At 48.6% G+C, this 288358-nt stretch overlaps 2 protein-coding genes across 2 annotated transcripts; one reads left to right on the forward strand and one right to left on the reverse strand.

The window, feature by feature from the left end:
• Positions 1 to 75309: 75309 nt before the first annotated feature.
• ITPKB (inositol-trisphosphate 3-kinase B) lies at positions 75310 to 177229 on the forward strand (the record flags this gene model as incomplete). Its single annotated transcript, XM_080698698.1, has 7 exons — positions 75310 to 77217; positions 166023 to 166122; positions 168046 to 168259; positions 171845 to 172049; positions 174272 to 174373; positions 175811 to 175882; positions 177014 to 177229. The coding sequence occupies 7 exons, from the start codon at positions 75310 to 75312 to the stop codon at positions 177227 to 177229; spliced, it is 2817 nt and encodes a 938-aa protein (XP_080554824.1).
• A 23824-nt stretch (positions 177230 to 201053) lies between these two features.
• Positions 201054 to 259937, reverse strand: STUM (stum, mechanosensory transduction mediator homolog; the record flags this gene model as incomplete). Its single annotated transcript, XM_080698958.1, has 3 exons — positions 201054 to 201088; positions 203851 to 204030; positions 259757 to 259937. 3 exons carry the CDS (start codon positions 259935 to 259937, stop codon positions 201054 to 201056), a joined length of 396 nt encoding a protein of 131 aa, XP_080555084.1.
• Between the last annotated feature and the right edge of the window lie 28421 nt (positions 259938 to 288358).

A 288358-nucleotide genomic window follows, 5' to 3' on the forward strand; every position in this document is an offset into this window, starting at 1 on the left:
TTTGTGACTCTGTAGTTTTTGTACTAGTATTGGGAAGAGACTTCAAAATGTATTAATGTACCAGCATTGGGAAAGATTTTCAATTTTTCAAATGTATCTTTGGCAGTAAAAGAAGCCAGGAGCTTCAGAGAAAGAGGCTTCAGGATTCCAGGCACCAAGAGTGATTAGCAAAGACAACAGAGATAAGTTTCAGGGCCTTTTTCAGTGTAAGATAAGATTTCCCAAGAAAGTGGAGGATTCCATAAACCTTCAGGGGATCCCAGACTTCGATAATCATAGAAGGATGCCCAAAGCCTTCAAGAGATACCAGAATCCGATGATCAAATAACACAGTTTTGGGTGTAATAAGAAACTTGAGGTCTATACCAGAAACAGGACAGACCAGCAGGAAGGAATCCCCCACTTCAAAAGGGCTGGCCCTAGATGGGGTGGATCTGGTTGGGTTTGGGTTAGGAGACTGGCTATAAGAATACTCTGTATCCAGGAATCTTCGGTGATTTCGTTTGAAATACCCCCCCCATGCCACTCCTGAATGGCATGGGGCTGTAACTGTCTTCTGTATTTCTATTTTTTTAATAAACTCCTTTAAATCTTCAGCAAGAGTCCGGGCTATTGCATATCTATCCTTAGCTCAGGACAAGAGCCTGTGGTTTTATGGGAATGGGAATAGTCTTGGGGAGCCTAACAAAGGTCCCCAGGGACAGTCCTCCCAAACCATAACAGTCCAATCAGCTTATCCCACCTGGAGAATTTAGGGGAGCCCAATAGCCTTCTTTTATTTTATCCTCTTTCTCCTCCTTTCAGTCCAAGCTAGCAGTGTGTGTATATATATATATATATATATATATATATATATATATATATATATATGTATATGTATTTGGTGGTACTGGGGGGGTTCCTGGAAGCCCTTCTACCTCCGGGCTACACTCCCAGACCTATTTTTAGCGCGTGTGGCTGGCTTCGAACCTGCGCGATCCTCCTGTCTCTGCCTCCCAAGCGCGGGGATTACAAGCATGTGCCACCAGGCACGGCTTGATATATATTTTCAAAAACCATGCATCTCTGTATATGTCACAGAGTTTAAAATTTTTTTTTTGTGTGTGTACAATAGTTAAAAGATGGAAGCAACCCACAGGATAAGCAAAATGTGGTATATACATCAATGGAATATTACTGAGCCTTAAAAATGAATAAATTCTATTCTATGTTACAACACGGGTCAACTCTGAGGACATTATATTAAATGAAATGAGCCAAGCACAAAAATATAAAAATACAAAAACTGATCTGACACGTGTGATATATATATACTTATCAACATCATGGAATTAGCCACTAGAATGAAAGTGGATTCAAATTCTTATAGTTATATACCCAAAAGTAGAAGTGCTAGATTTTATGGTAATTCCATCTTGAATATTTTGAGGACCTTCCATACAGCTTTCCATAGCAGCTGCACAATCTTATATTCCCATGAACAGTAGACAAGAATTCCAGGCTGAGTGTGGTGGTGCACACTTGTAATTCCAGCATTTGGGAGACTGAGACAGGAAGATCGTGGTTCATGGACAGCCTCAGCTACTTAGTGAGGCCCTTTGCAACTCAGTGAGACCCTGTTTCAAAATAAAGAATAAAAAATAGGTTAGTACAATGCCCCTGGGTTCCATCCCTAGTATCACAAAAAAAGAATTATTCCTAGATTCATATCCTCTCTCTCTCCCTCCCCCCCTCTCCTTTCCTTAGAGCTATGCCCCCAGCCGTGTTTGTTTTTTTTAAATTCAGCAATAGGAGCTCACTAAGTGGCTGAGGCTGGTCTTGAACCTGTGATCCTTCTGTCTCAGCCTCCCAAGTACTGGGATTACAGATGTACACTACCATAACTGGCTCATTTTTTTAAAAATTTTGATAGTAGCCATCCTAATGGTTGTGAGATAGTCTGTACTTTGTAAAATTTTATCTAAAGCCTGATTTTCTGTTCACAGTATGATTTCTCTCCAGTTCTAAGTAGGCACTCTACCATTCATCTCTACACTTCTCTTCCTGTAGTGTGCACCACTGGTATGTGTTTTCTCCTTGAGGTAAGGGTGTCTGAGTTGATAGCTCCCGGTGGAGGACAATTTAGCCAGAAGAGACATCTGTCCCCTGAGAGATGCCTGCGTGCCTGCCAAATCCCCTGGCTTGCTCAAGTGGGCTTCTGTTACCTCTCCTGAGCACCTGTCCCCAAACTGTATGCTCCCCCAGAGAAGGGCCTTGGAGCAGAGAACGCTCAGATCCGCAGGGCTGCCTGCTGCGCCTGTGTGAACAGAGCACGCATGGCCTCCACCTCACGGAGAAACCAGGAAGGATCCAAAGTCAGCGATAAAGGAAGAAAATCATTATTAAAACCTTAGTCACTATATTCATGTATCTGAAAATGCCACTGAAGTTAGTATGGAACCAGCAGTACCAATTTTCCCTTCTACTCCTAGTCAGAGGTTGTTGTTATTATTGTTATTATTATTATTACTGTTGGTCCTGAAGATTTTGGGGGGGGGGGTTACTGGGGTTTGAACCCAGGGGACTTCTATTTCCAAGCCATACTCCCAGCCCTTTTTCTTTTTTGCTTTAAAACAAGGTTTTGCCAGGTAGCTGAGAGTCTCCCTAAGTTGACAAAGCTGATCTCAAACCTGTGATCCTCCTGTCTCAGCCTCCTAAGCACTGGGATTATAGGCATGCACCACCATGCCCACTATTTTGTGTGGGGAGTACTGGGATTGAACCCAGAGGCATTCTATCCCTGAGCCACACCCCAAACCTTAAAAAAAAAAGTCTCACTAAATTGCTGAGGCTGGCCTTGAATCTATGATCCTCCTGTCTTATCTCTCATGTACTAGGATTACAGTGTGTGCTACAAAGCCCAACCTAGTTAGGGTCTTAAAAGAGGATACCCGCTTGGTTACTGCCTCTGTGGGTCCTTGACTGGGGCGGGTAATGACTTCTCCCAGGAGAGGGCGCCCGGCTCCTTCTTCAGAGGTGCCTTGGAAAGGCAGAGAGAGGAAGCTCCTTCTCTCGGTTGGACTGTGCCTCAGGCTCTATTTTTAGGTCCTTGATGTTGGCCTTGGGTATCCAGGCCCGGGAAACCCAGCTGAATCAGGAAACAGCATATCCTCTCCGGGGACCTGCTCGGGGCCCCTCAGGGACTGGAAGTCTCCGCTGGCAAGCAGTCCGTGAGTACTACTTAGGAGGTCACCTTTTAGGGGTCACACAAAACCCACAGGGGTGGGGGAAGAGTGCAGTGCTGTTCTCACGGTTTGGGTTCTCAAAATGAAAATTTAAAAAAAAATTTTTTTTTGCAGGTCTGGGGATGAAGCCCAGGGGCATTCGACCTCTGAGTTACACCCCCTGCCCTATTTTTTATTCTTTATTTTGAAACAGGGTCTAAGTTGCAGACAGCCTCACAAAGTAGCTGAGGCTGTCCGCAAACTGTGATCCTCTGGTCTCAGCCTCCCGAATGCTGGGATTATAAGCATGGGCCACCATGTCCGGCTTCGAAAAGAAATTTTTAAACGAAAAGACAAATGGTCAACAGGAGGCTTGGATGAGGATTGCAGGTTCGAGGCCAGCCTCAGTAGCATAGGGAGACTTTGTTTCAAAATAAAAAATAAAAGCTGGGCATGGTGGCGCATGCTTGTAATCCCAGTACTTGGGAGGCTGAGACAGGAGGATTGAGCAGGTTTGAAGCCAGCCGTAGCTACTTAGTGAGGCTCTCAGCAACTTAGGGAGACCCTGTTTCCAAATAAAATAGAAAATAGAGCTGGTTTCATCCCCAGCACCACGAATAAATAAATATAAATAAATAAATAAAATTTAAAAAATAAAAAAATAAAAAGTACTGGGGGTGTAGCTTGGAGGTAGAATGTCCTTGGGGTCAATCCCCAGCACAAAGGAGAATGTGGGGGGGAGGGGGGAGGAGGAAGAGGAAGAGGAGGAGGAGAAACAGCAGTAACGGAGTTGAGACTAAAGAAAAATGTGTTGATCTACATTGCCTTCCCCTATGTATTTTCTAAAAGCCAAAAATTGTGCAGGAGGCCCAGGAAGCCTCCCTTCTGCTTCCCGGCAGGCGTCTGTGACATCCTAGCACTTTGGACCACGGGACTGGAGCAGCCCACGGCAGGCCCCACCATGAGCTTCCACCACACAGATGACCCACAAAACACTCTCTGAGGAACTGTCTACCAGCTTGCGTCCCCTGGTTCCATTCACTCAAGCTTGCAGCTCTAATGTAAATTTTATTTTTCCAATGGGAAATATCTGTTGAGAAATTTTATAAGTTTTAGTATTTCAGCGAGCCAACTGATTCTTCTTTCTCCTATATAAACCATAAAACTCCTTGGCAGGCCCTGTCTTAGGTTCTGAAATGTGGCAGCTCCCTGCAGCCCCCACCTCCATTCTGGTCCCCACTTTCTACCAGGACACTCAACCTCCTATTTCTGATGTTTTGGGGCTCCCCTGGGCCTGGCAGCCTTTTCAGTTACTTTTGTTTATGTCACCCAGATCCTGGGAAACATCTTCCCTCCTGGGATAGGTGCCCCAAATAAGAGTCTGGCTTTGTCTCTCTGCGCTTCCACGCCAAGCCCAAACCCGCAGCACAGACACACATCCTCTGTAGCTATAAAAACAACGCCCATTCTCCAAGCAGTGCCCAGCAGCCAGATTACTGCTAATATTCAGGCTTTGTAGGGTTCTTCCTGCCTTGACAGTGCTTGGTAAAAAGAGTAACAAATTTACGAATCAGTAGTTATCTGATCATATCTGGGACAGCTGGGACTCATAGTTCCAAACACAAATCCGCTTTTGGGGGCACTTGATGCAGAGGTGACAGGTGACGGGGAGGAGCTCTTTGCACCTCCTTAGACACAAATGATCTTTAAGACATACAGTTTGCACAGATTTTTTTGTCTTCAGAGCACCTGAGAATGAAACACACACACACACACACACACACACACACACACACACACACACACACTTGATTTCCCATTCCTCCTACCACTTCCAGGATCCCCAGTTTGAGTACTTTCTTGCTTATTTACCCTAATTAGTCGGCAGCCCTGGCTATGTGCCCCAGGTCTGCTATGGAGATCTCTCTCATACCAAATCTGTCACCAGTTTGTAATTACCTAGTACTGATGGCTCAAATAGCAGAGACAATCTCTGGAAAGACTGCTCCTGAGCTTAGAGGCCAGCCCACCCGCTCACCCCCATCCACTATCAACTTAAATACATGGGTGGCAGCCATCAAGTCAGTGCCCAGTAGCTGAGAGAGGTCTGAGCTGTGGTGGTGGTGGGGTCCCAAGTTGGCCTGGCCCTAAAGAAGGTGGGTTGCCACAGCCCAGGTCCAGACCCCTTTGTTTTGCATGCTGAGGGACACCTCAGCATGGCTCAGTGCTGAGCCTCACAAAAGACAAATATAGAAAACTATCCCCTGTAATGGGAGAGGAGGTTAATGTGTGTGTGTGTGTGTGTGTGTGTGTGTGTGTGTGTGTGTGTGTGTTTTACTGGGAATTGAAGCCAGGCATATTCTACCTCTAATCTACACCTCAGCCCTATTTTTATTATTCTTTATTTGAAACAGAGTCTCACTAAGTTGCGGAGGGCCTCACTAAGTAGCTGAGGCTGGTTGCGAACCTGTGATCCTCCTGTCTCAGTCTCCCAAGTACTGTGATTATAAGTGTTCACCACTATGCCGGGCTGAGATCAGGTATTCATGCCAGCCCGAGCAGCCTGGCAGGCAGGGCAGAGGGCTTTCCTTGGTGGTCATGCTCAATAAAAATGTGGTAAGAGCTCTAATTCCAGTGTGGGCGGCGGGTGTCTCTGCCTGCATTCAGCCAGAGTGGACATCCAGCTGGGACTGTCCACTGTGACGCAGTTGTTAATGGCCGAGGTCTGCTCTGATTGGCCAGTGCCCAGGCTGTGTCAGTTAGCTATTATGGCCATCAACCTTTACAAATAGGTGCACAGACACCTGCTACCAACCACTGCAGCCTGGATGGGTTCTGCTGGTTTGAGGCCAAGCTCTTCTCTGAACCTCCAGGGTTGATCCCCCGGAAAGATGCTCTTCCTTTACACATTCCAGACTGTCCTGGGAGACACTGTCTCTCGGGCCTAACTTAATGATGAGTATTTTACTGAGCACCTGCTGTATGCCAGGCTTTGGGGATACCACAGTGGATAAAACAGTCATAGATTCCTGCTAGATTCTAACTTCCGAGGAGAGTCAGGCACTCATCACTTGAGATGAGGAGATGAGTGCTGTGGATGGAGAAGAGCTGTGGGGCCTCCCCGGGGGAGGGGAGGAAGTAGTGCGTCAGCCCAGACACTGGCTGGGGGAAGGGACAGGGGATGGGGAAGTGAGATGCTGAATAATCAAGGCAGAGCAAGCAGCATTGCTGAAGTCTGAGGTGTGAGGAAGAGTGAGGTGAAGAGGAGACAAGGTGCACACTGGAGGAGAGAGGACCTCTGCTTCGGGGAGAGGCTGTGGACTAGGTGTTCCCGGAGGTCGCTCCAGGTAAGAGACTATTCTGACGCTTCAGGTCAGGGAATCCATAAAGGCTCCCTCCTTCCCTTCCTTCATTTTTTGTAGTGCTAGGGATAGAACCCAGGGGCATTTTACCTCTGCACTACACCCCAGCCCTATTCATTGTTTGTTATGAAATAGGGTCTCCTTAAGTTACCACGTGCTGTTTTTTTTTTTTTTGTGTGTGTGTGTGTGTGTTACTGGGGTTCCTGGAAACCCTTATACCTCTGGGCTACACTCCCAGACCTATTTTTTTTAAAAAATTTGGAAACAGGGTCTCTTAAGCCAGTGAGGCTGACTTCGAACCAGCGCCATCCTCCTGTCTCCGCCTCCCAAGCACGGGGATTACAAGTGTGCGTCACCACGCCCGGTCCCCACGTGCTGGTCTTGAACCTGCAATTCTCCTATCTCAGCCTTCCAAGTACCGAAATGACCAGCGTGCGCTACCACATGTTTGTGTTATTTTAAGTGGCTAATTTTGTGATGAATTGTTAAACAGCAGTAATATACACACCAGTTGTACTGTGTCACATTTTCAAAAGGCAACAAATAGCAGATTTTTGCCTTCTTCCCTGACATACTCTGCCCTCAATATCTGTGGGCTATCTGCAGATTCAAATAAGGGAAGATAAAAAATATCTGAAAGAAACACAGACTCTTCATTGCCTACACAATGTGCAAAGCAGCTGCTGACATAGTGGTTACACCGCACTGGGCATTGTAAGTCATCTAGAGATAATTTAAAATACATAAGGGCATGTGTGTAGGTGATGTGCAAAGATCATGGCATTCATAGAAGGGGCTTGGACACATGCAGACACTGATATCCGGAGGAGCTCCTAGATTACCAGGGATGACTTTATATGTCTGTTTTCAGGCCACAGTGACTAAAATGAGGGCCATGCAGACTGAATATGAGTTGTACTTATCTTTCCAGTTTGGGGAGACTTTCAGGCCAGAACTATATTTCCCAGGGTGCCTTGCAGCAGGGGCACAAGCATGTGCCCTGGCCCACACCCATCATATGACATTTCAAGAGGCTTTGGAGGAATCTTTTCCTAGGTGCTCAACGGAGCAACCTTTGAGATTTCAGGGGCAGCAGGGATAGAGGTCCTGGCGTAGTGTCCCATTTCAGTTTCCAAAGTGCCAGAGGCGCCCACACTAGGCAGTGGTAGGAAGATGATCTGGTTATTGTTGCAGGCTAAAAAGCCTGCATGCCTGATTTTCTGGAGATTCTGTGAGCTCCCCAATACCCTTCAATCGATTGGTTTGGTACTTAATCCCAGGCTATAGATTCTTGCATTTAATTTTTTAGATTAAGATTTTTTTCAGACAACTAAGATTGGTTGTCTGTGGAGATTCATTATTTATGTTAGTCTTTTACCTATCTCTAAATTGTATTGTTTGCTTCTATTGTTGCTAATTTTTAGGATTTCTAGTTGGAATATTAATATACCTTCAGATATAGCATTTGGAAATATTTTATCCCATTCTATCAGTAACTTTTAATTCTGTTTACATTGTCTTTGGATATACAATATTTTTTTTTATTTTTTAGGAAGTTTATTTACCCTTTTGTTGCCTGTGCCATTGAAATCATATCCAAGAAATCACTGCCAATTTCAATGTTGTGAGGTTTTATGACCCAGATTTTCTTCTAAAAGTTTATAGTATTAAGATTTATACTTAGGTCTTTTATCTATTTTGAGTTAATATTTGTAAATATGTTAGGTAAGGGTCCAATTTTATTATTTTTCATGTAATTATTATTTTTCAACAATATTTAGTTAAAAGATTATTATTTCCTCCACCAAATGTTCGTGGAAACCTTGTCAAAAATAACTTGACAATATAGGGAAGAATTTAGCTCTAGGCTTTTATTTAACTCCAATGGTTTATATATCTGCCTCTGGAACAGTACTACACTGTTTCAATTATTGTAGCTTTATATGGTTTGAAATCAGAAAATATACATCTTCTAGCTTTGTTCTTCTTTGAGATTGTTTTGGGTATCTAGAGTCCATATTCCATATCAGGATAGATTTTTTCTGAAAAATAAATAAATAAATGTATGATAGCTTCACCTAAAAAAAAAAAGAAAAGAAAAAAAATATTCTCTGGTAAGAAAGAAAGCAAAAAGAAATATTGAACTGTTATCTTTTAGTCATCAAAAGCTTGGTATCAGACAAATGAAACTGTTTTGTGAGATTATCATCGTTAATATTGGATAAATTGCTATAAAACTAGATGTCAACCACTAAGCCAAGCATGGGAAGGAGGGATGGGGAGGGAATGGGGTGGGGATCGGGTAGGGGCTAACTGGGCGATGTGTGCATGTATGTCTACAAAAATATTTTCTTTATACCATTATGATGTATGAATACATTGCACCAATAAAAAATAAAATTAAAAAAATATAAAAAAAGATTTTTTTTCATCTATATTATTAAAGGCTTAAAGTTAGGGCAACGAAGAATTCTGATTCGTTGCCCTGTGGTTGTGTCGTAGCCTGTCTATTTTGGTTCTGGAAGGTGAAGCATCTGCCCTTCTACCTAGGGAGAACTGTTTAGCAAGATTAGAAAATAGGAGCCTGCTGCAGCACACACATTTGTAATCCCAGTACTTGAGAGTGCTGACTCAAGGCCAGCCTCAACAATTTAGTTGGACCCTCAGCAATTTAGCTAGGCCCTGTTTCAAAATTAAAAAAAAAAAAAAAATAGGGCCGAGGGGCCAAGGGTATAGCTCTGAGATAGCATGCTCCTTGGGTTCAATTCCCAGTACCACAGAGAGAGAGAGAGAGAGAGAGAGAGAGAGAGAGAGAGAGAGAGAGAGAGAGAGAGAGAGAGAGAGAGAGAGGAGTAGCAGGTATGGTGGCTCATGCTGATAATCCCAGTGTTTGGGAAGAGTGTGAGGCCAGCCTCAGCAAGACCCTGTCTCAAAATAAAAAATTTAAGAAGGCCTAAGGATGTAGTTCAGTGTTAGAATGCACCTGGGTTCAATTCCTAGTACCAAAGAAAGAAAGAAAGAAAGAAAGAAAGAAAGAAAGAAAGAAAGAAAGAAAGAAGATAGAGATTAGGAAATAGAAGCCACAGTGCACATTAGATCCCAGTTTCAGCTGCAGAGCATCACACAGCCACAGAACAGCTGGTCCTCATTAAGCCTTGAGTGGCCACAGGGAGGGCCTACGTCCAGATAATGAGTGAGGGAGGAGTAGGTGACCACAGTGGGAAAGGCCCGTCTGGGGAGATGTAGGATGCCTGGCAGTTTCCTCCCTTGGATCTGGGTGAGAATGGTCTAGGAACATCTCCCAGTGTTGGCTTCCCCCAGTCATAGCCAGTTCCCATTTCTGGCTTGGGCAGAGGTGCCTGAAGTCTCCTGACCCCTCTCTGCTCAGGGTTGAGCAGCCAGATGTGAGCCAAGCCTTGACACACATCCCGCTCCCAGGAGCTCGTGCTCAGCCTGGAACACTGTCAAGGGGATGACAGATGTGGCCTCCTTCCTTGGATTAGCCTTGGATGAAGTCATCTTTTCCCTCTGGACTCTATCAGGATTTGTCTTTGGGATTTCTGAGTCACTTGACAGTTTATAAGCACTTTAGAAACCAGAAGTATTGTGTGGATGTCTCTGCAAAGAAGATTTTTTATTCTGCACCTTTACTTTGAGGGATGCTCTTAAATCCCTGAACCAAGAATGTTGACCAGAAAATTCAGTGGTAGATAGAGAATTTAGAGTCTCTTTTGAAATTAAGGAGCATAAAAGAGGAGCTCCATTGTTAATGGAGTTCAGGAAGGCATAAAAATTGCAGCCACACCTCTGAATGTTCTCAACCCTCCAGGGGATGGCAGTGATGAGTTTTCTTGGATCTTACAAAGAGCAAGTGAAGCCAGAGTGGTGGCACACACCTGTGATCCCAGCTACTCTGGAGGCTGAGAAAGGAGGATTGCAAGTTCAAGGCCAACCTGGGCAACCCAGCAAGACCCTGTTTCAAAATAAAATAAATAAATAAAAATAAAAAGGCCTGGGGTGTAGCTCAGTGGTAGAGCACTTGCCTAGCATGTATGAGCCCTGACTTGATTCCCAGAACTGCAATCGATCAGTCAGTCAGTCAGTCATCCAGTCAGTCAATCAATAAAGAGCAAGTAAGGTAGAAGAGTTACACTCGGTTCACTTAGAGAGTGTTAGTGCCAGGAAGGCTTTTCCACAATATTGAAGAGAGGTTTTCTGATGACATTGCCTAAAATCTACCCTTAGGCATTTCTTTTTGTGGTGGTGAAGATGGAACCCAGGGTTTTGTGCATGCTTGGCAAGCACTCTGCTACTGAGTGCTTCTTTAGCCATTTTTATTTCTTTAGCTCAAGACTAAAATATCCCAACCCCAAAGCCTTTAGGAAGATAAAAGTAAGACCTTGTCAATAATTCATAATAAGAATCAACAGAGTATCTAACCAGCTCCTTTCTGGCATCTTTCAGCAGGATAATTCCTTAAGAAATGAGTTTCAACAGTTATATATTTTTGGTACCTTTAGCTCTATTTTATTTTTTAATTTTGAAATAGTTGCTGAGATTGGCCTTGAGCACCACACCCAGCCTTAACAGTTAGTTTTTTGGGGGGGAGTAATGGGGACATTAACTGATATAGTCATTACAACTAGGGAATACTGACTGCCCATGGGGAGCCCCTCAGGAGGAAAGCTGGAAGGCTTGTTGTGGGCAGCTCTCCCTGGCTTGGTGGTGGATATACTTTATCTTTTTCTGGTTTATCCCCAGAAAAGGTTTGCCCTGGGTCTGACCCTACTAATTGAAAGTTCAAGTAGAGTTCTGATAGATTATTACCCAGAGCAATACAAAAACCAGTGGTCCATGTTAATTGTGCTTTGCTGATTTGGCAGCAGTAAGCTGATATCCTGGTTGGTGTGGATACAGCGAGCTCTATATAAACAGTAATTTCTGCTTAATGCCTGTGTCCTCAAGAGCATGCTTAATGAAAGGAGAGTCCTTAATGAGGATCTGCAGCTCCTGTGCAACTCAGGAAGATCTGCTCCCTTGCCTAGCTGCCTAGGCCAGTCTCTTTCTCCAGCACCCGTCTCAGAGCTTGGTAGTCCCTTGGGCTGTCTCCACTTGTCCTGAAGAGAATCACAGGACAGACAGAGCTCAACACATCCACGTGCCCCCCATTTCTCCCAGCAACTCCACAACAACACTTCTTTTCTTAAAAACAAAACATTCTTTGAATGAATGAATGAATCATAATTGTGGGAGAAGGAGAAGTGTTATTTTTAAATTCATTTTAAACTGACACATAAAAGTTGTACATATTCATGGGATATCAGGACAGCAATTCTTGAGAGTTCCAACTCCATATAACACGCAAACTTGACCCAGGTTGCCTGCTTTGCAGGGTCTTGTCTACGGACGCCCCTGGCACGGTCTGTGAAAGTCACTGGCAGTTTTTTCCAGGGCTGGTATTTGCTGAATTCCAAGATGGCCTACCACAAGTGGCCCACACATTTTGTTGTTTGTGTCTTTGAGGCAACTCCAGCCCTTCCTGTACCCCTGAAAGCAGGATATAGGTACTCTCTCAATAATCCATAAAATATCAAGAATCACTTACTCAACATTCTGCAAAGGATAGCTAAGGTTTCTAAGTATAATCACAGCAGGAGGGCACGGTCCCCCTTCATTCACATCCTGCTGTGGATTTAACAAAACATCCCCTTTATTCTTTGCTTCCTTTCCCTCCCCCGAAGGAATTTGCTATTGTTTGTAAATATAGTATATCCCTGACACTGGCTTTATTTAACCACAGTTCAATCTTAACCTTTCTGAACATTCTGAACACGAACATAGACTTTAATCTTTTGAGTCCACTCCACCGAGGTAAAATTTTTGCGTACAACAAAATGCATTGGTTTAACTATACAGGTAAGTGACTTTTGACAAATGTACACACCTGTTAACCACCACCATGATTCAAGACAGAATGTTTCCCTCAGGCCCGTTGGCTGCCAGCTTCCCTCCTCATCCTCAGCTCTGGGCAATTCCTCATCTACTTTCTTTCCTTATGGATTCATTTTAATGAGAACATATTGCAATCAATAAAATGGTTATACATGCATTTGCTTGAAACCTGGAAGATGTTCACAAGGGATGTTTAGTTATTTGTTTGTTTGGTGGCACTGGGGATGTAACTTGGGGGCCTTTTACCTCCAGGCTACATTCCCAGACCTATTTTATATTTTATTTGGAAACAGGGTCTCTTAAGCCAGCTGAGGCTTTGCTTTGAACCTGCGCGATCCTCCTGTCTTAGCCTCCCAAGCGCCGGGATTACAAGTGTGTGCCACCACACCCGGCTATTTGTTTGTTTTTGCAGTCTTGGCGATGGAACCTGGCCCTTGCACGTGCTAGGCAAATGCTCTATCACCGAGCTACGTTTCTAGTCCTATTTATTTATTTATTATTTATTCTAACTCGGAGCTACACCCTCAGCCCTATTTTATTTTATTTTTTATTTTTAAACAGGATCTCAATAAATTACCATGTACTGGCCTGAACCTGTGATCCTCCTTTCTCAAGTGCTGGGATTATGGGCATGTGCTACTGTGCTCACCACCCTCATCTCTTTTATTTTATCTTGAGATAAGGTCTCACTAAGTTGCATAGGCTGGCTTTGAACTTGTGATCCTCCTGCCTCAGGCTCTTGAGTGACTGGGATTATAGGTGTGTGTCACCATACCTGGCCACCTGGGACAATTTTAATACTTAGATAGAAGCTGTGTGCTCCCTTTGCTGCTTTCTTTCATTAGTGAGGTTCATGATTTTCAGAGATGGGGCCCACAAACATTCCCCTCACTCTGACCACACACCGTCCCCACATCAGAGATGGAGCCTGTCTCCTCCTCCCTTGAACCAGGAATGACTTTGCGACTTGATCTACCCAAAAGCGATGTGGAGGAAGTAATGCTCCTGTGGCCCCAGCCCCACATCTTGCAAGAATTGATCGTGTCTGCTTTTGGCCTTCTGATTCAGCCACCAAGCCAATAAGCTCAAGGCAGAGTGCTGAATGACGAGAGGAAGAGTAGAGCAAGCCTGAGACTCCCTGCCCACGAGCCTCCCAGAAAAGATCTTGGGCCTCCCAGCTCCAGCCAAGCTCTCACCTGAATGCAGCCACTCGATGACCTGGCCAACTCCCCATAGCGCAGAAGAATTGCCTAGTGAGCCAGCCAATGCAGAGAATAGTGAGGAACAGCAAATCCTTGTCATTCTAGCTGCTAAGTTTTGGGACAGTTTATCACACAGCCATAGATAGCAAGCAAGAATACTGGTGGAGGGTTATGTCCTCAGAAACACTTGAAACGACCTCGGTAAATGAAAAAGACTTGCAGCCTCCACACACTGAAGCTCCGTCTGCCCCTGTGATTCCCAAGTACAGGTCATCAAGCCTGCTCCTCCCCAAGCAACCAGAACCCAGGTGCAGTTGTAGCCAGGAGAGCTTCCCCAGGGGTAACTCAGTTTGCCTAACAAGGAGGAGGGGGCCCCAGAGTCTCCTCCTCCCCTTTCTTTTTGTGGCTATCAAAGAGACTCGTGTAGGTAAGAGAAGTCATTGCTCAAGAATTTGAGCCTTTTGAGAGACCTAGGATGCTTTAAGAGGTTAAGAGCAGCTGGGCCTGGTGGTACATGCCTGCAATCCTAGTACTTGGGAGGCCAACACAGGAGAATTGTATGTTGGAGGGCAGCCTTAGCAATTTAGTGAGACCCTATTTCAAAATAAAAAATAAAACTGATGCAATGGCACACACCTTTAATCGCAGTACTTGGAAAGGTGAACCAGGAGGAACACAGGTTCTCCGCCAACTTCAGCAACTTAGCTAGGCCCTCAGCCACTTAGTAAAATCCTGCTTCAAGATTTAAATATAATAATGCACCAATAAAAATTTTTTAAAAAGATTTAAAAATAAATAATTTTATTTGTGGCTCAGAGGTAGAATGCCCCTGGGTTCAATCCCCAGTAACAACAACAACAACAACAACAAGTGTTAATTGCTTCCTGGAGCCAAATCTTCTTAGGAAGAACCAGATTCCTAAGAATGGGATTCCCACCATCATAGGCTGGCGCTGGCATGGTTCAAAGCACGCAAAAGCTACTCATAAAAGTGTTAAATCAATTTTCTGCCTGTCATCTGGATATCCCACAGACCCTTCATTTTACGGATTCCAAGACTGGCACAATCTACTCTGACCATTCCTGATGCATCCTGCATGCTCCCTAAACCAGAGAGACAGCAAATTCTACTCCAAGATGAGTCACTCAGCCTGTGCTGGACTTGGCCTCCACCTGGCACTGAACCACAGGTTAGGGTGCTCCTGGGTCATCTCCTTAAGCCCCTCTCTTGCCTTTCTTTCCTGGAAGACTAGATCATCTTCAACCAAATCTCCAGGTCATGGAAAAAAGATCCCCTCATTTGAATAGAGTAGAACTCCTCGTGTGTGTATGTAAAGCGTTGCTCTAAATGTTTGAATAGCCAGGTGATAGAAACAAGGGCACCAGCATTTCCTGCTAAATACAGGCTCTCTGCTGCTAGCAGAGGCTGTTTTGAATTGGACATGGTAACAACAACAAAATGACTTTGCCTCTGTTCCACCTGAACTTGGTGAGCCTCTGAGAGGAAGAGGATGGGGACAGGAGGCCATGGCCCTAGCACATCTAGTCTTCATTGTCCCGTGTGCATGCATCGAGGTGGATGTCCTCCCATAAAATAGTCACCCCGTAAAAATAGGGAGAGAGGTAGGGAGAGGAAGTGAGGCTGTGACAACCTCTTGAGTCTCTGCTAGAAGGGCACAGATGTGTGAGAAAAACAAGGAAGGGCCAGACCAGGCCAGTGGCAAACACCAGGCAGCACGAGCCGGCGTCCAAGAGCTGGACTTCTCACTTTCTAACCTGGTCTGTGTCTTATTGAATAAATCCAGAGGCTTGGCCCTGGCTTATGCAAGATCTCCTGGCACGTGCAAGCCCTTCCAACTGCTTTAATTGCTGTGCCAATGAAAGGTGAAGTGACTTTTGTTCTTAGCTCTGTCTGTAACTGGAAGACACACCCTCTGGCATCTGACTGCGTAGGAAAAAGGCCCCAGGGTGTCCTGTGCTGGGGACACCAGGTGAGTGCACCCAGTCCCTGCCAGCCAGGAGATCCCAGCAGGTGCGGGGGGGGGGGGGGCTGCCGGAAATGCGCAAGTGCTCCCTCCCAGGGTTTTCCTGTCTGGGTGGAGCTCCGGCTGACTCGGTTTTTATTCCCCTCAGCTGGGGCAGAGGCCACAAATCTCCACCCCACTGAGGTGCCAATCCTTTCCCTTCCTCCAGCCTTCCAGCTTCTAGGATAGCTACAGCCCAGCACATGCTGGCTTTAATAGATCCCTTTCTACATGTCAGATCTGGAGAAAAGAATAGAGAGCAAACAAACATCCCCCCAACCCCAAAGCAGTCACACCCTGCAAAACAAACCACGGGTGGGGTGTAAGCTAGGATCAGGACAGGCACAAAGTAATCTCTGCTCAGTCCTTTCTTCGGAAGAGAAAGGATATTCCTAATGATGACTTTACAGTCAGATCCTCATGTGTGAAAAACGAGTAGTAGTGGTGCACATCTGTTGTCCCAGTACTTGGGAGGCTGAGACAGGAGGAGTAGAGGTTTGAGGCCAGACACAGCAATTTAGCGAGACTCTACTTTGCATGAAAAATCAAAGAGCTAACGCCGGGCGTCGTGGCGCACGCTTGTAATCCCCAGGCTTGGGAGGCGGAGACAGGAGGATGGGGCAGGTTCGAAGCCAGCCACACTTGCTTAAGAGACCCTGTTTCCAAACATAAAAAAGTATGAAATAGGTCTGGGAGTGTAGCCTGGAGGTAGAAGGGCTTCCAGGAACCCCAGTGCCACAAAAACAACAACAAAAAAAATCAAAGAGCTGGGAGTGTAGCTGGTAGGTAGACGCTCCTGGGTTCAATCCCCAGCACCAAAAATAAATAAATAAAACAAAGTTACTTTCAAATCGTATTGTTAATATCTAAGTTATATACCACCCTACATTGTTTTTGCAGTGGAACAAGGGAATGATAATCATGCATGTTCCTGTTTACTCTGTAAGGACTTTCACACACATTTGGTCTTACCACAGCCTGCTGAGGTTTAGGGTGTTGAACAGGTCCTGGGCAGCTTGGCTTCATGGATTTGTCAGGATGTAAATCACAGTTTTGGGGTATCTGTCACTTTTGAGGAGGGGGGGTAGTCCGGCCTGCCGAGCAGAGGTCTCCAAGTCTTTCCTGGCGTTCACTGCCCCTGTTGGTAGATACTTTGGACAGCCTATCAGGGACACTGTATTAATCTCCACAACATGTAGGATGCAGCCTCATTGGCTAGGATGTTCCTTGGCTCATTATAAAGTGAAGTTTACTTTTTGACCATTAGTCACAAGATTGGAAACCTGTTTAAGTTGGCTCAAGTGAGAAGGGGACATTTAAATCAGGATGTGCTGGAATGTAAGGGCAAAAAAGGGCAGGCAGTCCTGTGAGGGACTGGGCCCAGCACAAATGCATGAGTCAAAAGGACATCAAAAGCTGGGTGTGGTGGCACACACCTGTCATCCCACTACTTGGGGAGGCTGAAACAGGAGGATCTCAGGTTTGAAGACAGCCTTGGCAATATAGTGAGACCCTCAGCAACTTAGTGAGACCCTGTCTCAAGATAAAAAATAAAACAATAGGGCTGGGGGTGTAGCTTGGAGGCAGCCTCCAATAACGGGAGAAGGGAGGAGAAGGAAGACATCCCATTACTGAATCTCCAAGCATAGAATGAGAGCAGGCCTCTGACCTGCTTCGTGTGACCGTGTAATCCCAACTCCAGAGGGACTTGAAAACCAGAAAGCATACTGTATGGGGAAGATCAGCCAACTTATGGTGCCAGGTCCATTTAGAGGTCCACTGCATTTAATACACCAAAATATATTCCCAACTAATTAAAGGGTAATCCTTTTTAAGTGTTTTTAAAAGTACACTCTGAAAACAAAAATAAAATATAATTTAATACTAACTAAGGCTTTAGGGAAATGAAGAGAATGACTTCTAAGTCCCGAAAACAGTAAGGAAAAAAAATCATAAAGAAACAATGAACGGGGTAACCACTTACTGAGTGCTACTAGTCGGCCTCTGTATTTGAGCACTGCCCACATTACCAAACGAATCTTCCAAACGTGTGAAGATGGCTCTGTGTCTCTCCTGACTCTTTTGCCGCACTAGGGATGGAACCAGGGCCTCAGGCGTGCTGGCCTCAGGCCAGCTCCATCCTCAGCACTGTTCTCATTTTGGAAGCTGAGCCAGGGCATAGAGATGGGAAATGACTGGTAGAGGCCCCAGCGGAAATGGTGGAGCCCCACTGCAGCCTAGAACCCCTGCTCCCCAAACCCTGCTCCCGCTCCCCGTGACCTCTGGTGCCCTTCATTCAAATTTAGTTAGGTTAAGAGGGCAAAGTTCATTCTCTCATTCATCATACAGGTACTTACTGAGCCTCCAGGAGCTTACAGAGTCTACATGGGATACAAACCATTAATAAGCAAATGAATGCATACATGGGCGGATTTCTGCTTGAAGCAGGTGCTACAAAGAAGAAAACAAGGCCACGTTTGAACAGTGCCTGGGCAAGGATGTCTAGAGGAGGAAGACTGGCTGGGGATGAAACATGGCCCTAGGGAAAAGAGGAACCAAGAAGGACCCCTAGAGTTGGGGCTGGGGTGGATCATTTGTCATTTTCTATGATAGGGAAGACAAGGCAGGTGGAGGGAAATAGGGATTCCATCATAACATGTTATATTTGAATGTCCCATTAGGCATCCAAGTGAAGATTTTTACATTATGACATACGATTAGCAAATATCATGCAGCATTAATATCAGATATGTTTATAACAGAACATACTGAATTTCCAATAGGTATGTGGAGAAAAATGGTGTACGAGTCTGTTTTTCATTACTATAATGAAAGAGCTGAGTAAGGTAACTTTACAAAGAAAAGAAGCTTATTTAGCTCAGAGTTTGGAGATGTGAAGTCTGAGATCAGGCTTCCCCATTGGTTTGGCCTCTGGTGCTGTCTTAAGGTCAGATTGTGTCTCAATGGCTGGAGCATGTGTAGGAGGAAGATATCACATCGCACAACAGGCAGCCTGAAAGCAACTCAGGGGTCAGGCCCACTCTTATAATAACTCTCAAGAGAGCTCAGGGGCCTGGGAGAGCTTTGGAATCACTTCCAATGGCACGCCCCCAGTGGCCTAAGAACCTCCCACTAGGCCCCACCTCTTAAAGGTCCAACCACCTCTTAACTCTACCACACATGGGACCAGTCCTCAAACACAGTCACCCTTGCTGGACATGCTCCAACCATATGAAATGGGCAAAGATAATTTAGAAAAGGAAAAATATAGCCAGGCATGGTTGACATGTCTGTAATCCCAGTACTTTGGAGGGCTGAGACAAGAGGATTGAGGACAGCCTCAGCAACATAGTGAGACTCATCAACCTGTTTCAAAACAAAATTAAAAAGGGCTGGAGGTGTAGTTCGGAGATAGGATGCCCCTGGGTTCAATTCCCTGTTCCAAAAAAAGGAAAGAAAGGAAAAAATATGATTAATAAGCAAAATGGGAATATATTCAGTTTGACTAGTGAAACAAGAAATATAACTTTAAACATGGAGAAAGAAGTATATTATTAACTACTAAGTTAGAAAAATATCTAAAAAAGTAATCTGCCCAGTGGTGCCAGGGTGACATTGGCACTCTCATCCATTGATGGGGACCTTGTAAATGACACAAATACCTTGGAAAGTAATTTGGCATGAGTCACAAACATTCTTATCTTCTTTGACCTAGGTTTTTTTTTTTTTTTTTTTTACTTTGGCGATTTTGTTTTGGGAAAAGAAACTGTGTGTCTATTGTATTTACTAAGGGGCTATGAATAGCTAAAATTAAAAATAAAAAAGAAACAAAACCAGCAAAGTGAGGAAATGGCTACATAAATTCTGATCACTGTTCCATTCAAACACTGCATAGTCATCATCTGTGATTAGCGGCCTTACCTCCAGCAACTAACAGGGTTCTAGAAAGTTCCAGCCTCCTGGTGGCCTAAGTTGATCCCAAAGGCAGCTGAAGAGGCCGGCAAGGAGCCTGTCTCAGGCCTCTTGTGGGGCCCAGACCTGGCTGAGGGGGTGATGCAGGCCGGGTCCCCATAGTCTGGACACCGGGGCTCCTGGGAGTAGCTGGAGTCTCTGAAGTGTCCATAAGGCAGGTGAGGAGGGAGAACTCACATCCTGAGGGGCTATGCCCTCGCTGCCCTTGAGGATTTCTGATGACCATCTGTGTGTCTGCACTGGCCTTGATCCTGCGTGCCTGGGATGCATGCCTGGGATGGAGCCGGCCAGTTGAACCCACCCGGCCAGTGACCTCATTGCATTCTGAGTTCTTCTTACCATCCTCTACTTTGCATGGGTTTTGTCTTAAAGGCACCTGAAATCACAAGCAAAGCGCTCAAGGTCATCTTCCGTTCAGCTACCCAGCGAGCTATTCAAATGTGTGGTGTTCAGCAGAGCCTGGCAGCGGACTGCTTGTCCCGGTTACTAGGCAATTTCAGTGGCAACTTCTAAAGCCGGCAGGAATGTGTTCTCCAGTCTTTAGTGGTTAGCTGGAGATCAGCAGGCTTCTCAGAGGGATATTCTGTTGGAGTCAAATGACCTCCCAGTTTTTTCCATTTGTACAAGCAAGACACAGCTCAGCCCCTGCCTCCCGGACAGTCTTTGTTAGTCCAGCCTCATGACCCCTCTGAGCTACTTTGGCTCAAGGCCCTTCAAAAATGACCTTCAGAAGTAAAACTGACCAAAGAATGTGGCCAAGGGCCTCAGAGGAAGCTCAGAGAAACACTCCCACCAGGGCACCGAGAGTCAGGAATCCCAGCATCATTTCAGGCTCCTCTCAAGACTCCCTCGGAGACGCTGTGTCCAAGTCAGATCTGGGCTGGTCCTTGGCTATGTTCCGGGTGGCAGTACCAAGCTTGGGCCCTTAGGACGGGGCTGCTGCTGGACAGCCTCCACCAGTGGAAGCCCCTGTCTGCAGCAGTGCAGAGAAGCTCTGGGGCGAGAGTGAAGCAACCGCGCTGCCCTCCTCTCCAGTCTCTGCTTCCTCCACCACCAACCCGGTGGCCGCACACCTGCGCAAGCCTGGTACTTGGGAGGCCAAGACTGGAGAATCACAAGTTTGAGGCGAGTGCACAGTAACTTACCAAGACATAGGGTCTCACTAAATTGCAGAGGGCCTCACTAAGTAGTGGAGGCTAGCCGCGAACCTGGGATCTTCATGTCTCAGCATCCCAAGTACTGGGATTACAAGCATGCGCCATCATGCCCGGCAAACTTGTTTCAAAAAAAATTTTTTTTTTTTTTTTGGTGGCACTGGGATTCCTGGAAGCCCTTCTACCTCTGGGCTACACTCCCAGACCTATTTTTACATTTTTATTTGGGAATAGGGTCTCCTAAGCCAGCACGCACAGCTGGCTTCGAACCTGCACGATCCTCCTGTCTCTGCCTCCCAAGCGCGGGGATTACAAGCATGCGCCACCATGCCTGGCTGTTTAAAAAAATATATATATATAAAAGGGCTGGATGTGTAGCTTAAAGGTAGAATGCCCCTGAGTTCAATAACCAATTCCAGAGTCGGGCGTGGTGGTGCACACTTATAATCCCAGCATTCGTGGGGCTGAGACCGGAGGATCACGATTCGCAAACAGCCTCAGCCACTTAGTGAGGCCCTCCGTAACTTAGTGAGACCCTGTTTCAAAATAAAGAACAAAAAATAGGGCAGGGGGTGTAGCTTGGAGGTCAAATGCCCCTGGGTTCCATCCCCAGACCTGCAAAAACTAAAAAACAAACAAACAAAAACAATTCCATAAAGAAGGAGCAGCAGCAGCAGCAGCAAACATTAGGAATCTGACTCTAAATTCCAAAAGTCTCAGGTCAGCTCGTAAGAATGTTCCTGATAAGAATTGTGGGTACTTGGTATATTACCCTCCTGCTCTCCACCTTGCTCAAACACCCAGCAAGAGGCAGGTTGCAGAGACCCCTTGAGCGGTGCCAATCGTGGCCATCATAGCTGCTGCCCTGATAAAGGGGTCTGTCCCTGTAATCCCTCCTAAATGAATCCAGGGGGTTGGTTGGACCAGGTGGGTATCTCACCTGAGGGCACCTGACTATTGGCATGGCTGGAGCTCCAGCCTCAGAGTGGCTGCTGAGATTTCTCCTGATTCATTCAGAATGGGGAAATGGAGGCAGGAAAGACGGGATTGTTAAGACAATGGCAGAGTTAAGAGGGAGTGCAAAGTATGAGTAAAGCAAGCAGGTGGAGAGAAGAGGTTCCTGAGGAGCTACAGGAGCTAGGGAGAGCAATGAGGGTCAGCATGGATCGCTGTTCCTGGAAGCTGGGCTCTACAGCTCTTCCTGTGTGTGGATTCCCATGAAATATCCCTCCAGTGGATCCCTGTTTTCTGAAACCACCCACACATGCACAGCTGAGCTCTTCCTCAGAGGCCCTGAGGGGCTTCCTTGCTGCTCAACAGCAGCTTCCTCTGTTCCTTGTTGAGGGAGGACATCAGCCTCAGCTATGCAAGGAGGCTGAGAGGAGCCCCATAAACCTGGTGCTCAGACCGCACACGCCACACCCTCCTCTGTCTCTGGAACTCCTCATTCCTGCCACAGAGGACAGCACAGGGGATGCCCGCCGTGTAGGGCCAGCTCAGGTTTTGGGATGCCAGGAGCCTTCTGAGGACCATGTGAAGGACGTGACCCTCAGAGCCAGGTCTGGGAGGCAGAGAGTCCAGAATGCCAGGAAGAGTGTGCAGGAAGGACCACAGTGCGTCCCGAGGAAGCCGAAGGAAGCACTGGCTCCTGGGCAAAGAAGCAGCTGGCCAGCAGGGAGAGGAAGTCTTTCTTAGATGCCCTTCAGAGGAACTGCCGCCCTAGAGCTTCACAGTGAGCTTTCTTCTAAGGCTGCACACAAAAGGAGTTCCCATCCACACAACCTTTTACCCAGACAGGTGGATCTGCTGCATCTGGGGGCCCAGGGAGCACGGATCCTAGGAGCATCCCCCTGGGTGGGTCTGACTTATTTCCTCCGACCCCAGAAGGAGGAAGCAGGGGCTTCCTGTTATTCTCTCTTGTTCTCTCTCAGGCGTTTGTCCGCTGGGCCTTCTCCAAGGTGGAAAGCCCCACACCCCACTGAAAGCTGTGTCCTCACTGTCCCAAGCCCACGTCACCCAGAGGGCTGGAAAGGGTATGTGTGTGGGAGGAGTACTGGGAATTGATCCAGGGACATCTACCTCTGATCTATAGCCACAGCAACCATTTTTTTTTATTTGAAACAGAGTCTCACTAAGTTGTGGAGGGCCTAAATGAGTAGCTGAGACTGGCTGTGAACCTGCAGTCCTCCTGCCTCAGCCTCTCAGGTACTGAGATTACAAGTGTGCACTGCCACACCCAGCTTGGGATGGGCTGTTTTTGCCCAGGTTCATTTGGAGTCCCTGTGCACCAAAGATGTGGAATCGGGATCTCCAGATATGGAACCCAGCACTTGTATATTTCAGAGTTCTCTGGTTATTGCAAGGCACAGCTGGGTTGGAATCCCTGAGCTGGGCCAAGGCCAGGCAGGGAGGTGGCCTGCAGCAGCTGCTCAAGCTCTTACTGGTAGGAGTGGCAGGTGCTTCTCTTTCCTAACAAGGGAAATCTCGAATAAGACCTTTCCATGCAGTTATGGGGGTCTGATTGTTGAGCACAGTAGGGGGTGGGGGGGCAAAAAATGGAAAAGTTTACATTTATTTAGCACTTGCTAGAAGCTGAGCCCTGGACACACTCCATTTATCCACACCCCTGTGAATGCATCATATATGTGTGTTTTATTCATTTTTTTATTTTTGAAGATATTGGGGAATTGAACCCAGGGCTTCATGTGTGCTAGGCAAACGCTGCCACTAAGCTACACCTCCAGCCCCTTTAAAGGTAGGTTTTAAAAATCTTTTTTATATGATGGCACATACCTGTGGTCTCATACTTGGGAAGCTGAGACAGGAGAATCACAGCTTTGGGGCCAGGTCAGCACTTAGTGAGACCTTGTTTCAACATAAAAAGGGCAAGGGGTAGAACTCAGCACTAGAATGTCCCTGGGCTTGGTCCCTATTAACATAAGTAAGTAAATAAATAAGTAAATAAATAACCAAGCAAGCACAGTGAAGAAAGAAACAACACTTGAAAGAATAATTTATCCTAGTCCCAACCTCTGAAGGGACCAACAAGCAAGACTAAACCAGAGAAACCCTGGTCAACTCCTGAGGATGGAGACTTGTCAGCCACTGTGTGTGTCTGCTTTGCAGTGGTGCTCACTAAATATTTGCCAAGTAAATCCAATTTTGAGCTGTTTATGCTTCCATGAGCCCAGCTTTAGTCGTCTCTTCTCTTTGGCCAACTTCACTTGTTCTTGGCCTCTGGAAACAGGGGTGTCCTGTAAGGCATGAGTAATGGCTGCCTCCCCAACTTTGTAGATTGTGTCCCCTGTCATGTGGCTGTCACAAATCTCTCCTCCTCCTTCTGAACCCCTCTTTTCCATTTCCGGCGCACGCTTGTAATCCCAGTACTTGGGAGGCTGAGACAGGAAGATTGTAGGTTTGAGGTCAAGTTCAGCAATTTAACAGGACCCTGTTTCAAAATAAAATAAAATGGGGCTAGGGTGTAGCTCAGAGGTATATTGCCCCTGAGCTCAAGCCCTAGTACCAAAAATAAGTAAATGCTGGGTGTGGTGGCAGAGAACCTTTGTACTTGGGAGGCTGAGATAGGAGGATCACAGTTTGAGGACAGCCTCAGTAAGTAGTGAAACTTGCATCAACCTAGTGAGATCCTGTTTCCAAATAAAAAATAAAAATTGGGCTGGAGGGTGTAGCTTGAAGGTAGAATGCCCTCTGGGTTCAATCCCCAGTACTATACACACACACACACACACACACACACACACACACACACACACACACACACACGGTAAATAAATAAGAAAGAAAAAGGAAAAAACAGAAAGAAAACCCCGTGCTTGGACAGCCACAGGAGGAGCCGTGAATCAACATGGCGACTTGGCCACAGTGGCCTTTGCTGTCCCTGCTCTGCTCTGGCTACTTCCTGAGGCACTGCGCGGGTCTGAGTGTGCCTCCTACACTGGGTCCCACCAGTGGGCCCGTCACTGATGTCCCTAAGGCCGGTTTCCTCCCTGGAACCCACCTCTCACCCCTACCCAGAGTAACCTTTCCAAAAACATAAATCTGACCACGTGGTTCTGCCTTTGAAGCCCTCGGTGGGTTCCCCACCAGTTAAAACTAAAATTCCGATTAGCCTGCTTCTGGCCAGACAAGAGCCCAAGCCTTTAGGTGGAGCCCGCAGTGTGAGGACAGTGTGGTTCTGGTTGGAAGGGCTGGAATAAATGTTCTCAGTCTGGGATGCCTGAAAATATAAATCAGAAAATGGTGATAAATTTCCTCTAAGTTCAAATTAAAGAATCAAGTCCAAGCTGCCTATGGTGGTGTATGCCTATAATCCTAGTATTTGATCGGCTAAGACAGGAAGATCACAGGTTCGAGGCCATGCTCAACAACTTAGCAAGACTGTGTTTCAATATAAAATATAAAAAGGGCATGGATGTAGAACACCTCTAAGTTCAATCCCCATCACCACCAACAACCACAAAAAATTAAGTTCAGATTGCTTAGCTCTGAATCAATCCCAGAAATCCAATGTATTCAATGGCCAGATATCTGACCTGGAGTAAGCCAAGTATTTAGACAACTGGCACATTCCCCCATTTCTGTCCATGCCTTCGAGGGGCTCTAGCACCAACCTCAGCTTAGAACCACTGATTTGGGTCTTCTATGGGGCCACATGAAGGACAAAATCTGGCAACACGTAGTAATTAGCTCAGGTGCTCTTCTTTCGAGTCTTTAGAATAAAATATCTCAGTTTAAAGTACTTTTGATGCCGGGCATGGTGGCGCACGCTTGTAATCCCCGTGCTTGGGAGGCAGAGACAGGAGGATCGCGCAGGTTCGAAGCCAGCCGCGCGCGCTGGCTTAGGAGACCCTGTTTCCAAATATAAAATGTAAAAATAGGTCTGGGAGTGGAGCCTGGAGGTAGAAGGGCTTCCAGGAACCCCAGTACCACCAAAAAAAAAAAAAAAAAGTACTTTTGATGCTAGTTTCTGCCATATGTGCTTTCCACCCACTGTGTTACAGATGAGTTCTACTGCCTGCAAAGGCAGATCTTCAACTGTGTTTTCACCCAGCCTGGTGCCTGTTCCCCACACAGCAAGGGGAACCAGAGGGGACCCAGACTCCATCTGGCCACCTTCCATCACCTCCCTGGCCCAGGCTCGGCGTGCACAGTGGAAGCCTGCTCTCTCTCTGCCTTCTGCTGACTCTCAGCCCAGATCTCTCCTGAGCAACCTCAGAACTGACAGTCCACCCCCTCCTGGATCTCCCAGCCCTCGAGGGGCATCCAGAGGTCATTGCTGTCCCTGTCCAGTCTCCTCCCCTGGACGTGGAACTCAGCCTGAGTGGTAGAAGGTAAACTGTTTTCTGATGACAGATGGTTCAACAGCACAAAATAAAGCAGAAAAGAATAATGATCCTTGTTATTCCAACTTTCTGGTTAGGGGAAATGTCATACACAAAGCAGAAGGAAGCAAGATTTTGCCATGAAATATGTTTTCCAAGAATACTCCAACAGTGGCTCTGGTGAGCAGTCAAGGCCTGGTCTGGCTGAATGAGACACTTATGTAACTGAGAATGAGACAGAAACCCCAGCTCATGACCCTGGGTCCTCTATGGCTTTCTCCAGGGATGTCCTGGGGTGGGGCTCACCCCTCCAGTCAGAGCAGGAAGAGCCAGCCAGAGGGGGGAGGCCCATCCACCACATGGTGGCAGAGACAGTGAACTGGGTTCAGCCTGGCACCCTCCTCATGGCCACCATGATCAAGGGCCTGTCTTTAGATCTCTGAGAAGAGTAGCTGGTTCCTTACCGTGGTCCCGGGTGAGAACTGGGGCCTAATTACAGGCCATAAACCGGCACAGGGGAGAAGGAGCCCCAACTGCTGAAGGCAGGGGACACACCTGCCCCCAGCCCCACACCAGCCCAACCTTTATGTCTCTGGATGGCACAAATTAGTACCTACCTGAGCAAGCCAAAGAGGCCCCTCTGCACAGGATCCTATGACTGCCAGCTGGAGATGGAGGCCTTCTGGTCTGCCAAGGCTCCCCACCCTGCCCCAGTGGGGGAGGCAGGCTCAGGCCAGGTGGGTAGGAAAGTTCTGGATTTTTCTGGAGAAAGAGCCAGGTCAGGAGAGGTTGGCAGGAGCAAGGCACTCAGATCTTCAGGGGGCCTTCTGTCCCAACCCACAGGCAGGCCGGAGCTGGCTGTGCTTACAGTCTATCTGGGGCTAGAGCAATAGCTGGGTTTTATGTGGTCCCCAGCCCGGGGTGTCCCAAGGACATCAGTGCCTCCCCGCCCCCCACAAGAGCCTTCCATGGCAACTGCCCAGGTGGTCAGAATTGTTGGAGGTGGTGCTCACTGGGGACACCAAATGTCCCTGCTTTTGGGAATGCCCAAGATGGAAGATGCGGGCCTTGTGCAGTCTTCCAGTGAGTGGGGCAGCGCTAGCCCTCCTGCGCTGCAGCACGCCACGTCCACGTGGTGGGCTCTCAGTGGGGACATACCTCGGCTGTCTAGAAGGGCCCTGGGGGCATTACAAAGGCCGCCCTCCAATACCCACTACAAGAAGTCAAAAGAAGAGATAATTAGCAACAACAAACCTAGTCATGGAAAATTCCTCTACATCTCACAATGCCTTGGCTCATGGAAATGCTTTTGTATTAATTATTAATTATTAGGTGCTTCACTTTTCTTTTTTTTTCTTTTTTTTTTTTGCAGTACTGGGAATGGAACCCAGAGGCATTCTACCTTTGAGCTATACTATCAGCCCTATTTTTTATTCTTTATTTTGACACAGGGTCTCACTGATTTGTGGAGGGCCTCACTAAGTACTAGCTCAGGCTGTCCTTGAACTGTGATCCTCCTGTCTCAGCTTCTCAAATGTTGGGATTATAAGCATGCGCCACCACACCTGGATTGGTAGGTAGGTGCTTTGCCTTTTTTTTCGTTTTATTCATCCTGGATAAAGACTTTTTTTTTCTTTTTTTTTTGGTGGCACTGGGGTTCCTGGAAGCCCTTCTACCTCCGGGCTATACTCCCAGACCTATTTTTTATATTTTTATTTGGAAACAGGGTCTCTTAAGCCAGTGTGGCTGGCTTCGAACCTGTGCGATCCTCCTGTCTCCACCTCCAGGTGCGGGGATTACAAGCTTGTGCCACCATGCCCAGCAGGATAAAGACCTTTTTGTGTGTGTGTGGCACTAGGGATTGAACTCAGGGACAATCTACCTCTGAACTACATCCTCAGCATTATTTTATTTTTATTTGAAACAGGGTCTCACTAGGTTGATGAAAGATTCATTACTTGCTGAGGCTGCTCTCAAACCTGTGATCCTCCTGTCTCAGTCTCCCAAGCATGTACCGCCACACCTGGCTATGTGGTAAAAGACCTTTTAGAATGCTTTACTGCCCAGTATGGTGGTGCATGCTTGTAATCCCAGCATTTGGGAGGCTGAGACAGGAGGATCATGGTTCAAGGACAGCCTCAGCTACTTAGTGAGGCCCTTTGCAAGTCAGTGAGACCCTGTTTCCAAATACAGAATAAAAAATAGGGCTGGGGGTGTAGCTCGGAGGTAGAATGCCCCTGGGTTCCATCCACATACTACAAAAATATTGTTTAAAATGCTTTATTGTATCTGTAATCCCAGGGCTTTGGAGACTGAGACAGGAAGATTACAGCCAGCCTCAGGAATTTAGCAAGACCCCCAGCAACTTAGCAAGAATCTGTTTCAAGATAAAAATAGCTAGGGGTGTAACTTGAAGGTAGAATGCCCCTGGGTTGAATTCCTAGTACCAAAAAAAAAAAGTTTTACTTACTTTCCTGTCGTTGTCGTCCGACTCCTCCTCCTCTTCTTCTTCCTTCCTTCCTTCCTTCCTTCCTTCCTTCCTTCCTTCCTTCCTTCCTTCCTTCTCTTTCTTTCTTTCTTTCTTTCTTTCTTTCTTTCTTTCTTTCTTTCTTTCTTTCTTTCTTTCTTTCTTTTCTTTCACGGGTCTGGGGACAGAACCCAGAGGCATTCTACCTCTGAACTACATCCCCTGCCCTATTTTTTATTCTTTATTTTGAAACCGGGTCTCACTGAGTTGCAAGGGGCCTCACTAAGTAGGTGAGGCTGTCTGCGAACCGTGATCCTCCAGGTCTCAGCCTCTTGAATGCTGGGATTACAAGTGTGCGCCACCACACCCGGCTACTTTCCTGTCTTCTTAGAAAAGTCTGTGAAAATAAATTTTGTCTACTTCTCATCACTTGCTTATCACTTTGAGTATCAGTTAATATTTTGCAATATAATATTGAAATGTCCCAGCATCATTATGGTTTTTGTTTGTTTGGTTTTGGGTAGTGTTAAAGACTGAACCCAGGGGTCCTCATACCACTGAGCTACACCCCTATTCCTTTTTATTTTCTATTTTGAGACAGGGTCTCAACAAGTTGCCCAGGCCAGCCTTCAATTTGTGATCCTCCTGCCACAGTCTCCTGAGTCACTGGGATTATAGGTATGCAACACCGTGCCCAGCTTAGAACCATTCTGTTATTTAAAGCTATTTACAGGTGCTATAATTGGCTCTAGTTTTTCGTGTTTCTTGACGTCTTGATCTACTTGATCTTCATTCTTCCTTCCTAGATAAATATATATTTATATTTATATATATGTATATATGTGTATATATATATTTATATTTATATATATTTATATATATTTATATATGTATGTGTATATATATATTTGGTGGTACTGGGGTTCCTGGAAGCCCTTCTACCTTCGGGCTATACTCCCAGACCTATTTTTATATTTTTGAAACAGGGTCTCTTACACCAGCGCGGCTGGATTCAAACCTACGCCATCCTCTTGTCTCTGCCTCCCAAGCGCGGGGATTACAAGTGTGCGCCACCACGCCCGGCAAAGAAATATATTTTTATGAGAAAAGTGAAAGCTCTTTTCCTTTCTTCTGGTTTTTGCCTGTGGCGTCTATAGGACAAGATTTGGAAGGCTGATAGATGTGTTTGTAAACACAGTGTCAATAGGCCTTTAGTGAGAAGACATTCTCCTGTGAGTGAAGTTCAAGATGGTGACAGTAGATATGTTGTGGCATTTGAGCTGTCCTCCTTTTCTCACTTTATCATTCAATAAATATTTACTGAACACCTATCAATTTGGGGGGCATTTCCTGGGCTCAGAGCTCCAGCAGTGAACAGGAAGCAAGCTCTCCACTTTCCTGAGCAGGGTTTGCCTGTGAGCTGTTGGCTGTGGTTTGGAAGGTAAGATTGCTAAGTAAATTTCAGAGAGACAAAATTTCGAATGTTTACTTTTTATGTGGTCTAGAGACATATATTTAGTTTGAAATGTGTTGGACGTACACATACTCTCAAACTCCTCAACATGCTCCTCCCACTCCTTCTACATCCATCCCAAGGTGGGCACAGTGTGCACACCTGTAATCCCAGTACTTGGGAGGCTGAGACAGAAGGGTTGCAGGTTCAAAAACAACCTCAGCAACTTAGCAAGACCCTCAGCAACTTAGAGAGACTTTTAAAATTTTAAAAAGGGCTTGGGATATATGTTGGAGGTAGATTGCCCTTGGGTTCAATCTATAGTACCAAAAAAAAAAAAAAAACCCACCCTAATTTCCTCCTGCTCTAGATGCTTCTGAGATGGTAGGAAGTGAGTTCAGTCATTTACAGATAACAAAAGGCTAACTTTCATTGCCATCCATGGACAAGCACTGGAAGATATTTCTGAGAAAAATTGGAAAAGAAAATTTTATATTTCCCAGAGTGTTCTTCCTACCTCTTTTCTTTCCTTCTATTTGTTTAATAAGATTTATTAAGCACCCACTATGCTTCAGACCCTGGGCTGAGTCCTGGGAACAGGAAGTTAGGGAAGGCTTACCTTTTCTCTCTGAGGGTCTGACAGTTTGAGTGGTCATCATAATCCTGCAGGATGGACACCAGGACTGAAAGATGTGCTACTGCTGGGGACACAGAGGAGAGGGACTTAACCCGAAATGGGAAGAGGCAGAGAATCAAGGACTGCCTCTCATTTTGACCGCTCTCCCCGAGTCAGGGTCCCCTGTGTGGGAGTGTGTAAGTGGGTGAGCAAGAATAGAGCCCGTGACGATGAGGAGGAACAGACAGGGCTGCTGGAACGCTCCTGTTCTATGGTGCTAGGGACATTCTATCTCCCAGGAGCATTCTATCTCCCAGTTATACCCCTAGCTCTATTTTATTTTTAAATTTGAAATAAGGCCTATGTTGCTGCAAGCCTTGCTAAGTTGCTGAGTCTGGCTTTGAACCTGTGATCTTCCTGTCTCAGGTTCCCAAGTACTGGGATTACAGGCATGTGCCATCACACCTGATTTGCTAGAACCCTCTGAAGACCCACAGCGTTCTTCTCCTTCCTGGTGGGCTGCCTCTGAGACCTCTCTGAAGATCATTCTGAACCCAGTCTTTTCCAGGACTAGTGGCTCTGAGGGGACTGTTGAAGCCGCAGAACAGTCTTGGTCTTGGGTCTTGGTCTGACTGTGTGGGGCCCTGAGCATCACAGGCTCTGGGAGCCTGGTGGCTAATCATGCAGTGCATTTGTTCACTGAGCAGTTACTGTGCAGCTACTATGTGCACAAGCTCTTAGCCCCAAGAACTAAAAGGTAAAAAATAAATAAAAATTCTAACAAACATACCCTCGCTCGCCTGAACCCATTTCATGTTTTATGTTAGTCAGCCTTCTGTTGCTGTGACAAAATACTCGAGAAAAAACAACTTCCATAAGGAAAGGTTTTTTTTTTTGTGTGTGTGGTACTGGGGTTCCTGGAAGCCCTTCTACATCTGGGCTACACTCCCAGACCTATTTTTACATCTTTATTTGGAAACAGGGTCTCCTAAGCCAGCGCGCATGGCTGGCTTCGAACCTGCGCGATCCTCCTGTCTCTGCCTCCCAAGCGCGGGGATTACAAGCGTGCGCCACCACGCCCAGCCAGGAAAGTTTATTTTGATTCACAGTTGCAGACGTTTCAGTTCACAATCAGTGGCTCCACTGTTAGGGGGCTGAGGTGACGCAGAGTATCATGTTGTGAACTGTTTACTGCCTGGCTTCCAGGAAGTAGAGAGAGGGAGAGGAAGATCCTGTGATAGAATAGTCTCCAAGGGCATGCCCTGGAGCATCTGCTCTCTTCAACTAGGTCTCACTTCCTACAGTTTCCACCACCTCCCAAAGGCCCATCAGATCCCAAGCCCATCAGTGGACCATTATCATCCATCAGGAGTCCAGAGCCCTCACAGATGCTCACTTCCCCAGAGCTGCACTTCCACATGTGGCTGCATTTGAGACCAAGCTTTCAATACATGAGCCTTTAGGGGACACCCCAGGTCCAAGCCACAGCATGTGTCTTTAAAAAAAATTTAACTCAGTGCAGTGGCACACTCCTATAATCCCAGTTCAAGGCCAGCTTCAGCAACATAGAAAGATCTTGTTTCAAAAATAAAAATTAAGCTAGGCGTGGTGGCTCACATTTATAATCCCAGTACTTTGACGACTGAGTCAGGAGGATCATGGTTTGCGGCCAGCCTCAGCTACTTAGGCCCTCTGCAACTTAGTGAGACTCTGCTTCAAAATAAATAATAAAAAATAGGGCTGGGGGTGTAGCTCAAAGGTAGAATGCCCCTGGGTTTAATCTCCAGCACCCCAAGAAAGTAAAAAAAAACTTGGGTTCAACCTCCAGATCCCCAAGTCAACCAAACAACAACAAAAACCCCACAAAACAAAGCAAAAAAGCTCCTGACTACTTTCCTTCTCTTGTGCAAAGATTTCTTCTCAAAAGCTGAACTACATGTCTCTGTTCTGCTTCCTTGCTAAAGTAGGCGGTGTTTTCTGAAGCTATCTTCTTCCTGTGTAGTTTTGAAAAGAGCACGCTTGCAGACGTGCCTCTTCCCAAACCAGGTGGGCAGGTTTACACTCTGTGCCTCAGGCTTCGAGCAAGGCTGTGTGAGGAGGGCCAGGCTGAGGCTGGACTCACTAGCACAAATGACCAGGCTCCAGGCCCCCCTCATTGGTGGGGCCCCTGGGAACCGGGCTGAGCAGAGATGTGTCCTGGTCGGGCTGCAGGTCAGAGAGGGCCACGTGGTGCCAGTGGGATCAAGGCACATGCCAGGCCTCTAACCTCCCATCTGGGACCCCAGAGCCTACAGCTGATCAAATTTGGGACCCAAATGGAACACCTGGTTAAATTTCTCTCCTTTAGACAGCGTGATGGAAGATTTAAAATCGGGGCTGCCCTAGAAAATCCAAGACCCACGCGATGAGCAGGGTGGGTGGCTGTGATGGGGTCGCTTCATCTGAGAGCTCCTGTCAGCCACAGGTGGCGGGCCCAGGAGGGAGGCAGCTCTCGCAACTAGATAAGGCTGCGCTGGGGAGAGGCGCCTCCCAGAGCAGGGGGCCCCAACCTGCCGCTCAGTTCCGGCAGCGAGCTTGGCTTCACTCTGAAGATCAAGGGAGACAGCAGTTTCCTCCTCTCTTTCAACCGCTTGTCTTCATCCTGTGTCTCCTCAGCCACTGAAGGTCCTGGTTGGTCCTCTCTCCCCAGCCTACCCTGTGGAGCAAGGCCCAGCTATTCTTTCCATGTGGCCCCTGGAGAAGTGGAAGCCGTGGGGAAGAGCGTGGAGCAAATGCAGAGGCCTGTCATTTAAGAACCAGTAAAATCGGAGGGTGGTAGCCAACACCTGTAATCCCAGTATTTAAGAGGCTGAGACAGAAGGATCACAGGTTTGAGGCCAGCCTTAGCAGCTTAGGAGGGCCCCCAGCAACTTAGCAAGACTCTGTTTCAAAATAAAAGATAAAATAGGGTTGGGGATGTAGCTCAAAGGTAGAATGCCTCTGGGTTCCATCCCCAGCACCACCCCACACACACACACACCCCAAGAAGACATTGTACCACATGTTCAGCATGGAACTCAGGTACAAAGGAGGGGATTTCTGCGTGTATCTGCCTGTAAGGTGGAACAGGAAAGCAGGGAAGAGAGACTGAGATTTAACCCACGCATAGCTCTCTAACCTGTCGGGCTGGAAGAGCCCCCCCCTCCTTTTTGGTCTTTTTTTTTTTTTTGACTGGGGATCGCCTCCTTTTTGGTCTTTTTTTTTTTGACTGGGGATCGAACCCAGGGCAGTGCACTTGCCAGGCAAGCGCTTTGCCACTGAGCTACACGCCAGCCCTGGAAGAGCCCCCTTTTGAAAATTTGTAACAAAAGTGGCTCCGGGATGGTGGAGACCCTGGGAGGTGAGGCCCCAGGATGGGCAGGTGGGACAGAGGCTTCTTTTTATTTCCCCACTGGAGATTGAGACCAGGGGCTTTATACCTCCAAGCTATGCCTTCAGCACCATTTTATTTATTTTTATTTTTTGAGGGTGGGGTACTAAGGATTGAACCAGGAGTCTTCTACCTCCAAGCTATGCTCCCAGTGCTATTTTATTTTATTTTTATTTTGTTGGTGGTACTGGGGATGGAACCCAGGGGCTTTCTATCTCCGGGCTACACTCCCAGACCTATTTTATATTTTTTATTTGGAAACAGGGTGTCTTAAGCCAGCAGAGGCTAGCTTTGAACCTGTGTGATCCTCCTGTCTCAGTCTCCTATGCGCGGAGATTATAAGCGTGTGCCACCATGACCGGCTATTTTTTTTTTTTTTTTGAAACAGAGTCTCCCTAAGTTGCTAAGGCTGGTCGCAAACCTGTGATCTTCTTATTTCAACCTTCCAAGTACTGGTATTACAGGCATGCACTACCATGTCCAACTCACTATAGAAATTTTCAAAATCAAACATTAACATACCAAAGTTGAGAGTAAATTGCTCACAATCCCCCCACGAGAAGGCTCCTGGGCATGTTTTCTCCAGGACTCGGACAACCCTTAGGGGCAAAGTAAGAGTTCCAAGGTATGGCCTCCTCCCCAGCTGCCTCACTCCAACCGCTTCCCAGGGACCCCAGGGCCCATTTCCTGTCCTTGCGGGTCCCTGTCCCAGGGCTTCCTCCAGGCTGCGGGGAGGGGGGGGGCTCTGGAAAGTCGGGCCCTCCTGCTGCCAAGGAAGTGAGTCTAGCTCTTCACCTGAGGCAGCCACGCTTCCTAATGCGTGTGTGATAGGTGAGCGGCTTCAGTCACGTTAACTCTGCTCTGTTGTCCGTTTCCAGCTTTTTTGAGTTACCTTCCAGACTGTTCCTTGACATTTTCAAATGGTTGAGTCAGCCTTCAGCATATTACTAAAATCAGTGAAGAGGTTTCTTCGAAAGGACTTGTTGATGGTTTTTAGGATTCTGAATTTCCTGGACAATACTGGTTCTTTTGGAATCTCTTAGGAATCGCATTGGTACTTGTGAAGTTTAGAAGAAACATAGGCGGGGTGAAAAGAGGCTTTGTCGGCAGACCCAATGTACACAATGGTGACTACGCAGTCTCAGGAGGAGACTGATTCTGAGAAGGTTGGGAAGAATTCTGAGGCCATGTTCAAGCTCGGTGGGGAAAGTAGGGTGGTTGACTAGTGTTGTCTGCTGTGAAATGGAATGCGTATGTGAAATAGAACTGATACACAAGGAGATGTGGCCTCCCACACCGCCATCCCTGAATAGAAGGTTTATGCCTTCAAGGAACTGATTTTTTTTTTTTTAAAGGCAAGTCAAATTCAAAGTAATGCAGGGCATGGTGGCGCACACTTGTAACCCCAGCATTCGGGAGACAGAGACCAGAGGATCACAGTTCACAGACAGCCTTAGCTACTTGGCGAGGCCCTTTGCAACTCAGTGAGACCCTGTTTCAAAATGAAAAAAAAAAAAGAGCTGGGGGTGTAGCTTAGAGGTAGAATGCCCCTGGGTTCCATCCTGAAAAAAAAAAATTCAAAGTAACATATGCCAGAGTGAATAATATTATAGGAATTTCCCTGGGGGAAAATGAAAGAGGGCCAGAAGATTTTTGGAAGAGGGGACATGGGTTAGTCCAGAGGAATCCAGAGAATGGCTGGGTGGGGAAGAGATAGGAACACAGTCCAGTCCCAGGAAAGATTCAAGGAATGTCCCATTGAGTCCTGCTGCAGAGACTGTTGACATCAGCCTCCTCAAGTACATGCCAAGCTTTATAGTAGGTGAAGCTAGAATTTACTAGGGCGTTTTGTTTTGATTTGTTTTGTTTAGAATCCAGGAGCATTCTACCTCCAAGAGACACCAGCAGCCCTTTTGAGATGGGGGTATTCTTGCTAAGTCACTGAGAATCTGCTGATACTGGCCTTAAACCTGCAATCCTCCTGTCTCAGACTCCCAAATACTGGTATTACAAGTATGTGTCACAATATCTGGCTTGATTGGATAACTTAAATTATATCTAGAACAGAGTAGAAATGCATTTTGAAAATTTAAAGTGATGACTATTCTTTTTAAGCTTGTGAAATATTTAAAAAAGAGAGTGAATAGTGACATTGAAACCGATTCTTAATAGCTTACATTTTGTCATATTTGTCTCTGGCCTCCTTTTTTTCAAATAAATAAAATATTACAGATAAAACTTCGCTCCTTTAACTATCAGCCCATCCATCTCCCCAGAAACGACCACTGCCAGAAATTTGAAGTTTACTCTTCAAGTTGATTTTAAATATATTTACATACCAACTTAAGTACACACAGACATTTCTTGGCCTTTTTTTTTTTTTCATTTTATTTTCAAGAACCCACACCCTCTCCTTGCCAACCTCTTCTCCAAACCCATTTTCTCCAGGCACCTCCTAACATCCCTGTCTCCACCCTTCCCTCACAATCCACTCCTCTTTCCCCCAAATATGCTCCTTCTCATTTCAGAATAAAGGTTATTCTTTTCTTTTTTTTTCTCCAAGCCCATTCCACATCATCATTCCCTTATTTTGAACTCCTTAAATTCTGGTAATTGGACCTGGTATATATATGACTACTGTGTTGATCAGCTTTCCATTGCTATAACAAAATACCTAATATAACCAACTTAAAGCTAGAAAAGGTTTATCTCACAGTTTTGGAAGTTTGAGTCCATGGTTGGCCCCATTGTTTTTGGGCCTGCAGCAAGGCAGCACATCATGGTAAACATGTGTCAGAGGAAGCTGCTCTTCCCTGGCAGCCAGGAAGCCAAGAGAGGGAAAGAGGAGGGACCAAGAGGAGTATCCCCTTTAAGGCCACTCCTCCAGGGATCTAATGTCTTCCTGCTTGGCCCCACTCCCAAAGGTTCAACCACCTCCCAGTAGTGCCATAGGCTGGAGACCAAGCCTTCAACAATGGGCCTTTGGGGGCATTTGAGATCCAAACTACAGCAGCTGCTTACCTTATATACCTAGCTTTGTGTCTACTATCTACGCAAAAGTGAATTGTGCAGGATCATATTTTATTCAGAATTTCCATTTTAGTATAATAAACTTGATAACTTTTTGGAACTTTCATATTTTAGCTACTTTTTCAGTGTACTTTGGTCTCCCTCAGAAATAGAGAGCGTGAATAAGTATTCTAGCTTTGTGCCCACCAATTCTTATTTATGATAGTGACTCTTAAGAATGCATCTTGCCAGGCGTGGTGGCGCACGCTTGTAATCCCCGCACTGGCTTAAGAGACCCTGTTTCCAAATTTTAAAAAGTATAAAAAAATAGGTCTGAAAGTGTAGCCTGGAGGTAGAAGGGTTTCCAGGAACCCCAGTACCACACACACACACACACACACACACAAAAGAATGCATCTTAGGTGGGTGGCACAGGTTTGTAATCCTAGTACTTGGAAGGCTGAGACAGGAGGATTGCAGGTTCATGGCCAGCCTCAGCAAGGTAGAGAGGCCCTGTTTCAAAATAAAAGGATAAAAGAATAAAATAAAACTAGGGGTGTAGCTCAGAGGTAGAATGCCCTTGGCTTCCATTCCTAGTACAAAAAAAAAAAAAAAAAAAAAGAATGCTTCTTAAGAAGCTGGGTGTGGTATCACATACCTGTAATTACAATAATTAGGAGTCTGAGACAGGAGGATCACAGGTTCAAGGCCAGCCTCAGCAATTTAGAAAGAACCTCAGCAACTTAGTGAGAGTTTGCTCCAAAATAAAAAATATAAAAAGGCTAGGGGGTCTAGCTCAGAGGTAGAATACCCCTGGGTTTAATCCCCAGTACTGCAAAATTAATAATAATAATAATAATAACAATGGAATGCACTTTAAGAATTATGACTTCAGTAGTCAAGGTTCTTCAGTCATGTTATTGATGGGTTAAAAATGAATAAATGATATCATAACCGTACATAACACTTTTTCAAAGGTTTTAAGGTTATTGAAAGCTATGGGATAGCAGCTCTTGTCCTCAAAAAGGATAATATATGTGTATATATATATGTATGTATACATATATACATATATATGTATATATATACATATATATGTATATATATATATGAAAAGATAAGTAGCATACAATACATATCATATGAATAACACAATCAAAAGGAATATGTAATTAAGAACAGAATTGCAATTAATGTACAGAAGGAAGAACAACAATGAATTGGGAAAATGGAGCCAGGGGTAGACCAGTTGGCTGGCTTGGAAATCACCTTTTTTTTTTTCATCATAAAAAAAAATCTTCCTGCTGGGTGTGGTGGCACACACCTATAATTCCAGTACTTGGGAGGTTGAGACAGCAGGAGTGCAGGTGCAAAGCCAGCCTCAGCAACTTATTGAGGTTCTCGGTAACTTGGCAAAACCCTATTTTAAAATATATACATAGCTGGGCGTGGTGGCGCACGCTTGTAATCCCCACGCTTGGGAGGCAGAGACAGGAGGATCGTGCAGGTTCAAAGCCAGCCGCGCGCGCTGGCTTAGGAGACCCTGTTTCCAAATAAAAATGTAAAAATAGGTCTGGGAGTGTAGCCCGGAGGTAGAAGGGCTTCCAGGAACCACCACAAAAAAAAAATTATACATATATATATATATATATATATATATATATATATATATATATATATTCAGAGCCAGGCGTGGTGATGCACACTTGTAATCCCCACACTTGGGAGGCAGAGACAGGAGGATCATGCAGGTTCGAATCCAGCCACGCTGGCTTAAGAGACCCTGTTTCCAAATAAAAATATAAAATAGGTCTGGGAGTGTAGTTCAGATGTAGAAGGACTTCCAGGAACCCCAGTACCACACACACACAAAATATATATTATATATTATTACATATATTATACATATTATACACATATATGTATATATAGATATACATATTATATTACATATTATTAGATATATAATAGGCCTGGAGATGTAGTTCAGTGGTAGAATGCCCCTGTGTTCAGTGTTCAATCTGTAGCACCACAAAAAAAATAATGAAAAGAAAAAATTTGTTTCATTTTTTCCTGATTCCTCGAGTTGGAATTAATCCATTTCTCCCATGTTTCCATATAGATTTGTGAATACTCTTTTTTTTTTTTTGTGGGACTGGGGGTTGAACCACTGAGCAACACTCCCAGTCCTATTTTTTATTCTTTATTTTGAAACAGGGTCTCACTAAGTTTCAGAAGGCCTCACCAAGTAGCTGAGGCTGGCTGAAAACCCAGATCCTCCTGTCTCAGCCTCCCAAGTTCTGGGATTAAAAATGTGCACTACCATGCCCGGCCTACTGCATTTTTTTTTCATTACTTGGACTTGTAACATTTTGATGAAGGATTATCATTTCCAATGAGTTGATGTACTAATCTCAAACACACCTTTCCTTCTAGTATTCACAGCACCATTGGACCACCACCTCTGTCTGTTCCATGTTCCCACCTCTCCACAGTCACACTTCTCACTCATTAAGCCATTCCTTCTCATTTCACCCCCCCCCCAACTTCTGGCAACAGCAATCTGTGTTAGGTCTCTGTGGATTTACCTGCTGTAAATATTCCATGTTAAATGGAATAAAATGATATATGACCTTTTTCTTTCACTTGGCATAATATTTTCAAAATTCATCCACATTATAGCATATATCAGTACTTCCATTTTAAGCCTGAAATATGTGAAATGTGTCCACCCTTTGTGTGTAATACAATTTCTTTATCCATTCATCCATTGATGGACATTTGGATCAGCCCCTATACTTTTAAGTAAGGTCTCTAAAATATTTGCAAGCTGGGTGTGGTGGCACATGCCAATAATCCCAGTTCTTGGGAGGCTGAGACTGGTGGATCACAGGTTCACAACCAGCCTCAGCTATGTAGTGAGGCCCTCCGCAACTTAGTGAGACCCTGTTTCAAAATAAAGAATAAAAATAGGGCTGGGGGCCAGGCGTGGTGGTGCACGCTTGTAATCCCGCGCTTGGGAGGTGGAGACAGGAGGATCATGCAGGTTCAAAACTAGCCTCGCTGGCTTAAGAGACCCTGTTTCCAAATACAAATATAAAAAATAGGTCTGGGAGTGTAGGCCAGAGGCAGAAGGGTTTCCAGGAACCCCAGTACCATAAAAAAAAATAGGGCTGGGGGTATAGCTTGGAAATAGAATGCCATTAGGTTCAATCCCCAGTACTGCAAATATAAAATAAAATAAAATAAAAAAGCAAAATAAAAAATAAAATAGAACCGAGGGGTGTAGCTCAGAGACAGAATGTGCCTGAGTTCAACCCCTAATATCACCAAAATAAAAATAATTTAAAAAGAAATGTTTGCAGATCTGGATATCTAAAAGCTGAGTCTCATGGACAGGGGTGGAAATTCATCTGGGGTTACCACACCAGGCTCTCTCACCCTAGGTTTGATATCTAGGACTTTCAAGTGCCTTAGGGTTATAAATGGCAGAACCCAGAAAAACTCAGGCTCCACATTTACTTCCCAACCTTATGATTCAAGACAATTGGGACAGAAAAAACTATCTCCATTTTATAACCAAGAACCTGAACTGCAAGGATTAGAAGTAGAACGCCCAGGCTGGGGAAGTAAAGGGGTCAAGGTGTGCTTGGAACAGTGGGTCCCGCTCTCCATGGTGAGGCTGTGAACCTCCGCTTTCAGTGGGGAGATAAAATCCATTGCTGCTAGGGAATTGGGCTCTCAGCTTCTGCAAATGACACGTGCTGTTTTCTCTTATTAAAATTATATATATGCATGTGCATGTGTATACACACACACACACACACACACGCACACACACTACTAAAACATATATGTATATATATGGAGGAAAATAGGAACCTCTGTAAATATCATGCCCACAGTGACAGTAACCAGAGCCTGCCGGGTGGTGAGGTCAGATCTGGAGCCAGCAGGCTGGGTCCGGAGCCTGCTGCGCAGCAGGCCTGGATCTGGGGCCTGCTTCACAGCAAAGGGCCAGCGGGTTTTTTCAACTGTGTGGCCAAGAAGCAATAGAAGTTGCCGCTGCCTCACCTAATCTCAGCAGATTTCCAGACCCAAGTGACCTCTATTTAGAAAAAAAATTGGTTGTGAGTGGATCATCCTATCAAAGTTACCTTCTGGCTTTCAGGTTTTCCGTAAGTGGGAATAAGTGTGGAGAAATAGAAGCTCTAATACATTGTTGGTGGGATTGCAAGTTGGTGCAACCACTTTATTATTATTATTATTATTATTATTATTATTATTATTATTATTATTTTGCGGGTCTGGGGATGGAATCCAGGGGCATTCGACCTCTGAACTACACCCCTGCCCTATTTTTTTTTTTTTTTTTTTTGGTGGTACTGGGGTTCCTGGAAGCCCTCCTTCCTCCGGGCTACACTCCCAGACCTATTTTATATTTTTGAAACAGGGTCTCTTACGCCAGCGCTGCTGGCTTCGAACCTGCGCGATCCTCCTGTCTCCGCCTCCCAAGCGCGGGGATTACAAGCATGCGCCACCACGCCCGGCCACCCCTGCCCTATTTTTTATTCTTTATTTTGAAACCGGGTCTCACTGAGTTGCAAAGGGCCTCACTAGGTAGCGAGGCTGTCCACGAACCGCGATCCTCCGGTCTCAGCCTCCTGAATGATGGGATTACAAGCGTGCGCCACCACGCCTGGCTTGGAGCAACCACTTTAGAGAACAGTATAGAAGATCCTCAGAAGAAGGAAAACGAACTTACCATATGATCAGCAATACCACCTCTGGGTATCTACCAAAAGAATGAAAATCAAAATACCAAACAAATGCATGAACAACCATGTTCATAGCTACACAATTCATTATTGCCAAACTGTGGAATCAGCCAAGATGTCCTTCAATGAATGAATGGATTTCAAAACTATGGGATATGTACGCAATAGAATTTTGCTCAGCCATAAGGGAGAACAAAATTATGGCATTTACAGTGAAATGTCATACACACATAAAAAGAAGTCAGATGCTTTTCTTTCTTTTCTTTTCTTTCTTTCTTTTTTTTTGGGGGGGTGGTACTGGGGTTCCTGGAAACCCTACTACCTTTGGGCTACACTCCCAGACCTATTTTATACTTTTTATTTGGAAACAGGGTCTCTTAAGCCAGTGAGGCTGGCTTTGAACCTACGCAATCCTCTTGTCTCCGCCTCCCAAGCACGGCGATTACAAGCGTGCGCCACCACACCCAGCTCAGATGCTTTTCTTAATGTGCAAAATATTAGGGAGAACTGGGTAACAGGAGGAACCCTAGATGAAGAAGGGACCCTATAGAGGAGCAATGAAGGTGACATATCTGAGGGGATCAGAGGGAGGATAAGGGAAACTCTTTAAAGCACATGATGTACTTAAACGTATCAAAGTCAATCAGGAAGCCAAGCATGGGTAGGAGGGACAGGGAGGGAAGGGGGTAGAGATTGGGTAGGGGCTGATTGGGTGATGTGTGCATGTATATCTCCACAAGTTTTTTTCCCCATTGAGATGTATGACTACAATGCAGCAATAAAAATTATTAAAATGAAGAAGAAGAAGAAGAAGAAGAAGAAGAAGAAGAAGAAGAAGAAGAAGAAGAAGAGGAGGAGGAGGAGGAGAAGAAGAAGAAGAGAAGAAGAAGAAGAAGAAGAAGAAGAAGAAGAAGAAGAAGAAGAAGAAGAGGAGGAGGAGGAGGAGGAGGAGGAGGAGGAGGAGGAGAAGAAGAAGAGAAGAAGAAGAAGGAGAAGGAGAAGGAGAAGGAGAAGGAGAAGGAGAAGGAGAAGGAGAAGGAGAAGGAGAAGGAGAAGGAGAAGGAGAAGGCGGCCGCCCAGGCTAGGGAAGTAAAGAGCCAGGGTGTACCCCAGCCCCAGCCATGCCCAGCCCCACCTCCTTACACAGCCTCCAGGTGGGTGGGAGACTTCTCTGTGAGGAAGGAATCAAGCAGTGAAACAGGAATCACGAAAGGGAACAATCGGCAGCCTGTGGGAGCAGGGATGGGGCTGGTCCTAAGGGAGAATGCTTTTTCATCCCAAATACTACGTCCTCATTGTTTGCCATCTGCTGCCCACTCCACCAAGCATCTTACCAGCTCACATTTAGCCTCTGTGGCTCCTGCTTCCAGGGCCTCGGGAGGTGGCTTTCCTGGACTCCGTGGGTGTAGGTTGGCAGAGAATGTTTGGTATGGGAGGAGGCAGCCTTCTTCCTCATGGAGGTGCTTGGGTCATGCATGAGTCGTGACATGAATGAATGAACAAATTAATTGGATCCAAGTGCTTTTGAATCTTCTGCAATGTTTTCTGCTATGCAGCTCATTCCACTTGCATTGAAAACAATGGCAAGAAAATCTCCACCAAGCTGGTCATGCTGGTGCACATCTGTAACCCATACATGGGAGGGTAAGACGGGAGGACCACAGATTCGAGGCCAGCCTCCGCAACCTTAGTGAGGCTTTCTGAAAATTAGTGAGACCCTGCTTAAAGAAAAATACAATATTATAGGGCTAGGGGTGTAGCTCAGAGATAGAATGCCTCCGGGTTCAATCCCCAGTAAAACACACACACACACACACACACACACACACACACACACACACACACGACCTTCCTTCCTTTTTCCTCCTTCCTTCCCTCTTTTCTTTCCCTCTCTTCCTCCCTTATTCCCTTCTCTCCTTCCTTCCTCCTTCCTCCTTCCCTGCACCCAGCAGAAACGCCTCGCCTCTGGGCGGTCTGGGCGGTGGTGACAATGAGGGCTCCAGGGCTCAAGGACTGCCCCGGCTATCAGAGCCCCTTTGGACCCTGTGGTCCCACAGAGCAAGGTCCAGATTCCTCGATTTCATTTTCCATAGCCCAGATGCCCAGATAATGGATGTGATTGCATACCCTGTAGCTCCCTGTTCATTGCATCCCTAAGAGGGGCGCGATGGACTATCTTAATCATGTCAAGAGGAGCAATACATTTTCTTGCTCACCAAAGGCCCAAAACGCAGAGGCTGGGGGCTAGGGGGAATAAGGAAAGGAAATGAAAAACTCTGAGGCTGACCCACTGCAGGCCAAGGAAACATCTTGCTCTTTTCCTGTCCTAAGAATAAAAACTCCCTGATAGGGCTGCACTCTTCTTCCCTATTATGGACATGTGGTTTGGGCTGGGAGAATAGTTGTTCCCAATAAACAGAGGTGGGCCGCCGCTTTCCCTTCCTCTCCTCTGGGCTCATACAGGCTGTCTGCGGCCCTAAGACCTCCTTATGGTGGATTAAGCTTTGTTTGAATTAATAAAATCTTGAGGGGTTTACTGCTGTATTAAGGGCTCACCCCCTTATTTGGTTTTGGGAAAGGACACTTTCCTGCTGATTCATAGTGCTTCTATTCCACTGGGCACACGGAGGAGAGAAGGACACGAGCAGGCTATGAAAGAGGGGACAAAAGGCAGAATAATGAGACACAGACGCGGGCGCACCAGTGTGTGCTCGGCACTGTTCTTGCATGGATAAGCACAACCGCTTGTCAACATGGTTGGCTACTGCTTCCATGAGAAGGTGGCTTTGAGAGACAGAACTTACCCTTGTAGGTGGTGCTGTGAGGAGAGGAAGGGTGGTCATAATTGAGAGAATCATGGCCAGAGAAACGGGGTCCTTGGGCATCATAGATTGAGGCAGACATTCAACTTAGCTTGACCTGTTGCGATTGATCTCAGGAATCTTGCTGGAAATATATGTGTGCAGCGCACCCTCTTCCCTGGGCCTCTAGCTGGTGGACTTGCTCCCAAAATGGCTGCCGCTAACTGGCCTCACTGAGAAAGTTGAGGATGAAGCTGACACACAGAGGGAGGGAGAACACAGAAAATCATAGATGACTGGCTTGGATCAAGCCATCCCTGAAGCCTACTCATTTAGACAAAATGGTTCTCAAGTTGTGGGGAGGGAGGTTAGGTGGTCAGTACTGCCCCTTGGGGCAACTGGGAAATGTACAGGGCTCTTTGGGTTGCTGCAATGATTGGAGATGTTACTGTGTTTAGTTTACAGGCATCAGGGATGTGAAGCATCCTTCAACATGTCCTCCCCATGTGGCACAGAGGTGGCTTTGGGAAGGACGAGTTCCTGCAGAGTCATAGTACTTCTATTTTACTGGCACGAGGAGGAGAGAGCACGAGGGGGCTGTGAAAGAGGGAGCAAAGTCTCTGCAGGACGTGTGTGTGTTTTACCCAGCATCAATATTGAGAAAAATCCAGCAGCTTTACTTTGGGTTGTCCGGAAAGCAGAGTTTGAACTACAGATACGAGGGTAGCTTATTTGGAAGACGACTTCAGGAAGCAGGGACAGCTTGACAATGAATTCGACGTGTGGATTTGGTTGGGCCATCACGGGGTGCTACTCACTTGGCTAAACATCAGTCTTAGTGTCTGTGAGGATATTTCTGAGTGACATTGACAGTTGCATCGGGACACTGTGTAAAGCAGGTGGCTCTCCCCAGTGTGGGTGGCTGCGTCTAATGTGTTGCAGACCAGACTCCAAGGGCTGAGTCGGGTGAGTGAGTCCATCCGACTCTCTGCAAACTGGGACATCTGCCCTCTGCAGTTTCTGGCTCTGGACTTAGACCACTGGTTCCCCTGCTCCTCCGACCCGAATGGAGCTCGTCTCCTCTGACCATCTGGGTCTGTGAACGGCTGCCTGCAGATGGAGGGACTTCTCGGGCTTCATAATCATGGGAGGAAGTTCCTCATGAGAGATCTATGACTCTCTATTTCTACTGACAACTTCTTTACCTGTCTTGTGTACAGAGACAGCCTTCTCTGGAGAAGGCCAAGCAACATGACAGTGAGTGGGAAGAGGAAAGCCCACGCACAGAGGCCCATGCTCTTGTTACATGAGGAGGAGTCTTCTACTACTTCTCCTCCTCCTCCTCCTCCTCCTCCTCCTCCTCCTCCTCCTCCTCCTCCTCCTCCTCCTCCTTCTTCTTCTTCTTCTTCTTCTTCTTCTTCTTCTTCTTCTTCTTCTTCTTCTTCTTCCTTCTTTTTTCTTTCTTCTTTCTTCTTCTTCTTGTACTGGGGTTCCTGGAAACCTTCTATCTCCGGGCTACACTCTCAGACCTATTTTTATATTTTTTTAAATTTGGAAACGGGGGCCAGGCATGGTGGCGCACGCTTGTAATCCCAGCATTCGGGAGGCTGAGACAGGAGGATTGAGGTTCGCGGACAGCCTCAGCTACTTAGTGAGGCCCTCTGCAACTCAGTGGGACCTGGTTTCAAAATAAAGAATAGGGCAGGGGGTGTAGCTCAGAGGTCGAATGCCCCTGGGTTCCATCCCCAACCCCGCAAAAAAAATTTTTTTTTTTGTAAACAGGGTCTCTTAAGCCAACAAGACTGGTTTTGAACCTGCAAGATCCTCCTGTCTCCGCCTCCCAAGCGTGAGGATTACAAGTGTGCGCCACCACGCCCAGCGCAGGCTAGCAATTTTTAATGTCCCAGTGCTACCTGAGTCAGTGTGCAGGGCCTATGAGTGAGCCCTTGTGGTTTGGGTGGCGCACGTGCCACTCAGCCCTTTCCCAGGGGAGTTCCTTGACAGGTGCTTGAGATATGCCTGTCCCTCCTGCAAGGATGGGACACATTCCGTGTGGCCCGGATAAATGCTCTATTCAGTTCTTTGAATCTGGAGTGAGCTGTGCCCAGATGCAAAGCCAGGTAGTGATTGTAAGCCTCTTACTCGCAGCTGTGGGAGCCCCCAACAGTCTTGGGGGGGGCTGTCCCCTGTGGGACGGGGGTTGTGGACATGCAGTGGTGATGTGGGCAGCGCGGCCCATGTAGATGGCAGTGAGAAGGTGGGCCTTATCAGGATCTGCTGCCCCTGGTCCCCGGCTCCTCGTCAATCACATGAGCTCCCAGGACCTTCCTAGGACTCCTGACTCTTGTCCTGCTCCTTCCCCCAATGCCTCCTGCTCGTTTGTTCGTTTTCCCCACTGGACCTTCATCCTCACTACCCACCCCTACTGAGTGGACTCCACCTGCTCCCCCACCTTGCCACAACACCCACAGATCATCCCAGATCTGCGTCCCGGCCCCCTGGTCCCTGTGGAGCCCCGTGCCCACTCAAGATCTGACCTCCATTCTCCAGGAGGGCGAGGGAGAGGAGGAGGTGGTATTTCCTCGCTGGTATCTCTGTTGAGGTGTCGGGATTCTAGGAAAGCCATGGAATCAGTGCTCATGTTCAGTTGTTCATGCTTTTATGTGTTTCACTTCTAAATATCATCCAAGGAGGCTGAGCCAAGAGGGCCACCCGTGAGAGGCCAGCCCCAGAAACTTAGAGAGTCCCTGTTTCAAAAAAAAAAAAAAATAGGTCTGGGGTGTAGCTTGGAGGTAGAATGCCCCGTGTGGTTCCATCTCCAGTACCGAAAAAAAAAAAAAATCCACATTGTGGGGAAACGTGGGGTTTTTCCTACTCTGCCCAGGGATCGTAAAAGAGCAACATTGTGTGTGTGTGTGTGTGTGTGTGTGTGTGTGTGTGTGTGTGTGTGATTGGGGATTGAGCCCAGGTTCTCTGCCATGCTAGGAAGGGCTGTACCACAGAGCCGCATCCCGGCCCCAACATTAACCCTTAATGACTCCTGGCTTGTGGCCCTGGGAAGGGCTGCAGATGGGGCACGTGCACAGCCTCAGCATCTTGCACTGTGGCGGGTGACGGCAATTCCATGTTGTGCTAGGAAGATCATCCCCCTACAGTAAACACAGAAACGCAGCACCGAGGGTGCGGGTGCTCTCGAAGCCACTCAGCAGCACCGGGCAGTCTAGGATGCTAACCCTGAAGGGAGGGAATAAAAAGGCAAAAGAATGAGAAGGAAACAGTAATGGAAATGTTAGAGTGGCAGAGCACCGATCCTGGGAAAGACATTTAGGATTACCTTCCAGTCCTGATCTTCTAGAATCCAGAGTGAGGAGGAGGGATAAAGGATCACCTGCCAAGCAAGGCATATTTTGTATATAAAATATACTCTAGATCCAGGTGTGGTGGTGCATGCCTGTAATCCCAGTACTTGGGAGGCTGAGACAGAAGGATCACGGGTTTGAGGCCAGCCTCAGCAACTTGGATCCTGTTTCAAATAAAAAATAAAATAGGGCCGAGGGTGTAGTTCAGAGATGAAATGTCTCTGGGTTCAATCCTCAGTATAGAAAAAAATCCACAAACAAACAAAAACAAAAACAAAAATCCCAGGCTTTTTTCTCATCCAGAGCTGGGGATAGATCCCAGGGCATTGTGCATGCCAAGTAAGAGCTCTACCACTGAAGTGCATCTCAGCCCTCTTTGTGTAATTATTATAATTTAGAATGTATACCTTGTTTGTGCATCAAAATTGTTTTTTTTTACTGCCAATAGGCAATAAAAACTATGTTACAATTTTGAGCCTAAGGATTTATTTTAGGCTAAGAGTGGTTTCCTGGAAATACTATTACCTTTCAACACCCACAGTAATTTAAGGCATAAAGATAGGATTTCTTTCAGATATTTTCAACTATTCCAGTTCTCCTGGCTTCTATATTGCAGTCTGGATAATATTTCATGATTTTTTTTTTTTTGCAGTACTGAGGATTGAACCCAGAAGTACTCTACTTCTAAGCTACACCCCATTTTGAGCCAAGGTCTTGCTAAGTTGCCAGGTTGGCCTTGAACTCGCAGTCCTCCTGGGACTACACATGTGCACCACCATGCTCAGCACAAGGTCCTTGCCCTATCACATCATTTTTGCCAAGCTGGGGATGGAACCGAGGGCCTTGTACAGGCTAGATACATGCTTTTCACTGAGCTGCACTCCAGTCCAACTGTGTGACCAAATGGAATTATCTGTTGTTTTTTTTTTTTCTCCAAAACAATAAACAGACTTACTCTTATGAAAAGAGGGCTACAATAACAGTTAAGCACTAATACACTATTTGGATAAGCGCACATGGTATCTCATTATCCTGGGGAGAATTTGGGGATCATGGAGTCGGATGTGACCACAGAGTGGTGCAAAAGCAGTCCTCAGAGGATTTGCTTTGGATGCCTTTTGGGTGAAATGGGAGCTGCAGGTTGCCATGGAGAGCTGTCCTTAGACAGCGCAGTCATCCCTTAGTATCTACAGGGAAATTGATTCCAGGATCCTGAAGGATGCTAAATTTATAGATGGTCAAGCTCTGCACATAAATCGGCACATCCTCCTATACACTTTACACCTAGATTGCTTATAATAGGTAATACAATGCTATGTAAACAGTTGTTATATAATTTAAGGAATAATGATTAGAAAAAAGTCGGTACATTTTGAGTAGAGATGCAGTTGGGGGTGGTGGCTAATATTTTCAGTTCACAGTTGGCTGAATACGTGGCCGTGAAATTCACAGACATGAGGCGCTGACTATATTTCATTGTACGCCAGTCCTGCGCTTTAGAGGACCCTGCGTATCAAACACACACACAAAAAACGGATGTGTCACATAACACACAGAAGGCTTTGTCATCAGTGCCTGGCGCTCACTGTTGGCACAGCATGACCTGTAACCCTAAACATTCCTCTATTGACAACACTGTTCAGGCCCCAGAGAAATGCTTCTCCACGTCTCTTGCCCATATTTGCAAAACAAAAAGTGACTACATCTGATTGCCATACAATTTGTGGGTTGTATCACTGCCAGCTTTGGAGATGGACACTGTTGTTGGAGTGAGGAGAGGTTGGAGCAGGGAAGAACTCAGACGAGAGATTGGTGCATTTGTTAAGTCCTTCTTCTCAGCGTGGATGCACTGGATCTGTGTACGGGGAAGCACCGCTCCCCAGTGGTGCCCACCATCCATCTCCTTGCTTCTCTGGTCCTCAGTTGTGGCTCCAGAGGCCCTCAGTTGTGTGCCTTCTGTTATGCTGCACATCCCAGCCTTGAGGTATTTTGCAATATTAAACATCACTCTTAAGTTTGTACGTGCAGGCACTCATTATTTGCACTACTTCAATCCTATAAGATCACCCAGAACACCAAGCCATTGCTTCCAGGAGAAACCCAGGCCTGTCCTGTGAGCTTCTGGCCACATTCCATTCACTAATCAGAACTCGACTTTGCTTTATGTGTGCTCTGTATAGTCTCCTTTAAGACATGTACTATGGATTCACTAACAGTGAGCTCGGCTGGGTGGACTGGCACAGGCCTATAATCTCAGGACTTGGGAGGGTGAGACAGGGGGATGACGGGTTCAAAGCCAAATCTCAGCAATTTAGCAAGTGCCTTTATCAAAATCAAATATAAAAAGGGCTGGAGAGTATAACTTGGAGTGAGAGTGCCCCTGGGTTCAATCTCCAGTACCAGAACAAACAAGCAAAACAAAACCAAACCCCATGGTGCTTACCTGTAATCCCAGGACTTGGGAGGCTGAGACAAGGGGGATCCCAGGTTCAAGGCCAATCTCAGTAATTTAGCAAGACTCTGTTTCCAAATAGAAATAAAAGAGGGCGGGGGGCCTTCTACCTCAGAGGTAGAGTGTCCCTGGGTTCAATCTCCAGTACCACACACACAAGAGTCCACACACGCGAAGCCTCAGAGGCGGATCTGGGTCCTGCTTCAGGTGTCTAGTTTTGGCGCTGACCGCGCGACCTTGGACGAGCTCTCTCACCTCTACCAGCCTTGCTTCCTTGTCTTGGTGGTTTTAGGTCTCTCTTGCTCTGCCACTCCAGGGCTTGCCTGCCAGAGGGTTCCTTCTGTGTGTCTTGGACGTGGCCCAGCATTAGGATTACTTATTCCAAAAGGCACTTGTTCCTTTGTTTGCTGGCCTGGGGCAAGGGGGAACCCAGGCCTCTGTGGTGTCGGGGCGGGCTGGGGAGTGCCTGGCACTGGGTCAGACCCAGCCTTTTTGGTGGAGGTCATCCCTCTGCTTTTGTGATCAGACATACTACCTTCAGGGAAGCTCTCACAAGACAGTAGTTCCCTTTGACAGTGAGAAATCCCCCCCCCCCACATGTGGCACTGGGGAGTGAACTCAGGGTGTTTTACCTCTGAGCTAATTCCAGCCCTATTTTATTTTACTTTTTTAAATTTATTTTTTATTTTATTTTTAAGTTGCTGAGCGTCTTGTTAAGTTGCTGAGGCTGACCTTGAACCTGAGATCCTCCTGTCTCAGCCTTCCAAGTACTGGATTACAGGCATGTGTCACTGTGCCCAGCTATATTTACATGGTTTTAACTAATAGTGACTGGCCATAATAAGTCAGTGTGTTTCTCAGTGGCAGAGTCATAACAAATATATCAGAGGTTTTCTGGCAAATAAAAATATAATAAAATATATTTCATATAGTCATAAAGAACTATATGGTACATATAAACTATACATCTTAGTAATGTTAAAAAACCTCTACCTGGCATAGATATTTGGTAACAGTCACATTAAAAGAAAAGAAGATTATGCAAAATGAATAAATAAATACACAATAAAGCCATTACAAACTGAAAGATGCGGGATGAAGCTCAGTGGTATGAGGCCTGGGCTCCATCTCCAGCGCTAAAGGAAATAAAAAGAATACCATCTCAAATAATGAAAGTTATTATCCCCAAATGAAATATTTAAATACAGAAAGCACTACTTGTCCTATACAATGGTCTTGATCTGTGTTTCATGACAAATATCCCGGAGGCAGAATAATACCTTTCATTCAGTGTGGACTTGGCTTGAACTGGACACAGCATACCCCAAAGTGCCTTCAGGCTGGGAGCTGGGTGCCTCTTGCTTCCTGTAGACTCTGCTCCTATTTAACAACCACAAGCTCTGCCCTGGTTTGGGGTTTGTCTCTGAGATTGATACTGCTGTTGCTAGTTCAAACCTCACACTGTATCGGATTTCCTGATGGCTGCTAGACCTCTGGAGTCTCAGGCCAGCCCTTGGCTGAGTACTACAATACCGGCATCTCTGGATCTACACACACACACACACACACACACACACACACACTGGTTCTCTGAACCTGCTTCATTTCCATTCTGGTTGGAAGCCAGGCAGATGTGGGGTCACCTGTGTGTCTCCTGAGCCTCAAGGGTCACAGCCCAGTGTTGTTTGTGGCTCCATCCCTGGAAATATTTGTCTCATCTATTTTTTTCCATTTTTTAGTCATTTAAGCCAGGAAAGAAAAAAATATTTATCAGTTTCCCTGGCATGGGGAAAATGTGTAATTCTACCTATTGATTTTCACTAGAAAATGATTCTGGACATATATGCCCTGGTTTATAGTCATAATACCACCCTTTTCTTTTCAGCAATATTTATTTATTTATTTATTTATTTATTTATTTATTTATTTACTTACTTATAGTACTGGGGAGTGAACCTAGGAGATTCTACCTCTGAGCTACACCCTCAGCCCCCCCCCTTTATTTTAAAATAGGACCTCAGGCAGGTGTGGTGGCACATGCCTATAATCCCAGTACTTAGGAGGCTGAGAGGAGGATGGCAGGCTTGAGGACACCTCAGCAAGTAGTGAGCCTTTTATCAACCCTGTTTCCAAATTAAAAGAAAAAAAATAGGACTGGGGATGTAGCCCTGAAGTAAAATGTCCCTGGGTCCAATCCTCCGTACCACAGAAACAGGTTCTCACTAAGTGGCTGAGCATCTCACTACTTGCTGAGGTTGTCCTTGAACCTGCAATCCTCCTGGCTCAGTCTCCCAAGTACTGGGATTACAAGCATGCACCACCAGGCCTGGCAACACTTTTATAGTTAAATGATTTAGTATTTTTCATAAGTCTTCTTACAACAAGTTCTTCGGTCTTGAGTTCTTCATGGTTCGTTTCCCTAAAAGGTAAGATTTTATAATAAGCAGGTTATTTATTTTCTTAAGAAGGATTCATGGGCCTTACATTCCTTGAGCAACTCCCTGTTTGCAAATGTGCCTTTGCCTTTGTACTGAAACGGCATCTTCTCTGGTTATCATTTCCTTGGTTACATTTTCTAGATTATAGACAGTGTTCTATTGTCTTCCTCAATTAAGTTCCTATTGATAAAAATATACTTTTTGTGTGGTTCTGAGGATTGAACTCAGAGACATTCTACCTTGCAGCTACACCCCCAGCCCAAATGTAGTTCTTATTTGGAAACAGGATCTTGTTAGGTTGATGGGAGTCTCGCTACTTGCTGAGGCTGTCCTTGAACCTGTGATCCTCCTGTCTCAGCCTCCCAAGTACTGGGATTACAGGCATGAGCCGCTGTGACTAAAATATTTCTTAAATGTTTTAAATTTAGCTGGGCGTGGTGGTGCATGCTTGTAATCCCAGCATTCGGGAGGCTGAGACAGGAGGATTGCAGTTCAAGGACAGCCTCGGCTACATAGTGAGCCCTTTGCAACTCAGTGAGACCCTGTTTCCAAATAAAGAATAAAAAAGTCAGGCTGGGAGTGTAGCTCAAGGTAAACGTCCCTGGGTTCCATACCCAGTACAGAAAAAAAAAAAGTTTTAAGTTTGTGTTTCCTTTCTTCCTAGGAAAAATCTATACCTACAAAAGACCATGCAGAACCTATCTGTCATAAATCATCTTAAAATGAATATTCATCAGCTCATCATCCAGTTTCAGAGTCAGAATATGACCCCCGCCACCAGCTTACCTCCCACTCCAGTGCTCAGAGGGACTCATCATTCCAAGTTTCCTTTATAGCTTTGGCATAAAATTTTCCTTAAAAATATATTATTTAGCCGGGCGTGGTGGTGCACACTTGTAATCCCTGTGCTTGGGAGGCGGAGACAGGAGGATCGCGCAGGTTCAAAGCCAGCCGCACTGGCGTAAGAGACCCTGTTTCAAAAATATAAAATAGGTCTGGGAGTGTAGCCCAGAGGTAGAAGGGCTTCCAGGAACCCCAGTACCACCATATATATATATATATATATATATATATATATATATATATATATATATATATATAGTGAGACAGGAGGATCGCATAGGTTCGAAGCCAGTTTCAGCGACTTAGTGAGGTTTTCAGCAACTTAGCTAGACCCTGTTTCCAAATAAAGTATAAAATAGCCGGGCATGGTGGCGCATGCTTGTAATCCCTGCGCTTGAGAGGCGGAGACAGGAGGATCACACAGGTTTGAAGCCAGCCGCGCTGGCTTAAGAGACCCTGTTTTCCAAATAAAAATATAAAAAATAGGTGTCTGGGAGTGTATTCCGGAGGTAGAAGGGCTTCCAGGAACCCCAGTACCACACACACACACACACACACACACACACACACACACACACACACGTATAAAATAAGTCTGGGAGTATAGCCTGGAAGTAGAAAGCCCCAGGGTTTCAACCCCAGTACCACAAAAAATATATATTATTTAAATTATTTTGGGGTATGTGATACTAGTGTTTGAACCAAGGGTGGGCATTCTACCTCTGAGCTATACCCCCAGCCCTATATTTTAACTGTGAAATAAGGTCTCACCAAGCTGATGAGGGCATCTCTGAATTGTTGAGGCTGGCTTCAAATCTGCGAACCTCATGTCTCAACCTCCCAAGTACTGAGATTATAGGTGTATGCCACCACATCCAGCTAGTTTTGTTTATTTTTATTTATTTTTATTTTTTGGTGGTACTGGGATGGAACCCAGGGGCCTTTTACCTCTGGGCTATACTCCCAGACCTATTTTATACTTTATTTGGAAACAGAGTCTCACTAAGTTGCTGAGAGCCTCACTAAGTAGCTGAGGCTGGCTTCAAACCTGCGTGATCTCCTGTCTTAGCCTCGCAAGTGCGGGGATTACAAGTGTGCGCCACCATGCCCGGCTCATAATTTTGTTTATTTTTATCATAATAAATGCAGCATGTTTCTAGGATCTGATCACATAAGTGCATATAGCTGTAGCTCATTTATTATTAGTGCAGTCGAGTATTTTATGCTTATTCTAAGATGCACTCATCCATTCTCCCGTTGCTTAACAGTTAAGCGGGGTCCAGTTTTTTTTTTTTTTTTTTTTTTTTTCTGTTCTGAGTAATGCCATCACAAACATTCTTGTAATTGTCTCCTGGTAAATGTTGCAATTGTTTTGGGATGTATATCCAGGGGTGTGATTGGAGGAGTCTCAGGTGTGCGCATAGTCAGCTTTCCATGCTGATGCCCAGCATTTCTTTAAGTGGTTAAACAAATGGTAACTTCTCCTGCCTGAGACTCCGGGTGCCTGGGCACTGCTCTGTCCTGGTCTTGCATGTTGCTGCAAAGATGGCCAAGTCCAGCCTGGTTGGATTTGCTTTTTCTTTTAAGATGTTTGAATAATTTTTTTTCAATCACGGAAGTTCACTATTTTATTTAGAATGTACTTTAGTTCTTAACATTCTGCATTACATTTTCTTGGAATACAGTTTGTGTTTAGTCCCTCATTTTATGAAAATTCATTTAATTGAATATATATATATATATATATATATATATATATATATATATATATGGGGGATTGAACCCAGGGGCACTCTACAACTGAGTTACACCTTCAGCTCTTTATATTTTATTTTGAAACAGGGTCTCAGTTGCCTAGTCTGGCCTTGAACTTGCAATCCTCCTCCCTCAGCCTCCTGAAAAAGTACACGCCACCAAGTCTAGCTTGATTATCTTTTTTTCCAGTACTGGGAAATTGAGCCCAGGGGTGCTCTACATGGAGCTCTGCCTCCAGTCCTATTTTATTTTTTATTTTTGAAACAGAGTGTACTCAGCTGCTATGGAGGACCTCAAATTTTCAATCCTCTGCGTTAGCCTCCCATGTGGCTGGGAATGCAGGCATGTGCCGCCATGCCTGGCTTGATGTACCTCTGAATGCAGCTTTGTTCCATGTGTGGGCTCTCTACTTAAGGACTTCCAATTCCCCTTATATTTAATAATCTTTTTTCTGCCATATCTATTTCTTTCTCATCTATATACATGTAATTGTCTCCAGCTTTTCCTGTACATTGTAGAACATTTCAACAGTATCTATTCTGTTTCTTCTTGTTTCTAGAATATGTATCATGATGTCTCCCCCCACCCAGCTAGCCTCCAACACCCTCCTGATAGGGAATCATAATCCCAAATTTCTTCATAGATTTGGTCATTGATTTGGTTTGAACCCAGGGCCAGTCTACCTCTGCATGACACCCCCAGCCCTTTTTTTTTTTTTTTTTTTTTTTTGCGGTCTGGGGATGGAACCCAGAAGCATTTGACCTCCGAGCTACACCCCCCACCCTATTTTTTATTCTTTATTTTGAAATGGGGTCTCACTAAGTTGCAGAGGGCTTCACTAAGTAGCTGAGGCTGTCTGCGAACCACGATCCTTCGGTCTCAGCCTCCCGAATGCTGGGATTACAAGTGTGCGCCACCATGCCTGGCTAATCCCCAGCCCCTTTTATTTTATTGATTTATTTTTAATTAATTAATTAATTAATTATTTGTTTGTTTGTTTGTTTGTTTGTTGGTGGTACTGGGGTTTCTGGAAGTCCTTCTACCTCTGGGCTACACTCCCAGACCTGTTTTATACTTTTTTTTTTTTTTTTTGAAACAGGGTCTCTTAAACCAGCATGGCTGGCTTCGAACCTGCGCGATCCTCCTGTCTCCGCCTTCCAGGGATTACCACGCCCGGCTATTTTTTTTTATTTTCAAGCAGGATCTTGATAAACTGCTGAGGCTGACTTTTAACCTTTGACCTTTCTATCTCATCCTCCAAAGTACTGAAATAACTGGTGTGTGCCACCACGCAGGGCCCTAATTTCTATTTTACTTTTCTATTTTTTATTTTATTGGTGTTTTATAGTCATACATCTTTTTTTCTTTTTGTGGGTCTGGGGATGAAACCCAGGGGCATTTGACCTCCGAGCTACATCCCCTGCCCTATTTTTTATTCTTTATGTTGAAACCAGGTCTCACTGAGTCGCAGAGGGCCTCACTAAGTAGCTGAGGCTGCCCGCAAACCGCAATCCTCAGGTCTCAGCCTCCCGAATGCTGGGATCACAAGCGTGCGCCACCACGCCCGGCTTATAGTCATACATCTTGATGAAGTTCAGGGTGGCGGCGGAGGCACGCATGCAGAACACTCAGCCCTCCCCCAGTTCCCTCCCTCTTCCCTCCTTCCTGAGCTCAGCAGTGACTGACTTTGATAAGTCTGTGTATGTACATCATGTACATTGAGGTTTTTCCTCTTCCCCTCTTCCATCTCCCTCAGGTCGCCTTCCTTGCTCCTCTAAGGTTCTTCTCTTTTATTTGGAGTCCCTCCTATGACCTGTTTTCTCTCTAGCTTCCACATATTAAGGAGAGCATCTGATTTTTTACATTTGTGACTGACTAATTTTACTTAACATAATATTCTCCAGGTCTATACATTTCTCTGCAAATAATCTAATTTTGTTCTTCCTTATGACTGAGTAAAATTCCATTGTGTACATATCCCATAGTTGGTTTTTTTTTTGGGGGGGGGTGGTACTGGGGTTCCTGGAAGCCCTTCTACCTCCGGGCTACACTCCCAGACCTACTTTTACATTTTTTTTTTTTGGAAACAAGGTCTCCTAAGCCAGCGCGCGTGGCTGGCTTTGAACCTGCTTGATCCTCCTGTCTCTGCCTCCCAAGCGCAGGGATTACAAGCGTGCGCCACCACGCCCGGCCATATCCCATAGTTTTGTAATCCATTCATCTGCTGATGGTTCCATATTTTAGTGATTACATACATTACTCTGGTAGTTTGGTTTCCATTTTTTTTTTTTTTTTTTTTTTGGTAGATACCCAGGAATGGTGTTGCTGGGTCATATGGTAGGTTCGTTCTCATGTTTCTGAGGATCCTCCATACTGCTTTCAAAAGTGGTTGTACTAATTTGCAATCCCACCAACAATATTTTAGATTTCCTACTTCTCCACATCCTTGCCAGCATTTGTTGTTGTTTTTAATGACTGCCATTCTAATTGGAGTTTGGTGAAATCTCAGAGTAATTTTTTTATTTGCTTCTCTCTTACAGCTAATGACGTTGAGCATTTTTTTATACTTTTAACAAATGGTGTTGGCAAAATGATTATTCATATGCAGAATATTGGAAATAAACCCCACTTTCTCACCCTGCACAAGAGTCAATTCAATATGGATCAAAGACCTGGAAATTAGACCAGAGACCTTGCAGCTACTTGAAGAGGGTATAGGACCAACACTCTAACACATAGGCATGGGTAAAAAGTTCCTCACCAGGACTCCAAAGACACAAGAAGTTAAAACGAGGATCAATACGTGGGATTGCACTAAACTGAAGAGCTTCTGTGCAGCAAAGGAAACTATCAAGAACCTCAACAGAGAGCCAACAGAATGGGAGAAGATTTTTGCCAACTACTCCTCTGATAGAGGACTAATAACTAGTATATACAGAGAACTCACCGCCAAAATACTACTACTACTACTACTACTACTACTACTAATAATAATAATAATAATAATAATAATAATAATAATTCAATAAAAATGGGCAAGTGAACTAAATAGACACTTCACAAGAGAAGACATTTAAATTCTTTAATGGTCCTAGACTCTGCTTCCTACCCCTGAAGTCCCTCTTTTCGTCTGTGTCTGTTGTCTCCAGTGTCATCTGTGAGGCCTTGTTGGGGTGGGGGCTCAGGCTCTAAGGAGCACACAGCATGGGGAGTGGGAGGTGTCCTCGGCTGTGGCTCAAAGGGCTTTGCCCACTTGCTCCATTCCCATTTCCACCCTGCTGTGGCGTCATGGGCGCTGTGTCTTGTCTTTTCCTTGGCTCAGGTTTGGGGAACTTCACCCACTGACTTCAGTTGTCCTGCTAGAGCGTGGGTGGCCTCTGGGCTCACTTCCCCTTGTCTCTCTCTCAGTTCCACTGGGAGAGCTGTGGGGACCTGGTGGGGCAGGGAGATGCCTGGGTTCTGTCAACCTACTGTGACTTTGTGTTGCTTGGTGATTTACCCCTCCTGGTTGGGGCGTGCACACCGTCTCACTGTGCAGGGACCTGGGGTGGAATTTGTATACTTTCCCACACTTTGTTTACAGCCTCCCCTTTGCTTAGGACCAGCTCAGCGCTTGCTCCCCCATTTCTCCAGAAAGACCATTTCTGGTGCTTTTTTTTTTTTGCCAGAGGAGGATATGGCTAAGTAAATTCTGGCAAGTTGCATCATTTAGCTTGTGACGTCTAGTGAGGGCTCTCAGCACTCCATTGATTCTCCACTGTGGCTTTCAGGAAAGTGGGGGGCCAGGTGGGGAGCCAAGTGTGGTTGAGCTGCTATGCTCTTTTCCAGAATCGTATTCATTTTCTTGGTTAATAGCTTTTAAGTTTATTGCTTCTTTACTTTCTATTTGTTTATTTGTGGCACTGGGGATTGAATCCAGAGATCTTCTGTCTCCAAGCTATGCCCTCAGCCCTATTTTATTTTTAAACAGGGTTTTGGTAAGTTGTTGAGGGTTTGGCTAAGTTGACATGGCTGGCCTTGAACCTGCAATTCTCCTGACTCAGCCTCCCAAAGACTGGGATTGCAGGCATCTTTGCACCACGCCTAGGTTACTGCCTCTTTATTTGATTTCTCGTGATGAATTTCTCTTCCTTATTTTGACTTCATTACCCTTTGGGGGGCTCTCACTGAGATATTGGCAGAATAAAGCTCTATGGAAAACATAGCTTTGATCCACCATATTGGTCTGGAAGTCCTTTATTTATCATATGTTACTTGGTTACCCCACCAGAATATAAATTCCATAAGGACAGGGATTGTGTATTTATTTATTTGCTTATTTGAGTATTATTATTATTATTATTTTTGGCGGTACTGGGGATGGAACCCAGGGGCATTCTACCTCTGAGCCACACCTCCGGCCATATTTTTTATTCTTTATTTTGAAACAGGGTCTCCCTGAGTTGCAAAGGGCCTCACTAAGTAGCTGAGGTTGTCCTTGAACTGCGATCCTCCTGTCTCAGCCTCCCAAATGCTGGGATTACAAGTGTGTGTCATCACGCCCAAATTGCTTATTTAATTTTGATTTGTCTCTGTGTGTCTAGATCCTGAAAGAGTGCTTGGCATATCTTACATACTCAATAAATACTTGTGGAATAGATGCATGAATGGATAAGTAAAGAGATTAACTAGGAGCTTTGTATAATGGTTTGGGCAGGCAGGATGGGGTCAGAAACGGAGAGGAAAGGATGGATTTGAGAAACGGAGAGGAAAGGATGGATTTGAGAAACGGAGAGGAAAGGATGGATTTGAGACACCTTGGGACCTGCAGTGGACTGAGAGAGCTTGGGGACGCAGAAGAACTGAGGGACCTGAGTAAGAAGGAAAGCCAGCCCCTTAGGATGAACTGAAGGCTCTAGAGTTTCTAGTTTAGATTTTGTCCTTCGGTCCTTAGTGGAGAGAGGGAATCTGGAAGAAGCAGAAGATTCTGGGTTTAATTTGGACTTGCTGGCTCTGGTGTCACTGGGCTGCCTTCGACATGGGATGGTGTTTAGGGCTAAACAGAATTGAGGGAACTGGGGGTGTCATAGGTAGAGGTGGAGGACAATGGAGTGAGAAGAGAAAGAAGAGAAAAGAGTGGGGCAGAGCACTGAGCCACTTATCCACATTTAAAGTTGGGAGAGCAACTCCAAGCAATTCCGTTACGGAATTACCACATGTGGGCTGAGCCAGGGAAGATTATTTCCATCAGGTAAACCAGAGTCTACATTTCATGAAATCCCACCCATCTTCATTCAGGGAGATGAGACTTCCAGGTAAAATGTATTGTCAATTGTCACAAACATAGACCTTATAACCATTAATAATGCAAATGTCTAATTACTGCTAAATTGACGTTGTCACTCTAGCTGGTATTTTTTTTTGTTATGTGCTCACCATGTGCTGGGTGCTAGGCTGCATGGGTTTTGCACATTTTCTCATGCATTGCTCCTAATGACACCCCGAATTGCACACAATCGTTCCCATCTTATTACTGAGTAAATGTGTCTGCCCATTGGTTCATTCCATCAGTAAATGTGTCTGCTCATTGGTTCATTCCATCAGCAAATGTGTCTGCTGGTTGGTTGGAAATGCAATGTGAAGCAATGGGTTTTGCTGAGGGACGCACCTGGTCCCCCACTCGGTAGCTTTGACTTTGAGCTTCTAATGGCTCATAGCGACCCCTCTTCAAGAATTGTGCTTGGCCAGATGGTTTCACTGGGAGGGCAGGCACTCGCGCTTCTCCTGCATCTCGTAGCCAATGACTAGTGGACACGGCTACATCCCCAAGGGGACAGACTCTGCAGCTGAGATGACCTCCTTCCCCTTATTTCCTTTCTTTGGTCCATCTTTCTTCCCTCCCCACCTTTCTCAGAGGAGTGCTTCATTCATAAAGGATGTGCACAAAGTCTTGTCTTAGGTTCTGCTTCTTTTGAATCACCCACAACAGAGGGGGAGTGGAATAAATATAGGTGTTAATTCCAGACAGACCTGTGTTCAAATATGTGCCTGTCTTAAGCAAGTCAGTCAACCTCTCTGAGCTTTATTATCCTCACCAGTTTTTATTTTATTTATTTATTTATTTATTTATTTTTTTGGTGGTACTGGGGTTCCTGGAAGCCCTTCTTCCTCCAGGCTACACTCCCAGACCTATTTTATATTTTTGAAACAGGGTCTCTTACGCCAGCACAGCTGGCTTCGAACCTGCGCGATCCTCCTGTCTCCGCTTCCCAAGCGCGGGGATTACAAGCATGCGCCACCACGCCCGGCTCAACCTCACCAGTTTTAAACATTGAAGTAATATGCATTAATTTTGGCTCCTTCTTTTCAAGAATCTTTGCCGCTAGCCCCTTTGCTGGGGATATAGAGAATACAGAGGCACAGTTTCTGCTTCTAGAAGCACAGTATTTCCCAAATTGAAGAGTGAAACCCTCCATCTGAAGGTAGTGAAACCAACTTCAATGGATTGTAGAGCATTTGAGTAAAAAATGAAATAAAATGGAAATAAAAAGATAACATTGGAGAGCATCATACTTAGTAAGAGTAAGTCTATGAAGGCTTTGTTTTTATTAATTTATTTCTTTATTGTGGTGCTGTAGATAGAACCCAGGGTCTGTGCATGCTAGAAAGTGCTCTATGGTTGAGCTCCACCCCAAGCCTAAAGCTTTTATTTGAGTTGATAATTCTTTGTACATCGTGTATCCATCTTATGTCTACCTCTGCGCCACCATGCCTGGCTCTGTTGTCACATTTTAATTATTTAAAGAGAGAAGGTGCCGGGCGTGGTGGCGCACGCTTGTAATCCCAGCACTTGGGAGGATGAGACAGGAGGATCGCACAGGTTCAAAGCCAGCCTCCCTACTTAGTGAGACTCTCGGCAACTTAGTGAGACCCTGTTTCCAAATAAAGTAAAAATAGGTCTGGGAGTATAGCCCAGAGGTAGAAAGTCCCTGGGTTCCACCCCCAGTAGTGCGTACACACACACACACACACACACACACACACACACACACACACACACATAAATAAAAAAAATAAAGAGAGAAGGTCAGGAGTCTTAGACAGGAGGATCCCAGATTTTAGGCCAGTCTGTGGTAACTTAGTGAGAGCCTACTTGAAGATAATATAGGACTGGGGTGTGGCTTAGGGGGAGTCCCCCAGTAAGTCTGGAAGATCCAGGGGACATTGAGGGTATCTTGGCTGCCTAGCCTCTGAGCCCCAGGTTTTTGGCTTCCCCAGCCTCCTTTTGAGGCACACACACATGCCCAGGCTCAGCCCGACAAACATGCCCAGCATTCTCACAGAGAGCAGGGCCAGGGACAGACCATCTCAGCAGCAGCAGTGGCAGAGGTGTGGCCACCTCCGGTGTCCAGAAGTATCAGCTATGTGGACATAGCCTTGAGTAATGCTGGGCTAATTCTTTTCTTTTCTTTACTTTTTCTTTTTTCCTTTTTTGCGGGTCTGAGGATGGAATCCAGCGGCATCCGACCTCCAAGCTATACCCCCTGCTCTATTTTTTATTCTTTATTTTGAAACAGGGTCTCATTAAGTTGTGGAGGGCCTCACTAAATAGCTAAGGCTGTCCTCGAACTGTGATCCTCCAGTCTCAGCCTCCAAATGCTGGGATTACAAGTGTGTGCCACCATGCTCTGCTAGGCTGGCCTAATTCTTGAGTGTGATTTGGTCTGGGGAACTCCCTTCCTGCGTGCTCCACTTCCCAAGCTTGTCTTTCTGGCATTCTTACTGATTTCATGAGATCTCCAATATCTTTTGTGTGTGTTCATGCATGGTACTGAGGACCGGACCCAGCAGGGGCATTCTACCGCAGAGCCACTTCTCAGCCCTTTTTATTTTTTGTTTTGAAACACGGTCTTACTAAGTTGCTGAGAGTCTTGCTAAGTTTCTGAGGCTGGTCTTGAACCTGCGATCCTCCTGTCTCAGAGGATACAGAGCACCACCATGCTCAGTATCTGTATGTAATTTATCCTATGGTTATAGAAGCAAGACTCACTTTCCTTTACTGGTTTCAAATCTGTGTTCACCAGGAACTTTTTTTTTTTTTTTTTTTTGTACTGGGGGATTCACTGAAAAGCATTCTACCCCTTAGCCACATTCCCAATCCTTTTTTACTTTTTATTTTGAAACAGGGTCTCAGTTTCCCAGACTGGCCTTGAATCTGCTATCATCCTGTTTTAAGATTAGAAGCATGTGTGACTGAGAATGGAACCCAGGGGCATTCTACCTCCAAGCTACATCCCAGCCCTATTTTTTATTCTTTATTTTTAAACAGGGTCTCACTGAGAAGCAAAGGGACTCACTAAGTAGCTGAGGCTATCCATGAACCGCGATCCTCCTGTCTCAGCCTCCCAAATGCTGGGATTACAAATGTGCACCACCATGCCTGGCTAAAATCTTTATATATGTATGCAGGGGATTGAACCCAGGGGTACTCTTCCTCTGAGCTACCTGCGGCCCCCCCCACAGCCTTTTTAATTTTTGTAGTTTGAAACAGAATTTCTCTAAGTTGTTGAGGTTCTTGCTAAGTTGCTGGGGCTGGCTTTGAAGCTGCAATTCCCCTGTCTCAGCCTCCCAAATACTGGGGTTACACGTGTGTGCCACCATGCCTGGCCCATTCTTAAAATCTTAGATGATAGGACCAGAAAATTTTAAAGGCTTCCCTTCCTCTCCTGTACTTCTTGACTGAGACCCTTCAACTATAAGGCCTATATTAAAACCTAAAAAAATGGGGCTGGGTGTCATGGAGGTACATACTTGTAATTCTAATACTTGTGAGACTGAGACAGGAGGAGATCAGGTTCATGGGCAGCCTTAGAAACTTAGCAAGACCTTCCAAAACTTAGTGAGATCCTGTTTCACAATAAAAAAAAAATAGGCCTGGGGGGATAGCTCAGAGATAGAATGTCCCTGGGTTCAATCCTCAGTACCACCAAAAAAAAAAAAAAAAAAAAGGCAGAAAAATTATATGTAAATTACACCTCCTTGATATTTATTCTAACCACTTATTTTTACCCCCAGAGGGTTCAGAAATGTCATACAAATCCAGTTATCCAGAGAAGGGCGCTCAGTTGGCTTCTTGTACCTGTAGCATCTGAGATAAGAACAGGGTTGGGGCTTAGTGCAGTGGTAGAGCACTTGCCTAGCATGTGCAAGGCCCTGGGTTCCAACCCCAGCACCTCAAACATCAGAACAGAGAGACAGCCTTTTTAGTGACAGGCAGGCCCGGCGTATGTGCTGAGGGGCATCCAGGAGAAGGGTGGAACATAAAACCATATAATCAACAATCTTAAAGTGGCAGCAAATGACTTAGGTTCCATTAAAACAACATCTTGACACTGTGTGTCAACACGAGTGACGAGACCCTGTTTCAACATAAAAAAATAAAACAGGTCTGGAAATGTAGCTTGGAGGTAGAATGCCCCTGAACTTGGGGACATTTATTTTTCCAATACTGCAAAATAATAATAATAATAAAAAAAATCAATCCCCAGTAAAAAAATAAAAACATAAACCAACGACATGGACACACACCCCTGCCAGACAGGCCTCCAGGGAATGGCGTCTAGGAAGCCCCCGAGAGCAAGGCGACTCCCTGCCTTCCCGCGGTCTCTCTTGTCTGGCGGCCTCAGTTCGCAGTCCCCCTCTGCTCAGCCAGACTTCATTGTCTGACTCCCAGTTTCTCCTTTAGAGTTCTCTCACATGCCCCACGGGCTCCAGGTTTACCTGGTTTTTCTGCTTCACCCCATAACAAGGACCCCAAAGTGCCACCATGCAAGGAGCCAACTGGTTTGAAGTAGGCGGCCGGGGTCAGCGTCTTTGGCCTTGTCCTCCCTGGTGTGGCTGCCCATGGGCTCTCTACTCGGGAGCAGGGCCGGCGGATTCTCCGGGAGAGTGCGTGGGCTGCCAACTGGCATTTCCCGTGGAGTTTCATGTGCCTGAATATGGGCATAGCTGTCTGGAGGTTAGTAGACTTCAGAGTTTCTGAAGAAAGAACTGAGAGGAATGGCTTGGCAGGAGGACAGAGCCCCTCTGCTGCTGGAGCTGTCCCCCAGAGATCAGAGAAGCCTCCTCATAGGAGGCCGGGCCTCGGGGTGTCCAAGAAGCTCCTTCTAGAAGCAACTGTATATTGAGTCCTTGCTATGTATGAGGCAGATTCTATGCTGGCAACTCTACATCTCCGTTCCTTCTTTCTTTCTTTGTTTAAATGGTCCCTCTAAGTGGTGGAAGCTGGCCATTAACCCGAGATCCTCCTGTCTCAGTCTCCCAAGTACTGGAATAACAGACATACACCATTGCCTTACTTTGGATTTTTTTTTTTTATATGAGATGCTAGGGGGTTGAATAACTAATTTCAAAAACAAGATTTTTTTTGTGTGTGTGTGGTACTAGGGGTGGTACCCAGGGGCTTTCTACCTTCGGACTATACTCCCAAACCTGTTTTTTATACTATATTTGGAAACAGGGTCTCACTAAGTTGCTGAGAGCCTCACTACGTAGCTGAGGTTGGCTTTGAACCTGTACAATCCTTCCATCTCAGCCTCCCAAGTACTGGGATTACAAGTGTGAGCCACCATGCCCAGAAAAAAAAAGATTTTTTTTAGTGCTTACTGTGTAGATTATTTGTTTGTTTGTTTGTTTGTTTGTTTGTTTATACTGGAGGTTGAACCCAGAGGCATTCTATCTCTGAGCTATACCACCAGCCATTTTTGTTTTATTACTATTATTATCCTTAAGTATTGGAAATTGAACCCAGGGGCATTCTACCTCTGAGTTATACTCTCCAGCTCTTTTTCTTTATTCTTTATTTTGAAACAGGTCTCACTAAGTTGTGGAGGACCTCACATTTTGGCCACAAATCTGTGGATCCTCCTATCTGAGCCTCCTAAGTACTGGGATTACAAGTGTGCACCATCACGCCCGCCTTTTATTTTTTCATTTTGAAATAGTGTCTTGCTAAGTTGTTGAGACTGGCCTTGGACCTTCGATCCTCCTGTCTCAGCCTCCCAAGCAGTGGGATTACAGGCGTGTACCACTGTGCAAGGCTACGTGGGTATTGTTTGTAAAAATGTCTTTGTAAGAATGCCACGGAGGGGCTATGGTAATGCTTGCTATTTTACAGATCTCAAAGCTAAGGTCCACTAACCTCGGATGGATCTAAGCCACGCCTCCTCTTACCCTCCTGGGCGGCAGCAGCACCAAGGCAGGCACACTGGGTTCTGGATGCATTCAAGGGTCACCCTAGATTGGAGGGTAGGGGGAGTGTGTCTGCCACCTCGTCCCCTGTAATTACCACAGGCCTGACAATTCTCACTCCACAGCAGATCCTCCAACACAGGAATGAATGGGTGATCGATTTACTGCATTACACATGTCAAGGAAAGGCTCGGAGCTCAGTGAAGAGTCCGGGCAGCAGAGAAATGGTAGTAAAAGGCTGCTTCCTGGTTTGTGGCCTTGACCTTGGAATAGATGTGGTGGCCTTCCTTCCAGATGTGCCTGGCCTCAGTCATGCCTTGGGCCAGTGGTGTTTGGGGAATTTATTTCACGTTCCCAGTATTAGGGATTTTCCCCAGGGATGCTCTACCATCAAGTTACATCCTCAGGCTTTTAAAAAATTTTGTCTCACTAAGTTACGCAGCCTGGCCTTGAGTGTGCCATCCTCCTGCCTCAGCATCCCTAGTGTCTGTAATTTAGGCATGTGCCACCTCGCACAGCATGCTTTGGGCACTTTGGAGCTATGATTTCCAGCAAAGAGTATAAGGGAAGGGGAAGGCTGATGGAGCGGGAAGTACTCCTCTCTGGGGAACAAAGGCAGCAGCTCTCCAAATGTGTGGATTTCCTGGTTCTTTGGTGTAGTGATTTGGTGGGTTGCTTGATTAATCTCATCCTCTTTTTAAATTTAATAAACATGTAGAGATCTATTCAATGTGGAGCTAAGGCTAGCAATATAACTAAATAATAAACCTGGTATAATAAACCAGGATCCCAGCCCTTGAAAAGCTCACAATATAGCAGAAAACAAAGAAAGACTAAAGGTACCATGCAGTGCAGCAAATAATTTAAGGGTTATGAAGTACAAAGGGGACACGGAGTTATTCCACAAAACATGCCACTGAATAAGTGAAAGAATGAGTTAACGTTTTACCCAGAATAGATTTTATGTCTTAGGCACATAGGCACTGTGCTTACACTCAGACACAATAACATCCTTGTTAAAGACTGTATCTGTCCATGGCTATGTTTTAAAAAAATATCTTTAGGGCTCTGTATAGCTCATTGGGAGAACACTTGGCTATCACGTGCTAGGTCCTGAATTCCATCCCCACACCATAAAAAGAAGCTTAGAAACATCTTTATTAAGTCATAATTGATATACAATAACTTGCACATAGTTAACATTTTATAATTTTAAAAGTTTTCATAGATGTATACACTGGTGAAACTATCCTCACAATCAAGATAGTGAAAGTACCCTTGACCTCTTGAAGTGTCCTGTGCCTCTGTGTTTCGTATTTCCTGCCCTCCAGAATCCCCCCATTTTTAGCCAGCCACCAATCTGCTTTCTGTCACTAAGGTTAATTTGTGTTTTCTAGAATTTTCTATAAATGAAGTCATACAGGACATAGTCTTCTGGACTGTTTCTTTTCTTGGCTTAATTATTTTGAGCTTTATCCATGTTATGTGTATGTCAACAGTCCATTTCTTTTTATTGATGAGTAATACCCAAGTGTATAGACAGCACCACAGTTGTTTATGCATCCACTTCTTGATGGACATTTGGCTTGCTTCCAGTTTTTGACTAGTCCAAGTAAGGTTTTTGTGCATGTATTTTTCTCCCAGTCTGTGGCTTGTCTTTTCATTGTGTGTGTGTGTGTGTGTGTGTGTGTGTGTGTGTGTGTGTGTCTCGCTTAGAAGTGAACCTAGGGCATTATGAGTGCTAGGCAAACACTCTACCACTGAGGGACACTCCCAGCCCCTTTTTATTCTTTTCAATATCTTTCGAAGAACATTTAAAATTTTTGATGTACTCTAATTCTGGTATTGTGTATAAAGACTTTTCTAACCCAAGGTCCAAGAGATTTTTCTCTTGTTTTCTTTTAGTTTTCCAGTTTTACATTGAGCCTATGATCTCCTACTTTTTTTGCATATGATACAAGAAGAAGTTCTCTTCTATTTTCTTTTCTTATTTTTGCATATGGATATTTGATTGTTATAACACCGTTTGTCAGAAGACTTCTTTCTCCATGCTTCTATACCTATGTAAACAATCAGTTTATATATATTTCTGAAATCTTTTTTGGTATGGACTGAGAATTGAACCCAGAGACATTCTACCTCCAAGCTACCCCCAGACTGATTTTATTTCTTATTTGGAAACAGCGTCTCACTAGGTTGCTAACAGCCTCACTAAATAGCTGGGGCTTTCCTTGAACTTGTCCTATCTCAGCCTCCCAAGTACTAGGATTACAAATGTGCGTCACCATGCCGGGCTTCCCTTTGGACTCTTTTCTGATCCCATTGTTCTAAGTTATGCTGATACCACACTGCCATGATCACTGTAGCTTTATAACACTTAACCTCAGTATCATTCTTTCCACCTGTTTTTTTTTTTTTCCAACGTTGTTCTGCTACTCTAGATCCTTTGCATTTCCCTATGAAGTTTATAGATAAAAACCTACTTGGATATTATGATTTCATAGAATCTATAGATAAATTTGGGGAGAATTGACATCTTGCAAAAAAAAAAAGGTCCTCTAATTCATGAATATGGCATTTTCTCTGTTAATTCATGAATGTGGCATTATCTCTGTTAATTCATGAATATGGCATTATCTCTCTGTTTAGGTCCTATTTAAGATTTCTCAGTATTGATTTGTAGTTTTTCTACAGGCCTTTACACATGTTTTGTTGGGTTTATCTCTAAGCATTTTATAGGTTTTTATGTTATTATAAAGTATTATTTAAAAATTTTTTATTTCTGATTATTCATGGTTTGTACATAGATATAAAACTGATCTTATATATTGATCTTGTATCCTGCAACCTTGCTGTTATGGGCTGTTGAAATCCTAATCCCCAATATCTCAGAATGTAACTGCATTTGGAAATAGAATCTTTAAAATTATAATTAAAGTTAAATAAGATTATTGGGGAAGGCTCTATATAATAAGTATGACAGGTCCTTACAAGAAGAGTAGATTTGACATATATGCTATAGAGGAAAGACTGTAAAGTAGGAGATGGCCATCTAAAAGTCAGGGAGAAAGGCCTCAAAAGAAACCAACCCTGCCCAAACTTTAAGATCACACTTATAGTCTCTGGAACTGTAAGAAAATACATTTCTACCATTTAAGCCAATCAGCATGTTACTTTCCTATGACCCCAGAAAAGTAATACATTTGGCCAGGCGTGGTGGCACATGCTTGTAATCCCTGTGCTTGGGAGGCGGAGACAGGAGGATCGCGCAGGTTCGAAGCCAGCCTCTCTGGCTTAAGAGACCCTGTTTCCAAATTTAAATATATATATAAAAAATAGGTCTGAGAGTGTAGCCTGGAGGTAGAAGGGTTCCATCCCCAGTACCACCACCAAAAAAAAAAAAAAAAAAAAGAAAGAAAGTAATACATTTGCTAAACTTACTAGTTCTAATAGCTTCTTAAAAATTCCATAGGATTTTCTATATAGACAATCATATTTTCTAAATACATATATTTTTACTTCTTCCTTTCCAATTCAGATGCCTTTTGTTTCTCTTTCTTGTCTGATTACACTGGCTAAGACTTCAAGTAGAATATTGAGTAAAAGTGGCAAGAGTAGACATCTTAACTCTGTTCCTGATCTCCTTCGTTATTAAGTATGATGTTAGTTGTAGGTTTTTCGTAGATGCTCTTTTACAAATTGAGTATGTTCACTTCATCTCATGCCTCTGACCTATAATCTTTCACTTCCCAAAGTAGGCAAAAGGGAACCTAAACAGATAAAACTGCCTACAGTTGTAGATAACTAGTATATGGAGAAGTAATGACAGCTCATCTTTCTTGCCCTTAGGGAACTAAATTAGGGGCCAGGATAGCCCTGGCTTAGGGACTGTCCAGATTTTAACATCTAAATAAGCTCTGAGGGGGGAATTGGGTTCAATCCTTTCATGGCATGTTTTAAAAAATCAGAAAGGATTCAACAGTTTCTGATTCCTGGGAATTCTTGGCTAGAGGGTCTTATGGTTTCATTTTTGCATTTAGTCTGTTTCTGATTGAACAGCAAGCAGGTTGCTTTGCTCACTTAAAGAGCATTGTTACGAAAACAAGTAGGAGATCTGTTTGCTACAAGCAGAGTCAAAATTTCCGTCTGAATTTTAGCTAATCAGGATATAAGGACGGATTTGGGCTTTGGATTTTTAAATCTCCTGAGCCTTGCAGCTGTGTTTCCCCTAAATGCTGTAGTTTAAGATTTAGGGAATTATGCAAAACACACTTGCAGTGCCAGGGCTTAGGTGGGGCAGGAGCCCCTGCCAGTAATGTTGGCTGGCAGACAGCTCCTTTCTTCCTCTTTTGCTGATGGTGGGGAAGAAATTTCTCCCCCCTCCCTGATTTTTATACATTTATAAAATTCATAAAATAGTGGTTGTATAAAAAGGTACACAAAGTTGCTGAAGAGCATACAATTTTAAAAAATGTCCCAGGTTTTTGTTACATTCGGTTTTCTAAGGATGCACTGAAATTAATGTTAGAATGTAGACATTATGTGGTATTTCATTATCTTTGGTAAAACTATTCTCATTAGCCGGGTGTGGTGGCGCACGCTTGTAATCCCCGCGCTTGGGAGGCAGAGACAGGAGGATCGCGCAGGTTCGAAGCCAGCCGCACGCGCTGGTTTAGGAGACCCTGTTTCCAAAATGAAAATGTAAAAATAGGTCTGGGAGTGTAGCCCGGAGGTAGAAGGGCTTCCAGGAACCCCAGTACCACCACCAAAAAAAAAAAAAAAAAAAACTATTCTCATTATTTTTCTACTCTGATATCCACTTTGTGCAGGGCCTGCTCTCACTAGGACGTCAGAAAACATTAAGGCTGGATCTACAAGAAGTATTTCCAAACAGCATGGCAGCCCCTGAATTCCCACCCTATCCGCACAGCTCAAGAACCTCTGAGCAGGAGGGAGCCAGAGTTCCCCTCCCATTCAAGAAGCAACCTTTTGGGGATAAAGGTGAAAACTGAAGCCAACTCTACAGGAACCCAAGTGGCCATGCCATGGTGTGGTCAGGCCAGTGACTCTTTACCCTATACACAGCCAGAGCAGTCACCACTAAGTAGATCTGGTTGGTTGGTTGGTGGATGATTGCTGCTGACATGCGTGCCCTCCCCAGAGAAAAGGAGGTTTGGGGCCAACACTGAAGAGGGAGGGGCGCACTAGTGCTAAAGACACTAGACACCACTTTATTCTCTGTCAAATGTTTATCATCACGTAGACACGGTCAGGTGAACTGAACAGGATAGGAATACAGTACATTCATGACTATCTTCATACATTCTTTAACAACTTACTAACAGAGAAAAGCATGATCACTACCTAGTGTGATGTACTATTTTACTTAATATCAGAATGTGTCTGTGCTAATTCTTTAGTCCTTGGGATACAAGGCAAAAAAAAAAAAATTCAAACACAAGTTAAAGTCAAAGACTGGAGGGGAAGAACAGGGAATGCCAACTCTTAAAAATTATCCCAACTAAGGCCGGTGCTGGGGCCAGCAAGGCCGGGATTGGAGCCTGCTGAGGGGTTAGGCTGGTGTCGGGGCCAGCGAGACCAGAATCAGGGCCTCCCATGAGGCAAGGCCGCTGCTTGAGCCAGCGAGGTCTGGATCAGTCCACCGGGTAGCCAGGCCACTACTGGGGCTGTTAAGAGTGGGATCGGTACTTGCAACGCGGCATGCACAGAGAAATATCGCAGAAAATATAAATCAGATGCTTCCCCTAATCAGCAATAACTAGGAGGAAAGGGGCAACAGGAAGAGGTCGAGCTATAGATAGGACCCTACTGTGAAGCAACTAATGTGACCAATCAGAGGGTATGGAATAGGGGAGGCCGGAGCCTCTTTAAAGTGCAGGAGGTACATAAACAAATGTATCAAAGATAATCACCACACAAGCATGGGCTGGAGGGAGGGGGAGGGAATAGGATGGGGGCTGGATGAGGGCTAATTGGATGATGTGTGCTTGTATATCTTCTCAAGTCTTGTACTCCAATGTGATTGATATACGACTGCAATGCACCAATTAAAAAATTAATTAAAATATTATCCCAACTAAGAGAGATTGACTGTGGGGGTGTCAGATATTCACCAGGCCTTCTTAATTCCAGGACTATGCTTTTACTTTTACTTTTTCTTTTATTGGGGGGGGTATATTGGGGATTGGACCCAGGGACATTCTAACTCTGAGCTACACCCCCAGACCTTTTTTTTTTTTTTTTTTTTTTTTTTTTTAAGCAGGGTCTTGCTAAATTGCTGAGGCTGGCCTTGAACCTGTGGTACTTCTATTTCATCCTCCCATGTACTGGGATTACAGCCATGCACCACACTGTCTGGCCAAAATCATGCTTTCACTTAAATAACTTTGAGAATTATGTGCAAAAATATGCCAACATCCCGTTTGCTGTGTGCATTTGTAGATAAATGTGCGATGTACAGGTATGTTTACACATCTCATGATTGCACTGCAAAACCTCCAGCAGCTCATGACCCCACCAGCTTTCCAAAGTGCTACTGCACTGTGCTTCAGATTTGCAACTTTTCAGCAAGGCACCCACAACCTACCTGTTTGAATTTGCATTTTTGTGTACAGGAACACAAACCATTTTTACAGAATTTAGTATTCTAAAAAGGCCCTCTTGAGTTGCTTTGATTAGAACACACACTCAAAACTTTACTAAAAACATTTTCAAAAGTAGTTTCACTAAGCCAGACATCAGCAAGCCTTGGTCGCAGGGTGGAAAATGAGTCGTATATCTTTAACCCGCAGAAGTTAAAAGGCTTTTTTTTTTTTTTTTTTTTTTTTTTGTCAGCTAACAATGGAAACTTAAAAAAAAAAAAAGTGTTTCCCTCCCTCGGTCTTGCCAAGCAATAGAAAAAGAAAAAAAAAAAAAAGAAAGAAAAGAAAAACTTGTTCCGCTGAGTTCAACCCCAGACAGGCTCACGACTTCCTTCCTGCTTTCCTCCCCCAAGCCCCCGCCTTTCGGCCTCCTCCCTCCTCCCCCCAACTTTTTTTTTTTTTTTTTTTTTTTTTAAATCTTACACTGAACAAACACTGAAGTAGCCCGGAGCAGACACTGACAAGGTAGTGTCTCGGCCGAGCGGGGCGTGCAGGGCCCGCCTGGCGTCGCCGCGGCCGGGATCGCGGGGCCGGCGCCCAGGACGTCCCCGCCTCGCTCGCCGGCTCCGCTCGGTCTTCCGCGGATTGTTCGGGGATCGTTCCGGGCGTCCTGACTTTGGAAGCCATCTCGACCCCACGGTCTGCGTCTCGGGGCGCGAAGCCCGCCCCGGAGCCGGGGTCTGAGAAACTGCAGGTAAGCCGGCGCCTCGGAGCAAGTGCGGGCTGGGCGGCGGGCGCGGCGGGTCTCGGCCCGGCCTGGCGGCGGCTGGCGCTCCGGGGACCGAGAGGCGCCCTGCGCCGGCCCCGCGGGCTTGCGGATCCCCCGGCTTGCAGATCTCCAGGCTTTGCGGATCCCTTGCGGATCCCTGGCTTGTGGATCCCTGGCTTGCGGATCCCTGGCTTGTGGATCCCTGGCTTGCGGATCCCTGGCTTGCGGACCCCTGGCTTTGCGCACCTGGGCGGCGCCGCGGTGCAGCCACGCAGACCCCCGGGCCGTGAGTCCCGGCGCCCGCGGGGCAGCGCGTCCTCGGTAGCAGGGCGCGTGGAGGGCGGAGTGCCTGCGCGCGTGTACACACACGCACATGCACACACAGATGCACACACCACCGCAGGGGGCGACAGAAAAGGGTTCCGGTACCAGACACCGCAGCCGCGGCCCCGGGCGCGCAGGCGCGCCCACACACAAAACACACTTGTTTGGGGACCGGCGACCAGGCCAATGCTGAAGACGGCGTCGGCTGCAGCCCGCCGCCCTCCAGGCGGGTCCAGGCCGAGGGGCTCAGCCCGCGCCCGGGGGGCGGAGGCACGCGGCGGGCGCCCTCCCGCATCCCGGCCTAACAAAGGTTTGGGGGCGGCCGGCCCGGGGAGGGGGAGCGGCTGCGCGTTGCCCCGAGAGCCCGGGTCGCGGCGGCCAGGCAGAGGCACATCCTCCTCCGCCCATCCTCGCGGCTCCCAAGACGAATCCGAGGATGTGTAACTTGGGGGACCTCAAAGCAGATCCGTCCTGGGGGAGGGGGATGCGGCGCCCCGGGAAGCGCACCTCGCCCCGCCCCGCCGGGCGCCCCCCCGCCCCCCGCTCGCGCCCTCCGGGGTCCTGACTTCTCTCCTTGTGTCTCCGCAGCGGCGCGGCCGTGTATGGAGCTCTGGGCAGGGGCCGAGCCCACGGTCGCGCCCCCAGCCCGCCGCCCAGGCCATGCCGCCCCACCGGCAGGCGGAGCCGCGGCCGCCGGGCCTCCGGGGCTGAGCCGGGGGCCGCTGGAGGAGGAGGCGCGGGCGGCCGAGCCGGAGCGGGAGCCGCGGCAGCGGGCAGCGCGGCGGACCCAGTACTATGGCTGTGTACTGCTATGCACTCAACAGCCTGGTGGTCATGAATAGCGCCAACCAGGTGAAGAGCGGCGGCCCGGCGCCCGGAGGCGGCGAGGCGCCCCAGAGCCCGGGGAGGGCCGTCCTGAGCCCCGGCAGCGTCTTCAGCCCCGGGAGGAGGGCCTCTTTCCTCTTCCCCCCCGCCGAGTCGCTGTCGCCCGAGGAGCCCCGGAGCCCCGGGGGCTGGCGGAGCGGCCGGCGCAGGCTGAACAGTAGCGGCAGCGGCAGCAGCAGCAGCAGCAGCGTGGGCAGCCCGAGCTGGGCCGGCCGCTTGCGAGGGGACGGGCAGCAGGTGGTGGCCACCGGCACTCTCTCCCCGCCGGGGCCGGAGGAGGCCCAGAGGAAGCTGCGGATTCTGCAGCGGGAGCTGCAGAACGTGCAGGTGAACCAGAAGGTGGGCATCTTTGAGGCGCACATCCAGGCGCAGAGCAGTGCCATCCAGGCGCCGCGCAGCCCACGTTTGGGCAGGGCTCGCTCGCCCTCCCCGTCCCCCTTCCGCAGCAGCAGCCAGCCCCCTAGAAGGGTCCTGGCTCATTGCGCCTCCAGCGAGGAACGGAGGACGAAGTCCTGGGGGGAGCAGAGTCCTGAGACTTCAGAGGCTGACTCCACGAGGAGAGGAGGGCTCAGTCCATGCCCCTCGAAGGACAAGGAGGGAGTGGCACTTCGTTCTGGTGCGTCCACCCCGATTGGATCAGGGGCTCAGATCACCTACGATTCAGGAAGGATGGAGAAGGGGACCTCCGCCAGCCCCCCCTGCGGCTCCTCCATAGCTATGGAAATTGTCAAGAGAGTCTCTGCCCCTTCGGGAACTTGGACCTGCGAAGCTCCCTCTCAGGAGCTAGTGGGATCCAGCGTAGCAGGGGCAGCAGCGGTGGCCACCTCCACTGGGCCACGTGGTTCACAGGATCCTGTCCTGGTGGAGCAGCCCTTGGAGCATGGAGGCCTGCACCCCTGTGAGGCTCTGGTGGAAAGGCCAGGGCAGTTTCTGGGCAGCAAGACAAGCCCAGCCCCAGAGCAGGGGGGGGCCAGCTCGGAGGAGCCCCCTGAGAAGGTGGGGAAAGGAAATCTGCCTTGTGGCCAGCGGGGCTCCGACACCACTGTTTGCGAAAGGCCAGAGGAACCAAGAGTGAACGTGCAGAACTCAGAGGCCTCAAAGGCCCCGAGCCCGTCCAGATCCTCTGGAGACCTGGGCTCTGTAAATCCCCTGGAGACTGAAAGTGGGATCCCAGTGATGGGTGAATCCCCTCCGCTCTCCCACACAGGGAGGGAAGGGTCTCCAGCCCCCGGAAATCCTGGCTTGCTTGCACCATCCGGAACTCAGCAGGTGGAGGTGGGAATTCCTTCTGGTAGAATGCTGAAGCCTTTGCCCTCTTGGGAAGTAGCAAAAGATCTGAAAGAAGCTCAGTGCCTTCCTGGGGACAGGGTGGGTGTGCAGCTTGGGAGCTCCCGGGCCTGGTCGAGCGCCACAGAGGGAGTAGCTCTGGCCTGGACGTGCAGCACAGGGGCACAATCGGAGGGTACTTGGGAAACCCAGCTGCGGGACAGTAATGGCCACCCCAGCTGCGAGCGGCTGCCCCAGGATCAGAAGGACGGGCCTTCCCTGAGAGAGGCCTGCGGCGGCAGCATCATCCCTGCGATTCCTGCAGTCATTGTGACAGATATGGGTGCCCCCGAGGTGGGGCCCCTGGAGGAGGCGCAGGGAAACCCTTGGGGCAGCCTGCCTCTGAGGAAGCTGTCGTCTTCCTCTGCCTCCTCCACGGGCTTCTCTTCTTCCTACGATGACTCTGAAGAGGACATCTCTAGTGACCCTGAGCGCATCTTGGACCCCAACTCGGCCTTTCTGCACACCCTGGACCAGCAGAAGCCCAGAGTGGTAAGTCTTTCCCTGAGATTTTTAACTCATGATGCTTCCAGTGGACCTTTGATGTCCCTTGTGTCTCTCAATTTTCTTACTTGCTACTGAGTTGTGAAGACTCTGACCAGGGCTCTGGGGCAGCCACACCTAGTATTTCTCTTCAGGGATATTTGCTTGGGGGTGAGGTGGGGTTGGGTGCAGAGGCACTAACCTGTGGACGGGGAATCCCAGTCATTCCTACTGCTATTTCCATGTACATCTTAAAACAAGCTCTTGAGGTGCTTCCTGTAGGTAGGTCGCCACTCCTCTTGGGAACATATTCACAAGTGTCACCCAAAACTTCCTCATTAATCCCTAAAGACGGTGAACCAAGCTGCTGAGTGTGTGGCTTTTGTCTAATCCAGTGAAACACTGACAAAGATGTCATTGAATGAAGGCAGCCTCCACTATCGGGTCAGGGGAATGAGCGATCTGATTCTGTGACAGCGGCCTGGAACCTGGAGGTGAGGCTGTGGCTTCTCTATTGGGCAGACAACCACCAAGCCTCAGTAAGTTAGGCCAGGACCTGGCAATATTAGTGTGGTCTGTAACTAAGGTGCAGTTTGATGTAAGAGTTAAAATGAGAACCATGCCTTGAGCCACACAAACAGTTTCTTTTGTAACAGAAACTTAAATTAGGTTGAATCACCTGGGATAGGCCCCTGGGTGGGATCACCAGCAGGAGATGAGCTGGGACAGGTCCTTGTCAGGTGCGTTTTCGTGCACATCAGGATGAGTTCATTTCACTGCCATCTTATTCTGGCTGTGGCAGTAGACAGGAGTTTATTTCTACTACCTGGTTAATCTCACTGGTAGGCTGTTTTCACTCTCCAGAGGATTAGAGTATATTTCAGAAGACATACTCATGGAAGCTAGCACTTCCGAAAAGGTCTGGCCTTTCTCTTAGCTTTTCCAGAGAGTATGGAGTTTCCTAGCTCAGTGTGTGAGGGGCGGTAGTGCTGCCTTGGGGGAAAGGCTGGATGTTATTATAATGGGTAGGCTTCTGATTTCTCCTGGAATGCCAAATGGGATTCTGCCTCCATAAGGTTCTTCACTGCAACCTCAACCAGGAACTTAAGGTTTCTACTCGGAATCCTTTACTTGCGGATTTTGGACCCCAAAGAATGTTTTGCTCTGACTCCTAATTCAGAAATCACAGTCTGAATATTCTTCTCCTGAAACTCTGCTCTCTGCTGATGATCTGGAGGCAAATGGGCATGCAAAGTCCGGTCCCAGTCAGCCTGGCATTTTGTGGCATAGGCACACCACCTTGCTGAGGGGGGTGGGCAGCCCACCTGGAAGGCCTGGTAGCAGAGGACACATGGAAAAAGCTTCTCTCTGAAGGTGTGACCCAGGCCTCTCTGCCCTTCGGCAGCCAGGGCCTAGGGGATAATGGCAGTCCCCTTGCTGGCACCAAGCATGGCTGCATACCCAAGGCTGCTGTAGCTTGTTCTCTAAGTTTCTATTCGCCCTTTCTAGTGGTAGATTAGCTGCTCTTGCTGGCTACCAAAACAGTTTGTCCATCCCGATGCTTGAAAAGAAGTTGTGTCTGGAAATGAGTTAAAGAGGAGATAGCTGGGCATGGTGGAGTGTGCTTTATCATCCCAGTACTTGGGAGGCTGAGACAAGAGGTTCGCAGGTTCAAGGCCAGCCTCAGCTACTTAGTGAGGCCCTCTGCAACTTGGTGAGACCCTATTTCAAAACAAAGAATAAAAAATAGGGCTGGAGATGTAGCTCAGAGGTAGAATGCCCCTGGGTTCCATCCTTAGTACCACACACATACACACAAAAAAAGAGGAGACAAATCACAACGGGGATAATTTATTTTCTCATTTGCCAGAGGGATGGCAACTGAGAAATCAGAGAGATATGTGGTATTTTCAAGTCAGCTAACAGGTCCAGAGGTAGAAAGGAGAGTGGCCTCTTGTCCAACCTGCCTCCTACTTTTAAACAGGTTTTCAAATACCCACAGAGATAGAACTAGAGGGAATTCCCTCTCATCTTTTCTCTCTGAATCATCTGAGGCCCATGGGACATGTGTGTATTAGTTAGGTGGAGGGTAGATAACCATCTGGAAATTATGGGATCCTAGTGGGCTTTTGAGCTTTGGTTAGGTGCTTCATGATAAACTTTTCTTCTTCTTATACAGATGGTGACAGTGTGGCCTTATCTGTGTCACTAAAACATCTGCTCCTTGGGTCAAAAAGGACTTGATTCCCTGAGATGGATATTTTTCCACAGAGGCCGGACATCTTGATTGAGGGCCTGTTTGTGAGCTGACCGGTGTTAGGTAGTTGAAACCCAAGCCCAGCCCTTTTCTGGATGACTGTACATTCACACTCACTCTCACTTGTCCTCATGTGGGCTGACCCCCCCACACACACACATGTTCACACTTATGCATGCTCACACTCAAATCCACACACGCAGTTACTCAGATGCGCAGGTTTGAGATGGCGCTTCCAGCGTCCCCATCACACAACCAGATCTCAGGCCCACACTGGGCCCTGGGAGTTGGTTTTTATAGCGCCCTGCCTTCCTACAGAGTCGAGGCTCTCCTGTGTGCCTCCGGGGGCACAGCCTTTGTACCTGCTGTGCAACGATGGCCTGCGATTACGTGGTGTACAGGTGTGGTGTGGTGGCGGCTCTGGATCTGCTTCTAAAGGATCAGACGCTTGAAGTCTGCTTGGAAGTAATTACGTCACACACCTAGTCCACGAGGGCTTGGATTCAGGCACCTTCACACTGACTGTGGTCTCAGATCTGGTCAGAACCCATCTGCTCTTTCTTCTTTTAGACAACTTAATCTTCAGTTCTTCATTTTCATTTAGCATTCCATTTAAAAGTATCTGGGCCATTGAGACGCCAGGCAGAAAGTATTAAATTAAAATGTGGATGGATCTTACTTAAAAAACAGATTTTATCAATTTGCTTCAAATGTACGCCACCAATTATTTATACAAAAACGAAAAAAATCAGGTTGGGGTGTACCTCGAAGGTAGAACACCCCTGGGTTCAATCCATAGTACTGCAAAAAAAAAAAAAAAAAGAAAAAGAAAAGAAAAAGAAAAAGAAAATGCTGTTTAGAACAGTTGCATGTAGTTTTGAAAAGTATCTATATAAAAGTTTATATTTGGATAAAACAAACCAAACTTTAGGTGACTCTTAAGATGCATTTAAGGGTGAATACTTTTAAGTGACAATTTTTTTTCTGGATGAGTATGTTGAAGGCTCAAACTTGTGGGGCTCTGTGTTGAGGTCGCACACAGCTGTTTTCTGAAGATGAGGAGGCCTTATCTCTCAGGCATCTGGCAAAGCCTCAGCAGCTTCCAGGTGTGGGAGACCCTTCAAGTCACTTATGTGTGATTCCAGTGTTACTCTTTAGTGAAGAAGACAAGAGCTGGACTTGCCCATGTGCTCTGCCTCTGGCTCCGTGTTCTTTTGCAAGGTGCGTATTGTAGGAGGAAGAGCTCATGGGGTGCATGGAGTTCTCTCTGTTACTGTTTAATTCTAGACATTTGATTCAAACCCTGGTCTCAATGTGTCTGGAAGGCTGACAAGGTTTCTTTGTTTTGGCTTTTGCCATTGAGGCCCAAACTGTGCACTATTAATTTGGTGTCTTTTTCTTTTGGCTGGGGATTGAACCCAGAGGCATTCTACCTCCAATCTTCACCCCCAGCCCCATTTTTTTATTCTTTATTTTGAAACAGGGTCTCACTGAGTTGCAAAGGGCCTTCCTAAGTTGCCGAGGCTGGCCGCGAACCATGCACGATCCTCATGTCTCAGCCTCCCAAATGCTGGGATTACAAGCGTACACCACCACACCTGGCTTATTTAATTTTGAAATAGGGTCTCTCTAAGTTGCTGCATGTCTTTAGCCTCAAACCTGTGATTCTCCTGTCTCAGTCTCACAAGGACTAGGATTACAGGTGTACACCACCATGCCTGGCTAATTTGGCGCTTTTACTTGAGATCAATTGATTGATCTGCCTGTCTTTCATCTCTTTACCAGAAGGATAGTTTTTGCAAGTTCATACTGAAAAAGCATAATGAGAACAAATCATCAGCATAATACCTAAGACTTTCACTAATAACCAGGTTGATATCAGAGACTGTGCAGCAAGAGGATCAGAGCATTAACGCAAAAAATACGGATCCCATTTACAAATTGTTTTTAAGGTTGGAAACTGAGGCTTTGATAACAAAGAGCAAAAATATCACTTCAAAGACCTTGTCCTGTCAAAGGTGACAGATTAAAAATCCTTTCAAATACAAGGAGAAAGACAGAAGTTGACACTTTACATTACTTTGCATCCCAATGTGTAGGTTTTGCAACAGTGCAGCTCAAGACTTACCTGGACTTTAGATTTTATAAGAAAACATTTGGCTTCTTATAAAATCTAATTTGGCTGTTGCTTTTATCTTACTATTTATTTCATACTGGGGACGGAACCTAGGAACATTCTACCTCAGAGCTACACTCTCAGAGCTACACTCTCAGCCCTTTTTATTTTCTATTTTGAAACAGGATCTTGTTAAGTTGCTGAGGGTTTCGCTAAATGACTGAGGCTGACTTGGAACCTTCAAACCTCCTGACGCAGCCTCCCAAGTACTGGGATTTCCGGTGTGCACCACTGCCCCCAGCTTGACTGCTGTCTTTAGAGACAGGTTTCAGGTGTTGTTAAATAAATCGTCTTCAGAACTTGTTTTTAGATATTGCATTGCTGCTGAGTCACTTTTCTGATTTTGTTGGCACATACCTGTCAAACGTAGTTACAGATTAGATTAGCACTATGTAATTTATTTATATTCCTAGGAGTATTGATAACATGGTTTAGGCTTATTTTATTTTGTCAGGTTTCAGCTTAGTTATCTAAAGGTAGAATTCAAAGAAAAGAATCTTATATTTTGGTAGAAAAAACTCTGTAGAGTTCAAGTGATCTGGGATTGACTCAGGAACTCCTCTAAATTACGTGTGGGCACAGATCAGTGTGGAGGGGTCTGTGGGGCTTTTCTCTGTTTTCTTGCTTTTGGTACTGAGGATTGAACCCAGGACTATTCTACCTCTGAGCTATACCTTCTCTCCTATTTTATTTCTTTTCTTTTCTTTCTTCCTTCCTTCCTTCCTTCCTTCCTTCCTTCCTTCCTTTCTTTCTTTCTTTCTTTCTTTCTTTTCCTTTTCTTTTTTTTTGGTGGTACTAGGGGTGGAACCCAGGGGCTTTCTACCTCCGGGCCATATTCCCAGACCTGTTTTACATTTAATTTGGAAACCGGGTCTCACTAAGTTTCTGAGAACCTCACTAAATAGCTGAGTCTGGCTTTGAACCTGTGCGATCCTCCTGTCTCTCCTCCCAAGCGTGGGGATTACAAGAGTGCGCCACCACGCCCGGCTTAGTTATTTTCTATTTTGAAACAGGGTCTCACTAAGTTTCTAAGGGTCTTGCTAAGTTGATGAGGCTGGTCTCAAATCTGAGCTCCTCCTGTGGCTTGCAGGCTTTGATGGAGAGGAGGCCACAGGAGGCCAGGCTCGTTGTGCTCTCAGTTCTAATAAAGTGTGCTTGGCAAACCACCCCCCATAGAAGTGATATTTTCATGCCTTGGGAGAGCTCATTGCTTACAAAATCACACCAAACCCAACAGTGAACTCTTTGGTTGTATGGAAAATCCTTTAGAGTGACAGCTATCTGTTTGGATTTTATTTATTTTTGTGGTGCTGGGGATGGAACCCAGGGGGTATTCTACCTCCAAGCTATGTCCCTCACCATATTTTTTAATTTTTGAAACAAAGTGTCCCTAAGTTACTGAGAGCCTCACTAAGTTACTGAGAGCCTCACTAAGTTACTGAGAGCCTCACTAAGTGATCCTCCTATCTCAGCCTCCCAAGTACTGGGATTACAAGGGTGAGCCACCACACCCAGCTTACTGTTTGCATTTTATATGACCAGTTTTTAGTGTCCTGTGACCATGTGCTATTGACTTATGGAACCAAGTAATGATGGTGTCATGGGCAGTTTTGATAGCACCAAGCAGAAACACCCAGTGCTTCTGTCAGACCCACGGTCCAGTTCCTCTCATGTGGAGGGCCACCTTGGAGGTCTGGAAGAATCTGCCAACCTGGTCCCTGACCTATAGTCGAAGTTGACTTGCTGTAGTACTGTCACCAACCTTGAGCCTCACCGGGGTCCCAGATACCTTGTCAGCTTCTCACTGGGCCCTGTTTCTTCACCCTGTCTCCTTGAGGGAGACAGCAGCCCTGAATCCTTATTCCAGGAATGAGCTCTTAGTTTAAAGACAGTTCAATTTTCCTTAGCTGAAAATATGTATTATCTCAATAAGAAGGTAGGCCTCTCTGTTTGCTGTGAAAAAATAGCTCTTCCCCTCCTCTGTTTCTTCCTATGACCTTCCCTCCCCACTTTCCTTCCTTCTGATTAAAGCCAGGGGCAGTAATACCTCTGAGTTATAGCCCCAGCCCCATCTTATTTTTTTATTAATTTTGAAACAGGGTCTCGTTGAGTTGCGGAGGGTCTCACTAAGTTGCTAAAGCTGCCCTCAAACCTTCAATCTTCCTGTCTCAGCCTCCCCAGTAGATCCAGAGCTGCTAGAAGATCCAGAGCTCACTTTGTCCACTATTCGCATTATAAAGATGAAGAGATAAAGGCCAGAGGCACTCAGAACAGTTACAGGATCCGTGTTCCCATTCTCCTTTTCACTCCCCCACGCCCCTTGGCTTTAAACGCAGCAGGTGCTCTTAAAACATCCCTAAAGGATGAGTGAGTGAATGAACGCGAGGGCAGTTCTCGCATTATCTACACACAAAAGGGTGTCGAACCATCCAAAAGATGAGCAAAGAAAGGAGACAGAGAACAGGCAGGGCAGCTGCTCACTTGTGACCTTGCTGCTACAGGGCACGGGTGCTGGGCTTGGCTTCAGGAAGCCTGGTTGAAGCCCCTGTCCTCACATGGCCTGTAAACCCACAGAATAGTAGCGTGAGTGGGCGCGCGCTCACGGGCGGCGCCGGTTCCGTGGTGCAGTGTGTATGACCGTGCCTGAATCTGGCACACAGTAGAGGCTCCATCCCTGTGGGGTTGGGAGACACTGGGAGCACCAGGGAGGCCATGTCTGTCTGGAAAATTCACTCGGCCCCTTGGAAGAAATGGTCTGTGCTAACCTTAGGATTTTAAGTTCTATTTCCATCCCAGTTACAATCCTGAAAACTGATTCTGCCTCGAGCAAAAAGACTGCCATGAAATCCATTCATTAAAGACTGGCATTCAACCCAGGCATGGTGGTGCAGGCCTGTAATCCCAGTGCTTGCGAGGCTGAGACAGGAGGATCAGAGTAGAGACCAGCCTCAGCGACTTAGTGACACTCTTAGCGACCTAGCAAGACCCTGCTTCTTCTTCTTCTTTTCTTTCTTTGCGGTACTGGAGATGGAACCCAGGAGCATTATACCTCTGATCTACACCCCCAGCCCTATATTTTTTATTCTTTATTTTGAAACAAGGTCTCATTAAGCTGTGAAGGGCCTCACTAAGTAGCTGAGGCTGTCCGCGAACCGCGATCCTCTGGTCTCAGCCTCCCAAATGCTGGGATTACACGCGTGGGCCACCATGCCCGGCTGAGACCCTGTTTCAAAACAAAAAATAAAAAGGGCGCGGGGTGTAGCTCAGAGGCAGGACACCTCTGTGTTCAGTCCTCAGTACCACCACCACCACCACCAACAAAAAGACTTGCATTCACAGGCTGTTGTGGAACAAGTAGTTTCCCCAATATGCGTTCCTTGACTGTTTAGAAGGCTGGTCTTGCCTCAGTCTGTTTCCTAGTGTACTTTCCTCTTAGTAGGTTGTAGGGCTGGGGCTACTTTAAGGCTTGGATTCAAAGAGATAGGAGTGAATCACAGACGTGACTGCTGCTCTATGCAGGCTTTGTGCAAGACAGACCGTTGATGCTTCTTACGCAGAGGCAGGGCCTGCTAGGTTTCAGGTGAGAAAGAATGACGTACGCACATCATTTCCTTTCACGGGGAAGCCACCTCCAGCTTGGAACTCACTCTTCTGGCATGTTTCTCAACAATTCCATTAAGAAGTCTCTGCTAGAAATCTGATCTTCTCCCTTGTTGAGCTTTACTTGACATTTTGTTGACTTGCGATCACGTAATGGAAACCCATTCAATAGAAGCTATCTTTTTGGGCTGCTAGCCAATACTACATTTTTCTTTTTTTATTTCCTGCGATTTTTACTTCTCTTATTTCAGACCAGCTGTTAGGTTTTATAAGTAACTGGGGCCAGGGATGTAGCTCGCTGGTAGACCCCTTGCTTGACATGCGCGAGGACCTCGGTTCCATCCCTGGCACTGCAAGATATTAAATAGATGAAGTTTTACAAGTAACTGAACAGTAGGAGCACCAGAGGATAAGGAAGCAGAATGAATGTCTGCAATTCATACTTCTATATGATTTTATTTGAGGCAAGGAAGGATATGTTTTTACTCCCCATCTCTGAATAAGTAGAAAAGTGCCTCAGTCAACCTGGGGAGGTGGTAGATAATTTTCACTGTAGGAGTTTCCTTCATGAAGCTTGCTGTTATCCTGTTAATCTTGAATTTTACTCTTGTGGTAAGATTCTAGGTGGGAAAGGAAAATGAAATGACATGGTGTCAAAGCGATGTTAAGATTGCTTCCGTTGACCCGGTAACCAAGAGCAGGGTTTGCCTCACCCAGAGGTGATGATGTGTAGTCATGATGCAGAAGAAGGGTCGGACGTTGGCCCTCTGACCTCCTCTGGAAGGGTGGTCCATCTGCTTACTTTATAAAGTTGGTTTCTGGGCATGGCAGGAGAGCGTGAATGGAGAGCTTTGCCCTTGGCTTTTGAGGCACTGAGCACCGTTTTCTTCCATTGCTTCTCTTAGAGGTTCCGCCTCCAGTCCCCTCCCACCCCATCCATTTAATCAGAGTGAATAAACGGATTGTACTGTTTTCCAAGAAGAAGCTATAACACATTTTGTAATACCAGCACTTAATATTTTCAAACACTGCGGGAGTGTTGAGCTCGCTGTGGGAAAGAGAATTTGCTTCCCTGGTGACTGGCTGTCCACCCAGCTCCATCTGCATTCTCCCTCTCGGTATGCTGTGAGCTGGTGGGGCTTGGGCAGTTACAAGGGAGGTCACTGCGGCAGTTCCCAGCAAGTGTTCTTCCCAGGCTCACCTCCCCTTGCTTTCCTCTTCTCCAGGGCAACTGGTGATGGGGTGATAACATGTACACCTGGGCAGGTTCTCCTGGGAAGCGCTTCTCCAGTTGTAGAGGAGCTGCTGGGTGTCTGATCCCCTGCTTCTGCATAGATGTGTAGGATTTTTTTTTTTTTTTTGGTAAGTTAGCTCTCTCTCAATAGATTTAATAAAGCAGGCCTTCAAGCTGTAAGGGGAAAGGATGATGGCTGGCACGAGAATAGCTTGGCTTTTGTAGTCCTTATCTAACCTGAACAAGTTAGCAGGAAACTGAAGAGGCCTGGCCATGACAGTGAGATAAACAGTTTAATCTCTTAACAACGTCAAGTGGAAAATGCAGCTGCCTGCCAGTAGCTTAAGAAAAGGCTGAGAGATTTCTTTAGGGACAAGTAATCCCAAGACCCAGATTTCTGAGCCAAAAGCAGGGAAAAATTGGTTGCTGTGTGTAAAAGCTAGGAGGTGAGAGGATGCTGGTTTGAGAAACTACTTGAATTCTTGAAAATCCAAAATTTGCTAGTGTAGGGGACATTTGAATATGTTATCATTATTTTTTTTGTGTGAGATACTGGGGATCAAACTCAGGGGTATGCTACAACTGAGCTACACCCTAGCCCTTTAACTTTTTTATTTCAAAACAGGATCTCATTAAGTTACTGTGCACTGACCTCAAACCTGTGATCCTCTTTTCTCAGCCTCGGAATGACTGGGATTATAGGTGTGCACCATGACATCCAATTTATAATTGCTATTTTAATGGATGAGAGGCCACTGAAACCTTCCCCTCTTTTTTTTAAAACTTTTTCATTCATCATCATTGTAATCATCCAGCATTAAACACTTATTAATGCAGAGCATCTTGCTAATTCCAAGTGATTTGGGAGACTCGAGGCCTTCTAAGGACTTTCTGGGCATACCCTAGGGCAATGGGGTGCTAGAAAGACTAGTGACTCTCACATTTAGCACTTAGCCTCTTTGGGCTTTGGTTTCCTCATCTGTAAAATGAGTCTATTGGTAGTCTTCCTACTCATGGGGCCTTTGTGAGTCTCAAATGACAGAGCATGTATGGAGTCACTTGGGGAGAGGATGTATTTTTGCCTGCTTGATTAGTTTTAATTATGAATACCATGATATTGCATTTATTTATTTATTTATTTATTTTATTTAGTGGTACAAGGGATTGAACCCAAAGTGCTCTATCATGGAGTCCCTTTAATTTTTTAAAATTTTGAGACAGAGGCTCACTGAATTACTCAGGCTGCTTCTGCCTCCCAAGTGGCTGAGATTATAGGCATGTGCCAGTGCCCAACTCATGCTGTTGCCCCCTCCCCTCTATTGTGGTAGTAGGGATGTAGGGTAGTAGGAATCCTAGGGTGCTCTAATTCTGAGCTATAACCATAAGCCAGTTGTATTTTTTATTTTGAAACAGGGTCTCACTAAAATGGCACATGCTGACCTTGAACCCAGGATCCTCCTATCTTAGCCTCCCAAGTACTGGGAATACAGGCCTTCACCACTGCCAAAGTCCTAATGTTGATTTTGATTTTTAAAGTTTTTGGAAGAGAGGATGGGCCCGGGCAAGTGTCACACTGATGTGAAGTATTCTAACCTCAGTGTGCTTGGAGAGAAATGGCAAAAAAAAAAAAAAAAAAAAAAAAACTAGGTTAAAAACAACCTTTCTGTCCAAAACAGACCAGTTCTGAGTGGATGCGGGAGTTGGGGAGGCGACAGAGCAGAGTAGACATTCAGGTAATATCGGACTCCTCTTTGCTGGGATGTAGTTTGGGTGAAGGACACGAGGGATGGCTGCAGTGGGCCAGGACGGCCACCAGCCGGGGCCTAAGGTCCGAGAGCTGAGCTCTCAGCTCCTGAGCGGTGGGTGGAGGTCAAGCATTGTTTGTAGACTTGAGGTACCCTGCAGGAGCGCTCACTTTTCTAATGCCTCTTAGCAGTTTCTCCTCTGTGTCCTGGAAAGCAAAAGAGGAATTCAGCAAAGTCCTGAGTATTTTAAGTGGCCATTACACACAACAAGGCTCTGCTGGACCCCTCTTCTGGAGGCCCGGCCCTGACTAGATCTGGAAACATGTGCCCCTTTCCTCGTGGAGCCAGCTGTTCCTTTCTGGCCCCTGCCCGTGTCAAGTAGTGAACACGGCACCCAGTGGCTACCCAAATGGTAGGCATTCCTGCCACATTCCCGTCTGCAGGTCTCTGTGCTAAAGAGAATGGCTTCACTGCTGCTGTCCCTGTCCTTGGGGGTGTGCCCTAGAAGACAAAGCCAATGCCAAACATGCATACTTGAGATCTGCAAGACCCAAGAACAAGTTGTATTGCCATGGAACAAGCTCATTCATTAAATGTGAGTTAATAAACAACGAATTGGCGTGGGCATGTGAAATGCAGAAGCTTCACTGCTGGCTGTGGCGCAGGAGCAGAAGACTTGGACGCGGGCAACAGCCACTGGGAGAGTGAGGCGTGTAGGGAAAGGCCTTGGGGGACTCCCTGCCTCTGGCAGAAGTGCTCAGGCAAAGAGACTTTTGCGGACCCTGTGGCTCTGGGAGGTTGGAATGAAAGAGGGCCCTTCTCCAGCCCAGGCCTTAATACAGGGCTCCATACAAATCATCCCTGGCTAATAGAACGTGGGCAGCTGCCTGGTTCTTTGTGAGGCTAGCATAAGGCCACAGGCTATCCACACCCCCAGCCCAAATGACCAGAGGGCCACAGTCTAGAAGGCCTGGGAAAGACTTCTCAGCAAGCATTATTGAGTCTTAACTTATGGAGGAGCCCTGGGGGGTGGGGGTGGCGTTGTAACACAGGGAGGAGAGTGGGGTTTGGAGAAAGGGCAGTCTTGAGGTGGAGCCTGAGCTTAGCCACTTCCTGACTGTGTGGCCCTAGAGAAATGCCTTACCTCTCTGCCCTCAGTTGTAGCATCTGCAAAATGGATGGGTAATGCCTGCCTGCCTACAGCTCTCGAGCCTTAAAGGAGGTGTGAGGTATGTAGTGCCTGGTATAGTACCTTGACACCGGACGTGCTGGGCACGTGATGGCTGCGTGTACCTCAGAGGGGGCTGTGTGGCCTGTTCTCAGCCATTTATGCTGGGCTTGCAATCTCCACCACCCTGTTCCATTTGAAAGTGAAGCAAGGTACCCAAGGGAGTATTTCTGACATAGACACTTCTTTCTTCCAAGAAACAGTGGGGTCTAGGAGCTCTGACGATGCGTCAGTAGGAGTTTCCAGCCAGCCAGAGCTGAATTCATACCCTTGCTCTGCCTCGGGCCTTGCAGATGTGACTCCTCCAAATCCCAGTTTCCTCACTTCTAACACAAGGATAATGACCCTCCCTGCTGTGCATTGTGAAGATGAACTACGATAATGTGGTTCAAATCCATACCCAGGACAGTCCTGTGAATGAAGAGTGTCCCCTCCTGGGTCTCCTCCTCCCAGATGTAAAGAGTGCTTTTAAGCGGGTCTCTAACTTGCTTTCATCAACTGGCCTGACTCTCATGTCTTCCAAGTCCAGGATGATGACAAATAGGCTACAGGAATCATGGTTCCGAGGAGCTTCCTCAGGTGCGGGAATGGTTCACTTTGTTGCCAGGCTCAGAAGTTGAAGTCTGAAAAACAACCACTGCATTCAGCTGCCAGCAGGACTGTCAGGCCACACCCCCGGGGACTGGCCTCCTTTACTGTGCATCGGCGGTGGAAAGTGGTGGGGGTCATGCACAGAAGGCCTGGCATCTGGGGTGCAGAAGACTCCATCCCTGCCCTCCTGTCTCAGCTGTCTTCATATGCCTTTAGAGTTGCCAGAGCTTATAAGAGGGCAAATGACTGAGAGAGAAGTAGGGGTGTGCATGTGTGGTCCATTGACTTCGTCTTCTCCCTGTGTCACATCTGCACCCGGGCTGGCACATGCTTATTAAAACAGCGCCTCCTAGACAGGTGCAGGTGGCTTCTGCCTGCAATTTCACCTAGTCTGGAGGCTGACACAGGAGGATCCTAGGTTGGAGGCTGCCTTAACAACTTAGTGAGATCCTGTCTCTAAAAATATGAATAAATAAATAAATAGAAATAGAATAGGGCATGGTAGTACATGGTGGTACACAAGAGGATCAAGATTCTAGGCTAGCCTCAACAACTTAGACCCTTGGCACCTTAGCCAAACTCTGTCTCAAAATGTAAAAAAAAAAAAAAAAAAAAAAAGAGAAAAGAAAAAGAAAAAGTAGAGGGCTGGGGGTATAGCTAGTTCAGTGATAGAGCACCCCTGGGTTCATTCCTCAGTATTGCAAAGAAAAGAAAAGAAAAGGAAAGGAAAAAGAACCAACCTCCCCCCCCCCCAGAAACCCCAGGCCCTTCTGAGAGAGGAGATGCCTTATTTTCCTGCAGATCAGTGAGACCCAACACGCATACCTGCCCAGGAGCTCAGGACCAGGCGGCTCCTGGGTCATGCTCCTGGATCTGTGAAGCCCACTCTGTACCGCTGTGCTCCATGATAAGGGAGAGCCTGCCTGGCACTTACCTGGTCCAAGGCTGTTTTTTGCCATTGTCTTCAGGGCCCCAAAGTTGGGATGGAGGGAACAAGCATCCAGTCAGGTGACCGGAGCGAGCTGGAGAGCCCTGAGTGTGCCAGCTCACTTCTGAGTCCCAGGAAGGCCTGTGGAAACTCATGGGATCACAGCAGGAGCCGGGTTCACCAGAGCCGCGCGGGTGGGCTGACATCACTGCAGTCCTGGGCACCCACCTGCCAGGCACAGGTGCCTCTCTGTTCTGTATGGGTCTGTGATGTGGAAACCCCTCTTCCTTTGCTACTGGAAGCCGCTTGTGGTATTAACCTCTGGGGTTCCCGTCTTTTCTGCCCGCGGGCGGTCCACTTGTGAGAGCCTTCTGGAAAGCCCAGGAGGTGTCTGTGGGCAGAGTGCCAGGCCCTGAGCCTGGTATTTGGGGAGCTGGGTCCCCTTCTGGAGACATGCTCCTCCAACCCTTTGCAGGTGAAGGGTTGACCTGGAAGAGGAAGCAGTCCATGGAAAGAACCGGTTAGCACCTGGCAGTGTGGACCTCAGAGGTGGTCTGATGGGGCTGTGGGATGTAGTTCCCTTATTGCCTCAACCTGGAAATGTACACAGGATGGTGATTAGTTCTGATCTCAGGCAAAAGCCATATGGAGCAGCGTCTGGGCTGCTGTTTACCTTGCGGTATTACACTGTGCATTAGAAGTCAGCCTGCTCTCTCCCCAGAGCTACCTCCCGCAGGCTGCTGGTCAACACTGGCCAGCCACACTGCGGGGCTGGTGTGCGGCTCAGTGTTAGAGTGCTGGCCTAGCATGCTCGTGAGGCCCTGGGCTCCATCCCCATCCCCAGCACCACACACACACACACACACACACACACACACACACACACACACAGTCCTGCAGGTCCTCAGGTCATTCCTGGCATCCTTTCTTTGCCACTCTGGCCTGGCCTAGATCTTCTGGTCTCTCACCATTGCCCTCAAAAACCACAACCCCAGGGAAGGCAAAGGGAGTTTCCCAGGAGTTGCAGTGGCCGGAGCCCTGAGAACCTGGTGTGTTGGCCCGAAGGGTTCAGGTGGCAGATTGCGGCAGACTCTAAGCCTGGCCTCTCACTACAAGAAGTAGATGTGAGACACTGACTTTGGAAAGATTTCAAGAACTTCGGAAAATAATTCAGTGTGATCAGGTGTTGTCAAAGGGAATGTGAGTCCTGAATCTAGGTTCAAAGAGTCACTTGTAGCTGGGCACAGTGTGTTGCTTGGGAGGCTGAGACAGGAGGATGACAGGTTCAAGGCCAGTACATGGTAATTCATCAAAGTCCTATTTCTAAATAAAATAAATAATAAAAAAGGGCTGGAGGTGTAGCTCAGAGGTAGAATGCCCCTGAGTTCAATCCTCAGTAACACACACACACACACACACACACACACACACACACACACACTCAATTGCACTATGGGAATGGATGGAGGAGTCCTGGCTTGGAGTTAAACTCGGGGTTGTTCTACCTCTACATTATGTCTTCAGATTTTTTATTTTGATTTTGAAACAGTGTCTTGCTAAGTTACTGATGATGTCACTAAGTTGTAGCACACTGGCATACTTCTGTCTTAGCTTCTCAAATACTGAAAGTATAGGTGTAAGCCACCATACCAGGCTCCATCACTATTTCTTAAGAAATTCTCTGGGGGTTAGAATTTTATTACAAGTTCATGCATCTGTTTAAAATACTGATCAGTTAGGGTGCACTGTAATAATAAAAGTAATAGTTACAGTTTCAGAAGCATCTATTATTATGTGCCACGCATGTTGCATAAATTGCTTCCCTTAATTTTTGCATGATATCTATCATATTCCTCTCTCTACAGCACAGAGACTGAGGATCAGACAGATGAAATTGTCAGTCCCAAGCCCACACCTGGGGTTTGAACTCACCTGTGTCTCCCCAGAGCCTGCCCAGCCCCCTCTGCCCCTGGGTTTCTCCTGAAGAACAGAGGATGTGGCCAGGCTCAGTGCACAGCAGAGTTTGGTCCTGAACCCTGTGCGTTAGGCAGCCTGGGGACTGACTTGACTGCAGAGGGAGATGGGCAGGATGCTGAGGGCTCCAAAGCCCTGTGTCTGGGAGATGATTGAGAAGTTAGGGTTGGTTGTTGCTCTGAAAATATTAAACCTGGGGGGAAGAGAATGTGTTCAAATAGCTACTCCGGAGTTGTGTTGAGTCTGGTTAAAGATCCATTTTCCTTTCACAGAAGTGGAACTAAGAGATTCTTTCCCCTCTGAGCAGGGCTTTGTTTAAAAACATGGACTCTGCAGAAGCAACTGTAGCAAAAGTGTACTTCTGGGCCTATTGGGAAGGAAAGAGGAGGTCTCCTAACCCTAGAGTGCATTAAATCCCAATAATTGGGAGGCTGAAATAGGAGGGTCACAGTTTCGAGGCCAGTCTCAGCAATTTAGCAGCCCTTCTTCCAAAAAAAAAAAAAAAAAAAAATCAAAAGGGCTGGGAGTGTAGCTTAGCTTTTAGGTAGAATGCCCCTGGGTTGAATTCCCAGTACACACACACACACACACACACACACACACACACACACACGTATGGCAATGCACACTTGTAATCCCAGCATTTGTAAAAAAAAGTTGGGCTGAGGAATTGCTTGGAGGTACAATGCCCATGGGTTCCATCCCCAGTATTGCAAAAAAAAAAAAAAAAAAAAAAAGAAAGAAAGAAAAAAGAAAAGAAAAGGCCATAGCTTCCTGCTGCTGCAGACAGATCGGGATAGTGAGCTGATAGCAGCACACCTGGTGTTCGGTCTGCAGCCCCAGTCCTCAGGGACTCAGCCTGCCTCTGAAGGGAGAGGAAGGACAGTTGTATCTGAAGATCTAAATGTGTTCATTTGCCTTAGGCCATCCCCAGAGGCCATCCCCTCTTCATTGCGAGGGGCTCCCAGGGGCACTGTCCCACTGTGCAACGCCCAGGCATTCTGGAACAGGGTGGCCCAGACACAAGTCCTCTGACCCTTTTAAATATCACGGTAAGAGCCTTCCCTGAGCTTGCAACATTAGCACCTAAATTGGAATTGGATGCAGTTGAGGTGGGTCATTTGCCTACCAACCTCACTTAAATACCAGGACTGGCTGGTGGAGGGAGAGCGTTTTGTAGAAGTGTGGGAAGTCAGGAGGCACAGGCTTCCAGTGGCTGATCGCCTGGGTGGCTTCCCTGCAAAGAAGACAACTGGGACTAGAAAGTCCAGGGACCTCCTGAGAAAGGAGCAGAGCAGAGCATCATGACTGAGAAGTGACGTCTGTCATGAGAGCATTGTCCCGCGGGATGGAGAGCGACCAGCCATGGGCGAGGTCATTGAGGCGGAGAGACACCAGGCTCTCGGGACTCCCGAGCTTGCAGTTGGATTACTCAGTCCCTGCCCTGCCCTGGTCACCCGTCACTTTCGGGACGCCTCTGTCATCCCCAGGGTTCTGTGATTTCAAATAAGGCTGTGTGAACCTTCAAGCGCATGTTGGTGTGCAAGTGTAAACTTGCACTTCTCTGTGATACACGCCCAGGAGTGCAATTGCTGGGTTGTATGGTAGTTGCATATTTACTTAGTTTTAAATGAAACTGCCAGGTTGTCTTCTAGAGTGACTGCACCATTTTCCATTCCCTCCACAGCAGACGATGATCCATTTTCTCCCCATCTTTGCCAGTATTTGATGTCGTTAGTCTTTTTAGTTTTAGCCAGTCTGACAGGTATGCAGGGTATCTCATTGTGGAGTCTGTCTGTCTGTCTATCTGTCTATCTATCTATCATCTGTCTGTTGTTGGGACTGAACCCAGGATCTGCCCATGCTAGGCAAGAGTTCTACCACTGAACCCTACGCTTTCCTCTCATAGGTTTTAATTCTCTAATGGCTAGTGATGGTGAACATCTTTTTATGTGCTTTTATATCCCCTTTCATTAAATGATCTGCTGTGAAGTTGCTGAAGCTGTTGGTTGTTGTTTGGTTTGGTTTGGTTTGGTTTTTTTGCAGGTCTGGGGATGGAACCCAGGGGCATTCGACCTCCTAGCTACACCCCCTGCCCTATTTTTTATTCTTTATTTTGAAACAGGGTCTCATTAAGTTATGGAGGGCCTCACTAATTAGCTGAGGCTGTCCTCGAACTGCGATCTTCCAGTCTCAGCCTCCGAATGCTGGGATTACAAATGTGTGCTACCACACCTGGCTTTTTTTTTTTTTTTTTTTTGTGGTACTGGGGTTCCTGGAAGCCCTTCTGCCTTTGGGCTACACTCCAAGACCTATTTTATTTTTGGAAACAGGGTCTCTTAAGCCAATGCATCTGGCTTCAAACCTGCACAATCCTCCTGTCTCCGCCTCCCAAGTGTGGGGATTACAAGCATGTACCACCACGCCCGGCTCTTTCCTTTCTTTCTTTCTTTCTTTCTTTCTTTCTTTCTTTCTTTCTTTCTTTCTTTCTTTCTTTCTTTCTTTCTTTCAATACTACAGATTGAACCCAGGGGCATTCTGCCCCTGAGCTACACCCCTATCCCTTTTTATTTTTTTAATTTATTATTATTATTATTATTATTATTATTAGCAGTTCTGGGCATGGAACCCAGGAGCATTCGACCTCCGAGCTACACCCCCTGCCCTATTTTTTATTCTTTATTTTGAAACAGGGTCTCTCTAAGTTGCAGAGGGCCTGAATAAGTAGCTGAGGCTGTCTGTGAACCGTGATCCTCCTGCCTCAGCTTCCTGAATGCTGGGATTACAAGTGTGCACCACCACGCCTGGCTTCCTTTATATTTTTAAATTTGAAGCAGGGTCTTACTAAGTTGCTGAGGGTCTGACCTCGAATCTGCAATCTTTCTATCTCAGCCTCCCAAGTACTAGGATTACAGGTGTGAACCACCATGCACAGCTGTCATCTGGCATAAAAAAATTCCACAGAGGCACCATGGAAACGGGCAGGGTGTCTAAAGCCTGGGGCCTCTGGTGTGACTTCTGCCTCTCAGGGATTCAGGAGGGCTGCTTGGTCATCTCTGAAGTACCTTCCTGCCTTCAGTGTCCTCTGACTCCAAAGTAGAAGAGTGATCCTTGGCGAGCACTCTCTGTGGCCCCACAGGATCCCACCAGGGCCGACTCACAGGGACTGTATCTAAAGGAAGTCGTCCATGGATTGTTGGGCCTGGAAACACAAAGCAGATGTAGAATGTCTCCTGTCTCCTTGCCACTTCCCTTGGTCTCCCTCAGGGCTCTCTGAAAGGAAATAGCTGAGAGACAGGTAGATCGTAGGTTCGAGATCTACCTGTAGCTTCAGCAACCCAGTGAGGCCCTCAGCAACCTAGCGAGACTCTGTTTCAAAATTAAAAAAAAAAAAAAAGTACTGAGGGTGTAAACTGAAAGTAGAATGCCCCTAGATTCCATCTTCAGTACCAAAAAAAAAAAAAAAAGAAAAAAAAAAAGAAAGAAAGAAGGAAGAAAGGAAGAAAAGGAGGGAGGAAACAACAGTGGATGGAAAAACAGGCTCCAGGGTCCCTAACAAACTCCCATCAGGCCTAAAGCTGCCCGCTTTCCACATTCTTGGGTACATTCCTGCATGTGGGGCGTCTACTCCATTCCCCCTTCTTGTAACTAGTGAATTCCTCCAACTCGGTGTGCAGAGACAGGCCCTACTCTGGCTGGAGCTCCATTCCCACGGCTGGGACTGCTCTCTGAGTGAACACTGGGCCTGGCCTTTGGGTTGAATTCTGCCACCTGGTCATGTGCTAAAAACTCCCAGAAATGCTTCCTCTTTTTATTTTAATTAAATAAAAAAGAAAAACTGTCTATAATTTAGAACTGCTAATAATAATAGCTGGTGACTGAAGTAATTCTCTTGAAAGCCAGCACTGCACTCCAGTTTCACAGTAGGCCCCCTGGTCACTGGTCTCCTTCTTGCCTCTGTCCTCCTGTCTCAAGAGGTTACATACACTTGTAGTCCCAGTTCTTGGGAGGCTGAGAGAAGAGGATCCTGGGGCCCTCTGCAACTTAGTGAGATCTTGTTTCAAAATAAAGAATAAAAAATATGGCTGGGATGTAACTTAGAGGCAGAATGCCCCTGGGTTTAAACACTAGTATTGCAAAAAAAAAAAAAAAAAAAAAAAAGAGTAGCTGGAAGTGGCCTTGAGATTGCCACTAGTTTCAGTACCAGCTGGAGGGTATGTTCCTCATTGGGAACAGGAGACATGTCTTATGTTTAAGAAGCCAGGCGTGGTTGTGCACACCTGTAATTTTAGTAGTTAGGAGGAAATCAGGTTGGAGGCCAGCCTCAGCAACTTAGACTCTCAGCAACTTAGCGAGATACTGTTTCAAAAAAGGGGGGGCTAAGCTTGGAGGTAAAACATCCCTGGATCCAGTTCCCAGTAGAAAGAAAGAGAAAAAGAAAAGAGGAATGTATTTGTTTTTCTGACTAATCAGTCTATGAAATAAATAATCCTCAGTCCTATGTCAGTGAATCATAAGACATGAAAAGGTATGTTGTTTATTCCTTGATATAATAAAGTGGAGATACAGTGTTTGAGAGATCTTTTGGTGAATTTGTATAAACAGTCTATCACAAAGAAAGTATGATTTTGTATATGGGCTTAAAAGGTTTTCAGAAACCTAGCAGAGGATTTTTACATGTATCCCTTGAACCCCAGAAGTGGGAATAGGCTCATGAATATGGTTGATCATAGAATTTTCACACGATCCACAGAGCCTATTAGAATGAATCGTCTAGCACATTTCAGTGGTCAGTGGAGTGTGCCTGAGGCCGCAGGTGTAACTCAGTCAGATGATGCTTTGCCTCAAGATTTTTTTCTGGCTGGTTACATTTTGAAGAGCTAGTTTGAGGTGCTGGTTTGAAGTTGATCAATAGATTTAAAAAACAACAACTCTTGGTTTGTCCATTCCTGATTGAAATTGTGATCTGATGTTTGTACTTGGTTGAGTTTGAATCCATAAAATGCACTATGGCTTTTGGTGAAAGTTCATTTTGATTCGGATCACTCTTCCAGATAGCATCAGTGTTATAAAATTTATTTACCGTGAACTTGCATTCTGCCAGGATGTTTGTGTCTGTATTTATTTTATGTATTTTTTGGGGGGGTTACTGGAGATTGAACCAGAGATATTTTATCTCTGAGCTATACCACTACACCTCCAGCCCTTTTGTTTTGTTTTGAAACAGGGTCTTGGTGGGTTGCTGAGAGTCTTGTTACACTACTGAATTTGGCCCTAAACCTGTGATCCTTCTGTCTCAGCCTCCAAAGTTCTAGATTATGCTGGGCATGGCGGCGTACACTTGTAATCCCAGTACTTGGGAGGCTGGGACAGGAGGATTGCAGATTCAAAACCAGCCTCAGCAACCTAACAAGGCTCTCAGCAATCTAGTGAGCCCCTGTCTCCAAATAAGAAATAAAATAAGGCTGGGGGTATAGGTTGGGGTAGAATGCCTCTGGGTTAAATCCCCAGTATAAAACAACAACAACAACAACAACAACAACAACAACAACAACAACCACACAAAAAACAGCTTTATCTTCCAGTTTCCCAAAGAGTCTGACAGCTGGGTGTGGTGGTGCGTACTTGAGAAGCCAAGAAAGAAGGATTGCAGGTTCAAGGCCAGCCTGAGCAACTTAGGGACACCCTGTTTCAAATAATAAGCAAATAAAGCAAGCAAACAAGCAAGAAAGGCAGGCATGAATATGTATCTCAGAGGTAGAATGCTCCTGGATTCAATCCCCAGTACAAAAAAAAAAAAAGATTCTGGCCAACAATTTCTGTAATTGGATTTGTACTTTGCAATGAACTAGAAGTAATGAGTAGAGTAAAATCAGAAGTTTTACAGTGACAGACTTTGTCTTTTTGGTACCTGGCAAAGGAATTTACCCACTCCTTGCAACTCCCTGGCTTTCAAAAAGAGTTGAACTCTTTACTGTGTAACCCACAAACACTTTTTGTGTGCTAGCAGGCAGGGATATACATATAAGTAAAGCTTAGTCCCTACCTTCTGTGAATTTGCCTTTTAATGGAGGAGGCAAATCACAGTACCTAACATCCTTTACACCTTTATTATGTGGCAGGTCTTGCAAAAGCGGCATGCCTGAAATCACAGTAACGCAGGAGTCAGGGTTTGACCTCACTTATTCTCATTCTAGAACAGTTTTCAACCTTGAAACTGTGGACATCTGAAGCCAGATAATTTTTTGTTGTGGAAATCTGTTCTGTACACTATACCATACTTAGTAGCATTTCTTCTTGGCCAGTAGCATTTCTTCCCAATGTGAAAACCAAAAAGTTCTCCATAATTAGGTGCGGCGGAGCTTACCTGACATCCAAGCACTCAGGAGTCCGTGGCAGGAGGATCGCTTTAGCCCTGGTGTTCAAGGCCACCCTGAGCAACATAGTGAGATCCTATCTCAAGAAATAAATTACCTAAAAGTGTGTGTGTGTGTGTGTGTGTGTGTGTGTGTGTGTGTGTGTGTATAGTGGTACATCCAGATTCTTGTGGGAAGCAGAAGAAAGATGCTATAGCACTACCTGAGAACATGGGAAAGAGCAATGGTTTTGGAGATGGTGTTGAGTTGAATTTTAAAGACATTGACCTAGACATAGAAAATGGAAGAATATTCAGAATAGAAGGACTCAAGTGCACAAAAACATGAAAGCATTAGAAAATAAAGGAGGTTCATCTGGACATGGTAGTACACATCTGTAATCTCTGTATTTTGGAGGCCGAGACAGGAGGATCATAGGTTTGAGGACAGTCTCAGCAAATAGCGAGGCTCTCAGCAACCTAGCAAGACCCTATTTCAAAATAAAAATAAATAAGTGCTGGTGGGGATAGATTGGAGGTAGAATGTCTCTAGGTTCAATCCCCAGTACCAATAGAAAAGAAAAGAAAAGAAAAAGAATTAAAGTAAAGGAGGTTCAAGAAATCAGAGGGGGGGTTGTGGTGGATCCTTTTTCTTTTCTATTGTTACTTTCTTGTTTCCTCTTTTCAACCAGGGAGCCAGGTTCTCAGCAGCTAATTCTTCAAATCCTGTATTAGTCAGAATGGACTAGGTTATGTTACAGTAACAAACAACCCCACAGTCAGTGGCTGAAAACAGCCAAGGTTCATTTCTTGCTCATGCTGTATACATTATGTGGGTTGGCTATGGGCTCTGCTACCTGTCACCCTCACTCCATGACCCAGGATGCTGGTGTTGATCATCATGGTGGAGGGACTGACCATGCCAGATCACACATTGACTCCCAAAGCTGCAGGCCAGAGAAGCAACACATTTCACTTCTGCTCACTTTTTTTTTTTTTTTTTGGTGGTACTGGAGATGGAGCCCTTCTACCTTTGGGCTACACTCACAGACCTATTTTATATTTTTATTTTTGGAAACAGGATCTCTTAAGCCAGAAAGGCCGGCTTTGAACCTGTGCAATCCTCCTGTCTCCACCTCCCAAGCGCGGGGATTACATGTGTGCACCACCACGCCCGGCATCACTTCTGTTCACATTTAGCTGGCTAATCAGGTCTCATGTCCTCACCTAATTTTAAGGAAGCAGAAAAATAAAGCCCTACCATGTACCCAGAGAAGAACTGGAAGAATTCAGGGTATAATATTGATGTCTATCAAGATGTTGAGGTCTATACCTGGGATGTGCAAGCATACAGAACTCACCATTTTCTCTTGAAGCCTCCTGGCTCAGATTTAAAGGATGGCCTTTTGCAGCTGGGCATGGTGGCACAGGGTAGAACTGTAATCACAGTACTTGGGAAGCTGAGACAGGAGGATTGTAAGTTCAATGCCAGCATGCAGTCACCTAACAAGACCATGTTTTGAAAAGAAAAATAAAGGTCTAGCAATATGATTCAGAATGCCCTTGGGTTCAGTCCCCAGAACCACACACAAACACACACAGGTGGCCTTTTGTCAAACTCTGATAAAATTGTCAAGCAAAAAGAGAAAATGAGACTGAAAAGATTAAAAAACAAACTTTAATTCTTTGAACAAGTCTGAGAAGGTCCTTGTGGGTTTGGACCAGGCCATAGGCCTCACAATTGGAGTGAGTATGCTGTGAGTGGGAGTGGTAGAATTTTGTAAAGTAAGCACAGCCTACACAGAGTAGATTGCTTCAAGGAGTCAGGACACTGCGGGTTATAGGAACACCCAGGCTGTGGATGTGGTAGAAGGGACTCCTTTAGTGCTCCAGCCAAGGGGTAGGCAGCAGAATGCAGTCCTTTGTGAGCCATAACATTCATGGGGCTTTGTCTCAGCTAGAAGCTGCATGGACAGTAGCAAATGAGACGGTTTTAGAAGCCTCAATGGACTCCTTACACAGTGAGGCACATGCTCTCCTTACCAGAAACTCCTAAGCGTGAACTCTGCCCCAGGCCCTGGGTGAGGAGAGAGAGGGGCCCCGGCTGCACTGGATCTAAAATGGGATGAGACCGGAAACCTGTGGGGAGGCACAGTCCCTGTCACTCCCAACAGTGGTGCGGAGGTCTAAGAAAAACAGATAAAAATAGCAGCCGCTCGCCACTTCCCGCCTCAGAGCAGTGCTCCCTCCCAACCTCCTCCCACCGGTGTCTGAACTGTTTGTGAACTGTGGTGTGAGGTGGACACTGCGTGTGCGAGTGGGACGAGGGGACACTGTACCTGCTCACAGGGAGGCGGGAGTAGGTGGCTGGGAACCGGAGCAGTTCTGGCCCCGAGATGAGAAGAACCTGAGTCAGGGCCAGGGCCTGGCTTGTCTCACCCCAGGTCCCGTCAGAGCCTGAGGTGTGTGTATACAAAGTGAGTGTGCCTGATGTGTGGTACTGTGTATGCCGGTGTGTGTATGTGTGTATGTGGGTGTGTATGTATGTTTTTGTGTGGTATGTATGTATATGTATGGGTGCATATATATGTGTATATGCTCTGTGTGTATATATATATCTTTGTGGTATGTATATGTGTATGGATATGTGTATTTGTATGTGCATATATATGTGTGTGGATGGGGATGTGTATATATACATGTGGTATATAGGTGTGTGTGTATGTATATGTTTATGGTGTATGATTTTTGTGTCTGTATGTGGGTATATATATATATTTGTGGTGTGTATGTATGTATACGTGTTTGTGTGCATCTATGTGTGTATGGTGTATGTACATATGTGTGTTTGGGTGTGTATATATATTTGTGACATGTATATGCTGTGTGTATGTATGTGTATGGGTGTGTATATATATTTGTTATGTGTGTATACTTGTGTGTGCCTTGGCTATGTGTATTCATCTGTGGCTGTGTGTGTGTGTGTGCTATGTGCGTGCAAGAGAGAGGCAGGATGAGGCTGTGCACGGTCCGTGCGTGTTCCTGCTGGCTGTGCTCTGCTGATGGCTGCCTGACCTGGTTGCAAGTTCCCCTCCTCTAGGAGCGATCCAGGGCAAACCCTCAGCTCTCTGACATTTTCACCCCTAGCCTGTTTTGTTCTGTTCTTGCTCAGAGGCAAGACTGATGGTGCTCTTGTGGGCTTAAGCAGGACTCACAGGACCATAGGACACAGGACCAGAAGGCACTAGACCCAGTGCTTGGAACAGACGGTCCAGGCTGCGTAAGGTCCCAGGCTGGAGTGAGGGCCAGGTGAGCACCAGCTCCACCTCCTCCAGGGCTGTGGTCCCCACCATGGCCTCCGTTCGGTCGCACTTTGCTCAGTGGTGAAGTGGGTCTGCTGCATATGGTGGAGCATTTGCAAACGTCTAGGTGCTGGGAATCTGAGTCTAGGAGGACTGCTGGGGGTGACCTGCCCGCGGGAGAAGCCGTAACACTGACTTTCCTTCACTTCCTCTTGGATGGGGCTGTGCCCACAGTGACGGGGCGGTGGAGGAGCCATTCCCAGAGTGAGGCTCCGGGCTGCCGGGCTGGGCGGTAGCTAGACTCTGGGAGGGGTTTTGCCTTCCCAGGCGGCCTTGTGGTGTGGGAAGGTGGTTAAGGCCCTTCGCACCAGGTTCTCTGAGGTCTCCGGAAAGCACAGGTGCTATATATAAAACCGCGACTGTTACCTCACCCTTGGTAAGTTTCCACCCTTGGGGCTCACCGTACAGCACTGGGGAGAGGATTTCCTGAAGCCCCTGTCTCAGAGCTCAGGGCCAGGCCAAGGAACACTTTCTATGAGAAGAAAGCCTTCTCCCTCCTAGGGGCCAGCCCAACTGGCTTGAGAGGAGGATAAAGGTGTCTATGAAAACAAAGGCCCCACCTCCCCACAGTCAGCTTCCTTCCTGCTCTGCTGACTGAGCTGGGGACTGACGTGGTGCAGCATGGTGCCCGCCCGAGAGGAGCCCCTCAGATGAGGGACGAGCACCCTGACCAATGGGAGCAGGTCCAAATGGATAGGTTTCCAATCACATTTCCTTCCTGGAAGTTCCCGTGAGTTGTTTACTAAACGGGGCACGATTGGTGTTTGGGGTACAGCAGATCTCCTTGTGTGGGACTGTCTACATACTGCAGGCCACTTGGGGTCTTTGACCCTTGGGTCACCCTCTCAGCCACTGTGCAACACACACACACACACAGACACACACACACACACACACACACACACACACACACACACTTATACCCACACCCCTCCACACCCCCCAGCACTTCCAAACACCCTCTAGGGCAAGCCACACAAACACACAAACCTCTAGGGTACACACACAAACACACACACACATACACACACATGCGCACGCGCACACTTATACCCACACCCCACACCCCTCCACACACTTCTAAACACTCTCTAGGGCCAGCCAGGGACTGTTTCTGGTTAGCAACTGCTACAAGGAGTTACTTTGACAAAATCCCAAGAGAATGTCAAAAGGGGAAAGGATTTGGGGGTGGGAGTGGGTGGGAAGGAGACAGCAGATAGGCCCAGAAATGTCCTGCAAATTAGGGTATTGGGCTAAATTTTTTAAGTGATAAACTTTTGTTTTCATTCTGCTTAAGAGCAGGGGCACCCACGGTAAGCTGGGGAATCATTTCTGTTGCCTGTACTGTTTGGGCTTTCCTCGTCTTAATGAGCCTGTGGTCAGTCGCCTTCATGGTGTGTGACCACTGCAGCTGCGCAGGCCCCAGCTCAGCTTTGGGATGGCATGCTCTGGGGTGGCCGTCTGAAAATTCCTAATAGTTCTGTCTTAAGTTTGTGTTTCCTAAGTGGCGTCCAGTGGGCTCCTTGGGCCGGGACCCACCTCACCTCCCTGTCCCCACCCAGTGACTGCTGATGCCTCTGACCCCATCAGAAGCCTGGGCAAGAAGGGTTCGAGGACAGACACAGTCAGTGCTTCTGGTGTCACGAGGTAGGCGGTGGTGGCTGTCCTCACTCTAGGCCGGCGGGGCCACAAAATGGACAGTTTGGTGGGCCAGGTCTTTATTTCACTCTGGATCCAGGTGCCAAGCAGTCCAGGCACGGAGGGTGCAATGGCTTTGGGTGTGCCCAGCCTCGGGGTGTAGGAGGTAGAGGAGGCCTCTGCTGCTGGCCCGGCACCTGGAGGAAGGGGAACCCCACAGATGCCCTAAGTGGCCAGAGCCAGGGGTTGGCCCTGGGCCCCTGAGAGTCTGCACTCACCCAGAGAGCATCCTGAGGAGCCCGCACCAGAGAGCAGATAAGAAGCAGAATACCCGATTTAGAGAGAGAGAGGTGTGGGAGAGAGGAAGCAGTGTGAGATTGGTTCCTCCCAAGCCACTTCCCCCTGTGTGTGTGTGTGTGTGTGTGTGTGTGTGTTTTGGGGGGCTGCTTGGGGCATTCTACTTCTGAGCCACTCTTTTAGCCCTATTTTATTTTTATTTTGAAACAGGGTCTCACTGGGTTGATGAGAGGCTCACTGCTTGCTGAGGCCGTCCTCAAACCCTCAAGCCTCCTGTTTCAACCTCCCAAGAACTGGGATTGGAAGTGTGCACCTCCACGTCTGGCTTCCCCTGCTTCTTGAATAAGAGATGCTGCATTTTCTCTCCACACTGGGCCCAGAAAATTACATAGTCAGTCCTGTTTACTTCCTTCTTACCTGCAGTTTCTGGTTGGGTCCCTCCCATTTCTAGAAAGAAAAAGACAAACAGTTAAAAGGAATCCCCGTGGCACAGCCACTTCCATTTGTTCTCCCCTTCTGCTCCTCTGAAGGTCAAGTCCACCAACATCCCTCCGCACACTTCTTTCCCAATGCTGCCTGTGAGCGCAGCAACTTCCAGAGGAGGAAGTGAGTTGGGAAAGGCGGCAGCGACAGGAAGACAAGCTTGTCTGTCACCGGGATGTGGCTCAATTTTGAGGCCACTTGGTTGTGAATCTTCCTGCCAGGGAGCTATTTCTTCTGTGGCCCCCCTTCTGGGCTACAGCTGGCCCTGGATAGGATGCCTATGAGGCAGGAACCACACAGCAAAGCTCCGGGAAACGAAGCTCTGCTCTCATCCAAAAGCATTATTAAGAGATTGTTTGTGAGCAGGGACACAGTGCCGCAGCAAACAAATGAGACATTGCCCTTGGTCTGGGGAGATCGTGCTGTGAGACATGGCCTGATGCAAAAAGACCGTGTGGGCAACCAGACCATAGACAAGGCAAGTCTGTAGACAGTGGCCGGGCAAGTGCCAGGCCCCACCCTCCGCCTCTTCTCACCAGTGGTCCCAAGTCGCCGCGGTTCCTAGCTAGAGTGAGGTCAGGGGATCCTCATCACTCCTGCTTCATCTAAGAAGTTCTTGCAGGAGGAGCCACTGTGTCCCCACCCCCCGTCCCGTCTGCCACCCGTGGGCCCCCCACTGCCACACTGTCCCACAGCCTACTATAGCCTAGTGTCCTAACCTCTCAGGACCACAAGGACACCTGCCCCACGCCTGTAGTTCAGATGTCCACCATGTCTTATCTGTTGCTATAAAACGTACATCAGACATTCCCAGACCCACTGGAGACCGCGAGAGGCCAGGAACTGGCTGTCCATTGTCAAGCCAGACATAGCCAGGGCAGGCTGGCAGGCAGGGGAGGCCACCTCTGTTTCTAGAATGTGGGCAGAGGCCTTCGTCCCCAGCCTGATGCCTGGGGACACATCACACTTGGGACATGACTGTGCTAGGAGTTGCTCATTGTTGATCTGAAATTCAAATGTAACTGGGCATCCTGTGTATTTCTGGCAGCCCCGCGTTACAGGACAGTCTCTGCCACAACTTTTGTGAAATGGGTAAGCCCCGAAATGAGGGTGCTGGTGGCCGGGAGGCCATGGGAGGTCCTGGTAAGGGCTGGACAGACGTCTGGGGTTCCGCTGACCAATGCTGCCCCCCACTCTGTGCCACCAGGTGTCCCTGGCCAGGGCACAGCCCTCTGTCCCTCCCTTTCTACCTCCCCTAGGCTGTCTCCCAGGATGGGATCAGGGAGGGTCCTGGGTTGGCAAGGCCCGCCAGGCCTGTGTGGGAAGGCTGCCCAGATGGATGCTTCATGAGTTATGCTGCCTTCAGCAGGAGGGAACAGGGAACTCAACTCCCCTGGCTCAAACAAGGCAAATATATTATTTCACCTTTGTTGATAAATCCCAGCACAGGCAGCTCCAGTACTGGCTAATTCTTTGACATATAAAAGTTACTCAAAGGCCTGCACCCTAGCTGGGCGTGGTGGCAACCACCTATAATCCCAGTACTTGGGAGGCTGGGGCAGGAGGGTCGTAGCCTCAAGGCCAGTGTGTAGTAACTTAAAGAGACACTCAGAAACTTAGCAAGACCCTGTTTAAAAAAAAAGGGAGGAGCAAAGTATAGTTTGGAGGTTAGAGTGACCCTGAATTCAATCTCTAGTACCCCAAACAACACCCCACACCCCCAAAACCCTGCATCCTTGGCATCTCTCTGCCCTGTTCCCAACAGCATGTTGCTTCAGACAAGCTGTGTCTTTAGTCAAGAAAGTATCACAGGCTCCTGTCTAAGTCAGCTGTGGCTTGTAACAATCAGTATTTACCCTGGAGCAGCCTAGTGGAGCACTGGTTCCCCAGTGCTTTGGGGGAAGATGGAGACACACAAAGTCAGCTACCTTGCACTGTTCCCTGCTTCATTCTGCAAAGATTTTGAGGCCTTTTTTTTAAATTCTTTTTTTTATTTATCATAAAAACTTAAATATTGCAGAGAAAGAACTAATGAGAACTATGACTAAATGAATGTTTTAACTCATTCTATGTGCACTTTAATCTTTGATTAAACCATTCAGTTTTTTTTTTACACAATTGTAATTGGATTCTACTAGTTTTCTCTCTTTGTGAAATTGGGGATTGAAACTAAGACATGTTAGGGCAGCGCTCCACCACTGAGCTCTATCCCTAGCCCTGGTTTTATCTCTTAATTTTATCATTTTAATACCACATCACATTTTTTAATTTTCTTTTTCACATTTTGACATAGGTCACATCTTGCTCTGTGTGTGTGTGTGTGTGTGTGTGTGTGTGTGTGTGTGTGCGCACGTGTGAGAGAGAGACAGAGACAGACACTGGGGAATTTGCTTGCAATTTAAAATGAATATATAGTAGCCAGGTGGGTGGCACGCACTTGTAATCCCAGCTTTAGGGAGGTGGAGACTGGAGGACTGCAGTTTGCAGACAGCCTCAGCTACTTAGCAAGGCCCTTCGCAACTCAGTGAGACCATTTCAGAAATAAAAATAAAAAGACTAAAAAAATAGGGCTGGGTGTGTAGCTCAGAGGTACAATGTCCCTGGGTTCCATCACCAGAAAAGTTAAAAATATATATATAATGAATATATAGTAATAAAAATCATGGCTAGCTTTGGTCAAGTATTTATGTGCCAGGCACTGTTCTAAATGTCTTTCATGGGTCATCTTGAATTCTCATAGCAGCCCACTTTCATAACAGGAGCTGCACATTCTTCGTGTAGTAACGAGGTGCAGAGTATCTGGTAATGAGCTGCAGCCTTAGTGCTGGGTCCGAGTTTCCAACCACTGTGTCATGCCTGGGTTTGCTTTGCCTCGTGGGTGCCCTCCCTTTACACCGGCACTTGTCACCACAAGCAGTGCGCGCACTCATAAGTTGCCCTCCCCCTCCAGGCACTTCCTCAGGCAGCGCCCCCTTTGGGGTCGTGCTCCCCAAAGGCCCAGAGAGTCTGTGGCTTGCTTCATCCCACACCGCTCTCTGGAAAGGCTGCGCTATTACAGGAGCCTCTTCAAAGTCCAAGAGACCCCTTTTCTCCATCACCACTGCGTTTATTTGTAGTTTGAAATGGTCTAATTGTCTCTTCAAGTTTTAATTTGTAATTCTTCTATTTTCAAGAAGGACTTTCCATGTTTCCTTGTGCTGATGGCCTTTAATTACTCATATGTAAACTGCCTGCTTCTCTCCACTGAGCAACTGCTGACCACACATTGATAACATTTTTATATAGTAAGCTACTAGTTGTGCTGTTTACAAATGTTTTCTGTCCCATGGTAATCTCTGGAAACTGTACTTTATTTTGCAAACCAGTTTTTGTTCTGAATTGGGCCCCTTTTTGCCCTTGTGAAGTTGTTAGCTGACCCGGTCTGGAAACAGAGACCATATGATACCAGAGGGCCAAGATTTTTCCTGATTCTTTTTTTCTTATGCAACTGACTTTTGCAAGGGATCCTTGTACCTCGCCCTGTGGGCTTTTTGGAACCCCCCCTGTTGATCCTCTAGGAAGCAATTTGGCTGCGAGCTGGTACCTGCATGCTAGCTGGCTGACTGCTGGCTGTATCTGGCCACCCCAGTCCCCTGGCCATCTGTATACCTCAGCAACAGAGTGACACACCCAGGCCCGGAAAGCCAGACAGACTGGCGGCTGGAGACTTCACAGAATCCTTGTAATTAGCGATGGAAAAGGCCTGTTGGCTCATGTGGTGGCCTCCTCCTCCTCCTCCTTCTCCTCCTCCTCCCACGGGGCTCCAACCAGCTTTAGAAGGTGACATATAATTTGCTGTCACCTGGAACACTCCGTTGAGGTTTGGGGCCTTATTTGTGAAATCCAAGAGCTGGACTAGTAGTTTTAACCCCTTTTAGGTCTGGCACCATTTTGGGAAATGGCTGAAAGCCAGGCACCCTCTTCCTTAAGGAGGGCACATTTCACAGGCCAGTTTACTCTTTCAGAACATTTATAACTGGAAGCCTATCTCCATCCCAGACCACAGTTTGTAGGTTTAGAACCCAAGGAATTACCAGATCTTATTTGTGGAGTTCCCACAGTGTAGGTGTCTCATTAAAGAACTTAAGGATGAAGTGGGGAAAGGGACTCTGTTGTACTTAATACAGAGGAAACCACTGCCCAGCCCTACAGTTCACTGTCAGGGATATTTATATGTTGTTTTATCATTTGTTATTTTTCAGGATTGAGTTCAACTTTGTGACACAACATTCTTTCCCTTCAACTTAATCTTTTAAAAATTGTACTGTTTCTGACTGAAGTTATTGGCATGTCTGGCTTTGTTGTGATGGACTTGAGGTATTCTTTGATCTACACATCATAGAAAGGGGGAACATCTGCCCAGGTGTTCCTGGCAATTTCCAGATGCTGTGAGCCTCTGCCTGCTGACTCTGAGATTCCTCTCAAAGCCCTTTAGCAGCTCGGAATGAGAGAGAACAGGCTGGTTGGGTTGATGTCTATAGTAGCAGATGAGTGCTTGAGAACTAGAAGATGGGCAATTCCCACTGCCCCTGCTGCTGCCCAGCTCTGGGCTCTCTTGCTTAAGAGGCTTCGCTTTGGTTCCCAAGGACTTAGAGCTGCTAAGTCCTCAAATGACTTGTCTGACAGGGAGTCCTAAAGAAAGATTTCAGCCTCAAAGATCTGTCCTCCGAGGTCAGGAAAAACTCCCAGGTAAGCTGATATCCCTGAGGGAAAGGGACCTCCCACCTCCAGCTTTGGGTGAGCCCAGACGCCTGGATTGGGTGGAGGCCATCACAGAGGCAAAGTCTTTGTGGTGGGAGGTCGAAGATTCTGTGCTGCTCTGTGTGTGCACAAGTGTTTTGCATTGTTTGGGTTCGAGCCAGGAAGTTGACAGCGTGTGAGAATCAGACACTTCAACTTGTCTCATGTTTCTGGGATCTCTTCCCTCTCTCTGGCCATTCAGATTGTTTCTAGAAAATATAGAGTGAAAGCCGGGTGTAGTGACATATACTTGTAATTCCAGTTCTTGGGAGGCTAAGACAGGAGGATCACAGGTTCACGGCCAGCCTCAGCAACTTAGTAATGCCCTCTGCAAATTAGTGAGACCCTGTTTCCAAGTTAAAAAAATAAAATAGGGCTGGGAGTGTAGCTCAGAGGTTGAATGCCCCCTGGGTTCAGTTCCCAGTATCCCTCCCCATAAAAAAGGAAAGAAAAATGTAGAGTGAATGATAAAAGAGTTAACTCCTATTTTGTGTGTATGTGTATGAGGGGAGGGGTACTGGCGATTGACCCCAGGAGCATTCTACCCCTGAGGTACATCCCCAGCCCTTAAAAAAAGATTTTAAAAGATAGGGTCTCACTAAGTTGCTGAGAGTCTCTTTAAATCACTGAGGCTGGCCTTGAACCTGTGTTCCTCCTGTCTCAGCCTCCCAAATACTGGGATTACAGGCATGCACCACCATGCCAGCTAGCTCCTAGTATTTTATGAAGTTTTTGAATAGTTTTGCTATGTGAGAGAGTGGCCTCTAGTGTGGAGAGCCTTTGGGTCACCAAACTCCAACTTCTCTTAGACCCTTCTGCCCCCCCCCCATAGTTACTTGTGTTGCTCTTACTTGCTGTCTATTCTGGAATTCATCTCTGGATGTTTAACACTTTGGGTCAAGCAAGAGCAATGGTGTGATTCTTTCATGAAGAACATACTTTTGTCAGTAATTCTCCAATTCTAAGTTTTATGAGGAGTTTGTTCCACTAGTGCAAAGGAGCCTATGACTTGACACAGGTTTATTCCAATTCAAGATTTAAATGAGTTTGAAGCTTGGTAAATTTAGACTTTCTCCATTGAGAAGGTGAAAGTCTCTTACTCCTTGACTGTGCCCAGCATTGTTAATCGTCCATCACCTGCAGTTTAAATAGCCAGTGGCCTCTGAGGAAAGCTTGGCTGTCAGGTTGCCAGAAGGGTGCTGCTTTGTTTCAAGCCACTGAAAACTCCCTGCCTCCCTCTCCCTGCTGGGTTTGTTTCCCTAGAGAGAAAATGTTGCCCTCGTCAGAAGGACAGTTTCCATTGCTGCCATCTCAATTCACTTCTTAATGATCCAGGAAAGAAACTAGCTGGTTCTTCTCCAGCCTCATACACATTCATTGGCACCCACACATTTTACACAGGATATTCTCACAACTTTTACCAGTTATGTTGGTTGTTGGGTGCGGTCAGCCTAGATTATACAATGTTTTTTAAAAAGATAAGTCAGGTTATTATTTTCTTGGTCATGTATAATTACATTGGGGATCTGACTTAATAAGCGTTAATAATTATTTGTAATTGGTATTTTATAGCATGTAAACGTTCTGAAGTGCTTGTACTATCACTGGTTATAATAATTGGTTTAGCCACTCTTGTTGTAATGCAAAGGTAAGATGAATTGAGTTTAAGACTGAATTGTCAAATGTTCCCCAAGTCTAAACAGTATTTAGATCTTGCCTCTTAGAAATCTAGGGAAATTAAAGCTTTGGGTGGACCTTTCGGTGGAACTGGAAATTGTGGCGTCTCAAGAAATAGGGCAGATTAAAAAAAAAAATCACCCGGCTCTACGCTTGTAATACCAGTACTTGGGAGTCTGAGACGGGAGGATCGCAGGTGGTTTGCCGCCAGCCTCAGCTATTTAGTGAGGCCTTCTGCAACTTAGTGAGACCCTGTTTCAAAAAAATAATAATAATAAAAATAAAAAAATAGGGCTGGGGGTGTATCCCAGAGGTAGAATATTCAATCCCCAATACCAAAGGGGAATAAAAAAATTAGTCCTTGCACAAGATCATCTAATAGTAGGAACAAAGGATGTCGCTCCTCGAGGTGAAGCGGCATAGACAGGAAAAGATCCCAGAAGATCCCAGAGCCTGCTCCTACAGTGTCCCTTTCAGTTCTCACAAAAGCCCTACCGAGTATTATACCCATTTTACCAACGAGAAAGTCCCGACTTAAACACATCCAAACCTCCCAGACTCTGGCACTAGCCTCCCTGGGATGATTTCCAACAGGTGCGGCTCAGGGCTAGGGAGCCCGGCACGCCGGACACTGACGCAGGCCCGCGTTGCCTGGGTTACCACGCCGGCCGCCGGCCGTCACGTGACCGCCGCCGCGGGGCATGCCGGGAGGCGGCGTGCTGGGGCAGCGGGCTTCCGCGCGTGGGCTGGCGGGCGCGGTGGTGGGCTCCTGGCGGGGCTCGGGGGTCCGCGGGTAGAGCTTCGGGCAGAGCTGGGCCCCCTCGGCCCCAAGCCTCGGACTGCGAACTCAGCCTAGGCTGCGGCCGGAAGGTTTGTCGGTTAATTTAAATTAAAAATGAAGTCAGTCTGTGCCTGAGGCCCCCGGGCCTCAGGGTGCCCTGGTGCAGGGCGCCTCTGGTTTTGCAGGGCGCAGCACCTCACCCAGGGGTGCTGGTATTCAGGCTTCCTCAGCGACCAAGACTACTTGATTTTCTAGCAAGAACGGCACATTATTCGCCTCCACCCACTCAGACATTCCCCGTCTTCCCTCATAATCACTTCCCCTCGCTTAAACACACACACACTTAGCCCTTGGCAAGCCGAGTGGAATCTCGGGGCCTTGTTAGACCTCAATGTTTAAGCTGCTGAAACGCAGGGCATATTTGGTTTAGATATTTTACTGTTATGAAAATAAACCACCACTTGCAGCTACACCAGCTCAGATGTTTCCTCGACAGGGCCAGTGCAGATTATCTACTAGAGGAAAAGAAATATTTAATTAGAAAAGGATTAAATTCTAACTCCTTGAGTGTGTGTGTGTGTGGGGGGGAGCTGGAACAAGAAATAAAGGTAAGTTCAAAAAATACCCATGGCCAAAGAAACCTCTCTTGGAATGCAGTGTCCATTGGGAACCATGGATTGACTTTTTCTTACACTTCCCTTTTCTGTCTTTGCACAATTCATTTTCCCAGTTCAGATTTTGTCAGTCTTAGAGGGTTCTAGACTGACCAAATGGTTAAGGCACTCTAACCACTACCATCTGCCCAGTAAAGAGATTGCCAGGAGATGTGTGTCATGGTTTCTTGGAGTCGAATGATTAAATCACTTGAGTGAGTGATTGGATTAAATGTAGACCCTTACTCCATGCCAAGTTTGGCCAGTTCCGTCCGTTTCTCTGTAAGCACAATGCCAGGTGTTGGCAGTTCAGCAGAAAGAATTTTTTTTTTTTTTTTTTTTTTTTTTTTTTTTTTTTTGTATCTTACCACAGTGAAATAGGGGAGGCATCAAGGCAATTTTTTTTTTTTAAACTGGGAGTAGAACTGCAGGGGAATTCTACCTCTGGCCTATAACCTCAGCCCTGTTTTATCTTTTATTTGAAAATAGAGTCTCGCTAAATTGCTGAGAGCCTCACTAAGTATCTGAGGCTATCCTCAAACCTGCTCCTGTCTCAACCTCCCCCTTCCTGGGATTACAGGCATGAACCATGTAGTTGGGCTCAAGGCGATCTTTTCTCTTGTGGGAATAGTTGCCCCACTCAAAAAGATCTGATGGTGTTTTCTTCTCTGGTCTTAGGCAAGCATTTCCTGCCTTTTCTGGCCCCTTTGTTTTGGTGTTAGGGGAAGAAGAAGGAGGAAGGGTCCTGCTAAGCGTCCCCCACGAGCAGGACGTGGCTGTTTGGTACCCATTGATCTGCAGAAGGAATAAATGCTGATGATGAGCTTGGCCAGAGTCTACATTCAATGTTGATCATGACATGGGCCCTCTCATCAAGACCGGAGGGTTAGTGAGATGTGCTCTTTTCCTGCCTTGGCAGCAGCAGGCTTAAAAATACTCTTCCCTCACTTCCTGGCCTCCATGCCCTGCTGTCAGTTTACTGAGCTGATATTATATCTTGGAGCATAAGAGTTTAAGGTCCTTGGAAAAAATGGGGAAAAATCAAGTTTTTGAAGTGGGACTATTGTTACCATGTGGAGCCTTGTAAGAATTCTCCTTTTGGCAGTTAACTTAGTGTTCTTTAAAAATGACACTCCTTCCAGAAGCAGAATTTCTAGGCTTATACAGCAGGGATTCTCAGGGCAGTTCACACAGATCCTGCATGGCTGGCTTCTGATCAGAGTTTCAAATGCATTTGCAGTTCTTATCCATGCCCATATCCCCGGTTTCAGATGCCTACTTGATGGTCTCATTGCAGGACTCTCTGCAGTTTCCTTTCTAACCTAAAACTTGAGTCAAAGGGAAAGTGCAAATCTTCATTTGCCTGGATAAGGGATTGAGTGTCTTGGAAGGTTTCAGCACCTCTTTTGCATTCTTTTCCTCCCTTGCTTGAGTTCTGTCTGGGCCCCTGCTTTATCTTGGTCTGTTCAGGATGGCAGGACTCCGAAGACAGTATTTAGCAGGTGGGCATTGCAACCTATGGAAAGAATCCAGCTCTGGAGTTAGAAGCCAGCCTGGCAGGTCAGCAGTATCCTGGCTAATCTCAGCCTGGTCAGTCCTCAGCAAAAAGCTTATGTAAAAATATTTCCTGCCTTGGGTTTATGTGCAGACTGAGTGATGTAAGTAAAGTGCCTTGCATAATGGTAAATGGTACTTATTATTAACATTATTATTATTATTATTATTATTATTATTATTATTATTTTATGCTTAGTAAGGTTGTGCTATCTTGTGTGCCATGAAGACTACCCTAGTAAGGAGTACCATCAAAAAGTGCCAGTAGCTGGGCACAGTGACTCACATCTATCATCCCAGCTACTTAGGAGGCTGAGGCAGGAGGATTACAAGTTCAAGGCCAGCCTTGGCAATTTAGCGAGACCCTATCTCAAAATAAAATTAAAAAGGGATGGGGGGTGTAGCTTAGTGGTAGAGTGCTTGCTTTGCATCCACAAGGTCCTAAATTCAATCCTCAGTACTGAAGGGGACGGGACAAGTAAAGTCACCAGTAGAGATGACACTGGCTGATGTTCACTAAGTGCTTAATATATGCCAGGCACGGATCTAAAGGCTTCCAGTATTTTGGCTTATTTGTTCCATAGATCATTTTGCAGGTGAGGAAACTGATGTCCAGAGAAGTTCGGTAACTTCTCAAGTGTCAGAAAATTCTTGTATGTGAACACAGTCTGCCTGGCACAGAGTGTAGGCTTTTAACAGCCCCTCTCTATGCCTCTAGGCGATTGGGTTAGAGAATCAGGGAGTGTAGTCTGGGGCCTGCAGGTGTCTGGCGGTGGTGAGGCCCTCAGAGACACCCCCTGGGCTCCACAGCCTGAGCAGGCTGCATCCTTCCTGTCTCCGCTTTACCAGGAGTCCACTGCCTTTGGCCATCCCACAACCAAACAAATGGCCCACTGAGTACTTTCCTTTTGGCTGAGACCTTTCCCTCTTGGCCCGATAGGCCCTTATTATCAGCATGCTAGAAAGCCAGGGTTGTTTCCTCATGGGAGGTGGTGGGGTGAGAGGAGGCCATAGGGTCGTGGAGAGGTCAAGGAATCTGGGGAAACTCAGGGTATTGTTCCTCACCCTGCAGGGCATCAGAGGCTGGTGTCCAGATGAGACCAGTTTGATAGTGGTTTTCTTGCTCTTTCTTGAGGTACAAGGCTTGGTCCTCTTAATTTTAAGCAAATAGATGCAACAGTTGAAGTGGGTGTGAGCTGGAGAGATGGGCAGAGCACTGAAGCTGGCCCTGCCCAGGGCTCTTCCCGGGACCCCGCAGAGCTGTGAGTACACAGCTGCAGTTAGCAGGGCCCCAGCAGAGGGGGTGGGGGCAGTAGAAAACAGCAGAGCTATCCTCTCTGCCCTGACTTTAGTCAGCAGCTTCCTAGTTTGGGGATTGATCCTCCATTCCCCAAAAATGTCTTCTTTTCTTCTCCGGTCTCTGGAGACTTATGATGACCCATGTCTATGTAGGTGAGTGATACCTGTCACCCAGGCACCCAGGTGGTTTGGTTGAGCCCTGCTCTGCGTCTGGGGAAAGGCAAGATGAAATGTGGCGTGCACTCCCGGCCTCAAGGTTCTGAGTGGCAGGCCCTCCTCTTACTGGCTTAGAGCCCCTGGGCTCCAAGGGAGATCCCTTATCACCTATGCTGTCCACTCCCTGGTCCTGCTGTTCAGGCCTCTGAGATTAGCCCTGTTCAGTCCAGAATTGACCTTCTGTTTTAGGGATCTTCAGAGTCAGTGACCTTTCTCATCGTTGGCATCAACAGAAATTTCCTGAATGTCCGCCCTGTGCCATACACCATGCTAGGTAGTGTAGAAACAAAAATAAGTCAGAACTGCTCTTAAAGAACTCTTTGATTTGGGTGATTCCCCTTGGCCCTTTGACAGTTACACCCAGGACATTTATGGGGCAGAAGACAAGCTTTGAACCAGTCAGGCAGACAGAGCCAGAGCTGCCTTTTACCTGCAGTGCTGCTCTGGCTTGGGGTGGGGGCGTCACTCTCTGTCTGGACAGCACAGTGCTTGAGATTGCGTCTCTGGGTCTGGTGGCTGCTGGGCTGCAGGCAGCCAGTCGTGGCTATGACCAAGGCTGCCCCAGGGGTTGGCTCCTTTTGAAAGCACATCAGCTAGGTAGGACCTGAGAATAGGCATTCCTGGGACAGCTCTTATGTGGACAGGTCTAGATCCCGTGCCCAGGAAAACAGAATTCTTTCTCAAACTGATGCCACCTGGGGCAGGTCCCCAGTGTCATCTCCTGTGGTCACCTCCCCTCTTAGCTCCCGCAGCCATGGGGAGGGAGAGACTTACACGCCCATCAGAACACTTGGACTGCAGAAACTCCTGTTCACACAAGAGGAATGTTCAGTTTCAGCTTATCCTCAGTAGAAACGACAAACCATTGTTTGCAGAGTTGGAGACTCTGGCACAAAGAGAATACCCCAGGTGACCTCGAGGTGCTCATCAATCATCTCAGGAGCGGGGAGAAGAGGAATCAGGCCTCTTGGTAGCTGATGCGGGGCCATGTCTGCTCCAAAATGCTTCACTTGTCTAAAAGCAGCAAATGCCATTTCTCATGTGTTCTGCAATATGTATTTATGATCTTTTCAGATTTGCCTACTGTTAGAGAAAGGGGAAAAGACTTACTGTTTCTGGAATATTGGTCAAACACTGTACCATGTCCTAAGTGCATCATACTTTAATAAGTCCTTTAAACAATTATTATTACCTTCATCTTTCAGAAAAAGATTCAGAAAGGTTCACTTAGTGGTAGCAGGCATGTAGCCTGAATCAGTGGATTTCCTCCTGGAACTACCAACTTGTAGTTGGCACTTGGCCATCCATGGCTCTGATTTGGTGGATTGTACCGTATCACACTCAGATTGTGACAGTAAACCAGTATGGTGGTGGCTGATGTGATTTGTTCCCAAGAAGCCTGGATTCATGAACTTCCTGGTTATGCCCCCTTTTAATGAGGGACACTGTGCCCATTCTTCCATAGGAAGCTGACACTGTTGGATGTGATCCAGGCCCCAAGTGTTTTTCCTTGCAGTGGGGACAAGTTGTGTCAAGTTCCCCTTTCCCCTGGCAAGGTGCTTCAGGGAGACTTGGGCCCCAAGGAGAGCTACATCACCCCTGCAGTGTCTCAACTCTGAGATGCTAGAACTGTAGGAAGTGTGATGAGACTCAGAAAATATTCAGAACTCTAACTGAATGTAGAGTTAGTGTGATTCTTTTTTTTTCTTCTTTTTTTTTTCTCATTGTTAATGCCAGTTGTGAATTCTTTGGGAAAGGTCAGTCATCTTAATGTCCACTTTGTGTCTAAAGGGACCCTAAGAAATAGTAGCTGATACTGCTCCAAATTAATAATGCTCCAATGAGGCAGTGGTGTCCTTGGGGTCAGGTGTGAGCCATTTCTTCTCTTAGCCTTGATCTTATTAGAGGTGCGAACTGGTGTTTGAGATAGTAAAATAGATACCTGCCAGGGTGTGTGTGTGTGTCTTTGTGTACACATGCATGTACACATGGCACTCAGCAGTTATACATGTGTATATAATTTAATTCTTATTTAATACCTTGCCCAACAAGGCTGGTGCTTGGGCCTCTGAGGCCGGAATTGGAGCCTGCTGAGGGGGGAGTCCGGTGCTGGGGCCAATGAGGCCAGGATTGGAGCCTGCCATACGGCGAGGCTGGTGCTGGGGTCAGCAAGGCTGGGATCAGTGCCCGCCATGCGGTGAGGCCGTAGCTGAAGCCAGTGAGGCCAGGATCAGAGTCTTCCGGGTGGCCAGGGCAGTGCTGGGGCCTTCAAGAGTGGGATCGGAACTTGCAATGCGGCATACACAGAGAAATATCACAGAAAATAAAAAATCAGATGCTTTCCCTAATATGCAAAAACTATGAAGAAATGGGTAATAGGAGGAAATCTAGTGGAAGAAAGGGCCCTATGGAGGAGCAATTAAGGTGACCAATCAGAGGGGATGGGATAGGGGAAGATGGAATCTCTTTAAAACACATGATGTATGTAAACAAATATATCAAAGTTAATCACTAAATCAAGCATGGGATTGAGGGAAGGGGAGAGACTGGGATGGGGATTGGATAAAAGCTAATTGGATGATGTGTGCTTGTATATCCTCACAAGTCTTGTATTCCATCGAGATGTTTGACTACAATGCACAAATAAAAATATATTAAAAAATAATAATACCTTGCCCAAACCATAAGGTAGATAGTATTGTCCCAGTCTCACAGATATGGAAACTAAGGTGTAGAGAGATTAAATAATTGACCTAAGTTCCCACAGCTAGTGATTGATAGAGCCAGGATTTTAACCAAGTACTCAGGATTCCTGAGGTCCCTAGGAGGGACATTGGGTGGGTGGTGGCCTGCACTACACAGGGACCTGGAAGGGGCTGATGGAGAGGGCCAGAGGCTGGGGTGCGGCAGGAATCCTCAATCGCACCTCTCTGCTCTCCTGCTTCTCCCGTCTCCTCCCTCTCCTAGTCCTTTCTCCCCATTTCTCCTCACTCTCATCCTGCTGTGATAGATGGTGTGCAGGTCTTGGGTTGCTGACTCCATTTCCCTCCTCTTCTCCCCATTTCCCCACCTCCCTCTTTTCCTTCATTCCCTTCTTGCCATTTGACTTCTATTTCTGCCACCATATGGCTGGTGATGGTGGGCCTGGGAGGGGCTGCTGCAGTGGGTGAGAAGGGAGCCCTCAGCGGCTGGCCTGCTTCCTCCATAGGGCAGCCCACGGTCATGGTGGCATCTGCAGAGTGGGGTGGGACTGCTGCTCAAGGAGCTGGTATTCATTCCCCGTCTCCCCAAGTCCTCCATATGCCGACTGTTATGAAACCAGCACCAGCCTCACTTTGCATGACTCGTTTCTTTAAAGCCAATATACGGACCCTCACACTCCCTCATTGATTTTGATCTAGTATTTCAACCACAATGGTTTTAAGTCTTCTTTTCTGTGATATACTGTATTCAATGTTCCTCCCACCTTTAAAAAATTATTATTTTGACACTGGGAATTGAATCCAGGGGCATTCTATCTCTGAGCTACATCCCCAGCCCTTTTTATTTTGAATCAGGGTCTCACTAAGTTGCTTAGGGTCTTGGTAAGTTGCTTAGGCTGGCCTTGAACCTGCCATCCTCCTGTCTCAGCCTCCTGAGTCTGGGATTACAGGCATGTTCTTTGAAAGGGTAGGAGGCATAAGAAGACTAAAAGTCAAATACTGCTTTGCAACTTTTAAACCCTGGATCCTGATCAAGTCAGATCAGGGCTTGATTAATCTAATGGCTTTCTCTTGATTAGGCCAGGTGATCAATCCAGTGGTTTTCACCTGGGCTCAGTCTGGGTCCCAGGGAATAATTGGTAATGCCTGGAAACACTCTGTAAGGTTGGTGCCCTGGCAGGCCAAGGCCAGCGATGCTGCCACCATCCTACAGTGCATGGGACAGCAGAGAATTATCCAAAATGTCAGTATTGCTGAGGTGGAGACATGCTGGTGGCCGAGCCTTAGTTTCTTCAACTGTCACTTGAGACTAACCATACCTGGCTCCCTAATTTAGGAGGCCCAGATGACATAAGAATAAAAATACCCCATAACAGCTGTAGATGTGCCACAAGTGCCCAGTGCTGCCCGCCATGTGATGAGAGCACTCTCCCTATTAGCACGGTTGCTGTCACGAATGAGAGAAGCCGCTGATAAACAGGTTGACTAGGATTGGAATCAGGAAGGAACCTAGGGTCTGAATAGGAATGATCTTCAAAGTTCCTAAGGGTCCATTATCAACAGCTTCCATTGGGACAGTTGTTCAGTTTCAAAATTATTCAGCCACACTTTGATACAGACTTTTTTTTTTTTTTTTTGGTCTTTCACAAAACTTGATGAAATCAGAGTGGGTCCCCTTTAGCATGCTTCCTGAGGTCTGTGGCCCATACAAGAAGAAGACGTAAGATGGGTTGGTTGAGACTTCCTAGTGAAACCATGTAGACCTTTCTACCTTCCCCTTAAATGCTCACAAATCTCTTGTTGTGTAATCAGCTCTTCCTTTGCCAATCTGAAGCTTCCAAAATCCAGTTTGACAAAATACTAAGTAAATATTTATCCATCTCTAGCCCTCTGGCCCTTCTCATATTCTCTGTGGTATCTTAAAAGTTATTAGCAGTAGCTGGGCACGTGCCTATAATTTAGATTCTCAGGAGGCTAAGGCGGGGAGATTGAAAGTTCAAGACCAGCCTAGGCAGTTTATTGAGATCTATTTCAAAATAAAAAGATTTAAAAAGGCTGGGGTGTCGCTCAGTGGTTGAACACCCTGGTTCAATCCCCAGTACTGAGGGTGGGGAGGACTTAATAGCCTGATTCTGTGAACACATAGTTGGATTCTTTTTGGGCTATCTTGATTGAGACCTCCCTCATTGTGACCAGGACCATTAGATAATTTGAATTTTCCTAAACTCATTGGTGTGGAGTTTTGGAGGTAAATGAGTTATCTAGGACAGGAGAGGATACAAATCAGTCTTTCGGGTGGGCCATGATGTCAACATCGACCTTTAACTCAAAAAAAGGTCTCCTCTCCCTCCCTTGCCTTCCCTTTTAACACTCTTCAAACCTGGGTGTATTTGAGGCTACATTTGAAGGGGAAAGCTTCATAACCACATGCTGCCTTCAGCTCTCAGTCTTGCGAACGAGGGTGGCAGGTTTCTGTAACCTCCCTTACAGAAGCAGCCAGTGCGTTTATTGCTGAGACCAGGAGGCTGAAGGGAGCAGGACGCAGGCATTGGGCCTGTCCAGCCTCAGCTGCTCTGTGGCCGTGCAGGGTCCGGAAGAGGTGTGGCAAGGAGCTAAGGGTGTGGACCAGGAGGCTTGCTTTAGATGCTTACTCCATTACACGTGGTTTCCACTTTACTATCTATTTAAGGAGGCTTTGGGGCTTGTGTTTATGGAATCTCTTCCTGCCATTTCATGTGACTCGGGACACAGCAGCTGGGATGATGCTCTCTTTACCCAGATGGGAAGTTGGGCTGGGCTGGGACCTATGGAAAATTCGGGCAGTTGAGAAGTCAGGCAAGCAGGATATTTAAAAATCATTCTGAGAGGCAGCCTGGTGTAATGGAAAGAGTGTAAACTTGGAGCACGGTAATTCAGGGTTGAATCTTAGCTCTGCTCTTTGGACATAATTCTGAATCCATCCCTTTTCTCATTTATACCACGTAAACATTATAGGGTTTCAAAGGTTCAATGAAAAACACAGTGCTGTGCACACAGTAGGCCCTCAGTAACTAACTGGTTTCCTCGAAGGCCTTTTGTCTTTGTTTGCTGGGCTGTTACTCTCCATCACTGGTCTGCAGACCATTCATTCAGTGTTTGGCAAGTACCTGGGATCCAGTGCACACAGAGTGCCGCTGACTCCAGGGCCCTGGTGCCCATGGAGATCTGCCTTCATGACTGGGTTCCGTGTAACACAGAGCTGTCTCCCCAGCTCTATGGGTGTTGGCTTGGGGCAGTTTAAAATGAACCCAGTGAGCATGACGGGGAGGAGTGGGCAGCAACAGAAACAACTTTGGAAGCACATCCAGCTGTGAAGTGGCATGAGGGATTGCGTGGAATTGCAGTGTTAGCTTTTTATTAGAAGAGGTTGAACTTGGTTAGAGAACCAGTTTTTTATAAAGGACATCAGCCTTAGGACTAGCATTCTCTTTTCATCTCCAGAGTGTTTTCCCCTCTGTTCTACACTGAGTCAACTGCATCAGCTAAAATACCATTTTGCAAATTTCAGGATGTAGGAGAATGTTTGATACTGACTCAGGATTGGGCTACGATTATATATATGTGATTTTCTGGGGCTGATTTTAGAAAACCTTCTTTCTGTAGAACTCTCCCTGGCCCACCTCTGCCCAGCCTGGTTTCTGCCCTTGTGATCTGAGTTTGGGAAGAGATTAGAAGGAAACCAATTGTTTGAATGTATTCAAAGTTCATTTGAGAAAGAGGCCATTCATTCTTATTCCCAAAAAGAAGATTTTTTTTTTTTTTTTTTTTTTTGCGGGTCTGGGGATGGAACCCAGGGGCATTCGACCTACGAGCTACACCCACCCCTGCCCTATTTTGTATTCTTTATATTAAAACAGGGTCTCACTAAGTTGCAGAGGGCCTCACTAAGTAGCTGAGGCTTTCGTCAAATCACGATCCTCCGGTCTCAGCCTCCCAAATGCTGGGATTGCCTGGCTAAAAAATTTTTTAAATCATGGCAAAATAGACATAAAAGTAAAATTCATCATCTTGGCAATTCTAAGTGTATAGTTCAGTATCATTAAATGGCGTCATACTCTTGTGAGGCCATCAGTACCATCACCTCCAGAACTCATTTAATCTTATAAAATTCTAACTCGGGGGCCTGGGTGTGGAGCTCAGGAGTAGAGCACTGGCCTAGCATATGCAAGGCCCTGGGCTCCATACCCAGCACAGGAAAACAAAAGTCACAAACTGTACCCTTGGATAACAACTCATTCCCCTCTTCACAGCCCCCACTGCTTCCTGTCTCTGGATTTGTCTACCGTAGGCATCTTGTATGTGTGGAACCATGTGGTATCTGCCCTTTTTTACCTGGCTTATTTAACTTAGCACAGTGTCCTCATGGTCCATCTATGCTGTAGCATATGTCAGAATGTCCTTCTTTTGTGTGAAGGCTCAACCATATCTCCTTGTATGTAGACACCACATTCTTTTCATCCTTCCAAATATGGCTGGACGCTGGGGTTGGTTTCAAGCTTTGACTATTTTTCTTCTTTTTTTTTTTTAGTACTGGGGATAGAACCCAGGGACATTCTACCTCTGAGCAACACCCCTGCTCTATTTTGTATTCTTTATTTTGAAATAGGGTCTCACTGATTTGCAAAGGGCCTCACTAAGTAACTTAGGCTGTCCTCGAACCTTGATCCTCCTGTCTCAGCCTCCCAAATGCTAGAATTACAAGCATGTGCCACCATGCCCAAAAGCTTTGGGCTAGTCAAAGAAACTAGTATTTAAGATGAAGGCTTGCTGTCTTTGGCTCCTGGGGAGGTGGATATGTTGAATAGACAGGCGGTCCTCTGTGTGAGTGAGGTGTGTGCAGACGTGTCCGTATGTCTGTCTGTCTTTCTTAGTTGACGTAAATAGCAGGAGTATCAAAAGCCCTGTTTTATATCTGAAGAAACTCTCCTTCCTACTAAGCTTGTCAAAGACTCTTGTTGAAAAGGTAAATGGGAGGCCAGTGGTTGACGCAGGACACGTGGCGCACGACCCAGATCAGGTTGCTCTTCTGAGCCTCCTGAGCCAGCCTCCTGCAGGGTGACCTCTTCACTGCTGCCTCCTGCCCTGGCTTGGTGCATGGCAGTGGGAGCCTGGCAGCCCCAGGCAAGGCCCGTCCTGTAATGTCCTGGTTGTGTGACTATAGCCTCTTGGGTCTCAGTCTTTGTATTTAAGAGGATTTTAGAGCCAAGTGTAGTGGCACACACCTATAATCCCAGTACTCAGGAGGCTGAGACAGACTCAGCAACTTAAGGAGCAACTTAATGCCCCTGTGTTCAATCCTCAGTACCCCCCATAGAGGATTTTAGGGTGCATATCAAATCTAACATATCAAAATGTGTTTCTCAGCCGGGCATGGTGGCACATGCCTGTATTCCTAGCACACTCGAGGCAGAAAGATTGGGAGTTTAAGGCCACCTGGGCCACTTCACAAGACTCTGTCTCAAAAAAAATGGGGGGCTGGGATGTAGCTCAGTTCTTACCTAGCAAGGTAAGGCACTGGGTTCAATCCCCAATACAAAAAAAAAAAAAAGTGCTTCTCAGTACCTAGCCTACGGTGTATGTTCACAAACTCTTTGTTCTCTTTTCCTCCCTCCACCATTAGATAGGAAGCAAAGACTGTTCCATAACTGAACTTCCCAGAGTCCCAGTGGAATAAGTGCAGAGTACAGATTCCCCACCCCCAGGGGTATGCTTTGAAGAGAATTTTAATTTATTTGGATGGGTAAATTCTGGCTTGTTTGGGAAACAAACCTAATATTGACCTCATTACTTTTTTGGTCATTTTCTACATAGAGTGCTTTTAAGAGATAATTGGTTGGGACTTTAAAAATAGGCCAGTTGTCAGACAGTCTTGGCAAGAGAACACATCGTGATGGCTCTAGGAATTTTCATAAAGCTACTCATCTCTCCTTGGAGACTGTTTTGATCACTGGTTGCTGAATCCTCCAAGCAGGTCCCAAAACAAACCTAGTCCCAAGGGAGGGATGTGGAATCCAGATGTCAGTAAAATGGGGAGAGCTCACATGTTGGGGGACAATTGGTTATGAACAGGAGCAAGGAGCTGTTCAGGTCAGTTTTTCTGGCCCCCTCCCCATCACCCTTCATCTGTCTTTTGCTTGGCCAATGAGAATCATAGCAGCCTCCAGGGGTATTTTGGGTCAGACAGAGAGAAGGGGGCTGGGTCTGTCGGTGGACTTTTAGATGGCAGGTGAAAGGCAGAGAAGAAAGTTCTAGCCAAAGTCAAAGGTCTGCTAGGCCTTCCAGCATATCTGAATGGTGCAGCTCCCTGTGGTCTGGGCTGCCTCTGAGCAGCCTGCTAATTGTGATGGGTCTCATGAGCATCAGGCAGCTGCCCAGCCATGGTTGCCATGGTGATGGAGACCTCTGTCCTCTCTTCTCCTTTTGGCCACGTTATTGTCCAGGACCAAATACAGCAAAGCTAGGATGGATTTTCTCTTGGCTTATGCGGGACCCTAAGTGGCTGGCTGGGACGGGCAGAGCTGTCCTATGAAGCAGCCCTGGGGATGTGGTCTGATTGCCCTTGCCTTTCCAGAGCCAGCAGCTCCTGTCACACCAGGGCTACAATTACAGAAGGCTTTCTTTGCCCAGTTTTCCCCTTTACTTGGGCTTTGGCCTGAGACTTGGTATTGGCTTCTGTTTTTCCTAAGGAAAACAGAGAAGCCACTGGGGGCTTTCTCCAGTGTCTTGTTAAAATTAGGGAAACTAGCTGGACATGGTGGCACATGCCTGTAATCCCAGAATTTGGGATGCTGAGACAAGAAGATTGCAGGTTCAAAGCCAGCCTCAGGAATTTAGTGAGGTTCTCAGCAACTTAGTGAGACCCTGTTTCCAAATAAAATAGGGTTGGGGGTAGAATGCTCTGAGTTCAATCTCAGAAACACACACACAGTTGCGGGGTACTTACGGATAACAAGGTACTGTACATTACAAAAAGCTAAAAGAAAAGGTTTTACTGCCGGGTGTGGTGTCACACTCTTGTAATCCTAGCATTCGGGAGGCTGAGACAGGAGGATTATGGTTCGTGGACAGTCCCAGCTACTACTTAGTGAGGCTCTTTGCAACTCAGTGAGACCCTGTTTCAAAATAAAGACTAAAAAATGGACTGGGGATATAACTCAGGTGTAAAATGCCCCCTGGGTTCCATCTCCAGTACTAGAAAAAAAAAAAAAAGGGCAGGTTAGCCATTTCTTTATAGTAAAAAGCTGGGCATGGTGGCACACCTGTGATCTCAGTACTTGGGAGGTTGAGACAAAAGGATTGCAGGTTCAAGATCAGCTTCAGAAATTTAGCAAGACTCTCAGCAACCTAGGGTGAACTTGTTTCTAAGTAAAAAGGGCTGGAGATGTAGCTCAGAGGTAGAATGCCCCTGGGTTCAATCCCCAGCACCACAAACACACACACACACACACACACACACACACACACACACACACAGAATACATATTAGAAGAGACCGTATGTTTAACCTGATTTAAACATCACAAAGGACTTGGGAATATAGCTCAGTGGCAGAATGCTTGCCTACCATGCAGGAAGCCTTTGTTTCAGTCCCCAGGACCACAAAAACCCAAATAATCTAACATTATGCAAGGTATACATATATTTAAGTATCACATGGTACCCCATTAAAGTATATAATTTATGCTCTTAATGTATTAGTTAAAATAAATTAATTTAAAAGAGACCCATTCTCTCTGTGATTGCCATTTGTATGTTATTTATGCACCATAAAATAAATAGTAAATGCATAATCTGCACAAAAGAATTAAAATAGGGAGAAAAAGTTGCAGAGACTGCTGTATTGCAGCCAAGTAAAGCCCCCTGGGCAGGAGGAGCAGCTCTTTGCTCCTCCCAGATGCCCTTGAGAGTTGTGAGCTCAGGGGATGTTTTTCGTTTTGTTACCTCCACTTCCCTAGGTTTGGGAAGAGGGCCACACATACAAGTGAGCTCTTGAAAATGAGGAGGGATTGTGGTATTTGTTATCCAGGCCAGAGAACCTGCCCCCCTGTGGCATCTGTGTGGCTCCATCTGTACCAGGCAGGTCCAAGGGTGGGCAGGAGAGTGCCCCGACCCCGGGTAAGTGCCCAGTGCCATGTGGGAGCTGTCGGGGCTGGGATTTCAAGGAACGCCTCAGTTTTCTGGCTTCAGGTTGGCAAATTCCGAGGCCGGCTTTTTTGCAATGCTTGCTTGTATCCCTTCCCAGTGGTTGGTACCCAGGGTCTCTGCAAACAGAGCTGTTCTGGGACAGAAGACAGAGTGTGACTCCAGGCTGGCACAGGAGCTGGGGGCCAGAAGCACAGGACCTACGTGTGACAAGGAGCTTCAGCGGATGGCTCACTGGTGGTAGCTCGGTGTGGATAGCGGGTAAGAGTCTCGTTTTGGGGACTCTGGAAGCTCTCTGCTCACGAGTAATTCATGGTTCTGGATCTCATGGTCTAAATATTTGGCAGCATTTAGCATGCACTATTTCTGCCTTCTCTTCTCAACCCAAGTTGATTTTGCTTCACAGTGAACTTACTGCAGCCCAAGTGTAAATGACGCGATAGAAAGATTCCTTTTTTAGGTATTCCCTTTTGCTGTCTACAAATGCACTCAAACCCAAGGAAACTAATGATTTGTGCCACATGAGCAAGGCAAGGAGTCAATCCAAGGTTACATCACCCTCTGGAGGAGTCAGATGAGGCATCCCGCCTACGGCAAAGCTGGCAGCAGGGCTGTCGGTCTTCCTGAGCAGTAACTCTTACTTTCCCGGGCAGCCTTTGGGTGTGCTGAGCTCTGTCTTCCCCATCCATGTATAGTCCCCACAGCACTGTGACAGGTGCACACTTAGACCCCAGGACAAGTCTTATTAGGAAAAGGGGACACACATCCAAGCTCTTTGGAATATCCCTTTAGTTTTTTGTGTGTAGTACTGGGGATTGAACCCAAGGGAATTCTACCTCCGAGCTATACCCCCAGCCCCATTTTATTTTGAAACAGGGTATTGCTAGGTTGATGAGAATCTCACTACTTGCTGAGGCTGCCCTCAAGCCAGCAAGGATCCTCCTGTCTCAGCCTCCCAAGCACTAGGATTATAGGCTTGCACTGCCATGCCTGGTGGGGTAACCTTTTTTTTGACATCATGCAGAGTTACGTATTATTTCACAAAAGTTGGGGGGAGATACGGTTGAGAGGTATCTTTGAGCTCTGAGTAGGGATGGGGCACACTGGCTGGTTGTCTTTAACTAGGCTTATGTTGTGTTTTATCTGTGATGGGGTTGAGGAGAGTCAGGACTTCAGAGGATGGGGAGAGGCAGCACAGGACTTTAGGGGTATCCCCACTGAGTACTGTAAGGAGGCTTCAGTGGTCTGACCTTTTGGAATTTCCTCCACTACCCCAGGGACCAAGTCAGGTCCCCCAGGTCAGAACTTGTCACTCCCCACAGCAAAACACTTGAGTGGATCTGAATCTAGTAATGGTTACTCTGAACGCCAAGAAATTTTCCCACTTTCTTTTGAAACTAACCATGTCCTCCTTTCCAGTCAATATCACACATGCCCAGAAATGGAATTAGGCCCACTATGTAGCTAAGGAACTGGAGGCATTCTTTGGCTGGGCAGATCCTTGGCTGTTGATACAGGGCAGTTGTTTCTGGGACCCACCCATGCCCACCCCAGACACCACATTAGAGCAGAAAAAACCGGTTTGGAAGCCTGCTGGCTCACATGGCTTTCTCTTGGGTTCTTCTTGGGTTCCTTGGTAAATGGTGTGTATGTGTGTTACTGTAGGGTGGGGGTGGGGATGCTTATCTGTCACACTGGATGGGCCATTCTCCTTCCTGTAGCAACTTGCCTTGCTAATCAGGGGTTGGTTTCTGCAATAACACCTCCTATCAGTATCTTTATCCTCCCCTCTTCTCCTCCCCCACTCCTTCCCCTGTTACACCATCAGCTACTCCTTCAATCACTCCATTTCACATCCAAAATCCAAAACTTCTTGAGCACCAACATGACTCCACAAGTAGAAAATTCCACACCTGACCCCTGTGATGGATGGCCATCAAAACACAGCCCTCCTCAAAATACTGTATGAAATCACCTTCAGGCTATGTGCACAAAGTGTGTATGAAACAAATGAGTTTCATGTTTAGACTTGGGTTCCATTCTGAAGATATCTTACATATATGCAGCTATTCTAGAATGGGGGGGGGATTCAAAATTCAAAGCACTGAGACCAAAGCATTTTGGATAAAGGATACTCAACTTGTGTTTTCAGGCTTTTATTAGCTAAATAGCATGTTCCTTTTATAAACACTGAACTAAACACCTGTTCCATGCTAAACAGTCCAGCCGCGCCAGCCCCGGCGCCCACCCTCGCATAGTTGGAGGTGTCGCTGGTCATAGAGACACACAGTCAGGTGGCTGCGTGTGGAGGCTGTGAGGTGGCACGGGAAGGCTGAACCAGGTAGCGTGGGAGGCTTCTGCCCCAGGGCTTGCTGGGCAACCTCCTGCGACGAAGCTCACCTATGAAATGTCCCTTGAGGAGAGGACGGTCCAGCCAGGTCTTTTCTATTGAGTCCAACTTCAGGAGCTGGACACTGCAAGATCTGTGTGAGCCATGGCCAAGAGGCCCGAGAGAATGAGGCAGGACCGGGAAGTGGTGAGTGGCCGGGTGTCCAGGCCCCAGGGCAGGGGTGGGGCACCTGCGTGTGGTGGGGAACAGGGCACTGAACGCCAGGCTGGGCACAGGTTAAATTTTCAAGTGCCACATTCCACGGCGGTTAAAACAGCCTGTGGATGACAAGAGGACATGTCGAGCTTCAGGGGACATCGCCAGGTAACTGTGGTGCCGAAGACTTCTGGATGGATCCTCATTGTGTTTTCCTTGTTGAAAGGGCTTTCACCCTCTTGCCGCAGAGAATCCTCCTGTAATGATGAGCGCGTGCTCTTCCCGCTCTGAGTTCTTGGGGGCGAACCTGCACCTGCTGCCATGTTTCCTTCTGCTGGTCCCTGTGCTGCCTCCATTGCCCTCCTGTGGCATCAACACTGTATCCCAAGACTCAGGCAGAATTCTCAGTTGGTGAGAACTGGGTGCTATAAAGAGGCCATTTCCCCCTATTCCCCCTATTTCTAAGTTCATTTATTTACTCTTCTCTTTCTCCCCCTCCCTCCCCCCCTTTCCCCCTTCTCTCTCTCTCTCTCTCTCTCTCTCTCTCTCTCTCTCTCTCTCTCTCTCCTCTCTCTCTTCTCTCTCTCTCTCTTTCTCTTTCTTTCTCTCTGTAATACTGGTGATTGAACCCAGTGGTATTCTACCTCTGAGGTACATTGCCAGCCCTATTTTACTTTTTATTTTGAAATAGGATCTCAGTAAATTGGTGAGGGCCCAGTAAGTAGCTAAATTGTTGAGGCTGGCCTCAAACCTGTAATCGTCCCGTCTCAGCCTCCCAAGTACTGGGGTTACAGGTGTGTGCCACCAGAGATTGGCTCTCATTTACTATTTGGATTGAAAATTTCCCTGTCTACCCCCCAAAACAAACAAACAAGCAAACATAACAGATGGTTCAGCAATATGGTACATGCCGTGGGCAGTTAGCAGGATACCCTGTCTTCTTTGGAGGGAAGTTAATACTGCTCACTTTGAACTAGCAATGAACAAATTAAACTGCAAATGCCTTGTGATATTCTGATATTCTCATTTCTTTACCTTTCACAAAAGAAGTGCAATAGGACAGCAGCTATGTTCTGGGGCCAAGCACAGCAAGAAGTTTGGCAGCTGGTTTTTGGTCCTCCTTCATTCTGCTTTTGGGCAGGTGGCTTTGCCATTTTTCTCAGATGAGTAGAGGAGAGAGGCATAGAAAAGGACTGAAGTATGTGTTGTCCAAACTCAGTTTCACAACTGAGAATCTAACCAAGGTGATGCTTAGATTAATTCCAAACCCACACTCCCCTCACCCCCACCAGCATCCCTATTTCACAGATGACATGACACAGCATGCAAGGGGACCTTTGAAATGAGTTGGGGGCAAGGGAGCATCACAGGCTGGAGAAAAATGGGTTCTTGATACACAGACATGAGTTCAAGTCCTGGCTCTAACTCTGCTGAGTTCTGTGATCTTGAGAAAGTCATGAGACCTGCCCAGCCTTTTAAAAATTTTTTCTTTGAAACAAGATCTCACTAAGTTACCACATGCTGGCCTTGAGTCTGCAATCATCCTATCTCAGCCTCCCAAGTACTGGGGTCATAGGTGTCACCGCCATGCTTGATTTGAATGGTCTGTTTTCTTACTGGTGAATCAGGGTAATCTGAGTCTCTGCCACCCTCCGCATCGCAGGCCTGTTTTGAGCATCACAACAAATAATGTATGCAGAGGAGCTCCATTAACTATACAGATGTTAAAGGAGAAAGGAAAGAGGACAGAAAGGAGAAAGGATCAAGTTGGCAATAGGTTATTTGGGCCGGACCACTCAGAGCACGAGCCGGGAACCAGCGTGGCAGGGTGGATCCTTCCTGTCCTCTTCTCTGTGGACACCTACCACAGATCCCACCCAAGTTGATTCCATGAAGGGGCCAGACTAACTCAGGGGAATACAGCTCAGGACCAACAGGGTTGTTGGCTTATGTAACAAAGAAGAATTTCAACACAAGCTAGTCAGAGACAGATTTATTTAAGAAAGCAAGAAATACACTAAGGGAGAGTGTGGGCCATCTTTAGAATCAGAGATGCACTTGGGCTTTCATGGCCCTTCTTTTAAAGGAAACGTTGTGAATGGAGAGCAGGAGAGGTGCGTGGGCAGCCTGCTGAGCCTTATTCCTTTGACTGTGGCGCACACAGCAGGTGACAGTGGTCTGGAACCTCCAGGTTACACTATCCAGTGGATGAGCAGCACTTGGGACTATACTCATATCATTGGGCTTTGAACTATATCTTTCTCTATACTTCTTCTGATCAATCTAAAAATACATTTTGTAAGGTAACAAAATATATAGGCACAATTAACTGGACTTCTAGTACTCTAGAATGTATTGAACCTTTTAAAATTTCAAGTCTGGCAGGGTGTGGTGGCGCACGCTTGTAACCCCCAGGAGGTGGAGACAGGAGGATTGCGCAGGTTCGAAGCCAGCCTCACTGGCTTAAGAAACCCTGTTTCCAAATAAAATATAAAAAGGTCTGGGAGAGTAGCCCAGAGGTAGAAGGGTTCCATCCCCATCCCCAGTACCACACACACACAAAAATAATAAATAAATAAATAAATAAAAAATAAAAAAATAAAAAAAATAAAAATAAAATCAAGTCTGGAAGAAAACAGGCCTTTGGAGTGAAGGTGAGGGTGATCATGGAGTTTTTAGATTTAAAGCTATAGACCCTCTTTCTTTCCCTGTTTGTCTCCTATATCTTTTATTTCTTCTACCTCAGGTTCACACATGTTTGTATGGAACAGGTGGCAGTTGCAATGCTCATGGTAAAGGAGGAGGGAGAAAGTAGGCAGGTGTGCTTGGGCAAGAACAGCTTGGGATGGCGCAATCCCATGTGATTGCCACCCACGGTGGGAGGCGAAACTGTGGCCAGTGCAGCTGGACTCTCCCTGCAGACCCACGCCTCCTCCTGAGACTGAATTTGCAACTGACTGGAGGTGGAGGACTAAGGTTGGAAGCACTCAGAAAGCTCAAACTACTGCCCTGCCTGCCTCCCACAGCAGCACCATCGGCCAAAGGCTAAGTGGGCAGTCTGGTGGTCCTTGACCTCGGCTTCATATTCTCCCTGCAGACCCACTTCCAGGGCTCCTCCCCAAGGAAGCAGGAATCTCACTTGACAAAGGGGTTGGACCTGAAGGGTCCCAACAGCCTACAGCATTGCTTCTCTTTGTTCCAACCGCAGTTCATCTCAGGGGCAGTGTGTTCATTCCCAGTCATAGGTGTGATTTCCTGAGAACCTAGTAGGGTACCAGGCCGGGCCCCAGCACAGCTAATTCCTAGGACAGCACTTGGAGGGAAGCATTATTGTCACTATCATGCCTCGCGGGGTGAAGTGCTGGAGCCGGGATTGAACTCCTGCTTGCTTGGCTCTCAAACCTTTTTTGTTTTTTTTTTTCTTTTTTGTGGTACAGGGGCATTCTTCCTTCAAGCTTCATTCCCTGGCTTTTTTATTTTTTGTTTTGAGACAGAGAGCCTCACTAAATTGCTGGCCTCAAAACCTACAATTCTCCTGCCTCAGCCTCCTAAGTACTGGGATTACAGTGTGTGCCACCGAGCCCGGCCCTTTACTCTGTCTTGCCACCTCACCTTTCAAGACATTCAAGTCCCTTTGGGTGTTCCCTGTTCCCAAGAATCAGAATGGCTTGCTCAATGTCATTTATGCTTCCTAGCTCTTTGGGGCCACTTGAACCAATCACCAACCCAGTGGTTCTCGCTCAGTGCAGGAGCTTTAACAAATCCCTATGCCAGAATGTGCTCCAAGCCAATTAGTCAGAATCTCTGGGACTGAGCCCCAGGCAACAATGGTCATAGGGCTCTCAGGTGATGCTAATATGAAGCCGAGGTCAAGGACCACCAGACTGCCCACTTAGCCTTTGGCCGATGGTGCTGCTTTGGCTGAGATGTGAGCTGCCTGGCCTCCCTTAGGGGGTGTGACATTTTCAGCCAGGCCTTTACTGGCCTGCCTACATCACTGCTTCCAGACAGCTCTGCGACTGGCTTTTCGTTTAATGGCACCATTCATCCTAGATGCCTCTAAGCAGCTCTGAACACCCAGCCTGGACTTCAGAGACACAGATGCTGGATCACAGGCATTTGTTTTTAAGGGGAAGGAGGAGGTCTGCTGGAGAGCTGGAAAATAAGCTCTGTAGGGCTGCCAGAAGATGGCCAGCTAGTAAACCTATTTGGTCTCCTTTCCAGTGCCCAGGATGAGGCATTTAAGCGTTGTTACAGGTGGGAAAGGATGAAGCCCAGCTCCAAGTGCAGGATGCACAAATATGTAAATTGGGTTTTAAAATAAAGGGTTATATTTAATTTTAGAATCAGATCTTTTACCTTGATGTAGGTGTTTTTCTGTATGCCCCAGGCAGTTTCAAGAAAGCAGCCTAAAATCTGCAGGCCTGTGCTGGACCTGGGTTCTGGACTTTGATCAGAGGCTTCCGACTGTCCTCTTGTCAGGATGGCTAGGAAGACTAATGTAGGCAATGGAGGAAGCTCTCTTGCCTAGTGCCAGGCTCAGCACATGCACCAGCACATGCTGATTCCTCCCTCCCTCCTCTGCACTTTAAGGATGGTAATGGCTTCTATAGGGAACTCACTGGCTAACCCAAAGCGACTGAAGTATAAACCCTCAAGAGCAAAAGGGCTGGTTTTAGATGGGAATTCTCGATCTGAAAAGAAAGGTGCCATGTAGCTCTTAGGGCACAGGTTTCAGGGTCTGGCAGATGCGGACTTTTCAGTCTGCCAGGCTCATGCACTGCCCTGCCCACACGCTCTGCCCCGCCCTCCCTGAGCCTCTTCATGGGCACCAGCAGCAGGGCCTGTGGGCTAAGAGGTGCCCCATTAGGTCATCTCCCTGGACCACGTGGTTTACCGTGGTGAGAGGAGGTGGGCGGTTAATTTTCTGAGCAAGGTGCTTAGTTGAAAGGCTGCAGTGGGTGCCACGAATAATTTTTGCTTAGTGGGCGTTTCAGAGGCCAGTTGCTGGGACTTGGCCTCAGAGGTAACCACTTCGCATCTGGGGACTTTTTCTTGGCAATAGGAAAGAACACACATTATTAGATTTTTCACAAGGTGTGTATATTGAGGGTGGGGGAGGTCTTGGCATTCACCCCAAATGGGTTGAACTTCCCTGCCTCTGGTTTACCCCAGGGACCAGCTAGCTCTCCTGTGCCCAGAGAGCTTCAAAGCAAGGAAGGGATGGGATGAATCCTCCCGGTGAGCAAAGGCATTTAGCATGTCTCCGGGACAGCGTACTTTGGCTTAGCTCACTCCATCTGACCTTTCTTTGGCTTGAGCGGCATCTCAACTAAACTTCGCTGAGAAGTTTCTATACGGACATCAGTCTTTTTGTGTACGTCGTACCAGAAAAACATGGACGATCCTTTTCCTTCCTCTTGTGGGATATTGCTTTGCTTTTTGGTACAATCCTAGTAAAAATGGCTCTCCAGTAATTCGTTCCCGGAAAAAGGCCCTAAAACATTTAGCATTTACTCCCTTGGGGTAAGAGGTGACACATCTGTGTGCCTCCTGCTCGTTCCAGTTCGCCCACAAGAGTTGCTACCTTTCACTTCTGCGCCGAAAGTATTTAAAATCTCGGTGCTGCCTTTCACATCTCGAGGAAGGCTAATTAAATATCGGGAAGAGGGGCGAGCTTTCAAGGTCTGGCTGATTTCGGCTTTCCGGTCAGCCCAGCGCCCGCTTCGCTCGCCGCCCCGCCCTCCCAGAGCCACGCCCCCTCCACGAGCCACGCCCCCTCTACGAGCCACGCCCCCGCCTCGCCTCCCACGCGCCCCCCCAACGGGGCTTTGCGTCATGGAAAGACGGGGCGGGGCCGCGCTCCCGGGGTTGGGGCGCCGCGGGGCCGGGAGGCTGGGCCCTCCGCCTTCGGGGAGGAAGCTCCGCCCTTGGGCCGGTCCCGGGCAGCCCGGAATGGCGCCCTTGCCGTCGTGATCTCGGTTAGACTGAAGGTGGGGGGCTACTAGGGTCCCTCAGAGGAACCGGCCAGGACCGTGAACTTGGGCATTTGGCGCCTCGCTCTCCTCCCTCGCGTGGCAGTCCAGGTTAACCCTTTCCAGGTTCTCTCTCTGGCTGGGCGTGAGGGCATTTACACTGGTGAAAAGGAGGTCTTCGGAAGTCACACGTTCTCTTAACCTTGTCGCAGCAAAATGGAATTTAAAACAACCTTTATTTTTTAATGTTACATATCCATGGTGATAACTGAGTAACTTCAGAAGACCATGAAGAGGTGAAAATCATGTTTGTATCCTGTTAGGCTTTTTTCTTAGCACTTAAAAGAAATGCTTTTATACTGTCAAAATGCAATTTTAAGTATACTTTTTTTTTAGTTACTCTGATAATAAAGAACATGTCCACTCTCTTATCTTTCTCCCTCAAATACCAGTTGAAAAAGGAAGTAGAATATTGACTTGGGTTAGTCCTCATAATTTAACTTTTTTAGGAAACCAGCCTAAGGCCACGGAATTTCAGAGCTCAATAGTATTTTTGAACTTCTGTGGTTAGTCCTTCCGTTTTTCTGGACCAAGAATCAGAAGTGACATGACTTGCTTGGGGTTGCTGAAATAGCTGCAGAACTGGGCGGGAAGATCCCAGACTCTCTGCCTCCCCAGTTAGGCTCCTCCCTGAACTCCAGGAGCACCCAACAGCAGTATCAAAGCTCACCTTTAGGTCAGATTTAAATGGAGATCAAACACAAAGAAGAGAAGAAAGGGCAGTCATATTAGAAAAGGGACAGTCTACTTTGGAGTTTGGGTACAGTTTCAATTCCTTTTGACAAATGGAAGGAAAGTGACATTTTCTAAAAATTCTGAACAGATAGATGCTATCCCCATCAGAAGCAAACACCAACAAAGAGTTAGGTTGAGACATAGGGGGCTCTGCCTTGGAGAGGGACCCAGGTCTTTGGGACATATATGCCAGTCCCTGAAGTCTGTGACTTCCCAGGTCCAGCGTGGACATCTGTGTTCCTGCCCTTTTGAGGGCCTGTTCTCCGCTCAGCCGCTACCTCTTCTCCCTCAGCAGCACTCCCCACTTGCCCCCCAGGGATGCCCTTCTTCCTGGCATCCATTTTGTGCTGCTCCAGTTCACTTGCTGGGAGCCTACTGACTGACACCTTCGTAAGACTTCCGGAAGGCCTCCCTCTTCACACAGGAAACATCCCTCCTGAGCAGAGAGCAGCCTAGAATAGGTCTGCTGTGACAGTAGTTGTTAAGACCCTGTAACAACCTCACCCTTGCCCAGGCTGGCTCCTTCTGGAATGGACAACTCACTTTTTTTCCCCTTTAAAGGAACTGATCATGGCAGTATAATAAACACTTAAATAGCATTTACTACTAGATACCTATTCACCCTCATGATGTCCCTACAGATACAGAAACCAATGGGGCTAGACATGTTCACCTGAAGCCACAGGGCTGAGAAATGACCTAGCTAGAGCATACTTAGAGTTAGCTGGGCTCCAGCGTCCTCACATCTAACCTTTAGACTAGATTAGACTCGCTGGCTTCCTGCCGGGTCTCCCGTCCTGTGTGGCAGCACATGGTGAGAAGCCCACAGCCATTGCAAGGAATTTTATTTTCTTTCCTCTTGAGCTCAGTCTCCACATACTGAGCCTTGTGCCCATCCCCACTCCCAACTCTGCCTTTTTCCATTTTGTGTCATTTTTTATTTTCCATAAGGCCATTTTTCCTGTTTTTTTATTTTTTTTTATTTTTATTTTTTTGGTGGTACTGGGGTTCCTGGAAGCCCTTCTATCTCCGGACTACACTCCCAGACCTATTTTTACATTTTTTAAATTTGGAAACAGGGTCTCCTAAGCCAGCGCGTGCGCGGCTGGCTTCGAACCTGCGCGATCCTCCTGTCTCTGTCTCCCAAGCGCGGGGATTACAAGCGTGCGCCACCACGCCCGGCCATTTTTCCTGTTTAATCATGAAATGTCATTTAGTTATTGGTTCTTTTGTTAAAAAATTTGTTTCATGTGAATAATGTTCTAAAAATAGTCTTTGTTGGCTTCCAAATCCTGGTTTGGTGTTTGGACAAGTAGGCCAGAGTATATTCAGGAGTTTGACAAATCTATCTAAATCTAGATTCCACTATTGACTGGCAGCACATCTTTTTTAAAAATTTCTTTATTTTATATTTTTTAACTTTTCAAGTAATGCCTGCATAGGTATAGTAAGTGAAATGCCTGCACAAATTAAAGAGTACCTTTTAAGATTGCAGAGGTCACCTGCTTGCCTTCCCCGTGCTGACCTTCTCAGTCAGTGTTAGCTACCTTCTGTCCTGGGAGACTCAGCCTCTCCAGGGTGATGCATGCCACGTGGAGTGAGCATGCACGCGTCAGGCCTGCCGTAAGTTGCATCTTGGCCATGGAAGGAGGGCTTCTCCAACTTTCCCCTCACTTTGTTTCTCTAGGGTTCTCCAGCTTGCAAACTCTGGTACAGCCCAAACCCCAGGGGTGTTGGCTGGACTGGTGCAGCATGGCTCTGAGCTGGTCCCAAGGGGCTGGGGTGTACCTGGAGCTACCTTCAAGGTGGGTCTGAGTTCCAGGGCTTCTGATCCAGAGCCAGGCATGTGTGAAATTCCAGTGAACTTGGAGAACTGAAGAAGTGGCTGCTTGAAACCCCCTCCCTATGTGTTAGTCTCTTTCTCTCCCCCACCCACACACCTGCTCTTCTCCTGCGCACACACTTCTTCCTGTATCCTCCTGCCTTGACACAAAGGGCTGTCCCCAGTCCTGGTGGCATCCTGCCTGGGTTGCTAATAATAGAGAAGGGCACATCTGCTAGGCAGAGAGGCAGAAGGCTGTCCCGGCTCTGCTCTTTTTCACCGATCCTGGCAAACTCTTGTGGGTTGGGTTGGTAAATATCCTTGTGAACAGAATAAGTCTTTGTGTGTCCTGAAACTGGAAAGGTTGATGGGGATGCCTTTGGCCTCCAGCTCTTAGCTGAACAGCATTTCAAACACCTCTGGGCTTCCAAAGCAGCCCGGGGGCCAGGAAGAGAGGGTTGGCAGGTCTGGAGAGGGAGCTTCCCAGGTGGGAGCCGAGTCTGTGGGGTTCTAGGAGACTGTGTTCTTACCTAAAGCAATACAGCCCTGTTATATTCATCCTTCCCAGGGTTCAAAAGCCAAGAGTGAAAGAAGAAAAATGAAAGATATATACTTATCCATAAGTCTACTACTCAATTCAGTGGGTCGTTTGTGCAACTTGCTTGGAGAAACTTATTTAAGAATTACTTGCCAGGTACTGGAGCCCATGCCTACAATATCAATACTTGATAGGTTGAAACAGGAGGATCACAGGTTTGAGGCCAGCTTCAGCAACTTAATGATACCCAGTTTCAAAATAAAAAATAAGCTGGACATAATGTTGAACACTTGCAGTCTCAGTACTTAGGAGGCTGAGACAGGAGGATCGCAGATTTGAGACAAGCCTAGCAATATATTGAGACCTTCAGCAACTTACTGAGACCCTGTTTCAAAAAAAAAAATACTTTAAAAGGGCTGGAAGTGTAGCTCAGAGATAGAATGCCCCTGGATTCAATCCCAGCACCACAAAAAGAAGAGAGAAAGAAAGAAAGAAAGAAAGAAAGAAAGAAAGAAAGAAAGAAAGAAAGACAGACAGACAGACAGACCTTTTGGGCAGCTGCCCTAAGCTTTCTTTCTTTTTTTTTTTTTTTTAAATCAAAGTGTGGTTTAAGTTCACTAATGAAAAGCACTTAATGGATTTAAGTCCATTAATGAATACAGCACTTCCATATTTCTGGGCTGTTCTCAAGGCACTTTTGCTAGATAACAATAACCTGTGCTTGGATGGCGTTTTGTGGTTTGCAAAGCACTTTCACATCTGTTTTCTTACTTGGTTGTCATCATAACCTTGGGAGCCAGGCAGGGCACGTCATGTTATTATCCCTGTCTTGCAGATGAGGAAGCCAAGGTTTGCAAGAAGGTTTAGCCAATGCTTAAGGTCACACAGTGGGGCTGAGGATTCCTTCCTAAACCATCTTGTCCCCCACTGAGATGAAACAGCGGGGTGGTTTCTGGGGCCCAAGATCCCTTTGAACTCTTGTATTAATAGAATTCAAGAGTTCTTCTTCTGGAGTTTGTGTGGACATGTTGGTGATGGCCTTTCTGAACTGCTGCTCTCTGCTTCCTTAGAATAGCGCGTGATATTGAAACCAAGATGGCTGCTTTGCCAGACCTACCCCATTTTTGCAAAGTGCTGAGGCGGTATGACATAGGCTGGGAGTGTCCACGATGACTCTTGTGCGTTGCTTTAAACATCAAATTATGCTGCAGGTAACTGTGAGTTAGAGGACTGTACAGGACAGCCAGATGTTCATTTTACTAAATGGAAAATATGACTCAGACCTGGAACCAATCTGACCCTCTGAGCAGGCAAATTATCCACTGAGGATGAAGTCTGCCTGTGCTCGCGGAGAAAGCAGGAGGCAGGCTCCCGGCGGGTAGTTTAGCTCTCCCCACTTCTGTTATTTGGACTTGCTTACACTCCTCTCTGACCAGATGCTAGGGGATATTGCATGGAAACGGCAGCGCATGCAGTTACAGATGGGGCAGAGGGGCTGGGAAGTGCCGCGTCAGTGTAGCTGAGGGGAGAGCTGAGGAGCGGCTGCCCAGTTTCATCTAGGTGAGAGGAGCAGCCAGCACTCATCCAGCCCACCAAAAGCCACGGCGGTGGCGGCTCGGGGTGTGAGCTGAGGGAGTACCAGCCGCTCTTGCAGAGGAGGTAGATGCCAGGAAGCAGGAGGGTGGAGAAACCAGCCCAGAGCCCCACACCAGTGACGGCAGAGCCGGCACCAAAGCCGAGGTCTGCTGACCGTTACTGGGTTCCATGCTCTTTCCAAGACGCTATCCAGCCTTCTTCCCCTTCCCCACGGTGCCCAGGCGCTCCTGCCATCGAGCCTAATAATGGGAAGAGAAGTCGAACTTCCAGTGCTGACATGTTTCTGGAAACAAGTGGACCCATGTCTGCATCTGATCTGTGCTTCAGTGTAGCATGGTTGGACTGAGCCGGGCTAGCTCAGGGGCTCCCAGAGCACTCATGCGAGGCTTTCCAAGTGAGGCCCGCCCCTCGGAGGTCGCCAATGGAAAGTAGTAAGAGTTCCATTTTCCTGTTTCAAGTGAGCATTTCCCCCTGGGTTGCAGCAGCCACTTCCTCCTCGGTGCCCAGTGGGACGCAGTGAATACCAGTCAGGGCAAAGTATTTCTTTCTGAGAACCTTACCAGCTTCCTCCTTTTTTTTTTTTTTTTTTTTTTTTTTTTTATATCTTTAAACACCTCCACACTGGGTTCTGCAGGATAAGTTTCCTTCCCCTTTGACTTAAAGTTTTCAGAGTCCTCTGTTGTGGCCTTGGAAACAGAAAACCCATGCAAAAGTCAAATGCAGTTTTCTGCTGTTTGGAGGGGACAGGGCCCAGTCACCATGGTAGGAAAGCAGACGCCTTAACCATTGGGGACACTGAATCAGCCAAAGGCTTGAGGGTAAACTGGAAGGTCACAGCTTTGGCGGGTCATGAAGAATGAGCAGAAAGACTACAGGGTGGTTCTAGCGGGCTTGCAGGGCAGGTAGCAAGGACAAGAAACAAAAAGGGATTGTAAGAAATCAAAAGGGGAGGATTTTAGGAAAGGGTAATTAAAAGATTTCAAGAATGGTGTTAATTTCTGATATTTACAAAAACACTCACACTTTAAACAATAGTTGTTATTGCCCATTTAAGATGATAAATAACTTCTGCTAAATCCTCCCCAGTTTTTCCTAGAGCCTTGAGGCTGTGAGATTGTGGTATGGAGCTTGTCATCCCTGAATTTAATCTCTCAGCTCTGTCCCCCAGCCATGCTAAAAAGGGGGGGCAAGTCAAGCTGTCCTTTGTGTGTTTGTGCTTAACCTTTATGCATTATTTCACAGAACAATAAGAGAACAGGTCACTGAGCCTATCTAGCAGAGATCTCTGAGCAGCGTGAGCAGGAGCTTCCTGCAGCTCTCTGACGGGTTTACAAGACAGTCCAGATATAGAAACGGGCTTGTCACATTTCCTATTTTGTGAAGATGGATAATAAAACTGCAAAGCCAAGAAATGTCAACATGGAGCATGTTTCTATGTGTATGTATGTGTCGATCTATAGCTATACCATATCTGTCTTTACAGTATGTGTCTATACTCTGTTTAGACCATCGACTATATCTATATCTGGGGGCTTCAGAATACTGATTTAAGATTTCCATACATCTTAAAAATTTCCAAAGACCCCTTTATAAGCCATAGTTTTAAAGGTGAGGGCACGGATTACAACTCAGATTCAAGACCACTTGTTTCCAGAAGCATCTCAGTAGTGGCAAGTTTGTCACCACCCCTTTGACTGCAGGTTGATATTTGACTGGACCAGTTTCTGGCACCCCTGCCTGCTGCCGTGATGGCCTTCAGATTGCCTAGGGCCCCGAGTTGGCTCTCCTTGACTCACCTCCACTTGGAGCACAACAGAACCTGTATTTGCACATCTTGTTCAATTCAGATTTGTTTTAAATAGGAATATCTAGAAGAATGTCCCTGTCATCCACTCAGTATTTAAAGCATGCTCAGGTTGGGAAGGGCCATCATTATTCTGGGTGTGGCCCATGTTTGTGTTTTAATTACTGAATTGGTGTACAGCTGCCAAGTGCAGGCTCTTTATGTGGGGCCACTTGGCCAGCCCAAATTCATACCTGCCTTAGGACCCGCAGTGTGAAGACTGAGTGGTCCATGACACCTAAGCAAACCTGGGATCCAGTCAGTGAGACCCCTCCCACCCAGGCAGGACATAGATTTCTTCATAGCGCACCTGGCCCGAGGCTTCCCACCCCTGCCCAAATACTTTGGCTTTTGAAGGAACTTTCTTTCAATAGTAATCTCACCTCCAGGCTGGAGTGGAATCACGAAGGAGCTACGCCCCTCACACCAAAAGATAGCCCTGGTCTAAAGTAGAGGGTTAAAAAAAATCCATCTTCCTTGCTCATCTGAACAGTGATAGCAGCCTCAAATCTGGTCTTTGTTGTTTTCACCCTATCTCATCTGCTTTCAGTTCCCCAGGTCCACTCTGCACACAGGCACAGTGATCCTTTTAGAGCATATGCCTGATTATGACACTCCTTGCTCAGGACCCTCCTGTGGCTTCTGGCCTCGCACGGGATCCTGAGTCCTAAGAGCAGCCTGGAAAGTTCCGCGAGACTGACCTCAGATCATCCCGCCCTCCATCAACACACTTAGCTGTTCGTGCAGGCCTCGGAACCAGCCATGCCCAGTCTCAAGGCCCAAACACTTGGCTGTTCCCTCTGCCTCTACTGCTCTTCCATCTTTGGGTACATGGCTCAGCCCCATCTGCCTACAGAAAAGGCTGAGTTCCTCTCCCCTGCCCTCAGCCGCTCCTTGTCTCTCTGTTTGACTTTGTCTCCAAATGCTGTCACACCTCATGCAATACATATTTTTAATCATCTGCTCCCACTTAGAATGGGAGCTGCTTCAAGGGCAGGGACTGCTGTTGTGTTCACCTCTAAATCCCCCACCCCAGAAAAAGTGGCACATTTGTGAATATTCATCTAGTAACAAATGAACGTGTGCATGAGTGATAGTATTTTTTTTTTCAGTACTAGGGATGGAACCCAGGGGCTTTCTACCTCCAAGTGACACCCCAGCCTTATTTTTTATTCTATATTTTGAAACAGGATCTCACTGAGTTGCAAAGGGCCTCACTAAGTAGTATCTGAGGCTGTCCACGATCCTCCTGTCTCAGCCTCCTAAACACTGGGATTAGAAGTGTGCGCCACCACGGCCGGCTTGAGCAATAGCATTTTTGTGTGTGTTTGTAGTACTTGGAACTAAACCTCTGGGTGCTCTTCACTGAGCCATACCTCTAGCCCTTTTTATTTTTTTATTGTGGAACAAGGTCTCTCTAAGTTACCATGGCTAGCTTCAAACCTGTGATCCTCCTGCCTCAGCCTTCCAAGTACTGGGATTAGAGGCATGCTTGCTATGCCTGGCTGGGCACATTTATTTAGTTCCATTATTTGGCATCAGGTTTGGAGCAGGAGATATAGAGATATCCCAGTCCCTGTTCCTCAGGAGCTCACTACGTTAGTCTGTTTTTTGTGTGGAAGGAAACCTTTCTCCTCTGCTCCTGTTCAGGCCATGCTTCCTGAATGTTGAGAAGGTCCTTTCACCAAGCGACTCTAGCCATCTGCTGTCACAATGCCCTTCGCTGGTTCCTGGGTCTCTAGAAGTCCAGAGTCTTCGTGGAGCAGTGAGCCTGTGCAGGGAGGTGTTCAGGCTTGACCTTGTGGAACCTGCACAGAGGGCAGGGAAGCCCTTTTGCTCCTCAGATGAGCAGAACTTGGGGGGGGGGGGCTGTGTTCTCAGATAAGATACAGAAAGAGGCACCGAAGGAGCTGGGTGAAATATGAATGCAGTTTCTTTATGTCACCTGTTTATTTGTTGATCTGTGTCTTTTTTTAGATTATAAAATCAAGCTAACCATAGTACAGAAAATCAGAAAATAAGGATAAAAATCATACATCATCATAACCCTGCTGTCATAACTGAACATGTTGATTCCCTTGATCTTTAATCAGTTTATATTTTACCTTATTCAAAAAGGATTTGAGGATGCTTACAAATGTATTTGCATGCAGTACAACCCAAAAGGAATCAGACCAAAGAGTCAAACGGTTTATTGAAGTCAACATAAAGTTAATATGCAGAAATGCCTAGTACTGCTTCTGTGCATTTGGGGTTTGGGACGCTGTTTAGTGGCAGAGTATTGCCTAGAATGTGTGAAGCCCTAGGTATGACCCCTATCACAGTAAAAAAAAAAAATGTACATTTTTCATATTCAATCCTCCTTTCCCCTCAATATCAGAGCAAAAAATTTCCACATTTCTTCCTAAGCTTTATAGTCAAGGACTGAATGGTCAATCCCAAGGATGTAGCTGTAATTTATTTAATCATTCCTCCATTGTTGGATGTTGGGTTATTTTCAATACTATTGTTATTAGAAACAATGGCTTAATTAACATTTTTGTGCTTGTAACTTTTTCCATATTTTAGAATATTTCCTTAAGTAGATTTCCAGAGGTAAAGTAAATAAATGAAGGTTGAGACATTTTTATGGCCCTTGAAACATATTCCTGGGCTGTTTTCCCAAATTATCACGTGTAATTCGGGAGTATATTGGCATGTGTTCCCCAGCGGGCTCCTTGCCACCATTAGACTTTATTCTTTCACTATTTTTTTTTGCTAATTTTTTTGATAAGCAAATAGCATATTGTTTTTATTATACGTGTGTTGAGTTATACATATGTTGCTAGGTATCTGTTGGTATCTTGCATTTTTTCTTGCTCATTTGTGTAAGTTCTTTATATAACAAATTCTATTAACCCTCAAGCATAAGATATTTTGTAATTTTTCCAGTTTATTTTACTTTTGCCTTGGTTTCAGGGCTTCTCTGCTTTTGATACTTAGAGGTTTTACCTTTGGGATAATTAGAGTGTTTGGTAATTTTCTCTGTCATTTACCTAGACACTGTAATTCTGATTTCATTATCCTGATATTCAAGGCCATGCGTGATCTTTGTTAGTTATTTCAGAAACTTCATTTATGTTCTGGTTATTTTGGGAGGGGGCTGGATAAGGGGTGACGTGTGGGTGCAGATAGCGCTGAGTTTCTAGCCTAATCCCTCTGGTCTAGAGAAAGCTGAGCTGTGGTTCTGGCCAAGTGTCTTCCCTTCCCTGGGCATTCTCTACCCTCACCGACTTGGACGGCAGGGTCATCTGCCCCGGGATCTTCTTGCACTAATGGTCAGAGTCCTGCACCATGCCTCAAGGCATCTGCCTCCCTCCTGTGCTCACAGCAGCCCTATTCCACACTTGCAGGAGAAAGCGCCAGCCATGCTGCCTGTGGCCAGGGGTAGCGCTGATGTTGGACAGCATGGGCGGCCTGATGGGGGCAAGAAGCCCCAGGGCTAATCCGAGGCTTGGCACCTGGGGCCTGGCTCTGGGGCTCTCCTTGGCCCCTTCTGCCCCCCCAGGGGCTAGCCTTGGTGCTGGAGCCTCACTTGGAGCCTTGAAAGCTTTTTGGCTTTGGTTCTGTACTTCTGTGTATGAGTCTTCCCTTCCTGGTCCAGCAACCCCAGCCTGAAGCCTGACCCCACAGTTAGGGCTAGGGATTCTGAGCCAAGACTGTTCTTGTGCCTTCTGTTGTTGTTGTTTGGTGCTGAGGATTAAGCCCAGGAGCATCCTACCTCCAAGCTGTACCCCCATCCTTTTTATAAAATTATTTTTTATTTTGAAACAGGATTTAGCTAACTTGATAAGGCTGGCCTCAAAACTGAAATCCTCCTGTCTTGGTCTTTCAAGTACTGGGATTCCAGGTGTGTACCACTATGCCTGGCCTCTTCTGCCTTCTCAGCCAGATGCTGGGTCTTGATGGGCATGTGTGAGGATTTCCCATTTGTTTAGTTCAACATGCACCGACTGGTTTCCTGATCCTTGGAAAACTGTGCCCAGCAAGGAGTTAGCCACTCCCTGTCCTCAAGGAATGTTTGCTGGTGGGGGAACTCTTGTGGTATAACCAAATCTCTCGAATGGGTAATGAATGAATGAATGAATGAATAGATGAATGAATGAATGAATAGATGAATGAATGAATGAATGAATGAGGCAGGGACAGTCCTGCAGAGGGGAAGGTTATTTGGTTTTTCAGTTTATTGGGCAACAGGAAACAGGATAAAGGGAAAGTACAAAGAAGAGATGATAACTTAGAATGGTTTAAAGTACGAATTAGTTTTCCAGACAGATCAGGCATGATGGCACACACCTGTAATCCCAGGCTTGGGAGGCTGAGACAGGAGGGTCACAGGTTTGAGAGCAGTCTCAGCAAGTAGTGAGACTCTCAGCAACAGAGTGAGACCATGTTTTAAAATAAAAATTAAAAAATATGGATGAGAGCATAGCTCAGAGATAGAATGCCTCTGGATTCAACCCCCAGTAACACACACACACACACACACACACACACACACACACACACACATGTTCTCCAGACGGGGGAGGGGAGGGGGGTGCTGGTCCCAAAGGCTCAGGAGCGTGAAGCAGCTCTGTGTTTCAACAGATGCTTCCAGTTTTGCAGCAGGGTAGCTGGTGAACTGCCTGTGAGTGGGGCGGGAGCCCTGGAGATCCACACAGAGGAGCTCGGTCTGTTTCTTCTGGGGTTTGCAGAGCGGTGGAGGTTTAAAGCAGGGAGGGGCCTGGTAGATTGTGCATCGACATCTTAGAAAGCTCCTGGGGCTGAGGAGTGGAGCACATTCTGCAGACTGAGGTAATCCCAGAGAGACGGGAGAGCAAGGGCTGGTGGCGGGTCACAGGGACATAGAGACTTGCTAGGACGGTAGAATCAGGAGATGTTGTGATCATCTTCATGCTCTGGGAGGGTCCTCTTAGCCGTCTTCCTCATTGTGTGTCTCAGAGTCTCCCACATAATTTGCCAGCCTCTTTGTTCCACATGGCCCCATCAAACGTGCTGGGCGTGCTCTGCTGGGATCTGCACACATTCTGTATTCCCAGAGCTGCCCCAGCCCCAGGGGAGCCTTGCTGAGGAGCTGGTAAGAAGCAAGATGACCTGTTGTCCTGAGAGCTGCAAGCCCTTAACTCCCCAGTCCCTTCCTCACAAAGGCAGGGCCCGATGACTGTGATTTAACCCTCCCTGTATCTCTGGACAATCCCAGCAGTAGCTGATTCTCTCTGGTCATCTCTACCATTTCTTTCTCTTTTGGCAGGGTGGTGGGGAAGGGAGAAGATATCCAGAGCCTTCGGGCCCACACTCAAAGTACAGATGGCTGCTACTCTCTGAATACTGAGAGGCTAAGATGCCCTATGACTCCCCAGCATTTTTTTTATGGTACTGAGGATTGAACCCAGGGGCATTGTACCTTTGAGCTACACCCCCAGTTCTTTTTTAATTTATTTTTTCTAAACAGGATCTCATTAGGCTGCTGAAAGTCTAGCTAAATTGTTGAGGCTGGCCTCAACAATTATATAAAAATAAAATTAATCTGGGGATCTATCTCATCTCAGAAGTAGAAAGTCCCTGGATTCAATCCCCAGTAAAACATACACATGCGCGCATGCAGACACACACACACACACACACACACACACACACACACACACACACACACACAATTTGAAATAAAAATAATAGCAGAACAAGATTGCGTCTGCTGGCCTGTGGCACGGACCTCTGTCCTGTATCATCTGGTCACTTGTCACTAGCTGCCTTCCCAATCCAGGACTGGGAGCACTCTCTGGCTTTCCTGTTGAGAGAAAGGGGAGAACTCTTTTGGCAAGAGGGAGGGAAAACAGTTTGAGGGACTTCTGGTCCCTTGGCACTCAGCTGGCCGAGCATTATGCTTCTGTCCTCCTCTTGGGCAGTTTGACTCGCTGCCTTTTGTGAAGATTGAAATGATGGCTGCTTGGAAGTATTTCTCTCCTGTTGGGTTTTTCCTTGGTGACTTTACTCAGAGACAGATATGCACTATTAATAGCATTGACAGTTTAGGGTAATAAATCAAACAGCCGGTTATGTTCCCTAGAAGCGATGCTATGGTCCCTCCATGAGGCTGTCCCCAGAGGCCGGGAGGGCTGTGGTCACCGTGGGAGCCCTGAGTTCCTCTCTGAGTGAGGCACTTTGTCCACTCAGGCCCTTTTCAGTCCCCCAGCCCAGAAGCCTCTTTGCTTCCACCGGGACACGCCCACACCCAGCCAGCGGCAGGTGGACACGCCAAGGATGTCCGCTGTCTTTGTGCTTTCGTCAAAGGCACGCATTCGAATCCTACCTCCCAGCCTTGCCAAGGCTGAGACCCTTCAGCAGAGAGAAGACGGTTGTTTCAAGAGCTGTGCCCATGGTTCAGGCTTCCTGGCCGAGAGGATGCGGGTTACTACGCCATTCCTCACATGCTGCCATTCCAGAATAGGCCTTTCAGATGACGCACTGGGCCCTTCTATGATACTTCATTTTCCCTGCTTAGTAGGAAGAAGAAATGGTCTCAGAGATTCAGGGGCCTTTCAAAAGCCGCCGTTGAGGCAAGAGGGTGACTTCTGTGAGGTCCGTGCTTTGGACTACCCTTTGGCTAGAAAACGCAGCTGGTACACATGGATGTTGCTGCTGGGTGTGTTGATTTTGTCTCCCTGCTGTCTACGATGGGTGACAGGAAGGATGGTAAGGGGGTGACAGAGAGGACTGGGGTGCTCTTTGCACCTGCATCTGACATAAGCTCTCTTGATGTCTATACCAACCCTGAGAGCTGCTGCATAATATCTCAATATGAAATAAATGTTAAGCCATTGTAGCCTAAGGTAGAAAGTGGAGGACACAGTGATGGTGGTGATGGGGTGTCCTTATCCTCCTGGGTGGGGAAACCCAGCTGCAGCTGGGCACACTGGCTGCCAGGGCTGGGTGTGCAGGAAGGTGGAACTCCCAGGCCTGCCCCAGGTGGGGATGCTAGCCTGGGAGAGTCCCTGCTCCGTCTGCTTCTCTGAGAAAGGGACTCACATGTGTTTCCTGCCTTTTGAGGGCCCTGGGGCCCTCAAGCTGCAGGGGACAGTGCTAAGTAAGCACCCTGCCACCACTAGCAGGGCCCCAGTTGACAGATGCATAAGGAAGGGTGATGAGTCAGTCCATTTATGAAAATCACAGTCCTCACACAGACCTCATGATGACCCAGGGGACAGCTGCCTTCCCAGGGCCAATGGCTGTTGCTCATACTTGGGGGTTCACTGGTGTGCCTTTCTGGCAACACATTTCCTGTGCCTCCAGCTGTCTACACGTGAACAGATGCATGGCCGCTGAACTGAGACAGGGCTCTGGCCTGCACAGCTCCAGCCCAGAGAGGGAAACTGGGTGACTCAGCTCAGTTCAGAGCTGCGCGTCCGGCTGTGCTAGGGCTGGGCTGCAGAACCTTCTTTGGAAAGCATCTTGAGGTTTCTGACTCTCTGCAAGTTTGTACTGTCATGTGCTAAGCACCGTTTAGCTGTAAGCAAATCAGTGTTATCTCTCTAAAATGAAAATTGCACTAACATATCTTGCTTGGAATTAATTTTGCTAAATATAGCTAAATATTTGATACCACTGGTAAGCTCTCAAATCCTTCCTGAAGAGTTTCCTTGTTAGAAATTCCATAGATGGGAGTTTCCAAAAATCCAGCTTTGGAGTCACTCCAGGGTAACCCTCTTAACCAAATCTCTCACAAGCACTTCTGCATTCCCAGAAGCAACTTAAAAGGTAGTGCTTTGCCCTGGATGCTCCTGGCCTGGAAAGGGCAACTTTTCAAGGCAATGTTGAGGAATTCTTGGCCCGTCTACATGCCCAACTGTATCCTTAGGTTTTTAGAATGTGGATCTGCAGGTTTTTTCATCTCAGGGAATCCCTGGGAACCTTGTATGAATATTAAGGAGCTGCCAGCGGCTGGGCACGGTGGCACGAGCCTGTAATCCCAGTGCTTGTGAGGCTAAGACAGGAGCACAGGTTGTAGGCCAGCCTCAGCAATTCAGTGAAACCATTGTTTTCAAAATTAAAAAGGGCAGTGGGTGTAGTTCTGAGGTATCATGCCCCTGGGTCCAATCTCTAAGACCAATGAATAAATCTGTTTTGCTGTGCGTGGTGGTGCATGCCTGTAATCCCAGTACTTAAGAGGCTGAGACAGAATTGCAGCTTTGAGGACAGCCTCAGCAACTTAGTGAGGCTCTTAAAAAAATAAGTCTAGAGGGTGTAGTTCAGAGGTAGAATGCTCCTGAGTTCAATCCCCAGTACTAAAATAAAATAAAAACAAGGGCTGAGGGCATAGCTTGAAGGTAGAACACCCCTGAATTTAATCCCTAATATAAAAAAAGAAATAAGAGCCATCAGCAGCAAAGCTGGTCTCCTGCCACAGGGCTGTGCTCATGATAGCCAGAGGGAGCAAAAGTGGTGTTTTAGAGGCTTTGGCATTCTGTGGAAAAGTCTCAGATTCCTGGCTTTTAAAATGTCGTCTCAGCATGAGATAAAGTAGTCTGTTTCCATGTGCAGCTTCCCTGAAGATTCTGTGTCCCGTGGCCTTGTCTCCCTGGGAACAAACAGAGCTATTTGCTGTAGGCCTCAGGTCCCTGGGGGCCCGGGGTGAGGAGAGGGGTCTGCAGGACACAGAGCTGGAGGCCTCTGTGCCAGGCTGCTGCGGGGTCTATGCTCGCCCTCTTACATCAGACTTAAAGTGGCTTGTGGGCGTTTGGCCCTGCTTAAGGGACAGGACCACTAGGTAGGACCCCTTAGGTCATCTGTGGCCTTCCCTCCTGGAGAGGTGAGCTTCAAAATCTGGCGAGGTGGGGAGATAGCTGAGGAGCTGGTCTGACCCTGCTGCTAATGCAAGCTGTGCTGGTCCAGAGCTGCCTCTGGGCTCAGCCCACCTGTGGGCCTTTGCTGTTGGGAGCTCAGAGACCAGACAGTCCCCGTGACAGGGTGGATGCTCAGATGTGTAGCAGGCACTCCACACAGAGAGTTCAGTTTATTTTATTTTATTTATTTTTTTTGCGGGTCTGCGGGTGGAACCCAGGGGTATTCGACCTCTGAGCTACAGTCCTTGCCCTATTTTTTATTCTTTATTTTGAAACCAGGTCTCACTGAGTTGCAGAGGGCCTCACTAAGTAGTTGAGGCTCTCTGCGAACCGTGATCCTTCAGGTCTCAGCCTCCCGAATGCTGGGATTACAAGCGTGCGCCACCACGCCCGGCTGAGAGTTCAGTTTAAACCTGAAAACAACCCTGAAGTTTAGCTGGTGTTCCCATTTTATAGATAATAAGGAACTGGAGTTCAGAGAGGGCTGAACTTGTCTAAAATCACCAGCTGGGAATAACAGGAACCCACCCTGAGTTTAACCTGACCAGAAGTCACTTGTCACAGATGACAAAAGGTGACAGCCTAGCAGAGCGATGCACAGCTTGGACCCTGGAGCCAGATTGCCTGGGTTCAAATCCCAGTTTGGTAACTTATGATCTGTGGAACCTTGGGCAGATTGTCTGGTCTTTTTGTGCCTCAGTGTTCCCATCTGAAAGATGGGAGGATGATAGGTTGAGATACTCTTATTATTCATACATAATGCATATCACATACTTAGCACTGTGTCTGGCTCTAGTTGGGTAAACAGTAAACAGAAAGCTGTTTACTGTTGTCATTGGAACAGCCTGCACGCTGCGACTCCACACCACTCCTGTGGGCTGAGGAGGAAGGACTGGGCCGCATTAGTTCCTCAGCCAGGGAAGGCATGTTGGGGCGGGCCTCCTGATAGAGTGTCTCAGGAGGGACCCTGGGGTGCTCAGCATCACAGAACTTCAGCCCCTGGGGCCCGGGGGCCTTGGTAGATTCACCTTCTGTAACTCAGCCTTGTTTTTTGCACTTGCCAAATAAGACTCAAATGGGGAGAAGTGGACGAGGCCAAGGGAGGGGCCTGTGTGTCACCAGGCGGCCCTTAGCGGCGGGGAGGGCCTGGACGCCCTTTCCCAGAGGGAAGGCTGGGCCTGCGGTCCTCTGAGCCTTAGCATTAGGAAGTGTGCTCTGGAGCCTGCCCTCCTGTTCCTCCCAGCCCCTCTGCTGCCCCCCCCATTTCCACCTATTGTTGGTTCCTTCCAGCCCCCCCCCGAGGCTACTGGATGGGAGAGCTGTGTGGCCCTCCGTGTGTGCAGAGGCATTTCCTATGTCTTCCACAGCTTCCTTACTCTGGCCTTCTTCCTCTCGCCCTCCATTATTTTTAGTTCTTAAGAGGATGGAATCCAGGAGGGGGAGGAGGGAAGAGCTAAGTCAGTGACCTTCTAACTAGAGATGGAGCATTTGCTGGGCCCCGCTGCATAGGGCGGGCTAGGAACATTTCCATTCTGGGTGAAGGACACCTCGATTCTCGAGTAACTAAAAAAAGACTGGTTTGGCAAGACCACGGCCTCCTGGGAAATTGGGATGAGAGATGGAGGCTGGACCTGACACCCAGAGTCTCAACTGGAAGCCTTCTCTGCTGGGATCCCTGCTGTCCTGGCTGCACTGTTCCCTTCCAGGAGGGACGCCCAGCAAGGGTGATGGCGGAGAGAAGCCAAAGGGATTGACTAGCCTGAGCGAGAGGCGGTGCCCCAAACCTCCTTGTCAGGGCCACAGAGTGGCCAAGCCGTCCTGGACATAAAGAGAGCCCCAGGAGAACAAACAGAGTTCCCCCAAGTGTGCCCTCCTGTCTGAGAGGCCTGAGCAGGTGAGCTGGCAGAGCAGGAGCCTGGGTTTAGGTGTGTTCTGTCCCCTAGGCCTGAGCCTAGGGACCTGTAGAATTTTCCTTCTTTCTTTTTCTTTTTTGTGGCGATAGGGATTTAACTCAGGGGCATCCCACCTCCAAACTACATCCCCGCCCTATTTTATTTTTTATTTTGAAGTAGAGTCTCGCTAGATTGTTGGGTGTCTCACTAAGTTGCTGAAGCTGGCCTTGAACCTGTGGTCCTCCTGTCTCAGCCTCCCAAGTACTGGGATTACAGGTGTGTGCCACTGTGCCAAGCTCTCTGTAGAATTTTCTTAGCCAGGAGTGCTGTGCTATCCCTGGGAATTGTGCGTGGGGACATACAGAAGGATCAAGACAGGTTCCAGCTCCCCAGCAACCCTGCCAGCACTGGGAGACAGGGCACAGTAAACGGGACCCACCAAGTACACACAGATCCCAGGGCTGGAACAGGGCTGGAGTGGCTGGGAAGCACACACAGAAGGCAGAACCAGCTCGCAAATTGCAGAGGGGTCTGCTGGCGGAGAGATGGGATGTGGTTGCCAGAGAGAGGAGGCAGCGTAGTCAGGCAAACACTTGCCGAGCAGCGGCCTGGGTGGGCAGCCACCCCACCGGGCCTTGGGGCACACGGGAGAGCGAGGGAGGCAAGTGATGGGGGATGGCACCTGCAGTGGCCCATGTCCCTGCTGGGCCCCTGCCCCGCCCAGGGTGGTCAGGAAGCATTTGTGAGACGTCACTGCAGGGCCTGTCCTGGCCAGCAGTGTCTCAGGCAGCGTGGGCAGTGATGGAGGATTCCCAGGTGCCAGTCTGGGTCTGGAGTCACACAGGAAGCTAATTGGGAAGGGACAGCCAGGTATCTGGGCAGCGTTTTCCTGGCTCTGGCCAGGATGTCCTGCTAGGAGTGGGCTGAGCCAGCTGGAGCTTGAACATTGGTGTTTCGGGAGCTCTTGCCTCTGCCTGGCCAGCTCCACATGCCCTGTACCCAGAGCACAGTAGCCGTGGTCGTCTGAGAGGACAGTGCCAGTACAGGCCTGGCGCCTGCAGTGACCAGGGGCACGGCCTGCGGGAGCTGGTGAGCACCTGCCACCCTTGCTCCCCTGCCCCAACCTGCACTGATGCTGATGGAAGTGCAGGTTAGGCACCCTCATCAGGAAATCTCCAACCTGAAGTGCTCTGATATGTGATACTTTTTGGAAACCTATGTGAGTGTTCAAATGGACCTCACCTGACGTCACGTGTGGGTTGCAGTCAGAGCACAGGTGCACTGAAAATATTGTACATAATCATCTTCAGAGCTGGGTGTGGGATAGCCCAGGCCTATTATTCCAGTGATACAAGAGGTCAAGACCTCTTGAGCTTCACAGGTTCAAGGCCAGTCTGGGCAACTTTGCCCTGTCTCAAATAAACAATGATAAAGGAAGCCAGGCGTGGTGGCGCACGTTTGTATCCCAGCATTCAGGCGGCTGAGACAGGAGGATCATGGTTCACAGACAGCCTCAGTTACTACTTAGTGAGGCCCTTTGCAACTCAGTGAGACCCTGTTTCAAAATAAAAAATAAAAAATAGGCCAGGCATGGTGGCACATGCTTGTAATCCCAGCATTTGGAAGGCTGAGACCAGAGGATCACGGTTCGTGGACAACCTCAGCTACTAATTAGTGAGGCCCTCTGCAACTTAGTGAGACCCTGTTTCAAAATAAAAAATAAAAAATAGGCCAGGCATGGTGGCACATGCTTGTAATCCCAGCATTTGGAAGGCTGAGACCAGAGGATCACGGTTCGTGGACAGCCTCAGCTACTAATTAGTGAGGCCCTCTGCAACTTAGTGAGACCCTGTTTCAAAATAAAGAATAAAAAATAGGGCAGGGGGTATAGCTCAGAGGTCGAATACCCCTGGGTTCCATCCCCAGGCCCGCAAAAGAAAAAAAAAAAGAATAAAAAATAGGGCTGGAGGTATGGCTTGGAGGTAGAATGCCCCTGGGTTTTATCCCCAGGACTGCAAAAATAAAAAAAATGAAAGAAAGAAAGAAAGAAAGAAAGAAAGAAAGAAAGAAAGGAAGGAAGGAAGGAAGGAAGGAAGGAAGGAAAAAGGCTGGGGATATAGATCAATGATAGAGTAGCCCTAGGTTCAACCCCATAACACCTCCCCCCCAAAAACACCTTTAGGTTATAAAGTATATATAAAACATAAATGGATTTTATGTTAGTCTTGAGTTCCATCCCCAAGATATCTCATTTATGTTTATGCAGATATCCCCAAACCTGGAAAAGTCTGAAACACTTCTGTTCCAGGCATTTTGCATAACGGCCCCTCAACCTGGACTGCCACCACCCTGCAGCCCTCCACGCAATCCCCCTACCCTGGAGGGTCTGAAGAGCAGTAAGGAAGGGCTAAGCCCAGGCGGCCACTAAAAATGGAGCTCTGGAAGCCCGGCGTGGTGGCGCACGCTTGTAATCCCAGTACTTGGGAGGCTGAAACAGAAGGACCTGGGTTCGAGGCCAGCCTAAGCTACTTAGTGAGGCCCTGTTTCAAAATAAAGAATAAAAAAAGAAAAAATAGGGCTGAGGTAGAATGCTTCTGGGTTCAATCCCTGGTGCAAAAAAAAAAAAAAAAAAAATTTATAAATAAAATAAAAACAGAGCTCAAACATGGCAAGGGGGCCAGACTGGGTGGGATGAACAGAACACCAGCATCACTGGGGCTTCTTCACACAGTGTTTTTGCACTTGGTTTTTAGGGGCTTGTCTTGTTTGCTGAAGGGAAGGCTGTTAGTCTTAAATCCAGGCTGTTAGTTTTAGTGACGCTACCTGCCCTGCCAAGTCCTTGGGCTTGATTTTCCCATCCTGCTGGGGTCTTGGTTTTGAAAGGCCTGGTCCTCTTCCCTCCCAGCTTGGGGCTACACTTTGGCAGGGCCAGGATGGCTTTTGGCAGCTGCCAGGTTTCTACCCGGGGCCCCAGGAGGGAGCTGTGGAGCCCGGCCTACCTGCCTGGGCGCACGCCCAGCAGCCCAGCGCGTCACCGCCAGCCCTGCCGGGGAAACACAATGGACAAAGTTGGCTGCACAGCCTGAGAATCAGTGGGCTTCCCCCGTGAAGGCCCCACCGTCCTGGGAAACCCTCACTGCCTTTTTAGAAAGACCAAAGAAGAAGGAGGAGGAAGAAGAAAAAAAGGATTTTTTCCAAACATGGAAAACTCAATGACTTTTGCTCAGACTTTTGCAAGAGCAGAACGGGAGCTTTGACACAGAACGAACTCTCCTTCATCTGCTCTTAGCCCTTTGTTAAATGTGCCTTCCCTCCCTGGCGTCAGCCAGGGCGTTCTGGGAACAGCTCGGAGGGAGGGGAGGCAGGTCTTTATTCAGCCTCCCCATCTGAAAGGTCACTCTGTGACAAAGCTCTTGCTGTTTATGCGAGGCTCTTTTATAACTAGGGAGAGGCAGATGGCCCCAGAACTGGGAGACATGATGAGGGCCCAGTCTCCTTGTTGAGCAAAATAAAATCCTCAGAACTAAACAACACAAAACCTGGAAACTATGTGACCTTAGATAAGTTACTTACCATCTCTGAGGTGGTTTGTCATTTGCAAAAGGGAGATATTGGTGCTGTGAGGATTCCAAAAGTTAGCAGTGCGGCACTTAGTGATGTGGGAGGCATTTGACATACGATCTCTTTGCTCATGCTCACATGTATCTCATGCACATAGCAAAGGGCCAGTCTGGCAGTACTGTTTTTGGGGTATAAAGATCATTTCCCTTTTCTGATATTTTTAGAAATTTCTCTTCATCTCTTCTACTTTTTTTTTGTTGTTGTTCTGAGGATTGAATCCAGGGGCAGGAGTGTCCTACCTCCAAGCTACACTCCAATCCTTTTCTATTTTGATTTTAATTAATTATTTATTTTTGTGGTACTAGGGATTGAACCCAGAGGCATTCTACCTCCACACTACACCTCCAGCCTAATTTTTCTTTTTTTCTTCTTTGGAAACAGGGTCTTGCTAGGTTGCTGAGAATCTCACTCAGATGCTGAGGCAAGATTCAAACCTGCAATCCTCCTGCCTCAGTCTCCTAAGTACTACTAGAATTATAGTAATTTCAGTGATGTCTATAATCCCAGTAAATGGGGAGCGGAGACAGGAGGATTGCGGGTTCAAAGACAGCCTCTGCAATGTAATGAAATTCTCAGCAACTAAATGAGACCTGGTTTCCAAATAAAAAATAAAACAGGGCTGGGGTCATAGCTCAGAGGTAGAATGCCTCTGGGTCTAATCTCCAGTTCCACGAGGGGAAAAAATTACTTAAAAATGAAAGTTAAGCTGGGCGTAGTGGCACACGCTTGTAATCCCAGCATTCGGGAGGCTGAGACAGGAGGATCATGGTTTGCGGACAGCCTGGGCTACCTAGTGAGGCCCTCCGCAACTTAGTGAGACCCTGTTTGAAAATAAAGAATAAAAAATAGGGCAGGGAGTGTAGGTTGGATGTTGAATGCACCTGGATCCCATCCCCAGACCCACAAAAAAAAAGAAGAAGAAGAAGAAGAAGAAGAAGAAGAAGAAGAAGAAGAAGAAGAAGAAGAAGAAGAAGAAGAAGAAAGTTGGCCAAGTCATCAAACTAGTCAAAGAGAAAAGTGCTGGAGAAAAGAAAAGCAACTCAGAGGAGCGATTTGGGGAGAGGCTCAGGAAGAGTGATTGCCCTTCCAAAAGGAAACTTGTTGAGCTTTCACTGTTGCCCTGAAAATAACAATCTTTGGCTGTGCCTGCAGAGTTCTATTTACACGAAGCGGGGGTGACTTGGGAATCCATCCTTTCTCCTTGCTGCACCTTCATCCATCTTCTGTATCTGGAACTGCCGTCGACGCGCCAAGCTCTGGCTGCCCTATCCCCCTGAGGAGCCACTCCGTGGTTTCCAGCGCTGCCTGAGCACCATTGCAGGGAAGCTTTATAAGCAATTAATCACGCAATTAGCTCATCTACTTGCCACCCAGTCCCCGTCCGGCCTTCTGGAAGGGCCTAGTTGGATTCTTGCCAGTCCACTGCGCCTTGAAAGAAAAATAAAAGTACTGCATTTTAAACAAACAGATACAGACGGGAAAACCAAAGTGAGCATGTGCTTGCCTGTCTGGCGGTGTGTGGAGCACCTCCTCAGGATCTGACTGCCCCACCGGGGACGCCCAGTGTGCAGACAAGCGCACTGAGGTCTGCACTGGCTGCGGAGGGGACAGGCAGAGAAGAGGCTCATCCCAATCCCCGCACCCGATGGCGCTTGGCTTCATCATTTGTCATCTAGAGATGAGTTCACACTTGATGGGCTGCCTTTCCAGCTCAGAGGCAGGATGCTGTGGAGGGATGTATCGCTCCAGCTTGCATTTTTCAGGATGGTGACGCAGCAGGGAGCTGAGTGGTGCTAGAGGAGCCGGGCTGCAAGGAGGCCAGCTTCTCTGAAATGGTCCGGGCCTGGCTGTGGCTGATGGAAGAGGGCTGGAGGGACGCGATGAGAAAGAGCAGGGCCTGTGCCTGCCTGGGAATGGAACAGCCTCCCAGGGGGCCAGCACAGCCCCTTACAGGCCTGCTGAGTCCCTCCCCACCTCCCTCCTCCTGGACCTGCCTGCCTGCCTGCCCTGGTGGGTGCTCTGGGGCCCCCGGGGGTGGGGTCAGTGCTTGCTTGTTGTGGTGACATCACTCAGGCAGAAACCCAGAACCGGGATGGAGCCATGTCTGGGGAACTTGGGAAACACCCAGGATGTCCAGCTAAATGGAAGGGAAGTCTTCCCAGGACAAGAGATCTGAGCTGTGTTTTAAATTTACACAAGGAGGGCTGGGATGTAGCTCAGAGATAGAATGTTTGCCTAGCACGTACAAGGCCCTGGGCAGCATCCCCACTGCTGTAAAAGTAAAATAAAATAAAAATGGCCTCTAAATACACACAGGGGTTTGCCAAATTCTTAATGGTGCAAACAGACACCCTTGTGGGTCTGAGGCTTGGGTAGGGAGGGTGGCATGGAGCCAGGAGTTACCTGCAAATGCCCACAGGCCTGAAAAAATCTGAATGTAATGAACTTCTGATAGTTCTACCTGTGGATTGGGGTGTGGGCCCCTGGTCTTCTCGACAAAGCACTTCTCACCCCCAGTCTTATTACTCCTTCTTCCCCAACTACCCACACTGCATTGAGAAATACAAAGTTGGTTTGGAGGGGCAGGAGGTAGCTAGAAAGAGACAGCAAGCAGATCCCAAATCCTCAAGCAGAGGATAAGGGAGAGGTGCTGGCCCAGGGAGGTACTGGCTGGCTAAAGACCTGCTGAGAAGCTCAGACAGCACCTGGGGCTGGGAACAAGAATCCACAGAGGATAGCTGGACATGGCGGCACATGCCTCCTCTGCCTACATAAACTCATGGCATCGGAGACCTGTCCAGGCCTCCTCCTTGGGCTTAGCCTGGGCTCAAGCAGCCTGGCTGGACAGTGGATCATTTCTGCCCTGGGCTCTCAAGGGCTCTGGGCAATTCTGTTTCCAGGGCCAGAGGTAGGCAGGAAGAAGGACAGACCTGGGAAGGGGATGTATGGTTTTTGGGGCTTCCACAGCTGAAGAGTCCAGTGTGGGGCTCTGTGTGCTGAGTAGGAACTCATCCCAGGGAGGCCCCAGCCTCCAGTGAGTAGATTCACATCTGGTCCTGAGACAGAAAATCTTAGGGAGAGGGACAGAGGAACAGGTGAGACAGATGTTGGTTTGCCATGCTTCCCAGCTGAGAGTTTCCTCTTGAAGGTGCTAGAGCTGCTTCCTGCAGTGGGGGAGGGTCCCCAGACTCCCTCTGGCTCCTGTCATCTCCAGCACCAGGAGGGCTGGGGATTTGTTGTCCAGGGCTTTTTTTTTTTTTTTTTTTTTTTTTTTTTTTCCTGCTACAAATCACTTTCCACAGTCTCTGAATTTTTCACAACTTGAAGGTAAATGCAAGGGATACAACTGCCCAGAGCAGCTTTACCACTAACAGCACAGCCCTCTGGGCCTCTCAGAGTTTTAAAGGACCACATTCCCCACTCTGGCCACTTTCTGATCCTTTCCTTCCAAACTGAGCTGAAGGAGTAGGGGCCTTACCATCCCCTGCGCAGGTGGAGGTTAGCAGAAGACCCTGGCTCTTACAGTGCGATGTCAGGGCTGGGTAACAAGTGTCCAAAGAGGGCATTGGCTGCATGAAACAGTGCTGGGGGTGTACATCAGAGGTAGAATGCCCCTGGGTTCAATCCCCAGTACAACACACACACCTGCAGAGGGCGAATCGGGGGAAGGCTGAGGACATGCCACCCTCCTGGCCCCTCCTGCCAGGGCTTTTCAGATGGCTGCTCTGAGCCCCCTAAGGAGGCTTACAGGCACCTGCAGCCTTGAGTCCCCACATCGAGGAGCCTCTGATCACAGGCAGAATGCTCACTGGCCAGGGTCCCTGCTGCCACCTCACAGTGGAGCTGTTTCCCTCCCAGGAGGCAGGTTGGTGTTCTGGCCATGCGTGACAGCTGGGCACATTCGCGGACAGCCTGAGAGGGGCCCGCCTGGCTAACACCCCACCCTCCCTACCTGGATGCCCTTGTTACACTTTGGACAAGGGCCCTTCATTTTTTATTTTGTGCTGGGTCCCCAGCATCATGCAGCTGATCCCAGTCATAGCTTCAGTGTCTTGTAAAAGGAGTGGCCAGGCCCCTTGGTCCCCCACGGCCTGGCTGGAGTGGTTTGGGTCCTCACCTGCCCCACCTCTCTTCTTCCTGCTGCTCCTCACCTTCCTCTTTGCCTGCTTTATGGATGACAGGCCAGCTTGGAGTCCATGTCAGGTACCCCTCATTTGTTTAAGACAGAGTTTCTCTGTAGCATGGCTGAGGATCTGAGAATATCTGACTGGGAGCACCAGCCAGAGGATGGTGTGTTCCCAGGAACCCTCGGCCTCTTCTGGTAGCTACGCTAGAAGTGGTACCTGAGCGTCCCCAGAACAGGACATCTCTTGGGTTTTGAGTGGACGGCCTCTTCCAAGGGTTCTGGACTCCCCTGTTAAAGTAGTTTCCACAAACTCTCCCTGAGCCAGGGCCCTCGCTGCCCTGGGGGTGGAGGCTGGGGTGTGGGCCTGGAAGCATTTCCCTTTTATCCTCCTCTACCAATATTTTGCCTCCTCATCCAGCTGTCTCAAGGCTGGAAAGACACTTAGGGGTGAGACATAGTCTGGGTAGATAATGTCCCCTGAAAGAGCTCATTTTGGCAATGCAAAAGTGTTCAGAGGTGAAATAATTGAATCATGAGTGTTCTAATATCATCTGTGGATAAATCCACCGAAGGATTAATGGATTTATTGGGTGGTAAGGTTGACAGGTAGTGTGTGGTTGGAGGAGGCAGGTCCCTGCAGGTGTGGCCGTGGGGAGTGTGTGTGTGTGTGTGTGTCCCTTGTTCCGTCCTCTTTCTGTGCTTCTCGTCACCATGCCCCCAGCTCTACAGACACGACTGGGCTTTACATAGACTGAAACCTCCAGAACAAATAAATCTTCCCCTAAATTGTGGCCATCAGGTATTGTGGGCATAGCAGTGAGGAAGGATGCTGATGGATACAGGGTCCTCCTGTTGCCAGGAATAGGCCACGTGAATCAGCTTGCGATCCCCACATGAGCTGGTCCCTAGTGGCGATGGCAGAGAATGGAATGCCTTAGGGTAGCAACTTACCAGACCTCAGATTCTTCATCTGTACAATGGAGAAAATACTCTGATCTATCATCAGGTCACATGGCAAGAGCTCGGTAAGTGATAAGAATTATGAATGCTGCCAGGCATGGTGGCGCATGCCTGTAATCCCAGTACAAAGGAGGCTGAGACAAGAGGATCTCACATTTGAGGACAGCCTCAGCAAATAGTGTGACTTTCATCAACCTATTGAGACCTTGTTTCAAAATAAAAATAAAATAGGGCCAGGGGTATAGCTCAGAGGTAGAATACCCCTGGGTTCAATCCCCAGTACAACAACAACAACAAAATTATGAATGCACACAACAGGCCCCGAGCCACCTTCCAGTGGGGAGTCAGTGTTTGCAAATCTACAGAGATGAGCCTTCTCATCTCATCTGCCAGTGAGATGGTAGGGGCCGTGCCGGCCAGCTACGAGGTCCCCTGCGCTGGCCTCACATGTGAGCCGGCGTGTGAACCAGCAGTGTGCCCCAGCAGGACAAGCTGGTCAGCGAGTCAACTACCTTGGGCTCATGCAAGGAGGACCCGCAGCCCAGAGAGGCTAGTGGGGCCCGCCCTGCACATGGGGTGCAGGGGGAGAGAGGGCGCACTGCTGTTGGAGAAGGGTCAGTGCAGCCAGGGACCTACAGTTGTGCTTTACCACACCACAGGGAGTGTTTGAAGGTGTCTGAAGGTTGTCACCCCAGCTCTGCTGGAGGAGCTGGGAGCCTGGGCGTGTGTCTTGGTTTCAGACCAAGAAGCAATAGAGACTGAGAATCTCCCTGGGCTGGGGTGACAGCCACACACGGCCCTGGATGGGACTCCTCCGGGTGTGGGCCTCTCTCCTTACTCACCCCGTCACCTGTCTAAGCTGTGAAGAGTCAGGAGTCCATTTCTGAGGCCTGTGGCTTCCTCCAAAGCTTGGAGGAAACCCTGACCACCTAATCTGCCCTCCCAGCTGCCACTGGAAGTCAGTCTGGCCCTGAGCTAGAGGCCATGGGCTCAGAGGCCGTGGTCAGTGGTCCGTGCTGTTGCTACATCTTGCCCCGTAGCCCTCCTCTCCTGAGCCTCCTCTTCCTGGCAACTGCTCGTTCTGCTTGATGTTTGGCAGAGATCTGGGAGCTGCCTGGCTGCTGCTATTTAACCCCCCCAGGGAAAACCCTGCCCATGCTGTTAGGGAGCGAGCAGGAGTATCCGGGCAAACGCTTGGCATTCCTCCCAAGTGGAATATTCCACAGCCCATGTCTGGCGGGGCAGCCTTGGGGCAGCAGGACTCTCCTGGCCTTGGCCACATGGGGCCCAAAGTTCTCATGGTGAAGACAGACTTCCAGATAGAGGAGGTGTGGGAAAGAGGAGCCAGATGGAAGAATGCCTGCTCCTTAGAGCCTGGCCATGCTTGGAGGCTGTTGGACCCCTGAACTCTCAGGGGACCCCCAACCTGTAGTACCCCCTCTGCTCTAGACCCCTGGCCTTTAGCTGTGGGGAGACAGTGAGGAAGGAGAATTTCACAGCTTCAAATACCCCTGCAAGGCCGTGCATGGTGGCACACAGCTGTAACCCTAGTACTTGAGAGGCTGAGACAGGAGGATCACAAGTTCACCGCCAGCCTCAGCAACTTAGGGAGGCCCTTAGCAACTTAGCGAGACCTTGTTCAAAATAAAAACTAATTTTAAAAATGGCTAGAGTGTAGCTTGGAGGTAGAATGTTCCTGGGTTCAATTTCAATTCACACATACAGGAGAGAGAGAGAGAGAGAGAGAGAGAGAGAGAGAGAGAGAGAGAGAGAGAGAGAATGAGAAACATTTTTAAAGTACCCTCCCAGGCCAGTGCTGTGCTGTTTTGTCCCGTGTCTGTCCCCCCTGCCTTCCAGGGTCACAGGCCCATTGCCCGGTGTCCTTGTGGGTTTCCTGAGATCAGCATCCCAACAGGGTGGGCCAGAGCCGCCCAGTGTGCTGTGGTCTCTGTCCTTCAGTTCCTATGGCAATACCACTGTCTGACCCAGCATGATTGCTCCCGGGTAACTTCAGAGACCCCTTGTGTCCCCTTTTTGAGCACAGGGCTAAAGGCTGTCCCACAAACGCAGCCTAGCCCAGTCTTCTAATAGCTCTACCTCCTGTGAGAAGGTAGTCCCATTTTACAGACAAGAAGATGGAGCCCCAGAGAGGGCCAGGAACTTAAGGGCAGTCAGTGAGGCAGAGAAGGAGCCAGGACCCCTGCCTGGCTGCTGCCTTCACCCCTCCACCTCTTAGCTCCCTCCTCCCCCTGCCAGCCGGTTTGGCTGCAGCTGCTCCAGGTCTGGCCTGTTGGAGTCTCCTTCTCTGCCTTAGGTCTGTCCTAATACTGCCTTTGGTAGGTTCGGCCTCCACAATGTCCTTCCTTCCTTCCCAGCAGTGCCGAAGCTGGCCTCACACTTGCAATCCTCCTGCTCCAGCCTCCAGAGTGGCTGGGACCACAGGTGTACCACCATACCAACTCCCAGTAATTGTCTTTGAATGACTCTTCCAAGGTCAGGGGACACTTTCTCCAGGACTATTTTTTTGTCACCACACCTACAAATAAAATGCACAATTCAATATCACAGCTGGGTGACAGTGGTCCTCTCTAGTCTTTCTTAGGGCAGGCCATTACTCTTGGCACAAGGGAAGTCATGTGCTAGTGTCCTAGAGTGTCCATCAGTCCCTGGATCCTGTGGACCAGCTTCCATCCCTCCTTAGACAGATGAAGACACTGGAGCTCCGAGAGTGAGCATCAAGAAGGGCGTCGTGGGCCTTGCTCCTCCCTGCTGGGGAAGGGCTTGGGGGCACTGGACTGGGGGCACATTACCTCCTCCTCCTTCCAGCCCCGGACTGTCCCCTCTGAGCTCCAGTGCAGGGACACAGCCGGCAGGTGTTGAGGGACTGTGCACTTTTCTTCTGCACCTACCTCAGTGGCCTCTCTGAGACAAGCCCCTTTAACTAGGTTTTTCACTGTCCTGGCACATTGACTGACCAGATTGTTTATGGAGCCTTCTGGGTGCCAGATAAGGAGCGCCACAACCGTCCCTAGCCTTCTTTGGCCATCTCTGTCGAAGCCAGCTAGAAAACACCCCATCGGTAAAGCCGCTCTCCTGTCACAGGCCGCACAGCTGGCCCTCACTAGCAGACCTGGCTGGTCTTGGTGAAGGGCAAGGGCTTTGGGGATGTGAGCAAAGGTCACAGGGAAGAATTATTTTTCTTAGATCTCACCTTGAAAACCAGATGCTAGAGCCTCTGAGTCTCAGCAGAGACACAGGAGGAGGCTGCTTTCACCTGGAGATCCTGCAGCCCCTACTTTCTGCAGGCTCACTGGGCGGCCTGGGGCTGGGAGGAGGCTGCATCTCCAGGGTGTCCCCGTCAAGCCAGAACCCCCATATCCCCTTCTTAAACCTTGCTGCTTCTCCTTCCCAGCTCAGGGATTTGTCTGTGGCTTCTACTCTGGTTTTTCTGGCAGCAACCGCTCCCCAGGACCTGGAACGGCTTCTCATTTGAGGCTCTCACCACTCCCTCTGGGCTGGAGGGTTTGGGGGACACTTGGTCTTCACCTCCAGAATCCTTTTCTTATTAAAGTTAACATAAGGATTTTTTTTCTTGTGGAAATGTTTCTTGGGTTTGGTTTTCTTTAAGTAGTTGTATGGATGAAGATTTAAATGCTAGATTTCTCCCTTACATCTCAAGAGGCTCAGGAACAAACAGAAATAGCATCAACTGCCTCGTGTGTTTGTGGTTTGAAAACAAGCTAAGATGCTCAGTAAACCTTGGTTCTCCTTTCTGCACAAAGGGCCCCTCCTTCCTCCCTAAATGCTCATATGCACGCGTGTGCATGCATGCACATGGACACCCACAAGGCATGCACACACACACACACACACACACACACACACACACACCACACTGATGCACCTGACGGCTTCAGCTTCAAAAGCACCTTGAGAAGGGTAGTGAAGAGCAAGAGCTGCGAGCGTGTGTGCCCATGTGCACTGAGGCCAGGGGAAAGAGGTGCTTTCCCTTTTGAGTCCCTTCAAAGTCCTTCCTCAAACCACTTACAGGTCTCTCTGCTACCACATCTACAAGTAAAACGTGCAGTGATATGTTGCAGCTGGGTGACAGTCGCCCGCTCTGATCATCCTTGGAAGGGACCATTGCTCTTGGTACATGGGAGGCTTTTTTCCAGAGTCCTAGTGTCCATCAGTCTCATGAGCCTGGTGGACCAGCTGTCCATCCTGCCCCAGATGCAGATCACTTACCTTGGAACCTGTCAGACCCTCATTTCTGGAGGTCCCCTGAGCATCTTCTCAGCCTGTCTGTAAGATGGGGCCAATCCACCTGTGGCTGTGCACCGCATACATGACAGCTGGCAGGTGCTTGGAGCCCGCTGAGGCCACCTGTGCTGTGGGGATGGTGCCTCTGGTCTTGTGGCCATGGGGAGTGAATTACCTGGCTTTGAATTCACCCTAACCAGAAAGCTGTGGTTGTCTTCTAACGTTAGGCTTTTTGTTTGTTTCTAGAGCAAATCATGGAGGAAAATAAAAAACATGGTGCACTGGTCTCCCTTTGTTATGTCCTTCAAGAAGAAGTACCCCTGGATCCAGCTGGCGGGACATGCAGGTAGACGAAGCTCTCCTGGACTCATGAGCTGCCTGGGAAGGCACAGCAAGTGTGGGAGGGAAGGGGCTGGCCCTGGGTGCTCCTGGGGAGGAAAGCAGTAGAACAGCCTCTCTCTGAGAGACTTTGTAGTCTGCAGCTGCAACCACAATTGCAGAAGACGAGCCTGTTATGCTGCCTTGGAAATAAACACGGCGGGTAGTGGTGGTGCATGCCTGTGATCTCAGTACCTGGGAGGCTGAGACAGGAGGACAGCAAACTTGAGGCTAGCTTTAGCAATGTCGTAAGCCCCTGTTTCAAAATAAGAATAAAAAGAGCCAGGCATGGTGGTGCAGGCTTGTAATCCCAGCATTCGGGAGGCTGAGACAGGAGGATCCCAGTTCACAGCCAGCCTCAGCTACTTATTGAGGCCCTCTGCAACTCAGTGAGACCCTGTTTCAAAATAAAGAATAATAATAAAAAGGGCAGGGGGTATTGCTCGGAAGTAGATTGCCCCTGGGTTCCATTCCCAGTACTACTACTACTACTACTACTACTACTACTAATAATAATAATAATAAAAGAATAAAAAGGGCGGGGGTGTAGCTGGGAGGTAGAATGAACTTTGGTTCAATCCCCAGTACTGAAAAAAAAAGTAAGTGAACATGGACAGCTGACCTGTCTAGAATCTGCCTCCAACACACTCATCCTCCTCCCTCTGTCTCTCCCTCTAGCTCTACCTCTTCTAATTTGGCCCTTTCCCTCTCAGTCTGTCTTTCAATTTCACTTGATAAAAAAACAGATGGATCCATCAGTCTATAGTTCACACACCACTTGCCCCCTGGACAAAGAGATAGAGCTAATGGATTCATCGAGCGCCGTCAGTGTGCCAGCCGCAACAGGAGGAGCTGGCTGCGGGTGGAAGATGCAGCAGGCCACTTACAGCCATGGCCAGTGTCCCTGCACCAGGCAGAAGGTGGCCAGGGAGCTCGGTTTGAGCGCTCTTCCGTTCACCCATCAGTGTTAACAGGAGGAGGGACATCTGGAGCCAAAGCCCGCGTCAGCGAGTCCACACGTGGGCCCTTTGGCACGCACTGTCCTCCAGGGACATTTTAGTGGCTGCCGTGGACTTGGCCTTCATGACTCTGTTGCCTGAAGACCCTTTTCAGGCCAGCAGAGGCTCCTACATTTCTTTTTCTTTTTTCTTTTCTTTTTTTTTTTTTTTTTGTGGTACTGGGGTTCCTGGAAGCCCTTCTACCTCCGAGCTACACTCCCAGACCTATTTTTACATTTTTATTTAGAAACAGGGTCTCTTACGCCAGCGCGGCTGGCTTCGAACCTGCGCGGCTGGCTTCGAACCTGCGCGATCCTCCTGCCTCTGCCTCCCAAGCACGGGGATTACAAGCGTGCGCCACCACGCCCGGCCCTACATTTCTTTTATATTCCTAATCACACTGGCCTAATAAGGAGGGTACCCAGGTGGACACCCTTTGTAGGTACCTACCTGAGGGTGTGTCTTGGAAGGAGTGCTGCCCAGGTAGCCTGGGGCCTAGGACCCCACTTCTCAGCCCACTCTGTCTCCCTGACACTGAATCCTGTCCTGTCGGGACTTTTTCTCCTGAGACCAGGCTATACTTTTATGCTGGAAAAGCAGGCTTGTTAGCGGGGTTGGGATGCTAGAAACCACATTCTACTGTGGCAGATCTCTCATGAAACCCTGCTCACCCTCCTGCAGGGAGCTCTCGTGAGTCTCCACCTTCATCTCGGGGTCTAGGGTTGCGTTCAGTGAGCGTGAGATTGGGACTCAATGCTTGTCCATGCGGGGATGTGGGCACACCTTCAGCTCCTGCCTTAGCCAGCTCTATAGCCTTGAGGGGCGGCAGATGGGCAGAGGACACCTGCGGGTTACAGCTGGGGACCCAAGGCCTCTTTCTGCTTGCTCTCCAGGGAGTTTCAAGGCGGCTGCCAATGGCCGGATCCTGAAGAAGCATTGTGAATCGGAGCAGCGCTGCCTGGACCGGCTGATGGCCGATGTGCTTAGGCCCTTTGTGCCGGCCTACCACGGGGACGTGGTGAAAGATGGGGAGCGCTACAACCAGATGGACGACCTGCTGGCTGACTTTGACTCACCTTGTGTGATGGACTGCAAGATGGGTGTCAGGTGAGCCAGGCTCCTGCAGCACACGTGTTCATCCCAGCAACACTGCTGGCCATGCATCAGACACCCAGGAGGCAGTTAGGTGTCCAGAGGCCTCTCGTGTGCCAGGGCAGGGCTGGGGCTACTCGACCAACCAGAACCCTCCCTCCCCCATCAGCTCCCACCCTGTGCAGAGGGACCCGGGCTTTGCTGAGATGGCTCCTGGCCATCTGATGAGCAGGTGTGATACAGAAGCCAACGTTGGTGGCCAGGAAGGAGCCCTGGCAGAGAGCTGCTCTCTAATGGGAGTGGGAGGGTTTGGGTTGGGGGTAGCAGCTAGGCCTAGGGAGGAAGCAAGGCTGTAGGTGAGCCACGGGGCACTGGGAATAGAGTGGGGAGAGAGCTAACATGTAATCATGTTTGAGAGAGAGAGAGAGAGAGAGAGAGAGAGAGAGAGAGAGAGAGAGAGAGAGAGGTGTATGGTGGAACGTGTGGCTGGTTACTCCCAGCAGTCAGCAGCAGACCCAGGGCCTCCTTCTGCAGCCAGGGGGCAGAGGCCATGTCCCCTGCCCAGGGCCGCCCCTCCCCTCTGCAGCTCCTCTTCCATGGCACCCCAGGACTCTCAGGAGGGACCCTGACCATCATGGCTGAGACACATTTAATTTCATACTGGCCAGGGGCCCAGGGGTAGAGGAGGCGGTGACAGAGGAGTCCTGTGTGGTATGGGGAAGTCTCCCCCAGGCCAGCGCTCTCAGCCCCCCATGCCCTGTACAGAACTCCTAAGGACCCTTAGCTCTCTGAGCGCTCTGCTAGTTGCCTCCGTTTCCCTGACCCTCCATCGCGCTGGGAGACTGTGGTCATGCTCCAGTTTAAGCAGGAGGTTCTAACACCCAGCCCTGGTGTTGCAGGGGCACCCCGCCAGCCAGGCAGCAGCACAGTGCAGATGTGCCCCAGGCTCCCCGCCTGCAGCCTGTCACCTGCTACGGGGGTTCATGGGACCTGGCTCCCATTGGGTCTCCCCATTGTCACAGTCGGACCAGTCACAGTCGGGCCATGGCCTGTGGCCTGCTCCCAAACACTTTAGTCCACAGCCGGGGCCTCAGAACCTCTGCTGAGACCAGCAGCCCTCGGTTGCTCTCGAGTGTGCGAGGGGCGGGGGAGGCTGGAGCCCAGAGCCACCTCAAACACTGAGCCCCAGGACTCAGTGGCTGGAAGCGGTCAGCAAACCCATGTGTGCCTGCGCCTCTGTGGGATGGGAGGCGGGAGGGGAAAGCCCTGATGGGGCTGGGCACAGCCCAAACTAGGGGCCTCTCGGGCCCCGGCGCACAGGACATCTGCTCAGGCCACTCTCAGGGTATCCTTGGATGTGCCTCCCTGGGAGTTGGCAGTGCTTCCTGTCCTCCCAGCCTGGGCTGGGGCCGAGGCCAGCTGGTCTCCAGAGCCCCTGCTCTCGAGAAGCTGTGGGTGGCGCTGCACTGCCACCTCCTCAGGGAATCCAGCCGCTGGGGAGTGAATCTCTGCTCCCTGCAGGGATGCAGCTCTGACCTTCCTTCTAGGGCAGAGGAGAGTGGGGTGGCAGGGAGGACTCTCTGTGGCCCCAACACACCCTGCCCTGTCACCTTGGGGGCACCTCTCCCAGGCCCTTCCTCTCCTGAAAGGTGAGCAGCTGACTGGATGGAGATGTGGGGATCCTTTTGGGGATGAGCACTGGAGATTGAACCTCTGAGCTCTACCTCCAAGTCCCCCTTTTTTAAAACAAGGTCTTAGTATAGCCGGGCGTGGTGGCACACGCTTGTAGTCCCCGCGCTTGGGAGGTGGAGACAGGAGGATCGTGCAGGTTCGAAGCCAGCCACGCTGACTTAAGAGACCCTGTTTCCAAATAAAAATATCAAAAAATAGGTCTGGGAGTGTAGCCCAGAGGTACAAGGTTTTCCAGGAACCCCAGTACCATCAAACAAACAAACAAAAAAACAAGGCCTTAGTAAAGTGCTGAGGCTGGCCTTGAATCTGTGATGCTCCTGTCTCAGCCTCCCAAGTACTAGGATTATAGGTGTGTGCACTGTGTCCACTTATAGTTCCCCTTTTTGGGGAAAGGCCTATGTGGTAGAGACTGGACATTTAAGCTGGCCTCTGTGTAAGGAGCTACTGAGAGCTCTGTGTAGAAGTGCAGCCACCCACCGCCCTGCAGCTGCGCAGTGTCCCAAGGCATTTGGGTAGTCTCCAGCCACACTGTACACACTGACCCACAGGGCCTTTTGCCCCTGACCTGGCTCTGCAGGCAGTGGTGTGGTGTGTGCCGCTGCACATAGGTGAGTGTGCAGAAGTGTGTGTCCAGTGTGCACAAGAGTGCACGTGCATGCAAGTGCCTGAGCAAAAGCTAACGCCCTCCCCTCAGTGTCATCCTCTCCTGGAGGGTCCCAAACACACACCCAAGGATTTGGTTCCATCTTTCCTTTTTCGGTGCTGTTATCAATTGATACAGTCCTTTCTGAAAACCACCTGTCTGCACGATACAGATTTCTGTTCATGCTGTTTGGGGTCCCAAACCCGCAGCCTGGAGAAGATGTGGGAAGTGCTGGAACAGGGCTTGGGGGACTAATGAGAAGACTGGGGTGCAGGAAGGAGGGGCAGCCCCGCCCACGCAAGGCACAGGGGAGCCCACTTCCCCATCCTGCAACGGTCGCTGCTGATTTCAGCCTCCTGACAAGCCCTGGGCAGCATCTGAGCCTGCTGTGGGGACAAGAGAGCTTTACAGGAGGGCGGGGAAGACTGAGCCCTCTCCAGCGGGGAGTGGTGGTGGAAGCTGGGGCAGGGGTGCAGTCGGCCCTGGGCTACTCAAGGCGTGTGGTCGAGGCTCTGTCACTCAGCAGTGTCTCAGTGGCTCTTGACCTGCGTGCGTGAAGAACAGGGCATTGAAGCAGTCCTGTGGGATACATTTGCTCAGTCTTTCTGGGCTCAGGGAGGAGAGTTCTGGCGTGGGTGGGGTAGCGGTGCCGTGCACATCTCTGGACAGAGCAGAGGCTGTGGAGCCCTGACCTCCCGACCTTCCCCCTGGAGCAGGAACTTCTCCAGCCAGAGGCCACCTTCTGGCATCTCCTTGTGCTCAGCAAGATTTCCCCCTTTTGGAGTGAGACAGAGACATTTAAGGGCAAGCTTAGCCCTCAGGATGCTGAGCACAGGGGTGGGGAAGACAGATGCCCTCTCACCAACACAGGTCCTAGCTTCTGAGGCTTCACTTGATGGGAGGGTCGCAAGGGGCCCCAGCAGGCCCTGAGTGAGCCCTGCCCTCCCCACCCACAGTCTGGCCAGGTGGGACAAGCCACCCAGCCGCCCTCCTCCTTTTCCTTCTGCTGGGCCTGCGGGGGTACCCTTGGAGGAGCTCCTTGGGCTGGCCAGGCTCCCAGGTGGTCTTAACACCAGCTGTCTGATCCAGTGAGGCCTCCCCATTCACAGACTGGCCAGAGTAGGGCATGGCTTTGCCCCAGGGGACATTTGTCCTAAGAGCCTCCAGGCCAGATGCAATCCGCAGACCTGCACAGCCTACCTAGGGCTCCGTCCACCCAGCGGCTGAGGGGCCCCAGGCCTCATGGCGCCTCACCTCCCACACAGGACATACTTGGAGGAGGAGCTCACCAAGGCACGGAAGAAGCCCAGCCTGCGGAAGGACATGTACCAGAAGATGGTCGAGGTGGACCCTGAAGCCCCCACTGAGGAGGAGCGAGCGCAGCGGGCGGTGACCAAGCCACGGTACATGCAGTGGAGGGAGACCATCAGCTCCACGGCCACGCTGGGCTTCAGGATTGAGGGCATCAAGGTGAGGCGGCGGGACCCCCAGGTCTCAGGACCTGCTGAGGTCGTGAGCATCACCTGGCACGGGCTGTGGGCACTGGGCCCAGGGACAGACGTTCAGACTTTGGCCTGTTCCTCACCCAGAAGTGTGGCCCAAGGAGTGGGGGCTCCCTGGTGGAGTAGGGGGGCTTCCAGCTGTCTGCCAGGAGGCTCCCCTCACCAACTTGACAGTGAGACCAGAGCAATGGGTTCCCCTGGGGAGGCAAGGAGAGGAGGGGCAGGAGGGCCACTCTTGGAAGCTTTCCTCTTCAAGCCCCTGAGAAGGGTCTGAGAGACCCTCCCGCCCAGGTTCCTCACAGTCCCATCCTGTCAGATTTGCAAGGAGGCTCAGACACCATTTTTCCTGTGGAGCAGGCCTGGGCGCAGGTTCCTGGGGCTTCAGGCAGCTAGGCATCCTCTGAGCAGGTGGGCCCACAGGGGCCAGGGCTCTCCCCTTCTCTGTCCAGTCTCCACTTACTGGTCACCAGTGTCCAGCTGCAGACGTGACTGGGCAGTGGAGAGACCCCACCCCCACCCAAAGTGGGAGAGGCTCCGCGCATCCTCAGATGGTTTTCAGACTCGATTCCTGCAGTTGCTGCGGCCCACATGGCCTGTGGGCATTGGCACCTTCCCCCAGACACTGCTCTGTGCAGGCTTGGAGCTGAAAAGGCCCTGTGCCCTTCCTTGCCTTCTGAACTGGCCTTTCCTGTGTCTGCAGTCAACATCACCAGGGTTGCAGACTACACTCTCCTCATCCTCCTCCCTCCTCTTCAGCCTTCTTCTCTCCTCTTAATCCCTTCTCCGCAAATTCTTCTTTCTTTCCCCCTCCTCCCTCTTCTTCCTTCCATTCTTTCTCTCCCTCCTCCCCTCCCTCCTCCCCCTTGGCCTCCCCCCCCCTTTCTCCCCACTCTTCATCTTTCTGTTTGACCTCTCCTTCCCAAGCAGGACCCCTCCCAACCAGAGACCTCCTGTCTCTGCATTGTTCAGCTGTGGGCACAGGCAGCATCCCCTGCTGCTCACTCAGAGAAATCCCACTGTGTGCGTGGTTTCCCGCCCCTGCCTGTGGCCAGCGGGACCCCGTGGGGAGGCTCCTCCTGGGCGCGCCCGTAGGCCTCGCCCTGTGCGCTGGGCAGCTTCCTCGCCACAGTGCACCTCATGGACTGCCTGTTCTTTTGGAACCACAGTGAGGTGGACGGGGTGGAAAAGTGCAAGTGTCAAGTGTCCCAGCTCCTGCCAGAGCCCTCCTTTCTCCCTTTGTCCTCTCCTCAAGGCCCAGAAAAGGAACAGGTAGACCAGGCAGCAGAGGCAGGGACACAAAAGCAGATCTTGGTTTGGGGAACCTACAGGGCACCTCCGCCTCCCCGTCCATGGTACATTCTAACACCCAAAGCAGTTGCCTGTAACTGCATATCATAGTGAGGCCCATATACCACATTGTTTTCTAAGCCTGCAGCCTATGCTAAAGTTAAGTTTGTAAATTTTGTGGTTTGAGGTGCGACACCAAAACTAGCACACGTTTCTTTTTCCTTCTTCACAATTTTGCAGGTAGAAAATTTGTTTTTATCATAGATCTTTGCAACCTCAGCAAAGAGGTCAACTTTTTTTCCTTTCCTTGTATCAAGAACTTGAACCTTTTTGCTTAAAAGAAGTACTTAGCCAGCTTCTCTTTGGCACATCCAAATTGCCAGCATCACTACTCTTGTATTTTGGGGCCATATCACAAGCATATACAGCAGTAGTTAGTCTGATAACCCAGATACCTGCTAAGTGACTATCAGAAGGGTAGCATATACTGCAGGGACCTGCAAGGCCCAGACCCAGGTCCCTGGAGGAAGTGAAATTGCCCCTCCCCCTCAGCACCTGCTGCTTGTGCTCAGGATGGGTGCTGCAGGGCCACAGCCCTTCCTTCTTGGCCCAGATGTCCCTCACACCTCCAGGCCTTTCCTAATGCTGCCTGGGATGCCAGAGCTAGCCTGTGTACTCCTCAGTTAGCATCTAGGATAGGTTCCCCTCAGCCATTCTGTGTGATAACCACCTGCGCCTGGTCATACCTGCCTCCTTGACCACACCTGGCCCAAGAGCAGCTCGAAGGTCAGGATGGGGCTCAGGCTCACCCACTCTGTGACCAGTGGGGAGGTGAGCACAGTCCCAGCTGTCCCCTGGGCCCTCTGCTGACTGCCTCCGGGTGAGCATCCTTCTCCTTCTCAGAAAGAGGACGGCTCTGTGAACAGGGACTTCAAGAAGACGAAAACAAGGGAGCAGGTCACCGAGGCCTTCAGAGAATTCACTAAAGGAAACCATAACATCCTGGTGAGTCGGGGCCCCTGGGGACAACCCGGCTGCCCTGGATGTCTTGTCCAGGCCTGGCCTGCACGTGAAGAGGGTGTGATGTGACTGTCCCCAACATTCTCGGGGTACACAGAGAAGCTAGGTGAATGCTGCCTGACACCCACCCCAAGCCAGCAACCTCACAGTTCTGAAAAGCATCTGAACCCCCTTAAATAAATGGCCACTGCTGGATTTTGCAACAGCCCCTGGCTGAGGCCTCATCACCCCCTCTTGGCAGCCCTCCAGCATGGGTACATTCTCGTCCCCACTTTACAAACAAGGGAACTTCAGAGGTCAAGGACGTGCAGCTGAACCGCACAGAGCCAAAGTCCTCCCCAAGTCTACCTGGCACAGAGGCTGGGCAGGCTTTGGGGCCCCTGCCCAGTGGTCCCTGTACCCCCACCCATGCCAGTAGGCCTGGCCAGTCCTCTCCCCAGACTGTAAGGCCACATGTGCCCGCTGGTCACATTGCTATCCCCAGCAAGACCTGGCCAGCTCTCTGAGGCTGAGGTGGGATATACACACTGGACAGTCATTCCTTCTGTGACCTCTGCTGTGGCAACCAGCAGGTGAAGACACATGCTCTGCCTGCTGGGACCAGAGTGCTGACCCTCCCGAAGCCAGGTTAGGGGAAGTGGGCTGCTGCTATCAAGCAGAGACAGTGGGAGATCCAGGCACAGCTGGGACGTAGACCCTGATGAGACGCACCTGTGAATGGGCCCCAGGAGCTGCAGAGCAGGGAGGGACCGGACAACCTTGCTCCAGGAAGCCTCGTACCTGCTGCAGCTGGGAAGCATCTTCCTTCTACTTGCTTCAGCCAGGGAGGCTTTCCTTGGCCCTTGCTCCCAGGATGCAGACAGTGGGTGTCCTTTCATTCCTGACCACCCACTGGGGAGGATCTCAGCCCCTCATCCTACTGGAACCCTGCGTGCTCCAGTGCCACAAATTCCCCTGGTGGCCCTGTGGCCCTGGGGGTGACCCACAGAGCCAGGGAGAACAGGGCACTCCCCAGCAGAGCCAACACGGCGTCGTGGAGGGGCAGGACTCGGTGGAGAGGCCCTGGTGGAGACACTCGCACTCTCCCACTTACCCTAAGCATCGGAGCACTGTGGTTTGTGCTCAGGAAGACACCATGGCCGGCCCCTCAGCGTCTGCCTGTACACTGCTCGCCTTCTGGACACGTGTGGCCCCTTGGAAGGGCTGCTCGGGACAATCTCTTCCTGCAATTCCTGCTCAGGTGGCGGCATGGGTTGGAGGAAGGGCGGCCCCGCAGCCCATTGTGCCCCCTCCTGGGCCTCAGTTTCTGCAGCTAGTTGAGGGGGATAGAGTAAGTGATGAGGGAGCAGGGTCACTCCCACTGGCATTCAGCGACTCCCCTGCCCTCAGCGTGTAAAACTCTGGCCCTGTTCCTGTTCTCAGGTTGCCTATCGGGACCGTCTGCAGGCCATTCGGGCCACCCTTGAAGTCTCTCCCTTCTTCAAGTGCCATGAGGTGCGTGTTGTGGCTCTGCCCTTGGGCAGGGAACTTATATGCAAACAGACCTTCCAAGACCAGCAGCCCGAGGCAGTTAGGATGGCTGCAGCCTGGCAGGCCACTGAGGGTCAGCCCGTAGGGAGGTCTCAGCGAGGTTGTTAGCTTCCCGGGTGACCCCCTGTCCCCCAGCCATGACCATTGCCCCTTCTCCTTCCCTCCCAAGTTCCTGAGTCTGTTCTTTCCAGGGCAGGATTCTGTCCCACCCCTTACCCCAGGACTCTCAGGGCAGAAACGCCCAGATGCTCTCCCTTCAGGCCCCCCAACCCAGGGTCTTCAGAGGAGAACTGGGGGAGGCAGCCAGGTCCCAGGCGCTGCTTGGAGCAGGGCCGGAACTTTCCACCCATTCTCCCCTTCTCAGACCTTGCTCTGCAGGGACACTGGGCAGCAGACTGGGAATTGAGGCGCCCGAGGTGCCTGGTGCTCACCGGAGGTTCCCTGGAGGGGTTAGTAAGATACTGACCCAGGAGAGTCCAGGCCCCTAGCCCTGTGCATACACGTACACACACACAGACGTACTCTGCACAAGCGCACATGGCACACCCCAGAGTGGCTAACGCCCAGGCTGGGTGCCTGTGAAGTAGGATCCAGGACTCCCTGCAGACTTGTCTCAGGGATTAAAGCTGCACCTCTCACATGCTAGGCAAGCACTCTTCCAGGGCAAACGATGGCTGGGGCCAGGCTGGGGAGGCTGGAACCTGCAGGGGACCCTGTGGCTGGGCTTGGGGTGCTGTGTGTATCAGCGCTCGACCTCTCCCTGACCCTTCAGGTAGAATCTAGAACCTCCTTGGTGTTCTCCCCCGACCCTGGTGATCACCTGGGGCATTTGGGAGGCGGCTTGGATGGGAAGGGCACACCCCCGGGTTTAGTTATGGTCTGGAAACAGTGGAAAGTATGCGGGCCAGAGCTGGGGGCCCTGCAGGGTGTCTGCCTTCCCAGACTTACCCTCTGCTGCCACCCACACAGAAAGGTGCCCTGATGCCCGGATTCTGCCATCAGCATCCACACTTGGGCAGGCCCGTTGAGGACAGGGGACAGAATTGGCCTTTGCAAGGTCCTGGGTATCCCTCCTCACAGCACACTCTCCTCTAGGTCATCGGCAGCTCCCTCCTCTTCATCCACGACAAGAGAGAACAGGCCAAGGTGTGGATGATCGACTTTGGGAAGACCACGCCCCTGCCCGAGGGCCAGACCCTACAGCACGATGTCCCCTGGCAGGAGGGAAACCGGGAGGACGGCTATCTCTCGGGGCTGAACAACCTCATTGACATCCTCACAGAAATGTCCCAGGGTGCCCCGCTCCCCTGAGGTGCCTGCCTGCCCGCTGCCGGCTACCCCCGCCTCTTCTCCCTTTTCACCTCCCTTCTCCTTCTTAATTTTTCCTTCACTTCTACCTGGGCTCAAGCCCCAGAACTGACCCTCCCAAACTGCACTACAAGACACTTTGTAGACGAGGAGATGAGGTTTTCCTAACTTAAGGGCTTGGCTGTGGCTTTTCTCCTCCTTATAGTCACCTGCTAGAAGGGAGTCGTCTAATCCCAGGCTCTGCTTCCCATACAATCAGTTGGGCTTAGTGCTGGAGAAGTCTGGGGTGGCAGTGTGATCCCTGGCTGTCATGAAGACCCTCTGGGAGGCCCCTGGAACGCACAATTGAGGCCAAAGGCTACCTGTGGGGGCCTGCCGCCACCTGGTGGCCGGTGCCATTAGTGCCTCTGCCAAGCACATCCTGGCTCTGCCCTCCACCTTGAAAGCTCGGTTCCAGGACTTCTGGTAGTTAAAACATAAAACCTCCGGGAAACTACAGGTTGTGTGAGCACAGGCTCCTCCTCTGAGTAGCCCCAGGGTCTTCCAGAGATGCCGTGGCAGCCTTTAGAAAGCAGCAGACAGCCCTAGAGGGCTGCTGAGTCAAGACTGCCACCGGTCTGGCATCAGACCCAGCTAGGAACAAGTAGAAGGCTGAAGCCGGCTGGCTGTGCTCTCTGACCTGGACCTTTCTGGAAGGCAGGCAGGACCTATGTCTTCCCATCTGGAATGGCCATCCATCAACTCAGAGGGGACATTCCAAGGCTGCTGCTTCATTCTCCCCAGAGCTGCCTGGGGCCCCTCAGTGCTGCTCGCTGTCCAACTCGCTATGGCAGGACCCCAGGGGCTGGGCGGATGGCGCCTGGGGGCCCCGCGGCCTCTCTGCGCCCCTGGACCTACCCAGGGGAGGGTGCTCATCCCCGCTCCCCGGGCCTCCCTGGTGCTAGGGGTCTTTTCTCTCTGTTAGGGAGAGTCCCTTACAGTTATGGGGGGTGGAGTAGGGTGTAGGCCAGAAGAAAGCAGGATTCCAGCTTCCTGGCATCATTTATAAATTTCCTCTGAAGTAAGTGTGATGGTCTGCAGGGCTTCGACCACATTTCCCTGTGTAGTGTGAGTAGCTTCCAGGGACATGACGGGTGCCCTTGAGCGTGCCAGGCCTCTCTTTCTGGAGTCCCTGTGCCACCTGGGCGGCCATCTTAAGCCTAATTTAATTGTAAAGCAAGGAAGTTTGTATTGTTGAGAAGGGTGTACAATTTTCATGGCTTTTTAAGAACAAAGCTCCTGGCTCTGTTGCTGTGTGAGGTGTGCCCCGGGCCCTGGGGACTGGCCACCCTCCTTGGCTGACAGAGGCTCAGGAGAGCAGTCAAGAGCTGGGCTGGGCACCGGGCCAGCAGAGGCTGCTGGGGACACCAAGGAAAGCAGCCTGGGCTACCCACCCGGCACCTCAGGGGCTCTGGGGGACCTGCCCACGCGCACATGTGTTTCCTCTTTCGTGTTGGGTAGGTGAGTGAGTGACAGTTGGCGGGGGTGGAGGGCGGGACACATGAGAATTTAAGTACAGATTTTTAAAAAGGAAATCACTTAAACTTCCTGGCTCTGGTCAAGGGCGGTGAGCTCCGCGAGGCTGGCTTGCTAAAGGTCACGCCCCACTGAGCGGAGACCTCGTGCAGCAGGGTTTGGGCAGTGCGAGATGGCCTGGGGTGCCACCACACGCTCTGGCACGCCCATGCTGCGGTCACTTGCCAGTAAGAAGGGGCCCCGGCGGCCCGGCTGTAGCCATCTTCAGGGTAGAGACATCATTAATCCAGACTATAGAATGAATGTACTGCAGAATGAAGATTCTGCAACTACACACTGACCGGAAGTCACCCTCATTCTGTCGATAAAAAAGAATTTGCTTAAGCAAATTGCTGATAGGAACAAAAATCACTGGGACCAGTTTAACTTATGCAAGAGAAAAAAACTTCCCAAGCACTTTAATAGGGCACCAGCTGTTTGCAGTCCGTTGGCTAACAGGCAAATGATCATGCATGCATCACGTGAAGCCTCTTACATCAATACCACGTGCCGGGTTACTTATGTGTGTGAACGTGGTGTTGGAAGGCATCTCCAGGGTCATTCTGTTGCCTGGAGTGTTTGCCTCTTTTGGGTTTTTGTATTTATCAGCTAGCTCCCATACCCTCCTCTCCAGCCACTCTCCCATTCCCTGGTCCTGCTCTTGGGCTCTTCCCCTCCTCTCAGTGGGATAGAAAGATCCTGGAATGGAATTTCCCAGAACCTCTGTCCCTGGCCCAGAAGACCACACCCACCCAGCCCTGGCCCTGGCAGGGACTCCTCAGCCCCCGCCACTGGGCGCCAGGAGGTGGGCCGTGTGGGGCCTGGGTTCTCGGCTGGGGCACTGCTCAGCACGCTCCGAAGGGCCTAGTCTGCTCTGCCGGGCTTGCCTTTAACGTCCTGTGAGAAGTTTTTAAGTTATATTTATTTTGTTGGTTTTATTTTTTAAATTGCACAAAACACTAAGACTGAAATGCTGGACTCTGTTTTTCCCTTAAAGCTGCATCTTCTTTCTGAACTTCCTTTCCTGCCAGGTGGAAAGAGCCGAAGCAGCCGGGCCCCAGGACGGCCTCTTGCTGCCTTTCGCTGTATTTAGCTTCAAGTTGCCCCACCAGATGGTCGACCCTGTGTGTACAGGACCCCGCCCCTTCTCCAGGGTGTTCACCCTCTCAGTGCCTTTTTCTGGAGGAGGGGAACCCCTCCGCCCTGCCCAGACAGGCTCCCCTCCTCTGCACCCCTTGGGGACAACAGAACTGTTACAAATCCCCTGCTCAGTGCCTGTCAGACTGCACATGTCCCTACCTTCCTGAATAAAGGCCTCGGAGACCACCACCACCTGCCGTGTGATCCTTCTGACACCCAACCTTGAGGCCCCCCTTGGCTGGGGGGTGTCAGTGGGACTTGGAGGAGCCACGTCGGGACTAGGGAGTTGGCATCAGATTGTGTAACTGTGTGTGTGTGTGTGTGTGTGTGTGTGTGTGTGTACTAGGGATTGAACTCAGGGGCATTTTACCTCTGAGCTGCATCCCCAGCCCTTTTTATTTTTTATTTGGAAAGGGTCTTGCTGAGTTGCTGAGGTTGGTCTTGAACCTGTGATTCTCTTGTCTCAGCCTCCCAAATACTGGGGTTACAGGCATGTGCTACCATTCCCAACTAAATGTGCCTAACTTTACAGATTTTTATTTTGTTTAGGTTCTGGAGAGTGAACTCAGGGGCATCCTACCTCTAAGCTACACCCCTAGCCCTTTTAATTAACTTTTTTTTTTTTTTTTGAAACAGTGTCTCATTAAGTTTCTGAGGCTGGCCACAATCTTCCTGTCTCAGCTTCCCAAATACTGGGATTACAGGTGTGTGCCACCATGTCCAGTGTGGGTAACATTTTAATTTGCAATTTATTTATTTATTTATTTATTTATTTATTTATTTATTTATTTTTGTGGTACAGGGGTTTTCTAACTCCGGGTTACACTCCCAGACCTATTTTATATTTTATTTGAAAACAGGATCTCAGAGCGCTAAGTAGCTGAGGCTGGCTTCGGACCTATGTGAACATCCTGTCTCAACCTCCCAAGCACTTGGATTACAAGTGTGTGCCACCATGCCCAGCTACAAAGAATTTAAAACACGTCAGGGGTGTCTTTTCTGCCTTATTTACAGCAGCTCTAAATGGTAACTCAGAGATGTTGGTCAACAACAAAGAAATGCTCCCCCTGGACTACCAGCTGCAGGGTCCCACGTGGCTGTGACTTCTGGAGCTTTGCTCTGCTGGGCCCGGGCTGGACGTGCACATTTGTTTCTATTTTACCGAGATCACCCATCATGAACAAGGCTTTGCGATCTCCATTGTACAGATGAGAAAACCAAGGCTCAGACAGATGAAACAGCTTGACCTGGGTAGTAAGTGGGGAGCTTGCTAAGTGGGGATTTGAACCCAGGCTTTGCCTGGATTAAAAGTGATTTCTGCCATCTGCATACCTGTGGAGTGTCTGGAGAACAGAGGCCTCGTCTTCCCGTGTGCTGATTCCCAGGTGCTCATGAAGTCAGCGCCTGACTTCACATCCTAGCAGCCCAGTGGCAAACCAATGACTGCCTGGCTGGGTGGGTAGGAGACCATAGAGAGCGAAGCATCTGCCATGCAGCAAGGGTTCAGTGTCTCTACCATTCGCCTCCCTCTGGGCTTCTCCAGCTTTGCCTTGGGGGTTCCATTTGCAGAACTCAGAATTCCTTATTTGAAGCTCAGGATATATTCTTTCTTCATCACTCTGAGAAGCTTAAGATGAAAATATAGAAAGTGGGAGCCACGGGGCCTTTGCACATCCCTCCCGTTGCCTGGGATCGCTCCCTGTGTTAGCAGGCAGTAATGATGCTCACTTCAGATTCTTGTGCCTTCTGGTGGATTGTGGCCCTTGCGCCACAGCAACCAATTCTGTGGTTCTAAGCAACTCTGCAGGCAACTTGATAACACCTCACAATGGTGCTTCCTCCTTCGGTTCCAGAGGCCTCTTTGGGCTGGAGCCTCTATAACCTTAACATCTAGGGGATCTTGTTCCCCTGGGCCACGCCTTTCACAGATGGAACACAAGAACGGGGAGGTGGAGCTTTTCCTCCTCCATCCGCCCGCAGCTGAGGTCTGCAGCCAGGCTGCTTCTCAGAGTCATCCGAGGGTCTCATCATCAGCTGCCCTGAGGGGTGTCCCCTTTGACCATAATCCCTGTTTGGAGCCCTCTGTCCCTGCCCCTGGAGCATGCTGGGAAGGCCTCTGGCTCCGTGCAGCTTGCCGGAGAGCTGGGATCTCTTAGGGCTTGGCTTCCATGGGGTTCAGAGACCCCATGGAAGGTCTCTGAAGCCCTGTCTGTCCCCTACCGCCCAGTGACAGCAATCCTGCCCGGGGCTCCGCCACGATGCCCTGCCTCACGCAGCCTGGCCTGTGGCTGCTCCCTCTGTCAATTGCTGCCCCAGGATGGGGACTGGCCCGTCAGCTGCTGCTTCTTCAGTGCGTTCTGGTGGCCAGGACGCCTCCACGGCCACTGCAGTCAGGGCTCAGCTGTCTCCTGCCAGCTGCAGCAAGACCTGGCGCAGTGACATGCCTGGGGTCTGGGGAGCCACAGGTGGCTCCATGAAGCTACCGGCCTCCCCACAAGACAGATTGCAGCCAAAACCTTTCTCCCCCACAGGCTCTATGAGCCCCTCACACCAGAGGGCTACGCTGGACGAGGTCCCAGGAGCCTTGTTGAGACCTCAGAATGCCACCCTTGGCTGTGGGATGGGAACCCTCAGACTCCTGAGACCGCTGACAAGGGCCTTGCTGTGTCCCTGCAACTGTATATGACAAGTGCTCCTCCCACCCAGGCCGGGCTCTGGGAAGGGGGCGCCCCACTTGGAGGACGCTTCATGCAGCCTGTGCCCATGCTGGCCGTGAGCGCCCGCCATCCGACTCCCTGTCACTGCTCCCGAGGAGCCCGGCTACGGCCGCCTCCCCCTGCCGCTGTGCCAACCATCTGGGGAAGAAGCCAGGGACTGGGCCTCGCCTCGTCTTGCTTTAGGAGGCCGCCTTCCAGGAGACAGGCCTTCCTGGGACAGGCCTGCAGGAAGGCCAGGCCCTGTTCCTTGTGGGTGCGGCCAGCACCAGCCCACGGGCACAGGCTCCGGAGAAGGGGGCGCTGTGGCCACTGCCTGTCGGCAGTGTTGCCAGCCCCTCAGGCTCATGGGAGCTCTCCAGAGAGGCTGCTGAACCTTGGGGTGAGCCTCCTGAGGGGGCAGCGGGGATCAGGATGCACACGCAGCCCCCTCCTGCCCCGTGTGCCCGTGGCCATCCTCTGTGGGTCATGTCTGGGATGGCACTGAGGGCCACACCCTCAGTAATTGGGGGACCCCTCAGCTCAGGTCGGTCCGCTTAAGACAGCGTGGCCAGGTTACCATGGCGACTGCACCAGCCATGCTGGGTTGCAAATGCCAGCCGGCCAGCACCAGCCCGCCCAGCCAATGGCTGGTCCTCCTCCTGCCCTTGCCTGTCACCCCCGTACCTGATGGGGCAGAAAGCTGGGGTCCTGTGGAACAGGCTTGGGAGAGGAGAGGAGAGGAGAGGAGAGGAGAGGAGAGGAGAGGAGAGGAGAGGAGAGGAGAGGGGCCGAGGATCAGGCTGCACCGCGAGAGGAGTGGGGGTGCTCTGCAGACAACGAGGGGCCACAGAACATCACCCCTCGACCCACTCAAGGGCTGGAGATTGAGGGAGGCCCAGAAGAAGCCCCAGCAGCCACTTCTAGGCAGCAGCGATGGGGCAGCCCTGAGACACCCCCCATTTGTAAGGACCCCGGCATTGCCGGGGTGTCCATTGAAGTCTGGGGAGTTGCTTGGTTTAGCACGGTGGAAGTTCACCTCTTAGCATCCATACCACTTAAATAATGCAGAAGAGGCTGTGAAACGTCTTCCCAGAAATGCACAAATGCGTATCTGTGAGCAATGGCACGCACACATTTGTACCGTCCACGGCTGCTTTTCTGTGCGACAACCTACAACCGCAGGTGGCTGAGTGGTCACCACAGAGGCAAAAGCCTGGGGTCCTTACTGTCTGTCTCCTTAGAAAACATTCACCAGCTGAGAATAATGGCAACCAGGGATTCAGACTCACTCCATGCCGAGCAGGCAAGGTGGCCCACGCCTGTAATCCTAGTACTTGGGAGGCTTGGACAGGAGGATTGGCGGCTGGAAGCCACCCTCAGAAATGTAGTGAGATTCTCAGCAGCCTAGCAAGATCCTATTTCAAAACAGAAATAAAAAAGGGCTGGGAGAGTAGCTCAGGTAGAATGCCCCTGGGTTCAATCCTCAGTAATATCCCCCCAAAGAATCACTCCATGCTAGACACCGTACTGATTTAAAGCAAAGTAGTTTAAACTCTGTTAGCTCCAACCTGTACATAAGAAAGCAGAGGAGGCACAGAGAGGGTGAGGAACTTCTCTAAGATCACACAGCCAGTAAGCCACAGTCCCAGTCCTAAACAGTCCGAGAGTCCCCCTAGCAGCAGCACTTGTCTGCTCACGGGTAGCCGAGACAGCCCACTGACATGCCTTGAATCCTGCTCTGAGGGTCAGGAAACCTGGCCAGCCCGGCCACGCCACAGGCCGTGGCTCCGCCCCCAAGGCAGCTGGCAGGGAGGGAGCCCCGTTCACAGGCGACTCACAGGCCCGCCACAGAGAATCAAGGCGGTGCCAAGAAGCCGCGTGTGCCATCTCCTGGCTTGTTTTCTCACTGTGACAACTGCGCCCCGCTCCTGGCATTTGGGGCAGATGCACCGGCCTGAGATGACACATTCTGCAGAGAGTGAGAAAGGGGAGTGAGAAGACGGTGCCCTGTTTTGCCTCAGGAAGGCGGAGGGAGGGCTCTGCAGGCCAGGGCGACACCAGGAAGCGGTTGGGTGTGGCTCAGGGTAGTGGGCCTGCCGTGCTCGCTGGGGTCTGGGTCCCGTCCTCCAGCGTAGAGGGCAGAGGGAGGCAGGGAGGTGGCAGTAATAATGGAAGAGGAGGCCGAGGCGCGGTCCCCGAACAGGGCATCCAGTGGCGCTCGGGGCGGAGCTCCCGCTCTGGGCCTTCACTCACCTTGATTTCCACATCCCGTCCAGGCCTGTTTCTGCTGGGTCTCTCTTTGGCAGACAGCCAGGTCTCCTCTGTCCCCACAAAGCAGAGAGCGCTCGAGACCCCCCTCCACCTACAGTCATACAGTGGTCGGTGGTCAGGGCTTCTGGACCAACCTGAGCCACAGGGAGCTGGGCCACAGCACTGCCCTTGTTAGCCGACACCACCGCCGGGCCCCATCTTGCTCCTGTGCCTCCAAACTAAGCGAATAAAGCAGTTGGGAAGGGGAGGCGGGAGAAGAGAGGCCAGTTAACTTCTGCGGTTTTCAGTGTGGCAACATGTGTTTGGGTAATTTAAAAATAGTTTCTTCGAAGACGATATCTTATGTGACAGCATTGTGAGGACAGTCCTGTTTCGTTTCATTGAGGAACAAATGCCCAGTTTAAATCACACTTGGTGAGAATGCCTGCTGGAGCCAGTTCTAGACCCCTGGCCTTGAGCCGTGTGCCCGGTCAGAGGCTGCCCCCTTGTGGACGGCCCGTGCATTACACGGTACCCAGAGGCTGTATGTGGGTTTAATTTACACAAGGTCTGAGAGCCAGTTGTTGGTGAGCCTCCCCTTCTGTGCCCCAGGTCACCCTGGGGAAGACAGTTTCTTGTCTTTCATGGCTTCTTCTACATCTCTGGCTTGACAGATGCAGTGACCATAGCAAAAAGAGTCCCCGGCAACCAGCGGGCATGGTGGTGAGGACCATAAGTACATCACCTCATTCCTCCCTCAAAACTACCAGCCGAGGGAGGTAGTGTTAGTATAAATAACTGCATAAACTATGAAACTGACCCGGGCGTGGTGGTGCACTCTTGTAATCCCTGTGCCTGGGAGGCAGAGAGGAGGATCGCGCAGGTTCGAAGCACTGGCTTAAGAGACCCTGTTTCCAAATTTTAAAAAAAGTATAAAATAGGTCTGGGAGTGTAGCCCGCAGGTAGAAGGGTTTCCAAGAATTCCAGTACCAAAAAAAAAATTTTTTTTAAACGGATACTCATAGAGGTTAGGAAATTTGACCAAGGTCACACAGCTAGTAAACAGCCGAGCAGGACACCCTGGGGTTCTTGGCCTGAGGCATGGCCAGGTCCCCTCTGCATGTAACGGAGCGCTCTGGCTGCCAGTGGCACAGAAGTGGGCTGAAGGCAGAGGGAGGACTCGTCAGGAGGGCGTGGCCATGGTAACCAGGGGGCCTGTGAAGGGCTCAAGCCCCGGCTGGAGAGCAGTTGCTGCAGGTGGCTGTGGGGGAAGGGGTCTGGGATGCCCAAAAGTGACGGGCTGTGAGGCCAGGGCAGAGCGGTGCCATCCAGATGACAGATCTCAGACACAGGACCAGCGCAGGCAGAGTGGAGAGAATGGATTTGGGCCCTTCAGTTGGACGCACCTGTGGGCCCCTGTGGCGGTGTTTCCAGCAGCTGCACACCGGCCTGGAGCTCAGCAGCCGGGTCGGACGGGATTCGTGTGTAGAGTTGGCGGTTCGCCAAGGGGGCGCTGGCAGCGCTAGGGAGATGTCTACACCATCATCCTCAGCAAGGAAAGCAAAACTCAGAATTGTATGTGCAAGTTGGTCCTGATTTTTTCAGGATCCAAAAGTAATAATCTCTTATTTTTGGTGGTACTGGGGTTCCTGGAAACCCTTCTACTCCGGGCTACCCTTTCAGACCCATTTTTATACTTTTTTTTAAATTTGGAAACAAGGTCTCTTAAGCCAGCACGGCTGGCTTCAAACCTGAGCGGTCCTCCCGTCTCCGCCTCCCAAGTGCAGGGATTACAAGCGTGCGCCACCACACCCAGCCTAGTAATAATCTTAAGAGTCAGATTATTATAGTGACTTGTTTGAGTGATGGGATCATGTGTGATGTGTTGAGCAACTTTCTGGTACTATAATAAATACCCAAGAAAATCAACTTATCAAGAGAAAAGGTTTGTGTTGGCTCACACGTTTGGAAGATCGTGTCTTGGCCAGTTGACCCTGTGGCTTTTTGGTCTGTGGCGAGACAGTACGTCATGGCGGGAGCATGTGGTAGAGTGACACCTCTCTCCTTCTCACTTCCCCCTGGAGGCCACGTCCCCAGTGACCTAAAGACTGCTACTCAGCCCTGCCTCCCAGCGGCTCACCGCCTCCCAGCCCTGCCTTTAACACTTGATCTTGGGAACACATCAAGAGCCAAAGCGTAGCAAGTGGTCTGTATTTCCTTCCTGACAGTTCACTGCTCATTCAGAATTTTCCCAGTAAGCACAATTGTCTTCCTTACTTAGATGTGTGTTCTACAGGTATTCTGCTCCCCTCACTGCCTCCAGCACTGAACTTTCCAAGCCCTTCAGGCAGAAATGCTGCCCCTTCATGTCCTGAGCCCTTCTTTTGGAGGTACACACCTGCACTGTGGGACCGTCCAAGTTGTGATATTGCTGGTACCGCACGGTGGTACACACCTGGTAGCTGAAATCTGGCACTGTAGTTCATACCTCTAATCCCAGTACTTGGGAGGCTGAGCAGGAGGATTGCGGTTCAAGATGAGCCTCGGGAATTTAACGAGGCCCTGTTTTAAGATTAAAAAATAAGGACTGGGGGTTAACTCAGATGTACCATGCCCCTGGGTTCAATCCCCAATACAAAAAAAGTAATAACTATGCAATCTTAAAAAGAATAATAAATACTACTAGCAACTTTATGTTCATACACATAACATAATATGTTCAACAACACAGACAAAATGAACAAAGACAGCCCGGCGTGGTGTAATCCCAGCATTTGGGAGGCTGAGACTGGAGGATGTAGTTCGCAGACAGCCTCCTTAGCGAGGTCCATCGCATCTCAGTGAGACACTGTTTCAAAAAAAATTAAAAAAATAAAAAGACTAAAAAAATAGGGTTGGGCGTGTAGATCAGAGGTACAATGCCCCAGGGTTCTATTCTCAGCACCATTAAAAAAAAAAAAAATGAGCAAAGACACAAACTACCGAAGCTCACTCAAGAAGGATTTTTTTTTAAACCAAATAGTTTGGTGGCCCAGATAATCCTACTAAACCCTGAAAGAAAAAGGTAATATGAATCCTCCACTAACATTTCCAGAAAGCAAAAGAGGAAGGAACACTTTCCAACACATTTGGTGAGGTCAGCACTGGATTTACACCAAAGCAAACATGAAAATGACAGACCATATCCTTTATAACGAATACAAAAGGTTTCAACAGAATGCTAGCAAATCATATCCAGCAATATGTAAAAGGGATAAGAAATCAGGGGATTTATCCTGAGAATATAAGACTGGCTCCAAATTTGAGAAATTGATAATGTAATTAATCAGATCAATAGACTAAAAGAAAAGACATGATCACATTAATACTGTGAAAAGCATTTAAGAAATTCATTTGTAGCCGGGCGTGGTGGTGCACGCTTGTAATCCCAGCATTCGGGAGGCTGAGACCGGAGGATCGCGGTTCGCGAACAGCCTCAGCTACTTAGTGAGGCCCTCTGCATTGAGACCCGGTTTCAAAAAATAAAATAAAATAGGGCAGGGGGTGTAGCTCGGAGGTCAAATGCGGGTTCCCCAGACCCGCAAAAAAAAAAAAAGAAATAAAAAAATTCATTTGTAATAACAATAATAGTAATCGAAATAGAAATAGAGGGAAGAAGCTTCTTAACATGATATAGGTTTCTAAAAAAAAAAAAAAAAGCAGAAAACAAGTCGGGCGTGGTGGCACACACTTGTAATCCTAGCATTTGAGAAGCTGAGACCTGAGGATCACGGTTTGCGGACAGCCTCAGCTACTTAGTGAGGCCCTCTGCAACTGAGTGAGACCCTATTTCAAAATAAAGAATAAAAAATAGGGCAGGGGGTGTAGCTCGGAGGTCTAATGCCTCTCGGTTCCATTCCCAGACCCCCCTCCACAAAAGCAGAAAATAAAAACAAGTCGGGCATGGTGATGATGTACACTTGTAATCCCAGTATCCCAGTACTTGGGAGATTGAGACAGGAGGATTCCAGGTTCACAGCCAGCCTCAGCTACTTAGTGAGACCCTCTGCATATTAGTGAGACTCTTTCAACATAAAGAATAAGAAATAGGGCTGGGGTGTAGCTCAGGAGTAGAATGCCCTTGGGTTCCATCCCCAGTACAAAAAACAAAACCCTGCAGATAACACACTTAATAGTAAAAAAGTGATAGCTTTCCTGCTGAAAATAGGGACAGGCCAAGGTGTTATCTCTTACCACTCCTATTTAACATTGCACTGGAGATCCTATCCACTGAAATAAGGCAAGAAGAAAAAAAAATTTCTTTTTTTTTTTTTGGTGGTGGTACTGGGGTTCCTGGAAGCCCTTCTACCTCCGGGCTATACTCCCAAATCTTTTTATACTTTTTATTTGGAAACAGGGACTCTTAAGCCAGCGAGGCTGGCTTTGAACCTGCACGATCCTCCTGTCTCCGCCTCCCAAGCACAGGATTACAAGCGTGCGCCACCATGCCTAGCTAGGAAGAAAATTTTAAAATACAATATTGCAAAGGAAAAAATTAAATGTTCTCTGTTTGCGGGTGGCAAAAGCCAAAAAAACAACTAAAACTGACAAGTGAGTTTAGCAAGGTTTCAGCATACAAGCTGAGTACACAAAAATAAGTACTTACCGGTAGGGGCTACATACTGAAAACTATAATATGTCAACAAAAAAATTCAGAGGACTAAATATATGAGATGAACTATCATGTTCATGAATAGTTAATTCAATCCTTTTATGAGGTTGCTTTGGTTTGGATATCAAATGTCCCCCAAAGGCCCATGTGTTAAGGTCTTGGTCCTCAGGGTGGTGCTACTGGGGGAGGGCTGAGAGGTAGAGGTCTAGAGAAGGTCCCTAGGTCACCGAGGTGTGCCTGCAAAGGGGATTGTAGAACCCTAGCTTCTTTCTCTTCTTTTTTGCTTCCCAAACACCAGTTCAATGTTTTGGGCCCTCCACACACTCCAACCAAGATGTGCCGGCTCACCACAGGCCCAGAGCAGTGGAGCCAATCAATTATGAACTAAAACCTCCCAAATTGTGAACCAAATAAAGCTTTTCTCCTAAAAGTTTATTGTCTCTAGTATTTTGTTATAGTGACAGAAAACTGACTGATGCAGATGCCAGTTTTCAAAACTATTCAAATCAAGTACTCTTTGAAGAGAATAGAGAGACTAGAAAAACAATTTTGAAAAAGAACAAAGTTGAAGAACTCCCACTACCTGAGTTCATGACTTACGATAAAGCTACAGTAATTGAGACAGCGTGGCAGTTATATTAAATAAACACATAAATCCGTGGAATGTGGACAGAATACAAAAGAGATCTATATATAATTAACTGATTAAGTGATTATTAGTGGATTATTGATTTTCACTAGAGATGCAAAAGAAAATCAAAGAAGAAAGGTCTTTTCAAGAAATAGTACCCGCGCTTGGGAGGCGGAGACAGGAGGATCGTGCAGGTTCAAAGCCAGCCGCGCTGCTTAAGAGACCCTGTTTTCAAATAAAAAAGTATAAAATAAATCTGGGAGTGTAGCCCAAAGGTAAAAGGGTTTCCAGAAACCCAAGTATCACCAAAAAAAAAAAAAAATACTACTAGAACAACCATTTTCATATATAAAATAAAATACACTTAGCATCATTTATAAAAATTGTAAATCCAACTAATGTCAATTTGTGTAAAACCTATGGCTACATTGGACCACGCCTGTTGAGTTACATGTTTGCACTGAAATTGCAAGACATGTTGGAAATCCTTGTCAACCCACTGCAATGTCACCAATCCTGGCCTAAGGCTTGGCTTATTATCTTCCAAACCTTTGCTCTCTTTCTATCTAGATTCTTTCAGTCCAAATGAAATTCTCTGAGCCCCTAGGCCTGTTTGCTTGTGCTAATTTGTGTGACTATGTAACCAGTATTTCAGATGAGCAGGAAGCCAAGAAAAACAAATTCTGCCTTAATATTAGGTACAGAGGACTCTTTGCATAAAATATTTTCCATTTTAGGTAGAAGGTGGGAGGTAGGGAACAGGCTGATACGCAGGTGTGCTTCATATCAATTATCACCTGGCTACTTTTAATTCCTCCTTTTCTGTGCAATTAGGTTTACTTGGCACGAGCCAGGGCTGGCAGGAAGACGTGAAAACATCACAGCAGCTGGTGCTATATGTGGGGAAAAGTGTGTGTCTAAGGAACCGGCCACTCTGTAAAAGGCCTTGAGCCCAGGCGCTGTCTTTTTGTTGCTACTTGTTTTATTTTGTTTTACACCTTGTCTTGTTGTTCCTTATTTTGTTTCAGGCCCTGTTTTGTTGTTGCTGTTTGTTTTATTTTGTTCAAGGCCCTGTTTTGTGGAGAATCTAACAGGAATGCTGTCAGGATACTGACTTCTGAACACTACCCTCTGGATTCAGTTCTCAGGAGGGCTCAGGCAGTAGAGGTTGGACCCAGGTGCTGAGACTCCAGCCTCTGCGTCCAGTCTGTGGCTGGCTCCTGCTTAGCCAGCCAGAGGCTCTCGGTGCCCGGTGCCGGACGAAGTGCTAAGAGGCCGCCACCTTGAGGGTGCAGCTGCCTCCCCACAACAGGACCATGTCTGCACCCCAGGTTGATGATGGAAAAAAAGTTTAGTTTGTGAGTGTATGTTGATTTTACTGGAAGCCTTTACATTTAAAAGGACTTATTTGAAACTTTGTGCGTGAACATGTCACTTTTTTTTCTAAATAATGTCCTCCATTCCTGGCAGGAGAGGAAGGTAGAGTTGGAAGGGGGAGATGGAGAAGATAAAAACTTGCAACATGGAAGTGTCCTATTCATCACTTGTCAAGTGCAGAAAACAATATACATGTGTCCAGGTGGTGTGTGTGTGTGTGTGTGTGTGTGTGTGTGTGTGTGTAGAACACCTACTGCTATAATTTGGATCTGGAATGTTCCCCAAAAGCCCATGTGTTGAAGGCTCAGTTCCCAGCCCATGGCATGACGGGGAGGTGCTGGAGCCTTTAGGAGGCAGGCCTTAACCAGAGGAAGTTAGAATTTGGGGGGTACAGCCTTGAAGGGGGTATTAAAACACTGGCCTCTTCCTTTCCCTTCCTTCCTTCCTTCCTTCCTTCCTTCCTTCCTTCCTTCCTTCCTTCCTTCCTTCCATGTTGTTGTACTGGAAATTAAACCTAGGGGTGTACTACCTCTGATATACACCCCTAGCACTATTTTATTTTTTATTTTGAAACAAGGTCTCACTAAGTTGCTAAGAGTCTTGCTAAATTGCTGGGGCTGGCTTTGAACCTGAAACCTTTCTATCTCCGCTTTGAGTCTGCAATCCTCCCACCTCCGCCTGGGACTCCAAGCATGCTCCACCCCCCCCCCCAGCTTCTTCCTCTCTCTTTCGTTCCTCCCAGGAGCTGAGTAGCTTCCTCTGCCACATACTTTCGCCAGGATGTGCTGCCTCTCCACAGGCCCAGGAGCCACAAGGCCATTGACTATGGACTGAAACCTCTGAGCTAAAGGAAACCTTTCCTCCTTTCAAGTTGATCTCGGGTATTTGTTACAGCTACAGAATGCTGACTAATGCACCAGGTCTGGGTCTAGTACATGGCCGGAGCTCCGTTGATGGTGGTGGTTTTCTTTGGGCAAGAAAGAGAAGATAGGTTGAGGGAGGCTCTGGGACCAAGTACTCGGCTGGGTCTTTTTCTTATTGTTTCTAGTGAGAACCAGTTTACAGAAAGGAAGGAAGGAATGAGGAAGGGAGGGAGGGAGGGCCAGAGGGAGGAACAGATGGCTTGTGCAATTGGACCATGTTTGAGCAAAGAGAGGATGGGATGAGACGTTCTCCCTCCATTTTTCTTTCTGCCCTCTTCTGCCAGTTGGCATCTTACTCTATAAGGTGGGAACTTTGGCCATAAGTAGCTTTAGGCTTACATACTGCAGCCTCAGGTTCAAGGAGGCTTTCCCGCAAGCCCAGTTAGAGGCCTTTGGGAAGGCCCTAATTGTTCCAGTTTAGCTCAGGAAGAGTGATGCAACTGGCCTGGCAGGGGCCACAGAGCCGCTCTGTTCAGGAGTGGGTGGGCTCTGGGAGTTCAGGCTCCCCAGCATCACAGAGTGAGTGTGGAGGGTCCGGCCTCTGGAAAAGTGGGGTGGAGAGCAAAAAAACGATCCACTTTGTGTCTCCCTGGTGAACAGGGCTCCTTAGTGAGGCCAGGGAGCCAGCCCCAGGGTCTGGATGTGGGAGGTGAGAGGAGCCGTATCTACGCAGGGGACCCAGCCTGCGGGGCACTGTCTCGGTAGACGGCAGCATATTCAAAACACCAGCACTGATGGTGTTTGCAGTAACGTCCATACATCACCATCTCAGCTTTTCAAATGATTCTGGATGTGTTTCAAGCATTCCAGAGACCACAGCAGAGGCGAGTCCTCGTCCTCTGACTTTGGGGCTCTCCTCCTGGCCTGGAGCTTCAGAGGGCCCCAGAGCTCCTGGAGGAAGCCGGCGTCCTCTGCCCACTGCATTCCAGGTTGTGGAAGTTTCTTTGCATGTGGAGTGTTTGTTTCTTAGCATTGCTCTCTGCTGGGGAGGCAGCTGTGGGCTCCTGCTCTGAGCACTAGCCTTCTCCTCCCCCAGCATCACTCCCAGACCAGGGACCCCTGTGAGAGACCCTGAACTCTACAAGGTTCAGTGGGCAGAACAGACGCTCACGACGGGCTGTTCAAGAGGCATTTGGTGTCCTGGTGAGAACAAGGTCTCCAGGTTTACCTCAAGGACACCAGAGCCAGGGCCCCGGAGCGGCTGCAGAGCTGAGCCTCGGACCCAGGGGGCCAGTGGGCAGCCGGCTGGGGATCTGCCCTGGAGCCACGCACGTTCCATCCCACCCAGGTGACCGGCCACTGCTCAGTCTCCCCTCTCTGAGGGGACCCCCCTTAGCTGCCCGGCTGCCGGCAGAATGCCCGCGACCCACTCTGTGATTCCTGGTTCATGTCATTGCACTTGCTGGCTCTGGTGGCTAGAACAAAGTCGCTGACCAAGGTTGAAGCAACAGACCTCTCTTGACCCAGGGCTCTGAGAATCTGTGGTGGTGGTGCGGCAGGCTCGCTCCTCCTGGGGCTTGTGTATGGCCACCTTCTCCCTGCCCTGTGTGGTCCTCCCTCCGCGAGTGTCTGTGTTTCTTCTTATCTGGATGCCTGCCACACTGGAACGGCACCCCTGTGACCTTGATAGAGGGCCTGTCTCCAGAGGCGGCACAGGCGGGGGTACTGAGGACTTCACACAGATGTGAGGAGGGAGAAGAACTTGGCCTGTGACTGTCACCATGTGAGCAGGTCTTTGTGACACAGGAGATGGCTGTCCCCTCTTCGAGCAGTTTTCCATTCCAGTACCCCCTGGGCCACTGGCTGGCTGGGAGTCAGGGAACAGACACCACCTGGGGACTGGTGGGGGGACAAGGACGTATGGCCTGAGCTTGCGCCCCTCTTCCCCGGGTATTCACAGGACCCCCTTCCTCCCTCCTGCCCTCCATCGCAGGCCTGGAAACATCCTGTCCATGCTGCCCTGAGATGGACGGTCATCACTTCTGCCCTCCCTGTAATCCCAGCAGACACGCCCAGAACAGTGCTCAGGGAGGTGGGCATGTCCAGGTGGAAGACCACGCAGTCCCGACCTCCCAGGGAGTTAAGACCTCCACCACCGTTTCCATCTCTGGACGGGTGTCCCAGTCGGGGGCCTGAGGAAGCATGTTTTAAGAAGGCAGAGCAGGTGCAGTCGCCATCTTAATCATCCACTTGGGAGCCGAGGCAGGAGGGCTGCAGGCTTGAGGCCAACTTAATAAGACCTTGTTTCAAGATAAAAAATAAATAAAGGGCTGGGAGTATAGCTTGGAGATAGAACGCCGTTGGGCTCAATCTTCAGTATGGGGGGGAAAGAGGAGGAGACCCTGGCTGAGAGGCCCAAGGTACAGGAGGGGCTGGGTGCCAGGAGCAGGGGCGAGGCCCAAAGCTTGGCTCTGCTGGAGCCAGCTGTGAGCCTTTCAACAAGTTGCTTGACTTCTCCGAGCATCTGTTTTGAGATAGTAACAAGAAATAATCCAATCATCCCGTAGATCTGTGCAGATAGAGCAACACTGGCAAACACTCCTGGCACTTAGGGATACCTGATTAATGCCAGTGCCATCGAAAGAGGGTAAACAAAGCAGGATGACACAATAATGGTCATTATCATCAGTCAACTTGGGATGGCAACAAGTTTGTTCTTGGCATGTTTTTTATTTATAAGCTGAACCTTGGATCATGTGGCCATTCCCTAGAGGCCTTCACCAGGGGCCAGGCTGGTGTGTGGAGCCCTGAAGGGTCTGTCTTGGTCCTCTGGGTCTGACACCCCACCCCACGGCTCACACCAGCCTGCCTCCCGGGCTCTCCACTTGGACCTTCTCTGGCTGAGCCCTTGAAAGCCCAGGGCTGAGGATGACCGGTCCTTAAGCCCAACCACACCTTCCCATCTCAGCCCCGCCCTCCTTGGACCCCAACCCGCTGCCCAAGCTCTAGAACCAGAGGATCTATGTAGCACATCATGGTGCCCGTGAACACCACGCTGCCTTCAGATAACTCCCCAGGTAGGAGGCAGGCACAGGGGCATGTTAATTCCAAGCAGAACTCTTTCATCTAACGTGATTAGATTTCACCTTGTTAGATTGCCTCTGCCTGTCAAGAGTGCTTTGGATTCGGATTTGTTCAGCTAATGTGTTTATTTCTCCTCATGCACAAATTTAATAAGTTCTCTAGGTCTTCATCTGATTATTAATGCAGGTGTTGGCTGGACCACAAACAGCACCTGCAATTTCCTCCATAGTTCAAACAGGCCTTACCAGTCAAACAGTCTGTTCTAAATTTTAACTACTCTGTACTCCGATTTGTGCATGGGAAAGACTCCATCAAGATGAACAGATCACACACATTTCCTCAGCCAGTAATCATGAATGGAAATGCGCCTCCACTGTGCAGCTGCTCAGAGTCCTGATGCTCGACCCAGCGGGCAGGTCCCCATGTGCAAAGGGATCCAATGGCAAAAAATGCGGTGGTTGCTTCATGACTTGCGCCGGCTTACCAGGAGCAGGAGAATCTGAAAAAGGGTCTGAGCACAGTGCAACCTCTGCCAAGCAAAGGAGGCCCATAGTCAAGGTCGGAGAGGGAGGGGGCCACAGGTATTCAAGGAGCCACCGGAAAGGTCACATGAATGTTTATTACATAGAAAAGAGGGAAAGGAAGAAAAGGTTTCCAAAGCCATATTTTCAAGGATTTAAAAAAACACACACAAACTCAGAATGTCACAGGGAACCATGCTTTGTCTACTTGGAGGAGGAAGGCGTGTATATGTATAAATATGCACATGGAGATATGTACACGGGTCTTATTGTCTAAGTGGCGTTTTTTTAAGCATATGCATCGATACTGCTGAGGGAAGGAGTCTAGAGCGGGCAGAGGGTGGAGGGGCTGGGATGCTGCTTGCGGCTGGCAGGGTGCTGGAGACCCCAGGACAACAGCAGGCTGCCTGGCTCAGGCCCAGGGCGCTGGGAAAGCAAACTGCAGGCAGATTCTGCCCCAAAGATTGAACCAGGACAAGTCTGGAAGCTTCCTAGGTTTCTGACATCAGACGCTTTCTAGCCAAGAAGGGTTCCAGTCTTTAGGATGGGCTGGGAATATCCCTTGGGCAGGTGTGGGATGGGGTGGGCTCCCTGTGGGTCTGAGCAGAAGTGGGACAGAAATCCCTGGGAGACCAAATAAGTATTATCTAAGAATGATGAAAATGTGCAGCAATTATTTTAGCAGAAAGAAGAAACCCAAACAAAGCCAACCACAGCATCAAAATACTGCAATTCACAACACAGCGCTCACCTGTATGTGCATTCAGCAGGTACACACAATCAGTTGGCTTGCTTTTACGTGTGTTGTTTAAAACAAATGGCGCCATGTCCAATAGCATGGAGCTTAGCCTATGACAAGGGCCACCCATGGAGCCTGTTCTGGCCTCCAACGCTTGAAATAGCCCTTCTGTTTCTTCCCTTGCTGGATGCTGGGGCCAGTGGGTGAGTTGCAGGATCAGAGAGGCGTCTCTGAAGAGAAGGCTGTCTGCTGCTCTGGAGGGACCCTAGGGAGAGGACACTGCTACCTCTTCTCTGGGCAGAGCCCCCCACCCCCGCCAAAGACGGCCAAGCTGGGGTGCGGGGAATGAGCACAGCCAGGATTGGCGGGGTGCGGAGCCCATGGGCCCAGGAGGAAGAGGTGCACAGGCCAGGGAGACAGGAAACTGTGAGCGCCTGGGTGGGGCTGGGGGCATGGTGAGGGTCCCATCAGCCACAGCCCACCCTGGAAGGGTAAGTCCCATCCCGAGTCCCCAGGGAGAACCCATCCTGCTTCACCCAGCCGCTGGGGGGCTGCGAGCCTGTGAGTGTGCGCGTGACTGTGTGTGTGCCTTTTCGACCTGCTTGGGGTGAAAACACAGCAGGGACTGGAGTGAAGTCCAGACCAGCCCGGCTGGTTGGCATATTGGCAAATCCTGGCAGGTAAGTAGAGGGGTTGGGACCAGAGATTCCCAGCTAGATCTCAATCAAGAGACTTTTCAACTTGTACCAGAAACTCAGGACAGATGTGTGTTGGGCCTTTGGGCCCTCTGACAGCATCAGGATTCACTGAAGAAAAAGTTTCTGAGTGGGGTTTTGGGTTTGCATCTTAAAGAGCCAAGTTGGTGCAAAGGGACCACAGACATTCGGCTCCGCCTCCCCCCTGGAGCACATTTGGTCTTTGATGGGCTGGTCCTGGCTCTCAGCCTAGTGTGCACTGGACACACATCCAGGGCCCCCTGCCCTCCAGGGGCAAGCCAGCCATGTAGCTTTCTCTCTGTAGTTCCCTTTAGCATGAACCCTCCCTACTGCACCCTGCCAGAGGCTGAATCCACCCCACGCTCCACTGGGGTGACCCAGAGGATATCTATTTGTTTCACCTGTTACTTCTGAGGGGACAAGAACCCCTCCAGGGGGTTCTCTGGGCCCCCTTTTCTGGGCAGGGCTGTGAGAACTTCTGTGGCTGCGGCTTCCCTTGCCCTCCAGCCACACTCAGGGCTGGGCCACTCCCAGGCACGTGTCTTGGGTGTGTGACTAATTCTCTGGAGCCTCGGTTTGACATCTGAAAACTCAGCACTGAGGTATCCCCCACCGAGGCTGTCGGGAAGTGGTACAGAGATAAGATGCTCTGTGTGGGCCTGGATGGGCCAACGTACTAGGCCGAGGCTGGACATGGCGTCTGCGCAGGCAGGAAAGCACACTGTGTGCCCTTCCCCTGTCCTTCAAGAGACTTGGCCAAGACAAGGCCAGCAGAGGGTTGCTGTAGCCCGCAGCCACCTGTTTCCTTTGCTCCTAGGGCCCTGGCCTTTCTGGCCTGCTCAGCAATTGCCACAGTCTGAAGGACACCCTGAGGCTGCCAGGAGCCCCACCCTTGCTCCAGAGGCCCACTCTAACTGACAGGAATGGCCACTCTGACCGCAGTGTCACAACGAGGTCCTGGAGCATCTCCCATACCACATCCTTCTCTGCAGGCCTGTGACTCTTGCCTCAACCACCCTCAGCCAGCAGGGTAGGGTGCTCCCACTGTGCTGACCCACAATAGGCCAAAGCCTGAACTGCACCTCACCCCTCTGGATCATCGGCTCAGCTTCTAGGTAAATCCCTGCTTCCTGTCACCAAAGGGCATGTGTCACCAAGCGGTGTGGGCACGACGGCCCTGCTTTTCAGCTGCCTAGAGTTTCATAAATGAACCCCGACCATCTCACGCTCCAAGTGGCCGGCTCAGGTTACCTGGAGTCAAATGGCCGCTGTCCCTTATTCACTGATGACAACACTCAGGCCACGAGCTCTTTTAGAGGCCTGCCATTTGGTCATGCCCACACGGCCACCCTTGCTGTCTTGCTGTTGAGGAGATGGGGCATCCTGGCTTCTCCCACACCTTGCTTACCAGAAAGACTTCCTCCCAGGCTGGGTTCCCGGTGGAGATGAAGCCCTCAGGGGAGGTGGCTCTCCAAGCACTCAAACTCTAATACTAAGCCAGCCCACAGAGGGCTGACAGTGACACCTGCCACTCAAGAAAGTCCCACCTGCATCTGGATTGTCACCAAACACGCAACATAAATTGCTATCTCCACTCCCTCAGCAGCCACCCCGGGCCCAGCCAGGAGGAGGAGATCCTCCCCCTGCCTGTGGGGGCAGCGCCCTGCCAAGAACTGTGAGTGCTCCTGGGACTCAGCAACGCGGGGGCTGCTTGGGGTGAAGGGCTGGGCCCCATTGTGTCCCCCCTCTGAAGCTTTTGATCTGATTCTGGGGCAACTCTGCCTCTGAGAGCTTTCCTGAGAGGAGAAGCAGTCGGCCCGGAGTCTGCTGTGTCCACACAGTGGAAGGCTCTGGCTTTCTGGATAGAATCAAATCTGATCCCACGCCTTGGGCCACAGCGTGTTCTGAGCAGGAGAAAAGCAGCAGAGGCTGGGCTGGGGTCAGGGAGAAGGGGGCTCAGGAGGACACAAAGACACTGCTAGGTGTCCCCAAATCACAGCCCAGCCCCAAGCAGCAACAACCACAAGAGAGGATACTCATCAAAACCAAAGTATGGATGGCAGGAACCTGCCCAGAGTTGAGACCAGGAGAGACAGGCCAGAGAGGATCCCAAGGGCTGCTCCCCTGCAGGAGTAATGAAATAGCCCCATGGGGGTGGGGGGTAGGAGCCCCAGCACAGTGGGAGCTTCTTCCTGAGCACCGGCATCCAGCAGTATAGAAGAGGATCAGGTTCCTGCTTCAGCCAGGGCCCTGACAGACAAGAAAGCCCTCAAAGGGGGCACAGTCAGAAGATTCTCGCCCAGCGGGGTTAGGAACTGAGCTGCGGCCCCATCCCACAAGTTAGGACTTTGTGTGAAGGAAAATACCAAGAAAACAGGCGTGTGACTGTCCAACCATCACTTTAACTGCAGAGCTCCATTCTCTTAACTTCAGACTGTTCTCTCCCTTCACCAAGGCTCTAACTCTGAGGGTCACCTACAGGAAGGCTGCTTAAAGGGCCCACGCACCCGGTGGTGTAGTGCCAACAATTTCACCCTCTGATGCACCTGCCAGCGAGCAGAATTTTCAGATCGAGGTCCACTATCTCATAACACTGCTTGCAATTCTGAAACTCCTAGAGCCACCTGTGGTAGGCTTTGCCTCGTGACTTACTCAGGGGCAATATCTAACCCGAACAGGTGAGGCAATTTACAGCTTGTATGATCCCAATTAGTAAGTCTATTCACATGTTTCTCCGCAGAAATAACCATGTGCCTAATGGTGGGCGGGCTGTTCCAGACTGCTGGGGTGTTAGGAAACACACGAAAAGTAGATCATATTATCTTTCTCAAATCCAAAATTCAGAGACACATCTGACTCCAAGGATTTCAGATATAAGAGTGTGGACTCAAAATGGTATTCAATCTAACAAGGAAGGTGTTCAGTCCCTGCCCACCTGCATCTCTGTCTGGTCATTTCCTGTATAAACATCTGGCGAGTCCAGAAATTTCACCCCAGGGCTGGAGCTGCTGCCCTCCCTCCAGGGAAATAAAGGTCAAAACCCAGCCAGCCATTATAAGTCAGGGAGAAGAGGCTGGGGTGTGGGCAGACACCGTAGGGTCCCCCTTCCATGTGGGGCTGGTGACTGGTCATCCTCAACCTCACCCTGGGGTTGCCCCAGGAGACCACAAAGCAAACTCTAGGGGCACCAGATGTTTGAGACAGGAGCAGGCACCCAGAGAAAATGTCCTCCGTGGAACTGCCTCCACAGCAAGCCCTAGATCACCCAGACAGGACCACTGCCACCCTGTCCAGCACCTCTGGAGTCCTTGCAGCAGGCAGTGGGCACTGCCAGGCAAGGAGGAACCAGCGGGACCACCCCAGCCTCTCTGTCAATGTGCCAGCGCCTACTGTGCTTTCCCGGGCAGGAGGAGGGGCTGGAGCCCTCAGAGCCTGCTGAGAAAAGCAGATGCGTTTGCAAAATAAATAATATTTCTAAAAATACTCTCTTTTCCACCCCAAATCTGAGAAGCAGCAGAAAAGAACATATAAAGGTCCTTGTGCCCGAAGATGCCAGGTGCAGCCCTCGCAGGGGCCCCCGGGCCTTCCCTGGCCAGTCGCGTGGCTCACAGCTGCTGCGGGATGCCCTGCTCCTTGTACCCTGTGAGGAGGAAGCAGAGGGAGATGGTTAGACACCCATTTCCTTGAAGACTTCCTCCAGAGGTGCCCAAACCAGAGTACACTCATGAGGCTTCATGTGCTGCGGTGTAAGTGGCTGCTACGTCAGAGCATGGCTTCTCCTACAGGCCTCGGCTTTATAATAGGACACAAAGGAATGAATCAAGAATTGTAGAACACTGGGGCTGCTGGTCATACATAAGAAGGGGTATTTGAGGAAAGGCTAGAGAACCGTCAATGTGCTCTTGATCCATACCCCAGAAGCCACTGCATAAGAGTGGCCCCCCAATTGGCTCGGTGTGATTTAAAAGTGCAGAGCCTTGGGAGGAAGGACAGGCAAGTGGGCACGCAAGTGTGGGCCTCTGTCCAGCGAGGCCGGAGGCAGGGAGAGAGGAGGAGCGCCGGAGGGGACACGGCGTGCGTCATCAGTAAGTGTGGCCTTCGCGTGTGTGTGTGTGTGTGTGTGTGTGTGTGTGGCATGTGTTAGGTCAGCACTCTGCAGGGCTACCTCCCCGGGCCCTTTGGGAAAATCTGAGCACTATTGACATTAAGGAATTGTTGCTAATTTATTTGGGTGAAAATACATGAGTAGATTTGCTGAGCCATTAACCCCCAGCACCTAATTAACTTAGCCTGAAAAGAAGCTTCCAAGGACTTCACTGGGTTTCTTGTTTTTTCCTCTTCACTAGCACATTATCATCAGTCTGAGGTGCTAATGACTCAGTGCTGGGGGCTGGTGGGAGTGACAGATGAGCAGAGCAGCCAGGAAGGGCTGGAGTCGGCGCGCAAGCTGAGGGACTCCTACAACACGCTCGCCTTTCCTTGATACTTAAACATCTTCCAAAATACAAAGCTAAAGACAGAAGCCTGTTGACTAACTGGGAGAGTGTCTGTGTGCAGGGGTGAGCGTCTCCCGGTGGCCCCAGGCCCACCCACCCATGATAGACTCACCTTGGGAAACTGCAACACAGGGACGTGAAGCGGCAAGAGGAAGCAGAGAGGAAGAGAGAAGAGAACAGCCTGAAGACGGAGGTCACGGGAAGCCTGAAGTATCCACCCGAGGGGACCGTGGCGAGCCGGCAGTGGAGCAGAGGCCACGCCAGCGACTTCTCAGGGGCCATGTGCTCCAACAAGGGGAGCTCAGTGTTCGTGGTGCTCGGCCCCCATGGCCAGTGGTCAGCCTGGCAGGTATGTGGACACACAGTCACCCCGCCCAGCACTCACATCTCAGACAGGAGTGACAGGTGCAGCAGGGCAGACAACCTAAAGATGCTGCAGTGACCTGTCCCAGCCCCAGCTCTGCTCTATCTGCACCACGTGGTTTGTACTTTTTCTGGATAGGAGCCATGTATATAAAACCTAATGCATTGACCTGGGTGTGGTGGCGCACGCTTGTAATCCCAGCATTCGGGAGGCTGAGACTGGGGGATTGTGGTTTGCAGACAGCCTCAAGCTACTTAGTGAGGCCCTCTGCAACTTAGTGAGACCCAGTTTCAATATAAAGAATACAAAAATAGGTCAGGGGCTGTAACTCGGAGGTTCCATCCCAGACCCACAAAAAAACAAAAACCTAATGCATTGGAAAGACCCCGGTCCAAGGATGACAAACATCCATGCAACCATCTTGGATCAATTAGTAGTGCCTACCTGAAACACTGGGTGGAGAAAATATGAGACTGTCCAACAAAAGGTGTTATGATTGATTAGCAATGTCTGCCATGGGCGTGGCAATAGAAAAAGGCCACCAAGAGTGACCAAGCATTTATGGACCCAAGACCAAGACAGGTGATTGCTGATTGCTATTTTTTTTTTATTACTAATAGAAACAGCAGCATGCTTGTATGTTCTTGACTTGAATTTGTATTTTCATCTATATTCCTCCAATTCTCCTCTTACAAGTTTTTCTTCTTTCTTCCTTCTCCCTGACCTTTGGTACTGAGGACTGAACCGAGGGGCATTCCACCTCCAAGCCACAGTCCCAGACCTCACTTTTGTTTTAAAACAGAATCTCTAAAAGTTGCTGAGGGTCTTACTAAGTTGCTGAGGCTGGCCTCAAACCTGTAGTCCTCTTGTCTCAGACTCCCAAGTACTGGGATTACACCCATGTACCACCACACCCAGATAGAAATTTTTCTCAAAGTCAGCCTGCAGGATGGCATGTGGAAAATCAAGCTGATTTGTTATAACTGAAAAGTTCCTGTTGCTTTTACAGGAAGGGGCTAGAGGGGCAGCAGAAGGAACAGCTCCTTATCTAACTACCTACTAGATAACAGACAGGTGGGCTGTGGCTCTTCCCTTCAGAGGAACCACTCTGAGACACACGTACCTGCACCACTAATCAGAGTGGTCCCAGCCCACCTCGTAGCTAGCAACCCTTCACCCTTGAGCGCCGGTGCAATTTTTGGGAGAAGCACAAAGGTGTGCCATGCTGTGAGGGGTGAGTGAGTCTGGAGGTCAGGCAGAGGGAGTGGAGGAGTGGGGCCCCCAAAAGTATTCTCAAGGCCACCCTCCCTTACTCATGCCTGTGGGCTCAGGCCTCAGGGGACCCTGTCTGCCATGCAGTGAATTCCCTGCAGGCGACAGGGCCAGGTGTTTGCGGAGCACCCAGTGCTGAGTGTCCCAGTGGTAGTGAGGAGGGCACAGGGGAGTCCTCGCGGGCACCTGACCTTATAGGAGGGCAGGACTACAGCCACCCACCAGCCTCCCAAGTCCACCTCACCTCCCGCCTGCCCGGTGGCTACTCACTGGCGAGGATGACCATGTCCATGCCCCAGAAGATGCTCATGATCCAGCCCACCATGACGATGGCCGTGAGGATCTGGATGAGGGCCGCTGCGATGTTCAGCCAGAAGACGCAGCACACATGCCTGTCCGGGAGGTCAGTGCGCGCCCCGCACAGCACAGTGAAGGCCGACACGAACGTCCCTGGGAGAGGCCAGAGGGGACAGCCTTCAGAAGGTCTCGGGACCGAGGGCTGTCAGAGAGAAGCAGCTGCAGCCCCATATCCCTGTGCGTTGACTGCTCTGTGGCCCCCACAACTTGTCTCCAAACTGGAGAGGGCGGTGAAGCGCCTGGGGAGGCATGGCCCGGGGCTGCCAAGGACCCAGCCCACTTAGGGATCCTTTGGGGAACACAGAGTCATATGACAAGCAGTCCTGTCCTGAAGGAGCAATGGGGCAGCCATCTGCGGGGACAGCTGCAAAGGGCCCCAACTTCACGCGGCATGATTCCAAGGACACGAGGGTTCAGAGGTAGGAGCAGATCAGGTGTTGCAGAGGCCAGAAAATGACCAATCAGCGCACATGCTGATTGCTAAAGAACGAGCTGAGACCAGAGACCTTCGGAATACAGAGAGCATGGCAGTTCTCTGAGGATGCTCCTGATGGGCTCCTCCAGCCACCAAGACCTGCAGGGGAGGCACAGGGAGCCTAAGAACTATTGGGCAGCCAATAGATCAGGTGCCAAGAAATTCCTTGTCTTGCTTAAGATGTACCCCTATGGGCAATATTGCTACATTTACTGAGCTTCACCCAGGCCAGCTCTTTCTTTATGTATAACCTTGAGAGGTGGTTGATATTGTCTGCACTGTATTAGTCTCCTGTGACTGCTGTAACAACTTACCCACATTTGGTGGGTCAAAGTAACACAAATTTATCCCTCTGCAATTCTGGGGATCCGGGTGGTCTGGAATGGGGCTTTAGGGCTATCAGAGAGAAGCAGCTGCAGCCCCAGCCATGTGTGTTGCCTGCTGGGGACTCTAATCTGTTTCCTCACCCTTCCCAGCTTCTAGAGGCTCCTACATTCCTTGGCTTGTGGCCCCTTTCCTCATCATCAAAGCTAGCAGTGTGGCACCTTCTCCGACACTGCTTCTATCTTTTCTCTCTCTATCCTGATCCTCTTCCCTCCGTCTTATGATGGTCCATTGGGATACACCGAGATAATCTTCCCATATCCCCAGATCCTTAACTTCCTCAAAGTCCCTTTTTACCACTTAAGATAACATTTTGACAGGTTTGGGGATGCGGACGTGGGCGTTGTTGGGGGCCTTTCACTCTCTTACATAGAGAAAGGGACAGAGTCAGACTGAGGAATTAAGCGTCTCATTCAAGGTGACAATCACTGGAGGCACTGGGCCCATCGTTGCCCACAATGGAATCCTGTGGTGTCCACACTGCCACCTCAGGCATGGAGGACCTGTCAAAGGAGGCCTGGAGCAGACATCAGGACGTCTGGGAGATGGGTCAGTGGGCAGTGGCCATCCCCCTGATTCTCTGTCTCTTGCTCCTACTGGACGCTGCCTCTTCATCGATGCTCAGAACCCTGGCTCCAAGTCCTTCCCTGCCCGACTTGCTGGCTCCTGGTGGCTTCCCTAGTGGCCTACGACCTCTCATCACACCTCATTCCTGAAGCCCCAGGTTGAGTGAGGCCTGAGCCCACCGGCTGAGTTCCGATGCTGACCACATTCTTTCTCCCTTTCCCCTTTTGTCGTTGTTCTTACTGGGGAATGAACCCAGAAGCATTCAACCTCTGAGCTATACCTTCAGCTCTTTATTTTTTTAAAAAAAATATGTCTCTCTAAGTTTCTGAGGCTGGCCTCAAATCTGCAATCCTCCTGTCTCAGTCTCCCAAATACTGGGATTATAGGTGTATACCACCATGCTTGGCTTGTGCTTCTATTTATTTATCTAGGCACGGGATTAAACCCAGAGGCATTCTACCTCCAAGCTATACTCCCAACCCTATTTTTTTTTCATTGTAAAACAGGGTCTTGCTAAGTTGCTAAGAGCCTCACTAAGTTGTTGGGGCTGGCCTGGAACCTGTGATCCTGCTGTCTATCCTCCAGTACTGGGATTATAGGCGTGTACCATTGCACATAGCTTCTCCTCTTTATCTTAAAAACTGCCACGGACTCGAGGTCCAGGCTGCGTCTCCTTTACCTTCATGTCTCTGGCTCCCAACACAGCAGGTGGCCTGTGGGCATCCAAAGGAACGACCAGCTTCCAGTGTACCCCAGAACACCACACCCTGACCTGTGGCAGGCACCTGGGTCCTGCTTGAAGGCACTTGAATGTCTAAGAGTGGCCTAAAAATGTCCAAGAGTGGCACTTCTTTGCCCCAAGGGCTTTGCCCCAAGGGGCTCTGAAGCTCACTGAACCAGGATTCAAGCTGGTTCACGCTGCTAAATGGTTTCTACGTGTTCCTTAGTCAAATCCCTGGTAGCGCAGCTGGAGTGGCAGAGAGGCAAAGCTGGCCACCCATTCCAGGTGGTCAGCTAGCCAGGGGTGGAGCATTTGCTGGCCCCACCCTTCTGGGGGAGGAGCTCACTCAGGACCCAGCTCAGTCCTGCCCTAGGTAGGGGCAAAACCATTGTGCCCACCTGACAGAGAAGGGCCAGGGCTTGTGCAAGTTTTCAGAGGTAGAAGACCAGCCTCTTCCCATGAGAGGAGAACAAGGGGATGCTCCAGGTACTGGGGCTAGCCTCGAACCTGTGATCCTCCCTTCTCAGCCTCTTCCCAAGCACTTGTATTACATGTGTGCACTACCATGTCCAACTTCTCCTTATCTTTTTTTGGGTGGGGGGGATTGGGGGTTGAACCCAGAAGCATGCTACCTTTAAGACACACCTGTTTGTTTGTTTGTTTGTTTGTTTGTTTGTTTGTTTTTGTGTGCAGTACTGGGGATAGAACTCAGGGGTATTCTACCTTTGAACTACACCCCAGCCCTATTTTTTATTCTTTATTTTGAAAGAGGGTCTCACTAATTTACAGAGGACCACTAAGTAGCTGAGGCCATGAACCTGTGATCCTCCTGTCTCAGCCTCCCAGGCACTGGAATTACAAGCATGTGCCAGCCAAGCTAGCCCTTTTTTTATTTTGAAACAGGGTCTCACTCAGTGATCTGATCCTCCTGTCTCAGCCTACAGGGGCAGGAGTGGTAGCCTGGGGAAGGTGGCGGGGATGAAAGGGAGGACTAGCAGAGCCATCCGTAGAAGGCCTGAGTGCTGGGGTGAACGCTGGCCCCTAACCTGTAGGAAAGAGGGTTCTCACCAAGAACTCTGAAGCAGTGATGTTAGAGAATTGACCTGTCAGAGGGTGTTGGTGGATTTTTTTTTTTTTTTTTTTTTGGTGGTACTGGGGTTCCTGGAAGCCCTTCTACCTCCGGGCTACACTCCTAGACCTATTTTTACATTTTTATTTGGAAACAGGGTCTCCTAAGCCAGCGCGGGCGGCTGGCTTCGAACCTGCGCGATCCTCCTGTCTCTGCCTCCCAAGCGCGGGGATTACAAGCGTGCGCCACCACGCCCGGCTAGTGTTGGTGGATTTAAATTGTCTAAGATGGGAAAGATAGACTGGGAGGAGAAGACAGCAGCTGAGAGGTGGCAGGGACATGGTTCAGGACTTGGCAGTGGACACAGAAGGATGTGGGGACTTAGGGAAGTATGTGCCACTGTCCTTTGGTTCTGCTGGTATAGGAGGCAGGTGGGACCAGAGATGAGTGGAGCTGGCCCATTACAAAAGTACACTGGAAGAGGTGGCCGAGGACGAGCAGGAACATGTGGGGGAACATTAGGTAAAAATAACATAGATGCCGCTTACCGCACACCTCCAGTGTGCTGAGCACACGCTACCCTCTACCCACCTACGTTACGTTTTATTCTTGAAACTCCTGGAGGCAGTCATTGTTATCCCTGTTTTACAGATGGGGAAATTAAGGCCCAGGGAGGCTAATTTCCCTCCCTGACTTGCCACACAGAAGAATCCAGATTGGAGTCTAGTTGAGAAGCCCAAGCTCCTCTCTGTCTACGTTGTTGCATCCTTACATTAAAAATAATAATAAAAAGGCCGGGCGTGGTGGCGCACGCTTGTAATCCCCGCGCTTGGGAGGCAGAGACAGGAGGATCGCGCAGGTTCGAAGCCAGCCACGCGCGCTGGCTTAGGAGACCCTGTTTCCAAATAAAAATGTAAAAATAGGTCTGGGAGTGTAGCCCGGAGGTAGAAGGGCTTCCAGGAACCCCAGTACCACCAAAAAAAATTAAAAAATAAAAAAAATAAAAAATAAAGACAAAATTTTCATCCTTAATGATTTTTAAATGTCAATAAACGTCTCTGTCCCACCCCTGCCCCAAATGGCCATGGAAGACCCTGGGCAGGCAATGGCCTGGTCTCTGCCTGAGCATCCGACTCCGCAGGGTCTGACTGGGACGCTGGGCAGCTCTGTTGCTCAGCAGCAGTGGCCTTGCCTCACTCCTCCTGCCAAGGAAATGGCAGCATGGTCAGGGTTCTTGCCTGTTTTTATTAGGCTGGACCATATCACATTTGGTCTTTGGGAGGTCAAGAACAGCCATATAGCCGGGCATGGTGGTGCATGCTTGTAATCCCCGCAGTTGGGAGGCTGAGACAGGAGGATCACGCAGGTTCGAAGTCAGCCTCGCTGGCTTAAGTGACCCTGTTTCCAAATAAAATATAAAATAGGTCTGGGAGTGTAGCCCGGAGGTTGAAGGGCTTCCATCCCCAGTACCGCCAAAAAAAAAAAAAAGAATAGCCATCTAATAGCAATTCCACACAGCAGCCTTACAGGGCTGCAGAAGTGGTGAGCATAAGGAACTGTCCCTGAACTTGGAGATGCTCTGAGTCGGGTGACCACTGAGTCCTTCCCCTGTCAAAAGACAGAATCTCATCAGAATCACTAAACCATCGAGAGGCCGGCAGCCTTTTTCTATTACCTCCTCTCAGCCTCCGGTGGGGGGGGGGGGTGCAGGCCCAGAAACCCAGCACTTTGTAGATATGCAGGGGCTGTGACCTGAATGACCTCATTAGGCTCCAGCTTGTTAAGGAACACCTCACGTCACAAAAGAGATGCTCTACTTGCAGGCGGTGCAGGGGTATTCTACCTTCCAGCTATAGCCTCAGCCTTCGGCCTTTTTAAATTTATTATTATTACTACTATTATTATTATTATTATTATTATTATTATTATTTTGAGACAGAGTCTCACTAAGTTGCTGAGGCTGGCTTTGAGCCTGTGATCCTCCCACCTCAACTTCCCAAGCACTGGGATTACAGGTCTGTGCCACCATGCCCAGATCTGCCTTTTATCCACACTGACATATTTCTGGTAATTCAAAGACACGTGCCACAAGATTCACGCCTTCTCTACCCCACTGGAGCAACGCATGCATGTCTGCTGCGGCACTGACCGAGACCGCACTCATTAGGAAACAGCGCTTCAGCCACACACGGTCATGCGCGCCAGAGAAGGTAAGGATTGAGGGAAGGGACTGATAATATAAAAACGTAGATTTAACTTCTTCAGAAGTAAATTTTAAAAAGATTTTAGCACATCTTTAAGTGAAGAGGTGTTAATTGTTTTAAATGAGTCTTATCTGCTAACTAAAGAGCTCCACCCAACCACAATGTGTTGGTTCTAATTTATTCCACCGAGTGAGCACCAGCCAGATGCCAGCACAGGGTCCTGGGAATACAGAGGCCAGACAAGTGCCGGGGACCCAGCCCACCTCTGCCTGGGTGAGACCTGGGCCACACAAGGAACTTTGGGAGTTCTGCTTGGCCGTGGCAGGAAAGGCTTCACAGAAGAGCAGGCTGGGGGCCTCGGAGCTGACTGGAGGTCACTGAGGGGAGAAGGCTGAGGCTCTCACCCTGGGCAGCCGTGTGTCATCCTGAGCCAGGCTTCCAGGGAATGCATGGCACACGTGCAGGGGGTGATGGAAAAGGAGGCTGGCTCCTGTCCCAGCCAGAGCTTTATAAGTGACTCAAAACTACACTGAGATTCCACCTGACTCCAGGCAGAATGGCAATCATCAAGAATACAAACAATAGCCGGGCCTATTGTTTGTGGTACATGTCCATAATCCCAATACTTGGGAGGCTGAGACAGGAGGATCGCAGGTTCATGACCAGCCTTAGCTACTTAGCGAGGTCCTCTGCAACTTAGTGAGACCCTGTTTAAAAATAAAGGATAAAAAATAGGGCTGGGCGTGTAGCTCAGAGGTAGAATGCCCCTGGATTCAATCCTCAGTAACACACACACACACACACACACACACACACACACACACACAATACAATATAAATATATAAATGAAACAATTAAAAAATGCTGGTAAGATATGGGGAAACAGAACTCTTATACACTGTTGGTGAGATGGCAAATTAGTATAACCACTATAGAGAGTAATTTGGAGAAATGAAACCATCCAGCTATCCCACAACTCAATATCTTTCCAAAAGAATTAAAGTCAGAATACTATAGTGAGCCGGGTGTGATACCATACACCTATAATCCCAGTATTTGGAAGGTTGAGACAGGAAAACCCCAGCTTCATTAATTTAGTGAGGCCCTCTAGAAATTTGTAAGACCCTATTTCAAATAAAATAGGGCTGGCGGCATAGTTCATAAGGTTGAATGTCCCTGGGTTCAATCCCTAGTACCACAAACCAAAAAAAGAGTAATATAGTGATATCTGCATACTCATTGTATGGTATGGGCTTAGAATGTCCCCCCACCAGCCCTCACAGAAACAAGGCAGCCATGTTAGAGTCAGAGCTTGGTTCCTGAGGAAAGTTCTTGGGAATGTGGCCTTGGGGCTTGTTTATGGTCCCTCCTCCTTCTCTCTCTTGCTACTGCCCTCTATGGTGTGAGAGCAGAGCCCTTGCTCTCTCCACCTTTCTGCCTCCCTTCACCCTGAACTCTGTAGACTTCAACTGGCCTGTCATGGACTGAACCCCTAAAATCTCCAGAACTGTGAGCAAATAAATCTTCCTTCCTCTGAGTTGTGATCAGCTGTTTTGGGTCTCAGAAGTGATATTGTTGACTGAAACACCCATGTTTATTGCAGCGCAATTCACAACAGTCAAAATATGGACCCAGTCTAGGTGTCCATCAACAGACGAATGGATAAAGGAAATGTGGTGTGCATACACAATAGAATTCCAATTAGCCACTGGCCGGGCGTGGTGGCGCACGCTTGTAATCCCCGCGCTTGGGAGGCAGAGACAGGAGGATCGCGCGGTTCAGAGCTAGCCACGCGCGCTGGCTTAGGAGACCCTGTTTCCAAATAAAAATGTAAAAATAGGTCTGGGAGTGTAGCCCGGAGGTAGAAGGGCTTCCAGGAACCCCAGTACCACCAAAAGAAAAGAAAAATCTTATAGAATTCCACTTAGCCACAAGGAAGAATGAAATTATGTCCTTTGCAGGAAAATGGATGGAACTAGAGAATATGTTGCTACATGAGATCAGCCAGCCTCAGAAAGCCAAGGGGCGTACGTTTTCTCTCACATGTGGAAGCTAGAGAGGAAATAAGAGACGTAAGAGATTTCAGATAAATATGAAGGAAGACCATTAGCAGAGTGGAAGAGGATGAGGGGGAGATGCAGGGATGGAAGAGGAGGATTGAGGAATGGAACAGTTTGAATGATTCTGTGTCCACACATTAAGATGTCACTGCCAGTCTCACTACCATGTACAAGGAGGGAGGAGGGAGAAGGTGGGGTAGGTAAGGGAACACACCAAGTGCTGTGGCCATTTATGTTTGTATCACTTTGAATCTCACTATGATAATTTTTTTTTAAAAACTTCATAATAAAAATGTGAGGTTGGAGCAAGCAGGGGTCAGGCCAGTGAGAACCCTCGTGGCCGTGCTCTGGGGTCCCACAAGGGGCAGCCCCTGGACGGGTCTAAACAGGAAGCTCCAGGGTTGGGTGTGAGTTGTAGAACAAACCCTGTGACCCAAAGGGAGGATGGATGAGAGGCAGGCGGGGGGAGGCTGGGAGAGGAGAGGAGGCATGGCCAGCACCCAGGGAGAGAGAGGCCGCAGGGCAGTGGGGTATGGCAGGAAGCCGGGGCCTGTGGGTGAGAGGGTGGCATCCCAGGTGGGGTGTCCCATCCATGCTGGTTCTGGATTTGGGGTTTCATACTTTGTGGTGAGGGCAGCACCATTAGTCATGGTGGGAAGCCCAGAGGGACCATATTCATCCGAAGACTGGAATTCAGGAGGGGTAATTTTAGGTCACAGAAGTCACCTGGACGTGGAAGGGCCACCATGGGAGGGTGTGGAGTTAAGGAGAGAGGGCAAGGAGAGGCCTCTGGGACATCATGCGCTCTGGTGGGCAAGGAAAGAAGACTGCAGTGGGGCCAGGGGAGGGCCAGGCAGAGGGGCCAGAAAGGCGTGTCCCATGAACGGGGGGTGGGTCTACTGAAGGAGGACTGGGGCACAGGGCCGCCCACCACAGCTGTGCAGGTGGAGTCGCAGACTGGATTAGGCCATGAGAGGCTTCAGCTGGGGAAACGAGGCTTAGCGCACAGTGTGGAGGTTGGAGGAGAGAACGAACTGAGGGTCCCAGGGCACGGAAGAGCCTCTCCTTCTTACGTGGGGGGCTTGGGCTCGCTTATCTTCCGAGGAGCTGCTGCCAGGGAGGGGAAAGGATGAGGATCTAACCAGATAAATCAGATAAGGAACAAGAAGACTGCACAGTTCTTGACACAATGCAAAAGTGGTGGCAAGGGGGAAGCCCAAGCAGTGTTTTGAGCCAGGTTGTGAATTGTAATTCTCAAACTGAGGATCGTAAGTACAGATTCTAGGGTCCCACGTCCGGGACACACAGAAAGGCACAGAGCTGGGCTTGAGAAGGGCTTGTCTAAAAAGATTAAACAGGAGCTGGGCACGGTGGTGCACACCTGTAAACCCAGTACTTGGGAGGCTGGGACAGGAGAATTGCAAGTTAGAAGGCCAGCCTCAGCAATGTAGCTAGATCTTGTTTCAGCATAATAAATAAAAAGGGCTGGAGATGTGGCTCAGAAGTAGAATGCCCCTGGGTTGAATCTCCAGTGCCAAATAAATAAGTAAATAAGTCAGGGGCTGAGGGTGAAGCGCATTAGTAGAGTATGTCCTTAGCATGCATGCAGTTCTGAATTTCATCCCAGCACCACAAAATAAATAAATACCCCCCAACCCAACCCAACCCACCCCAGCTGAGACAGCCAACTTGAGAACCCTAGCTCTGAAAGATGGAGGAATTAGCCTTGCAGACACAGAACCAGAAAACCACGGAGCCTCGTCAGTAACCGGCCCACAGTTTTGTCCTTTCACTTGGCCGGGAGCCTGAGGCCATGCTCATCCTCTGCACCAGCCGGGGAGGCTGGGCCTGGCCATGTTGCCCCTGGAGGTGTCACAGCTCGGCCAACACTGACCGGCACAGGGGAACTGATGGTGATAAACTGTACCATCAAGCACCAAAATCAGTGTAATACAAGACACCCGAAACCTAGGCATAGGCTCATACCCTGCGCATCCTACCATGACCCTGAGAAAGAGGGGCAGGTGGAAGGGGACTGGGGAAGGTCTTCCTGGGGAGAGTCATGGCAAAGACAGTCCTGCAGGCTTTCCGCAGCACCTGCGGGAGTATCTGCATGTCAGCTTCCTCGAGGAGCTTGTGGTTCAGGCCCCAGCCAAGGCAGCAGGAGGAGGGAGGCCTCTCCTCTTTCCTCCTGGAGAGGGGTCTGCAGGCTCTTGGAACTCAGGGGAGAAGGGCAGAGCTGGCTTTCTTCCAAAGCAACTACTTCAGTAAAAAAAAGGCCTCTGAACTGGCATGGTGGCACATGCCTGTCATCCCAGTACTTAGGAGGCTGAGACAGAAAGATAGTAGGTTCACAGCCAGGCTCAGCAACTTAGAGATCCAGTTTCAAAAGGTGTTTGGCTCGGCGTGGTGGTGCATGCCTGTCAACCTAGCACCTGGGAGGCTGAGACAGGAGGAAGGAGGCCAGTGAAGACCTGCAGGAACTTAGACCCGTTAAATAAAAAAGGAGGAAAAATAAAATAAAAATAAAAAGAGTGGGGGTGTAGCTTGGAGGTATAATGGCCCTAGGTTCAACACCAAGCCCCCCGCCCCCATGACCTGGGAATACAGGATCATTGTGTATTTGAGAGCAGAGTTTATAAACAGGGTCGACGTGGCCCTGGCCTAAGTCAGCTGAGATAGTCTGAAGAAAATGGGGCCCCAGGAAGCCAGGAGGGGGCATATTCCTGTAGTCCCAGTACAACTTGGGAGACTGTGGTAGGAGGATTGCAGGTTCAAGGCCAGTGCATAGTAACTTAGTGAGATCCTGTTTTTAAAAAAAGATATATATTTGGCTGGAGGTGTAGCTTAGAGGAAGAGTGCCTCTTGAATTCAATCCCTAGTACCATAAAAAAAAAAAAAAAATAGGGACAGAGTCCTGCCTCCCTCTGTGCCACCACTGGCAGGCAGCCTGGGTCCTTTGACTTTTATTTTCCACATAAATGAGGCAGCCTTGGCTACCATGTGTCCTTACGTGCTGTAGAAATGCACTATTGTCCTTTCAGCCTGGACACCCTGGAACAGAGTGTCAGAAGAGGGCTGTGCTAGATGAGGCAGGAAGGTAAGAACTGAAAAAGATATCAGGACCCTTAGCAACTTAGCAAGATCCTATTTCAAAACACAAACAAAAAGGGTTGGAGATAGAATAGAATGTCTCTGGGTTCAATTCCCAGTACAAAGGAAGAGGAGGAGGAGGGGGAGGGGGAGGAAGAAGAGGGGGAGGAGGGGGGGAGGAGAAGGAGGGAAGTAGAAGAAAGGGCTGGGGATGTAGTTCAGTGGTAGCGTGCTTGCCTAGCGTGTGTGAGACCCGGGCTGAGTCCCCAACACCAAAACAAACAAACAAATGTCACACTAGTGGCTGTGGGCTCTCTTGGAACTTCATGAAGTCATTTATCCAGAAAGTGGTTTATAGTCCTAGCACAGGTCTGCAGCTTCCTAGCCGAGCCTGACAGGAGGATGCAGAGACCAGTGCAAAGCAACCCTGGGCAGTTCTAGTGGTCACTCTGACCACCCTCGAAGCTCTTCAGAATGAATTGGTCTGGGCCTTGGATTCCTGTGTCCTCAGCCGGTGGTAGAAAAGGTCTGTGAATGGTTTGCAACTTGGCAGAAAGTACAGCATCCTAGCAAGGACATCACGGCCCACAGGGACACAGAGTCTGGCCGCATTCATCATCTCAGCACAGTACCTGGGCTTCTCTCCTGAGCCAGCAGCTCCTAGCTGTCCTTCCTTCCAAGGACAGAGAAAGTGAAATGAGTTCCCGCCTCCACCCCTCCCAGGCCCTCTGCCTTGACGTGGGGTTGATTGTTCTCTGGAGGCTAAGTCAGCTGGAACTGATCATTAATTTTAATGGTGCTGGGCGTTGCATCAGCCTCCCTGTGCTTGTTAGCAAATCTCCTCTGTCCGCAGCCTCCTTCCTCCGGATCTTCCTGCCTGGAGGGACCACAGGGGAGCTGGGGAGCTACACAACAGGACTGCACACCATAGGTCTCTCTTGGGATCTCTGGTATATTAAGCCCGAGCAGAAACTTAACCATATGGACTTCCTCCATTTCCTGGATCTGAGCTTGACAGATTCTGGGCTTAAAGTCAGGAGGATGGACTGAGGAGGTGGGGATGGGACAGGAGAGGGTGGCTGTGGAATGACCACAGCAGGGCAGTCTAGGACAGCCCTGAGACCCTTGAGGACCCTGCTTTGTCCACCCCACCATCCAGCAGGCCCAGCGCTGAAGGCAGGGAGCCAGGTGGCAAGGTGGGCAAGGGTAACAGCAGTGACATCAGCTGGAGAGTGTGACTCGGCTTCCACTGCCTTAGAATTTGCAACCTGACAAGACATTTCCACGGGTGGGTGAACACTGAGATGAAACGCAGAGAAGAGGTGTCTGCCCAAGGGTGCTGCTGCCAGTGAGCCTGTCTGAGCTGGAAGGCAGCGAGGGATGGCACCACGAAACCCAGAGGCAGAGAAGTCATACAGTGCTTCAACCCACGGGGCCTGGCAGAGACATCTTAGTTCATAGAGGAACCCCATTTTGTAGCCCCATTAATAAATAACATTTATGAAAGGCCTAATACGTGTTCTGCATTGAGTCTGTTAGCTACCCTCTGCTTATTGGCTCAAGCCAGGGGAGCGAGGCTGCCTTGGCCTCCAGCACCGCAGCGTGTGTGAGCCCAGATGCGCCAGGCACTGGGGGAAGCCCATGGCCAGATGTGGGTGGCCACTGGGAGTGCCAGGGAGAGCTGTCCCAGAGTGCCCCACGCCGGCCGCGCGCACTGCATGTGAGCAGACAGGGTTTCCTGCCTCCTGCCCTCCAGCCACCCACAGCGGAGGCTGCAGGGGCTCCTGGCACGTATCACACGGGGCGTGGAAACCTGCATTCACAGGCGCAAAGCTGCTTTACCGAACGTGTGTCGCGACCGCCAGACTCACACAGTGAGGCCTGGTCCCAACGTGTGGCATTTGGATGGTGGGCCTTTGGAGGCCTTAGATTAGGATGACATCAGAGGAGAAAGAGATCTAAGCCCTCGCCCAGTCCCCTCCTTGCCGTGAAAGAGGCCAGGAAGTGGGCCCTCGCCAGATCCCAACCATGCCTGCCCCCAGGACTGTGAGAAAGATGCCGATGGCTCATAAACTGCCTGGTGACTCCTCCTGAATGAAGCCATGCCCCTTCCTAAAAATCATACCCAGTTCATTTCATCCCTTCACTTTCCCACATATTCAGCTAAAATTTATAAAGCACTTGCTGGTGCTGAGACCCGGGCAGAGCCTATGCGTACCACCACAAAAAGACAGTTCCCTGGCCACCAAGAGTCTCACGGGGTCTGGAGAGAGACAGCGGTCCACAGAGCGCCATGCTGTGTGGTCCATCCTGGGGAGGCAGGAGGGCCCACTGGCCATCCAGAGAGACTGCAGGAACAAAGGGGTGCTGTAAAGTACTGAGGACGTAGCACAGTGCAGGCCGCCTGGGAGCTTGGGGGTCCCCACCCAGACCAGGAAGGTGATGAATGGGGACAGTCTTGCCCAGGAGGCTGGAGCAGGATCTTGGCAAATGAGGTTGTTGTCTATGAATATGAAAATAAGGCTGTAACTCTCATTGTTGTCTATGAATATGAAAATGAGACTGAAAATCTCAACGAAGTCTGTTTTTAGTGGCTTGTGGCCAATGACACTATTCTTTACTCTACCTTTTGTAAAAATATAAATAAATAAAACAAAACTTATAACTGCTAGGTTCACCACGTCAACCTCATGAAGCCTGAGGCTCAGTACAGGTCCATATGCTCAGTATTAGGTGGCTGGTAAAAATTATAATTGTGATGGCTACACAGCAAGGTGGGAAAGCGCTTCAAGTGAAATTACAAAAATAGTCTGTATGTTCTGTGGGAGTGTTTAAACATATTTATGTGCATGGATGAGGGCTACTGAGAAAAATGAGAATCTTTTTTTGCCATGGAAGACTTATTGATGGCTTTCTCTCTTTTATTTTCAAAAACAATTTTTTTTCAGTTAAAAAAAATAGCCGGGCGTGGAGGCACACGCTTGTAATCCCAGCATTCGGGAGGCTGAGACTGGAGGGATTATGGTTCGCAGACAGCCTCAGCTACTCAGTGAGCCCCTCCGCAACTTAGTGAGACCCTGTTTCAAAATAAAGAATAAAAAAATAGGGCAGGGGGTGTAGCTCCGGGTCGAATGCCCCTGGGTTTCATCCCTAGACTGCAAAATAAAAATAAATAAAAAATAAATTTTAGCTGGGTATAGTGGCACATGCCTTTTAATCCCACTATTGGGGAGACTGAGACTGGAGGATTATAGGTTTGAGGACAGCCTTGGCAATTTAGGGAGGTCCATTGCAACTTTGTGAGACGTTGTTTCAAAATAAAAAATAAAATAGGGCTGGGAATGTAGCTCAAAGGTCGAATGCCCTGGGTTCCACCTCCCCATCCCACACACACAATTAAGTGTGTTTAAGCACTTGTTGAGCCCTATCTGCAAGGATGACAACTGGAGGCTATAGAGAAGGCGGTATAATGCTCAAGCCACTAGGAGACAGGCAGCACACACATGCATGACCCAGAAAATACGCACTGCTGTCAGATGGTGCCAGGGCTGCAGCAAAAGCCCCTGGATGTCCGGGAATGTGCCCCAGCCCTAGGTCGTGCTGCCCGAGTAACCAGGTAAAGCTGGATGGCAGGTGAGGGCTTGCCTTCTAGAGGTGAGAGGAGGGGAACTCAGGGCTTTGGTTGGGAGCCAGGGAAGGACTCCAGTCCCAAGAGACCTTGAAGAGCCATTGTGGATACATCTAGGTGGCCGCAGGACATAGACGGCACAACAGGAGGCGGCTGGGCTGAGCAGGTGCCTCAACCTCCCAGAGGACCAGGGAGGAGGGAGGGAGAGGGAAGGAGGCCTGTGTGGAGCCCAGACGCAGGTGCTCCCTGTCTGACTGGCTCCCACAGGCATGGCAGACACACCTGCCTCTTCCTTGAGCTGTGCCCCACAGGGTGGCCCATGTGTGTCCTCCCAGTGCAGGGACAACTTCCTGCTGGGGCTCCTGGGATCAGGCTCAGGACGGCTTCCTCCAAGTACAGCTGATGTTGCGGCTCAGGCCACAGGACCATGCCAAACTTGCAGGGAGAATCTTTGTTCTCCATTTCAGTCTTTATTTTGGAAGCAGCCAACTCAACTGGGCTTAAATAATAATAGGATTCATTGGTTCACAAAACTGGTAAACTCCAGAAAGGCAGTGTGGGGTGGTGGTCAGGAATGCCGGCTCTAGAGTTAGCTGTGAGTGTTGATTGCTGACTTCGCCACTCACTGTGTGAGCCTGGCACGTCACTCTACCTCTGGAGGCCTTGATGCTCAGCAGACCTTGCTATCATTTTGTCATCTGTCTGATATGGGTTATAACAACATCCATATCTAGGCAGGGCTGTGCATGAGGCTTAATAGAGATTATGCACTTAAAATGCCCAGACCAGCACATTACTTCCTGAAACTATTTCAAAATTTAAAAATAAAAGAGGGCTGGGGGCATAGCCCATAGGTAGAACACCAATCTCCAGTACCACAAAATAAATAAAAAATAGAGTACCCCCAGAACATACTAAGTACTTAATAAATGATTGCTGGGCTTTGTTCTTATTGTTGTTTTAAGTATATATTGTTTTATATGTATACTGTTAATTCAGGATTGGTTTGTTTCCTTGGCTCAATGATTCAACAAGGACCCGTTGTTTTCCATCTCTTTCTTTGCTCTGCCTTCCACAGTGTGAGCTTATCACAAGGCCAGCATTCCTCATGGTGACAAAAGTTTGCAATTCCAGGTTTCACATCCACATAGCATGTCCAGAAGAAAGAACATTCTGTCCCAACATTCTAAGCAGGAATCCTGAGATTTACCCAGATGGGCTGCTTACGCATGTCACATGCCGGCCTCGGAATCAATGACTGGCAAAGGAAATGAAAAGTGCTGATTGGCTGAGCGATCGAGCTCATCCTTAGAGCCAGAAGGGGGACCAGCCTGTGTGAAGGAGGCATGAGCTCTTGAGTGAAAATCTGATAAAAGGATGCTAGATGAATGGTCAGCAATGTTCACTAACACAGGAGAAATGTGTTGCAAAATCAAGCAGCAAAATGACAAATTGGGCTATCTTTGGCCAAGTGGGGGTTTTAAAATATGGCCCCCAGTTCTTGACACACTCCAGTTGGAAGGTGGGCCCATATCTTAAAACTGTTCTCTCCAACTGAGCACCAACACGGTTCAACAGAAAAAGTGCTGTGCTAGTTTTCTGGCTCAGGCCTTAACTGGTGGCATCCACTTCCTGCGTCCTCAGCTTTCCATGCTTGAGCCCAGCCGCCATGCTGAAGAAACCCCAGACTAGCCCACAGGAGATGCTCATATATGAGGGGCCTCTTGTGAAAGTCCAGCAACAGCCCAGGTAAGAGCCCAGCGGCTCCTGGCACTGGCCACCAGACATGGCAGTGAGACATCTCCAGGTGACTCTAACCCCCAACCATTAAGTCATCCTGGTCTCTGAGTCTCATGAACTGAAGCTCCCAGCATTCCGAAACAGACAAGACATCCCACTATGCTCGCCTGCCCACTTGCCACAGAAATGATGCAGATAATCCAGACAATTTTTTGGTACTAGGGATGGAACCCAGGGGCATTCTATCTCTGATTTACACCCCAGACCCCCCTTTTTTTTATTTTGAAACAGAATCTTGCTAAGTTTATGGAGATTGGCCTTAAACCATGTTTCTCTTGTCTTAGCCTCCCAAGTCCTAAGATTATAAGCATGTGCCACTATGTCAGGCTCCAAATGTTTTTTATACCACTTGTTTTTTTTTTTTACAACACTATGCCTGGCATCAAATGTTTTTACACCACTGGGATGGTTTGCTGTCCAGCAATAGATAACTGGAATGAGCATGCCAATGGGCCACATGTCCATGGCGAGGAAGAAAGGGAGCAGGTGGGCCAGGCTCTTTCGTCCTTACTTAATCATGTAGCATCTGAATGTAATCCTAGAGGACCTGCTCTGCTTGGCTCCTGCGCACTGGTGTACTTATTCCCAATCTCCTCTCCTAGCCCTGCCCAGGCTAAGCCAAAACAACCGAAGAGAGTCAGAGATTCTGTTAGGATAACACCACTCAGAGCAGCCAGTGCCACAGGAACTACTCAATATTATCAAATGATTATAGACTGCTGTGATGTGACCTGTGAGCCACACACCTGGGGGCAGCAGCTCTGAGAGGCTTATTTGTCCTCTAGGGGTGGCTCTGACTTCTGAGCCCGCTCAGCAGGGGCCCTCCTACTCTCCTGCCTCCCCTCCCAACTCCTCCATTCCATCCAGGGATCAGAGGCTGGGTCAGAGCAGAAACAATGACTATGGTGGACACAGGGATGCTGAAAGAAAAAGGAAGCATCCCGTGAGGGGGACTCCCTGAGGATTTTTCTAGATGGACAAGAATAGACTTAGGAGCCACTGAGGAAGAAAATCAGAAGATTGCTGTAGGCTGTCCTTTGGGCCAGACATGTGAACTTTGATTATCTACAAACCCTCCAGCTGTCAAAGCTGTAGCCATTATCATTATTATTAATCTATGCGGTCCTGATTTCATTAGAGATTAGCATTTTACTACATTATCTCACGTAATTACCACAACGAGGCCATGTACTACCCTCACGTACAGACAGGTCAGACCTACAGTGAAAGCGCACCGACCGACTGCAGTGGGTCACAGTGAACTGTGTGAACTGCAGTCAATTGCAGTGGATCACAGTGGACTGCGGTGGATCGCGGTGGACTGCGGTGGATGGCGGTGGGCTGCGGTGGGCTGCGGTGGATCACAGTGGACTGCGGTGGATCGCGGTGGACTGCGGTGGGCTGCGGAGGGCTGCGGTGGATCGCGGTGGACTGCGGTGGATCGCTGTGGATCGCAGTGGATGGCACCGATTACAGTGGCTCCACGTCTCAACTCCCTGTCACTGACCCAACCAACTCCATCCTGCCTTTCTGACTCCATCTTGCCTTTTTTCCTTTTATTTTTTTCCTTCTAAGTTCCTCCAAGTTGTTTTTTCCTGTAGTCACCTTGGATTCCAAGAACTCAGGTCTGATAATAAACATCTTATGGTAGAGCTGGGTGTGAAGGCATGTAGGTAATCCCAGTTCTTGGGAAGCTGAGACAAGAGGATCACAGGTTTGAGACCAGCCTCAGCAACTTAGTGAGACCCTGTTTCAAAAAAGGAGGGGCTGGGAATGTAGCTTGGAGATAGAATGACCCTGGGTTCATTACCAATAAACAAACAACATGTTATAATAGAACACTGAAACTATCCCCCAACCAACAACACCCCTGCTGGTGCCAACAAAGCTATACATGGCCATCCAGAGACGAAGGACTGGGACAATGATCAACCAGACCATGGCTGGACCAAGACAATCAGCTCTGCAACCCCCAGCCCTTGCTCTTGTTGCCCCTTGGAGACAGATTTCAGGACACGTGGTTAGAAAGAATCTATCAAGTTTACAGGCAATACACTGACTTACACCCAGAAGCTCCCCAAAAAAGTATGGATGGTCAAAATGCTCTTCATCAATCAGTGATGCTGACATCGGGTGGAAATCACAGAAGGGTGAGGGGCTGTGGACGTGAACCCTTCATAGTTGGCAGACACAGTCAACAAGGTCTAAAATGACTGGAACATCCTTAAATGTCCTCCAGGCCACCAGGTTTGGAAACTTGGAACTGGAGACCCAACCCAAAAAGGGCAGAGGCCCTTGAGGAAGGACCAATGTGCGTACTGTAATAAGAATGGGCACTAGAAGAAAAATGCCCCAAACTCCAATAAAAAAGGACCAGCTCAATATAAAGAGCTGAAGCACCAGGTGGCAGGAGTAGATGTTGACTTTGCCGAGGACCGAGGAGGTGCTGGGCTCCCACAGCCCTGTCAGCTCCCACTGTTGTTTCCTCGCAGGCACCCCAAGTACAACTGACAGTGGAAACAAACCTATAAACTGACTAGTTGACACGGGGCCACAGATTAGATTTAACGATGCCTTTAACAAGGGCTCTGCCTGTCACGGGGCATTGGGAAGCCCTGGCAGCAGGCTTCTGACAGCCTCTGGACTGCAACCTGGTGACCTGCACCCAGCACGCAGCTTTCCGTGTGGACTGGAATGTTCAGTCTCATTGTTGGGGAGAGACTCGCTGTCAACTCCAAGGTCAAATGAGCAACCTTCTTTCCAGAGCAGCAGCAAATGCATGTGAAAGTGGCAGGTGAGCAGGTGCCTCGCTGTCGGCTGATGCCAGGAGACGCCAGCGGAGGCTGAGTCAGTGCCCCGAGTCTACCAGCTTGTGAACCACGCAGGATGGGCTGATGGGACTTCAAGCAAAGCTAGAAACAACTTGCCTTAAGGTTCTTTTCAAGGAAGGCTAAACCAACTCCCCACTTGTTAGGGTTTGGCTGCGGAATGTTCCCGGAAGAGCTCATGTATTGGTAATTGCAAAAAGTCCAGAAGTAAAATGATTAAATTGCAAAGGTTCCAACCTCATCAGTGGAAAAATCCATTGATGGGTTAATGGGTTTATTGAGTGGTAAGGTAGGCAGATAGGGTGTAACTGGAGGAAGTAAGTCACTAAGGGTGTGTTCCTGGTGTGTGTGTGTGTGTGTGTGTGTGTGTGTGTGTGTGGTGTGTCCGTCCCCTGTTCCCTCCCTTCTTTGCTCTCTCTGCTTCCCACCACCAGGCAGGTATATTCACAAAAGGGCCTGAGCTCCACAGATGTGACCAGGCCTACCATGGACTAAAAACTTCTGAAACCCCAGAACTGTGAGCAAATCAATCTTCCTTCCTGTAAGTTGTGGTCGCGTCAGAATTGGGCCCCAGCAGTGAGAGTGCCGACCAAAACACTCAAAGCCATGCTCTTTGAAGCAGAAGCCACTTAAAGAAGTCCAACCCATACTTCAGAAATCCAAACGTACAATTTGATTCAGCCTTGTTCATCACCTTACAACAATCCTATTCAAAACAGGACAGGGGGTGTAGCTCAGAGGTCGAATGCCCCTAGGTTCCATCCTCAGACACACACACACACAAATGCCTTATTTTGCATTGAACTCAATAATAAATCACAATTACCCTTTGTATTTGAATGGACAAACCTCCAGTGAAAACCACTCTTCAATACTGTTGAGCAGTACTTCCCCAGGGGGTCAAATACTCACCCACAATCTTTGGAAAGATACTGGTGAGTGACTTGAGAGTGCTACAATTAAGCTGGGGAACCCTGTTACAATAGTAGATGACTTATTGATCGCCAGTTTAACCTATAAACTTTGCCTAGGGAATTCATTCAGACTCAACCACCTCACCAAATACAGCTAGAAGGTGTTTTCCTATAAGGCACAAATTTACAAAGAATAAGTTGCTTACCTGGGTTCTTTTATCTTTTTTCTTCTTTTTTCCTTTATCTTTTCTTTTTCTTTCTTTCTTTCTTTCTTTCTTTCTTTCTTTTTTTTTTTTTTTTTTTTTGGTAGTACTGGGGGTGGAACCCAGAGGCTTTCTACCTCTGGGCTATACTCCCAGACCTATTTTATATTTTATTTGGCTACAGAGTTTCACTAAGTTGCTGAGAGCCTCACTAAGTAGCTGAGTCTGGCTTCGAACCTGTGCGATCCTCCTGTCTCAGCCTCCCAAGCACGGGGATTACAAGCATGCGCTACCATGCCTGGCTTACCTGGGATTACAGCAACATTGACAAAGCCTAGTGACCTACCCAAAAACTATCATTGCCAGCATTCAGGTCTCCCCAACCCACAAGCAACTGTGATGATTCCTGGGACAGCAGGCCACAGTAGGATATGGCTACCTAACCTTGGGCTTCTAGCAAAGCCTCTGTACGAGGCTCTCACTGGGACAGATCTTGAGCTCTTAATTTGCACAAAGAACATCAAGCTACTTGTAAAACTCTCAAGAACCCATTAAAACCAATTAATGTTCATCCCTGCTTTGGGAATGACCAACTTAAAAAAAATATTCAAACTCTCTGTGCACGAAGGGCTAAGAATTGGGCTGGGAGCTCTTGCTCAGTTGCTGGGGGAAGTTCTCTTACCTGTAGCTAATTACTCAAAGCAATTATATCCCATGGCCCTGGGTGGCCTCCTTGTCTCCAGCCACATACAAAGTGACATAGGAAGTAAAAGATATTACATTTGGACAGCCAATTATTTACCACCCCAGTCTTGACCCTGCTGTAACAAAAGGGCAGATACCTGGCAACTGCTGGGAAGCTAGGCAAAAATCAAGCCATCTTATTAGGTGGCCCTAATGTGACTCTTCAAACAGCGTCAGCTTTAAACCCAGCCACCTGCAGCCTGTAAGTGCTGGGCCTCCGACCCTACTCCATAACCATGTGGGAGTTCTTCAAACTATCTTTTCTAGCCAATTGGACCTGGTAGGTCAGCCGTTTGAGCACAAAGATTAGAAACTCTTCTTGGATAGAAGCAGCTTCATGGATCACGGAGAACACCATGCTGGGTATGCAGCGGTGACTTGACAAGAGGTGATGGAGTTAAATCCCCTCCAAGCAGGTACATCCATACAAAAGGCTAAGTTAATAGTGTTCACCTGGGCCCCTGAGTTTTCAAAAAGGAGAAAGGCTAATATTTATATTGACACAAGATATACCTTTTTGATTCTCCAAGCCCATAGGGCGATATGGAAAGAGAAGACTTCTAACCTCTAGGAACAAGGACAAAGCTTTATGTTCTTGGGAGATATGAAAGCTCTTGGAGGTGAAGAGCCATGCCCAAAGAGGTGGCCATCACCATTGTCCTAGACAACAAAAAGGAAATGCTAGCCGAGTGAACTAGTACAGGCCTGTAATCCTAGTACTTGGGAGGCTGAGACTGGAGGATCTTGGGTTCAAAGCCACCCTCAGAAACTTAGAGACTTAGAGAGATCCTGTATCAAAATAGAAGTAAAATAAGGGCTGAGGGTGTAGCTCAGAGGTAGAATGACCCTGTGTTCAATCTCCAGTATAAAAAGGAAGAAAGAAGGAAGGAAAGAAGGAAGGAAGGAAGGAAGGAGGGAAGGAAGGAAGGAGAGGAAGAAGGAAAGAAGAAATAAAGAAGTGAAGAAAGGAGGAAAAGAAAAAATGTTCTAATAGCTCAAGGAATTGCCTGGCCACTCAGACCACCAAGTCAGCTGCACACAAAACCCTGATTTTGGCCCCCAAGTACCTGAAACTGACCAATTTTCTTCTCTCCTAAATATTCAGAGGCAGAGGAAAGGAGAGACCAAGCCCGGATATTTATTTATTTATTTATTTATTTATTTATTTATTTTGCGGGATGGAACCCAGGGGCATTCTACCTCCAAGCTACACCCCCTACCCTATTTTTTATTTTGAAACCGGGTCTCACTAAGTTGCAGAGGGCCTCACTAAGTAGCTGAGGCTGGCCACAAACCACGATCCCCTGGTCTCAGCCTCCAGAATGCTGGGATTACAAGCATGGGCCACCATGCCCAGCTTCCAAGCCAGGATTTTTAAAGAGCAGGACCCTTTCTCTCACTACAATGTAAACTCAAATGGAGTCATATTATTACCTGAAAAACTTATGTTTGCTATGGCTAGCAAGGCTCTCATTCAGGTGAGATGTGTTAACTGCAGGTGTTTGACCACACATCAGAGGGCCCACCTCTGTGTGGGTGGAGAATCCTGGGGACAAGAGCTTCCAAGAGAAGACCAGCGGGGACCAACTTTGGTACCAACATGGAGGCAGGACGATTAAGCCGAGGGGCAGTCTGAAGGTGAAGGCTCAGAAGCTGTGATACCTGGTGCAGGGAAACAAGTGGAGAGGTGGGAGACAGGAGTTGGGTGGGCTGCAATTAGAAATGGAAATAAAAGCCGGGCGTGGTGGCACATGCTTGTAATCCCCGCGCTTGGGAGGCAGAGACAGGAGGATCGCGCAGGTTCGAAGCCAGCCGCGCATGCTGGCTTTGGAGACCCTGTTTCCAAATAAAAATGTAAAAATAGGTCTGGGAGTGTAGCCCGGAGGTAGAAGGGCTTCCAGGAACCCCAGTGCCACCAAAAAAAAAAAAAAAAGGAAGTAAAGAACTAGGCATGGTGGTGCACACTTGTAATCCCAGTACTTAGGAGGCTAAGACAGGAGGATTGCAGGTTCATGGCCAGCCTCAGCTACTTAGTGAGGCCCTGCATAACTTAGACCCTGTTTCAAAATAAAGAATAAAAACAGAATGGGGTTGGGGGGTGTAACTCAGAGGTGGAATGCCCCTGGGTCCAATCCCCAGTACTGAAAATAAATAAATAAATAAATAAATAAATAGCAAAAGACACTTAGTGAAATCCCAGAGAAACCCCAGCAGCTGCAGAGGGAACTTACAAAATCCTCCATGGGAGTCTGGCCACAGCAGGTCTCCTGGCAATGAGAGCCTGTCAGGGACACAGCTGGGGCCAGGCTGCCCCATCTTAGGATGAAACCTGCTAGGAGAGTAACAGGCCCCTCAGCACCAGCTCCTTTCCAGCCTGCCCAGCTTCCTAAGCGCTGCCTCTTCTCAGCCTGTTGTGCGGGCTTCCAGTTCTCACACCTAACTGGCTGCTGTCCTCCCCCACCTTCATCTCTGCATAGACTCCTGCCCACCCAGAGCTCCAGCTCCGAGTCCAGGCTGTTCCACATGCAGCCCACACTTCACCCTGAGCCCCCCATGCACTTTCAATGGCCCCTTTGTATTAATTAAGCCCAGATCTTCAGCTCTCTCCCTGCCACATAACATTTTTGAGGGTTCCTGCCTTGTCTGGTTCAGTGTGTGTGTGTGTGTGTGTGTGTGTGTGTGTGTGTGTGTGTTTTACTAGGGATTGAAACCAGGGGCATTCTACCCCTGCGCTACAACCCCAGACTTTTTTATTTTTTATTTTGAAACAGGATCTTGCTAAGTTACTAAAGGCCTTGGTAAGTTGCTGAGGCTGACCTGTGATCCTCCTGTCTCAGCCTCCCAAGACATAGGAATATCTGGTTGATCTTTGAACTCCTTCATGACCTAGAAAAATAAGTGGTCCACAGAGCATACTTATGAATCATCTAATGAAACTGAAAAGCAAGCCTTAATGAATATTAAATTTAAAAATGCATCTTCTGGTTCTTAGTCATGCCTGGTCATGACCTGGTGAAGTATAGCTATCTTCAGGATAAGGAGAAGTGGTTGCATGTGAGACTTAGTGGAGGAAAGTTCGGTCACTTCTAAATACTCAAGTCCATCCACCTGCCTAGTTCAAGTTCCCATCAGCTCTTGCCTCGCCTGCAGCCTCCAGACAGGTCTCCCCACACCTGTTCTGCCTACAACGGCTGCAGAGAGATTCCCAAGATGCTCTATGATTATATCTAAAAGCTTCGGTGGTCTCACTGCTCACAGGATAAAAATGGAAGCTTTCGGAGATGGCCTCCCAGACCTGACCTGCCCAGCCTCGCCTTTCTCTGTGTCTCTCAGAAGTCCTCCGTGCCTCCCTCCCTCTCTCACTCACAATGCCTCTCCTCCCCAGAGGGTAGGATTATCTGATTTAATGTCAGTCTCCAATGCCAGCCCATGCCCCGCAGCCGGGTACCATTTAGATTTCTGCAGACGCCCTGTCTCCCTAGCACCCAGCACAGAGCCAAGCAGAGGCTGCACGCATGTGTCAGGAGTGGGCCACCTTATCGTGATGGCCTGGCATGCCCATGCCCATCGAGCCTCACCCTCTATCACTAAGCTGGACTTCTCCCCACCGTGTTGCCAAGATGTTTTCCCTGCCATTGGCTGGAGGGAAATGATAGTGTGAGATTAGGAACCACCCTTTTCTCTAAAACTTGGTAAACATTATACACCTCACAGCTCAAGAAGACTCGAGGAGGTCTCTGCCCAGAAATACCCCCAAAAGTGGCTGTGGGCTTTCACGGGGCACTTCTGGCTGAGCCCACCTCTCTCCCCAAGGGAGCTCTAGAGAGTTGGAGAGAAGCTTGGCTTTGGGGCTGGGGCAGTCAGCAACTGGGAACAGGGAGAGCAGAGGGAAAAACAAAACCTGCCCCAAGTCTGAGTGGACATTTTCCTGAGCAGCTGCATTCCCACCCACCCCACACCCACCTCCTCTACTCCAGAGCAGGAGCAGGCTCCACAGTACTCATTCAGAAAGAGCTGCCTTTAAGCTGGGCACGGTGGCACACACCTGTAATCCCAGTATAGGCTGAGACAGGCTTCAAGTCAGCCTCCACAGCTTAGCAAGGTCCTCAGCAACCTAGTAAGACCCTATTTCAAAATAAAAAATAAAATAGGGCTGGGGGTGTAGTTCAGAGGTAGAAGGCCCCCTAGGTTAAATAAATCCTTAGCATCACAAAAGGGAGGCTGCCATTTTAAACTAAATTGCATGAAAGCATTTAAGACTGTTGTGTGTAAAGACACCTGAGGAAGGGGCTGGGGTGCAGCTCAGTGGGGCACGCATGCCCAGGCCCGTGTGGCCCTGGGCTCCGGCCCAGAGGTCTGTGACAACATAGGAAAGCAAGATGGTGAGACACAGCAATGTCTTCCTGACTTGACCATCCTCCACAAATCCAGCCTGGCAATCTTTGGGACTGGCATTCAGGGCAGGACACCTGACCGGGCTGGGCAGAGTGGGCAAGGGTAGGACAGCCCCATATTCTTATAGTGACCACTAAGGCTGCACTCAGAAGAGCCCAAGAGGGGAGCAGAGCACCCAAAGGGCAATGCTCCGGGCCCTCAAACCCACCTGAGGGAGTAGGGGTGCCAGGGATAGCTTTGGGATTGTTATCCCATGTCCTGCCACCCACTCTGCCCTCTGAGCAGCCCCATCCCCATCACAGTTGGGGGCATCCCTCTACTGCAGTGTCCCACCCCCGCAGAACACATGAAGACACCTGCTGGGGCAGAGTGAGGACCCCTAAACCAGGCCAGAGCCTCAGAAGGCAGCAGTGCTCCATGGCACACGGCTGCCGGCCTCCTGGACTTTGCAGCTCTTCTTTCTCCCCTCACGACAAACAACCCTGGGGTCCTGGCATCTAACGGCACCTTGGGTTAAGAACTTCCAACCATCACCAGTTCTTGGTATGCAGGGGTGTGTGTGTGTGTGTGTGTGTGTGTGTGTGTGTGTGTGTGTGTGTTTTCACGTGTGTGCGTGAACACTAATGATGTGAAGAGTGGCAGTGGGGGAAGGCTCTGCCTTTGACTCCTGCAGAGGCTCCACTCCCAGGCTCCTCCACAGCCTGGAGCCACACTGGATTTCTGCTGCCTTCTTTGCCTTTTGCTTTTCCTATTTAGTATAATCACTTCTCTATTATACTGGCTGTTCCTGGGTGAGAGGTCCCAAGAAGAAGCAATACTCCTTCCCCTATACCAGCCAAGAGCCCTTCAAGGTGGGGTAGCCAAGACTCTATAGCCAGCCTGCTTGGGTTAAGCCCAGCTTGGTCCCTGACTACCTGAGTGACCTTGGACAAGTCGCTTTAACCTCTCTGGGTCTTGGTTTCTTCATCTAAAAATGAGAGCAAAGACACCTACCTCCCTGTGTCACACACATTAAAGGAGGTGTCGGATCCTCAGAGTAGTAGGCGGCACCCAGGAAGTGTGTGTGTAGCTACTGACTTCAGAAAACAGGGTTACATTTTACTCCCCTTGATATTCCAGGCACCAGTGCAAAGCCTGGCACGTGGCAGACCTGGAATCGGGTTAATTAAATGTGCATATCTCCAGAGAGGCATCAGCAAGACCCAGAGAGACAAGCTATGTCTGCGGGTTTCTGCTTTCTGTGGGCTGCTGGTGGTCAGGGGCTGAAGGAAGTATGGTGGCCAGTATTTAGTGAGCAGAGCTTCTGCTTAGGAAGATGGAAATGCTATGGAGAAGCATAGTGGCCCTGGTTGCACAGTAATGGGAATTTAAACATTGCACATTTTAAAATTTTCCAAAATGGTAAATTCTACATTTTGTACACCTTACCACATTTTTAAAAAATGCCCTGCTATGCCAGGCGTGGTGGCGCACGCTTGTAATCCCAGTACTTGGGAGGCTGAGACCGGAGGATCCCAGGTTTGTGGCCAGCCTCAGCTATTTTGAGGAGGCCCTCCACAACTTAGTGAGACTCTGTTTCAAAATAAAGAATAAAAACAGGGCTGGGGGTGTAGCTCAGAAGAAGAATGCCCCTGAGTCCAATCCCCAGTACAAGAAAAAAAAAAAACAAAACAAACAAACAAACAAAAAAAAACCCTGCTATACATTCCCCAAAGATCCGTGTTGTAGGCTTGGTCCTCAAGGTGGCACTGTGCTTACTTCCTGGCCATTAAGTGAGCGGTTCACTCACCCACCTTGAACCACAGCGACAGGCCCAAAACAACAAGGCTTACCAACCATGGTCTGGGATCTCTAAAACTGAACCAAAGCATGCCTTTCCTCTTGATAAGCTGATCATCTCAGGTGTTTGTTACAGTAACGGAAAGCTGGCTAAGACATGCCCTTTGGATGACCACTAACCCACTAATCATCTGCAACTTTAGCAAGAGGTGAGTTTTTACCAAGGACAAATACACTGACAGCAGCTACTTGGGAGCCTTGATCAAGTAATCTGTCTGGGGCTGAATCTCATCCTATCACAGCTTTGGGTACATGGGAAGAATTCCTTTTTCTCTGTCAAGTTGATTAATGAGGTCCAACCCATAGGAGGGTGATGTGTGAACACCAAAATCAGGGCTACGTGGCCACCTTTTAGAAATGCTTATTGGCTGGCAACCCAGAACAACTGCCCACCCCCAGCTCTCAGCACCAGCTCCGCTGCTCTGATTCACACTCCCTGCTCCTGCAGCCACCCCAGCCCGCACTCTGGGACGCTATGCCTGCCTGCCTGCCTTCTTTATGTACCAGGGATTAAACCCAGGGGCATTCTGCCTCCAAACTGCACCCCAGCCTTTTTATTTTTTCTTTGAAACAGGGCCTCACTAAATTGCTAAGGGTCTTTTTAAGCTGCTGAGGCTAGCCTTAAACCTGTGATGCTCCTGCCTCAGCCTCCCAGGTGCTGGGATTACAGCCAGTGCCACCCCTCCTGGTACGTCGCTCCCTTTACAAAGTGTTTCTGAGACCTGGACTAAGGACAGCACACCAGTCCACCCTCCAGGGAGCTGCTGGAAGAGGAGCGGTGTTCCTTTCTGGAGATCTCCATCTGCCTACTGATCCAAGGAGAGAATGACAGGGTCAGAAGGGTCACTTTGGTGGCTGATGGATTTCTCAGAGCACAGCTCATTAAGTGGAGGGAGATTTACCCAGGGCTTTGCAACCCAGGGCAGTACATTCTCTTTCCAGCAGCCTAAACAAGAAAGGAAATGACCAAGGTGGCAGCCCTGTGATGGCAAGGAGGACTCAGCCCAGCGAGCTGCCATAGCAGGCTCTGGGGAGAAAAGCACCAGCAGGTGCTCCCGATTACAGCAAGATGACTGCAGGTATGAACGGCTGTGCGTGTACCCAGGACTTAGTTCCCTTTAACATTTTGACAGTCAGACTAGCCACTGCAGGCTCCAGTATACCTAAAAGGAGCTGAAAAACGGGTGGCGGGGTGCCGTACGCAGCTGCTGTAGAAACGACCGCTCACCTTTCCTTCTTGGAAGTGGCGCTTTGGGAAATCTTGTGCCTTACACACATCACCACCAAGTGCCCTCTTGTCTCCCTGGTGAGAACTGTGTAGGTGGGGGCTGGCCATCCTCTCACCCACTCCGTCCCAAATTTGCCTGTTGCTGTTCACCAACCCAGCTCCCACAACCCACAGACCAGCTGGGCAGAGCTGCTCAGCGCAGGGACCAGCTCACCACCTCTGCCCGCCTCCTGCCTCGCCACCCCGGGGTGCTCTGCCCGTGTGGGGCTGGAAAGCAGACCGGCGGAGCCCCAGCACAGGCTGATCTGTCCTGGAAACTCTGAGCCTCTGGCTGGGGGTGGTCCCGAGCTCTGTTCTACTTCACGGTGTCCCCCACACTGAGACGGCACAGCGTGACTGCGCTCACAGCGCAGCCCGTTCCACACAGCCCTCATTTTGTCACCTCAGATCCCTCCAACGGGCACGACTGTGAGAGAGGACAGGCAGGGAGAGGCCACGCGACCGCTGCATGCCAGGCTGCCCAAGTCCACCAGCCCTGCCCCTCCAACTGTCCTCCTCCTGAGAGAGGGGGTGATGTTCACAGTACCCACTTCAGAGGCCTGGGGGGAGTCCCTTTTTTTTGTTTGTTTGTTTTTTGTTTTTTGCGGGTCTGGGGATGGAACCCAAGTGCATTCAACCTCCAAACTACACCTCCTGCCCTATTTTTTATTCTTTATTTTGAAACAGGGTCTCACTAAGTTGCGGAGGGCCTCACTAAGTAGCTGAGGCTGTCCGTGACCACGATCCTCCAGTCTCAGCCTCCCGAATGCTGGGATTAGGTGAGTCCTTTTTAAATATATATTTTATTTGGTACTAGGGTTTGACCCCAGAGGTATTCTATCTCCAAGCTATGCTCCCCACCCCAGTCCTTTTTTTATTTGGAAATAAGATCTTGCTAAGTTGTTGAGGCTGACCTCAAACATGCAATCCTCCTGCCTCGGCCTTCCAAATACTGGGATTACAGATGTGCGCCACCATGCCGGCTAAAATGAGTGAACACACACACACACACACACACACACACACACACACACACACCTCACACCTCTTGCAGCCCTGGGACCTGGACCCAAGCCCAAGCTGGCCCTCAATTTCTCCTTCGGTCTGGTTTGTTTCCTGCAGGAGGAGCCTGACTCCCATTTCCTCTGGACTTCAAGAGTACTGTCACGTCTCCAGCTTGACACAGCCCTGAGGACTTTAGCCACCCAGAGCTCACAATAGGTTTTGAAGGGCCCCATCAGGAGTGAGCAGACAGGATGCAGGCTTGTGGGCCAAGACACACCACCAACTGCTTCCTTCCCCAGGCTCCCTTCTCTCTCCCATGTGTACCAGTATTGGGAAGAGGCTTCAAAATGTATTAATGTAGTAATGGGAAAGATTTCCAATTTTAAAAATATATCTTTGGTAGTAAAGAAAGCCAGGAAAAGGACCTTTTTTTACATTTCTAAAGAGAGGCAAGGTTCCTCAAGGATGTGAGGAAATCCCAGATCCCGGATAAGCAACTTAACACATCTTGGGAGTGTAACAAAAGGTGTGGGGGTCTGTGCCCGAGACAGAGCTGCCTGTCTGCCTCCGAGGGGGCGGGTCTGGCTGGGGTGGAGACAGAGCGGGAGACCTGGGCTAGAGATAGCGCAGCACATCTGCATATCAAAGGACCTGCCCAGATCTGGTCAGGCTGCCTATAAGAAAGCTCCACATGTTGTATCTTTGGTGAATTTGCTCGAACCACCCTCTCGTGTTACCCCTCGGTAACATGAGGCTGTAAATGCCTTCTGTAATTCTATCTTTTTAATACATTTCTTTAAATCTTCAGCAAGAGTCCGAGCTAATGTGTATTTATCCTTAGCTCAGGATAAGAACCCTCATTTTTTAAAAAATCTTTTTATCTTATTGTGGTTTGAGGAAAATTGTGTCCGGGACCCTAAAAGGGGTCCCCAGGGACAGTTTCCCCAAACCGTAACACCATCCCCTTCCACTATTCCACTGATCTCTCTCATTTATCTGAAATCCCTTTTGTTTCCTTTTTCCTCTCTAGTTTCCGCGAGAAAACATATGATCCTTGACTTTCTGCAACTAGCTGATCTCAGCATAATATTTTCCAGTTCTACCTATTTTCCTGCAAATGGCATAATTTTGTTCTTCTTTAGCTGAGTAAAATTCCATTGTGTGAAGGTATCACTAACAATCTCAACATGTACAGGGAAGGAGCATGACCCATTCCCAGTAACAAAAAAAAGAAAGAAAGAAAGAAAAAAAAGAAAATGCTCCTGAATTTTCATTTTCACCAACCTCTGACTCAGTGTTAGTCCCTTTCATCATGAGTGTGAGCACTGACCTCAACAACGTTAGCAGAACCCAGCCCTCATCACCCAGAGAAATCACCAATATGACCGTAGTGCTGCAGCTTCGAAATCAGTTTCTCAGACTATCATGACACTTACTATGTACTCATGAGACTCACTGCTGGGTCTCTGTGTTTAATGCACGCATACATTTAATGCCCTTTGTGCAAAATATCTTGTTTTACTATTTTGGTAAAAATAGTGTTTTAATATCATCAGGTATTTGGGGAAGTCTGTATATTAAGTACATACTAAAATGCATTTTAAAAAATTCTGAGCTGGCCGGGCGTGGTGGCGCACGCTTGTAATCCCCGCGCTTGGGAGGCGGAGACAGGAGGATCGCTCAGGTTCGAAGCCAGCCACGCTGGCGTAAGAGACCCTGTTTCAAAAATATAAAATAGGTCTGGGAGTGTAGCCCGGAGGTAGAAGGGCTTCCAGGAACCCCAGTACCACCAAAAAAAAAAAAAAAAAATTCTGAGCTGGGCGCAGGGGTGCACGCCTGTAATCTGGGTACTTGAGAGGCGGAGACATGAGGATGGGAATGTGTGTTCCCCGAGGACCCTTAGGCTCTAACTTTTTGTGCTGAGCCAGCCTCGGCAACTAAGCAACACCCTGTCTTGAAATAAAACAGAAAACAGGCTGGAGGTGTAGCTGAAAAGTAATGCATTCCTGGGGTCAATCTCTAGTTCCCTCAAAAAATCTGAGAGGCAAGCGGTCAGACCGCTGAGGGGGGCTATGGCATCAAGACAAGGTTAAAAGTCTCTGGATTTAGGTCTAATCGCTTCCCCACCCAAGCCCTGGCTCTTCAAACAGGAAGGCTAGAGGACTATTTGGATGGATGTGGGTAAGGGGGGCATCCTGAGGGACGAGCCCCAGGAATGATGGAACTGGAGGAAAAGCGGCCTGGTGGGAAGGAGGCCCAGAAGAGAGAGGCAGCCGGCCTCCTCCATGGCGTGGGAACTTTGTCCCTGGTGCTCTCCAGACTAAACCAGTGTCAACTGCATCCACTCAGGGTCCCAAGCCCACCCCAACCCCCATTGGAGGAGCTGTGCTCAGAGGCTTCTCCCCTAACTCAGTAGGTTTTATTTATTTTGCATGATGCTTGTGGGCCTCGGGCATTGCTGGATGTTCTGACACTAGCAGCGTGCTTCAGATGAATCCTGTTGCTAAGAAACAAATCCCAGATGTATCCTTAAACACAGCTCCAGAAAAGCACATTCCTCCTGCTCAACTCCACTGTGTCTTTTCTGGGCGCTTGGGTTATCCTAACAACTGCTTGCTAAAGGCCATGGTTCTGAGTCTCAAAGAAAATTCAATGAGCTGCTCCAATTACCCAAACAAATGAACCACTTTCTATGCTTGGGATGATGGCCTGGGGCAGAAAGGAGAACCCACTGCAGCCAAAGCCACCTGCAAACCTGAAGAAGGGGCTTGGGAAGAAGGGCCTGGGGGAGGATTGGGATCAGGCTGCAGCATACCCTGGAGAACAGGGCAGGCCCTGATGGAGGCCTGGAGGGGCCTCATCCTGCAGGAGTTTTGGGTATTTCTAAAAATACAGACCTCACCATTCCCTGCAGAGCAGCTTCAAGTTAAACATGCTTTAAACCAAACCCAATCATAATTTCATTCCCTGGAAAGCCCTAGTCTGCCCAGGTCTACACAGTGTAGGCCCAGAACTTGTGTGGGATCCTGCCTGCCCCTCTCAGTTCTGGGGGCAGACAAGGCTTTGCAGGCTGTAGCGGTCACCCAGGTTCTTCTTTTCCTCTGTGGATACTGTGAAGTCTGGCTGAAGAGGACAGAGAATAAAGGACCTCAGGAATTGGTGGGAAAGTAAAGAAAAACACCTCTAACCATCCCCCTGGTCTCAGCCCCATAAGTGTACCTGCTCTGGCCCATTGTCAAGCCCACCAATCAGAGGAGCGCACAACTGCTTTGCTCTCCCTCCCATCCTAACCCCCCCACAACAAAACCCCTAGTCAGTTAGGAAGAGGCTCCTGACTCTCGTGCGCTCTCCCAGCCAGTTGCCTCCTCCCAGGTTTTATTACAGAATAAAATCTGTTCCTCTTTGTCCTCATATTTTCCAACACTGACCCCCTCCTTGTCTTCGAAGGCACACCCTCTGAGGCTCCCTGGGAGCGTTTCTCAATGGGATGCTTTCTAAGCAGGGCCAGTTCCCGGAGCTCCACCCCATTCCTACTTGCACTTTCTAATCAGCCTCTAAGGGTCTAAGGTGGGAGCTTTGCCACGCTTCCCAGGGGATTCTGAAGCACCAGAGGTTGGTGCTTCAGAGAACCAACCGCAGTGGAGGATCGCACAGCAGCTGCACACAGTATTGGTATTCCTCTCTAAAATAATTGAGCACCAGCTACATACCAGGCTTAGAGGTGCAGAGCTGAGAGTAGAGCTGTCCTGCACTCACCTGGCCCATGTGGCAATGGGCCCCTCAGTGATAGGAGGGGGAGGCAGGCTTTACCACATGAAATCCCAAGAATAATAATCATAGTCATATTTAATTCTCACCATACGCAAAGCACTGTGCTAGGACTGTATACGTAGAAGTCCTTTTGTCTTCAAGCGAGTCCCACAAGATGGGTACTACCATTATCCCCACTTTGCAGATAAAGAAACCAAGGTACAGAGAGGACAGTCACTCTCCCAAGGTCACATGTGATACAATGAGGTCCAGAAGACGCAGGCTTCCCATCATGAAATACTCTTTCTCTGGGAGCCCACCAGGACTCTCCCTCACAGGCCACCTCCTCTGGGAAGCAGACAGGCAGTTCAGTTTCTGCTGCTACTTGCTTCTTAGAGAATGCAAAGAGCCATCTGCCCTCTTGGCATCCAGATGCACTTTGAGGGCAAAACCCCTGAGACCCGCCCCTGCACTGCATCTCACCCCTAGAGGATCAGTTCTTCTCTCCTCTCTGGAACCCAGGCAGTGGCTGCCAGAGGGGGCAGCAGCAGCTAGGCGCTGGTCCTTGGCTGCACGCCTCCTCTCCTCCCCCCACCCCAGGCCGCCCACCAGCTCCAGCCAAGCTGCCTGCTACTGATGCTTCAAAGAAAAAATTTAAAAAAAATTAATTAAATGTGCATTGGGGAAAGAGACTAAAGCTGGGCTTCAGGCAGCTCCAACTTCCACCATGGACAGGTGGGGGAGCCCCATCTCCTCAGCATCTCTGCCAAATTCCTCCAGGCTATTTCAGAGCAAACAAAAACTGCCTGGGAAGTCCCCTGAACAGTCCTGGCAGGCCCTGGACTAGGCTTGATAGCAGGGAGGCCCCGAGGTCCCAGGCAGGGAAGCCACCTCCCGCAGAGGTGTTCACCTCAACACCCTGGACTGACACCTGGACCATTGGTGAGACCCTCATACCAGGGCACCCTTGGCATGAGACTTGTCTCAAATCTCTCTGTGCTTGAAGTACAAAATGCTGCCTGGTGCCTTTGGTTCATCGCTTTTTCAAAAATGCAACCCACAAATGACAAGAGAACAGTAACTGCTGGCCATCACCACAGTCTGCAGACTGGACAGTCCCCAGGCCTTTCCCATGGCGTGAGGAGTGAGACCTTGCGCCATGGGGCTGGCGTGCTACATCTTTCTAACACATGCCCACTGTCAAACTTGCACTGGTCTAAGCACACTTGGACCCACAGGCATGCAGTGGCACATACTGGGCATGCGCAGTCCCCCCTCCCCCAGCACCTTGCGTTTGGCTTCAACGCAATGGAAATAAACTCGGGCCAGACTGTCTTGTACCTCCTCCTCTGGGTGGCCCTGTTTGCATTTTCTGCACCACATAAATAATAACAGTCAACACAATGGCTTTCTAGTAATTCATAACTCCTTATGATTCATAATTCCGTATGATTCAAACCTCTTGGCTCTGCCCAGGTACTCAATTAGAAAGTGCCTGTCACCAAGTTCTGACCTGCTGGCTAGAGAGCCGCGGTGGGATCATGCTGCCACACTGCCGCTTTTAACTCCTTCTATATGCTATTCCTTTTCCAAATGCCTTTTTAGTTCATAGAAAACTCTCTTTCTTATTTGTTCTGCTTCTTCCTCCATCTCTTTGTATAGTCCATTCCCTGGGAGATAAAACTTAATGTTAAGCCCCTCTGTGAGCCAAGAGAGATGTCTGCTCTCTGACCACACACCACACACACACACACACACACACACACACACACACACACACACCATTTCATGCCATTGGGACTCTCTACCTCTTCTTCTAATGAAATTTGCTTTTCTTCAACCACTGGAATTCAAGATGATTGTAAAAATACTTCGTACGCACTGTTTTCTTGTCTTGTTTAATGGCTAATATTGTTTTTGCTTTCCATTATTTTACATTGCACACATTTGACATTTCAGCAGCATTGTGCATTCAGTGGGACTTTGGACAAATCTGGCTAAAAGAGAACGGAAAGAGCCCCCGCGTTTCTCATCACCCATCGGGTGGCTCCAGGGTGCAGAGTCCTCAAAGGCTTTTTGAAACCAAGAGATTTGGGAAGAGACTTCAGGTCGGTCTGACCTGGACGGGACCATGGATCCAGAGAACCTTGCAGTCCATCACCCCAGAGCTTCTTCCCAGGAACAGGCTGGCCACCTCTTCACGACACCAGTGTACTCTCCAGAAGCCTGTGTGTCAGGAGTGGTGTTCAGCGACCCAGGGCCCTGCCATAACATAGATTCTTGGAATTTATTTACAGCCTTTGAGGGAAGCAGCCATGGGCTGGCTGCCAAATTTACCACCTACATTCCCCCCACCACACTGCATATCAACCTCATCCTTCAATGTGCAAAAAGCCCCACGAAAATCATGTTTATGGAAATTATATCGCCATGGCAACTGTAAAGGTCTCACAAGTATTTTTAAAATAGCAAATTAACAAAACCCACTTATAAAAACCTAAAATCTGTTCCTTTATGGGCATTAGTGAACACAGAGATCCTAACAAACACAAAATGTGTTTGATGGCAAAGAAGTCAGTTAAAAAGGGCTCTTGACTGGATTAATTGGGGGCAGAGGGTTGAACCTGGGAAAGCAAAGTCTGATTTGTTTAATAAGAGGCTACACTTTGGATTTATTCTGAAAAATTATGCTAAGATCTTCTGGTGCAGAAAAATGTGGGTAAGACACCTGAAACGCTGAAATACTAATTTCTTACTTTCTATTTTCACATCACTGATATTATTACCTTCCCTACTCTGCGAGACGATTCCATTTTTAACTCATAGGTTTTTAGCAGTTGCATAAGCTTCTGCTGCTGTGATTTAGCCTGGCTGAATCTCTATTATAAAACCTGATTTTCAGAAGTCTGCACACAAATCACACAGGAGGGGGAAAAACAGATTGAGAAGCACCCAACCAGAACCTTTTTGCCTTTTAAATATGTAATTGGTATGGCTATCAAAGGAGATGCTTTTAAGTAGATGATGCACTGATTTTCGGTGTCTTTTGTAAGATTTCAAACGCAATAGGCGTATTTTGATGACTCTTCTCATAACAAGGAATCATTGGGGTTCTAACAATGCAAACAGAGGAGGTTCTTTTTGTGAGTGCAGGAAGAAACATCAAACCATGATGGATGAGGTCATGCCTTCAGTCTCTGCAGGACAGGGAACAGAGGGAGGGGGCTGCAAAAACGCAAAGCAATGGCTCCTAGGGAGTGGATATACCCCGCGCTTTCAATAGCTTCTGCTTGAAGATGAGGAGGACCTGTTAAGTCTAAGCACCATCAACCAGCTGGACAAATGTTGCATCTTCCAGAGTGAGGGCTCCAGAGAAGGTGGGAAATAGCATTCCCAGGGGGCAGTGATGCTTCTAGCCACCTGGGTTTGCTGAGAGGGCAGTGGGCAGAGCCCTGGATTCTGCAGCTCGAGGCTCCTCACGGCAGGAGGGGGCAGGCCAGAGGTCTCTGAGCCCAGTGCCAGTGCTGGAGCTGCTCAGAGAGGAGCTGGGGTGGGGGCCCCACTCAGCACTTCTCAAATCCCCACACATTCCCTGAATCACCCCCCTGCCAGGCCACTGGAGACTGGCATCTCCTGAGCCACTGGGAAGTGGACACCCAGTCTTCGCAGACAGCAGGACACTCTGGCTATGTACCTGCTGTTTCAGAGCTCCCAGGAAGATGACTGTGTTAGGAAGCAACTTCTTCAGGAAAACCTGGGAGGGCAGGAGGGTCAGTCAAGTGCTGGGGCTGGAGGTTCAGGGTCCCACAGTCCAGTTGGAGCGCTAGAAATAATATTCTCTGTACCAGAGGGGCTCCCAGCAGAAAACAAAGGCTCTGACCCCTGAATTCTGGGACTAGCACCAGCTAGGGAACATTGCCACTCCTGGGACCAAAGGGGATGGAGAGGGAAGGATGCCATTGACAGTATGGAGTGATGGATGGGAGCCGCAAGGTGGAAGCCATGGTCACAGACAGGAGGTGGGAGGGGACAGAGAAGCAGTACCCCAACCTCTGTCCTCCTTTCCTCTATCCCTGCCAGTGCCTCTCCTTAGCCAGATACCTGGAAGGCAGAGGGCCAGGGAGCTGGTAATGTAGGCCATGGAGGTCAGCTCCTCAGGGCCAGAGCAGGCCAGGAAATGTACACGATGGATGGGGGAAGCCAAGAGACCTACCCTTCTGTCCTCTCCTCCTGCCCAGCTCTGCAACGGCAAGACTTCTCCTGGGTTCCAAACATGACAATGCAGGTCGGACTCCCCACAGGGAGGACATGCTGTTGGACCTGAGCATCTGTGAACCTCTACACCAAGGTGCACAGAACCCTGATTTTATTTCCTTAATTATCTCAGCACAAAAAAGGAAGCAGTAATAATAGCCATCTCTGCTTCAAATGGGTACCAAGCAGGGGCCAGGTAGAGGCAAGTGGGGGCCAGGCAGGGGCAAGTGAGTGCTGGCAGGCCCAGGGTGCTGCTGGGGGAACAGGAAGCCCGCGTTCCACGGAGGAGGCCACACCCTCCTTGAGGATGGACAGTCAGCACGTACGGCTGGCATTCTACTGGGTGCTGTGCACTAGGCCACACACCAGGAAAGACACACAAAAAGTGTACTATAAGAGACAAAACTAACTCGTATGCTAAGTTATAAACTCCAAGTGAGAATGGCAGGTGGACCAGATAATCAAAAAGAATAGATTCCAAGGGGTTTTTGTTTTTTGTTTTGTATTGGGAATTGGACCCAGGGGCATTCTACCTCCAAGCTACAACCCTAGTCTTCTTTTTTTTTTTTTTTTTTTTTTTTTGGTAATTCTGAAACAGGGTTTCGCCAAGTTACTGAGGATCTAAGTTCCCCAGGCTGGTCTTGAACTTGCAATCCTCCTGTCTCAACCCCCAAGTACTGGGATTTCAGGTGTGTGCCACAACACCTGGCTCATTCCTGGTTTTAATGCATATTCTGTCCATGGCCCACCTCCTCCTCCCAGGGTGGACTGTCTTTAGGCCGTGTTAATTATCTTCAGATGCATGTTAAGACCCACTGGTTCATTACCCTCACAATTGCCTGGCATGCCTGTTCCCTGGGACCTGGGGATGGTGGGTGTCAATGTCATAAAAATATGAAATAGCCGGGCGTGGTGGCACACACTTGTATTCCCCGTGTATGGGAAGCAGAGACAGGAGGATTGCGCAGGTTCGAAGCCAGCCACGCGCGCTGGCTTAGGAGACCCTGTTTCCAAATAAAAATGTAAAAATAGGTCTGGGAGTGTAGCCCGGTGGTAGAAGGTCTTCCAGGAACCCCAGTACCACCAGAAAGAAAGAAGGAAAGAAAAAAGAAAGAAAGAAAGAAAGAAAGAAAGAAAGAAAGAAAGAAAGAGAGGAAGGAAGGAAGGAAGGAAGAAAGGAAGGAAGGAAGGAAAGAAATGAAAACAACCCTGGGAAGGCATAATCACTTACCCGGTCCCTTCCCTGGGTCTGCCTTCAAGCAGTGCTTTGGTGGGTGGCCAAGCATCTGCCAAGGACTTCCATCCAGAACATTTGGTGGCAGGAGCTGTACTGAGCTCAGATAGGAAGCTAGAGGGGACATGGAGCATGCAGCAATCCTACCCGAGTCAAGCAAGGAGTCAAGAGATACCTCACCAGACCCATGGCTTTTCTGTGTTTGCTTTTTGTTTAGCATAAGTCAGTTCCCCGGTGGGTCTCTTCTCTCAGATGTGTCAACCTTGGAGTTCAATGCCAGGCAGTCAGACCCTACCCAAGCCTCTTGACCACAGCCGACCTTGAGCACGGGTGCCTGAGCCACCCTTTCTGCCTGGAGCCTCAGAACCCCAGCTGTTTAGTCCTAAGATGGTTATGTTTACTTTTTCCCCTCTGAGTCAGGCTACAGGGTGATTCCTGGAAAGATTCCACTTGCATGTTCAACCCGCATGACCGCTCAGAGCAGCCAAAGCTAACAGGCAGGTGCCCCGTTCCCGGGCTTGGCATGGTGCAGTCACTGCTTGTGGGCCTGAGTTGGTTTCTCTGAAGTCCGTGAATGATTCTTGGACCCCAACTCTGATACCAAAAAGAGAAATAACCAAGAAAATAAAGACCTCTCCAAAATAGCTCTGCAGCATTGGGATCTGTTCCCACTCTGGCAAAAGCACTCAGCTTCCTGATGAGCCCAGTGGAAGGCTGCAAAGACCTTTGGACCCGACAGGCACCAATGAAACCCCAGGGCATGCACTGGCCCAGCCTCCTGGGACCACTCTGCTATGATCAAGCCCACGCTGATGGAGCAGAGGACACCTCAGACTCCCAGGTGGCTGCAGTCCACTTTCCGTGCCCACAGGGTTTTAATGATAGGCCTCCCTGGGGAAAGGACTCTCCTTGAAGGGCCTTGCAAATTAATGTTTCCTATGGCCCCAGATGGCTTGTGATGTACTTAGAGCTGGAAGACCTCAAGTGATCAGAGACAGTGTGACCAACTTCGGGCACAGAAAGTGGATTTAGATGCAATTGCTATGTCTGAATTGTACAAGTATTCAGTTTGGCTTTTAGCCATGCATTTTTCAACTTTTTATTCTAAAATGCTTTTAAACTGGCAGAAAATTTGCAAGAAACTGCCCAGTGCAGAGGACTCTCTACTCTTCACCCAAATCCCCAGTTTCCCACACTGTCTGGCACTGGCCATGTTTTTTGTTTTTTTGGTTTTTCCCTCTTTCTCTTTATTTCCATTTCGTTTTCTTTTTCTGAACTTTTTGTGAATAGGCTGCCTACATCACGGTCCTTTATAAAACTCCAGTACTTTAATGTGTGTTTCCAAAAAGCAAAGGTATCCTTTAATATATGCACAGTATGGTTACCAAAATTAGGAAGTTTAATACGGGTAGAAGAGTTTATCTAATCTACTAGTCCATACTCCATTTGTCAATCCTCTCAATAACGTCCTTGCTGGCATTATTTTTCCCTTCAGCACAGAATCCAATCCAAGTTCATGCTTTGCAAATAGTTGTCATGGCTTTTTTGCCTCCTTGACTCTTTCATGATGATGATATTTTGGAGGAATTCAGGCCAAGTGTTTTGTAGAATGCTCTTCAACTGGGGTTTGTCTGACGTTTTCTTATGAATAAGTTCAGGTTATATACCTCTGGCTGCAATACTAGAAAACCGATGTGTCCCTCTTGACATCTGCCTGTTCCTTATTGGCAATTTCAACTCTGGGTGGGAGGAGGGGGGGTGCTGGGAATGGAACCCAGAGGCAGTCACCTTCCAGCTACAGCCCTAGTTCTTCTTCTTTTTTTTTTTAATTTGGAAACAGGGCTTCGCTAAGTTGCTGAGAGCCTTGATAAGCTGCCAAGGCTGGCCTCAAACCCACGACCCTCCTGTCTCAGCCTTCCAAGTGTGTGATATTAACTTTCAACAGTTTTACTGAGATAGTATTCACATACCATAAACTTCATCTGTTTAATAATCCAGTGGCTTTTCCTATATTCACGATAGTTGAGCACCCATCATCACTACCAATTTTGGGAAATTTGGAGTATTTTCATCACTTCACACACGTTAGCAGCCACTCCTCGTTTCCCACCAACCTCGGCGCCCTTCCCCACCAGCCGCTCTGTCTCTCTGGTCTGCCCACTGCGGGCGTTTCGTATTGGTGGGACCATGTGTGGGCTCGTCTCACTGGTCCTTCATGTAGCATAATTTTTTTCAGTACAGGTGACGTTAATTCCATCAAGGTGCAGATGGCTTCTCAGTCTATGGTTTTCTCCCTTGCAAGTGATAAGCATTCCAAGGACGACACCTTAAAATCATGCAGGTAAACATCCTCGGCAAGCTTCCACTAGATTTGCATTTGAGGGCTACTGCCCAACTCAATCTTTATTTATTTTTGTGGTCGTGGGCATTCTAAGCTACATTCTCATCCTTTTTAATTTTTTGGTTTGGATACAGGATCTTGTTAGGTTGCTGAGTCCAGCTAAATTGCTGAGGCTGGCCCCAAACCCATGATTCTCCTGTCTCAGCCTCCCAAGTACTGGTGTTACAGGCATGTAGCACTATGCCCAGCTCCACACTAATCCTTATCAAGAAGGTTTATGACATCAGTCACCTCCATCACTCACCCAACACTTACCACTCTTTTTAATTTTTTAGTTGTTGTTGTTGTTGTTTTGCTTTGAAACAGGGCCTCGCTAAATTGCTGGGGGGCTCACTAAGTTGCTGGTGCTGGCCTTGAACCTACAATCCTCCTATCTCAGCCTCCCAAGCACTAGGATTCCAGGAGTGCTCCACTAGATGCTTCCTTTTAAAGCACAATATGCCGACCTCCCAGACTATGTTCCCAGGACTCTGCGCTGTTTCCATCTGACCAAGCTGCAGCACTAAGGTGGCTGGCTTTCCGAGATGGGGCTCCTACCTGCTCGCAGAGCTCAAAGAGAACAAAGCAAAGGGGTCCCCCAGCAACTGCTCCTCCTCAAGGCACCTGGATGCAGGTGCTCCTGTCTCAGAAAGCGTCCAGAGTTCTGAAAGAAAGTGGCCAAATAAAGCTGTGCGTGGTGGCGCACACCTGTAATCCCGGCATTTGTAAGGTTGAGACAGGAGGATCACGGTTTGTGGCCAGCCTCAGCTACTCAGCTATTTAGTGAGGCTCTTTGCAACTCAGTGAGACCCTGTTTCAAAATAAAGAATAAAAAATAGGGCTGTGGGTGTTGCTCAGAGGTGGAATGCCCCTAGGTTCCATCCCCAGTAACACACACACACACACACACACACACACACACACACACACACACAAGTGGCCAAATAGTGAGATTGCAAGGAGGGCGGGGAAGGAGCAAGAGGCTGTGAATTTACTAAAAACTCCGGAAGTGCACGCTTCAAAAGAGAAATTTGTGTGCTTTAGTATAGTAAATATTTACACATAAATATTTACTTTTACAGAGTAATATAGTATCTGTAACCTAGTATAGTAAGTAATTCTTACCCAGGTGCAGTGGTCCATGGTGATGCATACTTGTCTATAATCCCAGTAACTTGTGAGACTGAAACAGGAGGATCACAGGTTCAAGGACAGCCTCAGCAATGTAGTGAGACTTACTAACCTCGAGAGACCCTGTTTCTTTTTCTCTCTTTTTTTTTTTTATTGCAGTACTGGGGATTGAACCCAGGGGCATACTTCCTCCAAACTACACCCCCAGCCCCAATTTTTATTTCTTATTTTGAAACAGGGTCTCACTGAGTTCCAAGGGCCTCTCAGTAAGTAGCTGAGGCTGGCCGAGAACCCGAATCCTCCTGTCTCAGCCTCCCAAATGCTGGGATTACAAGCGTGTGCCACCATGCCCAGCTAGAGACCCTATTTCAAAACAAAAAATAAAAAGGGCTGGGGATATAGTTCAGAGGCAGAATGTCCTTGGGTTCAATTCCCAGTTCCATGAGTAATAATACTAACAACAATAATAATATTAATAATCGCTGGGTGTGGTGGTACACGCTTGTAATCCCCACGCTTGGGAGGCAGAGATAGGAGGATTGCGCAAGTTTGAAGCCAGTCGTGCTGGCTTAAGAGACCCTGTTTCCAAAAATAAAATAGGTCTGGGAGTGTAGCCCAGAGGTAGAAGGGCTTGCAGGAACCCCAGTACCACAAAATCATCATCATCATCATCATCATCATCATCTTAGTACTTGGGAGGCTGAGTTAGGAGGTTCACAGGTTTGAGGTCAACCTCAGCAATTCAGCAAGACCCTCAGTAACTTAGACCCTGTTTAAAAATAAGATAGTGATAATAATAATAATAATAATAATAATAATAATAATAATAATAAGCTGAATTATTGCTCACTAGTACCAAAAAATTAAAAATTAAAAATATATTTATTTCTCAATATAACTATTTTGGTGGGAGGCTGGGGTGGCTAGGAGGAGGTTCTGGTGGCAGACTTGAAGCTGCCACCCCCAGGTCAGGGCCTGTATAATCATAGTTCTCATTAGATCTCTATTTGTGGTACATTCAACTAACTCAACAAATACTAATTGCAGGCTGGAAGGCCATGGGCTGGGGTAACTAAGGGCAAGCCCATGGGGAAGATCTGGGATAAATAGGAGGTCCCCTTTTCTCATCCTTAAACTGAAGGGGTTGGAGATGCCCTAGAGTTCCCTGACCCCACCAGAGCTGGATCATTTTCTTTGCTGGAGTTTCAGGAATGCTCTCTGCCAACAACACCATGCCATTCTTGGTCAAGGAGGCTGATGGAGCGCTGAGCAGAACAGAGGGCCCTGGCTACTGTCCCCATGCGCCCACCTTCGTGTGTGTGTGTGTGTGTGTGTGTGTGTGTGTGTGTGTGGCACTGGGGTGTGAGCCCACAGGCATTCTATCTCCAATCTACACCAACAGCCCTATTTTATTTTTATTTGGAAACAGTGTCTTGCTAGGTTGACGCAAATCTCACTCCTTGCTGAAGCTGTTCTCAAACCTGCGATCCTCCTGCCTAGCCTCCAAATACTGGGATTTTAAGCACGCGCCACCACACCCGGCTCCCACTCTCATATTTAAGGACAGCCCTGGTCTATTGTCATTTTAGCCCTTTCAAGAAAAGTAATATTTTCCAACGTATTAAGAGCTTTCATAAAATAAACGCATAATGAATCTCCATGTTCTGCCTTTTCTTATACTTGTATCAGGGCATCGCAATTACTCATCACAGCGAGGTTCAATGTGCTACAAACATACACGTGCACGGCTCTGGTGGGCGCCCCTCCGCATCCCGCCACAGCCTCCCTCTCCCCTCGCAGGCTGCAGAAACCGTAGTGAGACCTTTCTGTGAGCCAGAACATGATCTGAACTGTTTCTTCCTTGCTCCTCCTTGATACCCTCCTCACCTCCCTTCCAGACCCCTTCCCCTATTCTACTGGTCTCTGTCCACATTGACCCAGTGTCCCTTACACACTTCCTATTTCCTCTTTCTGAGACTGCTTGATCTCACTTAGCACCGCATTCTCTAGCTCCATCCGTTTTCCTGTAAATGACATAATTCTGCTCTTCTTTATGGCTCAGTAGAATTCTATTGTGTGTACAGACCATATTTTCTTTGTCTATCTGTCGACAGATACCTGGGTTGATTCCATATTGTGAATTGTGCTGTTATTAACATGGGTATAAATGTATCACTATAGTATTCTAATTCATTTTTTTTTCCAGTCTGGGGATGGAACCCAGGGGCATTCAACCTCCAAGCTACACCCCCTGCCCTATTTTTTATTCTTTATTTTGAAACCAGGTCTCACTGAGTTGCAGAGGGCCTCACTAAGTAGCTGAGGCTGTCCACGAACCACGATCCTCTGGTCTCAGCCTCCCGAATGCTGGGATTACAAGCGTGCACCACCACGCCCGGCTAACTTTAATTCTTTTTGAAAGACACCAAAGAGTGGCACAGCTAGGTCACATGGCAGTTCCAATCTTAGTCTTTTGAGACCAGTCTTCATACTGATCTCCACCATGGTTGTACTAATTTACAATAACACTTCATAAAATGTATGCATAATGAATCCCCATGTTCTGACTTTTAACCAGAAAAATACTGTCCCTTTACCATAGCCCCTTCTTTCTCCTAAAAATGTGATTCCGGGTTAATGCGGCTTTGAGAAAATGTGCTCCACCTCAGCCAGCAAGACCAGCACTCACTTCTCATAAGGAAGTTTCATACAGAAGAGGCACCTGCCACCCACCTTGCCCTGGGTGTCAGGGCTTCGAGGTATAAACCACCACAGGTGTGACACGAAGATGTATGAGAAAACAAGACTTATAAGGCTGGGATTTTTTTAAAAACACAGATCTAAGAATAAGCAAAATCTATGAGTTTTGCACTTTTTTAAAAAAAAAAAACCCTATGCATACTTGTACACATACTGATTCACCACTTTGCTGCCCCTACAGCCTTCTTTTTTTGAGGGGGGGTACTGGAGATTGAATCCAGGGGTATTCTACCTCCATGTTCTAACCACAGTCCTTTTTTTTTTTAAATTTAAAACAGGACCTCACTAAAATGCTGAGGCTGGCCTTGAATCTGTGATCCTCCTGTCTCAGTTTCCCAAGTACTGGGGATGACAGGTATGCGTCACCACGCCCAGCTCCTACAGCCTTTTAACAAACATAAAGTTAGCCCGTGAGACATATTTCTCACACAGGTATAGGGTTTGGGGAGAATCACAGAGAAACCACTTAGTGTGTTAAACCAAACCCTAGAGAATGTGGTCTCTTACCCCTCACCCCAACATGTCAGGTATGTGACATCTGGCCAGGGGCTGTTATAATTTGCATCTTAAATGCCACCCAAAGGCCACTGTGTTAAAGACTTGGTCCCCAGGGCAGCACTATAGAGAGGTGCTGTGGAGCTTTAGGAGGAAGGGCCTAGTGGGAAGACCTCAAGTCGCTGGAGATGTGCTCTCCCAGGCCATCGTGGGCCCCAGTCCCTTCCTGTTCCTCTCTTTTGCTCCCTGTCAATAAGGTGAATGGTTTTGCTCTGCCAGGTGCCACAGGCCCAAAGCATCATAGACTGGAACCTCCAAAACAGTGAGCCCAAACAAAACTTTCTTCTTTTTTTTTTTTTTTTAAATTTTGCAGAACTGGGTATGGAACCCAGGGACATTCTACCTCTGGGCTACATTCACACAGATGCCTGGAAAGAATTCCTAGGTCTTGGCACTGCCAGACACATGGGGCCAGGATGCCGAAAAAGATGCAAGTGCTTCTTGTCCACTGTGTGCATCCATGGGTATCACTCTAAGAAAGATCCAGGAATGATCTTGAAGACAAAGGCAATCTTGCTAATATAACTGATGTTAATGTCAATTGATAATGATAACATTTTCCTGCCATGGAGTCCCTTTCAGTAAACACGGCCTGAAAGCCTGTAGGCATCTTGGAAGAGAGTACTGTTTACATTCTACAACAGGGAAACTGAGGCTCAGAGAGGGTGAGCCGCCTGCTCACAGTCACGCTGGCGAGGATCCAGAATCAGGCCTGACGCCGCTCACCTTCCAGTTCACCTTCCTTCCGTGAGGCTTGGTGGCCCCGTCAATCTGACAGATAACTGTTCACATCTAGTCCGGTGCCTCCCGGGGCAGCCTGTGGCTCATTTTCCAAGTAGCAGAGTTTGTCAGGAAAGCATCCTTGCCGCTGTAGACTGGACAAACAGGCCCAGCCCGGCCCTCGAGAGTACACACCGCGTCCACATCACCAGCCTGTCTTCCCACTGGCCTGTCAGCACTCGCGGGCCAAGACCCATCCTCTCTGACTTTGCACCCCAGCACGCAGTAGGAGCACAAAGCCGGAAGCCCATCTGGACAGAGGAGTGCTGCAGGAGGCGTTGGGAAGTCTCTGCAACCCAACACCCCTTCCCTCCTGGACCAGCCCACTCTGCCCAGGAGCAAGCTAGCAAGCAGGGCCTGCAGGAACCTGAGTGTTCTTCCACATCCACTTGAAATGACACCGGCCCAAATCGAGATGTTCCTCAAATATAAATTACATACTTAGAGTTGGGCATGCTGGTGCAGGCTTGTAATCCCAGTGCTTGGGAGGCTGAGACAGGAGAATCGCACAGGTTTGAAGCCAGCCTCAGCTACTTAGTGAAGCTCTCAGCAACTTAGTGAGACCCTGTTTCCAAATAAAATATAAAAATAGGTCTGGGAGTATAGCCCGGAGGTAGAAAAGCCCCTGGGTTTCACCCCTAGTACCACCACCACCAAAAAAAAAAAAAAAACACACACTTAGTACACACTCACAACACAAAAATCCCATTGATAATATTAGTAATTTTATATTGATTACATATTGAAATTAAAATACTTTGGATATATTAAGTGAAATACATTATTAAGGTTAATTTTATTTATTCCATTTTACTTTTTATCATATAGGTGCTAGAACTGTTTTAATTCCATATGTGAAAACAAGTTTATTGGTGCATGCCTGTAATTCCAGTACTTGGAAGGCTGAGTCAGGAAGATTGTAGGCTTGAGGCCTCAGCAACCTAATGAGACTCTTTCAAAGTAAAAGAAACTAGGGCTGAGGGTGTGGCTCAGAGGCAGAGTGCCCAAGTTTAATCCCCAGTATCTCTCCTTCTCTCCTTCTCTATTCATTCTCTCTCTCTCTCTCTCTCTCTCTCTCTCTCTCTCTCTCCCCCCCTCTCTCTCACACACACACACACACACACACACATACATACATACACACACTCACTCACATGTGACTCAGATTATATTGGTGGTGGTGGAAAATTCTGCTCCCAGGTCATATATGTCATAATAACTTGAGCTTTTATTCTGAATGACATGAAACCCATAGAGGGTTTTGAGGGCAAGAGTGGCATGATATGACTCATTCATGTCTCAAAAAGATCACTCTGAGCCAGGTGTGGTGGTGCACACTTTTAATCCCAGCATTTGGGAGGCTGAAACAGGAGGATCACAGTTCATGGCCAGCCTCAGCTACTTAGTGAGGCCCTCCACAACTCAGTGAGACTCTGTTTTTCAAAATAAAGAATAAAAAAATAGAGCTGGGGTATAGCTCAGAATTAGAATGCCCCTGGATTCCATCTCCAGTACCAAAAAAAAAAAAAAAAAATCACTCTGGCCAGGCATGGTGGCATGCCTTTGATCCCAGTACTTGGAAGGCTAAGATAGGAGGATCGCAGGTATGAGGCCAACCTCTCCAACTTTGTGAGGCCCTGTTTAAAAATTAAAAAATAAGCCAGGTGTAGTGGTACACACTTGTAATCCCAGCATTCGGGAGGCGGATTACCAGAAGCTCACAGTTCACAGGCAGCCTCAGCTACTTAGTGAGACCCTTTGCAACTCAGTTGAGACCCTGTTTCAAAAAATAATAAAAGACTAAAAAATAGTGCTGAGGGTGTAGCTCGGAGGTGCAATGCCCCTGGGTTCCATCCCCAGTACCATAAATAAATAAATAATAAATAAATAAATAAAGGGATGTGGCTCATAGGTAGAACACCTCTGGGTTCAATTCCCAGTGCCACACACACATACATATATATAAAAAAAAATCACTCTCACTGACATGTTGAAGACACACTGTAACAAATATCAGTAAAGGCAGGCAAACCATTTAAGAAACTCTCAGCAGGGCATGGTGGTGCATGCCTGTAATCCCAGTATTTGGGAGGCTGAGACAAGAGAATTGCAGGTTCGAGGCTAACCTCAGCAATTTAGTGAGACCCTGTTTCCAAATAAAAAGTAAAATAGGGCTGGAGGTATAGCTCAGAGATAGAATGCTCCTAAGTTGGATACTCAGTTTCAGAAAGAAAAAAAGAAAAAGAAAAAGCTATTGAAACAATTCAGGAGAAGATGGAGGCTTAGGCCAGAGGGTGGTAAGAAATGTCAGACAGTAAATCGACTTTGAAAGTGGAGTTAACAGTATTTCCTGACAAGCTGAGGGTCGAGGAGTCCAGGGTGAGTCCCAGTATCCTGCCTGAGCCACTGGAAGGATGCCCCTTACTGAGATGAAGAAGCAGGTCTGGGGAAAACCAGGAGTCTGGTTTGGGGTAAGTCTAGGATGCCCTGGGTTTCTAAGAGGAGATATTTAGATGATCGTGGACTTAGGGCTCTGGAGTTCAGGGCAGACGGCCAAGCTGGGCTCTGAACTTGAGAGCCATCATCATGAGTTGCGATTTGAAGCCCTTGGCCAAGGCCACCAAGGAATAGAGTGCAGGGAAGAGAGAAAGTTAAGAGGCCTGGGGAAGCCCCAGGGTACTTGGCGGCCAGAGGAATGAAGGAAACAGGAGCCACAGTTCTCCAGAACCAGAGGCCAAGGGGAGAAACTTTGCAAACAGGATGGAGTGAGCCACTGTGTCCAGCGCTACGGGAAGGCCCAGGAAGAGACTGACCATCGCAGTGACGCTGACCAGCACAATACAGGCGAGTGGTCCATTGGCAGCGACAGAGGAGGGCTAGAGATGGCAAGTACACAACTTTCAAGAGGGGCAAAGAAATGGGCAGTGTGCAGTGAGGGCGCAGGATCAAGAGAGGCCTTTTTTTTTTTTTTTTTTTTTTCTTTTTGCAGTACTGGAGATGGAACCCAGGGGCATTCTACTCCGAATGACACCCCCTAGCCCTCTTTATTTTGAAACAGGGTCTCACTGAGTTGCAAAGGGCTTAAGTAGCTGAGGCTGTCTGCAAACCGTCATCCTCCTGTCTCAGCCTCCCAAATGCTGAGATTACAAGCTTGAACCCCACACCCAGCTTAAGAGAAGCCATTTTTAAAAGATGAGAGACAAGTTAGGCAGGTCTATATGCTGCTGGAATGAGCCAGAAGACAGACAAACAGCAGACAATGCAGCGCAGTGGTGATTCTTCTACAGGTTTTTTTTTTTTTTTTTTTTTTTGGTGGTAGTGGGGATGAAACCCTTCTACCTCCAGGCTACACTCCCAGACCTATTTTATGTTTTTATTTGTGGAAACAAGGTCTCTTAAGCCAGCAAGGCTGGCTTTGAACCTGTGCACTCCTCCTGTCTCCGCCTCCCAAGCACGGGGATTACAAGTGTGCACCACCACGTCCAGGTTCTACAGTTCTTCTAATCACCACCAGGCAGTGCACTTATGTTGCTCATTCGTGATTTATCATCAGCCTCAAACGTCACTTCCTGACCTTCTACCATGGCACATAGGAGTCAGCTTGCCCGCATCGCTCCTCCGCTCAACGCCTGTCAGCTGATCACTGATATCCCTGTCCAACCAGCCCAAACAAGTCACCTGCAGCACCTGAAAACTTTACCCCAGCTTATCACTATTGTCCCATTGCCCAACATATCCCTAATGCAGTCTGTCTGCTGGTCACCTTGGCACTCTATTTCTGAATCTATCACCTAGAGACAGCAAGGCTGCATTCCCCTCGGCGTGGTGTGGGTACCCTGCCTCCACTCTGCCTTCTGCAGGAGAGTCAGCTTTGGTAATAAGCATACTCACAGCGCAATCCCAGTGGCTCAAGCCGATTTGTCCTGTGTGTGACATGTCTTACCTAGCTTCCTGGTTGCTGCAACCAGGTTGAAAGCAGTCCCTATCGGAGACCCACCATGCTTGTGAGAGAGGCAAGAACAATGGCAGAACCTCAGAAACCCTTACGGTGTCAGCTGATCGCGACCTACGCCGCTTCCATCCCTGTCCACTGGGCCCAAACGAGTCACCTGCAGTACCTGACCTCAAGGGGCGGGAGGAAGCACACTTCTCCCTCAAGCGCGGGCTGGGTAGGGGCCTCCACATCTGCTTTCCGGGGGGACAGTGAGTAACTGCGAATACTTTAATCTCTCATAACTCTGCTTCTCTCCTATTTTCCACTGCAACTTCTACAAGCTGTTTTTCATGTACATTTCAAGGTGGAAAATCTTTATAATGCCCTTCTTCTTCTTCTTCTTCTTCTTCTTCTTCTTCTTCTTCTTCTTCTTTTTGATTGAAGCCAGGGCCATTCTGCTCCTGAACTTCACCCCAGGCCTTTTTATTTCTTTTTATTTTGAAATAGGGCCTTGCCAAGTTGCTGAAGTTCTCACTAAGTTGCTGAAGCTGGGCTCAAACCTGCGATCCTCCTGTTTCAGCCTCCCAAGTACTGGGATTACGGGCATACACCACCATGCTCGGCTTCCTTTGTAGCTATTCTTAATAATCTCCAGTGCTTTACTGTTGATGGTGTTGATGCTGGCGGTGTTGGTGGTGTTGGCGGTGTTGGTGGTGGTGTTGGTGGTGTTGGTGTTGGTGGTGGTGGTGGTGGTGGTGGTGTGTGTGTGTGTGTGTGTGTGTGTGTGTGTGTGTTTACTGGGGATTGAACCCAGGGGCATTCTACCTCTGAGCTACATCCCCAGCCGTATTTTATTTTTTATTTTTTATTTTTTATTTTGAAACAGGGTCTCACTACATTGATGAGAGTCTCACTACTTGCTGAGGCGGTCCTTGAGCCTGTGACCCTCCTGTCTCTGCCTCCCAAACTCTGGGATTGCACCACCATGTCCGGCTTGTTGTTGGTTTTAGAAGCTGAAAAACACTGCGCAGTATTTACACTGTTATGACTAAGCAAACGTCCTTCGCTGAGAGCCGAAGAGCCCGCATCGTGCCCCACTGTTCCAACGACACAGACTCTGCGTTTAAAGGACTCTTTCCTACATCCCACCACATTACATTCCACCGCTCAAAAGCAGGCCACATTCTGGATTGCTTCATACTTGGGCCATGCCTTTAATGAAAAGTTTTTCAGTTTTCCCTAAGTTTGTGATTCCCTTTCTTATTTCCTGTTGATAAAAGAAACACATGACTTGCACACCATATCCCTAATATTCTCCAAGTTCTTTCTCACTCGAGCCATTGTGTGGATTCTTAGTCTCTTGAAGCCTGCTGCCCTTCTGATCTAATGGGGCAGGCTGCTTCACTTTGGGCCCCGAATGCTTAGCATGGCTTTGGTCTTCACTGCAGTTACTAATTGCCTTCTGATTTTCTCGCTTGCTTTCTGGTTTTTATTACAGCCTTACTTTCTTGCTCTGTCCCAGTAATACTCTCCGCTATGTGGAGTGTCCCTGTCTCGTATTGTCCTCAGAGACCTCTTTCCTGGGCCCCTCCATCTTCCTACTCTACTGAAGACTGACTGCCCTCCAGGCCTGCTGAGCAAGTTCATCCTGAGGTTGCTTTTCCTGCTGCCATAGTAGATTCCGGCATTCCTTGGATCTCATATCTTCTTTCTTGGTATACTCCCTCACTTTGCTAAAATACATTTTCCAGCGACTTCCTTAAAAGGGATGAGTAGGAGGGAAACTCCCGTGGTCCTTGCATCCACAGGCCTACTTCATTTACATATAAAATAAAGGAACTGGAGCTGGACCTTGTGGAACAGGCCTGTAATCCCAGTGCTTGGGATGCTGAGACTAGAGGATGGCAGATTCAAGGACAGCCTCAGCAACTTGAGACTCTATTTCAAAATAAAAAATAAAAAAGGTGTGGAGAAGGAGCTCAGAGGTAGAATGTTCCTGAGTTAAATTCCCAGTACCATAAATAAAAGAAAGTAATGGCATTACACCTCATGATCTCTAATGCCTATTCCTGGAGTATAATTCTGTCTACATGTGTTCATTTATAATATTATTTCAAGGAAAAATTTTAGATAGTTGCTATTTTCAAGGAATTTACTATTTATTTATTTATTTATTTATTCATGGTGGTACTGGGGTTCCTGGAAGCCCTTCTACCTCCGGGCTACACTCCCAGACCTATTTTATATTATTTTATTTGGAAACAGGGTCTCTTAAGCCAGCACAGCTGGCTTTGAACCTGTGCGATCCTCCTGTCTCCGCCTCCCAAGCGCGGGGATTACAAGCGTGCGCCACCACACCTGGCTACAGTCTATTTAAACAGAAAAAGAAAAAACTCTCAAAACAGCAACAAGACAAACGACGCCACAGTAGGGTGTGATTCATTTGTGCCTTAGGCCTAAAGGAGAGAGAAAGAAAAAAAGAGAGAAGGGGAGCCAACCTGTGGCGCTCTCACTGAGGAAGCAAGACTTTAGAAGAGCCAGAGAGCAGGCAGTGTACTAGGTGTAGATCAAATGTTTGCATGACACTCAACAGCGAGCTAATGGGCAACATGAGTCTGATGGCGTGGTTAGTGGTCAGTGGAACGTCCTCCCTCCCACTGTCTCTGTTATTCTCTGAGTCATCAGCATTTTCATTTGCTAAATCACAATAGATAGAATGTTTAAATATGGAAGCACAAGTACAACCTTCACCAAGAGTCAAATTCTCTGACCATTCTGGGGCATAACAGTTAACTTTCATTACATATATGAATGATGGTGTATATACTTAAAATGTCCTTCCTGTTGGAACATGAAGGTACTGGTGATGATTTTGATCAGTAGAATTTCACTAAATAGGGCTGGGGGTGACTCCTCACCATGACTCACTTGAAAAAAATTGTCGTTTTCCAATGAGGAATCAAAGCGATCGTAAATCACCTGTCCTTCCCATGCACTCCCGTAGCGGAAGCCTCTGTCTTACCGTGTAAACGTTAGCCTGATGCACACTGTTGTTTGGATGGAGACGAGGGCAGGGAGTTTAAGGATAGGGCTGCTCTAGGGGTACATCCTGCAGACTGGATGAACCTAAGACACAGAGAAATCAGGAGGTCCTCAATTCCTATTCTCAATTGGCAAACAAGGAAAGGACTTGTAAGGGAAGAAGTTTCCAGAAGAAAGAATGGGTCAGTGTTCTGAGCCGTTTCCAGAGAGTGGGAGTGTCGTGAAGATGGTGAGTGGCTGGGGCCACATGATGGAGTTCCTCGGCAAGCGGCACCCACCACAACTCCCTCCGGGAGGTATTCTCTGGACACTCTTCCCCATGTCCAGGAAGAACTGATTTCTTCTAATACACTCTGATCCTGCAGCCCTCCTAACACGTGTCCAAGTAAAAGTTTGAATCAGTTTTCCTCAGTGGTCCAGAGCATCTTGACTGATTTTTTTCACCCCCCGCCCTGAGTGCCTGGCTATGGTGGATGCCCATATTGGCCTGATGAATCAGTGAATGGATTGGAAGAAACAGCATTTTATCCAAGAGCAGAAGCGGCATGAATATTCAGTTGTCGCTGGAGATTCAGATAAGCCGGGAGGGCCTGGAGAAGTGGATCTGGGCCAAGAAGAGGCTTTCTAAGAGCTGAAAAAAGCACTCTTAGACAGAGGCAGAGGTGGTGGCAAAGAGCCAACCACCTGCAAGACTTGTGTGGTCTGTGTAGGACCCCAGGGCAGGTGGAAAGGGGGGCAGAGAGAAAAGTACTCAAAGCAAGGATACCACCACTAGGGGACCCTCACACAGGCCTGGGACCAGTGTTCAGCTCTGCAGGAGGGCAAAGAGCAGGACAGAGCCACCATCTCAGAGATTCCTCCACACCAGACCCAGGGCTTTAGGTAACCACACGTAAACCTCCCAGCAATCCAGAGAGACAGGTGTCCTTGGCTTACCAATGAGAAACACTACCAGAGGCCACAGAGCTCCACACTCTGTGCAGACAGGAAACTCCATAGCAGCAACCAAAGCAGAATGGGAAAAAACCTGCCTGGGGTAATTAGGTCACTGAATATGCACAGCTCACTGAATATGCACTGAATATGCACATGGCTCGCCTGTTTTATTACTTTTGTAGTCTGCTTATTTCACCTCTTTTTATCTTGGTTTCATAGGAAATTTGTTTGTTTGTTGTGGTGCTGGGGATTGAAGCGAGGGGCATCCTACCTTTGAGTTACACCCCTATTCTATTTCACTATTTTGAAAAACGGCCTCACTAAGTTGCTAAGGCTGGCCTTGAACCTGCTATTCTCCTGTCTCAGCTTCCCATGAATTAGGATTACAGGTGTGTACCACCATGCCCGGCTTGCTTTTTGTTTGATTTCTTTTAATAAAAACCCCATAGCATTCTGGATCTAACAAAGGGAACTGTGAAGGAGGAAAGGCTCAGGCTGCTAGGGATGAGCCGAGTGGATGCTTCGAGACAGCTGGGCTCAGGGTAGAAAGGCAGCTCACCAGTGAGCCCCAGGAGAGCCCGACAGGTGCTTGTGTGGGCAGCTGCTGTCTCCTGGCTTCGGGGGCAGGTATCCTGCAGGGACGGTTCCCTCCCCCAGTAGCAACTTGCTGCAGCCCCTCCCACCTGGCAGCAGCGCATCCCATTTCTCAAAAGCTGCAGGGAGCATTTAGATGCATCCCGCCTGTGATCTTCATATCTTCCAGAGAGATGACCGGCAGTCTCTTTTTACTCCAGCAGGTGGAAATTTCTGACACAACGAAATTAACATCAGCCCGCTGCTTCCTGGCAGTGTTTGATGTGCAAAACGCCAGTCCGAAGACACCAAGGGGGCGGGGGCATCTGCTAGAGGCTGCTCTAATGAAAGAAACCCAACTAAAGACCACCTAACTTTCTACTCAGGCACCCCCACCGCAGCCCCCGGGAGGAAAGTCACAAGGGGGAAGTGAACTTGTCCTGGGCGGGTGGGTGTGGCCCTGGCGGTCACCGCAGCAGAGGACCCGGCAAGCTGGCTAAGAGCAAGGGCGTGAGAGAGGCCAAAGTAAAACAGAAAGTCACTGGCCGCTGACCCCTGCTCTTGGGAACTCGGAGCCCTAGGCTGGCAACCCGCTGGCCGGCAGGGGCAGGCTTTCCGCGGAGAGCGCTGGGGGTGCCTGTCTCTTTATCCCCGCCAGGGCGAGGGGCACCCCTGGGCACACACGATCAGCCGGTGGCAAGCGGTCAGGTTGGGGGGAGCAAGCAGAGATTTGGAGTTGGGGAAGGGAAGATCGGGAAGAAGTCTCGTTCCCTGCCTCTGCTCACCTGCAGCACTGTCTCTGTGACAGGTCTGTTTTAAAATTGGGGACATCGATGCCACCGGGGCCCCTCTGGGCGCCCAGAATCCAACCCCAAATTGCATGGGTGCTCTCTCCGTTACTTTAGGGGGTCACATCTGGCCACAAGCAGTTCAACCCCACAAGCATCCAAACTAATAAATTCCCCTGCCTCCTTGGCGCCCTGCGGGGCGGGGTCTCGGGCTCGCGGGCTCTCCCCGCACGGGAGGCGGCGGCAGGGCGCCCCCTAAGCCGGGCAGGGCGCCCCCTAAGCCGGGCAGGGCGCCCCCTAAGCCTGGCTTCGCGGAGCGCCGGGTGCGCTCTCCTCGGGGAAAGGGCCCGCGACGGGGAGCGGGCAGAGCCCGCGTCCCGGACCAGCCCCGCCGCGGGGAGGCAGCGGCCCGGCCCGAGGGCCCCGCAAAGTTTCTGGTCTCCGGGGACCCCTCGGGCGCCCCGCACGCCGCCCGCCCGCTGGGGGCCGCGGCGGCGAGTCTTACCCAGTCCCGGCACGAAAGTGTTGAGGAAGAGGCAGAGGACGGCCACGGGGAAGGGCATGTAGGGGATGGCGGCGCGCAGGGGGCCCTTCTTCTCGCGGACCTGCACCACCACCCCGCTGGACGCGGACGCCCCCCGCGCGCCCGCCGCCGCCGTCTCGGCGTCCTTGTGCGAGGGCTCCATGGCTGCCGCGGCCCGCTGCAGCCCCGCTCGGCTCCGCGCCGCGCTCAGCCCCCGCGCGCTCGCCGCGGCCCGCCCCCCGCCCCGCCCGCCCCCCGCCCACCCCGCCCGCCGCAGCCGGCGAGGGCCGGGCTCCCGTCGGGGGGCGCCGAGCCCCGCCGCGGGCGGGCGGGAGGGGCGCGGGAGGCGCGGCGCCGGCCCGGGAAGCCCCCGACTCCCGATTCCCATAAACGAGCCTCGGATCACCGAGGCAGAGCGATCCTGGGACCCTCACCAGGGCTGGGCAGCAGGAGGTGCAGCGTGGAGTCAAGTCCCTGCTGGAGCCTCTACACACACACACACACACACACACACACACACACACACACACGCACGCACGCACGCACGCACGCACACACACGGACTCCACACGCACCTGCGGCCGCGGAGGGGGTGTGGAGACCCAGGCCCTGGGCCGCGCTGCGCCCTGGGGACCACCCGGGCCTCTGTCTTCGACGTGGCGAGGCCCCGGCGAGGCCACAGCGCCGTCTGGCGTTGACAGTGCCGAGGTTGGGACCACAGGAGGGTTTGGCGACAGGAAGCCAAAGCCAGCAGCAAGATGCCCCATATCGAATTTAATTTTCTCGATAATGTTGCCTTCACCTCCGCATGTGGAAAAAATAATGTATATCCTGATCTTTCCTGGGGATTCAAGGCTTCGGAATTTTCCAGATATCCAGCAAATCGTCTGAATAATTGAATAATACTTCCTAGTACTCCTCCAGGAACGACAACGATCTGGACATTGCTAATAGCTACTAATTACCTGTATGGCTTAGGAGAACTCATCTAGCCTTTACTGCGCTCTAGTTACTGTGTTTGCCTAAATCGAGTCTCAATTAAATATACATTATAGAAGACCCACTACAGTTCAGGTTCTGGGGAGAAAAAAGAAATGAATAAAACCCATCCCAGCCTTCAAGAGTCTCCAGATGAGCAGGGGACACTAACAATCACAATGGTAGGACTAGAGAGACCATGATGTGTCGAGCTACAGTCGGCTGCAGGTGCTGTGACACGGACCTATCTGTGAAATCAGCCCGAGTGGGGACATCAGGGAAGGACGTCTCCCCCAAACCCCGACACAGGGCTGGACTGCAGCAGTGACCAGATAAACTGCTTGCAGATTCCTTAAAAGCACTTGTTTAGCCAAGCATTCCCTGTCAGACACCATACTAAGCGCACTGCACACTTACACACAGTTCATCCTTACTTTTACTCTTTGAAGTGTTATTTGTTACCGTTTTATGGGTGAGGACATTGAAGCTACTTAACCTCTGCACAAAGTCAAGCTGTGAGGTAACGGAGCTGGGACTTGAACGCAGGTAAACTGGTTGCAGAATCCGTATGCATAGCCTTTGTTCAGAGACCTAGAAACAGCTCATGTTCTTTGGGTATTTATTGACAGAGTACCTGGACTGTGTTAGGGCCACTAGGTCATTATTCCTGAAGAAAAATGTGATTTCGGGGAAGGAAATGGAGTTAATCTCCCAATTTCAGGATGATCTGATGAATTTCTGGCTGTTTTCCTGAATCCAGGTAGAGCAACAGTATGCACAAAGGCAGGAAAGCAGGACCCTTCCAGGAACTTCTGTATGGTAGAGTGAGCAGGGCCAGGACCCGGATCTGCCGAGATCGGTAGGAGTCAGTATCACAAGGCAAAGAAATCTGGGCTTCACCTGGTGGTGATGGGGACCCAAGGAAACATTTTTAAGTGGGATGCAACACGAACGTCCCAGTTACTATTGCTGTATAACAAACTGGCCTCAAACTAAGCAACCACTTTATGATCAAACTCTGCCGTCAGAGATTAGAGCACAGCCCAGATAGCCCTTCTCTGCGGGTCATTCAGAGCCTCAGCCAGGCAGACTCGAGTGGCTGGTGACCCTAATACCTGGAGCCAAAGGATCCACTTCTTTGGAGGTGGGGAAGGGGTGCTGGGGATTGAACCCAAGGGCATTCTACCACCAAGCTACACCCCAGCCCTTTTTTAATTTTATTTTTTATTTTGAAACATGGTTTTGCTCATTGCTGAGGCTGGCCTCAAACCTGCCATCTTCCTGTCTCCGAGTACTGGGCTTATAGACATGTACCACTGCACTCAGCTCACACTTCTAGAAAGATTCTTGGACCTGCTAGGTGGACTGAGAGAAGCTAAAAGCCTCTCAGCTGAGACAGTTCACCAGGGCACCCATCTGCAGCCGGTCCGTGTGACTTGGGCTTTATGCAACACGGCACAAGGTTCTGACGGAAAACACCCTGAGGGGAGGCCTCCAGGGAAGGAGCACTGCAGAGCCAGCGTGAAGGGCGTGGACCTTCTTGCCTCAGCTCAGAAGTATCACCTCGCAGGGCTCACTGGTTCACCAGCTCACTGCATCACCTCTTCGGGGCTCTACTGGCTGCAGCGGTCACAAGCCTGCCCAGATTTAAAAGGGGACAGCCCACCCTCTGTCAGCACTCCAGCGTCAGCACCACCCTTATACGATGCACTGGTGGTGAAGAGCGCCGGGCTGCTAGAGAGAAGGGCAGGGTGGAGGAATAAAACTGGGTCACATGGAATCTGGGTGGGAGACTCTTCCTGATCTGTGGGAATGGAGAGTGGAGGAAGGCTAGTTCCCACATCATACCTGGCTATTATTAGAAGACAATGAGGAAATGTGAATTTGAGGGCTCTGCGGACATTCAAAGGGTGCCGCGCTCCGTGACTGGCTGGCCAGACCAGTGCTGGATAGTTCATCCAGTTGAAGCAATTTGGGCCACATATTTGGGGTACATCAACATACACATAATAGTTAAAGACCCAGATGCAAGTGTGGAATAAGAGACAAGAGTGGTCACTAGAGAATCCTGTAACTAAGCAGAAAGGAAGGGAGAAGGTAGTTTAAATGAAGTCAGCTGCGGTGGTACACACCTGTGATTCTGGTACTTGGGAGGCTGAAATGAGAGGAACTCAGGTTCAAGAAGAGCCTCAGAAATTTAGTGGGACCCTGTTTCAAAATAAAAAGGGCTGGGGTATAGCTCAGAGGTAGAATGCCCCTAGGTTAATAGCCAATACCAAGAAAAGATTAAAAAGGAAAAATGATGTGTTTCATGAACACCTAGGTAGGAAGCCCTTAACGGGATACTGTGTTTGGTGGTGAATGTCATAGAGAAGTTATGTAAACCCCCTAGATGCTCATGGCTTTGGCAGTTAGGAGGCTCAGCTCTCTGGGGATCTCAGATCAAAGGCTCACCCACTATGACAAAGAAATTGTCCATTGCATCAAAGGTGTCGGATTTGTTAGTGTAAAATTTTTCCTATTGCCCTCTCATTATTTTATTTTATTTCATTTGATACTGGGAATTAAACCCAGAGGTGTTCTACCTCTGAGCTACACCCTAGCCCCTGTTATTTTTTGTTTTGAAATGGGATCTCACTATATTGCTGAGGCTGGACTTGAACCTATGATCCTCCTTTCTCAGCCTCCCAAGTCCTGGGGTTCTAGGCATGCGCCACCACACCCTGCTGGTATCTTTTTAATGTCTGTCAAATCTGTAGTCCTCCCCTCTTCCATTGCTGATACTGTTTGACTGTTCTTCCCTCTGCTTCTTGATCAGTCTTGCAAGGGGTTGGTAGAGCATCTATTTGACATTGTGTCTGAAGCTATCATTTCTGGAAGAATTTATTTCCTGTAAGAAGAAGTTTCTGAATAAGGGTTGAAACCTAACGTCATAATCTTCAAAAAATTATACACAAACACAACGAGGAAAGCAGATCAAACAGTTGATTCCATCAGCCGTATAATTCATCTAGGCCAGACATTGGGTCGGGAAGAAAAAATCTATTTCTTGGCCTTGTTCTGTCTTCAGCTGAATAAAGTACAGCAGCTTTGGGCTTCTTTTCACCTGAAAAAGATGAAAATTGCTGCGGTCAGCTTCCAAACTGCACAAGAATTTGCATTCCAACTGAGATGGCCCCTCTTTGGCCAGAACTACTATTATAACAGAGACAGAAAAGAACGATGGCCTTTAGGCTCTGTGTTTTAGGACACATTTATTAGCCCCTATGAACTTTAGTCTCTGTAAACAATACCAACCTCACCTGGGCATGTGTGAGGACCAAGTGAGATTGATATGTGTGAGACACTACGTCAATAAATGGCAACTAAGTCAGAACCTCTTCATCCCAGTGATGGAAACCCAGCTGAAATTAGCTTATGGGAAAAGGGAAGAAATTTAAGGATATGATGGTTTTGTATGTATCAACTTCTCCAGGCCCCCAAGAATTCCCTTTCTAACTTGTATCCTTTCTCCCTTCCTTCCTCCCACTTTTCTGTTTCCTGATTCTTTTTTTTTTTTTTTTTTGGTACTGTGATGGAACCCAGGGCATTCTACCTCCCAGCTACACCCCCCTAGTACTATTTTTTATTCTTTAATTTGAAACAGGGTCTCACTGAGTTGCAGAGGACCTCACTAAGTAGCCGAGGCTGTCCTCAAACTGCAATCCTCCTATCTCAGCCTCCCAAATTCTGGGATTACAAGTGTGTGCCACCGTACCTGGCCCTGACTCTTCTTTATCCCACTCAACACTCCCTTTTCTTGGCATCAGGCACTGGACTAGTCAGCTTTCCGTTGCTGTGACAAAATACTGAGACAATCATTTCAAAAGATGAAAGGGTTTTTTGGGGGAGAGGAGTTATTTTATTTTATTTTTTTGTACTAGGAATTGAACCCAGGGGTGTTCTACTGTTGAGCTACGCCCCCAACCCCCCTTTTACTTTTTTTTTTTTTTAAAAAAAACAGGGTCTAAGTTGTTGAAGGTCTCACTAAGATACTGAGGCTGGCCTTGAATCTTCCAATCTCCTGTCTCAGCCTCCCAATTACTGGGATTACAGGCATGCGCCACTGCACTCTTTTGGGGAGGTTTATTTTTTGCTAATGGTCTCAGAGGTTTCAGTCCATGTCATTTGGGGCTATGTTAGCACAGTAAATCATGGTAGGGGCTTGAAGTGAAAGAGGCCTATTTATCCATGATGGCCAGGAAGCAAAAAGAGAGTTTCCCCTTCAAGGCACAATCCCAGTGGCCTCATTTCCTCCCACCAGCCCCACCTCCTAAGGGTCCCACCATCTCCCAACAGCTCCACAGGCTGGGACTGAGCCATCTGCACCCAGGCCTTCAGGGGACACCAAGACCCAAACTATGGCAGGCACCATGCTGAGGGGATTTATACACAATCTCATTTTATCTTCAGGGCCACCTGGTAAGCTAGGTATGAATTATGCCCATTTTACAGATGAAGAAACAGCAGCTCAGAAAAATGGAATAATGAGCCCTGAAACCTTACATAATTCTCAGACCAACCCCAAAGCTAAAGCTTCCCTCATTTCCACTCAGTTCTACCTGCTTCTCCCTCTGGGCACGTCCCAGGCCTTTCTGTCTCTGTCTCTGTCTGTCTGTCTGTCTGTCTGTCTGTCTCTCTCTCTCTCTCTCTCTCTCTCTCTCTCTCTCTCTCTCCCCCTTCTCTTTATCTCCCAGCTTTTGCTTTTCTTTTCTTTTCTATCTCCTGGTACAACAGGCCAACCCTACTCAGCCCGACTTGGCTCCTAATAAATGTATTAAATCATAATCAATCTACAAATTAGCTCTCTTGATTAGATCTGAGGCTGATGGAGTGATTAAATCTGAGTTTCCCTATAATTACTGATTACTCTAAAGACCTAAACAGTAAATCAAATTGACTTGTTTTAAAAAATAGGGTCACCTCAAAACCCTCTCTCTGTCCTTGTAGTTCAGCCAGCCAGGCTCTGACCACAGTCATGTGGCTCCTGCTGACCCTTTCCTCAGCCCCGGAGACCTCTGACCGGAGATCTCTGACAGTGTCAGAGAAAGAGGTCTCCAAGGTAGGTGAGAATCTTCCAGAACTCCAACCTTGCCACCTGTGAGAACCTCACCTCCTCCCCAATAAAACCCCTTCCTGCAGTATCATGGGTCTCTCCCCTCGCTACAGTACAGCCAAGGAGGGCAGGACTTTCTGAGAGGCGTAACTGCCTTTCATGAGGGCTGTTTCTGACAGTCACACAGGGAACTGCACCCAACAGTAGGCTTGGCAGAGGGTACCAAAAATGGTGCGTGTTGGAGGATTGCTAAGAAGGATAGATTGTGAAGGTGTCCTGGACACTGCAAATTGGTCTCACCCTGTCCCAAGTGGAGCTAGAGGAAGGGGGTTGGTGAGACCATTCCCCTGCCCCTCCTCTGGCATCCTTAACTCAAGCGTGGGCTCTGTAGTCTCCCCCAGCCCAGCCCTCTCCCTGCTACACACTCCCACACCCAGGCTGAGCGTCCTGGGTTCATCAGTGTGAACTGGATCTGCCTACGCATCCAGGCACCAACCGGCTCATGTCTCTATAGGCAACTTTTATTACTCAGCTGTCCCAGACATCCCCCAATTCACTGATGTCTTTTCGGAAGCAGTGGGAGTCCCAGAACTGATGACTCGCTCCAGAATGAGAGAAGCCAGAAGCCAGGAAGAATTCAAAGAGAAACAGGGAAGATGGAAGAAAGAACAGAAGTGGGGTTGGGAGAGGAAAGGAAATACAGAGAGATCTTCCCTTTTATCTTAAAGGTCATCATTTTTTTTTCTTTTTCTTTTTCTGTTTGGTACTAGGAACTGAACTCAGGGACTTTCTACCTCCAAGTTACATCCCCAGTCCTTTGTATGAAACAGGATCTTTCTAGGTTCCTGAGGGCCTCACTGAATTGCTGAGGCTGGTGTCGAACCTGCAATTCTCCTGTCTAAGCCTCCCGAGTACCACATGTGGTGGCACATGCCTGTAATCCCAATGCTTGGGAGGCTAAGACAGGAGGATCACAGGTTCAAGGCCAGCCTCAGCAACTTACTCAGCAAGACAGTTTGAAATTTTAAAATAGGGCTTGGGTTGTAGCTTTGAGGTAGAACCCCTGGGTTCAGTCCCCAATTACACATATGTGTGCACACATGTGCACGTGCGCGCGCATGCTGGGTGTAGTGGCACATTCCTGTAATCCCAGCTACTTGAGAAGGTAAGGCGGCATATCACAGATTTGAGGCCAGCCTCGGCAATTTAGTGAGACACTGTCTCAAAATTAAAATTTTTGAATTGGCTGGGGATACAGCTCTGGGTTCAATCCCCAATACCAGGGGAGAAAAAAGAAAAAAAAAATTCCACAGGCCTCAGCTGTGGAATTTCGTTGAATATATGGATCAATTTGGGTAGAACTGAAACCTTAAAAATATTGGGAGCCTGGCATGGTGGTACTCACCTCTAATCCCAGTACTTGGGAGGCAGAGACAGGAGGATCTCAGGTTTAAAGCCAGCCTCAGCAACTTACTAAGCTCCTGTTTCAAAATTAAAAGTTAAAAAAAGGGCTGGATGTGTAGCTCAGAGATAGAATGCCCTTGGGTTCAATTCCTAGTACAAAAAAAAAAAAAAAAAAAACCCAGCAGGTGGACTGTGTGTGATTGCATTCACGACTACAGCATTTAACTAAGAAGCTGATAAATTAAAAAACAAAACAAAGCCGGGCGTGGTGGCGCAGGCTTGTAATCCCCGTGCTTGGAAGGCAGAGACAGGAGGATCGCGCAGGTTCGAAGCCAGCCACGTGCGCTGGCTTAGGAGACCCTGTTTCCAAATAAAAATGTAAAAATAGGTCTGGGAGTGTAGCCCGGAGGTAGAAGGGCTTCCAGGAACCCCAGTACCACCAAAAATACTAATACTAATACTAATAAATAAATAAATAAAACAAAGAAAAGTACGACAAAGCCTAACCAACCAAGAAGACAGGTGCTGTCAGTCCTGGGCATGCACAAATCACTAAACATGGGTCACACAGCAGAGACTCGGGTCTCCTTAGTGCTGGGTCTCCAAGTCCACTGACTGTGCCCCTCTGGCCCTAAAAGCAGGAGGCCCCGCTGCGCCCCGGCCTGCAGCCTGCTGCCGCTCTGCACGGCCTCCTCTCTCCTCACGAGGCACGCACTGGGCCAGCTGCTTGGGCACCAGTCGCGTGGTCTCGTGTTTCCTGTGATGACACATGGGACATGAAGCTCTGTTGTTCTGGCAGGCACCACAGACTGGTCTCCTGGCATTTCGTTCCTGGGCGTGGGTTGATTTGTTTCTCTCTTAACACTCAGCACTTATGTCAGTACCCTGAGGTTTCAGAACCCCCCCTGGGGGGGCTGCTGTGCAGCAAGGGGACACATACCCCCCCCAGTTATTTCTGCCCCATCCCGTGCTCTCTTCACACACACCCAGGTAACTTGAAAGCTGCCTTAGAGAGTCCCAGCCATGGCCGTGCCCCCAGGTGTGCAGGGGACATGCCTACCTGATACTGAGGACAGGGTACGCTCAGTCCACGAGGAGCAGTATCACATAGGCTGAGTCTGACACTCCAGGGACATGAGGCTCTGACTTCTGCCACTCACACACCTGTGACCTGGGCCCTGGGGACAATAATGATACCTACCTGGTAGAGTCGATGTCAGGCTGCAGAGAACGCAGGGCACAATGCCTGGCAAACGGGACCTGTTCAACTAATGAGACCCATTACCTCTATGCTTACCACTGAGCACTTCATAGAAGAGAGTGGGATGGCTTCCTTGGTGCCCAGAGCGTGCAAAATACAATTATGCAAGGTGCAGTGATTTATCAGGCCAGTCATCCCTTAGGTGGCCTCTCAGACCCTGTAGAGATGGCCCCAAGGAACAGCAAAGGAGGTGGTCATCTAAAAGGAACAATTAAGAGTGACCTTCCCATATCCACATACATCAGTTTTTTTCTTGCAGTGCGGGAGATGTCACACAAGGCCTTGAGCACGCTATGAAAGCACGATGCCGCTGGCCACAACCCTGCGCCCGAATACACCATCTCATAACTTGTCATGGATCGCTAAGCTGCCCACCACTGGCCACGTCTTGGGAATAAGGCAGAGGTCCCAGAGAGTAATAATGCACTATCCCCTTTGAAGAACTGTGGGAGGGGGAGTAGTGGGGATGGAACCCAGGGCACTCTATAAACTACACTCCAACTCTCTTAATTTTTTTTCTGAGATGGGGTCTCACTAAGTTGCTCAGACTGGCCTTAAACTTGTTATTCTCAGTACTTGGGCGGCTGAGACATGAGGATCACAGCCAGCCTCAGCTACTTAGGCCCTCGGCAACTTAGTGAAACCCTGTTTCAAAATAAATAATAAAAAATAGGGCTGAGGGTGTAGTTAGGAGGTAGAATGCCCTGAGTTCCATCAACAACTTGTGATCCTCCTGCCTCAACCAAGTACCGGGATGACAGGCATGGGCCACTGGAGGACTTACCGCTATGATCCAGTCATTTTAGGAGAAAAATCATGTGGTTAAGATGGAAAGCTGAGCCAGGCATGATGGCACAGACGTGAAATCCCAGTACTTGGGAAGCTAAGACAGGAAGATAGCAGGTTTCAGGCCAATATGCAGTAACTTAGCAAGATCCTGTCTCAAAATAAAAATAAAATAGAATTGGGGTTTGCCAGGCATGGTGGCACATGCCTATAATACCAGAACTTGGAGGCTGAGAAAGAAGAATCATAGGAATGAAGCCAGCCTCAGCAATTTAGCAAGGCCCTGTTTCAAAATAAAATGGGCCTTCGGGGGAGGTAGCTCAGAGGTAGAATACCCCTGGGTTCAATCCCTAAAAAAAAATAAAAAAATAAAAAGGACTAGGGGTATGGGTCAGTGGTAGAACATCCCAGGGTTCAACCTCCAGTAACACACACACACACACACACACACACACACACACACACACACACACGATGGAAAGCAGAGTCTCGGTTTACCAGCAGGGACAAGCAGGCCAAGGGGAAAGGGAGGGGAAAGGGATGCTCCTAGTCAGCCAGTGAGAGGGTCCCGGAGCTTGCAGTCTCCTAAAAGAGGGGTGTGGAACACACCCCAGGGTGGTACACACCGCATGGTTCCGGCCCCTGCCGTGGACACCCTGTTTCCCCCTCCTTCTGAGTCTGGAGGTGGAGTGTCTGAGTCTCTGACTTGCTCCTGGCCAAAGTGGAAGGATTTTATAGATGTCACTGATTTTGAGTTGATTTTTAATCCATCTAAAGGAAGATTGTCCTGGGTAGGCTTCACTCCTCAGGTGACTGCCCTGATGGGGGGACTGGAACTCTGGACATAAAGGGGGAGTTAGCAGAGAAGTCAGAGGCCATTTGAGGAGTCCATGGAGCATGGGGAGGAGCTGGATCCATGGAGCACGGGGAGGAGCTGGCAGCCTGCGACCTGAGGGGAGCCTCCACCAAAGCTAGCGAAAAGCAAGAGCTCCCGGTGCTGCAGCTGCAAGGAAGGGAATACTGTCGGCAACACCAGTGAACTAGCCAGGGCCATGGCTCAGCCTATGATCCCAGTATTTGGGAGGCTGAGACAGGAGGGTCGCAGGTTCAAGACCCTGTTTCAAAAAAAAATTAAAAGGGCTGTGGGGGTGGCTCAGAAGTGGAATGCCCTGGTTCAATCCCCAGTAACATACACACACACACACACACACACACACACACACACACACACCCATGAGTGATTTTGGAAGAGGATTTTTCTGCAGTAGAGTCTCGAGGGAGAAGGACACCGCTGACGCCTAGATTGCAGCCCAGGAGACCTTGAGCAAGGGATCTCGCTCAGTGGCGCTCAGATACCTGACCCACAAATACTTCAATAAAATAATCTGTCTCATTTCAGGTTGCTGAATTTCTGATGATCAGTTACTTGGCAATAAAAAGCAAAATTATGTGAGGAGAGTGTCCTGGGTGGTGTCCTGAAGACAGGCTCCTCACCGGGCGCTTCTGGGGCACACCCAGCCTGGTCACCCCCCTCCATTGTCTTCTGGAGATGGGAAGGGTGGTGTTGGTTCACCTGCTGCTGTCTCACTTTGAGGGGAGGGGCACCAGGGGCTCTGGAGCCTGCCGAGACAGGGGCTGCTGGGACTGTGGGTGACGCCACAGATTTTCCAATCAGCTGTGACACAGGCTGCCTCTCCCCACTCTCCCTCGGGGCACCCAGGGAATGGTCATCTTGGTATCCTCAGCCCTGACTCTATGGTCTGCAATCTTCTTGTCACCTTTATGTAGACCTGGGTCCACCCCTGGGAAAGACGCACCAAGCACCCCAAGAGTGCCATCCTCAGAGCCACAGATGGCTCCGTGTGGAGCTGACTGCCTTGCCCCGGCCTGCCCCTGCCCAGCCTTCCCTCAAGGCCACCCTAGGACCCCTCTTCCCAACAAAAATCCTGCTAGAAAACTCCAACTGCAGGGACACAAAGGTAGAGATGCTCTGGGGTGTGGGGAGCAGCCTCTCCCTCATCCCTGGAAGCTGCCTTGCCCTTCCTCTGTCTCTGTCTCCGCCTCCCAGCCGCCGCTGGGGGACTCCACAGGGCTCAAGGGCGTCTTGTGAGGGTCTTTGGGCCACCGGTCCAGGGTCCACTCAGGGTCCTGTTTGTTTTCCACAGGCTGAACTGGATAGGAAGTGCCGCCCTCTCATCCCTAATGCAGCCATCAGTCAACAAGAGGACAAAGGTTTCCCAGCATCCAAGTCACCACATACTCTGTACTGAGGTCCTTCCCACCTGGAAGCCTTCCCCACCTCTATCAAGTGGCCTGACACATGAATTTACTCTGTGTGCCCGCCAAGGAGAGCTTTAAATAGACTCAGAGTTGGAAAGAAGCTTATGCGTTTTTTTGTCCATCTCCCATCGTGGGCAATGCCCCGCACATACCCACCCAGAGGTCATCTTTGAGCACTTCCCATGATGGGAAACCCCCTTTCTCACAAAGCAGATGTCTCACTAGTCGTGGTGGTTCACACCTTTAATCCCAGTACTTGGGGCTGAGACCGGCTCAGCAAAATTACAATAGGGCCGAGAATGCCGCTCAAAGGTAGAAAGCCTCTGGGCTCAATCTCCAGTATATATATATATATCTCAAAGCAATTGTCTCATATTGGGGCACTCTCATTAAAATCCTGTGTGCCTCCCTGTCACCTTCCCCCACTGGCTCTGCCTCAGGCCTCAAAGGACAAATCCTGTAACTGCCCTAAGAGGAAGGAGGTCACCCCAGGCCAGGGAACAGACCTGTGGAACAGGATGAGACACAGTGCTGGCTAACTGAAAACTGCAAGGAAGATTTTCTGAGAACATGTTGCTAGGATGATATGGTTTTTTATCCCAGGTCAGTCATTTGCAGAAAGCGTAGACCAGCTGGCTTATTTAAGAGACAGAAAACATCTCTGCTGGGACACTGGGAGCCCTGCCACACAGAATTAAATTAGAAGGAGCCACAGAGAAGAGACAGAGGCCAGATCCTTTGACTTGAGCAAGTCCCGAGAGCACTGCCTAGATGACAAACTACGCAGAACAGCTCGGCTTTCTGCACAAAATAAAATAGTGCTTCAGTTCAGATTCCTTGCTACTTGTAAATTACCCCTCAATTTATCACTCTACCAGCCACTGCCCGGACAGGCTGCAGTGCTGTCTTGCATACTCCTGTCCATCTGCAGAACACTGATGGAACAAATCACAGGCCACTCTCCAGGTCTGGGGGGAGAGGTGATTTCTCTTTCAAAAATCAGGTTTGGACTGAGCATGGTGGTGCATGCCTATAATCCCAGTACTTAGGAGGCAGAGACCAGAGGATTGCAGGTTTGATGACAGCCTCAGCTAAGTGAGACCTTTTAGCAACTTAGTAAGACCTTATTTCAAAAGAAAAATAAGACTGGAAGTACAGTCTTATTTTGAGGTAGAGCATCTGGGTTCAATCCCCAACATATATATATATATATATATATATATATATATATATATATATATATATATATATATTACACATACACACACACACACACACACACACACACACACACACACACACACGTACATGTGTGTAGTAACAAAGGAGAAACCAACAGGATCAGCCAGGACTTATGACAGTTCCCTGAGCAGGGAGGATTCATTTGAAATGTTCTAGAATGAAGACTGCCTCGGCCTCCTTTAAGCGTCTCTCCAAAAGCCTTCTCTCCCTGTCTGGAGAGCTCGCTGTTCCGAGGCCAGGACTGACAAGTGAGCTGGCAGGTGGTACGGCATGATAACAGGGAGGGCTGGACAGAGCACGCACCTGGGAGAGGCGCGTCTCCCTGAAGAGCCGTAGCTTGGCCAAGAGCTGAGCAGACTGGACACACAGACTAGCTCCTGCCCAGTATCCATCTATCTCTTCTTCCTTACAATTAGAGCACCATTTTACCTGCTAGACAATACATCTAGCTATAAACTCTCCTCCTCAGACTCCCTTGTACCTAGGAATAAATGATCAAAAATAAATTCAAGTTTATAGGATGTCTTGCAAGGAGTTCTGTCTCAACCAGGAGACACAGCATAGATCTTCCATCTTCTGGTCTAGAACACAGGCCTGAGGGCTAGAATGCCAGCAGTGTTTTGGTACCATAAAGCAAAGTTGAGTATGGAAGCCAATTAGTAAGAATGGTAGAGCAAAATTTAAAAGAAGCCTGGGCAATTTATTTATTCATTCATTCATTCATTCATTACTGGGGTTTGAACCCAGAGATGCTCTACCTCCAAGCTACACCGCTAGCCCTCTTAATTTTTTATTTTGAAACAAAATCTCACTAAGTTGAAGGAGCTTCACTAGTTGCTGAGGCTGGCCTGAAACCTGTGATCCTCCTTTCTCAGCCTCCCAAGCACTGTGATTACAGTTGTGCCACCACACCCAGCTTAGAAGCCTGAGTCTTGACGACTGTGGAGCCCTGGAGAGCACTCTCTTCTCCCTTCTTTCACATGCCAAAGAAATAATTGTCTTGTTGTTACTGCTGGGGATTGAATCCAGGAACATTCAACCTCTAAGCTACATCCTCAGCTATATATATATATTGAAACAGGATCTCACTAAACTGAAGAGCGTTTTGCTAAATTGCTGAGGCTATCCTTTAACCTGTGATCTTTCTGTCTCAGCCTCCCAAGCACTGGGATTACAGGCTGCACCACCACGCCTGGCTGAGAAGTGGCTTTTTTAAACTGTAATCTTCCACTCTCTAAGGTTCTGGAGAGTTCAACCCCACCCCCACAAGCCTGGAGAGCAGAATTTGGAGAAGCCAGGAAGGGCCTCCAGGCTTCTCTCCAGGGATGGTGCCTGCGATGCCAAGTGTTGGGGCTGCCGAGGCCTATGGGCATTTCTGCCCAGCTAAGCATGGGAACAGGGATTCTGCCTCTAGGAGCCAAGTCCACAGCTGACTGTGGGTGGCCTCCTGTAACCACAGCCATCCGCAGCAGAGGCCTGACAGCTTCCAGGCTCCTGGAGGGGTGGTTTGTTCTCTGCCATCCTCAGAATCTTTGATGGGGGGACTCCTCTACTCCATTCTGGGTTGGTTCCTCCAGCATAGCTCTGTTTCTTCCCCCTGAATTTCCCCAGACCAAAGAAATTCAGCTCAAATTTCCTAAGTAAGTCAGAAATATAACAGAAATTTAACTCCCTTCTTCCTATCCCTTCTCCATGGCATGGGTGCTATAAAGAAGTATTAAATCAGCAGGGCGTGGTGGCACATACCTGTAATCCCAGTACTTGGAAGGCTGAGACAGAAAGATCACAGGTTCAAGAACAGCCTCAGCACTCAGTGAGACCCGCAGAAGCCTAACAAGACCCTATTTCAAAATTTCAAAATTTTTATTTTTTTATTTATTATTATTATTATTTTATTTTATTATTATTATTTTTTTGGGGGGTGGTGGTACTGGAGTTCCTGGAAGCCCTTCTACCTCCGGGATACACTCCCACAGGCTACACTCCCAGACCTATTTTTTAACATTTTTATGTGGAAACAGAGTCTCTTAAGCCAGCGAGGCTGGCTCCGAACCAGCGCGATCCTCCTGTCTCCGCCTCCCAAGCGCGGGGATTACAAGCGTGCGCCACCACGCCCGGCCAAAATTTTAAAAATTTTAAAAAGGGCTAGGGGTGTAGTTAAATGCCCCTGGCTTCAACCTCCAGTACCACACACACACAAAAAAAAACTCTTAAATCCTCAATTGGCCCCTCTCCCACCAGCCCCCAAAAGAAGAGTTCCCTAGAAATGACACGGCCTAGAGCTGCTTGTCACACTAGATACTGAGGAAGCAGAGAGACAGCAAGATTCAGGAAAGGACTCAAGAGCTGGGGAGAGGCTCCTACTGGCCAGACGTCTGACAACACGAGTTTTGATAAAACAGTAATGGCAATCGACTGAAGCAGGTCAAATACATCTCAACCCAAATCCATAATATACTTTTTAAAAACTAGTTGGCTATCAACTGGGGATGCTAACAAACTAACTCATTTTTTTGACAACTAACATAAAAGAAAAAAAATCATGCTGGTGCACACCTGTAGTCCCAGTACTTGGGAGGCTGAGAAAGGAGGATCGCAGGTTCAAAGACAGCCTCAACAACCTAGGAGACCCTGTTTCAAAGTAAAATATAAAAAAGAATTGGGGCTGGAGCTCAGAGGTAGAATGCCCTGAGTTCAGTCCTCCATACCACACATACACAGAGTTAAAGACAGAAACCACTCTGACCAGAGTAAATATATGTGAAGATGTTTTAAGAACACAATCCCCAAAAATAAACAGACGAGTTTAGCCTGAAATGACTCTATAAAGTGTGGGAATGGGGAAGCAGTGCTTTTGAATGATACACTGGAGCCTGACTGGCAGTCACCATGAGCCCTGGTGCTCAGTGTGGGATGTCTCTGAGGCCAGAGCAGGCAGGGTTTCCTAGGGCAGAAAAGAACTGGATGTAAGCGTGGCAAGCTGTGCACACCTATAATCCCAGTCCTTGGCGTCTGAGACAGGAGGATCGCAGGTTCAAGGTCAGCTCAGCAACTTAGAGAGATCCTGTTTCAAAACTAAAAAAAGCTGAGATATATCTTGGAGGTAGAATTTCCTAGGCTCAAAGCCAGGTGTGGTGGCGCACACTTACAATCCCAGCATTTGGGAGGCTGAAACAGGAGGATCGTGGTTTGCAGACAGCCTCAGCTACGTAGTGAGGCCCTTCACAACTCAGTGAGACCCTGTTTCAAAATAAATAATAAAATATATAGGGCTAGCCAGGCGTGGTGGCGCGCGCTTGTAATCCCCGCGCTTGGGAGGCAGAAACAGGAGGATCGCGCAGGTTCGTAGCCAGCTGCGCGGGTTTAAGAGACCCTGTTTCAAAAAACATAAAATAGGTCTGGGAGTGTGGCCCGGAGGTAGAAGGGCTTCCAGGAACCCCAGTACCACTATATATATATATATATATATATATATATATATATATATATATATATATATATATGGCTGGGGGAGTGTAGCTCAGAGGTAGGATGCCCTTGGGTTCCACCCCAAGTACAAAAAATAATAATAATAATAATTTCCTAGGTTCAACCTCTAGTACCAAAAAAACAAAACAAAACAAAAAAAAACCTGGAGGAAGCAGAAATGAGGGAGATTCTAAGCCTCAAGATACACACACACACACACACACACACACACACACACACAAAGTTGAGTATCCCTAATCAAAAACATAAATTCTGAAATGCTCCAAAACCCAAAACTTTTTGAGCAGCAACACTACACAGGTGGAAAACGGCGTGCCTGACCTGCGGGGGCTGCATCGGGTGCACATGGAGAAATGGATTTCCTGGTTACACTTGGGTCCCATCCCCAAGATATCTCATTATGTATATGAAAATATTCTACAATCTGGAAAATATCTGAAACGTAGAAGGTTTCTGGTCCCAAGTACTTCGGATGGGAACACTCAATCCATGGAGGCAAAATACAGTAGTGGTTAAGGCTCTCGTTTCTGGAATCACGCCGCCTGGGCTTGAATCCCAGCTCTGCCATTGCTAGCTGTATGGTTTTAGAGAAATGGCTTCGTTTCTGCATCTCAGTTTTTGTGGGTGTAAAATGGAATAGATGCTGTGGGAACGAGGTCCACGCATTCTGCAGACACAAGCAGCACGGCAGGAGCCCGCGGCTTTCCTCTGCTCACCCCACACAGGCTGGGCTCCCAGTGCCCGCGTCTTCCTGCGCCGCTCTCCAAATCTTCCCCCTGAGATTAGCGTCACTGCTGGCCTCAGACCAAGCTTTTATTCTAGGCCTTTCCTTGCTGACCTCTTGCCAAGTCTCCATCTAGACAAACCTGCGAGGCAAGTACTCGCACCTTTTGTACAGAGGAAGAGAATCCCCTGGTCGGAGGTCACAGAGAAAGAACCAGCAGCTGGGTGTGGTCTTGGTGCACCTGCCTTGGCCAGGTCCCCAGAGCCCATCGCTTCACCATCAGCCTTCGCCCGGGGGCACCACAGCTGTGCCAAGTCCAGTCCGCTCACTCCCTCCTCCTTCCCCTGTCTCCACTGGACAATGGCTTGGTTAGAGCCCAGAGGCCCAAGAGGAAGGCAAGGAGACTCCTGGGAGGCCAGGGCAGAGCCAGGTCTAGGCCACCAGGCGTTAAATGTGGACAATGGGGGAGATGGGAGTTGAAGAGGAGACAGGAAGGGAGTGGGGAGAAGGAGATGGGAAGAAGGAGGGAGGAGGAAGGAGAGGAAAGGGTGAAGAGAGGGTGCAGTAGAGAGGGGGAGAGAGGAGGGGGAGAACACAAAAACCATTTACATATTCATGTATGCATTTATTTATTTATTTATTTAGTGGTACTAGGGACTGAACCTGAACCCAGGTGCATTCTACCTCTGGGCTATACCCCCAGCTCTGTTTTATTTAATTTTAAATAGGGTCTCACTAAGTTGTAATAAGCCTCACTAAATCGCTGAGGCTGGCTGCAAACCTGCGATCCTCTTGTCACAGCCTTCCAAATACTGGGATTACAGGTGTGCACCACCATGCCCTGCTAGCTAAAGTATATTTAGGACAACATTTTTATATTGTATGACCCTTTGATTGGTCAGATGAGAAAACTGAGACCCCAAAGAGCCAGTTTGGGGGCCACAAAGCCTAGCTGTTTCCTAGATAGAGATCAAAAACACCCAAAACTTGTCTTGATGCAACTCCCAAAAGAAATTACGTTGAAGATGGGGGCCTGCAATCACACCCAGTACTTGAAAGACTGAGACAGGAGGATCACGGGTTTGAGGATAGCCTCAGCAACTTAGAAAAACCCTGTTTTAAAATAAAAGAAAAGCCAGGCGTGATGGCATATGCTTGTAATCCCAGCATTCGGGAGGCTGAGACCAGAGGGTCGCAGTTTCCAGACCGACTCAGCTACTTAGTGAGGCCCTCTGCAACTTAGTGAGACCATTTCAAAAATAAAGAATAAAAAAATAGGGCCGGGGGTGTAGCTTGGAGGTCGAATGCCCCTGGGTTCCAACCACAGACCTGCAAAAAAATAGGTAGAATGCCTCTGGATTCAACCTCCAATACCACAAAAATAAAAAAAAAGAAAGAGAGATGAAAGAAGGAAAGAAAGGAAGGAAGGAAGGAAGGAAGGAAGGAAGGAAGGAAGGAAGGAAGGAGGAAAGAATGAAAAAAGAAAAAAGGGCTGGAGGTGTAGCTCAGAGGTAGAATGCCCCTGGGTTCAATCACTAATGCCACAACAAAAAGGCCTCGGCCACAGTTGTCATGGGAACCTCGCTGTAAAGGTTCAAACAGCCTCAGATTTTGCATTTCGCCTTCCAGTATGGGATTTTTTGATTCAGAGAGCAGTACTTCCTTATTTTCATGACAGCCAAGCAGCATGAGGATCCTAGCAGACCCTCTGGGGCTCCTCCAGGATCACGGGGACAAATGCCAGGCCTCCCTGAGCTGGCCTCTGCCATTGGCCTTTGACGGATGTGCATGCCTTGCTGTGGCCCCTCTGACCTGTCTACTCACTCAAGGACGGCTGCTAAGTGATCGGAGGTTGGAGGTGCAGGTCAGAGACCAGGGACACAAAGATAACTCAGAGACGACCCTGACCCAAAGAGGTGTCTGGTCAAGTTGAGGAGATATGTGCATAAATCATTATAATACTCCTCCCCTTAATCACGGCTTCACCATCCATGGTTTCAGTTACCAGTGGCCAGCTTCTAAGCTAAAAATATTAAGTGGGGAATTCCAGAATAAACAGTTCATAAGGTCTTATTTTTTATTTATTTTTATTTTTTTATTTTTTATTTTTTGGTGGTACTGAGGGTGGAACCCTTCTACCTCCGGGCTACACTCCCAGACCTATTTTATATTTTATTTGGAAACAGGGTCTCTTAAGCCAGCGAGGATGGATTCGAACCTGCGCGATCCTCCTGTCTCCGCCTCCCAAGCGCGGGGATTACAAGTGTGGGCCACCACGCCTGGCAACAGTTCATAAAGTTTTAAATGTGTGCCATTCTGAGTAGCATGATGATATCTTACCCCTCCTGCTCTGTCCTGCCAGGATGGGAATTATCCTATTTATTTATTTGTTTGTTTGTTTGTTTGTTTGTTTTATTGTACTAGGGATTGAACCCAGGGGAATTCTACCTCTGAGCTACACTCCCAAGCCCAATTTTATTTTTTATTTGGAAACAGGGTCTCACTAGGTTCCTGAAAGTCTCATACTTGCTGAGGCTGTCCTTATACCTGCAATCCTCCTGTCTTTGCCTCTTAAGTACTAGAATTCCAGGTGCTCACCTGCCTGTGAATCATCCCTTTGATTGGTGCATCCATGTTGCATATGCTCCCTGCCCATCGGTCACTTAGCAACCGTCCCAATCAAATCTGCTATTTCAGTGCTTGCATTCAAGTAACCTTTATAATAGTTAATAATGACCCCAAAGTGCAAACTTTTATTAGAGTTTCTTGTTATGAATGTTCTACATTATTAGTTATTACTGTTAATCTCTTGCTGTGCTTTATTATTCATTTATTTATTTGTGATACTGGGGATTAAACCAGGGACATTCTTTCTCCAAGTCACACCCTCAGCCCTTTTTCTTATTTAGTTATTTATTTAGTTATTTATTTAGTTTTGTGTGGAAATTGAACCTAGGAGTATTCCATTTCTGAGCTACATCCTCAGGTCTTACTGAGTTACTGGGGCTGGCTTAAAACCTGTGAACCTCCTGTCTCTGCTACCCAAGTACTGGGATTATAGGCATGCACCACCATACCTGGCCTTATTTTTTTTATTTTTGGAACAGGGTCTCACTAAGTTGCTGAAGGTCATGCTAAATTGCTGAGGCTGGCCTTGAACCTGCAGACCTCCTTTCTCAGTCTCCTAAGTCCTGGGATTACAGGCATGTACCACTGCGCCGATTTACTGCACCTAATATATACATGAAAGTTTATCATAGGCACGTATGTGTAGGGAAAAGCACTATAATATATATATGGCTTAGTACGATCTGCAGTTTCAGGTGTCCACTGAGGATCTTGGAACACATCACTGTGTATAGGGCGTACTTTGTATAAACCCAGGTGGCAGATGCAGGTGGCACCCAGCCCAATGCAATTTGCTCAAGACAACAGGTGACAGAGGGGACGTGGTGGCAAAAGCTTGAAGAAAGTGATGAAGATTCGGGTTGTCATGAAGGGGAGTCAGTCAGAAGACTGAGCCAAGTAGCTTCTGGACGGTGCTGAATGCCCCTGAGGCTGGACCACAGGCCCACGTCCAGACAGTGTGACTTTTCTCCAGCAGGGTTCAGGTAAGAAGGTTTCCTATAAAGGCTGTGGTCAGAGAGGCAAGCGGAAGGAAGGATACCGGAAGAGCTCTGGGAATAAAGGTGGGGTCTGAGGTCTGCCCTAGGAATGAGTGGCTGACAGGCATGGAGACAGGAGTCACAGGAATTACACAGGGACAGGTGCGCCCACAGACACCGCTGTCCCGGGACTAAGAGGTTAGGGCAGGAGGAAGGTGAGCCACGTCCCGCACCTCAGGGCTGACAGGGCTCAGGGGACGCTGAGGAGCAGGCTCCCTTCTCTCCCCGGTTTCCTCATAACGTAGCAGGAATAGGAATGAATGCCCAAGACCGCAGTGTCCCCTCCCCTTCCCCCCTCTCTCTACCCAGTTTATCTCTCAGGACCCCTCAGGAATGTGTCGACACCTGGCTCAGGATTCTCACCAGCTCAGGAATAAATTTCGACATCGAGCCACGATGGAACCTTGGTTCTAGTACGTTCTAGTTGGTTCTAGTATGAAAATTCTTGGAACAAATAACAAGAAAGAAGCGCACAATGTGAAGGAGGTGGGGGGGCTCCACCTCCTCCTCTCCTCCCTCTCTCCTGTCAGGCCCAGGCTGGCAGGCTGGCAGCCTTCTTCGATGCTGCACAGGAGACTCCTCAAAGCCATTTCCTGCCAGGACAAAGGGCAAGTGCCCCAGGAGGAGGATTTGGGAAAGCTCCCAGGTCATCCCATGACCTCAGCTGAAAGAATGGCCGGCCCTCCCTCTCTCTCTCTCTCCCTGTCCCCTCTCTGGGCAGGGAGACTTTGAGGAGGGTGAAAGCGTGTCGCGCTGGCCTCACCCCTGCCCAGCCCTGGGAAGACGAGGCTTGTAGTGTAGGACTTGCTCCGCCTCAGCTGGCCTGGGTTGAATCCCAGTCTTACCACTTTCTGCTGTGCCCCTTGGGGCCTCCACAGTCTCTCTCAGCCTTTTCAGTGAAGGAGGTCACATGGGATTGTGGTTGAAGGGCAAGGTCTGGTGTTCGAATCCAGTTTTGCTCCTCACAAATGAATGCTCCCGCCCTCCCCAGCTACACAGCCCGGCCCTGATGACGGTCCACATAACCGCACAGTCACACACTGCAGGAGCAAGCAGCCTCCCCTCCCAGCCACACTGGACCCACCCTGGACCAGGCACCGAAAGAGGTGCTGCCCCAGACCCAAGATCGGCCCCTCCCCACACGCTTCCTAATTGCAAGTGAACTGCACAGACAGCTCGGCCGTCTCCAATCCCATCTTTATTGGGAGCTCATCACACTCTCCTAATTACCTTGCCCTCCTTCATTTTCGCCTGTGCTCCTGTGCTGGAGCAACCTGGATGCACCGCCGTCTCCTCGGGAGGACAGTCCACCACTCTGTAAGACGCAGGCGCATGAAACCCTCCCCAGAGTGGGCTCTCCGTAAGGTGTGTATTTCTTTCAGTATTGCTAATCCTTGCAAACCGCTTTATGGAGGAGTAAATGACACAGCATCAGTGGGTTTTATCAGTTTATAGAGTTACACAAGCATTACCACCATCCAATTTTAGAACATTTCAATTGTCCCCAAAGGATCCCTTTGCCTATTTGCAGCCACTTTCTGGTCCAAGTGTCAGACCCAGGCAATTAGTAACCACGTTTACTAAAAAACAAATAAAAAACATAAGAGTCACCTGGGCAAGGTGGTACACCTTGTAATCCCAGTTTGTAATCCTAGCACTTGGGAGGCTAAGACAAGAGGGTCACAGGTTTGAGGCCAGACTCGACAATTTAGCATGACCCTCAGCAACTTAAAATCTGTTTCAAAATAAAAAGGTTTAGGGGGAGACTTCCGGGAAGATGGAGACGGAGGAAAGCGGCACTTACAAGTCCCGCTAACAATCCAACTCTACTACCACAAAACCAGCGCCTTTCAGAGCCAGAAAACATCACCAGCAAAGAAATAAAAACGGTAAATACAAGGGAAAGAGAAAAAGGGCTGGAAAAACAAGACACCGAAAAAACCCAGCCCGAAGTGCCGCGCCTGCGCGGCATGGAGCGGCCGGAGCGGTCGGAGCAGCCGGAGCGGCCAGAGCCGCAGCGCGGCTTGGGGGGAGCCACGGAGCAGAGTGGCCTGAGCAGCCGGAGCAGCCAGAGCCGCGTCGTGGAACGGCCAGAGCGGCCGGAGTGGCCAGACCCGCGGTGCACAGCAGCCGGAGCCGCGGTTCAGAGCAGCCGAGCAGAGCGGCCAGAGCAGCCGGAGCAGCCAGAGCCGCAGCGCGGATTGGCTGGAGCAGCGGCGCGGAGTGGCCAGAGCCGCGGAGCGGAGCGGCTGGAGCAGCCAGAGTGGAGCGGCCAGAACAGCCGGAGCAGCCAGAGCCACATTGCGGAACGGCTGGAGCGGCCGGAGTGGCCAGACCCGCAGTGCAGAGCAGCCAGAGCCACGGTGCAGAGCGGCCGGAGCAGCGGGAGCAGCCAGAGCCGTGGTGCAGAGCAGCCAGAGCCGCAGCACAGAGCAGCTGGAGCGGCGCGGCCTACATCTCCCCTAGCAGCACCAGGCTCCAGAGAGGAGGGAGACTCAAAACAGAGCTCAAATCCAGAGAGGAGGTACTCTGGCCTCGCGGCCTAGGATGCAGAAGCAGCATCTTACTGCTGGCGGCAGCGGCGAGTTCACTGGACGGCCCTAGACCAATCCACTCAACCAACCACCAGGCGCCTGAGAAGAGGGGTGGACAGCGAGCCGAGGTGAGCAGGTGCTGAACAGCCAGGCGGCAGTCAGCAGTTTTGTTGGTGCAGGGAACATCTAAAGCTCCCAAGGGCCGGGCACAACACAACTGGCAAGGACTCAGAGCGGAGTTCAAAACCAGAGAAGAAATACGCCGCATCACGGCCGAGGGCATGGCAGTGGTGCCGTATTGCCAGTGGCGGCAGCAGCGAATCCACCAAGTTCACTACAGCTCCATCAGCGCACTCAACAACTGTGAGTCAAATTGCGGCCCCTAGGGGAGAAATCCCAGTACTGCACTCCCAGGGACTTGCGCAGATAGTCTCCCTGGGTTGGAGATTTAGCAGTGCAGCCCAGTGGGGGAGTGGCAGTGGCAGAGATATCATACCATAGTCACAACTCCCCGCTGGAGAACGCCCAACTTGGCACCCCCCACGGTCTAAGCAGCCTTTATTGACTCCCTGGGTCTGAGACTTTGTGATACAACCCAGTAAAGGAGTAGTGGTGACTGAGATACCACAGACTCGAGATCCAGAGCATCTTAAGTGAACTCGTAGTAACTCAGGGAAGAACCCAGAGAAGGCACAAACTTCCAAAATCATGGGAAAGAGAAATAACAATGGAGCCAACAACCCCACAACATCAGAATCTGATAACACAGAAATCCAAAGATCTCTAGAAGATCAAATTAGGAAAATAACTTTAGAAATAATAGAGGACTTTCGAAAAGAATTTAGAGAGAGTCAAAAAGAGATAAAGGATGCAATTAATGAAGTAAAGGCCTCAATTCAAAGTATAAACAACAGATTAGACTACATGGAGAATAGAATCTCGCTTCTTGAAGATGATCATTCTAAAAATGAACGCATAGTTTCTAATTTAGAAAAAAAAACCCGACAGCAGGAATCTGACATTGAAGAAATATGGGCCCATTTCAAGAGAGCTAACCTAAGAATAATTGGAATAGAGGAAGGAAAAGAAGGTGAAACCAAAGGGATCAACAATCTCTTCAAGGAAGTAATAGCAGAAAATTTTCCAAACATAGAGCAAGAGGTCGATACACAGGTCCAGGAAACTTATAGAACTCCCTTTAGACAGGATCAGAGAAGAGGATCCCCATGCCACATAATTATCAAAATGACTAATGTGGAAGCCAAGGAGAGAATCTTAAAGGCAACAAAAACAAAAGGCCACATGACATACAGAGGCAAACCAATTAGAATCACTCCAGACTTCCCAAACCAAGTTATGAGAGCCAGAAGGGCTTGGAGTAACATATTCCAAACTCTGAAAGAAAACAACTTCCAGCCAAAAATTTCCTACCCAGCAAAACTTTCTATCAAATTAGATGGGGAAATAAGAAGCTTCCATGACAAACAGCAACTGAAGGAATTTATGTCTTCAAAACCAGCGCTAGAGAAAATACTCAAGGAGATTAACGGCAAAGAGGAAATGGGTAATACACGCTAGAACCAAAGAAACAAGAATTCCCATCCAGCAGACAACTAAGCAAAGAAGAATAAACAGTATCTCAAACAGAAATAAGATCTTAACATGTTGGGAATTAAAAATTATCTCTCTATAATCACACTGAATGTAAACGGCCTCAACTCCCCAATAAAAAGACATAAAGTGGCAAAATGGATTAAAAGCCAGAATCCATCCATCTGCTGCTTCCAAGAAACACACCTTACAAGTAAAGATAGGAACAAACTCAAGGTAAAAAGCTGGAGCAAGGTAATCCATGCTAATGGTACTCGAAGACAAGCAGGAGTAGCAACTATGATATCAGACAAGTTAGACTTCAAACCCAAACTTATTAGAAGAGACAAAGAAGGTCACATTTTACTGGTAAAAGGAATAGTCCAGCAAGAGGAAATAACAATAATCAACATCTATGCCCCAAACATAGGGGCAGCTACTTTCATAAATCAAACTCTTTGTGACATGAAGTCACACATAAATCCCAACACAATAATACTGGGAGACTTCAACACACCTCTCACAATACTAGACCGATCTTCCAGACAAAGGGTCAGTAAAGATGTCTCAGAACTAAAGAACACCATTAACCAAATGGACCTGTTGGACACATATAGAATATTTCACCCAACTACAGCAGAGTTTACATTTTTCTCAGCTGCTCATGGAACCTTCTCCAAAATAGATCACATCCTGGGACACAAAATGAGCACTAGCAAATTTAAAAAAATGTTACATACTTCCCTGTGTCATTTCAGACCATAATGGAATGAAACTAGAAATCAACTATAAGAAGACCCAGAGAAACAACATAAACATGTGGAGACTGAACACCACACTTCTGAATGAAGAATGGGTCATAGAAGATGTAAGAGGTGAAATCAAGAAATTTCTAGAAACAAATGAAAATAAAGAAACAACATATCAAAACCTCTGGGACACTTTGAAGGCAGTATTAAGAGGAAAATTTATAGCACTGAGTGCTCACATAAGAAAAACAGGAAATCTTCAAATAAATAGCCTTATGGCACACCTCAAAGCCCTTGAAAAGCAGGAACAATTGAACCCCAAAGCCAGCAGAAGACAGGAAATTATTAAAATTAGAGCAGAAATTAATGAAATAGAGAATAAAAAAACAATACAGAAAATCAACAAAATCAAAAGCTGGTTTCTTGAAAAAATTAACAAGATTGATAAACCACTAGCCAACCTAACTAAAAAAAAAGAGAGAATCAACCCAAATTATGAAGATAAGGGATGAAAAAGGAGACATTACTACTGACAGCGTAGAAATCCAGAGGATTATCAGAAACTACTTTGAAAAACTATACTCCAACAAAATGGAAAATCTGGAGGAAATCGACAACTTCCTAGATAAATACAACCTTCCTAAACTGAGTCAAGAAGATATAGAACACTTAAACCAACCAATAACAATCAAAGAGATTGAAATAGCAATAAAGAGCTTACCATCAAAGAAAAGCCCAGGACCAGATGGTTTCCCAAGTGAATTCTATAAAACCTTTTTAGGAGAACTAGTCCCAATACTACTCAAACTATTTCAGGAAATAGAAAAAACCGGAACTCTCCCAAATACATTCTATGAAGCCAACATCACACTAATACCCAAACCGAATAAAGACAGTTCAAGGAAGGAAAACTACAGGCCTATATCTCTGATGAACTTGGATGCAAAACTATTAAACAAAATACTAGCAACACGCATTCAAAACCACATCAAGAAAATCATTCACCATGACCAGGTAGGGTTCATCCCAGGGATGCAAGGCTGGTTCAATATACGAAAATCAATCCATGTAATTCATCATATAAACAGAATCAAAGACAAAAACCACATGATCATCTCAATAGATGCTGAAAAAGCATTTGATAAAATTCAACATCCATTTATGATAAAAACACTGCAGAGAATTAGAATAGAAGAAACATATTTCAACATTATTAAGGCAATCTACAATAAGCCCACTGCCAACATCATATTAAATGGGGAAAAACTTCAAGAATTCCCCCTAAAAACTGGAACGAGACAAGGATGTCCACTATCACCACTTCTCTTCAATATAGTACTAGAGACTCTAGCCAGAGCAATAAGGCAAGAAAAGGAAATCAAAGGAGTACAAATAGGAAAAGAAGAACTTAAGCTTTCATTATTTGCAGATGACATGATACTATATTTAGAAAACCCAACAAACTCAACCAAAAGGCATATAGAACTGATCAACAAATTCAGCAAGGTATCTGGATACAAAATCAATCTTAAAAAATCAGAAGCTTTCCTGTACACCAACCATAAATCCACTGAAAAAGAAATTCAGAAAACACTTCCACTCAGGATCTCCCACAAAAAAATAAAATACCTAGGAATAAACTTGACCAAGGAGGTAAAAGATCTCTACAAAGAAAATTATAAAACACTGAAAAAAGAAATCGAAGAAGATCTTAGAAGATGGAAAGATCTTCCATGTTCATGGATTGGCAGAATAAATATCATTAAAATGGCCATCCTCCCAAAAGTGATCTACAGATTTAATGCAATGCCCATTAAACTACCAAGATCATTCCTCACAGACATAGAAAAATCGGTCCTTACATTTATCTGGAATAACAAAAAGCCCAGAATAGCCAAGGTAGTTCTCAGCAACAAAAACCACGCAGGAGGAATCACAATACCTGACTTTAAACTATACTACAAAGCCATTGTAATAAAAACAGCATGGTACTGGCAAAAGAACAGATATATAGACCAATGGAGCAGAATAGAAGACCCAGAAACAAGTCCACACACTTTCAGCCAATTGATTTTTGACAAAGAGGCCAAAAACATACACTGGAAAAAAGATAGCCTCTTCAACAAATGGTGTTGGCAAAACTGGTTAACCATATGCAGGAAATTGGATGTTAATCCCACTTTTTCACCCTGTACAAAAGTCAACTCACGATGGATCAAAGACTTGGAAATTAAACCAGAGACTTTGAAGCTCCTTGAAGAGGGCATAGGTCCAACACTACAACACATAGGCACAGACAAATATTTCCTCAACAAGACCCCAAAGGCACAACAAATTAAAAGGAGAATCAATACATGGGATTGCATGAAACTGAAGAGCTTCTGTTCAGCAAAGGAAATTATCAAGAACCTCAATCGAGAGCCAACAGAATGGGAGAAGATTTTTGCCACCTACACCACTGATAGAGGACTAATATCTAGAATATACAGAGAACTCAAGAAACTCAACACTAAGAAAACAAAGCATCCAATAACAAAATGGGCAAATGAACTAAATAGACACTTCACAAAAGAAGAAATTCAAATCACCAATAAATGCATGAAAAAATGCTCAACGTCACTGGCAATCAGAGAGATGCAAATCAAAACTACCCTGAGATTTCACCTAACTCCAACTAGAATGGCCATCATTCAAAACACAAACAACAACAGATGCTGGCGAGGATGTGGAGAAGTGGGAACTCTAAGACATTGTTGGTGGGATTGCAAATTAGTGCAACCACTTTGG

The sequence above is a fragment of the Muscardinus avellanarius genome (genome assembly GCF_963383645.1).
Source record: "Muscardinus avellanarius genome assembly, chromosome: 7".
NCBI classification, from domain to species: Eukaryota; Metazoa; Chordata; class Mammalia; order Rodentia; family Gliridae; genus Muscardinus; species Muscardinus avellanarius.